General features: G+C 39.6%; 1 protein-coding gene and 1 long non-coding RNA gene across 9 annotated transcripts; one reads left to right on the forward strand and one right to left on the reverse strand.

Annotated features, from left to right (window-relative positions):
- Positions 1 to 45815: 45815 nt before the first annotated feature.
- Positions 45816 to 166850, reverse strand: ERCC6L2 (ERCC excision repair 6 like 2). Of its 8 annotated transcripts, none has more exons than XM_043514301.1 (21): positions 165654 to 165741; positions 164766 to 164844; positions 163789 to 163899; positions 158906 to 159330; positions 150451 to 150570; positions 142729 to 142922; positions 138121 to 138282; positions 136689 to 136896; positions 135026 to 135166; positions 131740 to 131853; positions 129500 to 129619; positions 111874 to 111945; positions 110161 to 110306; positions 102660 to 102755; positions 101349 to 101448; positions 92384 to 92536; positions 90694 to 90774; positions 87899 to 89126; positions 85932 to 86086; positions 62526 to 62707; positions 45816 to 53826 (listed from the first exon to the last, which is right to left on the reverse strand). In XM_043514301.1, exons 3-21 carry the CDS (start codon positions 163802 to 163804, stop codon positions 52860 to 52862), a joined length of 4680 nt encoding a protein of 1559 aa, XP_043370236.1. In that variant the 5' UTR covers positions 163805 to 163899; positions 164766 to 164844; positions 165654 to 165741; the 3' UTR covers positions 45816 to 52859. The 8 variants fall into 8 exon arrangements, with proteins under 8 accessions (XP_043370236.1, XP_038257888.1, XP_038257891.1 ...); XM_038401960.2 differs by having other exon boundaries at positions 165680 to 165740; XM_038401963.2 differs by having other exon boundaries at positions 142729 to 142877; positions 165680 to 165709.
- LOC122460156 lies at positions 165797 to 169586 on the forward strand. Its single transcript, XR_006281264.1, has 2 exons — positions 165797 to 165851; positions 169227 to 169586. It is a non-coding gene; the product is annotated as an uncharacterized LOC122460156 (long non-coding RNA).
- The last annotated feature ends 118772 nt before the right edge of the window (positions 169587 to 288358 follow it).

Consider the following 288358-nt stretch of genomic DNA (forward strand, 5'->3'; position numbering starts at 1 on the left):
AATCTTTGTAGGATTGTGGCCTTATACTTTAAAAATATGTTCCTCACATAGGCTTTTGGTGCAGGCTTTGGGTGCATTTACCCTTTTAAAACACCATGGACCAAAGTCATCTATGATATACCTCCTTTTGACCCATAGCCTTGTAAATAATACTGTAATGCACTGAAATTCCGTAATCATTTCCCCCTGTTTTTATATCAGTTTAGTACTTTAAAAAGATAGAGTTGATAAAGACATCGAGGCCCTCTAAGGTTTCCTGCAGACATACTTTATAGGTTTGATCATGATGTACTTTTCAGGTATGATTACCCTTTTCCTCCATGACCCTGATGTTATCTTCACCCTGCTGTAGACTCTTATTGTTGCGAGATGAAATATCAGTTTAGTTTCCTGCAAGAATTACATGCTATGTCTTCTCTCAATGAAGGAACCTGGCTATGACTTATTCTTTATGAATGATTTTCTGTCATAAATATAAAGGGAAGGGTAACCACCTTTCTGTATACAGAACTATAAAATCCCTCCTGGCCAGAGGCAAAACCCTTTCACCTGTAAAGGGTTAAGAAGCTAAGATAACCTTGCTGGCACCTGACCAAAATGACCAATGAGGAGACAAGATACTTTCAAAGCTGGGGCGGGGGGGGGGGGGGGAGGACAAAGGGTCTGTCTGTCTGCGTGATGCTTGTGCCAGGAACAGATCAGGAATGCTCTTCATAACTCCGTAAGTTAGTAAGTAATCTAGCTAGAAATGCGTTAGATTTCCTTTTGTTAAATGGCTGGTAAAATAGCTGTGCTGAATGGAATGTATATTCCTGTTTTTGTGTCTTTTTGTAACTTAAGGTTTTGACTAGATGGATTCTCTATGTTTGGAATCTGATTACCCTGTAAGGTATTTACCATCCTGATTTTACAGAGGTGATTCTTTTACTTTTTCTTTAATTAATATTTTTCTTTTAAGAACCTGATTGCTTTTTCATTGTTCTTAAGATCCAAGGGTTGGGTCTGTGTTCACCTATGCAAATTTTTGAGGATTTTTATCAAGCCTTCTCCAGCAAAGGGGGTGTAGGGCTTGGGGGGATATTTTGGGGGAAGATGTCTCCAAGTGGGCTCTTTCCCTGTTCTTTGTTTAACAGGCTTGGTGGTGGCATAGGGTTCAAGGACAAGGCAAAGTTTGTACCTTGGGGAAGTTTTTAACCTAAGCTGGTAAGAATAAGCTTAGGGGGTCTTTCATGCAGGTCCCTACATCTGTACCCTAGAGTTCAGCATGGGGAAGGAACCTTGACACTTTCTAACATGGAAACAGCATGTGATGAGCAAATAGAATTAAATGGGTTATCTTCAGCTCATGCTGATAAAAGAAAATAAAGGTAGCATTAGATATATCCATTAATGTGTTTTGGGTTTTTCTTTTAGAAATCTGCTATGATGGACAAGAAAGAGAATTTTAACCCTAGCTTTACCATTTACTACAGTTTTCCTGAAGAAGGCCTCATAATTCTGAATTCACTTTGGAATAAAAGTCTGAATTCCTAGGGACACTGTTAACTTAGCATCAAAATTTAGGTTAATTTTAAAATAAATCAAATCAAATAATTGGAACATTTCTCATTTTGGGTTTGGATTTAAATATTCTTTTGTAGTATTACAGTTCAATCACAGAATAAAACTCACTAGTAAAAACTAAAGCCGACTGGATTATTTTCATTTACTGAATGTAGTGAAACGAATAAATACATGAACACAGTGAACAATAAATTTGACTTTTAAAATTCCTTTCATTTTTACAATCTGTGGTATATTAGTCATCAGGAAAGAAAATATTTTAAACTGACATTTTCCCTTTAATGCAAATACTCTTGTCCATTTGCAGTGTCACTTGATTGGTAAAGTACCAAGGACGCTGCAGTTCTAACACAACAATAATAAGCATCCAGCTCAAAATGCACTATCATGTGGAGTTCTTCCTCGAACTGGATGCATGTGAAGACACTGATTTGATTTAGGGCTTAGGCCCCCTTAAACTATTAGCTCGTTGTGTAATAGACAGCCATCCTGGACCAACTTGTGCATATACTGTATGCTTCATTTTGCTCACTTACAACTGGATTCACGATCCACTAAAGTCAATGGGAGTCTTTTCATTGATTTAAATGGGCTTTATAGCAAGCCCTTAGACCCAGATCCTCAAAGGTATTTAGGTGCCTAACTATTAAGTTTTGAGGGTCTGGTCCTTAGTGCCTCCTTTTTGTATCTATGTGCAGAGATTTCATTAGATAGCTGTGTTTTAATGCTATCTTGTTTTAGGAAAATATAAAAGAAATTCACCAAGGGAAGCAGTGGATTCTCCATCTCTTGAAGTCTTCCTATCAAGATGGAATGCCTCTCAGGAAGAAACGTTAGTCAAGCCCTCCAGCAGCAATACTACCTACCTGCGGCAAGGTGTTATTTCCAGCTTAAACATTTCTTGAAGGACATATTTGGTCCTGAGGTACTGGGCGCACCAGAGACTCCAGGATTGTTGTTGATGTGGAAGGAGCTTTATAGGGCACCCAACCAACTGTAGCCTGTTACATCTTCCTGGCCCAAAAGACCTTCCCTAGTTTCGATTGCCTGCATCAGGCCTAGAACAAAGATTTGTCTAGATCCTTTAACCCTAGCCAATGGGAAAGTGCCTTGTGAAATATTAAAACTCTACTGTTGACCTATGATTAAGGCTGATCCACCATAAAAATCTATTTTATTCACAATGGTCCTCACATAAATTACAGTCCACGGGCCTTGCCAAAGACTTGCTGCTGCAGATAAGGGTCACCCAGAGCCATTCTGGCTTACATGTTTTGTGACTGTCCCAGGATACAATCCTTTTGGCTAGAACTAGGTAGGAGAGTTAATATATTAATGGACACAGCCCTAAAAATGACTTCCCAGAACTGTGTTTTGGATATATCCCATCAGCTTGGAAAGCCATTGAAAGCTTGGTTCTAGAACAATTCTTGTAACCAAACGACTCATATTGCATCAAGGGAAGAGCAGCTTGCCTCTAGGGACAGAAATTAGCACGACATCTTATATCAGAGCTGTAGCCATGTTAGTCTGTATCCACAAAAACAATCAGGAGTCCAGTGGCACCTTAAAGACTAACAGATTTATTTGGGCATAAGCTTTTGTGGGTAAAAAAACCCACTTCTTCAGATGCATGGAGTGAAAATTACAGATACAGGCATAAATATATATTGGCACATGAAGCATCTTGGCTGATCTGGCAGCTAAAGAGTGGGTAACATTTTGGAGAAGAGGGAACTCAGACAAATTTTAAGAGATTTGGTCTAACTTTTTAGAAATCTTAGTTTTCATCCCCTTGAAATTAATCAAAGATGGCCCTCTCTGCCTCCCCTTCCCATTCTTCTGTTTAGTTTTCTGTTCTTCCCTTATTTTGGGGTAGGAAAATTTCAGTAAAAGAAAAAGAAGGAGAAAAGAAAAGCATGCTTTAGTCAAACACACATTATTAGGCTCAATATTGGAGTAACTGGATGAAATTCTCTGGTCTCTGTTAATCAGGTCAGTCTTTGACCAAAAGGCCACTTCTGGCTTTAAAATCTGTGTTTTAAATGGTGGATAGCACTTCATTATAATTGTAGTTTGAGCAAGTACAGTCTATGTAATGCAGTTCCCCATGCATTCAGTGACATGGGGTACTTAAAAATGGCACTTTCTTCAGAAAATGCTTTGTGATCCTTAGATGAAAAATACTATATAAGCACCAATTACTGTTACTATCTGGGACACAACAGCTGTTGCTGCAGTGGTTATTATCCTCTTCTGGGGTTTGCACCTCAGATATTCCAGTAAAGTCATTACTTTCAAATCTTCACATTGCCAGAGTATTTTAAAATATCTTCAGCATATAGGCCCTGATTCAAAAAGCATCTCTATTCAGGAAGGGAACACCAGCATGTGCTTAATGCTAAGCATGAGCTTAGTTTGCTGTAGGTACTTTTAGAGTTTGCCAAGTATACAACTTGTCATAACAGAGCTTATTATTCATACTGAGTCATCATAAAGAAATCTGTTTGAAAACAAAAACATCCCCCAGTGCATTCACGCAAGCTTAGTTTTACTTCCATCATCACCAACAATTATTATTTTTCTATTATTATAAAGAACAAGATTTCTGTGAGCACAATCAAGAGATTTGCTGCAGCTGTACCACCTTGGGCTATAATTTTCTCAAATCTCACAAAGCAGAGTGAAACCTGCTCAGCACTTAGAGGAGAGACTTTTAAGAAAAATACAGAGTGCAGCTTGGAAGTAGATTATTCACTTGGTTCCTCCCTTCCCTTCTGCATAGAATTAGGGGCCACCATGCTGGAGGTTTGATTTTTCTGAAGAAGTCATAAAACTGATGTTCTGACAGCATGCTAAAATTAAAAGGCCCTTTGGCACTTTTTGCAAGAATTGGGGTGTTTCCCAGGTCAGATTCTATTCGCATAATTACATTCTGCCTAATTAAAGCCCCTCTGTAGTTTCAAATGGATACAGTATTCTTCACTTTCCACTTTAAAATGCAAAACTGTTGTATGCTTTTAAACAGCTGTGCTCCACCCCACAGGTGACTGCACTTCTGACGGGTAAAGGAATTTCTGTATACAGAAAAGGCAGCTTTTATAGATTGTAAATGTGTTTAGGATCCTTTGGGAGGAAAGGCGTGGCATAAAGATGTAAGCTATTTTGATTATTGTTATAGAGATGGACAAAAAAGCCATTGGAACAAAATCAAAACTGAAATCCTATAAAAATCTCCAGGTATAAAATCTCTAAGTTTAAATTCAGAACACTAATAAAATGAGCAGCTGTGATTTTAAGGTCAGTTTTGTAGCTTTAAGATGCTAAAAGATGGCAGCAAATGAACTCAAATGAGATTTTTGGTAACCAGAAAGACGCTCCTTCAAGCATTTACATGAAAGCAAGAAACTCTCTGAAGTGCTGACAACTTGGCCAAGAATGTTCCCATGTTACAATCTAGGGTCAAGTCTCCTCGAGACCATTTGGATAGAACTATATATACACAACATTTCCTCTAGGACTGAGGTGGTATTCAAATTGTGATCCACTGGGATTTATTGCCCTGAAGATGATAATTGAGGTCTCATTTACCATACAAGGCAAACACAGACAACCCAGTAGGCTGTGGGTGTTGGGCGTTACTCTTAGACTGGCACCCTTAGTGAGGTCTGAATTCTGTCAGCAGAACTGTGAAGAGGCTGTCTGAGAGACAGCCCGAAGCCAAGCAAAGCATGCTACCAAGTGGGAACTAGACTGTCTTTTTAGTACAGAATGGGTTTTTTTCCCCCAATTAAAAGAAAGCAATCTGGTATTTGAATAAACTTGTTAGATTTTGATCTGTGGGCTTACATCATTTTTTCCATACTTTCCCTTGGAGCAACTGATTCCACAATTTAAACAACAAAGTTCCAGATACTTGTAAAAACATTTACATTGAGACCATATCCCAGAATCCTCCCATTTACCCTTAAATGCTCTGTGTCACAACAACCACTCTGATGGTGGGCTAGGTATGGCTCCTTCTGGCATCTGCCAACACCATTCTAAATGTTGGCTACAGTAACTTATCTTGGGTTTTTCAGTGGGGGAGTTGGATGGGTGGACTCACACGCAATTCAGTACGCAAGCCAGTTATATATTTATGAAGGGCAGTGAATTGCATGATGTTTAATGCTTCTGGGAAACAATATGCTTTGCAATTCTGGCTCTCCCCCTTTTTAAACATTATGCTGTTCATCTCTTATGTAAGTTCTAAATGAATAAACATTTGGATAATCAGGGTTTACCTGTGCTTCATGTTAATTGTTCCAGGAAAGCTTACTGTTGAAGTCTGTAAAGAATTTAAGCTTCTGTTGTGGTAGCAACCAGAATATTTATGAATGAATGAATGATTATTTTAAAAGTTATTTTTTACCCATACACTGGTTTCTGTCTGGCTGAAATGCACCAGCACTCTGTTCTCCAAGGCTACGTCTTCACTGCAGAGTTAGCTCAAGTTATACACACTTGCATTAACTCTTCTTGTGTTAGCCTCACTTGAGTGAGAGCGATGCCTGGTATACACTGGAAAATTATATTGGTTTGACTACGTCAGTCAGGGGTGTGAAAATCCACACTCCGGAACGGTGTAGGTAACCTGACCCAAGTGCTCACGTAGAAGAATTCTTCCATCAACCTAGCTACCATCTCTTGTGCAGGTGGCTTACTTACAGTGATGGGAGAACACCTCCCCTTGGTGTAGGTAGTGTCTATGTTACACTAATAAAAATGATATCAACAGGATCTTGTAGAGGGACAAGGAAAATTGCCATGTTTATTGTAAGTACAACAAAGTATTCCTATATGCAATTTCTATATAGATCCATTCACACACAGGTTCTACAAAAAGCTTGTTATAGTTACCAGCCTAGACGTTGCTTGTGCCGAGTCACTGGCCAGGTGGCTTGGACACAAGAGTGGAGCCGAGTCATTGTCAGATGCGCATCCGATGCTCCTGGAGGGTGGTTGTAGAACCAGACTCAAAGAACACAGTCCTTGGACCCAATTTTTATAGGTCTCTGGTTCAATTCAAGTCTATGGAAGTTGCTTCATCATGCTGAATTTACAATTGAGATGACCAATCAGCTCAATCAGCAGTTGGTAGGTCCATGATGGCTCCATGATGGCTAGGTGTTATCTTCTTGTTCTTCTCTGATGCGTTTTGGGTGGATTCCGGTTCGCTCTCCGGGGTCATCCGGTTATCTCCACTTTGCATATTCTTCGGCCCATCGATACCAAGGTTGAAATTCTTAAGATTAGGCTGGTACTGTTACTAACCAATTATTTCCCTGCTTCAGGCTCTCAATTCCATGCACTCATCATCCATTCTTTTATTTAACACCATAATCTATGACTCGATTCATTTAACAAGTTTTATCCCACATCTATTTTTCCCTCTTTGGATACCAAGATTTACATAGGCATGACAAGGGGCCCCCACGGGGGAAGAGCATCAGAGTGTTGTTTTAAAGAACAGCATTGTTTTCTCAAACTCAAACTTTTGAGTTCTGCAGACTCTTTGTCCTGTACCGGCCTGAAATAATTAGCACTTTGGCCTTGCATTTGTTACAGAGTGAAATTCAACAGCATGGAACTAATGTTCATACTTTTTTACAATACCTATATACTCTTTTGTCTATCTTTATTTCTACTACTACATAATGATAATTCTATCATACTTGTATAACTTTGAAGGTGACCCAACACCTACAGTGAGACACTACAGTGGTACGGTCCTGATGGCTCAGCCAACTTGAGTAAAAAGCACCACCACTCAAGTTAAGGGGTTTTATGTGTGGATGCGAATTGAGTTAGGAGCTCCACTTGAGTTATTTACTCCACTCTGTAGTGAAGACAAGCCCTAAGACAACCTAGAAGGAGCTTTCTGTAGTAGTAGTAGTTCAGAGTGAATTTGAATAAAAATGTGGATACAGATGAAATTTGGCAATTTTGGATTCAGACAAGCAATTATGTATTTGAAAAGAAAAAATATTGCTCATCTAGCTGGATAATTAGCAGTAGTTTATTTATCAAAGGCACAAACCCAGATCTTGGGTGCAGCAAAAAGGGAAATAGCTGGCTCCCTGATTCCCTTCCTTAGATCTGGCACAGAATAGAACAGCTTGGGGGCTACTCTATTTTATCCAGCCGGCTATGGTCTTCTGCTTTGCTCTAGCAGCAGGAAACATTCTTCTGAGGACTTTTATCCCACTACTCTTTCTCCCCAGCCCCCTCTCATGAATGTGTGAAAAAATTGGGAGGTTGTTCTAAATTCCTGTTCTGTCCTTCTTCAAAAGTCTCTGCAAACCTAAATTGTGGAAATGCTGCAGCTACAGTGACAACATAATGATCTCTGTTTGTCTACATGATACCAGGCCATATTGTTGTGTGCCCTGGTCCCACTAGTGCCTTTAAAGTATAAACTCTTTGGGCAGGCATTGTGTCCTTTACTTTTCAAAGGAATGGGAGAATGATTTTGTGGTTAAGGCTACTGGCTTGGGACTCAGGAGATATGGGTTCCATCCTGACTTTTGCTATGACCCAGGGCAAGTCACAAAGGGCTAGATTATGCACCCCTTCTTCACATTCACATTGGGTGACTTCATGAGAACACTGTATGTAAGTGCTCATCAATGTGAGAAATTGATGCAAAATCTAATCTTTAATCTTTCTGGGCCTCAGTTCCTGATATGTAAAATGGGGATAATATGTCTCTACCACACAGAAGTCTTTGGAGAGTAAATTAATAATATTTGTGAAGGAGCCATATACATACTTAGACATTTTACTTATTGTGACATGCCTCGTACATTTACAGTGCTATATAAATAATGAATAATACTATCAGCAAGTTCGTAATAAATTAAGCAAACTATATAAAATAGATTTCATATTGCAGGAGAAAAAAAGGTAAATTATTAGGTGTTAGAGTTGCAAACATTTTGTTTTATATGCTACTTCCAAGAACAAAAAATAAAAAGAAAGAAAGAAAAGAAAAAAAGGTGTCAGCCAATTGGCTCTCTGGATGGCTGTCCCTTCTTTTAGTAGTAATAGTACTGTCATGCTGTTTTACAAGGCAGTAATCCAGTCACCAAATGGAGAAACTATGAGACCAAAGCCCTCATGGGTTATGCCAAAAAGGGGACTGAATTATGGCCTTGTAAAACAGTCTGGCAGTACTATTGCTGCTCTTCTGCTACAATTGTTTTAAAAATAGAATTTTAAATAATTTAAAAAAATATTCTCAGTAATTTGTCTAGTGAAAGAAACATCTAAACCAGTAGTATGGAGCAAAATAGGGCAGAATTTCTCCAGAATAACATAGTACAACTAGGAACAGGTTCCAATAAAATGACTCTCCACTCATCTGACTTCTGAGACAAACTCTAGCCTGTTAGCTTTTTTCATTATATTTTCAGCCTTACTCATATCTGTAACTCATGGTTGCAGGCAAAACAGGAAACACAAGCTATTACGCTACTTTCATAATGTTTCAACCCGTTTTGAAGGATAAAATGGTTTGGATAGATTAGGGAAGGCTTAAATAAGCATCTTCAAGTCCTGTTTCAAACTAAAAAGTATACTACCCAGCTTTTTGTAGTTTGCCCATCCTTCAATATAACAAATATGAAGAGGAGTCATTTTGTTTGAATTTGAAATACATGAAGATAATAACAAGGGCTTGAGTTGCAGAGCTCAGTTCTGAACTTACCCTAAGATCATGGTTTCTCAGATCAAATGATGTTAGTCATGGCTCTAATGTTTATTAGGAGAGAGAGAGAGACAATGTTTTTGGGTAGGGCTAATTGAAAATTTTCTGTTGAAACTGTTTTTGGATAAAAAATTGGGTTTTTGACTAAACAACCTTTTTTCACAGAAAGTGTCTGCTTTCCATGGAAAACTGACTTTTCATTAAAAAGCTGAACACCTAAAAAACCAAAACATTTAAGTCGAAAACTAAAATATTTCAATTTGGAAATTCTGCTCTGGTGCTATATCGGAGTTGTTATTTAGCTGCCTCATGCCTCCATTCTCCTCTATGGGCTAGGTTCCCCAGCCAGACTACATCTCTCACAATGCACTGCAGCCAGGGATTCTTATGAAGCACTGTTCTATGCTCAGCAAGAGGAGAAACTAATGTATCAGGGAAGATATAGCTCATCCAGGGAGCCTGGCCCATAGAGGAGAATGGGAGCATGAGGCACCTGAACTACAACTTCAGTGAGGCTCAGTGAAGTATTTCCAAATTGAAATTTTCAATTTTAACCTAAAGATTGTGGCCAAATATCCCCCCCCCCTTTTTTTTTTAAGAACAGAAAAGTAAAAAATTTATGCAGGAAGAAAAGTATTTTCCACTCAGCTCAGTTTTGGGGAAACTGTTAATATATCATAACCATTTAATTTGTAAGGACAGATCATGTTCAGCAACATGTCATTAACCAAAATTGAGCCCTCCTGGAACCAGGTCTTAAACTGAATAGCAGACAGATTTCGTCTCTCAGTGGTGGCACTGTGCCAGTGAGAGCTGCTGCAGCCAGTGTATCTATCCATCCATTTACCCAAGCATTTATATCACACCCATCATGTTGGTATCTGACTGCAGCAGACAGTGCAATGCTCTGGGAGTATACCAGGCAGAGTGGTTCTGTCACACCTTTGAAAAGTGGTACATGCACTTCCTTCTTTGCTGGCCCCCTTCTGTTGACTTGATAGAGTTGGAGGATTGGACTTTTAACTTGCAAACCATTTAAAGTTCAACCACCATTAACCTGTGGATTTATTTCTGTCCATCACTAGACACTACAGATTCTTTTCAAAAAGAGGTACTGATTACCAGTGCATCAGTTTACACTATGAAGACTGCTTCAGACATTCAAAAGAACTAAGAAACTAACTGAAACTGTATAGGGCATAAGTCAGCACAGAATTTATGCATTAACCATTAAAAAAAACCCGAATGCTTTAGTTCTGAGAAAAGCAACAATAACTGCAAAATCCACATTTCAGTCACACCCATGATTTTCTGCTCTTCTAAGCAATGAGAAACAAATTGGCAACAGGCTGTCATTGAAGGGGATTGGTAGGCAGACTTAACATCTAAAATTTGTAAATATTCAGGAGAGGAAATCTAATCACATTTAATTCTGGGCTCATCTTGTTTGCTGCATCCGCTAAATTGAATTTCCAAATAAAATTACCAATATGCTTATGTGAGATCTTTTAAATACATCATTAGGTAAGGAACTTGGCAGGGTTTCAACTAAAATAAACAATATGCAGTGAATTGTGTTCATTTTAATAGCTTGAACATATCCATAGATGATGATAGAGAAAGCAAAGTCCAGATGTACAGGCCCTCAGCAATTCTCTTTAAAAACAAGGCATAATTAAGGTTTACTCACACTGTCCAAAAAAGGGTAAGAGTGAACTAAGAACCAGGATTTTGTTCAAGGCCTCAGAGTAATTATATATTTTACATCTCTTTCAACGCGATGCTTTGCTTAAGCATGGGAATGCTCTAGCAGACTTGTAACAATATTTCCATACTGTACATTTATTGCAGCTACTCATTAAGTCAAATTGCTAGCACATGAAGTCATGTGGAAAAAGAGGTATTTAAGACATAACATTTGCAGGATGCAAACATGAGAAGTGAAGATTTTTTCATCAACTTTTGGTTCCCAGTCAAAGCAAAATTCCAGTGAACACGCAAAAGGGAGCGAGAGGGGGAAGATTAATATTAATTTGAAAATGATTTTGAATTCAATTTCTCAGCAAATTGCAGTTCTCCACTATGCCGTTGTTCATCCAGGGACAGATACAGTTGCTTCAAAGAACATGAAATGAAAATGATAAAGGCCCATTAATAACCAAAGCTGTGTTTTTTTTTAAAAGAAAGAAAGAAATACAGTGAGTGTAAAAGATTGATTGTAGTCGTAAAACTATTATTTGTTACCTCAGTAATGATACTTTTAGAGATTCAATATCATAATTTGAAAGTTTGCTACAAACTTATATTTTATAAGTATTTACAGATAATTTATTTTATCTGATGTGTTAAGAAAAAAAAAACCTTACCAATGCTTTTTCCCTTCTAAGCCAGGCTTGCTTTTACAACAGCAAACAATTAAACTTTCCGCACCATTAGACCTTTTTACAGCAGCATAGGTCCACTGATACCAATGGAGTTACACTGACATAACCAGAGAAACACCATGGCGAATCAGACCCTATATCTGGAAAAAGTCACATGCAAGAAATGTCACAAAATAATTTACAGCCTGTAGAGAAAAAGTCAGATAAAGTGCTATTAAAATTACTGGTGCCTTAAATGACAAAAATAATAGAACCATCCAAACACACACACACACAAACACACACATATGCATCCATATTGAGTAACTGTTTTGGCATAAGTTGGTCCCTTTATTACTTTAAATAATTTTGGAAGAGAAGTTAGATGACTGGGGAAATATTAGGAGACAGAATACAGAAGAGAAGAAAATGAAAGAAATGATCAGGGTGGAGAAGTTTGGGGAGTATCTGGAGATTGCTAAGGTGACCATGAGATCCTTGTTAATAGAACCGGTCCCTGGGCCCTGTAAAGGAGAATCACAGCTTTTTGGGTTATTTTTAAATAAAGTGCCATCTCTTCAAGAAAATGGTCTGGAGAGGTAATCAGTTTACATGTTCAAGGCTAAGACTGAAAGGAATATGCAGCTGAGCTCCACTTCTGTTCTGCAGCAGGAAGCCCCTTAAATTTCCTACCCGCCTGTGTACAAACATACCCACACAATCGTTAAGTAAAATGAATTAGTAAAGTTTTGGGTGTATCCCAAAGTATCATGTGTTAGTGATCCCTGAATCCTTAGGCTGGGCCTATTCATGGTTGTGTGATCATGGCAGTTTGGAATCTCTTACATTCAGGATGGAGATGGCAAAAACTGTTTGGCAAGCTACTCCAAAATGACTATGGCCAGCTCTGCCTATTAAAAATGTTAATCCTCTCTGCTTGCATCTTTTACCAGTGCCTCCTGGTGTGCCTGGAGAAGCAACCAAGTAGTTCCAGAAGCCCCCCATCTCTCTCCAGTACTATCTGAGGAAAGAAGGGGCTAAGCTGCTGCTGAGAAAAACAGGTGGACCTTGCAGCATGTCCTGAAGGTCAACAGATTCAAGACATTTTGGACCATCTTTGTTATTCACTGACTACAATCCCAATGAATGTCCCTATCAGCCCATTCGCAATCCAAAATACCTGCACTCTCCGTTTGCCTGCCTTCCTCCCCGCCCCCTTTAATTTATATGCTTTTCTTTTCAAGGACTTTTTTCATGTTAGCACCAACTTTCCTTATGCTGTTTTGAGCCTGTCTCTTTTCCTATCCACAACTTTCATGGCATCTCAGTGTGTTTTCTCTGTGCTAGGGCATATAAAAGCTTGAGATGTCTATTAGTCACATCTTCATTTTTGGTTTCTTTTATCCCCCACTTACAGATAGATAAGCATGATGCAGCCTGGCTGTATTTCGGCCAGTGCCTCTCTGCCCAGCCTCATCTTGGAATTTGAAGAAACGGTACTAGGAGGGAGCTTGAGGCCCAGTTGCCTCACCAATCACCAGCTAGTGGAGATCTACCTCACCAATCTGGGGTGATGCACTCCCTCTTTCCTTTCCAGAGCAATGGAGAGATACCTTAAACAGTCAGGGGATACTTGGGTACTTCAGGAACCAAACAAGATCCCTTCCTCAACTGACTACATAAGCCCATTGCCAGAGGTGACCTGCTTCACAACCAACCAACCAACCAATCAGCCAGCCAGAAACCTGCCTACCAACACCACTGCTGCTGCTGTGAGGAACACCTGACACCTAGAAGGGCCTTAATGAGATAATAAAGAGAGGGGAAATAGGTGGGTGAAGAGGTAAGGGCTAGGTGTGGGAGTGGTGGCTGAATTGATGGAGTTGGAGGGATGGAGGAAGGGAAGAAAGAGTATGGAAACAGATTTTTTGCAGAGGACAGAGAATCATGGAACTGATGGAGTTAAAATGTTAGCAGCATAACACTAGTGGGGAACAACAGCTATTGCAGCACCAAAAGGATCAACCATCACCCATATGACTGGCACCTGAGGTGGGTGTTCAAATGTCTCTCTGTTCATCACATACAATCTGACTAAAACAGAGTCCTGAAAGAAAGAGCTCTCAAGCTTCCTAATGGATATTATTTAGTGTGTAGTACCACTACAGGGTGGGGAAGGGGAGGAGGGAAAGGCAATAGCAGCTGCAGTAGCACCTGAAGTAACAGTAATGTGGGAGGATGAACCACAGACCCAGGGACGATGAGTGACCCTCTCCTGTATTTTATGAAGTCCCAAAGAAGAGACAGCACACAGAAAAGAAACCATCATACTATGATGACAGAAGTTAACAAGAAAAAAGCAGCCATTGCCCTAAGAGTCAGGACAGGATCTAGTGCATTGAAACAGTGACAATAGCTGGAAAACTACGTACAGTACAACAAAGAAGAAATAGCAATGTACAGTAAAATAAGGTTGTTCTCTACATCCATCAGAACCAAATGGAAGCAAAATAAACTGGCATCTGACATTTTAGGCAGCTCAGATGAAAGTGGGAGGAGACACACAAAATTAATCTACATTTTCAGAAAGTCCCATAATGCAGGGAAAGAGAGTGATATTCTGCTTTCATTTAATTTTAATATGCGCTCCCACTCCCCACTCAGAGCTCTACAGTCACTTCAGTAAAGTCACACACTAAAAGATTTATGACTCAAAAAAGTTAAAATATTATTTTCCACACACATGCAGTTCCCCTCATCTTGAAAATCAAATGTCTATTTTTTTTTAATTCAGCAGCTTATCACAACAGTGTGGGAATCAATGCGACCTAGTGGACTGGGTCTCAGGAGACCTGAGTTATGGTCCCAGCTGTGTTCCCAGCAGCTGGGTGACCATAAGCAAGTCACGTCACTGCCCTGTGCCTCAGTTTCCCCAAGTGTAAAATGGGGATAATGACACTGACCTCCTTTGTAAAGCATGTAGAGAACTACTGATAAAAAGCTCTATATAAAAGCTAGATATTATCATGGCTAATTATTTTTCAGGAGTAAATACTCCATGTTAGACAGCATTGCTACAAAGCAGCTACGTATCTATTATCCCTGTAATTCACAAGCACTGTGGATTTCAAATAAAAATTATTTTACAGTACTTTTTACTAGCTACTGAAGTGCATTAGTGTTCCTGCATCTTTGAACTATGTATAAGATTACAGCTATTCCTGTGAATTACTGGACATCTTTATCTAAAGTAAGTTTTAATAACCTTTGTATTTTTTTAGCTTTAGGATTTAGTGATGACCCAGAATAGATCTTTCAGTGTCTCTGTCCCACCTCATTATATGTGAGAAAGGACAATACATGTGTCCCACTTTCTGATCTGAGTAGCTTCATAAATCAGATCCCATATTAGATGGTGATGGTGAGCCAGATGGCAGCTGTTGTTGGAGGAGCTCAATAAGAATGAAAGCCTGTGATCTTTCCCGTCACTTAACAAGTCTAATTTTTATGGCTGTCACCATACTTGGAATGTCTGAGAGGAGATGCTATGAGACACAAGAAATGAGGATCACAACAGGAAGAGGGAGCACAAGTGACTTTGTGAGCTTTTCTTGCTTCTGCAAGGATACCATTTCCCCGTAAGGACACTCTCTCTCCCTCTCCCTCCCCCCCCACCTCCCAAGGAAATTAGTTCTAGTGTTCTGACATTTATGAAGAGCAAATTGATTTCCAAGTACTTCATGTATAAACCACTCTAGGCTTGATCCTATAAGATGATGAATGCCCTCAATGTCTATGGACTCCACTGTGAATTGAAGGCACTCAGTACCTCTGAGGAGTAAGTTTCTCATCAGGCAAACACCACAGAGTTATATATAAACTCTCACTCTTCAGGAAAAAAGCCACCCATTAATTGCCTATGGCTAGGAAGAAACATCTGCTATAAGCAAGAAGTTCCATAAATACCCACTGTGACCCTGGCAGACCAGGTGCCAGTTCATGCCAAGGGCCAGGGACTCACTGAACACTGACAAATGCACAGCTGGAAACCAGTCTGTCGCGCCTGTGTGTTGGTACAGTTAAAATAGACATTGCTATAAGAATATATTTAGACGTTACGGAATGCTTTTAGGATGCTACGTGTATTAGTCCTACTTATAATATCTGTATCCCATGGTATAAAGTTAGATTGAGTGTTTGCATTGTAAACTGCTGTGATTGTATAACTCACCAAACAGGAAAAGAAACATTAATTAAGGTAAAGTGCTCGTCCTGCACATAAGATGACCCATTGAAGGTAAATGAGACGTTGTGTAGCATCAAAAGGACAGAGATCCTATTGACTGTGTTCCTCACTCCCCCCCAGGAAGAGGAAGCCTTCCCAGGAATTTATCGCTTCATCTTGGATTCTGGGGTGAAGGGGATAAAAATACAGAAGGAATCAAGATCTTTTCATGCTGTCTGGATTCTGAGGGGCAAAGATTCCTAAACATAAGCAAGAGATCTCCATGCTGCTTGGCATGGGTCAGCCCTAAAGGGCACATAAAGCTGCTTTTTATAGAAGCTAATGTTACCTTTTGTAAATTTAAGCCTGTAACTTGTGCGTGTGTGTGTTTCCCGTTTTAATCTTGTAAATAACTCATTTTCTTAGTAATTAAATCTTTAATTAGTTTATTACAGGATTGGCTACAGTTGTCTTGGTTTGAGATTAGAGTACAAATGACCAAGGTAAGTGACTGGTCCTTTGGGACAGGGAGTTACCTGAGTATTGTTATGATTTTTAGTGTAAAGTGACCATCTGTCACGTAGTCCAGCTTGCCTGGGCAGCAAAGATAGACTGGATTGCCCAAGGGAACTGTCTGTGACCCCATGGTAAGACTGTTGCAATACTTTAGGAGTTCACAGTTGTTACTGGCTTGATGAAATTGAATTCTAAAACATACAACCAGTCTGGGATTTCTGCCGTGCTTTTTGACAGTATGCCCTGAAGTTGGCACCCATGGTCCTGAGCCACTCCAGACAGCGTGAAACCTCTACAGTGTTGTACTTTCCTCTGAAGTAACTGTTATTGGCTGCTGTCTGAGACAGGATACCAGGACTAGGTGGATCAACAGCCTGATATAGTATAGAAATTCCTATGTACTATAAGGGAATAGATAAATAATATATTGAAACAACACAACTATAATGTAACAACTAGAATGTGTTCAACTAAAAGCAATATTAAGAAAAGTTGTCTGAATCTTACTTTTTACCAGATTTAGTGTCAAATCATGGAGATTTTACTCAATTCTTAGGAAAAACTCTCACTGACTAACAAGAGTTTTGGACTAAATAAGGACAAAGGATCTCTGTAAGGGAATCTTACCTGAATTTGAAGAGTAGAAACTAGGCTTACAAACAGAAGGGATAGATGTGCAAAATGTTCATCAGCTTAACAAAAGCTGCACTTGGAAACAGAGAAGTGTCAGTCCTATGCTGAAGAACTTCGGAGTCCTCTCAAATGTAGCGAGGCAAGAGGGAATAAAGCAACACAAAACCCCATGGAGGGTGTAAAAGTAACTTGGACCCAAAGATAAACAGTTTATTAATAGTCCCAAGTAGTCACTGAGGAACTGGAGACATGTTGAATCTCACTCAGCATCCCCAGGAAAACAGAATGTGCTGGAGGGCAAAGGATAGGGCTGTATGACTGACCAATGCCCGAAAGTCCAGGAGAAAGTCATACTTAGCATCTCATTTAGGAGTTTATAAGGTGGTGCATGCTCATTTTTAGTACATTCCTCTTTTGGAGACATTCTGTATGACTGTCTCCTGCACTCTAAGATTGAGGTTAGCCACACACCCCTGGTATTTCACTGTGCAGTATTCCCAGAGACCCAAAGAAGGTAGTCATATGATCTAAGCTACTACATTGTAAATGATACTTTATAGGAAGGTACCAGAAGAAGCAAAATATTTAAAAATAAATAAATCAAAAGCTAATGTAAAACTTGAAATAAGAATGAAGCTTGCTTGTAATGAATGAAAAGATGAGGGTCCTGGAACTGGCCAATAATTATATTCTCTTTTATTGATTACTGGCTGAGAAGTTATAAGAATGATAATGAGCATCAGATTAACTTTTGCCTTCTGGGTGAGACTGAAGAACTGCTCTCTCCTCCAATTACAAAATTAGTGTGAAAAATAACTTTTACAGAGAAATGGGGAAGTTTTCCCTAAGTATTTGCTTTAGCTAAGTTTGGGCATTCAATGTTTGCAGAAAGCAAATGCAAAAGGATCACAAGACACTCTCAAACAGAAACTCAGTTGGGATCTGAACAGATAGTAAGGGAGAAAAAATCTATCCCCTATTCTATCAGTTCTAATTAGTATATGTTCAAATTTTAAAATAAGGAAGTCCAGACATAAAAATATATGCATACATGTATAACTACGTTTATACATGCAGTTACCACAGCTGAAAGTGCAAACTGGTCTCTATCTGGCACCTAAATATTATTTTTACATGCAGCTGCCTAATTTACTAGGTAATTGCTGTAATTGTACATGCAAAAAATGCAGAAAGAAAGGAGAAAGAGAGACATACAAAGGATACAAGAATATAAGATTTTGTTAATATCCAGTAATACTGAATGCTGAAATCAGCCAGGACAGGTGTGAAGAAAGTGACCAATAGCTGCAAGTTAGATCACAATGCAGAGTTCACAGGACATGCTGAAATATAAATTTTCTTTGAGATCTGTTCAGCACAACTACTTTATCTAGAAAGTTGACAGAATTGATTATAGACACTAAAAGCATGGTTAACTGAACCTCTCTGTAATTCAAAGGTTGATTATATCCTCAGTGGTTTACTGAAATCTGGGTTCGTGGAATTCAGAATGCACTCAGAATAAAGACAGACTGCTTCACAAACCCAGCCAGCTAGAGAGGAGCTGACCAGAGCTGCTCATTAGTTTGGCTTCCCCAAGGCCATGTGGAGAAAGAAAAGAGCACAATCAAGTGGGGTTGGAGGCATCTGGTTTCTCCGGGCTAGAAACTGCTAGTGTGCCTAACTGTGTGGTCGTATTTGTGATGTACACCGTAATATTAGGGTGTAAGGTAAGATTAACCTCTTTTTACTTGAGCTCAGGAATCCAGAATTGGAAGACCTCATGTGCCTTCACCCTACTTTTTTTTTTTTTTTTAAATAGTCCAGGTTATATATTACTGAATTCTCTCTGTAAATCCTCATTCAAGGCCTGATCTGAAGCCAGTGCAGTCATTCCATTGTTTTTCCACAGGCTTTGGAACATGCATGAAGTGGCGGGATCAGAGGCCACAGAACTGGCCAGTTCATATCAATGGAGATTTTGAAGCATTTTTAGGTATTTTAAGAGGCTGCATTGTAATTTCAGTGTTGCCATTCTCATGATTTTATTGAGAGTTTCATGATATTTGGTGTCTTTCTTGAGGCTATAGTTCCTGGAATCATGACATTTCATGAGAATCTCAACTTTCATTAAAAAGCTCCACATGATTGTGGAGAAAAGTTTAAAAATGGGACCTGAAAGAAATAGAAAAAGAAATCACATAGAAAGAATACAACATTTATGATGTGTTTTTGAAAAAAAAAACAACAACCCTGCTTTTAAGACACTCCAATGCTTTTTTGAAGCTTGACCCATGATTTCTTAATGCCTGTGGCTGGTAGGAAAAAGCAAAGTCTATTTTCTAGTTCAGTGGATAGATCACAAGGGGGATGAAGAATTCAGGTCTTGTGCTTATTTCACAATTGTGTGTCAGTATATGTTGAGTTCTTTATTCCCCACCAACATAATGGGCCCAGTTCTGATCTTAGTTACACTGCTATAAAGTCAGAGTAGCTTCTCTTAAAGTCCCCTAGTGTAAATCAAATCAAAATGAGGCTCTCTCTCTGACAATAATAGGGCCAATATGGAAAAACAAGTTTATATTTATTCATAAAAACATCATCAAAATGCTCTGTGGTCATTTAATAAATGCCATTTGATTTTGTTGGGGTGCACTAGTCTCCTTAAGAAGGCACAATGCAATTTTCACTTCTACCTGAACAGTTGTTGGAAAGGGCATCTATTTCATGTTCCACCTTAGGATGTCACCTTGAAAGGAAAAATACTGAATGCAACTGCACTTCAATGTCAGTATAGATAGATCTCAAGTCCTAATGTGGAATTTGAACCCAATAACCAGGTGTCCCAGAAATGGGAATGTTACCACCTGAACATACTCTCATGTTTAATGGGATATTTTCTTTTCTTTGCTGCGAAAGTGATACATTAACTAATCATCTGGCCATTTTGATCTATGGGTTTAGAACAGCCTTGCAGGGACAAACATAGCAGGAAGCTCTTTCAGTGAGTACATTAAAAATATGGGGATGTGTCTGAGTATGTAATGCAGAGACAGCACATCTGGCATGTGACATGTTACACACTGTCATAACAATGTAAGTTAAGATTCTCTGGAACAAAACAAGGTAACCTAACCTTTCCACACTCTTGCACCAGTTAATAGGATTTCAGAGCTGTGGAGTATAAAATGTGCATACAACGGAGCAAGGAGACAAGGGAACTATGTTTCAAGATATTAATTAATTAGAAAAATATCAGAATTTTTACACATACATGAATATTATTATTGAAAAGAGGATTTTGCTAAAGAATTTTTATAAATGGAAACTGCATAAAGTTTAAGACATGCTTAAAAACAACCATATGGGACAAGAGAGCAACAGCTGTGCTCAAATATTTTCTTGAAATGAACATTCATACTCATTCATTGCTGTATCAAAATAATATCTACATATATCAGTTTAGTTCACAACTGCTTTTGAAAGGGTTATTATTAACCCATTCTGAAGCCATTGTTAGTTGCAATTGTCATTGTTCGCTCTTCCATGGTGGCACAGAATACGGTATATCCCACTGAGTATGGTAAAATATACCTTTTCTGCCAGTAGAGAGGACATTGGTCCCTCAATACTGCCTAAAGAAGCAAAGAGAGGGGATTTGGGGTTTCTCAAAATTGTTCCAATATTTTTCCACCTTGGAAATAAGAAACATTTGAGAAAAAATGTTAAAATGAAATGCTCAAGCACATGGTCATAAGTACTGTATTTATGACTTCGAAAGACAATTTGAAATATGTCCTTGTGACAGGGCTCCATTCACCATGCTAGCACCTCCTGCTGGTCATCTTGGGGATCAACTCTGTAGGTCAGTACGCCCTCTCCAGGTGGTGTCTTGCCTGCTATCACTTCTTCTCCCACATCACTCCAAGGACTACAGCATCCTCTTTGTGACACAGTTCTCCATCCATGCTACACTCTGCGCTCCCCCCTTCTGGGGAGCAGTACTGCAGTCCAAATGTCCAACCACTTCCTCAGTGACAAGTGGCTGGAGGGAACTCAGGCCCACCCTATTTCGGGTCCCGGCCCAGGGACCTTGTACATGGAATCCACATGCTGCGTTCCCTCCAATTTCTCAGTACATTTCCTGGGCCACTTCCCCACAGCCCCAGCACCTTCTTCATCCTTACCTCAGGGCCTCAGCAAGCCAGTCTTGGCAGCCAGCCAGGAGCTCTCTCTCTCACTCCCCTGTTCCTGCCCAGCACCGCTCTGTCCAGGGTGCTAGCTTTCTACCACCTGCAAGGCAGCCAGTCCTCCCTCCTTGAGCTGCAGGGAGCAACTGACCCTGCTCGGCCCTGCAGCTCTTCTTATATGGGCCTGCCAGGCCCTGATTGGCTGCTCCTCACAGCCCCCATCTTAGTCACGCAGCCTCCATAGGGCTCCATTAATGCCCCATCACAGTCCTGCACTTACAATAATAAATTATACAGCACTATACATTGACATGGCATTTATAAACAAAGATATTTTCCCTGTCTTGAAGTCTAAATAAAACATACTAAACAGACGATTTGATGCAGGACCACATTTCAGGAGAGGAATGGTGTTAAGAGGAATGATTATTAATGATAAGAAGGGAGTGAGCATTGCTTGAAGTGATGGATTTTAAGGAGGCATATAAAAGGGGAGGAAAAGGGTCTCTCTGTAGGTGAAGACAGGGGGATCATTCCAAATATAAGCCCCAAGGCCAGGAGACTTACAACTGGAATTCTTTGCTCAAATTGTAGAGAAGAAGGGGAAAAGCCAGCTTTGGCCAGCTTTATTTACATGAATTATGTTGTTGCTTACCCATAATTCCACCTACTAAGTTTTGTTACTTTTGTTGGAACTTGTTTATGTCTTGATTGTTAATAAATTATTATTAAGGCTCCGTGTTTGTCATGGAAATCATAGATTCTGTGACTTTCCATGACCTCTGTGACTTCTGCAGCGACCTGTGTAGCTGGCCTGGGAGCTGGCCCTGGGCCAGTCCCACCAGCTGCTGCTGGGGCAGTCTTGGGCTCCCCCACCCCACATCAGCAGGAGTTTGGGTATGGGAGGGGCTCAGGTATGGGGATTGGGGTGCAGGTCAGGGCTTATCTGGGGGGGAGAGCTCCCCAGAAGGGTGACAGGAACTCCTCTCCCTCAGCTCGTAGCTCCACACACTGCCTCCACCCATAGGCACTGTCCCCACAGTTCCCACTGGCCGCAGTTCCCAGCCAATGGGAGCTGCAGAACTGGGGCTTGGGGCGGAGCAGAGGCAACATGTGGAGCGAGGAGCTGGAGGTCGCTGCTTCCCAGGAGTCAGGTAGGGACAGGGAACCTGCCCCATCCCCACCAACCCTCCCCCCCCCAAGAACCCATGGTGCCCCCTGGGGCTGCAGTCCTCCCCCCCTGAGCACCTGCAATGCCTACAGGACCACCCCCCGAGCCTCCCCACCCCCCCAAGTTTTAGGCAGGGGTATATAGTAAAAGTCATGGACAGGTCACAAGCCATGAACTTTTGTTTACTGCCTGTGACCTGTTCATGACTTTTACTAAAAATACTCATGACTAAAATGTAGCCTGAATTATTATACTTGTACTCACAGGACAAAAAGATACAGGAATTGTGTCCTCATCCCCTAGAGTAAATGTGTCACCCTGAGTGTATGAGTTCACAAAAATCTCATTTAATTGAAAATCCAATTTTTTGTTGAAAAAAGTGTCAGTAGAAACCTTTCCAGCAGCCCTACTGGGAGGACTGTAGGGAGCATATCAAATATGGGACTGTGACTGACACTGGAACTGATGAAGAATTGCCGATATCTCTTCAAACTTCTATTTAGTTTTGATTGCATAGTAAATGTTTCTGTTAATATCTATATTAGCTAGGGGTCACCAAATGAAATTAATAGGCAACAGATTTAAAACAAATAAAAGGAAGTATTTCTTTACACAGTGCACTGTCAACCTGTGGAACTTCTTGCCAGAGGATGTTGTGAAGGCCAAGACCATAACAGGGTTCAAAAAAGAATTAGATAAATTCATGGAGGATAGGTCCATCAATGGCTATTAGCCAGGATGCACAGGAATGGTGTCCCCAGCCTCTGTTTGCTAGAAGCTGGGAATGAGCGACAGGGGATGGATCATTTGATGATGTCCTGTTCTGTTCATTCCCTCTGGGGCACCTGGCACTGTCAGAAGACAGGATACTGGGCTAGATGGACCTTTGGTCTGACCCCGTAGGGCCATTTTTATGTTCTTATGTTATATGTCTGGGTTCTTTTCTCCAGCTTATCACCATAGTATCCAGCCACCTACTAAAACTAAATAAACCAAGAACCTTGTTACATTTTCCCCTTGTACCAAAAAAATTGCTGAAATGTGTGCGAGAGAGCTTCTCTTCCTCCATTTGTCTTCTTTTCTTTACTTGAAAGTCCAGTTGTCATAGAGAGGTTAAAGAACTGAGTTTTGCACTTTGTTCTGAAGGTGGTGAGGTCTGTAGTCATCCTCACCTCTTACAAGATCTTGGCAGCTAGCCCAAGACTGTGGAAAGTTCTGTTCCCAAGTCTCACAAACTTGATCCTTGAGTTTGACAATACCATTGCTCCTGTGAAATGTAATAATTGAGAGAGGTCCAAGGGAAAGAGTCTTAATCCAATGCCACAGACAGCTCTAAAGTTGAGGATGAGTACCTTGAAAACTTACCCAGTGGTGTTTTTCTTTTCTTTTCTTTTCTTTTTTCTTTTTTTTTTTTTTTTGCAGGAAACCACCATAGCATGTGGAGCACTGGGTTGCTGAGGCTGTCAAGTAGCCAATGTTGCTCTGGAGGAAGGCTGCTGCACATTGGACCAGCTAGAGATTTTTGGAACAATCTTTCTGAAGTATTTTGACTCACAGCAATCCAGCCTAGAAGTCAATAAGACATGGTTCACTGTGGCTAGGGCATCATGGAAGTAAAAGGGGGTAAGCAAAGATTTCTTTCCAGCCAAAAGGTGGAAGGCAGTTTTTTCCCCCCTCTCAGTCACTGCTATTTGGCTATCAAGAAATAGTGACAATTCCAACAGAATTCCAAGGCTATGAAACGAGTTGACTATTTGCTGCTGAACTCCTTCAGTAGCTGTTCAAAATACCTCCCTCTTCCCACCAACTTTGCTTCTGGACTTTCTCAGAGTTATTTTCGGACAGCTGCCTTATATCCAACTTGCTGATCTCAGAACTCTGCATGCTCATTGGAGGCTTACCCCAAACCTCCAAAATTGTGAGTATGGAGAGATGAGATGGAAATTTTAAGAGAATAGCTCACTCACTAGAATTCTATTTAAGCCAGAAATGTCATGGAAACAGCATTTCTTGTGGCATTTCAGCATTCTACTACCAAAGCTGGAACTACGAATGTAATGTAGAAATATGCTAAATCCTGATCCCAAGCTGAGTAACTGGGCTTGGTGGAGCAGTGTTTTATGGGGCTGTGGGAAAGGAATACTCCTCTCAGGCCGTGCCACAATGGCAGCATTGATGCTCTGGGGCCATGACTGTAACAAGGAGATTGCTATAGTCCTCATTCAGAACTGGTCAACAAATACAGTTTTGTTGAAATTATAACCTTTATGGGAATGTGTTAATTTTGACAATGTTTTCTTTGGCATAAAGTACAAAACTTATTTTGACTATCATTTTGAGTAATTTGCTTTTGACCTTTATATTACATAAAATATTTATTATTACATTAATATATTATATTTTATGTATATATAATACAATACATTTACTATTTAAATATAACATACAAATTGAAATAAAATGAAGCAATACAAAAATTGAAACTAAACATTTCAGCACTATCAAAACAATGGCTCCAATTCAAAGTTTTTCTGAACTGTTTCCTGGAAAATTTTGAAATGATCTTATTGTTCCAATTCAAAATGAAATGTTGGAAATTCCTGTGGAATGGAAATTCTGATTTCTGACCAGCCCTATCTTCTTTGGGCCTGTACCCTAGCTCCAGGGATCCAAAGAAAGTAGCTTCATGTGCCATCCAAGCTCCTATCCCACTGCATGTCTCTGTCTCTGCATGTTCCACCTCTATGAGCCCTTCTGGGTGGGTTTGCATAGGAAACTGTTGTAGAGCAGCAGGCCATGTGCTCAGAAGATACAAAGCCTCACTTCCATGCATAGCAGAACTGCACTGCACTAGATTCACTGTGCCTGGAGCTCACTACAGCAGGATCTGCCCTATTTCTGATGAAGTTAGTGGAGATTATTAGTGGAGATTACTATTTCTGATGAAGTTAGTGGAGATTATATATGCAAATGGCAAAGAATAGGGTCAAAAGTGGAATGTGGACAAGACAAAAACTATGGTATGATGCAAGGATCCTGGGAAAACGTGCAAGATTCCACTGAATGACAGTTGTACAGCACGTGAGAAATTACTGCTACTTAGGAAGCATCATTACAGAAGATAGAAGATCAGATACTGAAGTCAGTACCAGAATAGCAAGACTGAAAGACATTCTGGAAGTATAAACATTTGATGAGAAGAGACATAAATCTGAAGACTGAATTCTGACTCTTAAAAGTTTATGTTTGGTCTGTGTGAAATTACATTTGTGAAACACAGACATTGAAACAATTGATAATAAAGTAACTACAATCCTTTGAATGATGGTGTTATAGAAGACATGGCTTGACCAAGTAACCAATGACAAAGTATTGGACATGATTGGAACCCAGCTAACACTAGTCAGAGATCTTATGAAAAGAAAGAATCAATTTCCAGGGCACACTTTAAGAGTTTCAGCAAGCAATGGATATTTATGAGCATTGGAAGGGAAAGTTGATGGCAGAAGAACTCCAGGCAGAAAAAGAAGATCTTAGATGGATAATGTGGTATCCTGGGTGGATCAAAAGAACTATTCATCCACAGAGAAGTTAGCCAAGGATTGTACAGAATGGGATGCCATGGTTGTAAACCTCCAGAAATGGAGATGGCAGATAAGAAGGAAGTGGTCTGTTGGACTACACTAACCACAATCTTTAACAGGAAATTGGGTGCATGTCTGGTGAGTGAAAAATAAAACATACTTGGTCATTATCAACACATTCTGAAGCCTCGGTCTTTCCTTACAAAAAAGCTAGAGTCCCATGTGTACACAGTATACAACAATAAGGGTATGCAAAAATGAAATAACTGAAAATAGATTAGGTTCAGATTTGTCTGACTTCTGAATGAAAATTCAGTTTGGTTCTTCTTTGCTCAGACCAGCTTGCCCAGTAATTACTGACAAGCACTTTTTTTGCTGCCTCTACTTTTTTTTTTTAAAAAATCCATACTTGGTGTAAAAAATTAAACAAATAAATAATATAAATAAAATACATAAAAAAGATCAAATGGAAGATTGTATAAAAGATAGTGGGACACAGTGGTTAAACACAGACGAGCCTCCAGATTCTGTAGTTATACGCCCTTAGCGATTTCTTAACAGCGCAGCTAGAGAAGCACCAAACTATGCAGCTATAAATGGAGCAGGTGATAGTGAACTGTCTTCATTACAGTACCCACACCTCAGACAGTTTGGCATTTGTACCCTCTGCTCAGGGTCCTTAAGATCAGAGAGCTGCTGCTATCAACACTGACAGCAGGCATCCAGTTTCAGAGACGAATAGCTACGTTAATAAAAAGTTCTTTAAAGTTTATGATGGTGAGAATGTCACATAACATTTGGCTTTTGATGTGATCCAATGTAAATGCAGTGATCGTATTTACAAGATGTAATGGATAACATATTGCCTGTCCAAACTTCTCCTTTAAACTTTTCCATAAAATGTATTCTTTCCCCCTTTCCTGATACCAGGCTGAAATGAATCCATGTCAACAATCTTCAATAGGTCCGACGTAGGCAGGGATTTTTTTTAAAAAATGCTAACTGTTTAGTAAAGTTCAGCTCTAAATTACAGTTGATTGAAACTCAACACTTTTGCTTGGCTAGATTATTATTGCAAATAATTTGTTTCCATTTCAGTCAAAGGTTCATACCATATGACTCACCTCTTAAATTTAACATTTGAGAGTAATCAAAATCAAATTATGGACCTCATACCCAACACATTTACACCCGCTTTTCAATGATATAATTCCAACGACTTCAGTTGAGATAATCCTGATTTACACCAACTTGAGGTCAAAGTCAAGTCCCACGTCAAAGTGAGGAATTTAATTTAGGTCCTGAATACATAGACAAAAAGGTGCATTTTGCAATTGATTTAGCACCACCAAGTTAAATTGACTGAAAACCCCCTTTAACATCAGTGTAGATACAATTTGGCACCTTTTAGATGAGTATGGGTAGGGCTACAACACAAGTTCAAATGCTTAAAAAGCACTGATTGTGATTAAATTATTAAACTACTTATACTACATAATATGCAAGTAAACCACAATGAAAAGCAGAGAGAGAGATGATTCTGAGACTCTCAGATTATTGAGGAAGGAAAATAAATTAGGCTGATTGGGATGGAAAACCCTTATAGATACATGCCCTATATACCACTTTTAAATGGTTCTGGGCCTTATCGTGATGAGGCACATTCTGCATATGGATCTACAGAAACAATATACTCAGAACTCCAGTGTTATGGCTGAATCACATTCCTTTTTTGTGTCACATACACAAAAATACATGACTTTGTTACAGCTTACTCGAATCTTGAACTGGTGCTCATTCAGCCAAGAGGAAATAAAATTATAGTTTGAAAGAAAAGCCTTGCCCAAGTGAGTTTTGCATGTGGCGTGGTTTTGTTGCAATTCTTTTGCACAAAGGCTTAACATGAAGGATTAATGTATCAAGTGCAGTAGTGGGAAGGATTCTGGAAGGTGGATGGGCACCAAGATCTGCAGATGTTCAGATAATGAATGTTTGCAAAGCACTTTGGAGATGAAGCAGTGCATATAAATAGTAAGTTTCATTATTAGACATCAGGAGTAATAAAAAATAGATATTCTCTTTAGCATGATGACATTTAAGGGCCCCTTTGCAATGCACCATGTCAACCTCTGAATTGATCTTTTCAAAGGAAGTATCTACCTGCACACTATTCATTTTAGTTGAAGTACAGACATTCATTCAATAATTTCAGTTTCAAGCATTTCCAATGTGTTTGCCAAAGAAAGAAATGATTACATAGAAGATACTAAGAAGTTTGTAAAAAGCTACTATAAAGAGACTGATGTTCAATTGTGAGCACCACTGATTAGATCCATAAAAATGAATATGCAGTATTAGTCCTTACCTTAAACCGTCTCAAACACACATGAAGGCAAGGGGAGTGGTACTTGAGCAGGGATGGGAAGGCAAAATGAAAGGAATTAAACAAACACTGCAGTTTTGAACAGCTAGATAAAAACCTCTGGAGGTTACAAATCCCGAAGAACCCAATAGAAGCCATAGTCTCTTGTTTCACCACAGAATGCCATATTTGGTTTCAATGTCCTAGAAATCGGGGCAAATAGAGGCAAAATACATGGAAAAAAGGAGCATGCACTAGAGAACTATGTTGTTTTTGTTATAAATGAATACATTTCTGTCTGATGAGTGAAAGGAGTACTGAGAGACTCTAACAATGAGAATGAAATGACATACACTCTGCAAAACTGCTTTTGTTACATGAAATAGTGACTGAAGGGGAAGTGCATGAGACTTATGGCCTTAAATGTGAACTTTAGTCCATTTCCTCATGGATCTTTTAGAGGCATACTGCATCTGAGTGGTCTTCTGCTCTTCCAGTGATGATGATGCATAATGACAATTTTGACAGAGAGCCCAGCCAATTAGGGATGGGAAAAACTCGTAGAACTTGAGGTTCTTTGAACCCCTTGAATTGCTCTTAGAAGGCATACAAATTGATCAAGACCTTTTCCTGTAACTTAAATATTTAAGGGTGATACAATTTAAAAAACCAATAAAGAAAATATCACCCCCATTGTTCTAGTTAAAGGGAAGCCTGTGCTATTGATTAGAATACGTCTCCCCCAAAAGCTGGGCTCTAGAAATAGCAACCTTTCCACACTTTTACAAACAAACAAGCCACAAATGTAAAAAGAAATTATTAAAGTTGCAAAGTCAAGTGGTCAGAAGTTAGGAAATGCCAGAATTAAGATTGCCTGCACAATCTTAATTCAGCCTCTTTGTGTATATATATATATATATATATATATATATATATATTATAGTAAATTCTTTAATTACCTGATCAAATACTATTTTTTCAACGGGATCTCTGCCTTATTCACTGCACAAAATGGTTGGTGCTCAGTTAGTGATGTAACAATATTTTGTTTTCTCCTCATTGTTCAACGTGTGGCTCCATGCCTTCTTTACTGTACACTCTTGAAACCCTGGTACAGAAACAGAATTATTAATTTCCTCAACATGGGCGGCGGGTATCGTAGGCAGGGGTAGGCTGTACCTTCCCAAACAGACTAGTATAGCCCCACCCATACTCTGCCCCCAGGCCAGGCCCCTTCCTGCGGTTCCCACAGCGCTCTGTCTTAGCCGGCTCAGGCTGGCTGGCCTGCCTCCCGCTGAATGCACTGTGGCTGGCTGCACTGCCCACTGGTGCACAGAGCACCAGGGCCAGAAGCGCTGCCACCCGGTGCACCAGGGCTGACCGTAGCACCTGGCTACCTGCAGCACCAGGGCTGGGGCCTCACCCCCTGGCCGCCCAGTGCTGAGGCCAGAGGCTGAGGTGGGAGTGCACAGGGCTCTAGTGGGGGGTGAGGGGAGGGCAGATGGTGAGGGGCTGGGCCTTGGGCACAAGGGTAGGGGCCGGGGGGCTAGCCTTCCCCAATGGCCAGGTCACTGGCTGCCTATGTTGCTCATGATCTTTTCTATGGCGCTCATCACTGTAGTCTCCGAGTACCTCACCCATATTAATTAATATATTTTGGCAACACCCTCGTGAGTTGAGGGGGTGGTATTATCCCCATTTGACATATCGGGAACTGAGCCACAGCTAGATAATGGCAATAAAAGCATCCGCTAATTTTGGGTGCCAATTTGAAGCAGCTAGGATGTGATTTTTCAGAGTACTTAGCATTATGTAGCACTTAATATGCTCAAAGCACTGCTCCCACTGACTTCAGTTACATCTATGAGGACTCAGCACTTCTACAAATCAGACCCCAAAGTCTTTAGTCAGACACAGACACACAATCAGTGACCACTGGTGAAAAGTTTGGTTTAAGTGACTTGCATTTGTAACTTTTTTTTAAATGTCATTTTCATAGATTCATAGATTCTTAAAGCCAGAAGGGACAATTACACCAGATTGTCTGATGTCTTGTAAAACACAGGCCAGAGAATTTCACCAGTTACCCCATACTACATTTTACATTAGAGGGGTGTGAATTTTTTAGAAAGAATTCAGAAAAAGAAAGAAATCCACTGAAACAGTCTGGTGAAGAATTGTTCAAAGAGCAGAAGAGCACAGCCTCATTCAGTGCACATAATGAAGGAGGCTGTTGTCTGTAGGACCCCTGCCTCATTTGTTGCAGTAGTTGGAAGATGTGTAATGAATGAGGCAGGGGATTGCAGGTAAGAAAAGGATGATCTTATGGTTAGAGCAACTGGATGCTGTCTGTAAGAACTGGATTCTATCCCTCTGGAGTGGGGAGCTATGTCCAGGGAGTTCCAGCACTTCCAAAATTTGGGTGCAAATTGATTAAAAAACAAATAATGACTCTTGTAAAACCCTGGAACTTCTCTGCTGAAATTTTTTTTGGTAAAATCTGAAAACACAGGAGATCTAGAAGCAAAGGAAATAGGCCTTTCAAAATGATCTTCCATCAGATTGCTCCTATTTTATATCGGGAAATGTCACACGTTAACTTTTCAGGCAGAGAGACATTGTAGTGTTCAGATGCTAGAAGCTTCTTGGGCTCATCAAATGTCTTGATCCAATGTGGGGACCAATACCCTATCTGTCCATTAAGTATCATTTTGTTTAGATGATGTTACATTGTCATGTCCAAAAGTGCAAATTTTTTATTTAGGCCAGAGTTTATAATTTTTTAAAATCTGCAGACACTTCATACTTTGCCAGTCCCGCTGAATCTCTCTTAGCCACTCTCTATCAAATAATGCAGAACCCTCTTACTTCACAAAATAGAGATTTAACATATGCAGTTTATAGTTATATATGTTACCTCCATTGTAACAACACTGAGGGGAACAAGGATTTCCCCTGTATATATATATTTATATATATTTTAGTAGCACTGAGGTTTTCTGCAACTTCACTTCTTTAAGTGGTCTTTGATAAGGCTGCTGTGAAAGTGCAGAAACAGCAGCACCTTTACCAAGCTTCATTTAAGTTCTAGGTCTTCCACTTGTAAAGAAATCTAAAGTCATTGTTTTCCAAATTAAACAGTTGTAGAGATGCTAAAACATTCTCAGTGGACACCATGTTGTCACCTGCATGCTGATGAATCGGAAATTCTCTGGTTTTGCCTTCAGTAAGTGGTTCTACTAACTTAGATATTTTTTGTGTGCCCCAGTTTCTTGCTGTTTCTACAGGATTTGTCCTTGAACCAATAATCATTTGCATTGCGAGATTGTTTCCCACAATGAAAGCACCAAGCCTTTGTAGCATTGCACTCGCTGTACTTTCTGTTTGACCCCAGATTGTTGCACAGATTACATGATGCAGTTGCAGCTCCCTGGCATCTTTGCTGCTGTCTCCATTAACAGAGCAATTTCTAGGGCACTTTTTAGGACCAAATCAGCCTCAGTCAATAGATGATTTTGAATTGCTTCATTTTGCATACCAATCCCTTAAGGTATGAACCAGTCCCTTAATGTACAATTTAAACTCCCCAGACTGGCAATGCTCTGTACATTTTCTTAATTCAGCCACATATTCAGAAATTCCTCTATTTTCTTTTAAATTATGTTTATAAAAGCAGAAATACTCTGCAATCACTGGTGAGGATAGGCAATTTTGTAGGATTTCCACAACGTTTTGTCCACTGGTTTAATAGGAGCTGTTAGACTATGCAGCAGGTTATAAATTTTAGCTCCTATTACACATAGTAAAACCATCACCCTTTTCTCATCAGTTATACTAGGAGTAGTTATATACCGTTCCAGTCTGTTGATATAGGCAGGCCAGTCCTCTACTGAGCTATCAAACAAGTTCATTTTCCCCAGACAGACATTTTTAACCCTTTTCCCCTTAAATCAGTAGTTTAGTCACAGTCTCAGCTAGTCCCCGAATCATTCTCTATTTCATTGTGTTCCTGGATTAGGATCTCATCCTTGTCACCAACTGTTGTCTTTTCCTCTCAACACAACAAAATAATGTGTTTACTAAATATACACAAACACACAAAGCCTAGCTACCTCTATATATGCTGCTCTGAGTGGTTTCTAAAACAGAAAACACACTGAGCACAACTAGAGGGCTCACAAACTATTTACAGGGATACTACCCAATTCCTTTATACTGCAGTTTACGTTGTATCTCCCTCCGCCATACACACACCTGGAATTTCTTCTATGTACTCAGGAGTACCAATAAGTTTTCTCACACTAACAAAGTATATCATTATATTAAGATTCAGTATTCATTTGGTTTTAACATTTTGATAAAATATTTGCCGACAGTACTTCCTAACATTTCAGTTGGCTAAAGTGAGGTGCAGTGTCTCTCAGGTTTGGCCCATCCACCTCTCCATAGATGGAGAGGGAGGGTTGGATGGGCCTGTAGACTGATTGAGGGGTCAAACTTGAGCAATGCTATGACCCCATGTGTCACGATTTAGTTTGGAGGTCTTCTCAAACTGGGGGCCCAGAGCAAACTGATCTTTCTCCGGAGTAAGAGATTATTGGGGTCAAAGCAGGACAGTCCCATGAAACCTGGGACTGTGGGGAGGAATGGCAGAATAATGGTACAAAAGTGTAATGAGAGGAAAATCCTTCCCTAAGAGACAGGGCCAGGTGCTGGATTGTCTGGTTTTCCATAGAAGATTAGGATCTTAATCCTGATCCTGTTGAAGTCAATATGAGTTTTGACATTAACTTCTAATTGAACCTTAGATTATTATAGTGATTGACTTAAATTGAAGTTCTGCTTGAGGAAGGATTGCAGGTTTGGGTTCAGAGGCCTACCCCAAGCTTTCTTGCACCATGTAATCCTTGCCATAAGAGTTTAAGTAGTGCACAGGGCCTTGTGTGAAGTCTTTTGCACATTGGTGACTATTGCCCTATGAGATGGGAGAGATATTAGCAGGGATTCTCTCTAACACAATGAAAGCTTTGGACAATCGCTTCACTTCAACGGAAAAAAGAGAGGCCAATACAAGTATACCCTATGTTTATCATGTCATAGGCAGAGGAATTACTAATTAGTTTTGGTTTGGGGCCAAATAAATGGGAACATGGGACCTCACTTGAAGAGGAAGGGAAGTGGCAAGTAGGAACAGAGTGGGAATGTAGATATCATCAGGAGATATGAACACTTCATTTGGGAGGGAATTGGCAGGAGGGAGTGGAGACAAGGGGGAAGGGAAGGAAAGGAGCTGGGGAACTGGAGGATGTGTACTGTTGGTTTTGGAAGAGGAATAACTAGGGCCTTTAAAAAATGTGCCAAGACACATGGCTATGTCATGAAATTTCAGAAAGGTACATTGACATTTTACAAATATGTACATTTAATATTAAAGAAACCCATGAAGTTCCCAGGGCCCCACCACTCAGGGAGTTATTCTCTGCTACGTGCTGCAAATTTAAAACATGTAGTTAAGGTTTTTCTGGGGAAAAGCAGAAAGTGGGAGCCAAGGAGCGGGGTGAGGGAATGCAGCAAACTAGTTCAGCAAGCAGTGAAGCAGAGTAGGAAGAAGAAAAGGAGTACTTGTGGCACCTTAGAGACTAACACATTTATTAGAGCATAAGCTTTCGTGAGCTACAGCTCACTTCATCGGATAAGGGGAGGCATACTGCTTGCTGAGAGATTTAAAACCACTGCTCATTTTCACAACGTAGTAATGCTTTTTACTGAGAATGAGAGTATTCAATAATGGTGTTCTAAGCATTAAAAGTTAATAAACATTGTACATAAATACATTGTTCTCTTTTCTGCACTTCTATTCATAGGGGATCTCCTGCCTCCCTGTAGGAGCCTAGAGAATCTCTCTCCATCTCACACACACTTCTTTGCCACTGCTCTGTCAGCAGAACTTCTCTCCTTTTCTGACTAAGGGGTGACACTGATGGGATCCCAAGGAATTTCTATCCAGTCCTCCTCAACCAGAAGGATGGTGTCCTCAACATAAGGCCAACACAGAAAGGAAGTTATACATATAAAGAAAATTATTCTCAAGGATTTACAAAGCATCCCTCTTTCACAGAATTCACTAGGGTTATAGGTAGAAAAGAGATGCCTGGGGAGAGGGATATAAGAATAGAATGTTGTGCTTAAAGTTTATTTCCAGTTTGTACTACGGAGTATTTACAGCTTGTCCCTCTAGAGGCCAGCAAAGCATCAGAAAACAGCTACAGTGAAATAGGACCTGATGCTGCCATAGGACCAACTCTTACAGAACTATTATGATTAAAGTTTTCTTCCAGCTTTCCAATGGCTGCCATACTATTATATTCAGGTTGACTTGTATTGCAATTAGAGAGAAACAAACAAACAAAAAAATACCCATGCCACAACGTTACCTTTATCATACGTCTACATTCCTTGAGTCGGTAGGATCAGATGTTAGAAGTAGACAGTACTAATTAAATCAGATATATTACTTCTTTCCTGTAGGAGGGATCTGCTGGTTTATGGTTAAGATTAGTATATATTTAGGAGAGACAGTGTCGTCTAGTGGTTACAGCAGGAGACTCTACATTTCTGGGTTGTATTCCTGTGGCATTAATTTGTTGTCATATAATTCTCTGTGCCTCAATTTTGCCATCTGCAAAATAGACATTATACTTACTTGCTTCACAAAAGGGATGGGAAGCTTAGCTAATAGAATTAATAGGTTTAGAACCTTAAATAAAGGATGTTATAAAAGTACAAAGTAATTAGTGATTTGGCACACAGTACATACATACACACACACACACACGCACACACATAACTGATCAATTAGTTTTTAGGGAGATACATTTTCTATTCTTTTCTATCTTGTAATGCACTGGACTTAAGTTTTTAATAGGTTTTGCTCTACGAGTCAAATCCTCAGAAGTATGCCTGAATAAAGATCTCAGGACTTGCCGCTGTGTGTTTTGGTTTGGTGCCAGGAAATATTATCCTTTTAATTAGCAGGTCTATTTCTTTGATAGTGTCCATGTGCCTCCATTGTAATTTCATTTATTCAAATTTTAGTACAGTACCACAGAATCAAGGATAAAGTGAACACACTCAGAAGTAGAATTTTCCACAGTTTCTAAGGAGGAATATTTCTGAGACACTGTAGTCATGTGGGTGGGCAGATAGATGGATAGACAGACAGACGGAAAAGGGAGTTTACTTCATGGGATTCCAATAATTGGTATGTGGTTTACATTCCATTCATCTGAAGGACTCTGATGTTAATCAGAAACATGCTTGGGTTACTAAACTACCACTAATGTTCAAAAACATGCTCTACCTTCAGCCAATGCATTTTTCTCTCATGCATCTGTCCTCTGACACGCACAGCCTCCAAGGAATACTGTGGTCATTTACCACTCTTAGCTCAGCTGCAGCTTTTATAATAGGAATTACTTCAGAGACCTTTTCTAGGGAAAGGTTTTATAATTGCTAGTTTCAGAAGGTGAACCATTTTATATTGTGGTATTTAAAACTGGCTTTGATTTTATTAAGATAATTTATTTGGGGCCATACCACTCTGGAAAAGCCTTGTCTGGACAGAGTCATGGCGGTCTGGCAGTTGAGTCTGGCTCCTAGTAGACAGACATTAAAGCAGACACCCAAAGAGTGAAGTCCCATATTCGGCCTCTGGACTTGCTGTGTGTTGAGTGTGTGCACAATTGAACCTGGAGAAAACTCCTCATGCAGAGCCTGTGACAGTGACAAATAACCCTTCAGCCTCACTCCGAGTGAGAGTGTGGACCACTAGGCAATCAATCCCAATGATCCATTGGATGGGGAATCAGATAATGAGGAATTCATAGCATGGATATTGTACTAATTGGAATTCTGTTCTGGAACATCAATATCAGATACATTTAGATTCTGTTTATTTTGCCTACCCCTGTAAACCCTACATGCCCCTATTAGTCCCCCAACTCTGCAACTCACTTCCCATTTCCAGAGTTCTTTACACTTAACATGACTGAATTGCATGACACACTATTACTTATCTTTTCTGGGCCTGAGCTGACTGATCTGTCCAAGCTCCACTTTATGTGCTCCCCCACCACACCCAGAGTGCAAAACATTCCTGATTACAGTGGCCCACAAGTGCTCACCATTTCAACTCCTTCATCAACCAGGCCCAACAGAGAGGAGGAGAGTTGTTAGGATCCATACCAGAATTCCAGGGGCTCCCCAGAAAGGAAGGTTGGTCTTGTGGTTAAAGTACAAGATTACGACTCAGGAGAGCTGAGTTCAAGTTGAGGCTGTGCCAAGGATTTCCTGTGTGATCTGGGACACACCATTTAATCTCTCTGAATCTCAGTCCCTGTCTATAAAATGAGGGAAATAATATCTCCTTTCTCTCACTATTTGTCTGTGTATCTGGTCTATTTAGACTGTAAACTCATTGAGGGAAGAATTATTTCCTTGTATAGAAAACAGTATTATTTCCTTGGCTCAGCATCCAGAACAATGGGGCTCCGATTTTGGAGGTGTCCTTTAGCAGTTACTGTAGTGCAAATAATAAAGGTAAGAATATAGCAGTGTGGGAGCTGGGCAGGGTCCAAGTTCATTGTAAAGGGTTCGGGTGGCGGTTGAACTTACTCCTCCCCTGAAAAGCAATTTTTTTCTCCTATGTACCTCTATGGGATCATGTCCAAGATTCAAACAAAAGCTTTTTGTGGTCTAGACCTATCGGGTCTAAATGGAGTCTTCCTTCTGGTCAAGTCCATCATAACTGTACTAAGGCAAAACATAACATTCTCCAAGATTACCTCTCTTATACTGTCCAGCTCAAGGAGAGACCGACCAGACACAGAATGCCTTGTTCACGTGTATATTAATGAACTTTGTACTGGACTATCTCGCACAGGGAAATTCAGTTCTGATCTGTCAAACTCCGATTCATTTCGAATGAGCTTTTTGCAAGTCTCATTCACTTGAATTAGCTTTTATGCAAGTCTTATCATCTCAGGGAGATAATGGAGCTAGTCTGCTTCACTTATGTGTATTTTCAGCTCATACCATACGGGCCAAATTCTGTTCAGTTAAACCACCTCAAACCCTACTCGATTGAGTTCAATGACATTATGCTGGATTTACACCCATGCTATTGAAAGCAGAATTTGGTCGACATGACTTTATTGTGGGCTAAACCCATTTCCAGCTGGTTTCATGGAAACCTTGTTCAAAGCTTTCTTGTGCCGTCCTGTCCATTGAGGTTTCTACCCCCAAAGGGCAGCTGGTTTGGTCTATTAGCATCCTGACTGAATTCTGGCTTTTGCTTCCATTAAGTATGCCATGATTTATTTTCAGTGCTGGGATTTAGCACACAGCCAGTATTTACTATACCTGCTCTTTGCCATTGGACACCCACAGCTTTTCAGGACAGCTCCATTTAATTATATTGAACATCAAAACATTTTTGATACAAGGAGTGCTTGGATATATCTTTTTTTGGACTGTAATTGCTTTCCACCACATCTGATTAAAGGAAGGTGAATTCCTGAATAAACTACAGCTAGAGCACCACAGGGGACTCCTAACGGTACAGTCAGTTCATTTAATCATTCCCCGCGTTTTTTTCCTCTCAGCTATGATCAGACAGCACCTTTATATAGCAAGAACTATAAATGTGGCCTTTAAAGTTTAAGCAGTCAGACCTTAATTAACATTAGGGTTTTCCCCCTCTTCTTTCCCAGCCAGCCAAAACTGTTCTAGTGTCAGTGAAGGTTATTATGTTTAAGCATTAAAAAATGCCTAGCTAAATAAGTTGGCTTATTTGCTTTTGCTGATAGTAGCAGTCCACCCACAGAGCCCTTTCAAATCTCTTCAGTGTTTTGGAAAGTGGATAAGGGACTTATTCAGTGACGCACAAGTTTTGCTTGAGCCAGGAATGAAGCGTGCATTTCATGAAATGAGAAATAACCTCAGACCACACACAGTGTAATAGCTGAACTCCAACTCTCTCTCTCTCGCTCTCGGACATACACACACACACACACACACACACACCCACCCACCCTCTTCCTAAAAAACAAGATGAAGACTGACATCTTTAAATCCTTTAAGCATTCTTCTATAACTAACAGCAGAGGGAGGTTTTCAGAGCTTAGGTGGCTCATTGTTAGCAACAAGATGATGAAAAAATGGATTACTACAGTATGTACATACCATGCTGAAGACAAATCACAAAAGGCCTTCACCATCTAAACACAGCTTTTAAGAGGAGAAACTGCTAGTCCAAATATAATTGTTAAAGCTACCTTTAGTGTGTGGGGTAATGAGGGGGAGACAATTTTTTCCCCCTCTGACAATAATGGTGGTTCTATTGCAACCTGTTTAGTTAAAATAAAATCAATGAATACTTCAAAAATTATTTCCCAGAGTAATACAGTGAAATAAAACAGAATGATCGTAAGTATATTACACACACAAAACTCACATCCCTTTCTCTTCAAAGCACGGGACCTACGTGTTGTGTTTAGTGAAGATAGATTACACTCTCTCTCTCTCTCTCTCTCTCACCCCCCCCCCTCGCCCCCAACCTTTTCCATAGCTGCTACTCCATATCTATAATTCCAGCTCCAGGGTTTAACAGTGGCCAATGTATGCCACTTATTTGTTGAGCAGGTCAAGTCCTGCTCCTGTCTTAGCTCACCCCCAACATATTCTTTGTGCTGGCCTATGCAAAGTGCTAGCTTCATAGTGTTCAGCAGGAGAAGAAGTCTCATGCATCAGAATTGTTTGCTTTGTCAGAGATCAGTACTAAGACCATCCCAAACTCAGCAAATGATATGTATGCTACCACATGGTACCATATATAATTATGCAAACATACAGAAGTATATATAAATATATATACACACAAACCCAGATAATGTGTGCCAGGACCTCCATCTATAGTTAAGGTTGCTTAACACTTTCCATTATAAGACCCAGTTTTCTGTTGCTTATAACTTTGACAAACTCCAATCATTAACACGGAAATTTTACATGGTTGGTTGAATTTTTCTGGGAAATTTCAGTGAAAACAGGTCAACTGTTGCCAAATATGAAGTTAAAAGAGAGCTACCTTGTTCTTGGCTTGATAAAATTTCATTCAACCATTTCACTGAGGACCTATAGTGCCTTGTAGAGAGGTGGTGTGGTTCCCCGGTGCCCCGGAGAGGGACGAGCTCTGCCAGACACCAGAGTGGGCAGAGCCAGAGCACTCCAAGCCCGCCCCCCAGAGTGTCAGAGGCCGAACAGGAAGTATAAGAGCCCAACCCCAGAGCTCATTCAGGAGGCAGCTACTGGAGAGACCAGACACCTCTGGTCCAGCTTCCGCTGGGGAGACTCCAGCAACCAGTGGTGGATCTAGAGACTGGCCTGACCAGCCGGCACTTGACGTGGATCAGCTTGTGGGAGAGTTGCTGAGCTTACCGCTTGCCAGCTACCTTGAGGACCCAATGGTGATTGACCCCCCTGAGGACACCTCTAGAGGGGGAGTTGGGAAGTAGCTTGGGGGCAGCTGACCTGAGTCTGGCTGCAGCACTGCCAGAACCCATGTCAGTGTGTTGCAGCCAGGATACCCACTGACACAGCAGAAGCCTTTGGCCACTGCTAGGGCCCAGGGCTGGGACACAGTGGAGTAGGTGGGCCTGTGTCCCTCATCCACCAAACTCATTGGTGGCAGTCTCCCCCTCTCCCAGGCTGGGCTTGTTAACTGTTACCTGTGTTTGCTCAGCCCTGCCAGATGGCTTGAGCCTAGAGGGCTTGAGCCTGGACTCCTGTGGCCCAACTGATTTCCCAGAGGCCAGTGCAAGGACTGAGGGAGGCGGTATGAAAAGTTGCCCAAATTTGGCCAAGTTAAAAGCCTCTAATAATTTCAGGCTGCACATGCTCAGTAGAGGGTTGTTAGAGGCTGGCAGCTAAATTCTCCGAAAATTCCATCTGTACTGATTGTGGTCTATCCCCACACAAATCTGCCATGCTGACCAGACTGCGCATAAACCATTCTCACAGAGCAAATGAGCATGCTCCTCCAATCCAGGGGCCGTGCAGGACTTTTCCGGAAACTTCTCCTCTTGGCAGCCAAGAGTTGCTGTGACACCAGAATTGAAAGCAGGGAAACGCTCTGTTCCATGTCCCCAGTGCCCAGAGGTCTTTGGGTAACACAGAAAGAAGGCAGAAGAAATGGAAAAAGCCACTTGACTAGCTTGAATACAAAAGGGTGAGACAGAGGCAGGCTAGAAGGTACAGGTTTGGGGCCAGGAGGAGCAAAGGAAGAGTGGGACAGGCTGGAGGTTAAGAGCAGAGGGGGACAAACAGGCAAAATGGTCTGTAGCCACTAGAGCACATGCTTCTAGAACTTAGACTAGAACTCAGGATTCCTGCATCTCACATCTCAGGATCCCAGATCTTCATCCAACCTTGATTTAAAAATATCCAGTGATGGAGAATCCACAACAGTCCATGGGTAAATTGGTCCTTCAGTTAAACACCTTCAGTTAAAAAGGTGCTTATTTCTAGCTTGACTTCTGCTTCCAGCCATTGGATCTTGTTATACCTCTATCCGCCACACTGACAAACCCACTATTATTGGTTTTCTGTAGGGATTCCGTTATGTATTATAAAAACATAAGTCATCCATTAGCCATCTCTTTGATAAGCTAAATAGATCGAGCTCCTTGAATCTTTGACTATACAGCACGTTTTCAATCTTTCAATCATTTTCATGACCCTTCTCTGAAACCTCTCAAATATCTGAACATCCTTTTTGAATTGTATACAGCAGTACACCACAACTGGTTACAGTTTTCCACAGCAGCAGTTGCACCAGTGCTAATACACAGGTAATATAGCCTCTGCTAGTATTTGATAGTCCTTTGTTTATACATCCAAGGATTGCAGTTAGCCCCTTTGGCCACAGTGTTTCACTGGAAACTCAAGTTCAACTGATTATCCACCATGACCCTCAGATCCTTTTTAAAGTCACTGTTTCCTAGGGTACAGTCCCCCATTGTGTAAGTATGACCCACATTCTTGGTTCCTAGATTGACTCTACATTTGGCCTTATTGAAACACGTTTGTTTATGTCCAGCTTTCCAAGTAATCTATATTGCTCAGGAGCAGTGATCTGTCCTAGTCATTATTTACCATTCCCCAGTCTCCTAGTTATTTGCAAACTTTTTCAGTAATGATTTTGTGTTTTCTTCCAAGTCACTGATAAAAATGTTAAATGGTGTAGGGCCAAGAACTGATTCCTGCGCTTCCCCCACGAGAAATACACCTCTCGATGATTCTCTGTTTATAATTAAACTTTGAAACTTATCAATCTATCAATCAAACTTTTTAATCTATTTAATTTATGCTGAATAGATTTTGTATCATTGTAGTTTCTCAATCAAGATATCACGTGGCATCAAATCAAATGCCTTACAGAAGTTTATTAAACACTAATGCTTTCATCAAATTTGTAATCTCATCAAAAACACATTAAGTTAGTTTTACAGGATCTACTTTTCATAAACCCATGCTGATTGGCATTAATCAGATTATCCACTAATTCTTTGAGTCCTACATCAGCTCTTCTATTATTTTGCCTGGGATCAATATCAGGTCAAGCCTATATATACCCAAGTCATCTCATTTACCCTTTTAAAATATTAACACAACATTCACTTTCTTGCGGTCCTCGGGAACTTGCCCAGCATTCCAAGAATTATCAACACTAATAGTAGAAGAGTTAATAATAATAAAAGAGTTCCTCAGCCTGTTCTTTTAAAACTCTTTGCTACAAGTTATCTGGATCTGCAGGTTTAAAAATGTCTGTAGCTGCTGTTTAACATCCTCCTGAGTGACTGCTGGAATGGAAAATATTTCATCACCACTTGGCATTTACCTAAATACAGAACAAAAATATTTCTTGAACATTTCTGCCTTTTCTGCATTACTACTGACAATTCTATTATTTCCAACCATCAGGAGTAACAGAAAGCACAAGTCCTCTCTGCAGTAAGGCTTCCCTATGTTTTTTTCCCTTCCCCTTTCTTTTAAACACATATATGAATACTCAAAGAATCTGCTTACAACATGGTTGCTTCCAAATCTGTCTACAAGAACGGGTTCAGTTTGCAAAATATGATTAAGATCCAGTCTACACTACAAATCAAGTTTAGATCATCATCACATTTACACACGTTATATTTGTAACAGGGGCCAGTAACAACATGGTTGTAAACAGGCTCCCAGCACAACTGTATTTGTAGTGTAGACAGGGTCAGATTTCTTATTAGTTCACCAGAGTCCTATTCTTCCCAATTACGATACAAGTAACTATAAATCAATGAGGATTATTTGTATCTTTTGAAGGGGAAAGGGGAGAGAACCTGCACACCCCTGGAGAGCAAAGAGAATTAGTTGAGAAATAAGTAACTGAAAACTTTTTACCTGAAAGCAATGATGAAAAGAGCCCTCGTCCTCACAGTTGATTTCTATTAAGGGGATGAGGTGATAACCACTATGAAACCATTCCTTTTACTGTGAGGCTATTACAGATTCCACATAACCAATACCTCAATTGCAATCAAGCAGGAACGTACCAGTGGAAGCTGCCCACATTCCACTCTGCCATAATCCTGTAACACTAAACCCCCAAATTGCTCTTTACTTACAAACCTACCCAGATGATAATCACAGATTTCCAAGAAGACAAAGGGTACCTATTTGTAATATTTGAAGGTTATAAAAAGTAGTAGTTTTGGTGAAGGTAAAAAACTTCCTTTCCAGCCCAGTTTAGATTCCAGCTTTTATAAATACAAATCTTATTCATGACAAAAAAGGGCATATACATATCTTCAGTGCACTGGAACTAATATTATTTATATTTTAATATTTTAATATTATAATGCCCGTAGGTATATGTCATCATCTAAGAGGAAAATACATACAGAGATAATCTTAGTTTAAGACATTTTCTTGTGGAGTAGGTTAACAGACAACTAATGCACTTCTACATATAAATGAGAGTTGGTGAATCAGTGAATACATTATTTTTATACAATCTATGGAAGTTTGGATTTATTTATGCATATACCTACGTACAGAAACAAATGGGTCTGCATCCTCATTCCTTGATTGTTTCAGATAGTTCTGCTCATTAAAACAAGAGCTGGTTTGTGCCAATGAAGACTCCCTATTTGGGCCCTGATTGTGTAATTGACTGCATGCAATACTCCCTTACACCCACATGGAGAGATAAGAATAATCTAAAAGAAATAAGGTGAGCTTCCATGAACCAAATCCATCCGCTCCTACCAGCAAGTACCTTATGTTTAATGGTACCGGTCTCTGTTAAATCTAATGGTGTTTATGTGGACATCTGATCTCAATTGTTTTGATGCTATCAGAAACCAATGAGATCAACACCATCTCCACACCACATCCTGGTCTGATGTCCAACTGATTTATGTCTGAGCAATGAAGAATGTCAAATGGTACTTCAGTTGGCTTGCTACCATTTTATCGAACTCCTTACCTCCAGAAAGGGCTATAAGTAACAAGGTTGTTAAAGTCAAACACTTTTTTGAGTAAGGACCACATCATTTTTAAGGTTTGCCAGCAGCTTGCTTGCCATTAGGGAAACTATAACAAATCCTATCAATAAAAGACCCAGGCACTATGGATGTGGGGTGGAAGACAAAAATCATCACCAATGAGAAAAACTGGGGGAGTGGTAAATAATGAAGAGGACAGTATTGCGTCCAGTTTTGGGCTCCCCACTACAGAAAGGATGTGAACAAACTGGAGAGAGTCCAGCAGAGGACAACAAAAATGATTAGGGGGCTGGGGCACGACTTATGAGGAGAGGTTGAGGGAACTGGGATTGCAGAAGAGAAGAGTGAGGGGAGATTTGATAGCAGCCTTCAACTACCTGAAGGGGGGTTCCAAAGAAGATGGACCTAGGCTGTTCTCAGTGGTGGCAGATGACAAAACAAGGAGAAATGGTCTCAGTGGGGAAGGTCTAGGTTGGATATTAGGAAAAACTATTTCACTAGGAGGGTGGTGAAGCACTGGAATGGGTTACCTAGGGAGGTGAAATCTCCATCCTTAGAGGTTTTTAAGGCCTGACTTGACAAAGCCCTGGCTGGGATGATTTAGTTGGGGCTGGTCCTGCTTAGAGCAGGAGGTTGTATTAGATCACTTCTTGAGGTCTGTTCCCACCCTAATCTTCTATGATGTTATGACAGGTCACTGATTCAGAGCGATCAGGATCCCTTGGTAAGCTAGGTGCAAACAAACAATATGCGTTTTAGTACGGCTAAAAGTAAATGTATTTATCTTGAAGCAAATGTAGACCACACTTACAGGATGCAGACTCTACCCAAGGAAGCAGTGACTGAAATAGATTCGCAAAAAGAAAAGGAGTACTTGTGGCACCTTAGAGACTAACAAATTTATTAGAGCATAAGCTTTCGTGAGCTACAGCTCACTTCATCGGATGCATTTGGTGGAAAAAACAGAGGGGAGATTTATATACACACACAGAGAACATGAAACAATGGGTTTATCATACACACTGTAAGGAGAGTGATCACTTAAGATAAGCCATCACCAGCAGCAGGGGGGGAAAGGAGGAAAACCTTTCATGGTGACAAGCAAGGTAAGTTAATTCCAGCAGTTAATAAGAATATCTGAGGAACAGATATTCTTGTAAAGCCTAAACATGTTACTATTTCATCATATTTGTTAAGTACAGCAGCTTCCTTGCTCCAGGTACTTAAGTCAGATTTCCCATTTTAGTTTTCAGATGGCATCCAGTTACAATAAGTGCATAATGGCTAACACAGAGACAAAGTGAAGCCTATAACAGCTTCCCATGACCTAAAGTGGAATCTGCTCCAGATCAAATTCAAGCTTATTTTCCAGTGGGCACTCATCCAGACCACAAAAACCACCACAGTTCACAGACTGCTGCTGTGTAGCGTCAGTGTCCAAGGTTTTAAAATTTCATAACATTTACCCTTCACATAAAACAATTTATACACTATATTCAAAGCAAAATCCTGGTATTATTAAAACGTGTTAATTTTGAGATTTCAAAACCTACAAGCATCAGAAAATTCAGGGTTAAGGTTCCCTTGGCAGCCCTATACCTGGGCCTCTTGTAGCTACACATTATGCTAAAGTCCTACATTACATGACCCCATAGCACGCTTCAGCATAGAAGGCATTAGATTGCTTATCATTCAGCAATTTTTCTACTCCAGGAGAAAATTTTTCACTAGATTTAATTTCAGTCAATATGTTTTGCAATGTAAGATGATTACTTGTGGGTAAGAAAGAATTCCCTCACCCCATACATAGTTTATGCAACACTGGTAGGGGACGACGCATGGACCAATGGTCAGATCCAGTATTTATTTATTTACATTTATTACACACAAAGACATGGATTGCATACAGACATAGGCATACATGCATATTTATTTTACATGCAAAAAACCCAGCAAGAAATCTTATACCATGTTTTCCATCTCCAATTTATTTGGTCCTATTAGGTTATATTAGCTTAGGTGCTAGAGGCTCTAATACAGAATAGTATGGCAGAGTACTTATAATATGTATTTCAGATATGACTAAATAAGAAATTACAGTATATATGACCTCTCATGGCATTTAACAATATAAGTGATCTAAAACATAGTCTGTGTGTGACACATGTACAAAGCTGTAGAGTTATGGTTAAACACTATCTTAATTATACATTCCTTGATTCTGAGAGCTTGATATGCAGCCTTAGTATAGCATTAATGTAGAAAGCCATAGCTACCTGTTGTGGGACATTTATATTCAGATCCTGTACTTGCTACTTCTTTTGGCTGAAACACCTGTGGGGCAGATTCTCACTAGCATACAGCCATCCTTACTGGCATAAAGGTCGGGGGAGCACACAAGTACCCTCCATCCCAGCACAGTGTCAAAATGCAGGTTGGGGACTGCAGGGACTTGTCTCAATGCACTCCTGGCAGTTCACATGGCCCCAAACTCCCTCCTCACTGGCCCACATAGTGGGACAAACAAGCAATAGGGCTTACACTAGGAATATGGTGTCCTCATGTGCATTAGAGAGCTCCTGAAGGCATTCTACATCCGTATACTAGTAGCTATTAAGGCAAAATGCTTGCCAGAGTTCCTCCAGGGCTGGTCCTGCTGTACACTGCCCCCCTTAATGCACCCCAGTGTGCAGTAGACATGATAGATACCTTTATATTTTACCTAGAACCTAATGAATGTGCCTTCTGGGTAATGGAACCATTAGTGCAAAGATTCAGATATCTTCTTTGGGAAATAAAGGAATATAAATGAAAAAATAATTTTTCATTTTCTGTTTTTCATGATTTTAAGTGTACACCTGAATACATGTATATTAGTAACATTTCTAAATGTTCTTATGTTAACACTACTGGCTGATCAAAAAATTCATCTACAATCATGTCAATACTTCAGATGTGATTTATTTCAATAACTATGTTACTAGCATTCAGAAGATATTTAAAGCCTAGATTTTGAGTGTTTACTTTAAATAAAAACAATATTTGGGGGTACCAATATGTCCCTAGTGTGGTATAATATATACATGAAAGATGGTCATATACATTTGTCTTTAGATTGTGAAGCATCACATTCTGACATTTAATCATAATCCCCTGCAGTCATCTGCTCTGAATCATTTGAGCACAAATTATTAAAAAGGTAATTTTGGTATGAGAGATTTGAAGCTATTTTGCACGTAAAGTAGTAGTCACTGAAGTCACAGAAACTGGATGTAATGATTTTATAAAAAGTTGTCAGGAAATGTATAGGGCTTTGTCCTGACTAGATCTATTTAAATACACAGCCCTCTAAGATGGAACTGAACTGTGCATAATATTTGGCCTATGGCATGTCAGAAAGGCATATGGGTGCATACTGCCATAAACAAGAATCTAGACAGGCTCAGGTTGCAAGAGGCAAACTGCATACCCTGCCCCAATGCAGGCAGTTTCCCCAGATAGAGAGGATTTATTCTTAGGCAGCAGGTGGCAGTACCACATTACACTCCCCCCAGTTATTCCATTTTATCCAGAGCCACACAGAAACCCCACTGATGGAGACTGAATATGGTATGTATTGAATAAGTTTGTTTCACCACTGTCTTGACTCAACCCACTTTCTGGGCATTGCCAGCTGGCTACAGCCCATCTAGCTGAGCTGGAGTTGTAGGTGGCTTGTGCACTGTATTTTCCCACCAAACAGATTTTCCATTGCCACAGCTTGATCTTGCTGGTTTATGCCATACTTAGCATTAGTAGCATTTTATAACACCTCACAATGTGTTATGGGACTCACCAGTTGAGAAGTTCCTGAGGTGAAGGACAAAAACCCTTACTGCTAACATTTAACAAACTTCTGAAGTAAAACAGAACCCTGAAGTAGTTACGACACAGCTAAGTGCCAGGAAACTAGAACAGCAATATCCCAAACCAAAACAGAATTCTAAACAGAAAAGGGCTGGCAATATGCCACAGTAACAGCTATACCATTATCACCAAGGTCACGTGTCATAACTGTCACAGTTCAGGGCAATTGCACTTGTATTCCCCCTCTGTAGTCCCTCAAGGACAGACACTCTTGGTTCCTGGCTCCTAAGCCATCACCTCTTTTGGGTGGAGATCCATCTCTCCCACTCCCGTTTGGGGATTTTCCACGCTGTACAGTTTCCTGCCTACACTTTGTTATCCCCAGCAAACCACGCTGCATAAACAGGCCAGTGTGTGTGCTTTGCTTTCTCTGTAAAGGCTATGAACAACATAATTGCCAGCAGTTATGAGCTACCTCACAGCCCTTTATAAGCAAGAACATTTATTCTGAAGATGAAAGCATTACAGAGAAAACATATAAAAATAAAGTTTCCTTTACACATGCTAAAAGATTACCAGAGGTCACTCATCAGCCTTACGGAGATTCAGTGGGACAAAGTCCTTCCAACCCTTCCCAGGAAGGATTGGGGGCTCTTTTGGATAGAGGGTCCTGTCCAATTACTGGATCAGACAGAAGGCCCTGAGTCCTTAAACACAGATGATCTATCCAAAAGTCCTTTGTCTGTTGGTCTCTAGAGAATCCAGTTTGAACCAGCACATGAGAGCCTCTCCAGGTGGCAGCCCTTCTTTGGATGCGTTACAGCCTGAGTGAATTTTCCCAATCACCCCACACTGTTCTTAGTTCCTGGAGGAGCTATCGTCACCCTCCCGCATGGAATTACATATCATTCCTGGCCCACAACGATATATACACTTAATATAAGAAGATCTCCCAAAGATATTGCAGAAAATTGCTCTATCTATCCATATCTGGGGGGTCAGTCCAACACAAGGAACAGAGACAGCCAAACAAAATAATACCACCATCTAGCTCTTACATAGCACTTTTCAAAAGCAGATCACAAAGGAGAACACTGGCTCAGTTTCTTGAGAGCATCCAGAATTCTGTTGACAGTGCTTGTGCACAGAAGAAACACAAGTCTGCTTTGTGAACAATAATGACAACTATAAGGAGCAGCAAACGCCACTGTATAAGTAGTTGTTTCCAGAAGAAGCAGTGGCTGTACAATCAGAAAGCCACAGTGATTCAGAAATAATGACTATCGATAGATACTAGGGCTGTTGATTAATCAGTTAACTCACGCGATTAACTCAAAAAAAGTAATCAAGATTAGATTAATCGCACTGTTAAACAACAGAATACCAACTGAAATGTATTAAATATTTTGGATGTTTTCTACATTTTCAAATATATATATTTCAATTACAACACAGAATACAAAGTGTACAGTGCTCAGTTTATATTATTTTTTATTACAAATACCTGCACTGTAAACATGATAAACAAAAGAAATAGTATTTTTCAATTCACCTCATACAATTGCACCTCTAATGCAATCTCTTTATCATGAAAGTGAAACTTACAAATGTAGGCTTTTTGTTGCGTAGCTGCACTCAAAAACAAAACAATGTAAAACTTTAGCGCCTACAAGTCCACTCAGTCTACTTCTTGTTCAGCCAATTGCTAAGAGAAATAAGTTTGTTTACATTTATGGGAGATAATGCTGCCCATTTCTTCATTACAATGTCACATGAAAGTGAGAACAGGCATTCACATGGAACTGTTGTAGCTGACGTTACAAGATATTTATGTGCCAGATGCGCTAAAGATTCATACGCCTCTTCATGCTTTGGCCCTCGTTCCAGAGGACATGCTTCTATGCTGATGACGCCTGTTAGAAGAATAATACATTAACTAAATTTGTTACTGAACTCCTTGGGAGAGACTTGTATGTCTCCTGCTCTATTTTACCCACATTCTGGCCATATATTTCATATTATAGCAGTCTCGGATGATGACCCAGCACATGTTCATTTTAAGAACACTTTCGCTGCAAATTTGACAAAATGCAAAGAAGGTACCAATGTGAGATTTCTAAAGATAGCTACAGCACTCAACTCAAGATTTAAGAATCTGAAGTGCCCTCCAAGATCTGAGAGAGGTGAGGTGTGGAGCATGCTTTCAGAAGTCTTAAAAGAGCAACACTCTCATGCGGAAACTACAGAACCCAAACCACCAAAAAGTAAATCAACCTTCTGCTGGTGGCATCTGACTCATGATGATGAAAATGAACATTCGTTGGTTTACACTGCTTTGGATGGTTATCAAGCAGAATCCGTAATCAGCATGGACGCGTGTCCCCTGGAATGGTGGTTGAAGTATGAAGGGACATATGAATCTTTAGTGTATCTGGCATGTAAACATCTTGCGACCCCAGGTACAACAATGCCATGCAAACACCTGTTCTCACTTTCAGGTGACACTGTAAACAAGAAGCAGGCTGAATTATTTTCTGCAAATGTAAACAAACATGTTTGTCTGAGTGATTGGCTGAACAAGTAGGACTGATTGGACTAGTAGGCTCTAAAGTTTTACACTGTTTTATTTTTGAATGAAGGTTTTTTTTTGTATATAATTCTAAATTTGTAAGTTCAACTTTCATGTAAGGAGATTTTACTATAGTACTTGTATTTGGTGAATTGAAAAATAATTCTTTTGTTTTTTTACAGTGCAAATATTTGTAATAAAAAATAAAATGAGCACTGTACATTTTGTATTGTGTTGTAATTGAAAGCAATATATTTGAAAATCTAGAATACGTCAAAAATATTTAAATAAATGTTATTCTATTATTAACATTGCAATTAAATGCGATTCATTTTTTTAATTGCTTGACAGCTCTAATAGACACCACTAAAAGGCAAAATAATTCCAATTTTTGTCATCTACCTTAATCTCAACAGAAGACGTTTTGTTTTTCTTATAATTGGTTGTATTAGTTGACAGTTTTTTTCTAGTTGGTATTACGTTTTGTTAGCATTTGATTTTCAAAATAAGGGAAGATATAACAACAGCAACTCCAATCCATATTACTGACCCATGTGACAGAGATAGTAAGCTTTTGTAATTCTTACCCGCGTGATGTGGCTGAGTCAGGAAACAAAAACCTGCATGCCCATGTAACACAATTTATTACATAGGCAGATCTCTGTTTTAGAGTTGGGAAAACTGAAGTGCAGAGATTCAGTGACTTGCTCAAGTTGTCACAGAATGCGTGGCAGAAATGAAAACAGAAATCACATCTGAATCCCACTCCTGTGTCTCTACTACAATATCATAATTCTTTCCAGGAGCCTCTGGACTATGTAATTCTTCAGCTCACCTGTTTATGCTTGAGTGCAAATAAACTGCTTTGTTAACAGCCATTTTGGATCAAGCTAATGTACTATAGGCAGTGACTTCATTTCAACAGCTGAATTACTTCAACAGAAATGTAATAGTACATTTCTGTACTACAGTAAAAGTAACCACAGCTGTGTTTTAAGCGTGAATATTAATACCAGTTTTTAGGGCCACATTTTTATAAATAGGTACAGGCAATTGCACATGCTGCAATATGCATACACAAATACAGTGATTATGAGTGCAATCACAGTAACTGCACATGCAAGTAACAAAGTACACATCTAACATTTAGTCATCTGCACATACAATTGCATGTCCCCTTTTCTAAATATCTTGTTCATGTTATACATAAATGTGTACAACTCAGTATTGTATATAAAACATTTATTCTTTTCAGAGCACATTTCTTACAGAAATGTAAACCAAATTATTTTTTGGATGGAAAGACTCTCTCTCCCGCTCCCCCCTCCCCCCCATAAAATACCCATATTTGATCTAAGTTCTCTTCCCATCAATTTATTTTCATATGAGATACTCAAATGTTAAAATAAACTAAGAGAGAACACTAAACCTGAGATATTGAAGATAACTGGATTTGTTTTGAACTTCATTATGAAATGGGCTGAAAAAAACCCGAGTGAAGAGAAAGCATCCCTGCAGGTGTATTAGTTGAATATCTTAACTACCTGGAGACCATGTTGGCGATGAAGGGTTTTTGTAATATGGGTACTTGCCCACCAGAGAAATACAAGGAATCATAAGCGAGGCCTCCAACTTATTATGCACTGACCAATGACTGGTTTCAATAAATGACATGCAGGGAGTGAAAGGCTCCAAATTCCATTATCTGAGTTATTCAGTCCTCAAAAATTCTCTAATTATAATTTAAAACATTTATGCAAAGCTCTGATTAGAAAGATACATATTCTCTGATTAAAAAACAACCTTGTTTAACAGCAGTCTTATTTGAGATTGCTTGGATCTACCGAAGCAGCATCAGAGGGGCTGCTGGTAGAGTGACAGCCTGAGCCACCCATATTTCAACAAGAGGAAAAAATACCCAAAGCTCCATTTAACTTTAGGCACATCAGGATCCAAAAGAAAACTCAAGTGATTAAACAAAAAAGTGTAATTTAAAATTAGCGTGAGTTAAATCACAGTAGGATGTGATAGAACAAATGTGTATCTATACTCATGGATTGCAATAGCTGTGAAGACAGCATGGATTAGTAAACCATAACTCATGCCCTGCAGTATTGTACTATTGAAGTAACACCTATCTTGTCACGTTTTATGCCTCCATGATCACAGCAGAATCCCTAGTATAAGTCCACTGAAGTCAAAACAAATATGGGCCCCCTTATGATTACAAACAAGGCCAGGGTTTAAATGACATTAAGATCCTACATTTATATCACCAGTATTTCCGCCTTGCTTATTGCAGAGAAACACAGGGTAGAATATCTTACAGTATGCCCCAAGGCCAATGGTCACAGTAAGATATAATGGAATGCTGTCCCATAATGTATGCTACTAACACCAGTAAGTTTTCTTAAGCTGTATTTGTGTGACTGATGAATTTATTACCTGAGCTTTAAGATCAGTCTTTCATATTTAGACATCAAAAAGTGTGTGTGCCAGATGTAGATTCATCTGAATCACTTAGATTATATTTTTTCCATAAAAAATTATCATTTTGTTTCCAAAGAGAACTTTCATGAACTTCTTTCTTTTTTGTCAAAGCAATAGGAGGTACTCTTTCACACAACTCCTCTATGACTGCCATGTCTGTGAGCTTTCTGAGACTCTCATCATTCTGCTCATTCAGCACATCCCAGAAGTCTTTTGGTCGTTCTTTTGCTTTTTCTGCAGGCCCTGAAAGAGACCTTCTTGGCAGCTCCGTAGGCCTGTTTCCATTACTTTTGAAGAGGTCATTGAGAACAGAGGTGTCTCCTAGTAAGTCTACAAAAGAGTTTTTCTTGCAAGTCTGAGTTTCTCTTTCTCCGTTTTCTGACTGAGACAGGGATCTTTTTCTTGGAGATTCCATCCCCTCTGAGTCCTGCTGTCCTTTAGTGATATTTACAGAGAGCACTTCTATTATTTCTGATTTACTACTTACTGAGTCAGTTGCCATAAAATCTTTGAATGGTTGACTGTTTCTCCCACTGATGCTATTTTGGGTATTGACAGTGGACAATTGTTTATCTTTTGAATTAAGACACACAGCATCTTGTATGCAGAAATCATTGTGAAACTGTTTTGCTTCTCCTTTGTGTCTTTTTTGGTTACATATTCCTACAGTCACACAGGGAGGATCTTCAGCTGAAGGACCAGACCTTGATTGTCCACATTTTACGATGGCCCTTCTCTTTCTACAATGACTTGTATACACCTCTTCTTCCTCACGCCCATCTGAAATGTGTACTGGAACTTTGACTGGAAATAGGTCCGCTAACTCTGGACACTTTCCAGCATAAAAATCTCTCAACATTTTCTGTCGTACTTCTGATGTGGCTTTTGCAATATATTCTGCAAGTTCTTCAACTGAAGCCATGTTAAAGTGGGACACCATTTCTTCAAACTGTTTCCTATCACCATCAATAAAGAAAAACATGATTATCTTAATTTTTTTTAAAAGGCACAGAGTATAAAATAAAGATACAATCAATTCATTCAGTTTAATTAACTTATATAACACAAACCTAGACGAGAACTGAAAGTCATACCCTTATGGTAACAGTACTAGTTCTGATTTCAGTTGCAAGAAAAAGAACAAGAGCAAAATATTCAAAGTTGCCAAAGTGACACAGGGCTTGTCTACATCATGGTGGGGTAATGTGCTCTACATGGGCATGCTTTCCAAAGTGCACTAACGTGTTGCTGATTAATAGGTCCCTGTAGACCCTGCTGATGTGCTTTAAAATAGCACTGTTTGAAAAAGCTGTAGGTGAAACTGCACTATGGAAACTTTAGCATGCACCAGCATGCTACAGGGTCTACAGGGACCAATTAATGCACAACCAATTAATGCACTTTAGAAATCACAACGTTGGCGAGCACATTTCCCCCACGTGCAGACAAGCCCTTAGGAGTCCAATTTTCAAAAGTGACTTAGGTACTCAGGAGCCTAAACTTTATTGAAAGGCAACGGGACTGAGGCCTGGTCCTAGATCTAAAATGTAGGTTGACCTAACTACATCATTCAGGGGTATGAAAAATGCACACCCTTGAGAGATGTTGTTAAGCCAATCTAAGACCCAGTGTACACATCACGAGGTCAACGGAAGAATTCTTCTGTCAACCTAGCTACTATATCTCAAGGGGGTGGATTTAGTACAGTGCTGGAAAAACTCCTTCTGCCACTGTAGCAAGTGTCCACTGCAGCTACACCACTGTAGTGCTTGTTGTATAGACTTACTTTTAGGTGCCTAAAAGCCAGATTTTTAAAGGTATTTAGACATCAAAGATTCATATACTCACCTAGTGGCATTTTCAAAAGTGCCTAGCACCCACTGAACCAAAATCACTTAAAAAAATCACTTGAAAAGTTGAAGGCATAATTTATGGCATACCACCATGTGTCACATTAAACTTGGGAGTAAAATGTTCCTGGCAGGGTCTGAACATGTACAGATGAGCGTTCTAATACTACACAGCCACTGGCTGTGCTACAAGTGCTACAACAACACAGTGCTTGGTCTTCCACCTAATTCCAGAACACAGAGTAATTTAAAATCTCAAATATTAAGAAGGTCTCTGACTAAACTGGACACATGCAATACATTTTCTATAGACCTGATCCTTGGAACTAAAGCTTGAAATTAGCTCAACTCCTTTGGGTGCAGATGGTAAGCAGCCATTTTTGTAGGCTTCTGAGCGAATGCAGCTCTGGGAACAGAGAGCAAGCTCAGATACAGAGGCCCATTAGGAACTTCTCACAACTCTTAAAATGATCAACTGCAGCTCATGGGGAACCATTGGGCTACTCAGAAATGATGAAATGTTCCTTTAGCAATGAGTTCCTTTCAATGCAAGCGTTTTGGGTTTTAACACTCACAGTTAATTTGAGAGAGGAAGTGGGATAAAATTTTTCTGGATACTGATAAAGGTATAAATAGTTTATGGTTTGACATCTACCTTACTTAAATTCCTCCTCTCAGGAGAGGAAAGGAGAGAGAACTAAAACTGGATTATAATTTGATAAAATATACTGTATGGTGATAAAGCAGGAGACCTACATATAATTCTGAAAACAAAACACTATGTCCAATGTTTGGGCAATTCATTAACAGAGACCTAAAAGTGAAAAGTATCCTAAATTGGATATTGATTTTTACTCATTTTAAGAACAACAGAAAGAGATAAACCCGTTCATCCACTCAATAATTCATATTGAAATGCTATCTGATCTGATGGAGGGGAGCTTGGGTGAAAGATCTTACCAAATTAGAACAAAAAACATCCATGCTATTAGAAGTATGTATTGAGAATATAAGACACAATCTTTATACTGAATTTTAAGACATAAATATTGGTGTTATAAACACATTTTTTTTCCCAAAATTAACTTATCTTAGAATATTGTGAACCTCTAAGGCCAGCCTAAGCTTGTTTTGGATACAATACTTTAAACAACTTAAAATGAACCCATAAGTACCAAAGGCCATAGAAACCTAAATCATGGTAATAATGGACACATTGCAAAGAATTAATCTAATATTTATAGACTGCTGAACTCTGAGCTTTCCTGGCTTCAGTAACAACTTGGTTATTAATGTCTTGTAAACAAGAAGTAATTTTTTTTGGTAAGGAACTTCATATTCTCACCAACATTTGTCCATACTTTCACTCACACAGTTTTACCACCTTAGACAGTGGAGGAATACAGAACCTTTAAAATCTTGTATTTACAGAAATCATAAAGAAAAGTCATGGGATTCAATCTCCTCTGCAATCTAAGTGGCTGCTGATGACCAAGTTGTGTGCAACAGAATCATTAAAATAAAAAAAATATAACTTTTCAAGACAACAAGCTATTTTAGAAGGAAAGCTACATATAAAATATTTGAAGCTAAAATATCCTGCAGTAAAGTTAAAACATGTTATGAATTCAACAGAAAACTTCAGGCGAGCAGGCATTGACATGCCTTACATAATTTGTGAGGCACAACAAAAAGCTGGGTGCATTCTATCTAGCAAGTTATATCTGCCGTGACTTATTGTTCTTATATGCTTTTTTTTATTTCTAAAACAACAGTAGGGATTCTGAAGTAGGAAACTCTTATAAAACAGTTCTCCTGATGTACTATAGTGCAAAGTAGCAACAAGGATTTTTCTAAGCTTATCTAGTAATCTGTCTTGCTGATACCTATGAAAGATTCACAGGCATAATTTTCTTCCTTCCATCCCTCTATTGTTAGACAATAGACAGCTCAGGCTTGAGTGGTGAGAACAGTGAAAATGTTTGAGCCTGACCCCTCAATTCCCCCCCCCCCCCACACACACACAAAGTAGAGAGAGTTTACATGTACTTTCTAAGGTTTATACTTAGCCTGGTTGAACACGTAATATTTTCCACAGACAGCAACACTGCCTGTGTTTCACACGCTGCTCAAACAATGTGTATCAACCCTAAACTGGAGTGACCATCTTACAAATGACAAATAGTACAGTGCCCATACCCACCATTCAATATTCAGCCAATCCACAGAGACTGCCCACAAGGGTGCCAATCAGAGTATTTTTGGGATGTGGATACTTGTCTCCTTTAGCACTGCTAGGAGATCATTAGTTCATTTCGTGTAGATAGTACAGTAGAAAGTAACTTTCTGTCAGTACCACTCTGCACTGAACTTGAAGCAAAAGGCTTGAGGTGAAAAACTCCATTATTCTACTTCCAATCCCCTGAGCCATTCAGTCTCCTAAGTAATATTGAGAAATCCAAAGCATCAGATATCTTGAATATTTTTACTCGCTAATATAGCTATATTTTAGTCAATTCAACTTTAAATTCAGATAGCCACTCTTCCAATGTACTTTAAAGCGTGTGGGACTCAACCATTTTTTTCTCCAGAAACATTCCTTCTTCCCCACAACTCCCACGACCATATAAACTATTTTGCCTTAGGGATTCCCTCAGATTCTCCAAGCCATTAAACCTGCCTTATCTTAATTTTCTAAAATGAGGCCCAGAAAATGGGAGCGTTAAATCTTATACTAGCATACTTAATACAGCTGCTGCAGTGTGGTCAGGCCTTCCGAAAGCAATTCCAGGCCGCAGGGCAGAACAGTCAACGGGCCCCACGCACGCACAAGTCACGCCCATGCGGATATGGTCCACCTGGCATTTGGGTGGTGCTGCGCCCTGTGCTGGCTGGTGCCCAGCGAGCTGCCGGCTGTGCTGCTGGGTGCACTCTTCTGGCATGGCCAGGGCTTCCACATGCCCACCCAGTGGGATTGGGCGAGTTTGGGCGTGTGTGGTAGTGGGGGATTGAGGGGTCAGGCTCTGGGAGGGAGTTTGGGTGCAGGCTCTAGGCTTGGGCAGGGGGTTGGGGTGCAGGAGGGGGGCCGGGGGTCAGTGCTTACCTTGGGTGGCTCCTGAAATCGGCTGGCACATCCCTCTGGCAGCAGCTTCTAAGTGGGGAGCCCAGGGGGACTCTGTGTGCCACTGCCTGCGGGCACTGCCCCCACAGCTCCCATTGGCCGCAGTTCCTGGCCAATGGGAGCTGTGGAGTCGGTGCTCGGGCTGGGGACAGTGCGTGGACGCTCTCCTCCCAGGGGGCTGCAGGTACTTGCTGTCGGCTGCTTCCAGGAGTGGTGCAGAATGAGGGTGGGCAGGAAGACTGCCGGAGCCCTGCTGCGCTGCCGGTGGCAGTGCCTAGGGCCCCCGGGGCCTTTTAAACCACCTGGGCCCCTAGACAATTGTTCTCTTTACTCCCCATGTCGGCAGGCCAGAGTGTGGTTCTAGCGAAGTGCAGAACTATCAAGAATGCCATCCTTCAGAATACATACTAAAACAAAGCTCCCTTTGCCCAGTCTTTGATGGCTATTCATGTTGAAGTTAGGGGTCCTGTGGGCAATTTTAAAAGAAAAATAGCACTTAACCCTGCCTTCTCAGCCAAATTTATCTCAACAACAAAAAACATCACACAGAATAGGTTCTTATGTCCCAGATTGTGAGGGAGTCATAAATGAGCATATGGCCACTGCATTACCTATACCTAACTCATTGGTAAGTTAGTCATTTTGGTATACCTTTAGAAAGCTGAAATCTACAGCCATTTAAAACTGAAAACAATCTTCAAGAATATGATTGTACCAGACTAGACCTTGAGTCTCAAACATATTGCTGTTGGTTCTTTTAAACTAGACACTTTCTATAAAATTCAGCAGGTTTGTAAAGAGGTCATCTTTTCTCCTAGTTGAGTACTAACTGCAGCCAACACTCCCGTTTTCCCTTCTCCATCCCCACAGTTGGGCTTCTTTTCAATAAAAGCTTGAGAGTTCTAGCATTTAGCGGCAGCATCTCACACAAGTCTATTTGCAACCAGCTCCTGTTTTCCCCAAGATTATTTCCAGCCATTCTCAGCTTTGGTAGAATATCTGGTTGCAAAATTTCATATTTTCAGATTTCTGTCCAAAGATATTGGCACCATTCTAAATGGAAGGTTAAAACACAGGATTCAACAAGCCCTAAGAGGCTCTGCTCTAATTTTATCTGAAATAAGACTGTTTTGCTTATTAATCATTTCTAAATCCATTTTCAAGGCTTTTAAAAATCTGAAGATTTATTATCACTATCAAGCTAGACTACATAAGTGATACTCTCTGACACTTCACTTTAACTCTTTAAAAAAAATAGAGCTTTCCCAATCTAAATAGTTTATCCAAATATTCAGCTGCTCCACTTTTTTACTCTCCCCTCTCACACCCATAAAACAATCAATTTTTAGAAGTACAAAACTAATACGAAGGTATTTATTAAAAACTGTATTAAAAATATTCCTAAAAGTTACATACACTGCACATTTTGTATATAACTGCAAAGAATCCCACGGATAGGGTGTATTTAAAAATTCACTATAAACTTATCAAATATATTTTAAAAATGTCAATCAATTTAGGCTCATTTTCAAATTATTGGGAAAGACCTTTAAATAATTCAGACCAAGCTTCCAATTTCAGATCAGGTGGGTGTTTTTGTTTTGTATTAACCATGATGTAGATAATCTGCTATTTAGTTTGGACAGTGAACCAGTCTGTTTCTCTTAAAAAAAGAATTCATAGTTAACATATTTTGAACATCTACAACAGCATCTCTGTTTTAATATTACTAGTTATATGCCTCTTGGGCCTCTCCCAGTAGCAGCTATCCTGACTCCAACATTTACAGAAGAATGCTGCATACCTTCTTCCATAGAGAAAGCAGCCTGATTACAAGTACATCCTCAAACAATTTTACTGGCTCCCCATTTATTTCAGGATCCAATCTGATATTGACCTCCTTGTGTCTAAAATGCACTTGCTTCAGCTGATTTCATAAATTCTCTCTCTCAACTCCTTGCTTAGTTAGCAATGACCTATACCTTTCTATTTCTGCATGCTCTTTGACCATTGTTACTATGAGAACTTTCTCCTTTGCAGTTCTTGCCATCTGCTACAATGTTTCTCTTTCTCTGCATGATTATAATTTATATGTTGCTAATTAGTATTAAATAGTGAGGAGGGACAGGGTGGGGTGGAGTGGAGTGGGGGATGGACTGGAGGGGGGGGGCGGGAAAAGAGAGAATGAACTAGAATGAGTCTTTTTCCAAACTGGTGGTTTGCAGGGGGAGAGAGATGTGGGAGGGTGGGGAAGCAGCAGCACAGAAAAATACCCTCTTTTGGAAAACTTGAATCTGTGTTTAAAAAAAAACCCAACTTTTTTTAGTCCTTGTACAACCCTTCAGCTGAAAGAGACTAGATCTGGAAAATACCAGTAGCCAGTCTCCAATCCATGCTATAAAATCTCATTTTATACAATTTAATAAATTAAGCTGCAGTATTGTACAGTGTACACACCATGAATCCTGCTAGGATGACATCTGCACAGATATGTAATGCATGACATGTTGATTCAACATGTTGAAATGGTTTGTGGGTGGTTCCATTTGAGCTCAGCCTCAAGACTGATGGCTGTAAATTCCCATTTAAGTTTCAACAAGTATTGGAATATCAGATTTGTTTAAGAGTCCAAAATTATGATTTTCAACAAGTCATTTATTTTATACATCCTGACTGGCAGTGAAATATCAGACTACTGTCAGGGTACATTTTCAAATTAGCAGGAAAAGAGAAATTCAAAGCCTTATCCCCTCAAGGAGAAGATTACACCTTCCTTCCTTCCCACACACTGGCACTTGCTGTTAAACATATTATAGATTCATCACTTGCCAAAATTTCATTTGTGAAATAAACACTGTTCAGATTTAAATTAAAAATTAAAAAAGAACTTCCTATAGATGATAAAAAATCCTGAATGTATTTTCCCTTAAGTATGTTTTCATAGCCAAGTCATAAACTACACCTGACAGATAGCAAATCACAACACCTTGCACATTCTTGAATAGTTTTAAATATTCACTTCCCTAAAACAGGTAATACTGCATTTTCCAAAAATCAGAACGTCAATCTCTTGTCAACGCGACTGTTTGTTCCATAATGAATTTTTTTTAAAGAACTGTTTACCATAGAGTTATAGTCCTAGGTAATAAGTAAAATCCTTAAACAGTTCATCTCTATTTTGGAAAAAGTGAAATTCAGGCTTTTCAGAGTTAAAGGACTGGTAAAACAATCATTTCAAAACAATTTTTGCTAGTAAAGACCATCTTTTCACATATCAACAAGTTATTACTCTCTTTCTGTCAATTTAAAAGCAGAGACAAACCATGTGTACTTTAAGTAAACAACTTGTATAAAATCTACTACCTAAGATTTCAAACCACTTCACAAATTCTGGATGCACTGCGAGTGTTTCCATAGGTAAGGAAGAGGCAAGCTTTGCACTTAAAGCAGGGATTCAACTTTTTTGTAATGTATGAAGAATATATTGCATCCTCCTGAAGCACTTAGTCTGAGTTAAAAACTTCTACGCATTTAGATTTCTTTGAAGTGCCCAAACAATCTTAACTCTACCTAGTAGTGACAGCATTAAAAATATGAAAAAAAAACAAATACCTTTTAAAAGTCAGTTTCTTCTAATCTGAGATACCAAGCACAAAATATGTATCAATCATAATTGCATAGCTGTTGCTTTCCCACTCTTTAACAATGTTTGAATTTCTTTTAAATTTAACCTTAACTCTTAATTTCATGGATTTATAATGCTTGTTTTGAGATTAATTACATCCAGGTATTTTTTTAAATTTTAAATTTCCTAATAAGCACTTTAATCCTCAACTCACATTAATAGTTTTTATCTGAGAATATTCACTGAATCTCAACACCTTTGTGAGGAAGGTAGGAGGGTATTGATCTGCTTTTTTCAGATTAAGGAAAATAATACAGTTGTGTATGGCAGACGCACTTGAGGGGCCACATCTGCAATCCTTAGTCAGAACTCTCAGTAATTTAAATGGGAGTTTTGCCTAACTACTGGACCCATAAAAAACAAGATTCTAATTGCACGTACTGCACAGTCTCTAAACCAGTCGTTCTCAGCCTATTTACCACGGTGGGCCACGTATGCTGCTCACTACTTGTTATGTGGGCCACATCCACACAATATATAATACCTGTATGGCCCTGAGGATGTCACATGGGCTGCAACTGTGTGCTGATTGGGCTTGGCTGCAGACTGAGAACCACTGCTCTAAACCAAAGCAAAATGGACCAAAATCCCTTCCAAAATCTATTGACTTTACACAAGTTACACTGGAATTATTTTGGCCCTCTAAATACAGTTGGAGGTCCTCAAATTACCTCAATTTGAAAATTATCAAAATTGTCAACTTTCACAATATTAACTGAAAACACAAAAACAACACGTGTGCCGTTTTAAATAATTCATGTCTATATTTTAATTCAGCAAGTACGGCAAAAGTGTGCTGTATAAGCTACAGTATAAAGGCAAAGTTTCCAACTACTTCTGCTCTTGTAACAGAAAGTCATCAATAACCCAGCCCTGCCTTTTGCCCACCCATGTCTGACTAAAGTTTATTTGACAAAATGAAAAAATGACACAACTTCCTAAAGTAAAGTTCTCTGTAATCTCTACTTCTTCCTCATCCTCCCACCTTACGAGTCTCACCTGCGAATGCTTTTGGGTGTCTCTCCAATCAAGAAGGTAGTTGGACCTACTCTGTGTACCTTTTTCTTCTTGTGGATTGCAGGATGTGCAATACAAAGGAGAGACTTACTGTTGTCACTTATTTGCTGTTCTCTCTTAATGATCTTTTTTGCTGATATGGCTTCTTGGGTTTCCTTCTCTCTCTAACAAAAAGAGAAATAGAAAACATTATTTGTCCATATTTCATAGAAGAGGGTTTTTTTAAATATGTAGCAATTCTGTTCTGATCACTCCAATTTCACAATTAGCCATGGTCTAGCAGTTAGTATGCTAGCCTGGGACTCAGGAGACCCAACATCAATTCCCTGATGTGTCACAAATTTTCTGTGCGACTTTGAGCAAGTCACTGTATCTCAGTTCCTCACCTGTAAAACTGGGATAATAGCACTTCCCTAGCTCACAAGAGTGTAGTGAGGATAAATACACTGAATCTTTCACTAAATGCTAGTACAATGCCTGGCACAATGGGGCCCCAATCTCCTTTGGAACCTGCATCATAATACAAAGAACCTATTCACACATTAAAATTATTGTATTGACTCAAATACATCCTCATTTCTGTCTTACTTCATTTTGCAAGATTATATGGGCCATCTGAATTTCCACTTAGTTTCTGTTTATTAATGTTTTTGTTACATGTATACTTGCCCTGTGCAGAATTTTCAGTTACTTAATACCCAAGTTTGATTTTCAATCTATGATATTTTCCTCAATCAATTTTTATTTGATGCATGCCCATTTCCTAACTTCCATGGGACTGTTTGCAATGTTCTTAGACCCTAGGATCTCACATCTGTTCTCATTATATTACTTTGGCAAAATACAGACCCAACTTGCATGGACGGGGAGGCTTTGACAATGAAGATAAACAAATTAAGAGACCAAAGATTTAAACTTTTACTTTGGCAAGGTAAGTGCACAACTCCAATCATCATCAATGCTGCAGTGAACTCTTACACAGATTATCAAAACTGAAGTCAAGGCTCTAACTATGTTAAAAAAACAAGGTCTTCAGTTCTCAAAAGGAATTGTATAATGATATTACTCAGCAAACAGACAAATTATAAATAACATCTAATATATTACAAATATTTTTAAAAATCTTACTCTGTATATTTTAAAATATTTACATATTGTATAATTATTGTTTGAATACATATGGCTATAGAATTTTAATTTAAAATTTGTAATACATTTTAATAGAAAGCCTAAAGGTTAGCTTCAAAATAAATTATTTTGATGGGTCAGATATTTAAATGCAAAATATTTATAGTAGAAAGAATACTCTCAGAAAATGTCTAGTATTCATCTTTCTTCCTCAGGGAATCAGGAGTTATATTAAAATTATATAATTTAAAATAATGCAAACAAACATAGCTGGTGTACAGTACTAGTCTAGTCATGTCAATGTCTTCCTTAAAAGTATTTTATAACTCCCTAATTTTTCATCCATTTATTTCCTTTCATTAGAGAACATGGAATAGATGAGGCAGCAATGCTTTGGTTTACACATCTGTTCAAACACAAAAGATTAAAAATCTCTCTCTTTGGGAAAAAGCCAAATCCTGTAAACACACTAAAAGTCATAAACTTGCTAGTCTTTGCAAAGAACCAGAATTACTGTAAAAACATACTGCTTACTGTAAATAAACTCTCACAAATGGCATCTGTAATTCTAAAAGGACAAAAACTTTTAAGTGTGTTTACAAAAGTTTGTGAAACTCTTATCCTGCCCAAATTAACTGGTCACGGTTTCTGCATGGAGGTAGAAAAAGTTACTGTAAACACTGTTTCCCAAGAGCTAATGCTAGTGGAAGCCTAAAGCAACTATGAATTACATTTGAATGTCTTAATTCAGTCTTCTGGACAAAAGCCAAGTGGTGAAATGGACCCACCACCAGCTTATGTTGATGCAGAACTACTGGCATTATTTGAATTTATGAAAATGTTCATGATTTTGTCAAATTCAAACCCAAGTCTAAACCCAAATAACACTTTTCAAAAATGACAAATGAACTTTTAGGCAAGAACAGAGGGTTATAGTGTAGCTTTTCTTAAGAAATCTTCAAACTCTCTCAGAGCCTTAACCAAAGTCCATGGACTTCAATTATAGCTGAGATAAGGCCTAAATGCGGCAGTATGTTTTGCACGTTGATAAGTGAAAATATTCTATGAATCATTTGACATAATTTGAAAAATTCTTTTGTTGTTTGTTTACTTTCAAATATCAATTTTTCATATTGTAATTACTGTTAAAATAACCAAAAACTTCACAGGAACATTTTGGCTGCTCCTTTCTTCTTTTGTTTGTGCTTTGAATTGGATTTCTATGTATTACTCTCATCAAGCCTACTCTCATTTCCTCCTTTTTCACTCTCACATTGCTGATGTTCTTTCCAGTCCCCTCTCTTAATGGCTGTTTGGCTTCTTCTCTTACCCTCTGCTTCAAGCCTATTTCATGCTAGCAACTTCCTTTCAACAGCTGCCCTCTTCTTGCTCCTCAAGGGCCTTTCCGCTCCACCTTCAAACCCACATAATTTGTTATAAGTCCTTCTAGGCCAAATTTTATGCTGACACTATACCATTGGCCTCTTTCATTTGCATTATCTCATATATTGTATACATCTGAATTACACACCATTCCTGCAAAGACTGACTGAACTGCATGGGACTTGATACAATCATATCCTTTTATGGGATTAGACTTTAAGATTGCAATCTCCTTGGTACAGAGACCATCATGTTTGTAAAATGCCATGCTCACTTACAATACTCTATAGAATACTCTGACTTTGGAATAAGACATGTCTAAAAAACATAAAAAAAAAAATAATCAGTGAGATGACCAAAAAATGCTACCATGGCTAAAACAGAATAAAAGAGGCAGTTAGAGACAAAAAAGACATCAATTTAAAAACTGGAAGTTAAATTAAGTGAGGAAAACAGAAAGGAGCATAAACTCTGGCAAGATAAGTGTCAAAGTATAATTAGGCAGGCCAAAACATTTGAAGAGCAAGTAGCAAAATAAAAAACTAAGTAATTTTTTCAAAGCAGGAAGCCTGACAAATGATCCGTGAAGCCACTGGATGATCGAGGTGCTAAGGGAGCACTTAAGGAAGCCAAGGCTGTTGCGGAGAAGCTAAATGAATTTGTTGCATCTGTTTTCACTGCAGGGGATGAGAAGGAGATTCCCACACCTAAGCCATTCTTTTTAGAAAACGCATCTGAGGAACTGTCCCAGATTGAGGTGTCAATAGAAGAGGTTTTGCAACAAATTTATAAATTAAACAGTAATAAGTCACCAGGACCAGATGTTCTGAAGGAACTTAAATATGAAATTACAGAACTACTAACTGTGGCATGTAATCTATCACTTAAATCAGCCTCTGTACCAGCTGACTGGAGGATAGCTAATACAATGATCATTTTAAAAAAAAAAGTTCCAGAGGTGAGCCTGTCAATTACAGGCCAGTAAGTCTAATTTCAGTATCAAGGAAATTGGTTGAAACTATAATAAAGAACAGAATTATCAGATACCTAGATGAATACAAGATATGGGGGAAGAGTCAACATGGCTTTTGTAAAGGGGAATCATTCCTCACCAAATCTACTAGAATTCTTTGAGATGATCAACAAGCAAGTGGACCAAGGTGAAAGTACTTGGACTTTCAGAAAATCTTTGACAAGATCCCTCACCAAAGGCTCTTATAAGCAAAGTAAACAGTCATGGGATAAAGAGGTTATATAATAAGAGAGAAGGTCCTCACATGGATCAGTAACTGGTTAAAAGATAGGAAACAAAAGGTAGAAATAAACAGTCATTTTTCACATTGGAGAGAGGTAAATAGTGTCATCCCCTAAGGATCTGTACTGGGACTAGTGCTGTTCAATATATTCATAAATGATCTGGAAAAGGGGGTGGCAAAGTCTGCACACGACACAAAATTATTCAAGACAGTTAAGCCCAAAGCTGACTGAGAAGAATTATAAAGGGATCTCACAAAAATGGGCCACAAAATGGCAGATGAAATTCAATGATATGATAAATGCAAAATAACGTACATTGGAAAACATCATCCCAACCATACATATAAAATGACAGGGTCTAAATTAGCTGTCACCACTCAAGAATGAGATCTTGGAGTCATCATGGACAGTTCTCTGAATATATCTGCTCAATGTGCCGCAGAAGTCAAAAAAAGCTAACAATGTTAGGAACCATTAGGAAAGTGACAGATGCTAAAACAGAAAATATCATAATGTCAGAGAAGTCCATGGTACGCCCACATCTTGAATATTGCATGCAATTCTAGTCGCCCCCATCTCAAAAGCAGAGAGATTAGAATTGAAAAAGTACAGAGAAAGGCAACAAAAATGCATATGGAGGAGAGATTAAAAAAACTGAGACGGTTCAGCTTGGAAAAGAGACAAAAAAGGAGGAATATGATAGAGGTCTATAAAATCATGAATGGTGTGGAGAAAGTGAACAGGGAAGTGTTATTTATTTCACATAACAGAAGAATCATGGGTCACCCAGTGAAATTAATAAGCAGCAGGTTTAAAACAAACATGAGGAAGTACTTCTTCAAACAATGCACAGTCGAGCTGTGGAACTTATTGCCAGGGGATGTTGTGAAGGCCAAAAGTATAACTGGGTTCAAAAAAGAATTATGTAAATTCCTATTAGCTAAAACAGTCAGGGATGCAACTCCATGCTCTGGGTGTCCCTAAAACTTCTGACTGCTAGACCCTAGGAGTGGATGACAGGGGATGGATCACTTGATAAATTGCCTTGTTCTGTTCACTCCCCCAGAAGCATATGGCATCGGCCACTGTCAGCAGACAGGATGCTAGGCTGGATGGACCAATGGTTTGTTCTAGTACGGCCATTCTTATGAAAGCCCATAGGAGAAAAATCTTTTAAATGGGCTAGCAAATTCTTATCTAGGCAAGCATATTTTATATCACTATATTAAAACTTATAAAAACCAGTAGAACCATATCAATTCACATTAGTGAATGGGAGACCCATTATACATTACTGAATTCTGTGACCAAGTGAAGAAATCAACAAAACAATAAAAAACCCAGAATCTTGTATCACAAGTCATATTTTGTGCATGTAGTTTAGTTCCGATTTTTATACTACTGTATAAGAAAACTAGTAAATATGCTGCTGGATATTTTGAAAGAGTAACAAAACTTTAGTGATAAGTCCTCACCTCCCAATCTTTTAGATCTTTGCTGAAAAGTGGGAAGAGTACTGCTGACTTGTGCATGTGAATTTCGGGTAGTGTGGTGTAATGAAATGTGAAGTGGCATTCTATTGTATTAAACCAGAGAACCAGAAGAATGAGTTAATAAGTATTTACAAACTTTCAAACGCTTTGCCATACACATCCTGGGTTCTTTTCCCCAGGATTAGGATTCCAGACAACACCTGGATTTGAAGTAATGTGTTCAACCATTTTCTCCCAATTTATTTGGATGGAAGCAGGGCTGGGGAATTTTGAGGAGAGACTGGATGAGGAAAGTGGTCAGTGGAAACATGTGACTCAAAGAACCAGGCAGAGAAAAAGACGGGCTAGTGAAGGAGAAATAGAGCTTAGGAACAGGTTTGCAGAGTTGGAAAATGAAGGGGCTCAGCAGGTAGACGCTGAAGGTGGAAGGGTAAGGAAGAAGAGAAGAGAGGCTAGCCTATAGAAAAAGGGGAAGAGTCAAGGGAGACTACACCAAATATGAGCCCCAGGAGGATACAGGATGGGTTGAAGAGAATTGTAAGGGAAAATAGGAATGGAAAGAACTTGCAGCCAGAGGGAACAGGGGAGAGACTGGAGAATAGCACTGTCACCAGGAAAAGGCAGGTCTATGTGATCGGGGACTCTTTATTGAGAAGAATAGACAGGCCTGTAACTAGAGCTGATCCTGAGAATAGAAGGGTGTGCTGTCTTCCGGGTGCTAAGATACGGGATGTAGACCTGAGGTTGAAAAGGATCCTCAAGGGAGCGGGAAAGAATCCCCTAATTATCCTTCATGTGGGAACAAATGATACAGCCAGATTCTCGCTGGAAAGTATCAAGGGAGACTATGCTAGGCTGGGGAAGACGCTTAAGGAAATTGAGGCTCAGGTGATCTTTAGCGGGATCCTTCCTGTTCCTAGAGAAGGGCAACAAAGGTGTGACAAGATTATGACTGTCAACAGATGGCTTAGGCAGTGGTGCTATAAGGAGGGCTTTGGGATGTATGGCCACTGGGAGGCATTCACGGACAGAGGTCAGTTCTCTCGGGATGGACTTCATCTGAGTAGGGAAGGAAATAGACTTCTAGGATCGAGGCTGGCACAACTGATAAAGAGAGCTTTAAACTAGGAATTGGGGGGAGATGGATGGGAGATGTCCAGAAAATCTCCACGCCAGATTTTAGCATTGAGAGGGAAGAAGATGAAGTAAGAAAGGATACAGCCATGGGTAGGAGAATGTATATAAGGAGCGAGGGCGGTGTGGATACTAGTCTAATAGGTTATACTGGCTGTAGAATGACTGTGCCTAATAGGGTACAAAATGTGAGCGAGGCCAAACAGCAAAAATTAAGATGTTTATACACCAATGCGAGGAGTCTAGGTAACAAAATGGAGGAACTAGAGCTACTGGTGCAGGAAGTGAAACCAGATATTATAGGGATAACAGAAACATGGTGGAATAGTAGTCATGACTGGACTACAGGTATTGAAGGGTATGTGCTCTTTAGGAAAGACAGAAACAAAGGTAAAGGGGGTGGAGTAGCATTGTATATCAACGATGAGTTAGAATGTAAAGAAATAAGAAGCGATGCAATGGATAAGACAGAGTCTGTCTGGGCAAAAATTACATTGGGGAAGAAAACTAGTAAAGCCTCTCCTGCGATAGTGCTTGGGGTGTGCTATAGACCTCCGGGATCTAATTTGGTTATGGATAGAGCCCTTTTTAATGTCTTTAATAAAGTAAATACTAATGGAAACTGCGTGATCATGGGAGACTTTAACTTCCCAGATATAGACTGGAGGACCAGTGCTAGTAATAATAATAGGGCTCAGATTTTCCTAGATGCGATAGCTGATGGATTCCTTCATCAAGTAGTTGCTGAACCGACTAGAGGGGATGCCATTTTAGATTTAATTTTGGTGAGTAGCGAGGACCTCATAGAAGAAATGGTTGTAGGGGACAATCTTGGCTCAAGTGATCATGAGCTAATTCAGTTCAAACTAAATGGAAGGATTAACAAAAATAAATCTGCAACTAGGGTTTTTGATTTCAAAAGGGCTGACTTTGAAAAATTAAGGCAATTAGTTAGGGAAGTGGATTGGACTGAAGAACTTATGGATCTAAAGGCAGTTGAGGCCTGGGATTACTTTAAATCAAAACTGCAGAAGCTATCGGAAGCCTGTATCCCAAGAAAGGGGAAAAAATTCATAGGAAGGAGTTGTAGACCAAGCTGGATGAGCAAGCATCTTAGAGAGGTGATTATGAAGAAGCAGAAAGCATACAGGGAGTGGAAGATGGGAGGGATCAGCAAGGAAAGCTACCTAATTGAGGTCAGAAGATGTAGGGATAAAGTCAGAGAGGCTAAAAGTCGAGTAGAGTTGGACCTTGCAAAGGGAATTAAAACCAATAGTAAAAGGTTCTATAGCCATATAAATAAGAAGAAAACTAAGAAGGAAGAAGTGGGGCGGCTTAACACTGAGGATGGAGCGGAGGTTAAAGATAATCTAGGCATGGCCCAATATCTAAACAAATACTTTGCCTCAGTCTTTAATAAGGCTAAAGAGGATCTTGGGGATAATGGTAGCATGACAAATGGGAAGGAGGATATAGAGGTAGATATTACCATATCAGAGGTAGAAGCGAAACTGAAACAGCTTAATGGGACTAAATCGGGGGGCCCAGATAATCTTCATCCAAGAATATTAAAGGAATTGGCACCTGAAATTGCAAGCCCATTAGCAAGAATTTTTAATGAATCTGTAAACTCAGGAATAGTAACGAATGATTGGAGAATTGCTAATATAGTTCCTATTTTTAAGAAAGGAAAAAAAAGTGATCCAGGTAACTACAGGCCAGTTAGTTTGACATCTGTAGTATGCAAGGTCCTGGAAAAAATTTTGAAGGAGAAATTAGTTAAGGACATTGAAGTCAATGGTAAATGGGACAAAATACAACATGGTTTTACAAAAGGTAGATCGTGCCAAACCAACCTAATCTCCTTTTTTGAAAAAGTAACAGATTTTTTAGATAAAGGAAATGCAGTGGATCTAATTTACCTAGATTTCAGTAAGGCATTTGATACCATGCCACATGGGGAATTATTAGTTAAATTGGAGAAGATGGGGATCAATATGAACATCAGAAGGTGGATAAGGAATTGGTTAAAGGGGAGACTGCAACGGGTCCTACTGAAAGGCGAACTGTCAGGTTGGAGGGAGGTTACCAGTGGAGTTCCTCAGGGATCGGTTTTGGGACCAATCTTATTTAATCTTTTTGTTACTGACCTTGGCACAAAAAGTGGGAGTGTGCTAATAAAGTTTGCAGATGATACAAAGCTGGGAGGTATTGCCAATTCGGAGAAGGATCGGGATATTATACAGGAGGATCTGGATGACCTTGTAAACTGGAGTAATAGTAATAGGATGAAATTTAATAGTGAGAAGTGTAAGGTTATGCATTTAGGGAGTAATAACAAGAATTTTAGTTATAAGTTGGGGACGCATCAATTAGAAGTAACGGAAGAGGAGAAGGACCTTGGAGTATTGGTTGATCATAGGATGACTATGAGCTGCCAATGTGATATGGCTGTGAAAAAAGCTAATGCGGTTTTGGGATGCATCAGGAGAGGCATTTCCAGTAGGGATAAGGAGGTTTTAGTACCGTTATACAAGGCACTGGTGAGACCTCACCTAGAATACTGTGTGCAGTTCTGGTCTCCCATGTTTAAAAAGGATGAATTCAAACTGGAGCAGGTACAGAGAAGGGCTACTAGGATGATCCGAGGAATGGAAAACTTGTCTTATGAAAGGAGACTTAAGGAGCTTGGCTTGTTTAGCCTAACTAAAAGAAGGCTGAGGGGAGATATGATTGCTCTCTATAAATATATCAGAGGGATAAATATAGGAGAGGGAGAGGAATTATTTCAGCTCAGCACCAATGTGGACACAAGAACAAATGGCTATAAACTGGCCACCAGGAAGTTTAGACTTGAAATCAGACGAAGGTTTTTAACCATTAGAGGAGTGAAGTTTTGGAATAACCTTCCAAGGGAAGCAGTGGGGGCAAAAGATCTATCTGGTTTTAAGATTCTACTCGATAAGTTTATGGAGGAGATGGTATGATGGGATAATGGGATTTTGGTAAGTAATTTATCTTTAAATATTCAGGGTAAATAGGCCAAATCCCCTGAGATGGGATATTAGATGGATGGGATCTGAGTTACTATAGAAAATTCTTTCCTGGGTATCTGGCTGGTGAATCTTGCCCATATGCTCAGGGTTTGGCTGATTGCCATGTTTGGGGTCGGGAGGGAGTTTTCCTCCAGGGCAGATTGGAGAGGCCCTGGAGGTTTTTTTGCCTTCCTCTGTAGCATGGGGCATGGTTGACTGGAGGGAGGCTTCTCTGCTCCTTGAAGTTTTGAACCATGATTTGAGGACTTCAATAGCTCAGACATGGGTGAGGTTTTTCATAGGAGTGGTGGGTGAGATTCTGTGGCCTGCGCTGTGCAGGAGGTCGGACTAGATGATCAGAGTGGTCCCTTCTGACCTTAGTATCTATGAATCTATGAATTTGAAAGAAAATGCATATGCTTAAAAATTCCAAATACATGATGATGTGCAAAATATTTTGAAACACATCTGAATACAGAATGTGGAAACCCATGAGGATTCTGGTCGGTCAATCAATACACTATCATTCAGAGATATGATACTTCCATGTTAAAAAGTTTTCTTATGTACAGTTTACCACATTTTCTAATTAGCCTGCTTAAATGTATTTACTTTGTCTTTTGCTCTCAATCCAATACATATTTTTGAAAAAGAAAGCAACAGCAGAGTGACAAACTGACACTCTTCTGATGAGGTCAATAAGTTCGGTGTTGGCTGCAACATGTATTTGCAGGGCATGTAACTACATTACCAACCAAAAGGTTAAAGCTTCCCTTAAATAACTGATCATAGGCTTATTCGTCCTCCAACAAATTCATTGCACTCATACTAAATTATTTGAAACCCTCTCTTTTTTTTTAATTACACTTCTCACATTTTCCTTCCTCTCAAACCAATATATTAGGAGATAGGTCCAGTGTCATGGCAAAGTAATGTTGCCTCTGTAGCACCGAAAGCAAGAAATTATTTACTTGCAATTGACTAGATTCAGTCTAGTCCATCACAGTTGTCCATGCTCTCTCAGAGGAAAATCTGCCAAATGTAATCTAAATTGAATTACTAAAGATTGACAATATATTTTCAAACAAACAAAACGCTACAGGGTAAAGTCTAGTGTCAGAGATGAAAGCCCTTTATCTACCAATTCAAGTATCAGCCAATATTTTTGCATCCTATGAAGTTAACTTAATGAAATAAACCTTAAGGAACTGGAAAGTATCAGCCACGTGCTGGAAAAATGTGAGGGTTAAGGATAAGAAACTGAGTTTAGACAGACATCTCAAACTGAGAGCTGCTGTATGCACAATTAAATGCGATTGTGAGGCCCCAGTTAAATGTGGGGAAAGGTGCATATGGCAACTCAGTCATTCCTCCCTTCTTACCTTCCTCTTGTTTCACTATCTCTTCCATGACTGTGCAACAGTACCTGCTGTAAAGAGACTTCCCTGTGCTGCACCAGCAAAGACAGACTGGGGAAGATCAGGGAGAATTATTTTAAGTGTTCTACAACCTTTAGACTATGTCACTGATTAAAAATACTTCCTGAGAAAGCAGTTATTTTGACCTCTTCATATTCCACTTCTTCTGCACAGAGTATTCAAAACATATCAGACATTAATTTTCCAAAGACCAAAACCTTGCTTATAAGTTTAAGAAGAAGACACATACATAGAAAATGAAGAATGAATAGAGAAAATTCACTCAATCCTTACGTTCACATGTATTTTCAGAAGGGACGGGACGAATGTAAGAATGAGTGAAACTGGGGCATTAAATATAAATATACAAAGGGGGTGACTTCAAAGTCATTGGTTCCAGCTTGACATTCTATCTTCAACCCTCAACCCAAACTCGGACATATTTTAGCAATGTGTGATAATCTAAATACCAAAGTGAGAGGGATCTTTTAAAATGTATAACAGGCCTATAGTAAACAATTATTTTCTGCGATCATATCCATGTCGACTTTTGAAGGCATACAACTTTCATATACTTGCTTCCTGCAAGGGGCACGCTATTGTAAACCAAGCAGGGCTGGCCCTACATGTTATGGAACCTCAGGCAAATAAGTGTGGGGGCCAATTCAGCTCCCTCCTCACCTACGACTGAGTCAATCTGGCTGCAAAATGAATTGCTGCTATAGATTGCTAGTGCTGGAGTCAAAACAGACTACAAATGGGGGCATCAGGGATGGTACTCTACATGAGCATGTGCTGTAGGGCCACATTAAGCTACATGGGTGATTGTGCAATGGGAATTATTTCTAGATAGTTCCGAACCCTGTGACAATTCCTCATTTCTCCAGGTTCCTTCAATGACAATGAATATCCTTCGAAAACTGTGGGACTTCACATGTTAAAATACTTCGGCATAAATATACTATGTCTGAGGCTCTTTCTCTCTCTAACTTGTTGCTACTTCACCCATCTAAACTATCACCCTGCAGCAGTTTTCTTGCAACATATAGGCTTCCAGCCATCATTTCCACTGTGCATCTTTCCCCCTTCATAGCCAGAGCAGTGTTAACTAGTTTCTTCCTTAAAGGATACATGAAATCACTGCCCCCAGATATGCAGGATGCATATCTTGTACAGTTTCATTATCTAATTATTTTCATTTCTAAAAACAAACAAAACTGTAATTACTCAAACTTCTAGGTGCACTGCCATCAGTCATACAAAATTATGAAATATAGTAGAGAAACCCAGTCGGACTGTCTTGTTAACATCTACTCACAATAAAACAACAAGCAAATACCCATTCTGCCTCATGCCTAACCCCAATCCCTTCAAAAACTGACAGAACAGATGCAGCCTGTACCATGTCCTGAAGGTCCACAGACTTTGGACCACTGAATTTTCCAATGGGACTCATTCATAGCCCCAAATAGTCTGTTTACTTTCTTTTTTCCCCTCCTTAAAAATTTCCTCTGCTTTTCTTTCCAACGGCTTTTCTCACATTACATACGAGTTGATGCCACCTTTCATTATACTTTTTAAGAAACTTTCATATTCACAGTTTTCACTGTATCTGGGTATGTTTTCTGTATTTGCTAGAACATATGAAATCTGCAACTTTAGATTACTCTTGTTCACTTCATTTTTGGTTTCTTCTACCACCCACTTCCAGACAGATAAGCATGAAGAAAGTCTTCCTCTCTAAGAAACTTCAATACTTTGCAAGCAAGAAGCTGCTCAAAGAATAATGTAGTCAGCATCACTCTTCCTTAGGGATCATATGCATTATCTAGTCCCTCTTCAACATGATACCCATACAGCCAAGATCACAGAATAGCTAGCTTCATCAAGAACCATGGAACAGCTACTGTTATACCATAATACACTTGCCTCACATCTGGTAGTCTGAAAGCAGAATTGTTCTTTTATCTACAGTTCATCAATTATGAAGATAATACTGTAATTACAAGTGTTAGTGTCTATCTAATCTAAGGTGTCTGTCACAATAATATTCAAGATACAAATGGTAAGGATTATGTTTTAAAATGGCTCCTGAAATTAACATTGCCTTTAAGTAAGGGGGACTAAAATTACATGTTAAAAAAAAGCCGCTAAAATTGTTTTCATCTGTTGTACTTGTAATACAGAATATTAGGAAGGTTCTTAATGTAATTACAAACCCCAATATTCGATTCCTCACTTAATTTCTTCCAAAAGGAAACCAACTCCCTGCAATTTCACATCCATTATCAGACCTAATTCTGTGATAGACTTTTTGAAGTCAATTAGAACACTTGCTCACTAGTGTGAGCAAGGAGTTCTGAGTCTGTCCCCATATAATTAATATTTCATTATACCACACAGTTCAGTCAGTGGAATTCTTTTAATAGAAGTATATTCTTCACACTATGAAGAAACCAACAAAATTCTAAATTACAATGTACTGAGGGACTAAATTATTTCCAAGACTTCTTTAAAGATTTAACAATAAAAAAAAAACAAAAAAAAACAACAACATTGAGGACCAGACCCCGGCCTTATTTCAGCCCCTCTGTGGTGCAAAGCAGTCAGAAAGCTGCCCTTACTGAGCCGATAAGGATTCCTTAGATGTCAAAGACCTAGTATAACCACCATAACTTTATGTCACCACCATTTGCCCCACACTGTAGAAGACATTTCAGGAAAATGGTTGAGGGTATGGATGGGGCTGGAATGCTTTGTTGCTCAAGTGATCCCCCAGCTAGTGTAACAGCCCCTTGGGAGCAATTATCAAATGGCAAATATTGCAGCATCGCTGAGGCTACTCTAACTTGTGCTGGAACTTGAGCCAGTTGCTGGAGGGACTAGTGAGGCACAAAGGTGATAAACGGTCACCTTTGCCCCCTTCTAACTGAGTGGGGAGATAGTGAGTGATGAAGAAATTTTGGTTGTTAACTGAAGTCCTCTGAAATATTCATATTTTTTAACTCTTTGTTTGGGAACTGCGCTGGGAAAAACCAATGAAAGCAAGCGGCTCTCTGTGAAGGGACTGGGTTTGATTCCATTTCCCACAATATTAGCCCCAGTTCCTTTTTTATATGGCTATGGTCCAGATATCAACAGATTCTGCCAACATCCAAGACAGGCATCACAATATCAGTCTATATACAGCCATACTCTCCATTTTCACTAGACTAGTTTATACAGGGGCCAGCATTCCACTACTTTGTATTTTCATCAGTTAAAAAAAAATCACTACTCCTCAATTAGACTTACCTGTAATTGTCCAACAAGAATGCTCCCATCGACTACAGAGATGAAACATTCTTTAGTCTGGACAGGAACAGCCCAAACTAGTCCAGATGAGGCAGAAGTCCTCAGAGCAATACACAGCTTTTCTATTTCCTTGCCTTCCATGTAACACTCAATGCTCTGCCTTTCTGACATGTTCAACTTCAGATCAGCCATAGACTGAGACACCATTCCTGAAATTGTGATCTCAAGCTTGGAACTGGGAAGTGCTGATAATAGGCTACCAGGTCAACCAAGGACAGATATCTCTCTGCTCTGCACAATTTTCACTGCAGTCAGATGGAGAGAAGTTATTTTCAGGGGCAGCAGCAATTTCTTTCCCCTTTTTAGCTGGTTAACAGGATTAATTCATTCAAGTGACTTATCGCCTTAGTACATCAGAAAACCTAACCACAAATCAATCATCATCATTATTGTTGTTGTTGAAAAAGGGGAAGAACCACTAGCTTGTCTCAGAACTCAAGACCAGTTGGTAATTGCTTATTCTATTAGAAGCCAGAAGACCTCAAAACAACATTTCCTGATTATTGCAGATAGCCCAGAACAACATCTGCCCAACAGCTATAAGCTTTACAAAATTGTGTGTATAGGACATTAAAAAATACATTGAAAGGGTTAATTCCATAATATGTTGAAATAGTAACCTTAACAAAACAACATTACAGGTCAATCATTTGGGAACAATTATTTTAAAGCAGAATAGCCTTCCCTATCCTGAAAGAGCAGGATAATGGAATGTTATCTCCCCAATGTCTACTCACTGTAAACAACCTATCTTTCCTGGATGAATGAAAAAGCTGTATAAACATACTGCAATCAAATCTACTATAACTGATGGAAATCCTTTCTTTTAGCAATCTAAAAAATGCCAATATACTACAAATATGATAAAGAGGAGTTCTTAATAACACAACTTTTGTATTTATAGTATTCTGAGAAGCACTGGGTATATAAAGGACACATTTTTTCTAGACTGACAGCATGCTTAGTTCTCTCATTTACACCACACTGCAATAACATAAAGAGGGGTTTACCATTAATCCAGGTTTTACTACAAAGCATCCAGTTATTTCTCTGTCAAACACTGGCAAGAGTGCCAAGTGTCTGTCATCCAATTCAGGGGATTAAGTCTTCTTTTATAGTGTGATACTTGTACCAATTTATAAAAATACAGATATAGTTTCTTAGAGCTGGTCACACTCTATATTTTGGCCAGGATTCATGCCGCAGAGGTTGAATATGACAGCTGGCAGGAAGTTGAGGGGAGAATACATCCTCCCCCTTTTCAGTCACCACATTTCAGTTGCCATAGTAATTAATCCTCAATTGAATGGCTGTCTTTGTACATTTCTTTTCAGTAAAACTTTAAGTAAACTTAAGTTGAAAACATGCAGTTGACTGGAAGGAAAAAAAAAAATAAAAAAACCCACAACCCCAAGGCTCCATATAACCCACAGGTACAGTACAAGTTTTGTGACTAAAGCATTTCCATTTATTGAGAGCAAATTAGCTCTAATGTAGGATATTATCAGTTTTTCAAAATACTTAAATATGCCCTGCCCCTGTTTTTATAATTGTTTTGTGAAGTAAATTTCCCCCCTTCTTCAAATTCTTCTTTCCCTGCTTAAAAAAAAACCCCTTCAGAAAAATAAAAGTAAAAATCGGCTTTAAAAGAGCTAAAGAAAGGCCATCCCAGACCCCTCTACTTTTGAATTTTCATGTAGACTGTTTTTGCCAATTAACACTGAAATTAATTAGGGAATTAATTATGGAATCCAGACATTCAATTCAGAATAGACTGGAAACAGTAGAAGAGGATATTTCATCTTGGCTCTGGGAGGCTTTTATTTCTTTTACGTTTAACTAAAAAAAAAAAAGTTCACTAATAAGAGTCCAAAAAAGCAAAAGAATATTAAGGGAAATAAATCAAACATTCACCACTGAAAATCAGCCAGGCTGCTACAGTCTTTAGTCACCCTGTGCATAAGAGGAATGGAAATGCAAACTGTGCAAATATTTAGTGGGCATGTCAGCTCTGAAGAAACATGTGAACACCTATATTTTCTCCCTACTATTTACCTCACTCCTGGAGGAACGTGTAAAAGCTTGGTTTTGTTATTTGCATAGCTGTCATGACTTTTGGTCCTTGTCTTTAGTAAGGCTGAAATCAGTGAGGGGGGGACTGACCTGGATTCTTCATCTTTTCTAAAATGATGGCTACAGAAGGACACACTATTCAATCCACGGCTTCATTTGCACTGAATATTTTCCCCCCTTCAGAAACTTTTTCCATTTGAATATATTTCCTTTCCATCTGATATCACCCCCTGGCAGAGAATACAAACACAGGTTTTCTTTGTAACATATGGCGACATATTGTTAATATAGGTAAACTCCCCTTGTAATAATGTCAATATTTTAAGCAAGTTTGTGGTTGTTCATGCACTGACAACAGAAGTATGAATCATTTTTATGGAAACAAATGCTGAAGACGATGGGCCCTCTGGATCCCATTAAATTAGTTGAGGTTGGGCAAAGCACGGTAAGGTGTGGAAAAATTAACAGGGAAACTATTTACTTCAAGAAGAACCTTCTTCGCTCAGACCAGTTCTATGGATGGGGAAACCCGCCTATCTTAAATTGCATCTATTGTTAAATAAATGACAGCTTATTTTATGAAGATGTGAACATTGGAGCAAGGGGCAGCTGTGGATTTTTCTTTTGCTAGATGACCTTTGAACCCAGGAAACTGTGGATCAAATGGTTAGAATCCTGAAGCCTGGTGAGATTTCCCCATCTATGCCTTGCATCATTGTGCTCTCAGAGAGCTGGGCACATTTCTCCACTATTGGGAGGAGAGGAGCAAAGCCAAAGCCTTTCCATAAACCTTAGTGATCTCTATATTTTTAAAGCGCTTTGCTCAGGGGTATGGAACACTGAAGTTTTTGGGAAGTACACAGCATAACAAGCGGTTGAGATCTGTGGAAGTGGTTTTTAACATAAAGTTATCTTTTTGAAAGATGTAAGAGGTAAAGTTTTCTATTGATAGAGCATCAGATTCTACTGTTTGTTAATATGACCAATCAAAAGACAACCTGGTAGGACATGAAAGAGAACCTACTAAGTTGAGTTTCCATATGGACAACTTCAGATATAAGGTGTTTTTATCAGTATGTGTGTGACAGAAAATGATTTGTTTGTCCAATGAGTCCAATATGCTGGCTACAAACACACAATGAGATTTCAAAATATTTAACCACAGCCCCTGAACAGTAATTTATAGCACATCCCAACCACATCACACCTTAACCTTTAGGACACCCAGGCTTGCCTGTAATTAGGGGAAGCTTGATTCATCTCTTCAAGTGAGCTACTGTGGTGGAAGGTGTCTAGAGGTAAGGATCACTGAGATGACTGTCATAGTAATACCTTTTCCTTCAACTTCATCCTTCAAATACTTATGCTTTTTTAAGTTAAACAGGCTGGCCTGACATGCATCACTAGTCCATATTATAACATCAACAGTATCTTTTGATCTCCAGCAAGATCCGCTGCACTACCACCATCTCCACTTAGGAGAATTATGTCTTCTTTTGCTAATTTGGAGTTATTAATGCCTAAATTGAAATTTCCCCTTGATCAAGGTCATCCAGATGAGCTGTATCCTTCGGAACAGTTAACATAACATTTGCCCAGTTTATGAGAAGGCACCTCTGCTGTCCTTAAGTCTTTTCTCTTTGAGATGTACATCCTTCTTTTGACATTCTGGTTTGCTATTAATATATACATTGTAGATTATCTCAGGCTGCTGAGTCTCCTCTGTTATACAAAGGGATGCATTTTAATTGCCAAAATTCTTAAGTAAATATTTTTATTTCCGTACGTGTTTTATACTAGGTACTACTTGTAGCAGATATAGAGCAGTTTAAGCAAAACTATAAATATTGACGTAACCACATTATTTAAAGCAAAACTGCAGTTTTTAAGGGAGACCACTGTACCTCCTTGATTATGTTTCAAGGGTGAGCTGCTGTATGCTGAGGAAGTTTATTTATGAAGGTTCCCTTGGTGTACAAAAGTCATAAGTAACAGAAAAACAGACTATTAGAAACACCACACAACCTCCCTGTATAGCTGTAGATTTCTGGTCCAATCTTGTTTGTTTGTGTAAGTTACTGTTACTGCAGCTGAGATAGCTGGAAGAAATTTTCAGATGGTATCATGCTAGTATAGATCCTCATCGCTCTGAGCTTCAATGTGTGTTTATACTAAGTTCCTTTTCCTATCTTGACAGGTCCCCATAACTACTGTGAGATGATGTGTACTTCTCCCAATCTTCTCAGAATTGCATCAGTCTGAGGGATGGCAAAAGGTGGTTAATAGAATCTTTAGTAGTGCCCAGAGTGTAATCCAACTATGATCAAAGAAACATTTACTGTTGTTTTCTCACAGTAATCCAGAAATTAACATAATTTTCTACCACATCAAGGAGCACTGAGGGAGTCAAGTTCATTTCCAAATATTGGAGGACTGACTATTACCATCTTGCCTTCTACTTCTTCTACCTATTTTGGATCATGCTCAGACTCTAGAGTACCTGCTGTCTTCTATGCTTTCAGTTTTGGAATGGTCAATAAGAGATCCACTGTGTGTTATAGAGTCCAAAGTCCTTCCTGCCTCTATCTGATTACTAGAATTTTGTTGGACTCTACCATTGCTCTGTCCAAAAGACATTCAAAATAGTTTGCCTTCTAAGACCTTAGTTTCCAAGAAACAGGATTTAGTTTGGCTTAAAAGATTTATATTTATATCAAGAAACATTGGATGAAGTAGAGTCATTGCAAATCTGGATAAAGTTTATTCTCTATTTCTTTTTTAGGACAGGTAGTGTATATTTAATTGTATTAGTTTTATTACTTTTAAAATTGAGATAGAAGACTCAAAGCTTCAAGCTGTTTTTTTTAATTTCAGATTTTAGTCTTTATATTAAGAATGTTATGACAGATTTTAAATTTCAATAGTTTGATATGTTTTAGCCGTCCATTATTGTAAATGTTGAGTACAGTTGCTCACTTTAAAAGGCTAAAACAAGCCCTTTCAGATTAAGTGCAGGTTAGAAAAAACAAGACAAAACAAAGAACAGCTTGGTGCATCTCAAACAAATAATAAGACTCAAAGTTGCTACAACCAAGCCCTTTCAAGTCTATTTACTATTCAGGAACTCATCTTCCTGAGCAGGTGGGATAGCCCATAAGCCCATCCGGCTGCTCATGGCACAGCTCCTTCTCCCAAGCCACCCATCTCTCCACTAAGGGAACAGCCTTCATGGTTGCTGTAATTCAATCCAGCTGTAATCCAATCCACTTTCTGCTTTTTAATGTATGCATTAATCCCTTCTTTACTTCTCAGGTATGCAGGATTGATAAACCCATTCATGTTCAGAATATTTCTGATTATACAGTACATGAATGAAAAGTGTCTGTGTATACTCAGGTTTCAGAGTAGCAGCCATGTTAGTCTGTATTCACAAAAAGAAAAGATGTACTTGTGGCACCTTAGAGACTAACAAATTTATTTGAGCATAAGCTTTCATGAGCTAAAGCTCACTTCATCGGATGCATTCAGTGGAAACATTCAGTGGGTGCATTCCACTGAATGCATCCGATGAAGTGAGCTGTAGCTCACGAAAGCTTATGCTCAAATAAATTTGTTAGTCTCTAAGGTGCCACAAGTACTCCTTTTCTTTTTGTGTATACTAAAGTACTCCTTTTCTTTTTGTGATTTGTGCTGCAGTCATGTTTATCCAGTTACCATATTATTAGCTATAGTTTTTCCAGTTTGCATTTGGCTGAATTCTTGCTACAGAGCACTCATATAATAATTCATGTTTTGGGTTAATCAAAGAATGATATAATATAATCTGAAGAAAACTCACAGACTGTAAATATTTTTACAGCATATTGTCTTGACTCATAATTAGGGCTGTCGATTAATCGCAGTTAACTCACACAATTAAAAAAAATTAATTGCGATTTAAAAAATTAATCACGATTAATCACAGTTTTAATCACATTGTTAAACAATAGAATACCAATTGAAATTTATTAATTATTTTTGGGTGTTTTTCCTACATTTTCAAATATATTGATTTCCGTTACAACATAGAATACAAAGTGTACAGTGCTAACTTTATATTAGCATTTTGATTACAAATATTTTCACTGTAAAAATGATAAACAAAAGAAACAGTAGTTTTCAATTCACCTCATACAAATATTTTAGTGCAATCTCTTTATCGTGAAAGTATATCTTACAAATGTAGATTTTTTTTGTTACATAACTGCATTCAAAAACAAAACACTGCAAAACTTTAGCGCCTACAAGTCCACTCCGTCCTACTTCTCATTCAGCCAATCACTGAGACAAACAAGTTTTTTTACATTTATGGAAGATAATGTTGCCATATTCTTATTTACAATGTCACCTGAAAGTGAGAACAGGTGTTAGCATGGCAGTTTTGTAGCCAGCATTGCAAGGCATTTACATGCCAGATATGCTAAACATTCATATGCCCTTTCATGCTTCGGCCACCATTCTAGAGGACATGCTTCCATACTGATGACGCTCATTAGAAAAATAATCTGTTAATTAAATTTCTGTCAAAATCTTCTAACGGCAGGTCTTCACTACCCGCCGGATCGGCAGGTAGTGATCCATCTATCGGGGATCGATTTATTGCATCTCATCTAGACATGATAAATCGATCCCTGAACGCACTCTCCATTGACTCCAGAACTCCAGCTCACGAGAGGCGGAAGCAGAGTCGACGGGGGAGCAACAGCGGTCAACCTGCCACCGTCCTCATGGCCAGGTAAGTCGACCTAAGATACGTCGACTTCAGTTACGCTATTCGCTTAGCTGAAGTTGTGTATCTTAGGTCGACCCCTCCGCACCCAGTGTTGACCAGGGCTAACCTTGTTTTGAGAACTATGAGAATAAAATGAACATACCAAAAATTCTACCAGGATTATACTTGAAACTCCCCATGATTCCACAAGATTTTTTCATTAAGAATTTTGTTTGGCTGATAGTACTTAAACCTGTTTTTAAGAACACTAGATTAATTTGCATGTTTCTTTTCTTGACTATTTCTCATTTGATTCCTCACAATTTTCTTTGCAGTATTTGCCACGGCACCTTACAATGTCCTAAACTGGCTGAATAAGTGAAAAATAATTGCAAAAAGAGATGAACACCAGAGCAACCATAATTTGTTTTTCATACAAAGTCCTTGTAATAAAAATAAAGAAACAAGAAAAGGAGAAAACAGAAAAAGTAGCAGCAGAGTTGTTCCTAAAAGTGGATCATTTTTCAAAGTTTTCTACAAGGCATCAGCAGCTCTTTAAGAAGAGCATGTGAAATTCAGAGCTCTATATTTTAGAAGAGACAGACATCTAGCGATTACTGCTAAATTAATGCCTTTATGTCAGAATAAAAACAGGAAATGAAGTCATTTGGCAGTTTTTCCCACCATTATTGATGTTTTCCTTCCTTTTTTGATCTCTTCAAGTTAATTGATGTTTCTGTTGCTTCTCGTTTAAGAAACCAAATACCCTTGAAATGTATCAATTGACAAGCTAATTAGATAAATTAATTTGTAACACCTGTGGGCATGAAAATTCTGAATTTGGATGTAATGAGAAACAAATCTTCTGAACAACAGAAAAGCCTTTAAAATCCCATAGCTTAATATCAGAGATACAGCAGGCGTAACAGTCATTAAGCCCCAGTACTCTCCTCAAATTTTTCTTTCATTTGTCCTGCATTCTAGTGATGTTGTCAATCCTGGCTATTAGGGACTGGGATCTTTCTGTGGTATTCTTGTGTATTTTTACCTGATGGTCTATTTAAGGGAGAGATTCAAATGCAAATACTTTTACTATAGAAAAGATCTCACTTATTGCTGATTGGCTTATTTGATCTTCCCAGCATAATATTGCTTCAACACCCCTTGCTAATAGAACAATTAATTACACTACATCAATAGTGTGGAAGCACACCTGTTAATGAGGAAATGCATGGGAATGACCTAACATATGTAGATCCAGACTAGAGTTTTTACCTTGAGTTAAATGATTATTAGTTTATTCATGGTAGCTAAACACATCTGTGAAGACTAAACTGAATGTACCCCAAACATTTGCTTTAGGCTACAAACATTTGTGGTTTATCCTGGAGATCAGCCTAGGGGAACTACAAATGTTTGTAGTATGGAATAAAATGACTGGGGAATGGTTAGATTAATCTTTACAAATAGATACATTGATGGTGTCCATCTAAGTCCAAATTAAACATGAACCCCCAAACCAAAAACCTGGATGTGAACATTCCCACTTAAGTGTCTGAAATCTGGATCCAAATCAGAATGCCCCAAGCATTCAGGAATGCAGATTAAAACCAACAAACAATAGGTCTGAAACAAACTTGAAGCTCTATCCGAGTTTAGACTCAGGCTTATCTCTATTCCAAATGTAATTTAACATGAAACGTAATGGCTGTAAAGCATAAAAACATACTCATCACTACAAATTAAGCAGATGTTAGAAATGCTCCCAACAGGCTTGCGTTCAATTTTCAACTTCAGATTTACATTAACAAAGACTACACTGACCCATAAAGCTGAATTAATCATAGTAGACGTTCTGACAAACTCTTTCTGCAAACTTGTATTTGACTTTGTAAGTGATTCTAACTAAAACACTTTCCAGCCCTAGTGAGGGAGTCCTTTGGAATACCATGAAGGTTCAACCTTCTTTTCTGGTAACTTGGTACTTCATTAATTAGACCAAAGAAACTGAAGATTCCAGGCCTCAAATCAAGTCCTATTACCAGAGAAAATGTGGCACAGGATTAGATTTCAGGTACCCAATCTCTGTTCTAAAACCGATAAGCATATTACTTCTGAGACAGTCTTACAGAAACCAGCAGAGGGTACTGTTCAACTCAGTTCCCAACACTTTCAAAGCTGACCAATACAGAAATAGCCGCAGTATTTTATTTTATTAGGCCTCCACTTGAAACTCCTCCTCCTCTTCCCATCAGTGGCTTTGATCATTCACGGTGGCCATTAACAAAAAACCAAGTTTGAAGAAAGAAAATAAGGAGGATAAAAATAGAACAAAACAACATTTCCCAAATCCTCCTCTTTACCTTGGCATTGTAGACTGCTATATTAGCAGGGAGCTGGGAAAACTGCTTCAACTCAAACACATCTCGCACTGCCCAGTTACTCATCTGATTCTCAGCCTTGCTTGATCCAACCACATTCTGGTTTGAATGAATAAAAGCCACTTCTTGAACACCATCTAATACATGAGAAGAAAGGTATAATCAAACACTTTTGGCCATTCCAAAATACTTCCTGGATATATCAGCTCTATTATAGATATCTATTGCAATTTTAAAAGAAAAGTTAAAATAAAGTTAACGTGGAAATCCTACATTTTGTTAGGCTGTAACTTAGGCCCAGATTTTTAAAGGTATTTAGGCATTGTTGCACTCAGCGTTGCAATGGCTAACTGCTTTTGGAGCTTAAGTCTCATGGTCAAAAGGGATTTAGGAACCTAAATACCTTCAAAAATCTAGGGCTTTGTCCTTAAATCCTTCAGTTGTGCTAATATCCATTTAAATGCTGCAACCATTTTAGTAAATTCCCTTTTGCATACCGAGAAATGGCAAACTTTGCTCCAAGGCACCCCAAGTTTTTAAAAGATGAATGCAATAATAATGCTCACAGTTAAGGACTAATTGCCCCAACTACTCCATATTATACATACTACCAGTACCACAGTACATATTTCAAATAATATTCAGTGATAAAATTACCAGTTACTGATAACAGGAAAAAAGTTAACATTATGGTGAGAACTCATTTACTCATTCCCAAATTAGAAAATGTAATTGTATCATACATTAATGCTTCTTTTTGTAGTGATTGCAAATGTTTAGCAAAAATAGAAACATATGTAAACAGTAGACTCTGCTTATTAGCAACCCCTGGATTGCCAACAAAAAATTGCCATTATCTGGCAGTTGCCGATAAGAAGAAGGGCACGTTTGTGGGGCTGCAGCCAGAGAGGGCAAGGAAGGTTAGCTCAGTAGTTTGAGCATTGGCCTGCTAAATCCAGGGTTGTGAGTTCAATCCTTGAGGGGGCAATTTAGGGATCTGGGGCAAAAATTGAGGACTGGTCCTGCTTTGAGCAGGGGGTTGGACTAGATGACCTCCTGAGGTCCCTTCCAACCCTGATATTCTATGATTATAAGGAAGTGTTGGGATGAGCTTTCTCTGGCTTTACCTCCCCAAACCTGCCCGGGGATAGGCAGCAACGGAGAGGGAGGCTGCAGCTTGGATGCTGGGGCTTTCCGAGGGGAGGGGAAGCTGCAGGTAGGGCAGCATCAGGAGAACAGGGGTAAAGAGCTGCATAGTACCTCTCCTTGTGGGCTGGACTGGGATGGGAGCAGCGGTGAGAGGTAACTTGCTGCTCCATGAGACCTCAGCACCCCCAACTGGAAAGCCTTGGCATCCAGGCTGCAGCCCCCAACTCCATACTGCTGCCCTGCCCACAGCCTCCCCTCCCAGCTTGCAGTGCCAGGACTCCAGCAGGGGTCCCCCATTGGGTAGAGCTGCAAGTGCAGGCAGGTTTGCAGGGCTGCAGCGAGGGAAGGCATCTCCCTGCATTTTCTTCCAATGCTGCAGCAGTACAAACCTGCCTGCCTACAGCTGAAGTCTTTATTTAAAAAAAAACTCAATAAAGCATCATGCCGTTGCCAATCCTGTTAACAATCTGAATCCCATAAACATTAGTGTCAATGGCATGGGATTCATTCCGAGCAAAATGTTGTTATTAATCGGAAATTGTTAATATCCAGGTTGCTATTAAGCAGCATCTACTGTATTGCAGAGTGGCCCATAAAATCAGAAGAGACAAGGATAAAAATAATCAGTGAAATCAAGAAGGCCTATAAAAAGGGAAGGACAATACTAAAGATCTCTTAATAAAGCAGATATAAACAAGGACAGAGTGACACCTTTAATATATCTGCAAAAAATTTCTCCATATTAAATTTGTACCACTACATTGTGCTGAACAAAAACTCATAATAAATTTTACAATCACCTAAAAAATTGTCCATTGATCCCACATTTTCTTCTTGATTGACACATGCTCTCTTACTTATAGAGGTCTTGTGCACATGAGAGTGACTAGGTGTCGAAACTGTAACTGAGGCACCTCTAACATGACAGGGTGATTTGGGGTCAAACTGAATTCTGCATCTCTGTTTTTTGTGCCTGTGGTTTTGCTTACTTAAGTGAATTTTCTTGACTGGTAAACCATCTTCAGAGGATGAAAATTCACATATATTCTGTGAATCGGTTTCCTTTTCTCCATTGTTTGGCTTGTTTGCCTGCAGCACAGTTCTGGAAGAATTACAGAACTTCTTATTTCGATCACATTTTTGTTTCAACCTAAGAGCAGTGAAGGCTTTCTGGTTTCTTGATTTGGACCATAGGGGTATTTCTAGATCATCAGACTCATCACTTATGTCACTAGTGCCTCTCACATATGTTGTGGACTTCTGGGCATTTTTCCAAGACTTTGTTTTGGTGAAGACTGACCCAGTATTATGGAACAGAGATTGTTTACAGGCCAAAGTGTCTCCCTTAGGTGTACGTTCAGTGGTCTTTTCTGTATCTGACCCTTCCAATTTTTCTGATACAGCCTTGTCTCTTTTAACATTTTTAGTAGGAGCAGTTTCTTGGTGAGTTGGAATTTGTGAAGGAAAGATGACATTGTCACTCTCTTCTGAGCTGCCTTCAGTCTCCATGACTACGCCAATTTCCTTTGAAATGCACTGATCTTTATTTTTATTTTCAATGTCCTTTTCTTCCTCAGATTCAGATGAAACAGGCCAATCTGGGGCTACAATCGCACAATGCATATCTTGTTTTTCACTTCTATTTGGTGACTCAGTGGTTCTCCGATGTCTGAAAATACTATTATGGCTTCTACTTTTCTCAAGACCAATGCACTTGACATCTACATTTGCTCTTTGGCCCACAGACCTGGCATCTGAGCTTTCATGATCAGATGCACCATTACTATCAATGACCTCAGTAGCTTTAGTTTCTCTCTCTAGCAGTTTAAGAAAACCACACTGCATTAAGGTAAGCTGTTTCTGTGAAACTAGCATGTCATTTGCACTGCAAAATCTACTTCTTTTTGTTCTTGAGCTTCCCACAAGTTCATCATCACTAAAGTCACTGTAAAAATCTAATTCCTCTTTCTCCAGTTGTTCCCTGGATTTGAGAGGGGCTTTATTGTCTTCACAACCTGGCTCTGCATGCTTAAAAAAAAAATAGAGAAAATCATTGTCACAGAAGTTAACATTACAACAAAACAAAAAAGCTATTTAAAACAGATATACATTTGGAACAACAACGTCTAACTTTGACTCTCTAATACAGATAATGGATTTTTACTAAATTATAAAACCCAATCTATACGAAAATAAGTACATATTCAATACACAGATATTAAGCAAGTATGCAATACAATATTTAACCAAATAATAGCACATGTATGATGATTAAAAAAACCCTGCAATATTAGTAAACTGTGTTAAATGTTTGGGACAATAACACATGCTATCCACTGTTTGCTTGTTTGGGAACAACCTGCATTTATCCAGTTAACATACCGTTACATTTACAGTTTGAACTCATTTTGGTGCAGCTTTCAAGTTGTTTAGGTTGAAAAGCAACTCAACAGTCCAAACCAAAACACTATATAATCACAGCATTTATAAGGAAAACACATAAAAGGGTGGCCAACCTTTTAGGATTTGAGGTCCAACTCTCCCATTTATAATAGTTTAAAGAACTGTGCGCACATAACCTTCTACTCTAGAATCGCTTACGGACTATTGTAGCCAAGCACAAAACTAAAGAAGTTCTGAAAACAGGAACAAGTCATTACGATGGCCTGTAGGGGGGTTTATTGAATCTGCAATTATATGGAGCAAGCAGCCCAAACCCCTTGCACTGGGGATCTGATCACTATACCAGTTACTAGGCTATAGAATACTGACTATAGTTAATAGTTAGGGGTCTGATTGGCCAAACTGCCCAACCAGTTGGAAAAGTCAGCAGACTGGCTCTTAAGCCCAGCAGCAGCGTCCAGGGGCTGTGCAAAGCATTTGCCCACAGCTGTGATAGCTCCTGTTTTAGCCCTGCTCCTGCCTTGGCCCCAGCCTTGTCTCTTTTCAGGTAACCCTGTCCTGACTTCAGTTATAATTACGATGCCAGTCTAACCACAGAGCACAACCAGTCTCTGACACAAACACACGAACCAACTATTTGGGCTTTGTGCAAAGGAGTGAATTTTACTTCAAATTCTCTGTTCAAAGCACAGTAGGGGGCATCTCCTCAGCTGGTGTGAACAAACACTGAAGTCACTGGGGCTAGGTTGACTTACATCAATTGAGGTTCTGGTCCAACAAATCATTTGTGAAATAAGTCATTCAGAATACAGTATTTCAAAAATAGCTCAGTGAGCAACTGTCCCTCTACATCAACAGTATCCATTAACAAAATATATACATGCACAGCAGTCTGATGGTATTTAAGAAATACTGTAGAGGCATTATGATGAGATATTACCACAGACTAAACATATTAACAGAAGTTTGCCTGATATTCATTATCTTCTTCAAAATTCTAATCGAAGGCAGCAAGAGACCATCATCCTGCAGCAATGTTCTCTCTTTCTGATATTATCCCTTACATACTGTATCTTTTAAAACTTTTTGTGCCTAGTTATTGTCAAAGATGTTTGCTCAACATACTAACTGGATCGAGAAGAAAAATAGCACCCACATTCCTTGATGTATGACATGCACAAAGACAACTCACCATTTCTAACCTGCATGATGATGGCTCCTCCTTTAGCCATGTAGTGGCTGTCATGACTCCTGCTTCCACTTGACCCTCCCTCTAAAAGAGAAAAGATGCAAGCCAGGAAAGCTTTATAATAAAAATTACCAACACAGTAAGGCAGCATGTGTGGTCTTCAAGGTAAGGTGGGCAGACAGGGCAAAGCTTAATTTTTCTATATTTATCTGGAAGTGCACATGTTCAAAAGTAAAATGGCCACTCATACTTAAGGCCCAAATAAACTGCCACACTTTAGTTGATGGAAAGACTCAATGGCAGTTAGATCAGGCCTTTAATAAGTAAGAAAACTGACATATTATACATGTTGAGTGGATCCTACACATATCCAAAATTTTACTATTTTAAACATTTTTTCAGAAAGACAGTATTTTCATTACTAAAGACTATTTAAAGCAAATACCAAGACATAATTGTTTTCCTCCTAGTAAAACAGACTTGAGCTGAAAGTATCCCAATGTGCAAAACAGGTATCTTTTCCAAAATATGGCTAGGCAGATTTTGTTTATAAACTTTCTAGAAACATTCATCTTTGGCTGAGACTGTGACTAAGAAGCTTTATCTCCAAAGTTCAATTACTAAGAATGATTGTGATGGGGTCATGGCTTTCACAGTTTAAAAGAGTTCTTAACACAATGGGCCAACTTCAGAGGCAATGCATCCCATATTATAAAATTAGACTCCTTTATCCACACGTAAGGGTAAAGAATTTTAAATCGGGGTCTCTTACTCATCAAGAAGCCAAAGCAGGTATATGTGTGAAAGTGCATAGTGGCTTACTTTACCTTACATAGTCTTCTTACATCTTAATATGAAAGATTTTAGTTTTTTGCTACACTAACTCTTTAGTCCATAGCATGTGATTTATATCAGCTTAGTTCCTAACCTCCTTCTCAGACTCCACAAACCAGATTGAGGAGTACTATATAAGGGGTGGAGGTGTCGGATATGAGACAGAAAAATAGTTTCAGGGAATCTTATTTGGTAAAACATACATACTGGGGACATAAAGAGGTGCATGTTATGCATCCTTTACCTCACTCTACACCACCCTCTGAATCTGGCTCAATACACTGTTTGAGAACAACCAAAAGACAGGGATTTTAGAATGGAATGCCCCACTCAACCTTTTCAATGCTGCATTTTTTAAAAAAATGTATGCATATGATACATAAATGCAATAATTCTATTATATGAAAAATGTCTATCCACCCCAACTAATAACCATTAAACAGAAGGTTAGCAAGATCAGAACACTTTCTTCACAGTAAAAAAGTATTTTAAATTTGATTTAAAGGACAAATACTGTATCTGATAAATAAAATACATCTGTGAACACAGATGAATAAATGCAGAAGTATCCCAAAATCTTGTGGTATTTTTATTAGGAACAGAAATGAATTTCATTGAGCTCTTGGCAAGTTTTAATAAGACTACATTTCCATATTTTTGTTTATTTTAGAGGAATTATTTTGGTGTGCCTGAAAGTGAGAAACTAACAGCCCTACATTAAGGCACAGTGTAGGCATTTGCTGTTTCAACTTTCACCATACAGCTTTGCATGGCACCACATTCATATTTATGGTAAAATGCTTCAAGAGGAAAAAATATGTAAAGCAAATATCCAAAAGTCAGAAGGAAAGCTTCATACCTCCAGGATGTCTTTTGTAAGGCAGGACTCCTGGGTTCGAAGCTTGAAGAGGTTATGGATCCCAAAAAGCTCTCCTTGATGTTCCTTTGATCCTTGCACTGCCTCAAAATATCGCTTGGCATTTTCACTTCCAACTACTGCACAGTGAAGTTGCTAAAACAGAATAATGCAAGAGATTTCAGAAATGTTTGCTCCAATCATATCAGAATTTCCTGGCATTCACAATATATACGCAGCTTTAGTTAAAGCAGGGAGAAATTCCTAAGGAGGATATTTTGTTTTTATTTACCTGGAAGATGTTGCCATTGTGGTATAATATTAATCTGACTAGTTTTATTGAATAGGAAAGAAAAAAAATGTTCTAAGCCTCCTACTTCATTGTTCTATGCCTAACACTGGAAACTTGCTAACTTATTCTTGAGTATCAGTACTTCACTGCATGGTGACTGTTTACAAATAATTTATAACAAATATTTAAATTATTGTTATTCAGCCTTTAAAGTACACCAAGAGTGAAAAGGAATATGAATGATGATCTGGAAAAATTTAAATTCTGATCCACTCTGATTAAGTGGAATGTACGAATGACTAATAAGAACCACCACTGTGTTGGAAAAAGTTAAGTAAATAGTGCATCAGATAAAATTGAAATGTTCTTGAAATCAGGCAGGTTGAGCTATGCTTCAACTGACGTCAAGTGTTCAGTACAAATGTAGCAGACATCCTTTGCACAAAGAGCAGGAAGAAATGATGGCTTTACTCTACCTGTAAAATTTTTCTGTAGCTCTGTCCCTAGGATGCTGGTAGCCTTTGAGGGCTACTTAATGGTAATTCTAGGACTATGCAGCTGCTTTCAAGGGAGAAGTACCCCTCTGAAATAGTCATCAGTCACAAAGGCAAACTATAGCTGGATGGAGCCCTAACTTTGCTAGGTGCAATGTACATTTTTCCTCTAAAAATGTAGTAGCAATTATGATCATAGTTAAGGTTGCACCACAGATTTCAGATTAACTAGTTTATATTGTTTACTTAATTTTATATTTTTGTTCTACTTGTTTTATATTCTGAATCACTAATGGTTGCACATAGTTCCCCCCTCCCCCAACTGTTCCACTAATAAAAAACAATAAAAAATGCCAAAGTAATTTCATCTTTAGACGACACAACACAAAGCATTACAAACAGACTGCTTTTCAAAAGATCAATTACTTACACATATTAAAATATTGACTAAATACAGAGTAGATAACTCAATTTATATGTCTATTTGAGGATGCACTTGCACATATACAGAAAGCCACATATTCCGGTGCTGTCATGTTTCTGCATTCTCATTAATGGTCACAATAGATTTTTATTCTCTTCATCAACACTTGTTGAAAATCTCAGGAAAATTGTGTGCCCAATTAGGTGCTCCACTGTCAATGCAATTCAAATCTAGATGTAAAAACCAGCCTTGGATTTCCAATATTTTGTCAATAGACTAATTCTATGTAAAATATACTTAGCCAATTAGACAAAAAAATTTCGGCAAGTTCTAGATAATCAGGTCAAAATTTTGAGCAGGTTTCTATCAATGCAGACATAAGACTTGTAGGTTCCTAATTTCCACATGCAAAAGCCTACACATGGGCAGACAAATCAGGTAACTGCACATGCAATTCACAGTTATGTACCAGTTTACCTGTTCATACAGATACACAGGTGTTTGCAGACCAATGTGTCTGCTGATTTTAAGCGTGCATTAGTGGAGACCTAATGAAAATCTGAGCCTTAGATTTTCAAATTTTAACTGCCCATTCTTATAGTTAAGAGACAGATGATCAGTTATATGCATACAACTGTATGCATACATATAAGCTCAGCTACATTAATAGATACCTGATTGGTCAGAGTAGCATATGCAGCCTGTTCCCTCCAGTTATATAATCTATCTAATATATCAGTTTTTTGCATTCAGTAGTAACATGTATATGTATGTACACAATTTCATGCACAGACCTGTGCAAGTCTGGCCCTAAACATTCCTGCTAAAATTAAATGGTAATGCTTTGTGAGAACTTTACAAAGCTGGTAGAAAGAATGCCTTATATTGTACTAATGTCTTTGTAAAGTCATCTGAAAATTTTGAACATAAACAGCACATAACTTTCTTCATGGTGCTTTTGATTAAAGTTTCCTAAACATGCACTTAATTAGTTCCTGCTCTACCTTTGTGGGTCTTGCGCTTATTGGCAGATTTGCTTGCCTTGGAGCTTCATGGCAGCCCTCAGCTTGGCTGTTTTTCTGAACCTACAGTCCAGGTCAACTCCTCCTGTGTCTGACCAGGAGTTGGGAGGATTTGGGGAGAACCCAGGCCTACCCTCTACTCCAGGTTCCAGCCTATGGAATGCAGCTGTCTAGAGTGCCTCCTGGAACAGCTGTGTGACAACTACAACTCCCTGAGGTACTTCCCCATGGCCTCCTCAAAATGGGGAATAAATAGTCGGTAGTACCCCACCACACCCAGGAATGCCTGGACTTGCTTTTTCCGATTCGGCCAGGGCCAATTTTGGATAGCCTCTAGTTTGTTTAGTTGGGGCTTGTCCATGCCCCTTCCTACAATGTAGCCAAGGTATTTAGCCTCGGCTAGCCCTATAGCACACTTGGCTGGGTTGGCTGTGAGGCCAGCCTGTCTTAGCGTGTCCAGAACCGCTTCCACCTTTCCTAAGTGGGTTTCCCAGTCGGGGGTGTGAATAATCACATCATCCAGGTATGCTGCTGCATAACTGGTATGGGGCCGTAGGAACTTGTCCATAAGTCACTGGAAGGTGGCAGGTGCCCCATGCAGTCCAAAAGGAAGAACAGTATATTGAAACAGACCCTCTGGTGTAGAGAATGCCATCTTTTCTTTTGCATCTTTGGCAAGTATCCCTTTGTTAAATCAAGGGTGGTCAAAAATCGGGCATTGCCCAGGCAGTCAACTCACTCATCGATATGGGCTATGCATTGAATTTGGATATCTCATTCAGCCAGCAAAAGTCATTACAAAACCTAGTGGTGCCATCGGGTTTGGGCACCAACACAATCGGGCTTGACCACTGACTGTAGGACTCTTCGATGACTCCCAGCTCCAAAATTCTTTCTACCTCTGCCTTGATCTCCTCCCTTTTTGCAGCTGGGACCAGATAGGGCCTTAAAGTTACCTCTGCCTCAGGGTCTGTGATAATGTGGTGATGTTTCGGTGGTCCGGCCTAGTTTGGTTGAAAACACGTCTTGGTATTGGTTGATCATCTCAGTTACCTCCTTCTTCTGCTTTGGTGTCAGATCAGTGGATATCCTGATCTGCTCCTGCATATTTCCCTGGATCGGGGTCTCTTGGGCCACTACACACGCCTCTTGTTGGTGCCAAGGCTGTAAGAAGTTAATGTGATAAATTTGTTCTCGTTTCCGGCGTCCTGGCTGCCGCACCTTGTAGGTTACTTCCCCCCACAGGTTCAACCACCTCATAGGGCCCCTGCCATTGGGCCAAAAGCTTGCTTTCTGCCGTGGGTACCAACACCATCACCCAATCCCCTGGTTGGAACTGTCGGACTTTTGTCTGGCGATTGTAATGGGTTCGCTGGGCCTCCTGTGCCTTTTCCAAATGTTCCCATTAAATAGGGGTGACCGGGGCTATCCATTTTCGCAACAGCAACACATGGTAAATTATATTTCCTCCCTCATTGGGTTCCTCGTCCCATATTTCTTTTGCAATATCTAGTATGCCATGGGGGTATAATAATTCAAAGGGGGAAAATCCAGTTGAGGCCTGAGGTACCTCACAGATTGCAAACATAAGGTCGGATAGTAGGGAGTCCCAATCCTTCCCGTCTCGACTTGCCACTTTCCTTATCATTGCCTTGAGGGTTCGGTTAAACCTTTTTACCAGCCCATCGGTCAGTGGATGATAGACTTAAATTCTCAGGATATGTATATGGAGCAGCATACAGAGGTCCTTCATTAGCTTTGACATAAATGGGGTACCTTGATCTGTTAATATCTCCTTTGGTACCCCACTCGGGCAAAGATCCCCTCCAACTCTTTAGCTATTGTTTTAGAGGCCGTGTTCCGCAGGGGGACGGCTTCTGGGTAGCGAGTAGCATAATCCAGAACGACAAGTATATATTGGTGGCCCCGGGCTGTCTTCTCCAGGGTTCCCACTAGATCCATGGCTATTCGCTCGAAGAGGACCTCTATGATGGGAAGGGGTACTAAAGGTGCCCTCAAGTGGGGATGGGGACTGTGCAGCTGACACTCCGGGCAGGACGCACAGTACCTCCGCAATTCTTCATGTACTCCAGGCCAGAAGAATCATCACAGGACTCGTGCCAGGGTCTACTCTACCCCCAAATGCCCCCCCAAAAGATGACTATGGGCCAGACTTAATACAGCATTCTGGTTTTTTGAGGTACTAGGATCTGCTGTACCTTCTGCCCCTGTACTGGTGCAACCTGGTATAAGAGATTCTTCTTCATTAAGAAGTAGGGTCCTGGTCCCTGGGTTTTCCCTTCCATGGGGACCCCATCTATTTCAGTCACTTCCTTCCTAATGTTGTCATGCCTTGGGACTTCAGCCTGGTCCCATCCAAAATTTCCTCTCCCAGGGCTAATCTACCCGAGATCTAGAGGGCCAGTCTCTGTTGCCTCTACTGGTTCAGAGGTGTTAGAGTGTGGATCAGACGCGGGTGCTTCTCCCTCCTGGGTGGCCTCCTTTTCAGCTGCTCGGGTCCGCCTACCTACGAGAGCAACCCTCTGACTTTGGGCCAGTATTCGGGTTCCCAAGGCCTTAGCCGCCCTTCTTTCCGTTTTCGTCTTTCTACGCTGTCTGGGAGTGGAGAACAAATCTGGGGATATTTCAGAGAAGGTCGGGGGTTGACAGTCTACTGTGGATGCCTCACTACTTTCAGGGCGTCCCCCTTTCTCCAAATCCCCTACCAGGAGTAAGTCTCCAAACCCTGGGAAGTCACTCCCTATGAGCACTGGGTATGGGAGTTTAGGGACTACCCCTGCTGCTAGCTCAGCAGTGTTCCCCTGAATCTCGATTTTTACTGGGATGGTGGGGTAATAACCAACTGTCCCATGGACGCATGTTATCCCCGTACGCTTAGCCCACAGCAGCTGACTACACGTCACGAGCTTCCCGGAGACAAGCGTGATAGCACTCCCCGAATCAACCAGTGCTGTGGTCTCTACCCCATTTAGCTTCACTGGTCTAGTGTACATATGTGGGATAAGTGAGACCCCCACAAGGCGGATTAGGGAGCATGGGTCTGCCCAGTTCCCCAGGTTACACTGCATAGGCTCCTTGGCATTGGGACACTGTGCAGCTATGTGTCCCTACTCCCTGCAGGCGTAACATCTGTACGGAGCCCTAGGCGTTCCCCGGTCTCTTGGTTTGGGTAGTCTAACATCAAGAACCTCTTCCCCCTCAGTGCTCTGACTCTTTGTGGCTTCTGGTGGGCCTTCAGCCCCTCTCTTTTTCCATCTGGGTTCTCCTGGTGGCCCAGTCACCTGAGCTCTAGGGCTTGGTGCTGCTATTTGATCTTTAAATATTCAGGATAAATAGGCCAAATCCCCTGAGATGGGATATTAGATGGATGGGATCTGATTTACTATAGAAAACTCTTTCCTGGGTATCTGGCTGGTGAATCTTGCCCATGTGCTCAGGGTTTGGCTGATTGCCATGTTTGGGGTCGGGAGGGAGTTTTCCTCCAGGGCAGATTGGAGAGGCCCTGGAGGGTTTTTTTTTTTTTTTTCCCTTCCTCTGTAGCATGGGGCATGGTTGACTGGAGGGAGGCTTCTCTGCTCTATGAAGTTTTGAACCATGATTTGAGGACTTCAATAGCTCAGACATGGGTGAGGTTTTTCATAGGAGTGGTGGGTGACATTCTGTGGCCTGCGCTGTGCAGGAGGTCGGACTAGATGATCAGAGTGGTCCCTTCTGACCTTAGTATCTATGAATCTATGAATCTAGTTTAACCCAGGGTGCTTCTTCCTTAAGTCGTCGAGTCAGCTCCCTCGCCATCCTTCACCTTTCTACCAGCACGACAACCGCGTCGTAGGTGGAGGGTTCGTTCTGGCTTACCCAGGCGCGAAGGTCTGGTGGTAGTCCTCTCATGTACTGGTAGATGACCAGAACCTCTAGTATCTCCTCCGGACTCAGTTCGTAACCACCTTTCGTGCGAGATGGATGAGGGGACCATAATTGGGACCGCGGGGTTTTGTTTACCTGGTACCTCCACTCATGATATCGCTGGGCCCGCACAGCAGTCATTAGCCTCGATCTAGCCAGGATCTCTGCTTTCAGCTTTGAGTAGTCTGCCGCAGCCTCTTCAGGCAAATCATAGTAGGCCTTCTGGGCCTCCCCACGCAGGAATGGAGCGAGGATGCCAGACCACTGTTCTCGAGGCCAAGCCTCCCGCAGGGCTGTCCTCTCAAAGGCCAAGAGGTATACCTCTACATCATCCTCCCGCGTCATTTTCTGCAGCCAATTGCTGGCCCGCATGATCTGCGTCCCATCATGGCCGTGGTTCAGCTCTGTAAGGGCCTTTACCTGGTTTACCAGTTCCCGCAACATAGCCCCGTCTTGAGCAGCCTGGTCCATCAGCAGGCAATTAGTCTCTTGCTGCAGCCGCACTGCCTCCTGTTGGGCGGTTGCCTGGATACGAGTAGCCTCCTGCTAGGCAGCCATGGCTTGTATCAGTGCCAGCACTATCACCTCCACTGTGGTGAAAAAAAAAATAGACCCTCTTCCCTTTTTTTTCCTCTTCCTTCCAAACACAGTATGCGCTATGGACACCAGATCCCACTTCCAACACCAGTTGTGACAAAGTTCCTGCTCCACCTTGGTGGGTCTTGCGCTTATTGGCGGATTTGCTTGCCTTGGAGCTTCATGGCAGCCCTCAGCTTGGCTGTTTTTCTGAACCTACAGTCCAGGTCAACTCCTCCTGTGTCTGACCAGGAGTTGGGAGGATTTGGGAAGAACCCGGGCCCGCCCTCTACTCTGGGTTCCAGCCTAGGGCCCTGTGGAATGCAGCTGTCTAGAGTGCCTCCTGGAACAGCTGTGCGACAACTACAACTCCCTGGGCTACTTCCCCATGGCCTCCTCCCAACACCTTCTTTATCCTCACCATAGGACCTTCCTCCTGGTGTCTGATAATGCTTGTACACCTCAGTCCTCCAACAGTCCGTGTTCTCACTCTTAGCTCCTAGTGCCTCTTGCTCCCAGCTCTTCACACGCACACCACAAACTGAAGTGAGCTCCTTTTTAAAACCCAGGTGCCCTGATTAGACTGCCTTAATTGATTCTAGCAGCTTCTTGATTGACTGCAGGTGTTCTAATCAGCCTGTCTGAATTGTCTCCAGAAGGTTCCTGATTGTTCTGGAACCTTCCTGTTACCTTACCCAGGGAAAAGGGACCTACTTAGCCTGGGGCTAATATATCTGCCTTCTATTACTCTCCTATAGCCATCTGGCCCAACCCTGTCACAGATGTCAGATAATTACTGAAATGGAGAAAGGAATAAATTATGTTTAAAAACATGTTTACTGATGTTTAAAAGGTTGTCAAAGTTGGTAGGTCTAAAAATTGACCTATTTTGACAGTGTTCTCCACTGAAAGGTCTTAGCTTCCAGATCTTTTCATCTGTTTATATTTCAAATTGATCACCATTGCCAGTAAGAAGAAAACCCCTCTACACAATAAAGCAATGTGACATTGTGAAAGTAACAGTCAAGAAAATAGCATACACACATACTGATATTAACAGGGAATATAAACGTTTTTCAGAAAGTTGTGTACGTTTGAGAAAAAAACATGGTAAGACTTTCCAGAATAGAGCACAAAAAGCAGCAGATGTTAGTCCTTAAATAAATGCTAATTAATTATTGACGCTTTAAAAATACAGTGATTTCCTTTTAAAAATTAGATTACTGGTATATAGCAGAACTCTGCTAGTTCAGTCACAGTACATTTACCAGAACATTTTCAATTAAGTAAAAGTAAACACTGGGAAAAAAATGAAGTGAGGAACTAGTGACTTTCTGCTGCTGTCCTAGGGATGGACACAATCCACACATGTGATTTCATTCCTCAGACTTTCTATTAGAAAGTGTCACATGATAGGCACAACTCCTACTATTGCCCGATGATCTCAATAAACTGTCCTGAAACAAGACTGGGACAAGTTGAACTAGGAGAAGGGAAAACCTTTCTTACGAATTCTCATGACCCTGCCAGTCATCACAATCCATAGGAGGGAAGAGGAAGTCAATGGGCTTCCTCAGAAGTATGATGTTATCAAGCAGCCATTACTGTCCAAGTTACTATACTGGCAATGGGGATTGCTCCACTTCAGCTCTTCTCCTCCCTCACTCAAAATGAGGAGCTGGAGAATCAAGGAGTTAACAGAAGAGACTGGCTCTCACAAATCAGGTAGTGTTCAGAATAATGGACACTTCTTAAGTCCATTTAGCCCAGCATTTCCCAAACTTTTGAAATATAAGCCCCACCCTTCTGGAAAATGAAAAGTCAATCGTGCTCACCTTCAATCCCATCATGTGTTTAAATTTCAGTTTAATTTCTCGTACAGGCCCACCAATATTTAACTGAAATTTAAATCTTGCTCTTACATTTTTATTTTAAGGAATGACATTCAATAGTGGCTGTCTCAGATCTTCATAAGAAATACTTCAATTTCCTGTCTCACATGCTTTGAGTGCTGAAATAAGTAACAACATTGGCATTTAAAGTACCATCACCGGCCTGAGTTAGCACCCACTGAAATAAATGGGGTAGTTCTTCCTTGCCAAGTGCATAAATTAACATTGCAAGTCATAAATCCAACATAGAATCAACATTCCTATAGGTCAGCTTTCATTCATTCAGACAGCTGGCTGAAAATAGTTATTGTTTCACATGTACCATGATACTGTGTGAACTTTACCTGTTTGTAAACCTGCCGTAAGTACATCATCTCCTCCACTGTCCCCAAGGATATCAATCTAAACACTTTCACATCTCTGCACTGGCCAATCCTATAGGCCCTGCAAAGACAGAGTGATTTTGAAGAATACTACGTTATTAGCCAACGAGTTCCTTTGGGGATAAGTAAAATCCTAATTCCAATAAAAGGAAAATATTGTAAACTTAAAATAGAACTTCCCTAAAAGACAAGTTTAGAAATTAAATGTTTTTACCCAGCTCACATTTTCTCTCTTTAGGGCCCTCATTTCTCTTCTCCATAAATCTCTAAAACTACGAACAGATTATTTTCAGAAACCACAGAAGAGATTTACTGAATATCAAGACATCAGAGAAATGTGACCTTCACAGAGGTGGTACCGTGAAAGTCTAGTCTTGCAAGGATACACATTTCTGCAACATTTTTCCATTTGTGGAGTGTGAAGGAGAGAAAGAGAAGTCTTCCTGGAAGTATCTGAAAAAAGACTCTCTATATTGTTAGAAATTACAAAATAATGGAGAAGCTTAAAAGCTAAAATATAAAATAGGATGGAACAAAGAATGTATTTTTACTCATCAAAACTCAATTGATTTATACATTTTAAAGACTCCTTCGGGTGTTTCCTTAGTTATCTAAAAGTATTTTCATGAGCTGTATGTGAAATGCTATCCTACGTTTAGAATGTCTAGGAGAAAACACTTATAAAATAAGAATCCTGCACATGTCACCACAGCAAGCTATCAGACATTAAACTGAATGCTGAAATGGGACATCTCTACATTACAGAGGTTTCCAAATAAAAATACAACTATTTTTCTTCAGGGATTCTCCGTTTCTCAACATCACTCTTGAGCTGGATCAGTAACTGTGTATTTTTTGTTTATATTCTCTACTTTTAAACAGGCTAGCAGTGATTGTTCCTGCTCAGGAAAAAATGCCATCAGGCTATATGTCCACTTATTTTTATTACACGAAACTATCATAACAGCTTTGTCCTATGCCTCTCTCTTCCAATGATGTCACAACTTGAAAAGTAGGAAATAAAAAACGTTACAATCCAGAAGTAAAGGAGCTGGGGAAATTCTCACTGACTTTTTAAACAGTATGCAGAGTACATTAATGCTAAAAAAAATTATTAACAGGCATTTCTAAATCTAGTCTGATGCAGCCAAAATCAGATTGTGTTTAAGAATATCCTATTCTCTAGGAAAATTTGTATGAGAAAATCTATTTCCAAAATGAAAAAACAAAAAGAGCACTACATCTATCTAAGAGTTAAAATTGAGATTATACCTGTCAATGGCTTGAAGATCATTTGCTGGATTCCATGTTGGATCGAACAATAGAACGACATTGGCTCCAACAAAATTGAGACCCAATCCACCAGCCCTTTAACAAAAATGAGTTAGTTCTTAGACTGCAAGAAAAGGAGTAGGTACCACCATTTTTTAACTCAAATTAAATGATTTCTAGCTCTGGATCTATTTAACCAAAATTAGGCTTACTAGTGGTAGGCTCACATTTTTTCTCATTCCAAACATAATTAAACAGCATTATACCAACATTGGTAGCAATGGGCTATTTATTTACAAAACACAACAACAGCATAATAAACTAACAATCATGATTATTGTAGAAAATCACAATACCTTAAATTGCAGGCAGACTCTATAACCTGCCCAACTACAAACAGCTGCTTTCACCTTGATAATAGAAGTGCTTCCCAACTACCTGCTGCATCCCATTAACACTAAAAGTAAACAATATGAGCCAAATCCTCAGATGGTATAAATCTACATAGCTCCATTTACTTCAACAGATCTATGTCAATTCTAGCCATATGAGACAGCTAAAAGAGACTTTATGTAAAGAGAGACTTACTACAGAGTTTGCACCAGTTTTGTTTCTTGAATCACAGGGAGATGGATTTTGGCAGTACTTGCTACATGATTTACACCAAAACAAGGTATAGTTTGTAATGCCTCTCCCAGCTATTCTTAGTACAGCAGTCCTGGCAGGATAAACAAGTACTAGAGTGCAGTGGTGCCTGTTTCTGAACCAAACTATTGAGAGGGCTAAGTAAGAGCACAGAAAAGTGAATGATAAGAGAAAACATCATTCATTTGTGATGCAGTCCTTTTAGTTTCAGAGTAATAGCCGTGTTAGTCTATATCCACAAAAAGAAAAGGAGTATTTGTGGCACCTTAGAGACTAACAAATTTATTTGAGCACAAGCAGCTCACTTCATCGGATGCACAATATTTGTAAGGGTCATTATAAGAAAGTCCTATTAAATATGTATATATTGGACTTTTTGCAAACAGTTAGGCTCAATGTGTTGGTTGCATCTTCCAGAACACCTTAACTACTCCAAAATGCTGTTCAGACAACAAAGGCCCCAATACTGCAAACCCATTAAGCATGTGCTTAATTTTAAGCCGTTCAACAATTCCCCTATTGAAGCTAAAAGGATTACTCACTTTCTTAAAGTTGGACATATGCTTAAGCGGTTTACTGGAGTGGGGCCAAAGAGAGGAGTAGTCAAGTTACAGGACTGGTTCTTGGAAATATCTTTAGTACTTGTTTAGCCACATTCCTCCTAATCCCCCCCAAAAAAGAGATGAAAATTTCTGGAAAGCGTCTGGAAACAAAATGCTTGTATCCAATGTGCTAATATCTGAGAGATTGTTTGAGGTGGGCTTTGATTTCAAACATGCCATGTTTGATTTTGGTTGGGGGTTTTGTTTTTTTTTTCAGATCCAGAAAGCACATTCGGCACATCCTGTGTATGATGTGAACAGACGGCTGGTAGTCAATAAGACTGGATCCAGCGGAAATACTAAGGGGTTTCAAGAATCTCTCTCTAACAGTATCCCTTGCTGGGGATATAGAAGGTAGATATAGAGTTTAAACAATTAGAAGTAGCACCAGTTAATCAAGTGAAAGTGAGGTAACATATGTATGTATGGCAGACTGGTCATCACAATTTGAGTGGATACCATACTTAACTGACGAATGTCTTTTTCTTGATGAGATCTATCCCCGCTATAAGGTTTATAGTGGTATCTTATGGTCAATGATGGTTTCTCCAAAGAATTTAGAAGAAAGTGGCAGCAAGCCACTACATATTCTCAATGAGACATTCCCAAAATATGGAAAAAGTTTATCCAAGTTTTTTTAAAAGTGTATATTTTAATAGTTTATTTTGGATTCTATTAGCTAGTTTAAGGTGGTCGGAAAGGGTTGAGTTACCCCCATTACTTCATTTCCTTATTAAGAAAAAAGAAATTGGTGGGAACCACCACCTTATAGTCTTAGTGGAATCCTTGTTAATATAAATAAAGTTGTGGCCTTTTCCTTCCAAATGTGGTGTAGTGCTGGGTTTATTAAATTTAGAAAAGGAGAGGATGTGGGAACTTGCCAACTTTAACGGAGGTTTCCAGAAGATGAGCATTCTCAAAGTTTGAAATACTGAATAAAAATCTGTTTGTTTGGTTTTTGTTTTGTTTTTTTGTTTTTTTACAATCATCCACTGTATTTTGGAATATTTCTTATTAGAGGGGATGGAATTCAGCTACTTTTACCACACCCTGCAGTCAGACCAAAATATAAGTCAACATGCTTTTCCAATTGGTTTCTAATAAAAAATACAAATATTTGAAACCTGAAATATGAAGTATATTTCAGGTTTCATTAGTGGAAATAACAGACTGAGTATGAGGAAAGACAAGACCAAACAGGATGTTTAAAAAAAATTAAAGGGGCAAAAGTTTTATAAAATTATTAGGTATGCTACAATGTTTCAGAAGACAAGGCCACTATGACTCCTTCATAAACACAATGTACCTAGAAATGAGTTAGTGCATTATAAATAAATAATTAAAAATGGGTAATATTCTAAGTGTCATTTAAGCAGGCAATGTTTAAATCACACTGAATTATAAGAGAACTCATGGCTCAGATGGTTCAGCCTGCTACATCACTTCTTTTAAGGAGTTTGCAACATTGCCTTATAATAAACCATTATTTTTCAAGAGTTCATGGTATTGTAGGACTGCATATTGGATCAGACTAATGGTCTATTTACTTTTGTATCCTGTCTCTGTGCTCAGTATCACAATCTTCAGAAGTTAGAAAACAACATGCCAGAGGGAGTTTCTATGGAGGCAGTTAGTAATTAGTTCTATTCACAGAACTGTCTGATCCTAAACTTCGTGTCTCAAAATCACTTTGTGGCCGAGAGTTCCACAAACAAGATTATATAGTACATAAAAAATTCTTTTGTAATTTTAATATTTGTCATCTTTTAATTGGATGCTCATTTTTACTTGCATTACAAGAAAGGGCAAATACTGTAAGAGCACCTGACCAACCAAATAATTTTACACACTTCTATCTTGTGCGCTCTTATTTGTCTAATATCAAAAGTTTAATAGGAGAGATTTAAATATTAGAACTACTTACATCTTTAATGATTAGTAATCTCATTGCCTCTCTCTGGCTTTTTTTCTTCCCCTCTTGCTACTTCCTTTTTGAGATGAGTGACCAGAATTGTACACAACCAGAATTGTATACACTACTGAAGGTTAGGACAAACCAACAATATATAATGTCACATTATAATAGTTTCATTATTCTTCTCTGTCCCTTCCTTTATACAAGCTAACATCTTTTTTTGCTTTTGAACTGCTGATGCACACTTTACAATATTTTCTTAAGTTTATATACACTTAATTTAGAAGCCACCAATAGTTGAGATTAGTTAAAATTCTTTCTAGTGCATATTACATTGCAATTTATCTCATCTCCCATCATTGCCTAATTTTCTGGCTTCATATCTGGATTAATACTCCACTTAAATAAAGGGAATCTCATGGCTCTAATAGCTACTGTTTCAGGTCTGTGTGCAGACTCAGGAAGACATCATTGCACTGGTTCACATTAGAAAAGGTTATTTTCATTATCAAAAGGATAAGAAAATTGCATTTTAAAAGAAATTTTATTCTGAAAAAAATATTAGAAATACCAAAAATCTACAGAGAAGCCCAAAGTCTGCACTGAAACGCATACATTTGCATTTTGTGCATTTCCAGTTGATCTACTGAACCTTTTCAGGCTTTGTAGGGATGCAAACAGAAGTTACAGCCTTCTTGAGACATTGCTTTCAGATCTCATGGCACTTGCAAGCAGCACTGCCAAGACCACTGATATACAAATCCTTTACTTCTATCTCCTTGGAATTTTCAACCTCTGCAGGGAAATTGATGGAGTAAGCACTACATATGCAGGGCTCAAAGAGATAAAAACCCTGACGATCATGACTGTTATATGATCCACTTGCCAATCATGTGTGAATTACATGAGGCTCTGTCCAATTCACAGCACTGCTTGCTAATATGTGAGCTCTAAAATGTAGGACTAAAGATTATCGTGTCAACTTTACTTCAGAAGTTTATAAGATCTGAGAGTCCTCAAAAGAATGACTCAGGATGTTTTAGTTCAACCAGCCTGGCTGCAAACATGCTAAATTAAAATGCAGCCTTGCAGAAGTTTAAAGTAATGAGGCATGTCTGTAAGAACATACAGAATACTGGAATTTATATTAACTGTTTTTGGCATGTTTATATATCTAGGTATTTTACATGGCCCTCATTACTCTAGTATCTGAGGGCCTCCCATTACTAAAAAAATGACAATGTTCTCTCTCTTCCTTAGCTGTCATCAAGAAGCAGATTTAGGATATTTTTTTAAATGAATGGATTTCTGAGCACATGGAGATTAGCGTGGGAAAGACAAGGTAGAGCACTGGATTTAATATTTGGTTCTGAAGAAGGGGATATTAGCAGTTTTTATTTTTTCCAGCATGATATATTGGAACTTTGGAACAGCGCTGCCCAATGTCCAAGTGCTGTAGTTCCCTCCCCTTAAATGAAGTTGCATCACAGATATTACAAGCTCTGAAAGCTCTACCAGCTGAGTTTGTAACTTCTGCAAATCATAGCACTACTTCTCATGAGATTTACAACTTGAACTTGTTTGCTTCCAGAACCAGCAATAACTCTAAGCATTATGGACCATATTTATTCTTCTCCCAAGACAAATTCTTCTGCCAGCACAGGCTTAATGAAAGAGATATTTCTGTAATGGAGCTTTAAAAGTGACAATAGATAGGACATGGGAATGTGTGCCATAAACCTATTTCTTCCACAGAACATACAAGTGTCTGTCCTTGTAATCTTTAACAATCTATAGCTACTAGTCTCCAGAAATTTATAAGATAGGTAGGAATCAACCATATTACTTATAACTTGTCCAGTAGATTTTTGAAAGTTAGAATATCCACAAGATTATCTTCAATACTAGTATCTAAAACAAATGTGCAGATTTAAGATCAAGTTGTTCTGGAGATGTGCCTTTACAAATAAAGTTATATTTATTGAAAAGCTGTTTTTGAAAGCCCCTTTTCTCAAAACCATATTATTCCATTAAAGTTTATATTTCTAAAGGTAGTTTTTGGCTAAAGGCTATGCAGGAGAAATTTCCGGCAAAATGGATTTATTTCCCAGAACGTAAGGTAGAATACAAATTTGGAAACTGTCACTGTTTTAACAATGAAGTCATTATTACTGCTTCATAATTCAGTAATTGTATAGGCTGGTGCTTCTTCTTGAAGTTGTATATTGATTGTGCCACTGGAATAAAATGACAAAAAATAAAGCTACTGTATTGAGACATCACCCTTTGTTAGATGCATTTTTTCAGCCAAAATAAAGTGTAAGTGGATTTGTCAGAAATTAACATTTGGCTCTTTGAAAGATGAGACTTTCAGAACACATACAAGTTGACTGCACAGAGCAGTCAGCCAAAAACTTTGCAAGAAACTATGGACAGAAAAGTATGACCCAATTCTGTCAACTTATGATATGTTTAGAAACAAATAAGATACTGAAAAGTTCAATCAACAGATGACTGCACAAAAGATCTTGGTTTGGTGTGCCTAAACTCTGATTTAGAGGAGACCAGAAACCCCCGTGGAGTGCTACTAGGATATAGCACCTTCAGATTTCCAGAGAGTTACAAAAGACTCTTGTAGGCTCTTTGATTACTTTATCTCAGGAAAGAAGAAACACATTCATTTTTGTTGTATAATGTGTGTGTGTTGAACTAACTTTAAGAAATACAGAGAATATCATTTTGTTTCTCTTGGAATTTACACTATGCTGCATATTGTCCTAGGCATGTTTTTCACTAATTTACTCAGTAAAATGTAAGACATTATATTCAGCTCTGTATAGATAGGATGATCAGAAGTTAAGGCATCTGGCATGAAGCAACACTGGCGGGCATTGCCTGCCTTACCACCTTTACTACTCAAAAGGGCAAGGGAGAAGAAACTACTAATGAAGCAAGACTCCATTTCCATTTAATTGAATTATCTATGTCATAACACTGAATTTATGAGATTATGGGGATGAATCTAATCCTAAAGTGTTTAAAACAAATAAGGTTGACAGAACATTCACTATAAATAGAAAGCCTTTTAGAACAGTACAGATACAGTAACTCCCAGAAGGGACAGCTCCTGTAATAGATTGTTTTCATTTTAATTTTCTGTTCACCTAGAAGGACCAAAAATTGCTTATCATTTCTTATTCAAGAAGTCCCCTGAAATCACTGGCCAGATATTCTGATTCACTGAGGTTATGCTCAGCAAAGCAAGAGTACATCACTAGAGCCTTGATTCTCTGCTTATATATCAGATCCGTGCAAGTTAGAGAAGCCTGAGGGCTGTTCTAATGTGTGCCAGCTGACAGTGGTCTTAAACAAGCTATGATGGTTGAGCACAGCCAAAATGTATCGTGCTCTGGCCTCTCCACCTCTCTGCTCCCAACATGCACCCTGTGTGGGACTGTGGAAAGAACAGCAAAGAAGACAGTTATACTGGCTCTATACCCACTGGAGTCTCCCCACAGCCAGGGATAAATAGGCTGTATCTGCTCCCTTTGCACCACTGCCTGGGTGTTGTAATCAGCTGAGCTAAAAGATAAAGGATTATGTAACTAAATCAGAAAGCCATGAATAGGTTGATATATTATTTTCATAATTTTTGGCTGAACACGTACATCTCATTAGTCTATTCCAGTAGAATTCACTATTTATCATAAACTGATGAAAAGATCCCTTTCAGGCATATAGAATGTGTAAGATTTTATAGCTTGTTAGAGATAAGTGCTTTAAGGGTCAAGTGTTAGGAAACTGGTCTCAAACTGCACATATAAAAAGCATTCGTAAGTGTAAAATTTTACTGATAAAAATATGGCTTTCCATATGGGTGCACATATAAAATAACTCACATGCTATTGCTGGTTTTGCATACACAACTTAAGAGCCTAGTTTTTGAAAGTTTGTCTTTTAATGTGCACAGTAGAACAGAAATAAAGAATGCAGCGGTGCACTAGACTGTTAGGAACAATTTGTGGTTGCCCACTGCCTTTGGCTAGCCTGCGATTTAAAACTATCACTCGCCAGGTTCAAATCTCAACAATCCCAGAAACGACAGGAAAGAGTGAAGAACAAAAATTAAGTGTTATGACCCATTTCTACTGTAGTAATCTTAACCCATAATGGATGCAGCTGACACCACAGTTTTGTAACAGCTGACAGTAATGCTATTGCTCCTCCTCAAGGAAGTAACACCAGGCAAGATCAATTAAGTTAATGCACAGTAACTTTACTACAAGCCTCTAAATATGTAGCTGAAGGCAGACACACAGAACAAATTAAATTCTCTTACATTGTAGAAACAAGGCAAATGTTAACATCTTGCATGCTGTTGAACTCTCTCACTATCCTGACCCGGTCCTCTGACTTTGTATTTCCATCCAGTCTTCGGTAATCTAGCCCAGATGCCATACAGTATTGTTCCAGCACATCTAGCAACTGATAAAAAAGATGGGGATATAAGGCATTATTAGTATCTTTTAAAATAAGCACCATAACAACCACAAAGATTAGGTACCCCGAATATCATTTCTAATAGCCCACAGACCATTTGAGAATATAAATGTCTCTCTCTGTTGGTATTTAACATCCTTATCCGCTTATTCTCTACGACACAATTGGTTTTCTACTGTGGCATTTAAAACCTTCATCTTTCACAGGTTTTTTAATTGAAAGCAACAAGAGATACAAAATTAAAGCAGAGATCTTCAACTGTCATTTACATGCTATGCTGGCATGCCAAGTATTTAGTTAGATAATCCTGAGTTATAGTTTGCATCATTTCAGAAAGCACATTAATCACTAACAAGAATACCACATTTAAGGTTTTGGCTTCACTGCATTGTTAGCTTGATGGATACTTGAGTGTTGCTACTAACACATCTCCCAAAGCATCTAGCTCAAGTTAAGTTGTGCGTTACTCTCAAGCTAGCTGGTCCATTGGAGGCTGTGGGTTGATGCTTCAGTGGTGCTGATGCTTGATGCCAACGCAGTGGGGACTCCACTACTCTGTACTGCTAATACAAATATTCTGTGTAGCTCACATGTTGCGTTGCACGCGAGCTAGGTTAGTGAGTAGGGCCCTACCAAATTCACGGCCATGAAAAATGCATCATGGACTGTGAAATCTGGTCTTTTGTGTGCTTTTACCCTCTGCTATACAGATTTCACAGGGGAGACCAGTGTTTCTCAAACTGGGAGTCCTGAGCCAAAAGGGAGTTGCAGGGGGATAACAAGGTTATTTGAGGGGGGGGGCGGCCGTGGTATTACCACCCTTACTTCTGCACTGCCTTCAGACCTGGGTGGCTGGAGAGCAGCAGCTGGTGACCGGGAGTCAAGCTCTGAAGGAAAGTAAGGGTGGCAAAACCATACCTTGCTACCCTTACTTTTGCGCTGCTGCCTTCAGAGCTGGGTTGCCAGAGAGTGGGAGCTACTGACTCGGCATCCAGCTCTGCCTTCAGAGTTGGGCTCCTGGCCAGCTGCTGCCATTCTCCAGCTGCCCAGCTCTGAAGGCAGCACCGCCACCAGCAGCAACACATAATTAAGGGTAGCAGTACTGCAAGCCCCCCTATAACAACGGTGTGAAGGCCCCCCCACCATTTTTGGGTCAGGACTCCTACAATTACAACATTGTGAAATTTCAGATTTAAACAGCTGAAATCATGACATTTATTATTTTAAAAATACTCTGACCATGAAATTGACCAAAATGGACCGTGAATTTGGTAAGGCCCTATTAATGAGTGGAGACAACTCCAGCTAAGACTCCAGCGAAGACAAGCCCAAAGAAGAAAGGAGATTACCACATTTGTCCTTGCCACTGTCCTTGAGATAACATAAGGTTTCAAGATGTTTTCTTTAGTACTGCACATTGTCCATATCAACACTATTTCCCATAGTGCATGTGAGAAAGAAAATGTGGTTGACAGCTGTTGCTGTCCCCTGTGCTTTATGCCTCAGGACTTATTGCTGAGGTCAGTCATTATGCAAGTCATATAGAGCTCACCTTGGTGGAAAAGGAGAAGAGAAGAACTTTATCTTTGTTTTTTCTGAAGTGATTTAAAAGCTGTTGAAGGACCTGGAAATGAACCACAGAGCAGCAATTAACTGACTTCATCCCAAGTACACCTTATATATATACACACACTTACATTTTCTAACTTTAAAAAGAGTAAGCTGTAGTTTTGGTCTGTATTTCATATTATTTTCTAAGGAAAACGGGCACTAATGAGAGGCTTTGCAAGCCTAATACGGTTTCCTAGCATCATAAATGTCACTACAATAAAAGGAGATTCTAAATAAACACATACACACATACTCGCACACTTTTAATAAACTCATTCTCTGAACACATTCTGAAAGGGCAGTTTTAAAGTATCACACTAACAAAAGTTAAGTTCTAAAGGAGCTATATGTATCTTTCAAGTTGCCTTTTAACAGAAGTTAGGTAGTATTTCTTACAGCTTTGTAGACTAACTTCTGTTCTAGCTTGGGTTTGGGTTTTTTGTTTTTAATTAATGAATCCATACATCCACTCTGAACAGAGCTAACCTTATTCAGTTTGCTGCACTACCTCCGAGTTCAAAACTTTTTGGAACTTGTCTTCTTAAAATAATCAGTCAGATGTATACCCCTCCCTGCTCCCCCTTTTTTCTGTTGCTTTGTTTACTGTAGGCCTCAGCTTCCCAAACTATGCACAGACCTTGAAATGCCAATAATCCGCCCACACACAATGTTCTTCTGGTAGGGAAGCAAATAATCCAGAGCCTGGCGTATAATAGTGATACAGTTATTTTCAAAAGAAGCATGTCCACATCTGGCAATGGCAGTTCAAGAGTACCATGCAGAAGCAATACACAAAGGGGAAAAGGAATTTTCTGCACCATGTCTGGAGCCTTCTCCCACTGGGCAATAAATATTTAAATTATTTTCTTTATTCGGTGATAACTACTTAAACTATTACAAAAAACAAGAAAATCTTTAATAGCTACATTTCTGCAAGTTTTGTAACATTGGTCAAATTTATTTCCCCACTGATATGTTAATTTTTGTTTCATTACTGATTTTTAAAAAAGTATTTATAAAATATCTTCCAATTCTTAATTAACGGTGACCTCTCTCTGCATTTTTTAGGCTTCCCAAGAGATCAGAGATCCTCCAGATATCTTTTCTCTCATAATAAAAGCCCATCAGTATAGTAGATTTATAGTTCTTTTCAGAATGCAACACATACAGGGACAATCAGAGAGAATAATCTGATCAAGAAGAAAGTTCACAATATTATTTGAAGCAGCCTTGTCAAAACAATTTATCTGAAAATACTGTACATTTGAGGTCTAGAAGAACAGGAAGTATAGGTCTAATTTGTTATGATTATTCAGTTCACAGACAAAAACTATCACCCAGGATCACACATTCAGAAAATTTCTTGAACCTATTCAGAATAGAAAACAGATTAACTAATCTGTTCTCAGAAAGATTAACCTCCAATGAAGTCTCCATTATTTTAACAATATAGTACACCAGACATTAAAAAGGCATCTTGCATTAAAAAATTACTGTCAAACATTTTTAACTTAATGAACTTAACACGAATGTTATTTTTCAATTATGCCAATCTTACCCTCTATAGCAATGAAGTCAGATACAGTATTGATGCATTTGAAAGTGTTTTTTATTTTTAGAACTGAAATAGCAACATTTAAAATATTAAACTTGAAAGGATAATAAAGTGAATTTCTATAATCCAGGTCAATTAAATTTTGTCGTCATCTTCTACAGCAGAATTTCCAAGTTTGAAAGCTGAACCCTCACTTCTTGAAAATAAAACCAATCGCACAAGACCAACATATGTTATTAAGGCCCACCCAGCTTTTTTATCCTCTATATATAGTCCCATCTCCCTCTTCCATTGGGATATGGATGGCATTACACCTTTTGGAAATGTTGTTCTACACTGAGATGCATTTCCTGAAGTGATACAAAATCTGAGGTCTCTTTAAGATAGGATGATGTTATTTTCCATTTAATCAGTTGTTTCAGTCCACTGACACTTTTTTAAGATTAGATATTGCAACCACGCGTTTAAGTGGGTTAAAATTAAAACAGTCATTAAGCAGGTTTCTGCAGTGATGTCAGATCATTAGCATCAGAAACAACCAGGAGGACTGAATAACAGTAATCTACTGGGATCTCTTCAAAGCATGTTTTAGCAAAACTGCCCAATACAGTAGCAGTAAAACAAAACAAAGGAAAAATTCTATGAAGCAGTCAAGCAAAGCAAAAACTAACACAAGATCACTGTTTTTCCTATTTTCCCTCTAATGGCCAGAGGGGAAGAAAACTACCAGGTTTCAAGTGACTACTGCCAAAATGTGCTTGTACCCTATAGACCCAACTCCACAGATTGCCTTATGATACACTTTAAGAAAAGGGCACATTAAATATGCTTTATTTTACTAAGAAAAATTGAAGCCAAAAACCTAAGTTAAAACAGACAAAAAATCACTCAAACTTTCTGACCTAGAGAACCAGTCAAAGTGAAGGGCAGATTTCCCACTCGGCAAAGGAATTATTTTCCAAGGGTAACCATAAAAAAACCCAAACTTTAAATTTAAAGATCCAAAGGAGCTTTTCAAGCTGATTATATCTTAAAGTAATGAATTCATGACTTTTGTCTGTGAAAGTAATCTTAAAATTAGGATTTCTTCAGTCAGGTTCTAAAGAAGAAATATTTGATCCACATCTCTCAGAGAAATGTCATTTTTTTCAACATAAATGGAAGTTTCACCAGGTGCCAGACAGATAGTGGTATCATTCTTGTTATTAGCCATAAAATATATTCCACTCTCTTCTTTTAATGAGCTTCTTCACATTCAAGTGAGTTTACAAGAATATCTGCTTGTTTTGGAAGTCTGATTTCTATAGTTACCTACTTTCTGAATAGAAAGATTCCTTCTTAAATTTCTTTTAAATTTTCACAATAAATATTCTGGTTATTTGTTTTCCTTTGATGATATTGGCAACACCAGCTGGCCATCACCAACTCAAACCCAACATCACTATCACGTCTCTGCAATAAATGATAAGGTCAAAAACTCCTGTATACTAGTGTTGTCTTTTGAGATTCTAATTATATGAATATTAGATCCTCTATTAATATTTGAAATCTTCAGTTTTGTTTACTCAAAAAGAAACAATGGCTTTTCAAACTAGCTACTTCTCTTTCAAATCAGTGTTGTGGTCCTCGGTTTCACAAATTCCTCATCCAACATTATACATTTTATTAAATGTATTTTATTTCATATTCATTACAATATTAATAATTTAAGATCTTTAATGTAAAAGAATACTATGAGAACTTTTAATATCTGTAAGAATCATAGTTTTAATGGAACTGCCCTGCTCCTTAGTTTGAAGGGGATTAGAAAGCAAATCTAATTTTCATCGAAGGCTTGAAGTTTCTTAGTAGCCAAAATAAAAATCTTTCAAGTCCTTTCCAACCTATAAATCTTTAATTAGACATCTTGTCCCGATCTCAGTCTTTTATATTATGCAGTGTTCTTGGTACTTTGAAAAAAAAGTAGTTTTCCTACTGAAATTGAAGAGAGGCAGAGCATGTCACGATTCCAATATATTTTTAAAAAAATTAATTCTCCTTTCTTTACATTTTTACTCACATTAATGAAATCAAGGGTACACACAATATTGCAGGCTGCATTAATTGAAACCTAAATTTCTCATACTGTATGGACTCCAAACTGAAGACTAACATAGCTTGTGCTAAAAATTCATTTATTATTTGATCTTCACTTTTTAAACTCAGTTTCTAAATATATAAATGCCTTGTGGTCCAATCAAGATACAATTCACAGGTAAATAAGCAATAAGACTCTCACTGAAATGGGTTTTCTATTGTTATGATGCATTAGTGGAGAAAAACAGGAATGAGAAAGTCAAATAAACTAAAGATTATTTATTGAAAATACTATTTTTATGGAATGATCTTTCCCTTCTACTATGTGTGCAAGTGGATTTGTTACTCAAGAAAGTAAGGGACTTTCAGGAATGGACCATCTAAAAAGATGGCTTATGTACACTTACTCAAACACACACACACACACTTATCACAATGCAACTCAATTCCACCTAGTATGATAAATGGAGGTTTGACAATGTTACAATGTGGTCAGATTGAAATATCAGAGATTAGAATGAGAACAGAATAATTTTTTATTTGCATCCTAAGTGAGTGTGAATTAAATTCCACACTTGAAAGCTAATACACAAATCCACTGCATAATCTAACCACCTATATTTAATTGGCTATTATATTAATACTTTCTTTTCAAATATTGCTCAAAATTTATAGTGACAAAATATTCATCCACAATATAAAGCTATTTCAGGGAAAAGGTTAGCAATCATTTGAGATGCTCAGATTATCATATTAAAAATGGGAATTAGGGGGCTTGAAAACACAATGTGGTTATGCTCTAGCCTCTTCCTTCTGTAAATCTGGCTTCAAATCCTGAATTTGTTCATAAGTGAAAATAAATTCCATTATATCATCCCCGTCTCCAGATTTTGGCATAACTAGGAGCCTCCGCTAAACAGAAGTTCAGGACTAAAATGTTACAAAACAGGTGTGCAGAATTGTGAGGGGAATATTATACAGGATCTACTTGCAGCATGTTCTGTTCCCTGCTATTAATCGTTCTCTTCCAGAATTAGCATTCCAGACTATTGTCATTGCATTGTTTTATCATTAATATCATTTATCATTAATATTGCTAGGAGCACTAAAGTGTGGCACACTTCCCTCAATCCCTCTACTATACAGTAATATACAGTACTATCCTATCTTGAAAGCTTGAGACTAGCCACTTCTTTTGCCAAGCCAAACTGACATTCTAGAAAAATTACAGGAGAAAAACCTGCTTTAAAAAGAGCAAAAAAGAGTTAGACAGCTCAGCAACAGCAAAAATTACCTCATCTCATTTTGACACTCTTAAAAGCAAACATTTATAGTAGATCACATTGGTTCACAGCCATACTTGAGAAAAGCAGCTACACCCACTACACATCTACCTCCATAGATAACAGAAAAGCCCAATATTTATTAGAACCACAGTTCATGACTCCCAGGATTCTGAATGCTACCTAATTCACAAGGATCCATTCTTCCATTAACACTCAGCGCAAGAAAAGACTTCCTTAATATTTATGCCAAGGAGTGAATTAGTTTTTGCCCAGCACCTTTACTGAATACCTCAAACAAATCTACATAAATCCTATGTATAGTATTCAAAATATAATAATGATTTCTTTCAAGCTACTTTCCATTTCATCTGAACATTTAAACCTAAAGTTTTAGAATGAGTGCTGTTCAGGACACACTGTTCTACTATGCTACTGCACATCTATGTAGGCAAACTAATGTGAATTGAAAATTAGCTAAAAGACTGTAAAAGGAGAGGATACTCATCCTGTGAAGTAACTCGTTTTTCGGGATGTGTCTTGCTACGGATGCTCCACTTGAAGTACACATGCACCCCATGTGCCTCTGATCAGAGATCTTAGTTAACAGTGCCCATTCAGCTGCACACGAACTCTACTCTGCCTCATGCTCTGCTCCGGCCACACAGAACTGCACAGGCAAACCACCCTCAGTTTCTTCTCCATCACATAACTCCATAGCAGAGAACTCCGAAGCAGAAAGGAAGGTGATGGAGCATCCATCAGGACACACATCTCGAAGAACTACAGTTAATGCACACGCAGAATAACCTCTCCTTCTTTGAGTACTATTCCTATGGGTGCTCCACTACAGCTAGAACTGAGCAGCACACTCTAAGGAGTGGGGGGGCTTCTGAGTTGGATCCAAGATCGAAGACAGTAGAGTAGAGCCAAACAGCATCAGAAGCTGAGTCATGAATTACTGCATAATGTTCAGAAAAGGTGTGCACGGAGGCCAAAGTTGAAGTTCCACAGATCTCAGCAATGGAAACATTCGTAAGAAAGGCTACTGAAGCAGAAAGAGATCTCATTGAATGGATTAGTACTCTAGAAGGAGGTTTGAGACCATTAGACTGATAACAAAAAGGTAATGCAGCCTGAAATCCATCTAGAGAATTTTTGTTTGGAAACTGGATATCCCTTAGATCTATCCGCAGTAGACACAAACAACCGGGAAGTCCTGTCCAAGTAAAAGGCTAATGCCCATGTGAGCGTATGTATTACCATATCCTTATTATTCAGGTGTGGTTTAGGGGAAAAAACTACAAGAGGAACAGACTGGCAAATGTGGAAGTCAAACAATACCTTCAGTAAGAATTTAGCTTGTGGTCACAATGTGGCCTTGTCCCCAAGAATAATGTGAAGGGGGGATATACCACCATCAGAGCCCCTATCTCCCCAGGTCTTCAAAATAAGTAATGGCTACCATGAAGCCGTTTTCATAGATGTATCAGTAGAGAAGAGGTCACTGTTGGCTCAAAGGGATGTCCCATAAGGCAGCTAAGCACCAAGTTGAGGTCCCAAACCAGAGCAGGATTTTTTACTTGTAAAAGAGATTCCCCAACCCCTTGAGAAACCTCACCATCATCAGATGTGCAAACACCAAAAAGCCCTCCACTGGGAAATGAAAAGCCATAATGGCTGCCAAATGTATCCTAATGGAACTCAAAGACAAACCTATCTTCACCAGTTCCAGGATACAAACTAGTATATCAGCCTGAAAATGACACAGGTAAAAGGTCACACCACTGGCTGAATCTCATCCTCTTCTGTCTGTAAGCATTATGGGTACACTGCTTTCTACTACATACCAAATACTCTTCTTACTTCCTCAGAACAGGCTGTTTCTAGTCCCGTTAACCATCGATCAGCCATGCTTTGAGCTGAAGAACCCTAAGGTTGGGGTGAAGAACTTGACCAGCAACCTCAGACAGAAGATGAGGGATGGTCTGAAGGGTGATTGGTTGACAAGCAGCCATTGGATGAGGTAAGGAAACCATATCTGTTTTGGTCAGAACCACCACAATAACTCTGGCCTTGTCCTTCCTTATCTTGATCAACATCTTGGATATTAGAGGCATTGGAGGAAACACATACAAATCCAACATCCAATGAAGGAAAAAGGCATTTCCCAAGAAATTGCGGCCCAGTCCTCCTCTCAAGCAGAACTGGAAGCACTTCCTGTTTCTGGCCATGATGAACAGATCTATCTGCAAGATGCCCCAACACTTAAATATGTGATGGCGTACAATGGGATCTACCTCCCATTCGTGATTCTGAGAGAGGTCTCTGCGGAGGGCATCTGCCGTGATGTTCCGAATGCCTGGAAAGTAAGCTGCTGAGATTTTGTATGCACCAATTCCAGAGTCTTGACTGCTTCAGCACAGAAGAAGGGTGATCTCACTCCCCTTTGACTGTTGATATAAAATATGCATGCTATATTGTCAGTCACTATTTTCATATATTTGCTCCGATCAATGGCATAAAATAGAGACAGGCATTCCTGACTGCTCTAAGTTCCAGGAAGTTGATGTGTAGAGTAGTCTTCCGAGATGACCACCTGTCCTGAGTTGCGTGAGTGTTGAGATGTGCCCCCCCATCCCAACTGGGATGCATCTGTTATTATCAGCATTAAAGACATTGAGCAAAGGGGACTTCTGTTCAAATACTGTGAGGGTCTTTTCACCACTTGATGGACTTCTTCATGACAGAAGGAACCGAGAGTAGTTTGTTCAAGCTGTGTTTGCTTGGTGAATAAACAAGCCACCCCTAAAGGCAGTGCATCTGCAACCTCATGTGGCTTATTACAAAAGTAACACCTACCATATGTCCCAATAATTGGAGACAGTTTTTGACTGATGCCTGGGAATTGATTTGGACAGTAGCGACTAAATTCGATAGGGTTGTAAACCTGTGAGTAGGAAGGTAGGGTTTGGCCGCTACTGCATCAAGATAAGCTTCTATACACTCCAATCTTTGCACCAGGGCAAGAGGGACATCGAAGTAACAATGGCCACTCAGAAGGTCAGAACGAGGTCTCACTTTAGGAGCATCCCTTTTACTGCCAATTGTCGAGATATGGGAACATAAGGATTTCTTTTCTGGGAAGGTAAGCTGCTATCACTGACAGAACCATCAAAAACACTCTGTGAGCAGAAGACAGACCAAACAGAAGCAGTCTGTGTTGAAAGTAGTTTTGACACAGAGTGAAACATAGGAAATTTCTGTGGGAAGGGTGAACTGCTAGATGGAAATATGCATCTTGTAGGTCAAGAGCAGAGAACCAATTCGCTGGGTCCAGTGATGATATTATTGCTGCAAGTGTTACCATTTTGAATTGCTGTATCTTTATAAGCCTGTTTAGGAGCCTTAGATCTAGAATGGGTCTCTATCCACTGTTCTTTTCTGAAACCAGTAAGTACCTGGAATAAAACACCTTCCTGTGTGTTGCACAAGAACTAGTTCAATAGTACCTACGTTCAGGAAGAAGTCTATTTTCTGTTCTAGAAGATGCTTGTGAGAGGGAAAATGCCTGAAGAGGGACAGAGGGAATTGGAGGGAGGAGGGAGAGAAGTAAAGCAGATGAAGCATCCTGATGATATGATCTCCAAAACCCACTTACCCATAGCAATATGCTCAAAAGCTTGTCTGGAGTGAGGAAGGCAGTTCCCAAAGCAGCGAAGGCACATGAACCATTGCATCTGGTAAGGAGTAAGGGAGAAAACTCAGAACATTGACTACTCCATCAAAATTGATGTTTCGATGAAAGTTGAGAGATCGATGCCTGTACAGCAGACAGACTCTTCTTCTGGAACATCTGCCTCATTCGTTGGAATTCATAAAGGCTCTAGAAGCAGGAGACAGGACAAGATTTCTGCTTTGTCTGAGACTTACTAACTGTCCATTTATGAGCAGTTGTGTAAATTCCTAGAGAAAGCAGAATACTGGAATCTTTTAAAGTATGTAGAGACTTGATGGTATTTTTCACAAACAATTTTAATCTGTTGACGGGAAGGTCCTCAACTGTATTCTGGACCTCTCTTGGAAATCTTGAGAGTTGAAGCCAGGAGGCTTTTCTCATGGCACCCACTGTAGAAACAGAGCAAGCAGCTGTTTCAGGGGCATCCAGAGAGGCCTTCAGAGATATTCTGGCAAGAAATTGACCCTTTGTAATGGACTGCCTGAAACTGGTTCCTCTGCCCTGGCGGTAAATGCTCAACAAATGAATTGAGTAGTAACTGTGATTATATTTCAATAGTTGGTGATCCTAAACTGCAGGGTCACAGATGAATATGATGTGCAACAAAATAAAACAAGACATTTCTGATCTTTGCCGTATGGCATTGATTTAACACAGTGCTGCCTTCCACGTTCATTTATAGCCTCAATAACTAGGGAGGAGTTGGGAGAGAGATGAGGAAATAGAAATTCTGAATCTTTAGATTGGACATAAAATTTCTTATCGGCCCTTTTACAGGTGGGTAGAATTGTCACTGGGTTATACCAGATTACTTCTTGCAGGATCCAGCAGAGCCTCATTAATAGGTAGTACAATTTGGGTAGATGACGTTGTATGTAGAATATCTAGCAGTTTATGTTGTGATGCCTTAATCTCCTCAAGTGGTATTTGTAATGGGTCTGCTATGCTTTTAATGGAGGTCCTGGAACTGTCTGAAAGTCATCAGCTAGGGATGGTGGAGGAGGCATGATTGCTTCATCTGGGGATGAAAAAGAGATATTGGTTAGCAGGGTGATCTCTGTTTGTTCTCATGTCCTGCTCCGCCGAAGTCTCTTCTTAGGGTCAGGCCTTCTAGAGGGAGAGGAATGCGGGGATGGGGAGGAATTTTCTACTTCTGTGAGCAATGAGTGATGCTAGGGGTCCTAGAGAATTGTTGGCGGTATGCTGTTCATGGGTCCAATACAGCCATTGAGGGAGTCCATATGGAATAGGTGGGGGCACCCATGAGTGCCATCAGGATGGAGTTTGAGGGTGTCTTTCTCAAATAGGTTCCATCTTCCTAGAAGTCCCCAGAAAAATATTTGTCTGATAGTGAGGAGTAGAGCCCTGAAGCAACATTTGAGAAGTCAGCGGCACAGACAGCTGCAGCGGCACAGGAGCTAGCAAACAGGGGAGTTTGAGTGGGAGTTCTGTTGGAGGAGAAGGTAGTTGTACTTGGTTTTGTATTTTTAGTATTTGTTTGTGTGTGTGTGTGTGTGTGTGTGTGTGTACGGGTTTGTGCTGGGAGAGCAGCTGAGCCCTGCTTAGGGGGTGGGGCTTCTGACTAGGGGCCCTATAAAGGTAGCCAGCCAGCCAGCCAGGCAGTGGCACAGACAGCTGCAGCGACACAGGAGCTAGCAAACAGAGCTGTAAACAGGGGAGTTTGAGTGGGAGTTCGAAAGGGGAGTTTGGATTGTGGTGCTTGTTTGGGGTTTGCTTTTGCTGGGGGGGGGTGGTCTTTTTGGTGTGGCTTATGTTTCCCAGATTAACAGGATTTAGGTAGGAAGTAGATGACAGATACAGAGGCAGCTGTGGGAGTGACTCCTGTAGTGGAAGACACATTGAGGATGACTGGATGTGGAAGCTGTGGTATGTACATGATCCTGGAGGGGGGAACCGGTAAGAGTTTTTTCTGCATGAAATGTCGTCTGATAGAGCTGATGGAGGAAAAGATCCGAGGTTTGGAGATGCAGGTGGAAAGTCTCGTTGAGTTTAGGAAGGGGTTTGAGCAGATGATGGAGAAAAGATGTGAGGTATCTGAAGGGAAAAGCTCAGACTCACAGATGGAAGCAGGGCTGGGGAATTTTGAGGAGAGACTGGATGAGGAAAGTGGTCAGTGGAAACATGTGACTCAAAGAACCAGGCAGAGAAAAAGACGGGCTAGTGAAGGAGAAATAGAGCTTAGGAACAGGTTTGCAGAGTTGGAAAATGAAGAAGGGGCTCAGCAGGTACTTGTTGAAGGTGGAAGGGTAAGGAAGAAGAGAAGAGAGGCTAGTCCTATAGGAAAAGCGGAAGAGTCAAGGGAGACTACACCAAATATGAGCCCCAGGAGGATACAGGATGGGTTGAAGAAGATTGTAAGGGAAAATAGGAATGGAAAGAACTTGCAGCCAGAGGGAACAGGGGAGAGACTGGAGAATAGCACTGTCACCAGGAAAAGGCAGGTCTATGTGATCGGGGACTCTTTATTGAGAAGAATAGACAGGCCTGTAACTAGAGCTGATCCTGAGAATAGAAGGGTGTGCTGTCTTCCGGGTGCTAAGATACGGGATGTAGACCTGAGGTTGAAAAGGATCCTCAAGGGAGCGGGAAAGAATCCCCTAATTATCCTTCATGTGGGAACAAATGATACAGCCAGATTCTCGCTGGAAAGTATCAAGGGAGACTATGCTAGGCTGGGGAAGACGCTTAAGGAAATTGAGGCTCAGGTGATCTTTAGCGGGATCCTTCCTGTTCCTAGAGAAGGGCAACAAAGGTCTGACAAGATTATGACCGTCAACAGATGGCTTAGGCAGTGGTGCTATAAGGAGGGCTTTGGGATGTATGGCCACTGGGAGGCATTCACGGACAGAGGTCAGTTCTCTCGGGATGGACTTCATCTGAGTAGGGAAGGAAATAGACTTCTAGGATCGAGGCTGGCACAACTGATAAAGAGAGCTTTAAACTAGGAATTGGGGGGAGATGGATGGGAGATGTCCAGAAAATCTCCACGCCAGATTTTAGCACTGAGAGGGAAGAAGATGAAGTAAGAAAGGATACAGCCATGGGTAGGAGAATGTATATAAGGAGCGAGGGCGGTGTGGATACTAGTCTAATAGGTTATACTGGCTGTAGAATGACTGTGCCTAATAGGGTACAAAATGTGAGCGAGGCCAAACAGCAAAAATTAAGATGTTTATACACCAATGCGAGGAGTCTAGGTAACAAAATGGAGGAACTAGAGCTACTGGTGCAGGAAGTGAAACCAGATATTATAGGGATAACAGAAACATGGTGGAATAGTAGTCATGACTGGACTACAGGTATTGAAGGGTATGTGCTCTTTAGGAAAGACAGAAACAAAGGTAAAGGGGGTGGAGTAGCATTGTATATCAATGATGAAGTAGAATGTAAAGAAATAAGAAGCGATGCAATGGATAAGACAGAGTCCGTCTGGGCAAAAATTACATTGGGGAAGAAAACTAGTAAAGCCTCTCCTACGATAGTGCTTGGGGTGTGCTATAGACCTCCGGGATCTAATTTGGATATGGATAGAGCCCTTTTTAATGTCTTTAATCAAGTAAATACTAATGGAAACTGTGTGATCATGGGAGACTTTAACTTCCCAGATATAGACTGGAGGACCAGTGCTAGTAATAATAATAGGGCTCAGATTTTCCTAGATGCGATAGCTGATAGATTCCTTCATCAAGTAGTTGCTGAACCGACTAGAGGGGATGCCATTTTAGATTTAATTTTGGTGAGTAACGAGGACCTCATAGAAGAAATGGTTGTAGGGGACAATCTTGGCTCAAGTGATCATGAGCTAATTCAGTTCAAACTAAATGGAAGGATTAACAAAAATAAATCTGCAACTAGGGTTTTTGATTTCAAAAGGGCTGACTTTCAAAAATTAAGGAAATTAGTTAGGGAAGTGGATTGGACTGAAGAACTTATGGATCTAAAGGTAGAGGAGGCCTGGGATTACTTTAAATCAAAACTGCAGAAGCTATCGCAAGCCTGTATCCCAAGAAAGGGGAAAAAATTCATAGGAAGGAGTTGTAGACCAAGCTGGATGAGCAAGCATCTTAGAGAGGTGATTAAGAAGAAGCAGAAAGCATACAGGGAGTGGAAGATGGGAGGGATCAGCAAGGAAAGCTACCTAATTGAGGTCAGAACATGTAGGGATAAAGTGAGACAGGCTAAAAGTCGAGTAGAGTTGGACCTTCCAAAGGGAATTAAAACCAATAGTAAAAGGTTCTATAGCCATATAAATAAGAAGAAAACTAAGAAGGAAGAAGTGGGGCCGCTTAACACTGAGGATGGAGTGGAGGTTAAAGATAATCTAGGCATGGCCCAATATCTAAACAAATACTTTGCCTCAGTCTTTAATAAGGCTAAAGTGGATCTTGGGGATAATGGTAGCATGACAAATGGGAAGGAGGATATAGAGGTAGATATTACCATATCAGAGGTAGAAGCGAAACTGAAACAGCTTAATGGGACTAAATCGGAGGGCCCAGATAATCTTCATCCAAGAATATTAAAGGAATTGGCACCTGAAATTGCAAGCCCATTAGCAAGAATTTTTAATGAATCTGTAAACTCAAGAATAGTACAGAATGATTGGAGAATTGCTAATATAGTTCCTATTTTTAAGAAAGGAAAAAAAAGTGATCCGGGTAACTACAGGCCAGTTAGTTTGACATCTGTAGTATGCAAGGTCCTGGAAAAAATTTTGAAGGAGAAATTAGTTAAGGACATTGAAGTCAATGGTAAATGGGACAAAATACAACATGGTTTTACAAAAGGTAGATCGTGCCAAACCAACCTAATCTCCTTTTTTGAAAAAGTAACAGATTTTTTAGATAAAGGAAATGCAGTGGATCTAATTTACCTAGATTTCAGTAAGGCATTTGATACCATGCCACATGGGGAATTATTAGTTAAATTGGAGAAGATGGGGATCAATATGAACATCAAAAGGTGGATAAGGAATTGGTTAAAGGGGAGACTGCAACGGGTCCTACTGAAAGGCGAACTGTCAAGTTGGAGGGAGGTTACCAGTGGAGTTCCTCAGGGATCGGTTTTGGGACCAATCTTATTTAATCTTTTTATTACTGACCTTGGCACAAAAAGTGGGAGTATGCTAATAAAGTTTGCAGATGATACAAAGCTAGGAGGTATTGCCAATTCGGAGAAGGATCGGGATATTATACAGGAGGATCTGGATGACCTTGTAAACTGGAGTAGTAGTAATAGGATGAAATTTAATAGTGAGAAGTGTAAGGTTATGCATTTAGGGATTAATAACAAGAATTTTAGTTATAAGTTGGGGACGCATCAATTAGAAGTAACGGAAGAGGAGAAGGACCTTGGAGTATTGGTTGATCATAGGATGACTATGAGCTGCCAATGTGATATGGCTGTGAAAAAAGCTAATGCGGTTTTGGGATGCATCAGGAGAAGCATTTCCAGTAGGGATAAGGAGGTTTTAGTACCGTTATACAAGGCACTGGTGAGACCTCACCTAGAATACTGTGTGCAGTTCTGGTCTCCCATGTTTAAAAAGGATGAATTCAAACTGGAGCAGGTACAGAGAAGGGCTACTAGGATGATCCGAGGAATGGAAAACTTGTCTTATGAAAGGAGACTTAAGGAGCTTGGCTTGTTTAGCCTAACTAAAAGAAGGTTGAGGGGAGATATGATTGCTCTCTATAAATATATCAGAGGGATAAATATAGGAGTGGGAGAGGAATTATTTAAGCTCAGCACCAATGTGGACACAAGAACAAATGGGTATAAACTGGCCACCAGGAAGTTTAGACTTGAAATCAGACGAAGGTTTTTAACCATCAGAGGAGTGAAGTTTTGGAATAATCTTCCAAGGGAAGCAGTGGAGGCAAAAGATCTATTTGTTTTTAAGATTCTACTCGATAAGTTTATGGAGGAGATGGTATGATGGGATAATGGGATTTTGGTAAGTAACTGATCTTTAAATATTCAGGGTAAATAGGCCAAATCCCCTGAGATGGGATATTAGATGGATGGGATCTGAGTTACTATAGAAAATTCTTTCCTGGGTATCTGGCTGGTGAATCTTGCCCATATGCTCAGGGTTTAGCTGATTGCCATATTTGGGGTCGGGAAGGAATTTTCCTCCAGGGCAGATTGGAGAGGCCCTGGAGGTTTTTTGCCTTCCTCTGTAGCATGGGGCATGGTTGACTGGAGGGAGGCTTCTCTGCTCCTTGAAGTCTTTGAACCATGATTTAAGGACTTCAATAGCTCAGACATGGGTGAGGTTTTTCATAGGAGTGGGTGGGTGAGATTCTGTGGCCTGCGCTGTGCAGGTGGTCGGACTAGATGATCAGAATGGTCCCTTCTGACCTTAGTATCTATGAATCTATAAGTCATTAGAAATCCCCATTACCATCATCCTCAACATTACTTTGTAGAAGTGGAGCACTGGTAGAAAAAGATGGTGATGCCATCAGTACTAGGTGAATATCTGGAGACACAGAGGTCTCTGTCAAAGGGGTGTTAGCCATCTCTCACTGTGACATCTCATGAAAATTTAACTCCTGTGGTACTGACCGAGGTGGCAGCCATGACTGTGGCAGAGGAACTGGACAGTACTGCAGGCTTTATGTGCTCCAAGGTGTGTCCACAAAATGACACACTGATCTTCTGCAGTGCTGCAATGGTAGGTACCGAGAGCCTGGCTTATTCTATTGGTACTGACTTAGAAGAGGTAATCTTCTTCTCCTTATTGCCTCGATCCCCTGACAATGTTAATGAACTTCTGGAGCTGGAACCCTTACATTCTTTGGGGTTAGTGCTGCTTACAGTACCTGAGGACCTGCAGCTTTGTGGGTACTGAGTCAGGAACTGGAGGAGGGGAGAGGGAGGAGAGATACCAAAGTAGCAGCCTCCATCTGCGACCATGGTTTCTTTGACATAGTTTCCCTACCTGGGAACCGAGCTCTGTTCTCTAATGACTTTTTGAGAGTATTTGAGTTTTCCTCATAGAAGTGCTATGGGAGAGTTTTGTGGAAATGGTTTAAGAGCTCTATTTGCTCAGACAGGTGTATGGCAGGGCAGGGGTGTCACCGTGGCTTGGGTAAGAAGCCAAATGGAGGGAGCTGTTCATCATGAGGAGATGCAATTTAATCTCCCAGTTCTTTCTGGTTCCTGATTTTAACACCAGACAAAAATTACACTTCCCCCAAAAGTGAGACTCTCCAAAGCATGCAAATGGATGCACTGGGAATGACCCCATAGCTCACTAATATAGACTCACAGTTTTAAATGTTGCCTTTCATGCCAGGAGAGACAGGCATACCCTTCTAGAAATCTAAAGTTCCCCACATAAGAAAAAACCTGAAAGGACAATGGTCCTTACTACTTTTAACTATTATTAACTACCACTACTACAACTAACTAAGCTAAGTGAAACCATAGTGGGAGAGAAACTACAGTGGAGGAAAGCTCAACTCAGACACACCTGATGCTCCATCTCAGGCAAAATCATTGAGAAGGCATACCCTTCTAGAAATCTAAAGTTCCCCACATAAGAAAAAACCTGAAAGGACAATGGTCCTTACTACTTTTAACTGTTATTAACTACCACTACTACAACTAACTAAGCTAAGTGAAACCATAGTGGGAGAGAAACTACAGTGGAGGAAAGCTCAACTCAGACACACCTGATGCTCCATCTCAGGCAAAATCATTGAGAAGAAACTGAGGGCAGTTTGCCCACACAGCTGTATATACCCATGGTAAAGAGCACAAGGCTGAGCAGAGCATATGCGCAGGTCAAACAGGCACTGAAACCTAAAATCTCCAAATGCACAAGGCATCCCCACCCCCAAAACAGAGCACCCATAGTGACACTACCTGAAGAAAAACAAAGGTAATAAATTACAATTATCAGGTCAGGAAGATATACTTAGAGGGTACCCTCAGGATCAGTGTTGATTTAAATCATCTGAAAGAGGTATTAATCAGTATGCTAAAGAACTCCAGAGTTGATATTAAAATGAAAGGAGATGGGAACCCCAACAAGCTCAGAGAAATTAGAAACGTATAGAAAACAAAATGAGATTCAACTTAGATCTGGAACAACGATCTGGAAAAAAAAAATCTGAAAACAATGATGCTCAAACAAAAGGAGAACCCTGGGAAGCAGTAATGCTGAAGAGAACTAAGGATGATAGTTAAAACAAATTTAATACGACTTTGCACTATATATAGCTGCAAAAAGGCCAATGCATTTATGGATTGCACAGGCAAGTGCATCAAGGAGAGGGTGGTAGTGGTCCTTCTCTATGTGACTCCAGTTTGATAAGACATCAATTCAGTTCTGGGCAATACATTTTCAGAAAGATTCCAAAAAAGAGTAACTCAAGCAACCAGGAAACTAGAAAAATTGACTGATGAGGAAATGTCTTAAGAACTAAATATGTATAGCTAGGGTAAGAGAAGGCAACAGGCAGGAGACCTAAATGGATATAAATCCATTATATTTAAAGACTGAACACTAGAAGTGGTGACATTATTTATGAAGATATAACTAGCAACTATAGTTATGAGTAATAGAATGAAAAGTAAAAATTTAGACTGCTATTGGGGTGCAGAGAAGTTCCTGACCTCAGAGTCTTTCAAGAGAAGTACTGGATGCACCATTGCAAAAAACTAGAATGGACAAAGCACTAGAAAATGTTTTAATCAGGAATAACCCTTCATTGCCAGGGAATAGTATGGTGATCTAGGTCTTTTATATCTGTAACTTTCATGATCCAGGTACAAGGATTAGTTATAAAGTGGTTAGATAAATGGTAGATGCAGATTTTCCAATACATCTATATTACAATCTCCAAAATTACGTAACACTGTTTTTTCCAAATATGTTTACCTTCATTTTCCCACTGTACTTTGGATCAGAAATTGTTTCAAAGGCTGCATCTTTGCTCAGCTGTACAAAATCTGGAAACTTGGAAAATACCTGGTTGCATACCCTTTTGATATGTTCTTCCTGTTAAAAAAAAAAGGGGGGGGGCAGAAAATTTAATCACCACAAACAAGAAAAATGGAGTTCAGTATTAGAGATAGTTTGGTCCACCATTAATCTGTGAAAGAGTGAAATAGGCTAAAAGAGCACATTCTTGATGATGCTGGAATTAGTAGTAAATTTATAAAAGTGCTCAGTACAAAAGCATCTGACAAGAATAAGAAAAAAGTTGAGGTTTTAGCTTAAAGGATAAGAAGCTACATGGTTAAATATGAGAATTCTAGTAACTAGAGTCTGCCCAAAACACAAGATAGTCCTCTCTCCCATATTAAGGAAAATAAAAGTGCATTGCCTCACTTGGAAAAATACCTTTGGTGGACTTCGGCATATACTAAAGAGAGCATTGCAAAATTTTCATTCCCTAATGGAGAAGTTCCCAAACCTCTCAAGATTACGAGGAGGATCATTAATTTTCTGATCTCAAGTACCACAATGGAAGATATGGCAGCAGACTGGCTCGCAAACCATCCCCCCACTTTCTTTTTAGACTTTATTATTTGTTTAGTACAAACAAAGCTGGAGCTGGTCAAAACACAAATATTCTGTCCCAAAGAATTTACAATCTGGAGGACAGACAAAAAGACACAGAGAAATACAGAGGGAAGATTAAGAAAGGTTTTTAAATCAGTATTACTACAAGTATAACTTCACTTCTTGCTGGCTCCAAAGAAAACTTGATTCCTAAGGAACAATATCAGTAAGGAGAGGGCAAACAGACTGGGAGGTCAATTTCATGAAATAAAAAAAAAAAAAAAAAGCATCAACGGGCAGGAATGGAGGAGATGACAATAGAGCATTAAGACTGATCCTGAGATACTGAGTTCAATGGGAGTGAGGGTGCTAGGTAGCTTGCAGGGCCAGGCTCAAAAATACTGACTGATGGAACTAGAACCCAAGCTTCCTACTATCTTTGATTTTCCGGTTTGCTTACTGGCACTAATTGTCAACATTTTAAATCAGTCTTTTGTGTACAGATGTAATCAGACAGGTATCAACTGGTACACATACGATAAATAATCATTGGAAATGAATTCACCATTAAATAATACAGCAATTCTAGCCTACTATATCATACCAGTAACTATTTCAAGCACTGCAGCATACTGTAATTTCCATAAACCATTTGAACTCTTAATTTTTTGCTGTAACAAAAACACTACTATTCTTCCAAAGCACGCCAGACAGAAACAATATTTAAAGTGACATTTAGGCACTTACTATGGTGATAGGTATAAGTCCTGGACAGCGAGGTGTAACACTTTTCAAAGAGGGACTGCCTTCTTGAGGAGGCAAATTGCTAGATTAAGCCAGGAATTCTGCACTTTTACCCCTTGAGGCCTCTAAATGAAGGTGATAACATCCCCTTTCTTTTTTACTCATTTGCGGTCTTAGAGGTATATTGCAACTCTTTAAAAAAAAAAAAAGTTTCTATGCTGCCTCTGTCTTCACTTGAGGAAAGAAGTAAAGTGAATTCCAAGAAAATATCAGTGTGCCAAAATCAGTTTAGATTCACAAATTCCCCCTTGCTATTCTAACAATTCAAGCTGACACTGTCTTCTCCTTGCCCCGACTTTGATAAAAGTATTTCTTCTTGTGCTGTTCAAAGCAATTCAGCTCTCTCAAAAGAACAATTCTTTCGGAAAGCAATGCCCTAAAACATTTTCTATTTTTACAAAGAAGCCAACCCTGGAGAAATTCTTTTGATAAACAAATATGTTACAAGTAGTTGCCTCTGACATTATTTGAACACTAAAATGTCTACTTATCTACTGTTCCCCCAATATCACCAGAATTCAATTTTTAAAAAATTACTCACGACTAAATGAAAACTACTGAATAAGGGTTGTTCCTGCACTATAAAAGTCAATGGGAGTTTTGCCATTCGATTTTATGGGAGCATGATCAGACACCAAGCACTAACCAAAATACTTCAATTCCTGCTAGCTAGACAAAAAGATGAGAGTAAATAAAGTTGAAAAGAAGTGGCTGTCACAATTATAGCTAGCTGCTACAATAAGACCTTTTCACTAAAAAGTTTCTCCCTTTGTTTCACAACTTTGCTCTTCAGGCGGACCTAAACCAACCTGATGTTTGCTGGTGTTCTCTGTCTGTAGTAGAGCAGCATGATTAGCAACCTTCCGAAGGATTGTCAGGTAACTGAAATACAGTGCCCTCGTTGTTTCACCATGGGCATTTGTCTGTAGAAACAAAACAAAAAAAAGCAATAATTCTTCCTAAAAGTACAAACAACCTAGAAAAATATAAATATCCTACAATTATAGATATTCTAACCACATTTATTGGCAACTGGCAGAATCAGGGTTCTAGAACTCTAAGATGAGAACTACCATTTTCAGCAGAAAGTGTATTTGCGATTTCCAAGTATTTTTTAAAACCTCTTCTACATAGATTAATATTGGAACCTTACTGATTTTATTAAAAACGCAGCATGACAGAGAATACCTACAATTTTCCTGCATTTTGTAACAAATAGTATTAACAGAAAAGATTTCTTCAGAGCCGATGCCAGACACAGGCAAACTAAGCAATTGCTTAGGGCCCTGAGCAGCTCAAGGGGGCCCCTTATTAATTATTGGTATGTGTTGTGTGTATGGGGTTCCAAAAATATTCCTGCTAGCACTGCCTCTGCTTCAAGACAACAATGTTGTTTATATTTGTTCTTACATATTACAGAACATGTAATTTATAGAAAGTTAGGATAACCAAGATGCCATGTAACATGTCATATGAAAAATAGAAATGGAAATGTTACAAACAATTTAAAATCAAATTTAAACCACAGCTGTTTTAATGGCATCTTACCCAACAACAGCTAATAGTTTTCTTTCTGAAAAGAAACTCAACAATATTTTAAATAGATAAAATAATAATAAAATTATAAAAATATAATAATAAAAATAATTAAAATTACTTTAAATGTTTATGCAAGGTTTTCTAGTGCATCAGCAATGACATCAGATAACTGTGTTTTCCTGGTTATGGCTGACTGACTTTAAACATGCAAATATGCCAAAAATAACAGTCAGTGCATATCACTGAAGTCATTAGTTGACAAATAATAAAAATGACAGCTTTAGCACTTGCACTCCATTTCCAATATTATTCTTAAATGCCTACCATAAAATTTTAAACTAGTGCTCAATCATGTTTCCCCCTTCAACCTCTTAAATTGCTAGATTTCATGGGTAACTTCAGGAAATTATTCTATAGCAATCTATTTTACACTTAAGCATCCAGGATGTTTCCAAAGGCTTCCAGTAATTTCAGGTGTCATTAGCGAATTGAATGAAATGGAGGGTCACTTTTCTCTACAAAGCATCATGAGACATAGAAGCAAGGAAAGAGCTAATGTTAAAATTAGTGAAAAACCAGCAGCACACCTTCATAATGTAAAATCTATTAATAAAATAAACGATCCAAAAGCTGCCTTACTGTAAAAAGCATTTCAACAAGAGATAAAATAGATCGGGTTATCACACTGAAGCAAACTGAAAAACATTTATAATATACATGAGGAATAAATACAGTATATAAAAGTGTGTCATTGGCCAGTATTATGTGCTCATTTTACTATTATCGTAAAGTGTGTATTTGAATAATGATTTTCCATTACAGGACAACTTCTGCAGAGCAAATACAAATGTACGCTTATAATTTGAATTTATTGCTATTACTTAGAGCTGGAAGTGAGCTAATAGGTCATTCAGTCCATCCCCCTGTCCATGCAGGTTGTTCCCAACTGTACCTTTTCTAATGTTTTACCACAGCTCTAAGAAGGCTATTCCACAACCTAATACAGCTCAAATAAGGAAGTTTTTCTTTATATCCAATCTAAATTTTTCCATTCTTAAAATTTGAACCAGTTGGTTGAGAGAAGCTGTCCATAACGCTCTCAACCCAGACTGTAACAGTTCTTAAAATATGGTGTCAAGGGCAGAACAAACTGAGTGACCTGGAGACACAGATGTGCCTAGACAATAAAGGGTGATAGGGTACATGGAAGAAAATGTGAGAGACTGCAATAAGGTAAAAGTGAAGTTGACAAAACAACACAGTATTTAATATAGAGATAGAATACATGGAAATTAAGAAAAAAAATGCATTGCTTTAAATTGGAGAAGTAAAGACTGGGAAGAATACCAACCAGCCAAAAAGAGTGCAGTTTATTATTTTGAAAATTATAAAAAAGAATAAATTCAATGCAGACAAAAGACAAGAAGTCTTCAGTAATTGCTACTTCAAGGAACAGCAAGACCAGTGGAGCTTGAGGCAACTTCCATCACAGCACTTACATCAATAGTTTACAGATGACCTGTGTCTCAATCAGTTTGGTTTATTTTGTCTAGGTTTTTAAGTTAACAAGCTGCCTGAAGTTATATGATTTTAAATGTAATCATAGAATAAACAGCATCGGCACTCCCAGGACATTTTAAGGGACAAGGTTATGGGTTTGCTGAAGTAACCATCCAGGATGCAGTTCTTGAGTTTAAACTGATAAAAAGAATTCTTATCAAAGCCTCCTTCTGAATATTTTCTCCTTGCATGCAAAGGATATACTGAGTGGAAGATCACAAGGGGTCAGTAGGTACTGTTAAGTCCGAGTTAACTTGAAATTACAGTTAAGTTAAACTATAACTAACTTTAGTTTCTTCCCCATGACCTCCAATTAACTGACACTATATATTTATATTTATAACTGGAGTTTAATTTCATTTTTTTCTTAAAGTTCAGTCTTTTAATAGTTTTCCTGTATGTACAGTATATTTTCCTTGTTTTGTTCTTTAAATTGATTTCCCTGTTTTTCAAAAATAGATTTTGTTGCCAGTGTATTTATATACATTTATCTTTTGTTCAACTTCCCCTTGTGAACGGTTACATACAGATTAAGACAGCCCCTTCTTAGCAGAAATAATCATTTGTGAATAGTGTCTACCGCTATCTCTTACCCTAATTAAAGATAGAGAATGTGAGAATCTCAGCCACCAACATGTCATAACTATCAGCAAATATTGGCTCTTTAATGGCAATGACCAAATAATGTACCTTTCATCCCCCCAATTTGGATTATTAAACAAATATAAAAAGGGATCAAAGAATTTCTATTCTGCCCTCAACTGCTACAAAAGTTGTGAGAGCAAAGGTGAGACAGCCTGTGTGCCTAGAGGAACAGTGGTTTGGGGGAATGCTCCACTCCGCAACCTCTCTTTTGGTGATCTATTAGGAACAAGACCTGCAAAATAGGTAGGGCCAGTCATTCTCTGAAGCATATTCCTCACATTGTCCAAACCAGCAGTGTGGAAAGATGCAAGTTACTGTACATCCTGAAATCCAGACTGTGAAAATACTTACTTTGTAACAACAATTCTTCCTTTTACGGCCACTGCTACAACTACAGGGCTCCCATGCTCGCAGTACTAAGCTTACATCTTCTGTTGCCAACACAGCCTGATATACTTGTTTCTGGAACTCTGTCAGGGAACAGTATACCGTCTGCCAAGAGAGAACCCCAAAATACAATTTTATGCAGCATACATGAAAAAACAACAAAGATCTCAATAAGAATATAAAACAAAAATGTTAAAATACTAAAATTACAGAAAATGGAAAATAAACTGGTAGATGTACAGGTAGTTAAAAGGTATTTTTCTGGTCCCAATAAAGAACTGGAGGCTGATGTGCTGGAAAAAAAGTGTGAAAATATGGTCAATAGGTAACTGTGGTAATTTTAATAGAATTGGTAAAAAAAAAATTGTATTAGCAGTATTAAAATCAAACTACATCAATCATTCTGCAGTTTTACTACCACTACATTTTCTTTAGGCTTTTTTTTGTGGGGGGGGGGGTTATTGAGTGACTGAATGAGTGAAGGGTTTAAAAGACCTAGCCATAAAGGTTCTTGCCCACTTAGTCAGAATGGTTTATTTGCCTTTTCCTTTCACCCCGCTTTGGTACTAACTATTGTAGAACTCTTCTACAGTCAGGGAGATAAAAAACAGTCAAATATAAGAGACCTATTGATCCTGAGAGTCACAGGAATGGGAGGGGTGGGGATCTGTACAGTGGTGTGTCCAAAACTCTTATCCTTCCTCCCAAAGACCACGGGTGGCATCTCCATGACATCTTTGGTCTTAACCAGCAGGAGACAGAAAATCCCAAGATCACTTCTGAACCTAGGCCACCCACATAGCAGCAGCACCATGCTGTGCTATAATAATACAACAGTAACTTGAACGTATACTCACATTAACAAGAGAATGAAAAGAAATAAAACCTGCTAGATTTAGAAAAGCACCTGACTGACGTTTGTGTTAATCTTTCCTTTAGAAGACACAGTTTGAATGACATTATTACAGGCTCTGTATGAAGGGAAAAACAAAATCTAGAAAAACAGCTGCAAGCTAATGTGTTTAATTTATTAAATATATTTGTGCTTGCCAGCTGAATAAATTCTCATATTCATCAAAACAGCCTAGTCATGATGATTTAAAAAAGTATAAATTCTTAAATTATGTTTATGCCAGCACAAAAGAAACAGCCATAATTAGTTACAATTAACTTAAAAAAATATAAACCATTTTCAAGTATTCTATTAAAATGAATACCATAAAAGGGGAGGCTTGAAAGTAATTGGCTTTTAACAAGTCTTAATTTATATATTATCAGACTCCACATCCTGCACACAGAAATGTGAAGCTGATATTAGCCATATAATTACAACTGTGCATATAAATTAAGCATCTGGATGTGTTAATGGTCAGTCAAATGTCTTGCTGGGCATTTCCATGCCCAAATAACTCAATCTGAACATGCAATCATAGTAATTATGTGAACAAATGAAGTGTATTATTGCATGTGCATTTTTGCTCACAGCCCTGGACCTCTGAACTCTAGAAAAATCTGACCACAGAACCATGAACTACTAGATACACTATACAAAACAACACTATGATATATTAACAACCACTAAGATATGATATATTTATTAGTATTTTGTAAAAATGGCCACTCTTACTCTGTCTTCCTTTTTTGGCAACTGATCACTAATAAAAGTCTTAGTACGTCGCAGGAAGCAGCCAGACATTTTTCTTGCTAGCTTCTGCATGGCCTTTCGACCTGTTGCTAGCTCTCTCTTAGTTGCGGTGTGCCTTTGGCCATGCTCCACTGGATCAGAAAATTCCTTCTTGAAATGTGTTCTGCTACCCAAAAGTCCAGGTATAGCCCTAAAAGAAATAAAAGAACAGTAGTCATTTGCTGAACACGAATGCAGAATATCCTCTTCCATTGATTAAAAGCATGTGAAATACTCCTGACTAACAGTGACAGATCTTAAATCAATCAGCAGCAGTTAAATGAATAAATACGACTCGTATATAATAGAAATGTATCATTCTACTTCCAGACAGTCAGCCTAAGTTTAGGCACCTAAATCCCCATACAGGCTCTTCAGTAATAATGACACAATCTTCAGAGTAGCTCAGCATCTGCAGGTCCAATGGATGCTGACTGGTGTTATGAATCAGGTTACTATTATTTAGGAGCTTATTTAAGGATTTAGGTGCCTAAAGTTTAGGCACCCAGGTTTTAAAATGTTGACTTTGATTCTTTCTGTTTAATTCCATCAGGTTATACAGATATCAAATAGTTTAATGAATCTGAATCTAAAGAAAACAACAGGAATTATTAAACCCATTAGGCATTTCCGAGAAATACTCCCCGTTGCATAATCCATTCTAACACCATCTTAATGTTTTAGTTGCTTGGATTTTACATTAAGCTTTGCTACTAACTCATCCCCTTCCTGACATTTCACTTCAGCCCACAATTGCTCCGTATTTAAGATTTTTAAAATGGTAACTAATAAAAAGATTATTTTGTTTGCACGTTCCATTCCCTCATCTGGGGGTCTTTTTTCCTCTTTAAAGTTCTTTGGGGGTAGGGACTGTCCCTTCCTATATATTTGCACAACACCTAGCACATTTTGGGCACTACTGAAATATTAATAGAAATCATCAGGAGGACACACAACACTTATCTACATGAATATGAGTTGTGCATTTTAGACAAGAAGGGAGCAAAGTGCCGGAGACTGGGAGCTAAATAATTATCCTTATCCTGTTACCACTGGAAAGAAGTTGGGGGGGGGGGATAAATAATAAGAGAAAAGAACTCCTCCCCTGATTACCAGTACCCAAAAGAGTGAGGGGATGAGGACGCCCCCAAGTTTACCAGGTACAAGCTATCTAAGACTACTCTAAAAGATGGGTTATTCCAACAGTTTGGGGGCAGTGCCTTGGTGGGAAACCACATGTACTTCCAGCAGAAACAAGACAAAAGTGTGATGGAATTCCTACTATAACAGTTTCTGGACACTGCTGAGCCCACACCATTGCCACCCTGTCACTTCTCTGGATAAGTCTTAATTAAAATATTAACTTCTTACTTACCAGTCCATGACACACCATAATTCTTTCATGTTGTTCTGAAGAATGGTTCCAGTAAGACCTATACGAACACTGCATTTTAAAGCCTTCATAGTTTGGGTTATTTGAGCCTTTGGATTCTTGATTCTGTGTGCTTCATCTACAATTACAGCTGACCATTCTAGGCTGTGGATCAACAGGAAATACAGTTTCATGTAGCTGTCGCTTGCATTATCTCACAAACGTACTTAGAATTAGCTGTGTTTCCTCACAATTGTTGACTAAAAGCAAGTGACTTAAAAAAAATGCCATCAACTTAAAAAAATTCAAAGACAAGTCCAAATGTTACAAGTAACACTTGATATTACTGTAAGTGAAAAAAAAATCAGCTAACTTTATGTATTTTACATCCTGTTGCGTGTACTCAGTTTCACTATAATCAATTTGTTCAGATCCCTCACACAGATAAATGCAAGAGAAATAATGTTTCAGGAGACAGAAAAAATTGATTTTACCATCACATACAATGGGACTTAGGTATAATATCTGAGATTTTTAAAATGCTCTTAAAAAAATCCTCAGATTTCAAGATGGAAGTGTGCCTTAAACTGTAGTTTAAGAGGAATCTGGCTCCCTTTCTTGAGCATTAAATCAACTCTGCAATGAAAAATATGCATCAGAAAACTGTACTAATCAAGTTTTTTAAGCTTGCATGAGGAGAATTTGATTACATTCATCCATTATTCACCTGTAGTTTATATTTACTTTGCTATGACTAGAAATTAGGCTATTTCCAAGCCGGCAGCTAGCTGAGCCATTCACTATAGCTAGAGCCCTATCAAATTCACAGCCATGAAAATCATGTTACGACTGTGAAATCTGGTCTCCCCCTGTGAAATCTGGTCTTTTGTTTGTTTTTACCTTATACTATACAGATTTCACAGGCATTTCTTAAACTGAGGGTCCTGACCCAAAAGGGTGTTGCGGGCAGGGGGGGTCGCAAGGTTATTTTAGGGGGGCTGTGGTATTGTCACTCTTACTTCTGTGCTGCCTTCAGAGGCAGCCTAGCCGTGAGGTGCCCAGTTGCAGCAGTGCAGAAGTAAGTGTGGCAATACTATACCATTGCATCTTTACTTCTGTGCTGCTGCTGCTGCTGGAGGCGGCTCTGCCTTCAGAGCTGGGCTCCCAGCCAGCAGCCACCGCTCTCCAGATGCCCAGCCCTGAAGGCAGCGCTGCCGCCAGCAGCAGCACAGAAATAAAAGTAGCAGTACCGCAACCCCCTCTACAATAGCCTTGCAACGCCCCCCCCCCCCAAATTCCTTTTTCAGTCAGGACCCCTACAATTATAACACCATGAAATTTCAGATTTAAATAGCTGAATCATGAAATTTATTACTTTTAATATCCTATGTCTGTGAAATTGACCAAAATCGACCATGAATTTGGGAGGACCCCAACTATGGCATTGCTTTCGTAGGCTCCTGCCTTTCCTAAGGTTAGACTTATCTTTTAAAAAATTAATTTAGCGCACTGACAAGGCTTTGTGGCCAAAAATATGAACTATTGACAGTCATGCTATACCTATTCTGTGAAAGAGAAAGACTGTCTGTCTCTAGACTATTAATCCAGCAGCTTTTAATATCACTAACTCCACTTTTAAAAGATTTTTTTAAAAGTTAATTAATTATAGAAAGGTAGCAGATTGAGAACCCTGCTTACTGAAATCTTCCATTTTCCCCACCTAACAGGTATAGCATGGGTAGCAGCAACAGGAAAAACATCCTTATCAATGAGTCTGAAATATGACTTGAAGGGATCAACTGTAGGGATGACAGGATTGTTCATTCTTTTTGCTATCTCTACTGCCAATGATATTGGGGGGTTGGAGGGATGTGGAAGGGAAAGCTGCATATCTAGCAGCAAGGGAATTATGGGCAACTGTTCCAAAAGGAATTTGAACAATATCAGCAGCCATTGCATGGTAACAACTTTTGGTCACTATCAGTCTGGAATACAATAAAACCCCATGACCTAAAGGTGAAATGATTCCGATCACATGACTAATCCTCAATCATCCAGCCCCCAGAAAGATTTATTTAAATTCAAATTTATAAAGCAGGTAGAAGATTAGTTCTGAAATAATGATATTTTGAGCAATTTCAAAATACATTAACTTCAAGTTTGATGTTCCTTTAATACAATCAAGCAGCTGCAAGTAGGAGCAGGCACATTTTAAAGTATCAAGGTTTTTTCCGTTTTTTAAAAAAAATCTATTTTAGATTAATTTATTTTTAAGATTGAATCTTCATTCAGTACTATTGAAATACTTTAAATCAAGTAGCCCATGTCAGCCTCCTACATCTCAAAAATCTACTTTAAGAAAAGTCAGATACTCTCAAGAGAACATAAGAGATAAAACCATGGCTAGATGCAAAGTAGGAACAGGAATGAGCATATTTGAAAGTAACCAATTTCAACTAATCATTTCTTATACTCATGCATGAAGAGATCTGAGTATAGGGATTACTCCTCCCTCTCACACAGATTCTCACATCTCTACTCCAAACCACAGTATTTTTAAACAAGTCTAGATTGACAGAGATAGCTATAGGGATCTCTTCAGCTATGATTCAATCTAAATTGTTATCAAGTCCTGAAGGTGAACCCAGCTGTTTAAACTACAAGACCATGTCAAGCTGTCAGCAAGTTTGTACTGTGAGTTCTCTAGTATTTAAACAGTCAATACTGACTTGCTCAATTGATTGTACTCAAGGTCATGAACTATAGCAGAGACAAATTGGAAAGCAGGAAGACCTCAAATTCTATAAAGTCCTTTGGGGTATTAAGAAACATAAATATTACAATATCTCTCTTACTTAAAGTTTCCTGAATTAAAGGACCAACACAACCTGGCAAAAAACACTGCACTGTGTCAACTATTTGCACTGTATACCAGAAGTTAATCTACTGTGAGGACTTGTTGGGGGATGTGGGGGCAGGGGGAGGGGGAGGATATGGAGAGTTCTGTTCTAAACTGCATTGAAAGACAGCTAAATAAATACATATTAAATCATTTCCTAACATAACTTTTCCATGTAGGCAACTGCTCTATTGCTACAAAAATATTATATGATCATAAATGGGAGATGAGGCTGTCTGTGGGATCACAGATGAGAGTAGGTTGTCCATTAGACAATTAAAGCATGGTCCACTAACAGTGGATACTGACCTCTGTCATGCAACAGGGATATGTAACCTAGATGCATATTCTACTAGTAGTGATGACCCACAGCTTTGCCATTCAAGTTTATGGCAAGTATGAGGGTTGGAGAGAATGTGCACTGTGCTGGGAAATCTTGTGTTGATTTATGAGAATGGTGAATGAAGTATGTTTGCTGCAGTGAGGAGCTATCTGTGTTTAGGGTTATTATGTGTTCTGTGAGATTTGTGCTGAGTTGTGTCGGGGGGTGTGCACAGTGTTGAGCTGTAGGGGTGGTGAATAACGGCTAGTTGAGTTCATTTGTGTGAGGATATTGTGTTTGGGTGTTTTGCATTGTGCAATCTGTAAAGTTAAAATGGCTGAGAACTTAAAAAAAATACATGTTCCCCAAAGTTTGTGCACAGAACTGCTCCCTGTCAGGAGGGACCACCACCTCTTTGTTACCCCACACAGCTGTCAGTCCCACCTCCTCTGATCAAGTGTCACATTCCAACCACCACAGAACCTTTGGACTCTAACATTCCACCTGGTTCTCACTGGGAATATGATGAGATTGGAGGAAATATGTGTTGATGTGCATGTGGATTGTGTGGTGATGGGAGCTTTGTGCAGGTGGCAAGTGAGGGATGTGTCCTGCGATGGGGGCTGTGTGTGTTTGGGGTTACTGTGTGGACAGAGTTATGTTGGTGGTTTTGAAAAACTGCGGCAGTTGGACCCAGTAATCAACCATCTGGATAGTCTCCCTCATACAACCAATAAAATTGTTGCATGCTAATTAAGTGTAGATATTAACTCTGATATGGCAATGGAATAGGACTCTCGGCCTGACTTTGGCTGTACACCACATGGGTGTAATTCGTAAAGTTAAAATGGCTGAAAACTTAAAAACTGGACTGCAACAGATTGCAAATCACGCTGATGATTCAACCTTGTGATATTCTGAACAAAAAGAGCTCACAACCATGCTTGAAGCTGTTTCCATCACTTCATGTTGATTCTATACAAATCTTACATTTCAAAGTGACAATCCTGGAATCTTATTATGTAAATGAAAAAATAAGTCTAGGGTAGGGATTCTCAGGGTATCAAGCCTTTGCCATCCCATATATTTTAATGGTCATTGTGGGGGATAGAATGGGAGAAACAGAGACTAGTTTGCCTGACATTTCAACATTTAATACAGCTATCATTCAAATAACTACCTTCTTGGGGATTACCCATTAGAAAGAGATTCTGTTTGGTAAGTTCACTAATAATAGATGTACTGTATCTCCTCATTCCACTTCCCAGTAAGGAGACAGATTCACAGGATTTAGATAGTTGTCAAAAAAAAAAATGTAAAACCAAAACACAGTAGACTGTTACAAAAACCAGTGTTTGCACAAATGAACATTAGAAAAATGTTACATTACCTGTTAAGTTCATCCAGACATAGGCGAAGTGTCTCATATGTTGTTAGAGCAATCTCACACTTTCCCTGCTTGATGCGACTCAGTCCATTGTCCTTTCTACTGCCATGTAAAATAGCGACCCTGAAATAGCCCCAAGTGTCCAACTCATCCTTCCAGTTATAAAGCACAGAAAGAGGGGCCACTATTAGGAAAGTCTAAAAACAAACAGCTGTCATTATACTGCTGCAGAACCCATATCAAAAACATTTTATCAAGAGCTGTCATGCAAAAAAATCAAAATAATGAGCATTGTTTTAGTATTTAAAAGTTTGAATTTTATTTAATCATTTTCCATGAATGATATAATTTGCTTAGCGTTATATGAACTGAACAGAGAAGAGAAGAATGAGAGGACAAACTCATAAAAGTAAAGCAATCTAAGTTTATTTAGAGTGTGGGGTCATCAGAGGAAACATACAGTAAAATGGTCCCCAGAAGGAGTACTGCTTCAAAGCAATAATGGTACTTACTCAAGTTATACTGTAAAGCTTTACAAAAAAAAAATCTACTTCATATGGACAGAGAGAGTAAAACTGATGAAATGCAAGAACTGTAGAAAAATTATGACTGTAGATTGATAGAGAAAACACCAACCATCACTTTCTACTTCTATAGAATGTGCATCCACAGATCACAAAATATTTTACAGATGGGAAAACAGAGACACAGGAGTTATTCAGTAACTTGTTTGATATCACAAAGCTAGTTAATGGCAGAGCCAAGAACAGAATACAGATTTTTTCTCTTCTTTCTACTTGCATATTCCATTAAACCACAGTCGTTCTTATGAATTGACACAAATGAAGAATCAAAAGACACCTGCAACTGAATTATGTAATTAGTCCATTAACTATATTTGCTACAACTAACCTCAAAAGGCCAATATTGATTCATATTTTATTTGTTTTTTAAAATGTATTTTAGGTATTAGAGATATTAAACCTTGCCGGAAAAATGCAGAACACTAAAATTGTTCGTGGTAGATACAGTTAGCTGATTTCAACCTTTTTACAACATGTATTTTAGTTCAATGCATATATTCCCATACAGTAGATATTCTCTGGATTCAATTGTCAATTTTTGTTCAATAAAGTATTTCAAATTTACCTTTATGACTCTCTACTGATTTGTATTTAGTAAGCATTTGACTTAATTGAAGAATAAGAACATTGTATTCGCATGTGTACATGGCTTTTGTAAAAAGAAACATATGATCTGTACATGCCATTGAATAGGACATAGGACTGGGAAACAAGAGACTAGGTTCTATTCCTGGTTGTGATACCTTGGAAAGTCACTTAACTTCTGTGCCTCAGTTTTCTCTCATCTGTACAATGGGAATACTAAATTAACCACATTTGAGAACTGATTTAAAATACACAGATAAAAAGCACTACATATAAACATTAAGTATTATTAATACCACCATAATCTTTTATAATCCTGATCCCATTACAAATGCTTATTCAAAGGACTGTGGGACCAACTCATGCGCAAGATATTGAAAAGCTTCCATTTAGCACATTACTTTGGGTAAAGGAACAAATCAGAACTTTATGAATAAAAGTATGTATCTTAGAATCCTATTTCAAGCAATAACACTTATTACTTGTTTACACCACCGAAAAGAGAAATAAGGATTACTTGCATATTGTATACCATTGACACTTTTGTCATCATTTTTCTCTCTCTTTCTTTTCAGGGAACTGAACCACAAAGGAAAGTTTCCACCTTGTCTAAACTACTGCATACAGTAGGTTTCCAAAAACTGATTTTTAAGCAACATACAAATTCATTGTGGCAAAAATTATCAAATAAGAAGTAACACTAAAAGAGGCAATTCAAAAATAACTTTACTTAACTGTGGTCTACATTACGAGGTTAAGTCGAATTTAGCCGCGTTAGGTCGATTTTATAAGCAATGCAGCTACACAAACAATCCCATTCTGTCGACCTAAAGGGCTCTTAAAATCGACTAATGTACTCCTCTCCGATGAGGGGAGTAGCGCTAAAATTGACCTTCTGGGGTCGAATTTGGGGTAGTGCAGACGCAGCGTTGTGCAATTCTCCAGTATTGGCCTCGGTGTTATCCCAGAGTGCTCCAATGTGACCACTCTGGACAGCATTTTCAACTCTGATGCACTAGCCAGGTACACAGGAAAAGCCCCGGGAACTTTTGAATTTCATTTCCTGCTTGGTCAGTGTGGCAAGCTCAGCAGCACAAGGGAGCATGCAGTCCCAGAATCGCAAACAAGCTCCAGCATGGAGTGAACGGGAGACACTGGACCTGATTGCTGTATGGGGAGAAGAATCTGTGCAGGCAGAACTCCAATCAAAAAGAAGAAATGCTAATATATATGCCAAAATCGCACAGGGCATGGTGGAGCGAGGATACACCAGGGACACAAGTGCTGCATGAAAGTCAAGGAGCTCAGGCAACCCTACTACAAGATAAAGGAGGCAAAAGGTCGCTCTGGGTCAGAGCCCCATAAATGCCACTTCTATGAACAGCTGCCATGCCATTCTAGGTGGGGATCACCCACCACTGTCCATGGACACCTGCAAAGGGGGAGTCTCACGCAACACAGAGGAGGATTTTGTGGATGAGGAAGAGGAGGAGGAGAATGCGCAGCAGGCAAGTGGAGAATCCGTTCTCCCCGGCAGCCAGGATCTTTTCATCACCCTGGAGCTAATACCCTCTCAAGGCGGGATCCCCAACCCTGAAGCCGGAGAAGGCACCTCTGGTGAGTGCACATTTGTAACTACACTACAGGGGTTAAAAGCAATAGTGTTTAATGTTTGATTTGCCCTGAAGAATTGGGATGAATTCGCGGCCATACAGCTACTGGAAAAGTCTGTTAACATGTCTGGGGATGGAGTGGGAATCCTCCAGGGGCATCTCTATGAAGCTCTCCTGGAGGTACTCAGAAAGCCTTTGCAGAAGGTTTCTCTGTGGGGGCTGCCTTATTTCGTCCCCCATGGTAGGACACTTTACTACGCCAAGCCAGTAGCAAGTAGTCTGGAATCACTGCAGCACAAAGCTTGCAGCGAATGGTCCTGGGTTTTGGTCGCATTCATGCAACATTTGGTCTCTGTCTTTCTGTGTCAGCTTCATGAGAGTGATATCATTCATGGTCACCTGGTTGAAATACAGGAATTTTTGTAAGGGAACAGTAAAAGGACCCCGTTCAGGCTGGGCTGTTTGCACTTGGCTAAAAGGGATCATCTGGAGAATAGCCACATGGTGGGGGCAGGGTTGTACTGCACATCCCCCCCCAAAACCACAGCCCCTCCTTTTAAACGGCAAACCCAACCGGCATTGCTTGCTATGGGAAAGAAGGGAGCTGCAGTTTGAAACCATTCCCACATATTATGAAGGTGGAAGAAGCCAATCCCGCGTACCCTTTGGCTTACTATGGCTGCCTGGAAACCGAATTCTTTTGCCCAGCTGTGTATGATGTGTCACCATACCGGCAGGCACTCAATATAAAAGGCAAAATGTGACCTTGTACCTAAAGCACAGGTGCTGTCTGCTGTCAATGGCTTGATTCACTGTGAAAGAGACTCCCTTTTGTTCTCAGAAACGTATCTTCTTAAATTTTACTCTCCCTTTTTATCCCCCTTGCAGGTGCAAATGTTTCTATGCTCCCCATATCAACTCCTTCCATGAGGTTATCGCAGATTAGAAGGGGGAAAAAAAACACACTCACGATGACATTTTCCGAGCTCATGCAGTCCTCCCGCACTGATAGGCACAGCTTAATGCATGGAGGCATTCGGTGGCAGAGGCTAGGGAAGCATTCAGTGAGTGTGATCAGAACATGAGGGAGCAAATGGACATGATCAGGCATCTGGTGGAGCTGCAGGAAAGGCAACAAGAGCACAGACTGCCGCTGCATCCATTGTATAACCACCTGCCCTACTCACCAAGTTCCATATCCTCCTCACCCAGACGCCCAAGATCGCAGAGTGGGGAGAATCCAAGCACCCAGCCACTCCACTCCAAAGGATGGCCTAAGCAACAGAAGGCTGTCATTCAAACAGCTTTGATTTGTAGTGTGGCTACAATAAGCAATGTGGTCTAGTCCTTCTCTCCTCCCCCACCCTACCAGGACCATCTTGTCAGTGATCTCTCTCTCTCTCTCTCTCTCTCTCTCTCTCTCTCTCTTTTTCATAAATAAAAGAATTAAAATAAATAAAGAATGCATGGATTCAAAACAATAGGGATTTTACTTCCTTTGCCACTTGTGGTCAACGGGGGGAGGGGGATTGGCGTACAGGGAAGTAAATTCAACAAAGGGGGTGGTTTTGCATCAAGGAGAAATACACACAACTGTCACACCGTAGCCTGGCCAGTCATGAAACTGTTTTTCAAAGCCTCTCTGATGCGCAGTGCGCCAAGCTGTGCTCTTAGAATCGCCCTGATGTCTGGCTGTTCAAAATTGGCCGCTAGGCAATTTGCCTCAACTTCCCACCCCACCATAAACATCTCCCCATTACTGTCACAGATATTATGGAGCATACAGCAATAACAATAGGAACGTTGGTTGCACTGAAGTCTAACCTAGTCAGCAAACAGCACCAGCGAGCTTTTAAATGTCCAAAGGCACATTCTACCACCATTCTGCACTTGCTCAGCCTATAGTTGAACTGCTCCTTACTACTGTCCAGGCTGCCTGTGTACAGCTTGCTCCCATGAGCCATGGGAGCAAGGGGTAGGCTGGGTCCCCAAGATAACTATTGGCATTTCAACATCCCCAACAGTAATTTTCTGGCTGGGAAGTAAGTCCCTTCTTGCACCTGTTCGAAGAGCCTGGAGTTCCTAAAGATGAGAGCGTCATGCACCTTTCCCGGCCATTTCATGTTGATGTCGGTGAAACGTCCCTTGTGATCTACCAGTGCTTGCAGCACCATTGAGAAGTACCCCTTGCGGTTTATGTACTGGTTGGCAATGTGGTCCAGTGCCAAGATAGGGATATGCGTTCCGTCTATCACCCCACCACAGGTAGGGAACCCCATTGCAGCAAAGCCATCCACTATGACCTGCACATTTCCCAGAGTCACTACCCTTGCTAGCAGAAGGTCACTGATTGCGTTGGCTACTTGGATCACAACAGCCCCCATGGTAGATTTGCCCACTCCGAATCGATTCTCGACTGACCGGTAGCAGTCAGGCTTTGCAAGCTTCCACAGGGCTATTGCCACTCAGTTCTCAACTGTCAGGGCAGGTCTCATCTTGATATTCCTGTGCTTCAGGACAGGGGAAAGCAACTCACAAAGTTCCATGAAAGTGGCCTTAAAACATGCAAAAGTTTTGCAGCCACTGGGAATCATCCCATGGACCTGCAATATTATGCAGTCCCACCAGTCTGTTCTTGTTTGCCGGGCCCAGAATCAGAGTTCTACTATATCAACCTGCCCCATTGCTGCCATGATGTCCCAATTGCCACATCCCATGCTTTCAGGAACATCTGTGTCCATGTTCTCCTCACAATCGTCCTCGTGCTGGCGTTTCCCAGCCAGGTTCTGCACATACTGCAGGATAATATGTGAGGTGTTTACAATGCTCACAACAGCAGCACTGAGCTGAGCAGGCTCCATGCTTGCTATGGTGTCTGCACGGTAATCCAGAAAAAAAGGTGCAAAACGATTGTTTGCCATTGCTTTCAAGAAGGGAAGGAGGGGAGACTGACGACATGTACACAAAACCACCCGTGACAATTTTTTTGCCCCATCAGGCATTGGGAGCTTAACCCAGAATTCCAATGGGCAGCGGGGACTGTGGGATAGCTACCCACGGTGCACCACTCTGTGAGTCGATGCTAGCCACAGTATTGAGGATGCACTCCGCCGACCTACTGAGCTTAGTGGGGACATACACAATCGACCGTATACAATCGCTTTCTAGAGATCGACTTCTATAAAATTGACCTAATTTCATAGTGTAGATATACCATTAGTTGAACATCTCTTCAGCTATATCATGGACAGGTGTAACTTGTAATATTAGTTATGCGTCTTAGAAGTTCTCTTTTTACAGACATATTCCACTCTCTCAACTCATGAACTGTGAAACTGAAATTATCCATATAATAATTTGGATTGGCTACTCATTATGCTGGTTCCGTACACATTGATACAAATAACATATCAAAAGACACCTGCTACAGAATAATATATAAATTAGTATAATAAGTGCCATTACTTTAAAACAGTGGCAAACTTGCTGATGCAGTCTTACAACATGAGTCCCATAAAATCAACTATATTAAGTTGCAGCTTATTTAGTCCTGAAAAGAAGATGGATCCACAAACCAACCATTAAAAATATTTAAGTGATAAGAATTTAAATAAAAGGTTTAATGGTTTAAGATGGTTCCTACAACTCAATCACCTCAATCAAATGAAAATCAGCTAGGTCTTTCAATGTAGGCATATGAAGGTGTGTCTTACATTTAAAATAAACTTTTAGATAATTTATCCATTTGCTAGCATTATAACAGATTATACAGGAAATCATTTAGCCTCACTTCTAAAATCATCATCTGTCTACCATTCAACATTTTATAGCTTATAGAAACTTCACATATACAATGTCATTTTGAACCACCAAAAGACCTATCAACTTGTAACAGTCATTATAAAAAGAAAAGGAGTACTTGTGGCACCTTAGAGACTAACAAATTTATTAGAGCATAAGCTTTCATGAGCTACAGCTCACTTCATCGGATGCATTTGGTGGAAAAATGGTTTTGTTTTGTTTTTTTTTTCCCCACCAAATGCATCCGATGAAGTGAGCTGTAGCTCACGAAAGCTTATGCTCTAATAAATTTGTTAGTCTCTAAGGGGCCACAAGTACTCCTTTTCTTTTTGCGAATACAGACTAACACGGCTGCTACTCTGAAACCAGTCATTATAAAGGGAGCCAATAGCTATCCCTATGTTTAGGTTGCCTAGCACTTTCTATTATAAAAGATCCTTCCAATCTTTCTTGAGACACGCTAAAACCTCTATCGTTTGTAGCAGGATTTTGAAATTCATCAGAGGGAAAGCACTTAGGTGGGAGAAATACTTTTTCTTTGTCTCATGAAATTACACTCAGGTTCTCCGGAAATGAACCATTTTCCTTTTCTTGCTTCCATTGTTCATAGGTCTTAATTACATGATCACATGTAGTTTTCCATAGGAAACCTGCCTCATTCAGTGCACAGAAAGGACATACATGGAAGAGTTAAGGTTAGAATAGCATTTCCTAACTGTCGAGTGCTTGATTTTGCAACTTAAATAATTTTTTTTTAAGTATGCAATATACGATGTATTAAAGCATAACATTTAATTTTCCTTTCACGGACAATTGCTTCACTACCTACTTAGACCATTAGCTTCATCCTGCTGAATTTTCCTACTGAATTTTCACATTTTGTATAGTTAAATAAATGCTAGACCTACATATTGCATTGTCTTGGCTTTAAAAAAAATGGGAGGTTGATTTGCATTATCAAAAAACCATGAACATCTGTATTTCCACATGCAAACTATACAACACCCAAAACCTGGAATATGCAAACATATTTTTTGCAGTACAAGTAAGCTTTTATTAAAAAATAGCATCAACTTTTATGTTATCAAAAATAAGTGTTTTATGTTATCAAAGAAAAAGTCTATATCAATTAAAATTTTTACCTTTTTGGGGATATATGTTGGATCTTTTTTCACGGTCCTCAATAAAAACTCTGGCATATTGTTTTCAATATCTTCTCGTGTTCCCTTTTTGTGTAGTACTGCAGCCAGAAACGAAATGACCTAGAGAAAGAATGCAATTTACAGTGAATATGCAGAAAATGCAACAAAATATGAGTACGTCCTTCAGACAGTAGACATTCAGGGCACAATCCTGGAAGTGCTAAGCATCCTCAGCATTTGTTGACTTCATCCTTGAGATATGACCTCAACTCCCCTTTTTCTGGAGAATCATCTACCCTTGGCCATATGGGAAAAAAAGGTTTACAGGGCTAGAATGTTTGCTAATGGATGAAGAAAAAAAAAATCCCTGAAAAATACAGAAGATGTAGTGCACGAGGATAGGGAGAAACAATGGAAGGGGCATGCCTGGGAACTTTCCAAAGAAGGGAGGAAATAGGGTCCTTTAATGGGAAAACAGAAGCAGCAAAGATGTGGTTAGTCCACCTGAAACTTCAATCCAAAGTTTCCTCTGCGGAAGGGAAAGGAAGGATTTTAAACTGATGGTTGCCCAATCCTATTAATATATATTTCTTATATATTTCATAGATAAGGCCAGAAGAGACCACTATGATCTGCTAGTCTGATCTCCTGTATACACAGGCCACAGGACTTCCCTGAATTAATTACCACTTAAACTAGAGCATGTCTTTTAGAAAAACATTCAATCTTGATTAAAAAATTGCCAGTGACAAAGAATCCATCATAACTTGATAAAGTGTTACAGTGGTTAATTACCCTCAATGTTAAAAATGTGCACCTTATTTCCAGCCTACTTTTATCTAGCTTCAACTTCCAGCCATTGGATCTTGTTATGCCTTTCTCTGCTAGAATGAAGAACCCAAAATCAAATTTTGGAGCCCCAAGTAGGTACTTATACACTACAATGAAATCACCCCTTAACATTCTCTTTGTTAAGCTAAATAGACTGACACAAGGAGCTCAATCACTATAACGGCATATTTTCAAATCTTTTAATCTAGCAGTTTTCAACTTTTTTTTTCATTTGCAGATACCTAAAAAATTTTGAATGAAGGTGTGGACCCGTTTGGAAATTTTAGAGATAGTCTGTGGACCCCCAGGGGGCCATGGACCACAGGTTCAAAACCACTGTTTATGGTAACAACCACCTTTCGCGGACCACTTAGGCACAGACCATTGACCCCCAGAGGTCCACAGACCACAGACTAAGAACCACTTTGATCATTCTTGTAGCTCTTCTCTGAGCCCTCTCGAATTTAGCATTATCCTTCTTGAATTGTGAACATCTGAATTGAACATAGCATTCCAGTAGCAATTGCACTAGTGCCAAATACAACGGTAATATAACCTGCCTACACCTTCTTGATATTTCCTTGTTCATGCATCCAACGATCATATTAGTCCTTTGGGCCAGCATTGCACTGGCAGCTCACATTCAACTGATTATCCAAAATGGCCCCAAAGTCTTTTTCAGAGTCACTGCTTCACACGATAGAGCCCTTGCTCCTCCAATTCTCTGAGGCTAGCAACAGGATTAGCTTTCTCCATTGGATTCAGGGCCTGAAGTACAGCAAGGTCACCTTGTTAAGCCCCAGTTGCAACGCATTCTCTGCTGACTTCAGCTTATCTGTCATCTTGGAATGTGGGTGGCTTGAGGTAATATGGTATATACACTGCAACATTCTATAGTAGGCTAGGGGCTCACCGTTTGAGCTACACTTCAGTGGTCATCCAGAACAAACAGAACGCAAAAAGCACAGCTATTGGCAGACATAGTTTGGCTACAAGAGTCACATTTTAAAAAAAAGAAAAGGAGTACTTGTGGCACCTTAGAGACTAACAAATTTATTTGAGCATAAGCTTTCGCAAGCTACAGCTCACAACAGCTTATGCTCAAATAAATTTGTTAGTCTCTAAGGTGCCACAAGTACTCCTTTTCTTTTTGCGAATGCAGACTAACACGGCTGCTACTCTGAAACCTGACATTTTTAAAACCACCAGGGTATAATGTCCCAGAGACTATGCAGCAGCAAGAAGCAACTGTTCTGCCACTGCAGTGCTCATCTTTTAGAGGTTCAGCAGTTCCTCTATTGCTCACAGCAGCAGCCAGCTCCCGTCCCTTCCCTCTGCAGCTGTCTCACAGCTGTTCATAGCAGGACGGAGCTAAAGCTGTCAGCACCACTGAGAGAAGGAGGTAGCCAGCAGGGAATGGTGGAGGGAGACAGCCAGCAAGGAATTCTAAACTGCGAGGAAAAAAACCTGCAAAGGATAGAGGTGGGTGGGGCAGAAGAGGGGGAAGCCACCATGTGGGGCAGAAGAATGGAAAGCATACCATAGGGACCAGAGGAGGCAACAGAATTTTAGGCACAACTCTTCATATCAGGGGTAAGGCAGTTCTGGAAGTTTGCAAGCATATCAGTGAATTTTAATAATAGGTTTTTGGTGGCCGTGGACTTTTCTTTTTTTTTTTAATCCTTTCAAGCATAAACTGAAATTCCCCAGAAAATAATAACCTCCTCTAGTGGCTTCCAGACTCTTCATTTATTTGAAGAATTATCCCCATCAAACTTCCACATTTTGGCAACTATGGCAAAGGCCTGAAAAAGAACAATCTGCCAGAGAAATCTGCTGCTCCTTCAACTGAAGCAGGAAGCAAACTGGAGAACAGGCAGCATAAGGAGGGGGAACTGAAGCCAAAAACATTTCACTTTTGTCTGAGACACCTCATAACAGATAGATAGGGGAGACAGAACCTCGAGAAACAATATAGTTTGAACTCCGTAAAATAAACATATATAAATTATTTTGTAAATCCATCCTGCTACAACAGACATGGCCATTTCTCAGAACGTTCTGTAATAACTATTTTACAGCACAACTACTTAGGTGGTCACAAGTTTAAGGAAATAATTAGGAAAAAATAAAGACTTCAAACTTTATTCACTCTTCAGGCCTTTAACTTCATTTTTAGCCTCTTTTCAAGGTGTGCTGGAAAAGGAATAGAGATCTTGCTACTCACCACTATCCACCAGCACCACCCCTGCTTCCATAAAAAAAATCAGTAAGTAAAATTACTTCTTCATACCTGGGGACACCACTAAGATAAGTTAAAACTAGGACTGTCGATTAATCACAGTTAACTCACGCGATTAATTAAAAAAATTAATTGTGATTAATCGCAGTTTTAATCACACTGCTAAACAGAATACCAATTGAAATTTATTAAATATTCTGGATGTTTGTCTACATTTTCAAATATATGGATTTCAATTACAACACAGAATACAAAGTGTACAGTGCTCACTTTATTACAAATATTTGCACTGTAAAAATGATAAAAGAAATAGTATCTTTCAATTCACCTTATATAAATACTGTAGTGCAATCATGAAAGTACAACTTACAAATGTAGATTTTTTTTGTTATATAACTGCACTTAAAAACAAAACAATGTAACTTTAGAGCCTACAAGTCCACGCAATCCTACTTCTTGTTCAGCCAATCGCTCAGACAAACAAGTTTGTTTACATTTATAGATGATTTCACCTGAAAGTGAGAACTGGCATTCACATGGCACTGTTGTAGCCGGCGTTGAAAGGTATTTACATGCCAGATTTGCTAAACATTCATATGCCCCTTCATGCTTCGGCCACCATTCCAGAAGACATGCTTCCATGCTGATGATGCTCATTAAAAAAATAATGCACTAATTAAATTCGTGAACTCCTTGGGGAGGAATTGTATGTCTCCTGCTCTGTTTTACCCATATTCTGCCATATATTTCATGTTATAGCAGTATTGCATGATGACACAGCACATGCCGTCCGTTTTAAGAACACTTTCACTGCAGATTTGACAAAACGTAAAGGTACCGATGTGAGATTTCTAAAGATAGCTACTGCACTCAACCCAAGGTTTAAGAATCTGAAGTGCCTTCAAAAATCTGATAGGGACAAAGCGTGAAGCATGCTTTCAGAAGTCTTAAAAGAGCAACACTCTGATGCGGAAGCTACAGAACACAAACCACCAAAAAAAGAAAATCAACCTTCTGCTGGTGGCATCTGACTCCGATGATGAAAATGAATGTGCATCAGGCCACGCTGGTTTGGATCATTATCGAGCAGAACCTGTCATCAGCATGGACGCATGTCCTCTGGAATGGTGGTTGAAGCATAAAGGGACATATGAATGTTTAGTGCATCTGGCACGTAAATATCTTGCGACACCAGCTACAACAGTGCCATGTAAATGCCTATTCTCACTTTCAGGTGACATTGTAAACAAGAAGCGGGCAGCGTTATCGCCTGCAAATGTAAACAAACTTGTTTGTCTGAGCAACTGGTTGAACAAGAAGTAGGACTGAGTAAACTTTAGGCTCAAGTTTTACATTGTTTTATTTTTGAGTGCAGTTCTTTTTGTCAACAAATCTACATTTGTAAGTTCAACTTTCACGATAAAGAGATTTCACCTCATACAAGTACTGTAGTGCATTGAAAAATACTATTTCTTGTGGTTTTTACAGTCAAATATTTGTAATAAAAATAAATATAAAGTTAGCACTGTACACTTTGTAATCTGCATTGAAATTTAAATCAATATATTTGAAAATATAGAAATCAAAAAATATTTAAATAAATGGTATTCTATTATTGCTTAACAGCACGATTAATTTTTTTAATCTCTTGATAGCCCTAGTTAAAACAATGTTCTTTTAACATTAAATGGACAAATGTAAGGAAATTTAAAATTAAGCCTGCACTTTGCCCATAAGCCACTCTCCCGTGACTATAGTGTAACAGAAGGTAATACTGCATGCCACATGGATTCAGGAAGTGGCTACCTGAAATATGAATTTTTTTTTAAATTTACATCAGATACACCAGCCACATGTAGGATAATATGTTTGGGGCAGGGGAAGGAGGAGTTTAAACAGTAGTTCTGAAATTCAAGACTTCATCAGGTTTAAACATTACACTCCTAAAACCAAATCCTGCAAACTGCTGCACATGGACAGACCTCCATTCCCATGGAGTCCCACTGACTTCAACAGGGATCTGCCCAGAGCCCCATTGACTTCTGTGAAGATCTACAGAAGAGCCGAGGTACACCTATTCTGAGTAGTTTGCAGGATTGGAGCTTTAATATGCTAATTTAACCTCATGCAGTGCCTCCTTCATGTTCTTGTGAAAAAACAACAGTATTTTCCTAGAGTTAATAAAATACTCCGTATCCAAACTCTGACTTTGAAAATAAAACTGAGCCCAACTGATTTAAATAAAATTTAGTTGAGAAATGAATTGTCATCTTGAGAATTTGTATGCAATGTTACAACTGAAAATGAGATTTTAGGCTGAATTACACACTTTTTGAAAAGGGAAGTTTAGAAAATGTCAGGAGTTTCTAAACTACAGCAGCACTGTAGGGGGTTGCTAAAATAAATTGTATAGAATAGAAGTTTAACAAATCATTTACAGAAACCAAGTTATCCAAAGTTTAAATTAAGACTCAAAGAAATCCCAAAGTGTTCCAATCTGCAATCTAATCTCTGAATCAGTCATAGGATAGTATATAGAATGGTATTTCATCCCTGAAATGACAGACCAAATTATGTTTCTGGGAAAGTGCTCTTTTTTTTTTTTTCTTTTTTTAAATTTTTTTACAGGCATCTTTCCCCATGCTGACAATGAAACATTTACAGGCTCTTTCTTTACATGCTGTCAGTTAGCAATAGATACTATATACCAGTCTGGGAAACAGCATAACAACATTTCCCACTGGCCAATGTGAAGGGGCAAAGGGAAATCAGACTTGTTTATAAAACACTTGCACGAGTGTTTTTGAACATCTCCTCATTATAATAAAAAAGTCTTCAGAAGTGGAAAAAAAATCTCTCACTGTGTGCATTAGTATTTCCTAAAGGCATCTCAACCATCTTCCAGAACCACACTGTAATTTGAGCCAGGGATGGGAAGTTCAGCGTGTAAACAAGCATGAAGAGGAGGAGATTTTTCAGCACTGTAAATTAGGTTTTCTGATATGTGTTAAGTGGTTAATTAAAGTGACTGAATATACATAATACTTGTTTCAAAACAGTAATGTCTTCTACACAAATAAGTGAGACTCCTGCCTCTTTTGTACTTTCATATGCACTGCACAGCCCTTCCTGCAGCTCAAGTGCAGAGTACAAAGACTGACTTTTTGGGGAGGGGAATATATAAGATACTCTTTTAATGATGCGTTCTTCTTCAAAGTTGGTGTATCAATTAGAAAGTCTATCACATTGAAATTCCAAACAACTACATAAAAATCAGTTTTCAGAGTAGCAGCCGTGTTAGTCTGTATTCGCAAAAAGAAAAGGAGTACTTGTGGCACCTTAGAGACTAACAAAGTTATTAGAGCATAAGCTTTCGTGAGCTACAGCTCACTTCATCCACATTCATGTAGCTCACGAAAGCTTATGCTCTAATAAATTTGTTAGTCTCTAAGGTGCCACAAGTACTCCTTTTCTTTTTATAAAAATCAGTTGTTGCAACATGCTAAGCTTGCTTGTCTCCCGTCTACCCATTCACAATAATTAACTATTCCATACAGTTATACAGCACAGCAAGCATGCCACTCACCATCACCCAGCATCATCTATGTGCTCCATTTTTGCAGGCAAACTGCTTGATATTCAAACTTCTAGGAATCCTGCTCTCTAAAACAGTCTATGCTTGTATATCCAAAGGGATATTCTAGCACTTTATATGCAGAGGTAAAATTTTAAATTCAGCTTGATGAAAGTACTTTTCATTATAATTATCAATAACATTGCATGTTTAGAATTAGTTTCAGTGTTTGGTGTTATAGAGCATTAGCTAAACAAGTTGATAAAGGTTAAGAAAAAAGTTTAAGAACTTTTTAATTTATATTTTAAAAGTAAACACAATAAATATTATAGTGAACATGAGTTATTACTTGTATTCCTTCTCCTCAGAGGAATTTGTAGAGTGCGCAGAATGTCAAAGAATGTTACCAACATAATGTTGACACAAGTCAACTGAAATATGATACATTGCAGAAACCCAAAAATGGGTATTTAAATATTAGTGGTATTGAAATTGACTGCCAAATATCTTTGGATACATGTTTTTTTATTAGATTGCATGAGATACTTGCAGTTTAGAATACAAAAATACTTCTACATCTACTGCATTTGAGTGCATCTGATTAGTTCATTTTTCTCTCAACTTCATGCTAACAATAAACCCAGGCATGACCAGGTGCAGCATTATGCAACCACAAGCAGTTCAGTTTTATTCAGACTGAGAATGTTACAGCACCAAGAGGAAGACGCACATTGTGTGGTACACCTATAAATACTCCCCCTAGAGAGACACTTTGACCAAAATATACTTAGTTTATTCTCCCTTTTTAAAGAGAAAAGGTTTATGATGTTACAGTGTGAGACAATGCTAAAGTGAGTAAGGAAAATTCTCAGTTAATGTTCCCAGAAGTGGGGGTGGGGAGAATTTTACACTGGAGTAGATGGATCAGTGGGGCTCTGGAAGGAATTAGACAATGGAGCAGTCAGTCGTGGGAGAGGGAGGGAGAGAGAAGAGGGCATCATATATTAGATACTTTCGGATTCAACCCACTAACTAAATAAAAGGATTGGAGGGGTAAGAACCTCCTTCCAGATTAAAAATGTCCTAATTTTGACTGAAATCATTCAACCTTGATGATCCAAAACAGATAAGAAAAAATGCTACTATATAGGAGTACTTGTGGCACCTTAGAGACTAACAAATTTATTAGAGCAAAAAACTTTTTTTTTCCACCAAATGCATCCGATGAAGTGAGCTGTAGCTCACGAAAGCTTATGCTCTAATAAATTTGTTAGTCTCTAAGGTGCCACAAGTAATCCTTTTCTTTTTGCGAATACAGACTAACACGGCTGCTACTCTGAAACCTGCTACTATATAGTGTATCTTATGCAGTAATATTAGCTGTCATCTTTACTTATAAGAATAGTAGCCTAAATCAAACACTTACATTTCTGACTGGAAGACAACAATGGAATGAAACATCTTGGATTTTACAATATTAATCTGGCTAGGGTCTCCAAAGTTTGGAGTATACTTGAAGTACTTTTCAAGAGCAGCACAAAACTGTTACTGTCTAGACAATAAATGAAAAACAACTTTATCCACTCTGTGCATGTTAAAAGTGTAAAGCCCCATTTATAATCATTGTTATGATGCACAGAGAGTAATTCTCAAAATACCTGAAATATAAAGACAAACATTGGGTCTCTAGCTAGATATACAATTATAACTTCTTAAATAGGTGCCTTTTAAAAATCATTAACCCTTTAAATGTAATCTATTTCATAAAGCATAATCATATCTGAACCAATAGTTTAAGATGACAATACCTGTATTGTTTTTCCAAGTCCCATGTCATCTCCAAGAATACATCCTCTTTTACAAGCATAGTGTCCATAGAGAAACTGAACCCCGTCCCTTTGATAATCACGCAGATACCTATTAATTGTATAAGGGATACAGTCCCCATCTACAGATAACCCAAAAGCAACCGCAGGAGATGGAAGCATTTGGTCAGGGAAATAAGGCTTTTCCAAATCTTCATCATCAAATATTAAGCTATTCCGGGGATCTTTACCAGCTCTGGCTTTACAGAGTTTCGTTATTAATATGTTCTTTTCTTCAGACCCCAAAAATGATACAATTGCAAATGATTTCCCATTCTTGTCTGTTTCAACTGACTTTATTGTGGCTTCACAAAGTTTCTCACTTTCAGGAAATGGGGCAAGACACTTCTCTCCAGCATGCCACCTGTCTAAAAACAAAAACACCCAAAAAAAGATGATGTTGCAAACTATGTGAAGAAAGTGCTATACTTATTACACTTTTGTTAACACTGTTCAAAGTATTTTATAAACACTGTTCTGAGAAAATAAATATAAATAAGGCCCTTCATTTTTGGTTTTTATTTATACATGTTTCCTGGGAATTTATCCTGTTTTCTCTAAAAATTTTACAAATGGGAGAAAATCTGGAAAAAACAAAAAACAAAGGGCAGCAAGTGCTAGGGAGGGATGCCCAGTACTCATGGGAATGGTACTCACCATGTAGCACTTGAGGAAACCTTCCATGCCCTACAGTGCTCAGAAGGTCTTGGCTGCCAGGACCTTGCTCCCTACCCTCTCTTTCTGTACCCCTGACACAGAGGCAGCCAATGGTAGTGCTGAAGAGGTGGTCAGCAGAGGAGCAAAAGGCTGCACTCCTGAACCCGCTGGCCCTTCGGCATGGCCCCCTCTGCTTCCCTTGCACAGACTCTGTTTGGCAGGGGAAATGGATGGGGCTCTATGCCTTGAGGCTGGCTGCTACAGCTGCAAGGTCGGGGAGCAAGAAGGGCAGGAAGCCTGGCCCCAACAGCCAAGACTACCGATACAGAATTCCCCCCGCTTCCGATGGCAGACACTGTCCCCTTCTGATCCCAGCCCTTCAACATGGCCCCATCCACTCTCACACTGAAGGAGAGGGCTCTGTCTGGCAAGGGCCAGTATTCACGGGGTGCAGTGTTCTGCTCCCTGCGAGCCTGTAACTGCAGTGGTCAGGCAGTCTCAGTTGCTGGGAACCAGCTCCCTGCCCATCTCACTCCCCCAAAGAGGAGTGGAATGGTGGCATGCTGAAGGACCAGATCAGGAATGGAGCAGAAGGCTGCACCACATGAGAAATGACACCCTTACCAAAGAAAGCACCCTCCTGACCCCACCACCGTTCAGCGCAGCCTTGGCCGCTTGCCCTGTGAAAAATTCCCAAGTCCCAAAAAAGCCAAAATTCAGGTGAGACCCCCCCTCCCCACCAACTCCCGTAAAATCCTATATACTGGCTTTTTTTCAAAAACTTGTAAATTTTTCAGGGGGAAAAAAAAATCAGTAAATACCAATAACGAAGGGCCTTACATATAACATAAGGTAGGAGATCAGGATGAAAGTCACACTAGAATTATGTTTTGACTGGCTATTTAGCACTGAATAATGTAAATAACAATGAAACATTATGAAAAAATATAAAGACTAAAGCCTCAATCCCACAAGTTTTTCCATGACGACTTCAGTGGAACTCCATTCAGGTACAGAGGGCCACTGATGTGTAACAATCAACAGGTTTGGGATCAGACAGGATGGCATGGTTAGAAAGACATTCTGCTGAATATAATTTAGTCTGATCTATTGATAACAAAGAATCTACTCTTTACACTTACTACTGTAGATATAATTAATTATTTATTTCATAAATGAAAGTGCATAAATCATCTTGCCTCTCAACATGAACTGTAATTGTAGCCATGTCAGTCCTAGGGTATTAGAGACACCAGGTGGGTGAGGTAATATCTTTTATTAGACAACTTCTGTTGGTGAGAGAGGAAGCTCATCTCTCTTGCCAACAGAAGTTGCTACAATAAAAGAAATTACCTCATCCACCTTGTTTCTCAAGACAAGAGAAAAAGCAGCTCTTGTTTAGAATCAACACAAATATGCCTCAGCGCATGAATTTAAAAACATATAGCAGCGTGGTGTTGCCTACAGCTTTCTTTTCTTAGTCACGTTCTCAATGAATTTACACAAGGCCCATTTACACAACTGCCTCTGTTCCACTTTCTACATTCAACATACAACCTCAATGTAGACAGAGCTATTCGACTTAGTTGAAAATTAGTTATTTCATTGTGAGGGGGTGTATCAGCACTGCACTAGTGCAGAAGGGGTTAATCCTTCTCTCTGGGCCGAGGAGGCCATGGCCCCTCGGCTCTGCTGGGCATGCTCCAGCTGGAGACAGGATATAAAAGGCAGCAGAGCAGCCCACTCTGGGCTGACTGCCAGTGAGGAAGGAGGTGTACTGCCTGCACTTCAGGACATGGAGGCCAGCCAGCCACTGACCCCAAAACATAGACTTGGGATACTGCAGAGAGGGGAGAGACCGTGGAAACCTGGAAAAATTAAACTGCAGAGAATCAGGTAGGAAGAAACCTAAGGCAACTTTGTGGGAAAGAGGTTGTAGAACCGTAGACAGGCTTGGCATGTTTCGGTAGGATCCCTGCCGAGCTGGTGGTGGACAACCCAGCCACCGACAGGGCCCTGTGTTGGGACCTGGTGTGGAGGGTGGGCCCGGGTCCCCTTATCCTGGCCATGGCCTGCCCTGGGGTGGTGGCCCAGCTCAGCAGCACTATTGACGCTGGCCAGCTAGGTTGCACTGCCCAGCTAGCCAGGGCCATGCTTCTGACTAAGGCCACAGGGCAACACAGCCCCAAGACCAGGGGAAGCCCTACAGACTCAACTGTGGGGCTGTAATGCTTCTGTCCCCTTGCCCCCAAAGGTTGATGGGGTATATCAGCCCCATGATCCTCATTTTTAGATTGCACACACAGAGGTAACTTTTAAAATGTCTCTACTGTTAATTGAGGGTGGCAAGATCAGAAGGAAACAGTATAGCAGGGCTTGAAGAATCCACTTCCAATTTGGTAAGAAAAAGGCCTAAACCCACCAATTTCCACAGAACTCAAGCTTTTTTTAAAAAAAATATTTATCAATCATGATTGTAAAGAAAACCTTACGAATCTGAGTTTGTGGACAGTCAGTTTCATTGCCTCTGGTGCTCACAGTTCTCCAAAACAGTAGCAGTGAAATTAAGACTGATTAGTTTCATTGCTACTATGTAGATTTAGACAACGATGTTAAATTTCACTCTACTACTGCTATGAGTAGCAACAGAGACAGGCACGTGAACTATTTTTGGGGAAGGAGCACCCAAAAAAGTAGAGAGACTGGCAGTGAGGTACAGCAATGAGGAGTAGGAAGGTACCTTCTTGGGCACTTGTCCTCATCCCGACTCCAATGCAAAGATTCCAGAGAAATGAAAATATCCATCCATTTGCTTCTGCGCTCTTTTAATTGGGACCATGAAGGGGTCCTGAGGGAGGGGAGAAACCTGTCCACTGGTCCCCTCTTAGGTTTCAACGCAATAATCCATGGGAGCGGTAATACTCTCCTACCTACACACTCTTGCTCTTTTCCCTGGCACCTATGAGATCTATATATTTTCAGGACAATTCTTTTAAATGTATTAATTAGATTACAAGTTTATTTATTTAATTAAATGAAAAATTAACATGGAAGAATATATCATCTAATCTCTGAAAGATTAGAATCTTTGTCTCATCATTACTGTTGCATACATGTGTTTGGAGTACCTAAGGAAGAGCACACAGGCAAACTCCCCCCCACCCAAGTATGAATCTTCATGCTAGTATGCAAAACTAGAAGGAAATCTAACCAACAAAAGTGAAACTGACTATATACAACATGCTGTTAAAAAGCCACAAAAAGGGGGGGGAAATCCTGTAATCTTTCTGTTATAGTAATCTTGGGTGTACCATGCATCTGAAGTGGGGTTTTTACCCATGAAAGGTTATGCTCAAATAAATCTGTTAGTCTTTAAGGTGCCACCGGACTCCTTGTTGTTCTCATGGAACAAAAATAAATCTAAAATTTGCAGTTAAAAATGTGATTTGAGCTGACACAGCCCTTACTTTTAAAACAGCAAATCAATTTTTTCCAGTTACAGGAAAAGAATGGAAAGCCAGAAGAATGTCTGTATTCAAGAGTGAATGAAGAAATTCTGCCTACAGAATGATTAATTATTATTATTAATATTTATTATCTATATTGTGGTAACACTCCAATTCCTAGTCAGGATCAACGCTCTACTGTGAAAAGCAATGTTCTGGAAGATAGTCCTTCCCACAAAGAACTTCAAATCTAACATGAAGTAAGCAAACATAATCATTATAAAGAAAGGGGATAGGAAGCCAAGAGTAATGGCAATGAGACCATCATCTTGACAAAATCCCAGGTGGCAGTGTTGTAAAAAAATGCAACAATCATTGCAGATTCACTCAAATCTGGTCCACACACAGTTTATGTATAACTATTTCTGTCAGGAGTATGGGTTTGTTTTTTTTTAAAATCAAAAAGTTATATTGATACTTTCCCTAGTAGACACAGTTATACCAATATCAAAGCGCTTATATCCTTTTGTGTATGAGAATAAGCTATACCAATATAAGCACTTTTATATTGGGGGAGTAGTATTACTTTACTATACCAACAGAGAATTTATGCAACCCCTTACAGTACTCATCACTTAAGTGTTACATTTTACATCTTCAAAGCATTGTACAGATATTTACCATTTAAGGGTAGTTTGGATTAATAAATAAGTAATAACTTACCTCTACTGTCACACATTTCAATTTATAACCACACATGCACTTGCGACATCCATGAATTAGAACATCCAGACATTCACGATAACAAAAGACGTCAATGAGTCCATCCATATGCTAACAGAGATGGAAGGAAAAGGAGCCAGTCACTCAACTTTGAAGGTATAACACCAATCAAGATGCGACTTGCGAGCCTGTTGTGGTGATCTTACTCCCTACGTGCTCAATAGCCTATGCTTTGGATCCTAGTAAGCTGTCCCTGGTGAACAAAATACATGGGCTGAAATGGACTTATGACATCCACTGACCAGGAAAGCATTTTCACCACGCTACTTAAAGAGTTTAACATCAATAAGTTAAAAGAAAAGGAGTACTTGTGGCACCTTAGAGACTAACAAATTTATTTGAGCATAAGCATCCGATGAAGTGAGCTGTAGCTCACGAAAGCTTATGCTCTAATAAATTTGTTAGTCGCTAAGGTGCCACAAGTACTCCTTTTCTTTTTGCGAATACAGACTAAAACGGCTGCTACTCTGAAACCTATCAATAAGTTAAATCATCTTACCAATGAACAACAATGTTGATGCCAATCATCTGTTTTATCACCTTTTCCTATATGATGCCAGGGCACATCATTTACTAAAAACCTGTACTTTTTTTTTCTTACAATATGTTTCAATCATCTTTTAATATATATTCAAGCTCCCACTTTTTAAACAAACAACAGAGGAAATAACTCATGTTATCCAACAGACTACATACACCTCTTCCGGACAGACAAACAGGCAAATCAAACTGGGAATTAAATATATAAAAACTTTCCAATTCACCTCTAATTGTTCTTACAAACCATATACCAGGTTTTAACTAGATTTTAACATAAAATAAAGACTACGGGGAACAAATGGCAAATAGAGACATTGAAGAAAACCAAATAAATAAAGAGCTGGACAAGTAATCTCTTCATATTAACCAATACTTACCTAGTCTTTACCCTCCATTAAAATTTAATTGAGGTAATGTGATCAGTTTCCAAATAAAAAATGTTGATAGTATTAAAATCTGGTGAAAATAAATACAGCCTGTGTCAAAATGGTATTTACAGTTGGAAGGGAAGTCAATATAACAGACCTGGGCCTATCTCCCTTAATATACACACATTAGGGGGTCAAGTCTTGCACTCCTTGTGCGCTCACAACTCCAAGTGCACAAATAATGCAGGACTGGGGCCTTTTATTAAATTATTTCAGTATTTCCCCCCAGTTAAGAATCCAATCCCACGCTTCTTCCTACGCCTCCCCGTGACGCTTTATCACGAAATCAGACGTGTTTAGAAAGTAACAAAATGTTCATTGACAGCATAACACCTCCTCAGTCCTCGCCCCAATCCTCCAAAGTACATCGTGATTTCATTTACAGCTAAGTGGAGAGGTTCTGCATAAGTCCCAAATTTCTATCACTTTCTTGCAAAGGGGGAGGGGAAAACAACATATCCCCTGCCACGAGTGTGTTTCAGAGAGTATTAAAACACCTCTGGAACTGGAGAATTTAAGGGGCAGTTTCCTGCGGCTCCTATGGAAGCGGGGATTGGTTGGAATGTGTTGATAAGCAGGGGATAGTTCAAGGGGCAGCGTTTGCACCCCCCCCCCCCCCCGTGCGGGGGTATGGCTGGTGCTGGTCAGTTGCAGCCCCCCCCCCCATTCCCTTGTCCCCGCAGCGGGATCCCCCCGGGGGTGGCGGATGGGAGGGGGCTGCATGAGGACGGGGAGGGAGACAGCTCCGCGCACGGTCGCTCCCCGCTATGGTCGGGGGTGCTGGACCCCGGGCAGCTCCCCGCTCGGGGGACAGACACCCGCCTCGCTGCTCCTTGCCTGGGCTGCCCCCGCCTCGTACCGACCGGGGGCTGCGGCTGCTCCACTGCCTCCGGGGGCAGGCTCTCCCGCCAAATATCGCGAGATGAGAAGGCAGCTCTACGGGCCTCTCTCTTAAAGGCGCCGCAGCGCCGGTAGAAGGGCGATAAGGGGGTGTTTCCCAATTCTCGCGCTACGCGCCCGGCTCCCCCTGGAACGGTGGGGCGCGTCGTTCCTCCGCCGTAGGGCTGGGCTCCCGCCAGTCCGTCCCTGCCCCGCTGCAGGGATGCAGCCGGCCCAGCGGGCCCCGGCCAGGGGCAGTTACTGACACGTTACTAAGCGGCACCTGCCCTGAGCGGAGCCCCCTGGGCAGCCCGGGGGCCTCCGTCAGGGAGTAGCCCCATGCACTGGCGCAGCCACGGCGCTGCTGGAGCGGGCCTGTGGAAATGTTAGGGTAGAGGCTGAAAGGATAGTGCTGGACAAATGTTTTAACCCAGGTATTTCCCTTTGTTCTGCATTTAGTCAGCACCTGCTATAAGGGGGTTCTGGTCCATGACTTGGGCTCCTAGGCACTATGGTAATGCAAAATAATAATAATAAGTGACTTGCCTAATGACACAAAGCAGGTAAGCAGCAGAGGCAGGGATAGAACGGAGATGAAAGCCTGGCTGCAGCGAAGTCAGTGGCAAAAATCCTCATTGACTTCAAGGGGATCAGGATTTCACCCCAGGTCTCCTAACTCCTATTCCAGTGAGCTGAGCCCTGGAGGATTCTTACTTTAATCTCCTTGGGGTGGAAATTACGCCATTTAGGACTCTCCTTCTATTGCTACAATCGGTAAGAAAGTCTGAGTGTAGGGTAGGCCGATTTATACCACTTTACACATACCTCTGAAGTTGGTCCTAAAAAAATCTTCAATAAAATCCTAAAAGATAAATTTGGAAAAAAAAAATCAATACCTCTTTCTCCAATTTTTACAGTGATAAATGAAAGTGACATAATGTAGAGTTCTCCAAAAATCTCCAAACCCTCAAAAAACAAATCTCAAATCCATATCCAGGGAATAGAGAATTAAGCAAACGACTATCTTTGTTCCATCCACAAAACAAGGCTGAGTTTATTAACTAAAATAATCAGTAGTTTCTTTCAAGAAAACTTTACAATTACAAGATAATTCAATAGATAGAATGTCCTTTACCTGCTTAAATTAGTAAACTACATATATTAGACTGTCTACATTTCCTCCTGCCCCATCCTGACCTGGTTATCGACTAATGTGATCTTGCTGGCATCAGTTTCTGAAAAATAGAGAATGTTGCTATACACTGCTTTCTATGGACTGCAACTCTTTCATTGACATCTCTGTGTGTCATACACTTCTGTAACTTAGAATCAGTTTGAGAAATAACATTGTCAACCTACTTGATGTCTCTTTTCTCCTGCACATGAATAACTGAAACCAGCTAAGTATATACAATATTATTCCCTTGAAATAATGTCTTGGGCCCTAAATAAATTAACCTTGGTTCTGTATTCTCTCTTCTCCCCCACATACTTTTTAGGGATCCTAGTGATAAATATCCATTTAAAGGTTAGCGTTGACTCAGAAAACATGTCTTCTTTTTTAATTTATTGGGCAGTGTTGCTTGCCAGTTCTTTTGGCCCGTATTCTTTGTTAAGCTTCCAATTTACCCTATTAGTCTTTATTTTTTTTCCCTTCTTCTACATCAATCTGTACTCCAGCCTGAAATACAGGAGGTCATTTGGGAATGGGGCAGAAAGTAGCTGGATGTATAGTAATTGCACTTCCTCCTAATGCAACTGCCATTTGTAGAAGAATCAATAGTGAAAAGAGGATTTAAAAAAATATTTTTTAAGAAAACATTATGGAACTAAACAAGCAATTAAAATAATTACTTCATGGAATTTGAAATGCAGGTCTACTGTACTGGGCTAGCGAGAGTGGCCTCATAGGATCATTATAGTATTATGCAGAGGAAAGGTGGCATTACTGTAAGTCTCATCCAATATTACATGGGAAAAAAATCCAGCTTTGTGAAGCAAGTCTAGTGTAACACAGCCCATATTTCCAATAAGCTTCTGTTTATCCCCAATTAGAAGACTTCAGTGTACACAGTAGCACATCACTAATTCTCAACTCGATAACTAGCACACTTGCTTGCTTTAAAAAAAACAAACAAAACAACAAAAAACATCCAAACAGACACCTGAAACACTTGCCGCATTTCTCAACAAAGAATCATGTTCCTAGAACTTTGTTACTTTGACTAAATATATTACAGCACTTTAGTAATATTCATGTATTATAAATAATAACGAAAATCACACTTGTCAAAAATGTTGGCAGCGATTGTTTAAAAATTACATGTAATATGGTACAACTAACTTTTATTGTTTTAAAATATACAATCAATCATACACTTAAATACATTCATTCAAAAGGAACATGACAGGAAACATACCCTTATAAAACCTGAGCTGAAAACAGGACAGCAGTTCAGATACAAAATTGACAGAATAAAACACTCCAGTGTCACAAACCTAGCCTTGGATAAATGAATATCCGTCACCCACATAGTGTCTTAGAAAATCAGCTACAGTATGGGCAGTACTTCTTCCAAGGATGCTTTCACATTGGAGCATACTTGAAGATGATGCATTTATATCAAAAAGTTTACTTAACCAGGATTTTTCCATGTTTGATTTTTATGGAGATATATTTGTGTTTTAATAAGAACTCTATCACAGCACAGCTGCTCTTCTACTTGACATTGGTGAATTCACTTTCTGCATATATCACACCACATTTCTGGGATGTCACAAATTCAGCCTGGTGACTTCGCTATAGAATCAAATAAGAGAAGGGGCACTCTGCTAAAGCTATTGCTTAAACACACTAACTTTGTTAATAAGCAAAGAGGGGACCCAATCCTGTAAGTACTCAAAGGCCTGAGCCTGCTTCCATTTAAGTCAATGAAAAAACTGTCATTGTCTTAAGGAGGAGCAGAATTAGGGCCCAAATACAGAACTCCCATTGAAATCATTAGGATCAATTCTCCTTTACATCCACCCCCTCTCTTTTCCAGTGCCCCCTTGCATTATGGTGGACGGCACAGGAGCTGGTTCTGGCAGATTTATTTCATGCAGGCGTTTCTCTCTGCCAGAGAAATTCTCTGGCCATTTACAACCATGACCTGTCCCCTGTACCACCTGAATGACGCAAAAGGGCTGGAGCACAATAGAGAGACTCTGGCCCACTGAGAATAGGAATTTGCAATGCAAACTCCTTTTAGGATCAGGCCCATAATGAAAATATTTTGAAAAGCCAATGCGTGAATTTCCATTTGTTTGTACCTTTAAGTTTTCCTCTCTTTCAGGAAATCTGCTCTTTTCAGCTCAAGCTAGAAATTATTTGCTATGCTGCCTAAAATATCTCATACAATATTTGCTGTGTGGAAAATGTTGTAAAAGGACTTCCAGTTTTCAGTTAATAGTTCTTCAGCACTCAAATATTTATCCAAATTCTGTACCTAAATATGAACTCTATTCATATTTCATTTTATTTTGGTTTAGGTTTCTTAAGACAACAGTACAAGTGTTACAGCCAAAGGGAGGAGAAGAGTAAGATAGGTGCTCTTTTACAGAGGCATTCTACCAACAGAAATCATTTCACATGTAACACGATGGCACTTCATGTCAACTCTTCTGAGTCAGAGAGAGGAGATCAACAGGAGAGAAGATCATTGCCATAAGGTTGGGTCCCAGTGGCTGAACAGCCTTCCTTTCTGAAGGCACCTTAGAACAATGGAGTAGCTGCAGCATAGGGGAAAACCAGTTCTACCCAGAATGTCTATAGGAGCAGGAGTTGGAGCAGTTGAAAATGGCCAGCAGAAAAGAAGGAACAAAGAAACAAGGTGTTAGGACTGGCTTTTTTTTAAAAAAAATGGACTCAGGGAGGTTCAGGGAATAAAACAAAAAATTCACATATCCCCTCTACTACCCCTCCCCCCCAAATAGTTGTAGTTAAGCCAACTTAACTCCTGATGTAGGCACAGAAGAATTATTTCATCAACCTAGCCACCACTGCTTCAGGAGGTGAATTACCTACATTGACCAAAAATAACGAAAAACCCTTCCGTTGCTGAAGGAAGCATCTCTACTACGACCAACAGCAGCATAGCTGCAGTGCTGTAGCTGTGTTGTTGTAGTGCTCATAGTGTGGACATGGCCTCAGCCAGGAGAAGGGATCTCAGACCCCGAAGGCACAGACCAAAACCCAAAGAACACTCTCCAGTGGTGAGGAAATTATGTACAAGTGTTCTTATTTTGCCTAGATCGAAGTATCTCCTGTGCCTTATCTATAAATAAAGTACTAAGTATACTTATAAAGTATATATATATATATATATATATATAATTTATAAAGTATAAATAAAGTATAAGTCAGTACTGGTCCTGGGGGCTCAGGGCATCTAGACTATAAGCCCAGTTCCCTCAAAGTGGAATCAGACAGAGTCTGGACCTGGGGAAGAGAGCCTGAGAGGCCAGATCCTGTGACTGGAGCCTGCCCAGAGCCAAAAGAGCTTAAAAATCTCACAGATCCAATGTGTAGGACCAAATATAGCTACCTGGTAAGTATCTAAAGAGGGAGCTAGCCAGGATTGTGACAACCTCTATTTCAGTTTGAAATAAAAGCAAATGACTGTTTTTCAGAAGTGCTGATCATCCACAAGTCCCACTCCAGTCACTGGGAACTACAGTGAAAATTAGGCATGGGTTGGTGCCATGAAAAGTATCACTAAACTGGACTCAGAATTTAGTTGTGGAATCTAAATTAAACAAAGTGAACACCTCATATATCAGAAAGTCCTTTTGCCTCTCAAGTATACAGTTTGTCATGTGGGCATATTGTCATACATTCCCCACTTATGAAATTGTATTTCCCAGCTCCCAGGAAGCCTGTGGTAAAAACTCAGCCCTGGTATAAACACACAACAATATTATCTATTCTTCAAAAATTCAGAGGTCTGGCTACACCAGTTAAATAATCTTCTAAAGTCAAATTGGGTCTGATTCACCTATTTGGCCCAGCACAAAAAAATATATGCACAATAAGTCATATTTTTATCAAAATACACACTTCCAACCTCGCACGCATAATAAATAGCCCTGACAATCCATCTATAAAATCTTATTCTGTACAATTCCACAGTCCACAGCACTGAAAATACAAGTCTGGACACATAGCTAGGCACCTCATGGGAGCTGTTTGGACAAGACTTCCATATACAAAAAATATAACATTTCAGAAGTTTAAAATAATATTAATAAAATCAGATATAGCTATCCGTCATATTGTGTCAAGTCATGCTCTCTCAACAAGGGACTAACCCACTCCTGGAGTCCAAATATTCCTAATCACTCGGAAGCCAGGATGGTATTATTATAATTACCGGTTGCTAAATTGTCTTTTAAAGTTAGTCTTCCAGATGATGTGTTGCCTAGCCTGACTAATCTTGAGAGACTGATTCCACAAGTGTTATGAAGTAGATTCATTTCCCCAGTGTGTCTGGTTAAAGGACTTGAGGAAAATCTGAAGTTTCATCCATTGTTCATAAATGGATCATGTCAGTAACACTCTGCTTTCATGGTTGCTCAAAGTGGGGACTGGGTAATGAGGTTTGTTGCTTCTATTACATTTGTAACAGATACTTGTGTAAACTGGTTCTATATGTTTCAAAAAGGCACACGAATACTCAGAAGACTGGTTGACCAGTCACAGTTGTACTCTGGGCCTCGTTAAACTGTATCAACATAATTATTCTTCAGAGAATCTTTTATTATGTGTTACTCACTTTACCTTACAAAAACAAAATGATTTCAGAAATGGAACAGAGCTTTCCATCAGGAATAGTAGTCTTAAAAATGGTTTATGGAGATTACAGCCGAGTTTGTTTTTTTTAAGGACAAGAAAGTATTCCAGGCAACCAAAGACAAAGTTTTTGCTCCCTCTATTCTCAGCTATCCAGTTAGAGTTTTACTCACATCAACACACATGAAAGGAAATAAAAAAATAAAGTCGCTGCAAAAAGAAGAGAAGAAAAAGAAGTACTATCTGAAGAATTTGTGGTTTATGTTAATTCTTCCCCTTTAATTAATGTCAAGTTGCCTATATTAGCTGGTAGAAAACACTGTTCAAAAGCTATCCCAAGATCAGATGAGATGCAAACATGGTCTGATACGGGAGGAAGAGACATGTTTTGATTCTCCTGCATACCTTCCTCACTCAAAAAATCACACAATCTTGAACAGACAACTAATTTGGTAGTTGTACCAGGGTTTTTTTATTTATATTATGGCTAGCCATTCAAAAATATTGTAAAGGAGAATTCCAGCCAGAGAGGCATCACTATAATTGGATAACCCTACCAAAAGCTGCATTGTCTCTGTGCAGGTCTGTTGCCATTTGGATTTTGCTGTAGTGAACACATATGCCGCCAAAAAGAGAATCATCAACCTCAAGATGTATGTTTTTCATTGCGTTTTTGCTTCTTTTAAAAGTTTGCCTTTTTAGCTGTGCCAGCCATAATGTGCTTGGTGTGTGTGATTTTAATATAAATCAGGATATAAATGCTTTTTTCTCTCCATCTCTCTCTCTCTCACACACAATCTAATATATAGCCTCCTTTGATTTGAGTTAAAAGTTTCTGATTGTTTAAATGCAAAGTCTGACTCAAACATTCTGACTAAAAATGTGTTATACAACTTATGTCTCCACTGTATTTCTTCTCAGCCATTATGCACACATGTAACAAAATACACGTAGCTTGGTTAAGTGTCTGCTCAGGAGAGACATGCTAACTGTCTATAAATATATTAAGGGTGTAAACACTAGAACTAGTCAAACAGTGACTAGTCAAATAAATAATTCATTAACTGGGACCTGAAAAACCACCCAGGATGACTATGTCTTTATGGAGAAAGGGGGATAATTTTGTTCTTGTAGGGTTTATTTTGTTTTGTTTTTAACAGGCTGACCTTTATTACTAGAATGATCAGACTTCGATGGAGTCAGAAACCACAGACTTCTGGGACCAGGTCAGAGATTATTTCTGATGAATCAGGTTGTTAGTGTAATTAATGTATCAAAGCAGTAATACAAACACTACACACAGGGATATTTTCCAGAAAAATGGGAAATGCAATTGAAAATACAACTTTTGATTAAAACTTGAACTTCTAAGCCTACTACCAATTTATGAAATGTGATATCAGAAGTAGGTGGGTCCAATGTAATACTAAACTTGCGAATTGCTTTGCTTTTAAAAGTCCTCAATATAGGGTCAAAATGAAGAAAAAAGGAAAATAAGAGAAATAATAGGACATGGTAGAAGCTGATCTTCCAAATAATCAAAGAAATTATTAAACCAATTACAGTAAAGGGAAATTTAGTTCAAAAACCTATCAGAGTGACATTCTATTAGTTTTAATAAAAAAAATAAGTTGCGGGTTCCTTTTATTAGATTAAAGTTGATATTCCATACACATTCTCTTCATCAATACATGGGAAAAAAAAAAGAATAGGATTATGGGGAATACAGCTATTTTAGTTTTCATTCAAAAAAAAAAAAAAGAAGGTGTCATCTATATACCGTCACTCAAACAACAAGAAAAGGAGTACTTGTGGCACCTTGGAGACTAACAAATTTATTAAAGCATAAGCTTTCGTGAGCTACAGCTCACTTCATCGGATGCATTTGGTGGAAAAAACAGAGGAGAGATTTATATATACACACACACACACACACACACACACACACACAGAACATGAAACAATGGGTTTATCATACACACTGTAAGGAGAGTGATCACTTAAGATAAGCCATCACCAGCAGCAGGGGGGGGAAAGGAGGAAAACCTTTCACGGTGACAAGCAAGGTAGGCTAATTCCAGCAGTTAACAACAAAGCCCGTTGCCAACTCTGTCCACATATCTATTCAGGGGATACCATCATAGGGCCTAATCACATCAGCCACACTATCAGAGGCTCGTTCACCTGCACATCTACCAATGTGATATATGCCATCATGTGCCAGCAATGCCCCTCTGCCATGTACATTGGCCAAACTGGACAGTCTCTACGTAAAAGAATGAATGGACACAAATCAGACGTCAAGAATTATAACATTCAAAAACCAGTTGGAGAACACTGGTCAATCTCTCTGGTCACTCGATCACAGACCTAAGAGTGGCTATCCTTCAACAAAAAACAGACTCCAACGAGAGACTGCTGAATTGGAATTAATTTGCAAACTGGATACAATTAACTTAGGCTTGAATAGAGACTGGGAATGGATGAGTCATTACACAAAGTAAAACTATTTCCCCATGGTATTTCTCCCTCCCACCCCACCCCCCACTGTTCCTCTGATATTCTTGTTAACTGCTGGAATTAGCCTACCTTGCTTGTCACCATGAAAGGTTTTCCTCCTTTCCCCCCCGCTGCTGGTGATGGCTTATCTTAAGCGATCACTCTCCTTACAGTGTGTATGATAAACCCATTGTTTCATGTTCTCTGTGTGTGTGTGTGTATATAAATCTCTCCTCTGTTTTTTTCCACCAAATGCATCCGATGAAGTGAGCTGTAGCTCACGAAAGCTCTAATAAATTTGTTAGTCCCTAAGGTGCCACAAGTACTCCTTTTCTTTTTGCGAATACAGACTAACGGCTGCTACTCTGAAACCTGTCATTACTCAAACAACAAACACCCTTTGCTAGTTGACATTAAGGCTGTTCAGATGCAAATACCATCACACAATCACTAAAAGTTAAGAAAATCATCTTCATTCATATGCCTCAATTCCCAAGTACACCTCCACCCCGATATAACACGACCCAATATAACATGAATTCGGATAGAACGTGGTAAAGCAGCGCTCTGGGGGGTGGGGCTGTGCGCTCCGGCAGATCTGTGCGTCAGCGTGTCTGGCTCAGACACGCTGCTCTGAACGGTGTGTTCTAGGCCGGGGCTGAGGGGTTGGATAAGGGGCAGAGGGTCTCGGGGGGGCGGTCAAGGGACAGAGAGCGGGGGGGTTGGAGGGTTTAGAGGTTCTGGGGGCAGGGCGGTCAGGGTATGGGGCACTGATAGGGGTCCGGGCAGTCTGGGGACAGGGAACGGGGGGGGGGGGGGGTTGGATGGGTCAGGGGTTCTGAGAAGCCAGTCAGGGAAGTGACTTAATAACGGAAATGCCAGAGGCCAAAGCAAGTTCGATATAACATGGTTTCACCTATAAAGTGGTAAGATTTTTTGGCTCCCGAGGACCACGTTATATCAAGGTAGAGGTGTATACTATCCAAGCCAAATACATTCTCAGATTCCTCAAGGCCACAACAACCTAGTTTGCACTTCCAGCATATAACCAACCATAATGCACCCTACCCCCTTACTCTAAATCAGATGGGCATGTACTCATGCAAAAATCTCAATTTAAAACATTTTCTCTGCCAAAATAATTCAGTATTTATTAATTATATTTTCTACAATTACATAGGTTTATAGATTTTAAAGACCAGAAGGGACCATTATGATCACCTAATCTGACCAGCATAACACAGGCCAGAGAATTTACTCTGCATTCAATCCATTCCTTCTTCTTGAGCTATTGAATAAAATTTAGAAGACATCTAGTCTTGATTTAAATACTTCAAGTGACAGAGAACTCCCTACATTCATACGTAGTTTATTCCAATGATTAATTGCCCTCAAATGTAAAAAATGTGCATTTTATTTCTAGTCTGAATTTGTCCATAAAAGAGATGAGCATAAAACAAAACCAAGATTTAATAATTCCAAACTTCAAATCTGAATCTGAGTGCATATTTTTCAATTTTAAACTATTGCAATTTAGTATATTTATTTCTTCACATTATATACCAAGACAATATGATCAAGTGTACACATTTCATTTCATTTAAATTCTATACTCCTCTTTCAGATGTATGAAAAGAACTACTACTAATATGTATTTTCTAGTGTATGTAGGTAATTATGTATGAATATACATTGTATATATTTAAACAGAGAACAAGATACATAATAGTGAATGGTGGAATAGTGTATATATCCTCAATGTTTATAAGTCTTGGTGGATGTCTATAACTTATTTTCTAGCAATAATCCCATCTCTTCCCAAATCCATTCTCTCAAAAATGGCACTTCAATTTCAGTGCTCTAGTGCAGTAGTTTTGGAGTTTGCAATAGTTTCCAGCAAACAATCACAGCTTACGACTCTTCTCCATTACAATATGTGCTAAGTATTTACGCTAAACAATCTGTTCCACCTTGCATTTTGCTGTTGCGCTGGGAGTACCACGCCACTGAATACAGCATTTCACCATGTCATAAACTATAGATTTGTGAATTTCTGTGTAGAAATAGCATGTGTAGAGGTTGCTAAGGGAATTATATTCCTCTAAAAGTTCATCCAAGTCCACCACAGTAATTTCACAAATACTTCACTTCAGACAATAATTTAACCAATGTCCCAAATCTGTTAAGCCACCAAGCATTCCAGGATTATGATCTTGAATATATTTGCTGTGATAATGTCTTTTTACTGATGGATGCAATCCATAAATTCAGTGCTAATAAGAGCAACATTAACCTTGTGAGGGGATGGTTTTAATTTTAAGGAACTAAATGAAAGTCATCAATGGAAAGAAATGATTTAAGTTAGATGACATGGTTTCCAACTGCAGTATCCCTGCCTGCAGCTCTTGTAAGTCATTGTAATCACTTTACAGAATGTAAAGCCCTATAAAATTCCAAGAATCATCCATAGTTAATTGGTTTCAAAAGGAGAAAAGTCCAAAATATATGCAGAGTGTGTTAACAAGGAAATGAAAGGAGGCAAGGCTGATTTTACACTAGAAAGACAAGCTGGGGGAGGTAATATCTTTTTTGGACCAACTTCCATTGGTGAGAAAGACAAGCTTTTGAGCCAAACAGAGCTCTTTTTCAAATTGGAGAAATCCTCCGAGCATCACAAAATGCGCTAACTACTCATGCTAAACAATTTGTTCCACCTTGCATTTTGCTGCGACGCTGGGAGTACCTTTCCCAGACCTTTGGGCCTCGAAAGCTTGTCTCTCACCAACAGAAATAGGTCCAATAACAGATATTACCTCACCCACCTTGTCTTTCTAATGCCCTGGGACAGACACTGCTATAACTAGTTCAAAATTATGGAGTGTAGCCAGACTGTTTCCAGTAATAGCCATTATAAAAGATGCTGTACTCTTAAAATAAAGTTGATGGGCTTAGTTCTGCCCTTATTTACACTGATGAAACTCCACTGACGGGCAGAATGTAATGCTGTTTATAGTAAACTATTACTATTATTTATTACTTCATAGATACTAAGGTCAGAAGGGACTATTATGATCATCTAGTCTGACCTCCTGCACAACGCAGGCCACAGAATTTCACCTACTCATTCCTGTGAAAAGCCTCTCACCTACATTTGAGCTATTGAAGTCCTCAAATCGTGGTTTAAAGAATTCAAAGAGCAGAGAATCCTCCAACAAGTGACCTGTGTCCCATGCTACAGAGGAAGGCGAAAAACCTCCAGGGCCTCTTCCAATCTGCCCTGGAGGAAAATTCCTTCCCGACCCCAAATATGGCGATCAGCTAAACCCGGAGCATATGGGCAAGATTCACCTGCCAGATACTACAGAAAATTATTTCCTGGGTAACTCAGATCCCACCTCATCTAACATCCCATCATAGGCCATTAGGCCTATTTACCATGAATATTTAATTACCAAAATCATGTTATCCAATCATACCATCTCCTCCATAAACATATCGATTTTAATCTTAAAGCCAGATAGATCTTTTGCCCCCACTGCTTCCCTCGGAAGGCTATTCCAAAACTTCACTCCTCTGATGGTTAGAAACCTTAGTCTAATTTCAAGTCCAAACTTCCCGGTGGCCAGTTTATATCCATTTGTTCTTGTGTCCACATTGGTACTGAGCTTAAATAATTCCTCTCCCTCTCCTGTATTTATCCCTCTGATATATTTATAGAGGGCACTCATCTCTCCCCTCAACCTTCTTTTAGTTAGGCTAAACAAGCCAAGTTCCTTGAGTCTCCTTTCATAAGACAAGTTTTCCATTCCTCGGATAATCCTAGTAGCCCTTCTCTGTACCTGTTCCAGTTTGAATTCATCCTTCTTAAACTTGGGAGACCAGAACTGCACACAGTATTCCAGGTGAGGTCTCACCAGTGCCTTGTATAATGGTACTAAAACTTCCTTATCCCTACTGGAAATACCTCTCTTGATGCATCCCAAGACCGCATTAGCTTTTTTCACAGCCATATCACATTGGCGGCTCATAGTCATCCTATGATCAACCAATACTCCAAGGTCCTTCTCCTCCTCTGTTACTTCTAATTGATGCGTCCCCAGCTTATAACTAAAATTCTTGTTAAAATTCTCAACTTCATAGAGTTGACAAACATGCTAAGCCAGGAGAAGGGAAGAGAGATCTTTGTGACAGCAGATGACAGAATTTGAGACTACCATGATTAGTTGAGTGGAAAGGGCAAAGGAAACTAAAAAAATAGACTAGTTCAGAGATGTACAGTGGGCAGGAGTTGTGCGATATAGGATTTTGAATGCGAGGAGGAGAAAAAATAAACTTTATGGGAAGCCAGTGAAGTGACTCATATTTGGGCTAGATTGGAAAGTAAGGGGAGGAGGCAGGGTAGTAATATTAGATATAGATATATAAAAATAAAAGACATGAGAAGAGGAGATTGCAGTAACCGAGTAAGGAGATGAGGAAACGGATGAGCAATTTGTCTTCAAAAAGAGGTACATTTTTGAAATGTTGTGGAGAAAAAAGCAACCAGACTTTGTTAAAGCCTGAATTGAGGGAGGAGAGAGAGAAATACCAAAGACAATCCTCAGGTTATAGACCAGGAAGACTGATGCTGTGGTTAAAGTACTGGAAGTGGGACTCTGCCAGAGAATTCCTGTATGATATTAGAGCTTGATTTTTCAATGGCGCTGAGCACCCACTATACCAGTTGAAGTCAGGAGGAGCAATGAGTGCTCGACATCTCTGATAAATTAGGCCTTCAGTCTCTCTAGTTCTGATACAAAACCATTTGAAGTCAATGGAAAGACTTCCATTGACTTTAACAGATTTTTGATCAGATCATTTGCACTCAGGTCCCCATCTACAAAAGGAAGATATACTTCCATACCTTTACAAAGTTGTTGTGAGGATAAATATTTGTGTATGAGACATTTCGATCCCAGTACAACAGCAATGGAAGCCGTAACAAATAAATGGATATTATCAACCTTAATGGAAAATGGAGGTACTAGAGAGGGCTTAGGAAGGAAGAGTATAAGTTTGGGCTTTAGTGTCTTCTATATAGTATGAATAGTATTTAGAGTTTAAATTCATGTGATGTGTGATTATATACCCTTTAATTAAGGTACAAAACTCTAAAAAGTCTTAACTAGGTGACTACAATATGGTAGTATAGTGAGGAGTAGCCACCTCCCTCTGAACTGGAGAGCAAGGAAAATTACACTCCCCCTGGTGGGCAGACTAGACTCCAAGTAGAGCTGTGCCCTGTGCTCAGAGGATACGGGCAAGCATCCTGAGGATCTGCCCAGACTGCCATCAAAAGAATGCTCCGAGGAGCTGTGGGGACTGCCAGTGGCCAAGTATCCTGAGGAGACAGAGGACCTTTGGACTATGGAGCCCTATACCCAGACTGTGGTAGGAAGTAGCCCAGGGGAACCAGACTTTAGTCTGGTTCTGCTGCTGGAGCGATAGTTGGCTTGTTTTGGGAGGATCCCCACTGATCCAGTGGCAGACCCATCCACCACTGTTAGGGCCCTGGTCTGGGACCGGTTCCCTACCACTGATCCCATCTTTGGGTGGTGGCCAAACCCCCACTTTTTGGCAGAAGGCCTGAGCTGTGTTGTGGGCTCATCCCAAATCAGAAAGCTGTGGAGTCATACACTGCTCTGCCCTGCCCAGAGGGCCGGAGTGTCTCCTATAGACTGTTTCTTGCTGTCTGCCTGTAATGAGGTGGAGTGGCTTCCCTCTTCACTCGAGAGCAAGGGATCACTACAGGTGGCCTGATGGCATGCCCAGAAATGTCCATTTTCTACTGAATCTTGGGTGTTCGTTGTGAAGTGCTTTAATATACAAATGTGTCACTTCAAAACTAAGACCTTAGTTTTAAGTGTTTTGCAAAACTAAGCAGAATCTTAAGTACATGAGTAATCCCATCCTTATAGAGAAAGACACCTAAACACAGGCTTACGTTCTATTAGCTTCAATGAGACATAGCACTGCTTTGCTGAATTAGGGCCTGAATTACTAAATCATACCAGAAAGTCCAAAGGAAGGCAGAGAAAATTCCACCTTCTCCTTTCTAAAATGCTTTTATATTATATAGTCTTAATTCTTTGTATTAAAATAATGGAAGGAGGGCTAGTATTGGCTCTTATTCAATAATAGCTTGTTCTTACCATGTTATTATCCTGGTTTATGAATGTACCATAGATTCATAGATTCATAGATACCAAGGTCAGAAGGGACCACTCTGATCATCTAGTCCGACCTCCTGCACAGCGCAGGCCACAGAATGTCACCTACCCACTCCTATGAAAAACCTCACCCATGTCTGAGCTATTGAAGTCCTCAAATCATGGTTCAAAACTTCAAGGAGCAGAGAAGCCTCCCTCCAGTCAACCATGCCCCATGCTACAGAGGAAGGCAAAAAAACCTCCAGGGCCTCTCCAATCTGCCCTGGAGGAAAACTCCCTCCCGACCCCAAACATGGCAATCAGCCAAACCCTGAGCACATGGGCAAGATTCACCAGCCAGATACCCAGGAAAGAGTTTTCTATAGTAAATCAGATCCCATCCATCTAATATCCCATCTCAGGGGATTTGGCCTATTTACCCTGAATATTTAAAGATCAATTACTTACCAAAATCCCATTATCCCATCAGACCATCTCCTCCATAAACTTATCGAGTAGAATCTTAAAACCAGATAGATCTTTTGCCCCCACTGCTTCCCTTGGAAGGTTATTCCAAAACTTCACTCCTCTGATGGTTAAAAACATTCGTCTGATTTCAAGTCTAAACTTCCTGGTGGCCAGTTTATACCCATTTGTTCTTGTGTCCACATTGGTGCTGAGCTTAAATAATTCCTCTCCCTCTCCTATATTTATCCCTCTGATATATTTATAGAGAGCAATCATATCTCCCCTCAACCTTCTTTTAGTTAGGCTAAACAAGCCCAGCTCCTTAAGTCTCCTTTCATAAGACAAGTTTTCCATTCCTCGGATCATCCTAGTAGCCCTTCTCTGTACCTGCTCCAGTTTGAATTCATCCTTTTTAAACATGGGAGACCAGAACTGCACACAGTATTCTAGGTGAGGTCTCACCAGTGCCTTGTATAACGGTACTAAAACCTCCTTATCCCTACTGGAAATGCTTCTCCTGATGCATCCCAAAACCGCATTAGCTTTTTTCACAGCCATATCACATTGGCAGCTCATAGTCATCCTATGATCAACCAATACTCCAAGGTCCTTCTCCTCTTCCGTTACTTCTAATTGATGCGTCCCCAACTTATAACTAAAATTCTTGTTATTAATCCCTAAATGCATAACCTTACACTTCTCACTATTAAATTTCATCCTATTACTATTACTCCAGTTTACAAGGTCATCCAGATCCTCCTGTATAATATCCCGATCCTTCTCCGAATTGGCAATACCTCCCAGCTTTGTATCATCTGCAAACTTTATTAGCACAGTCCCACTTTTTGTGCCAAGGTCAGTAACAAAAAGATTAAATAAGATTGGTCCCAAAACCAATCCCTGAGGAACTCCACTGGTAACCTCCCTCCAACCTGACAGTTCGCCTTTCAGTAGGACCCGTTGCAGTCTCCCCTTTAACCAATTCCTTATCCACCTTCTGATGTTCATATTGATCCCCATCTTCTCCAATTTAACTAATAATTCCCCATGTGGCACGGTATCAAATGCCTTACTGAAATCTAGGTAAATTAGATCCACTGCATTTCCTTTATCTAAAAAATCTGTTACTTTTTCAAAAAAGGAGATTAGGTTGGTTTGGCACGATCTACCTTTTGTAAAACCATGTTGTATTTTGTCCCATTTACCATTGACTTCAATGTCCTTAACTAATTTCTCCTTCAAGATTTTTTCCAGGACCTTGCATACTACAGATGTCAAACTAACTGGCCTGTAGTTACCCGGATCACTTTTTTTTCTTTTCTTAAAAATAGGAACTATATTAGCAATTCTCCAATCATTCGGTACTATTCCTGAGTTTACAGATGCATTAAAAATTCTTGCTAATGGGCTTGCAATTTCAGGTGCCAATTCCTTTAATATTCTTGGATGAAGATTATCTGGGCCCCCCGATTTAGTCCCATTAAGCTGTTTCAGTTTCGCTTCTACCTCTGATATGGTAATATCTACCTCTATATCCTCCTTCTCATTTGTCATGCTACCATTATCCCCAAGATCCTCTTTAGCCTTATTAAAGACTGAGGCAAAGTATTTGTTTAGATATTGGGCCATGCCTAGATTATCTTTAACCTCCGCTCCATCCTCAGTGTTAAGCGGCCCCACTTCTTCCTTCTTAGTTTTCTTCTTATTTATATGGCTATAGAACCTTTTACTATTGGTTTTAATTCCCTTTGCAAGGTCCAACTCTACTCGACTTTTAGCCTCTCTCACTTTATCCCTACATGTTCTGACCTCAATTAGGTAGCTTTCCTTGCTGATCCCTCCCATCTTCCACTCCCTGTATGCTTTCTGCTTCTTCTTAATCACCTCTCTAAGATGCTTGCTCATCCAGCTTGGTCTACAACTCCTTCCTATGAATTTTTTCCCCTTTCTTGGGATACAGGCTTCTGATAGCTTCTGCAGTTTTGATTTAAAGTAATCCCAGGCCTCCTCTACCTTTAGATCCATAAGTTCTTCAGTCCAATCCACTTCCCTAACTAATTTCCTTAATTTTTGAAAGTCAGCCCTTTTGAAATCAAAAACCCTAGTTGCAGATTTATTTTTGTTAATCCTTCCATTTAGTTTGAACTGAATTAGCTCATGATCACTTGAGCCAAGATTGTCCCCTACAACCATTTCTTCTATGAGGTCCTCGCTACTCACCAAAATTAAATCTAAAATGGCACCCTCTCTAGTCGGTTCAGCAACTACTTGATGAAGGAATCATTAGCTATCGCATCTAGGAAAATCTGAGCCCTATTATTATTACTAGCACTGGTCCTCCAGTCTATATCTGGGAAGTTAAAGTCTCCCATGATCACACAGTTTCCATTAGTATTTACTTGATTAAAGACATTAAAAAGGGCTCTATCCATATCCAAATTAGATCCCGGAGGTCTATAGCACACCCCAAGCACTATCGTAGGACAGGCTTTACTAGTTTTCTTCCCCAATGTAATTTTTGCCCAGACGGACTCTGTCTTATCCATTGCATCGCTTCTTATTTCTTTACATTCTAACTCATCATTGATATACAATGCTACTCCACCCCCTTTACCTTTGTTTCTGTCTTTCCTAAAGAGCACATACCCTTCAATACCTGTAGTCCAGTCATGACTACTATTCCACCATGTTTCTGTTATCCCTATAATATCTGGTTTCACTTCCTGCACCAGTAGCTCTAGTTCCTCCATTTTGTTACCTAGACTCCTCGCATTGGTGTACAAACATCTTAATTTTTGCTGTTTGGACTCGCTCACATTTTGTACCCTATTAGGCACAGTCATTCTACAGCCAGTATAACCTATTAGACTAGTATCCACACCGCCCTCGCTCCTTATATACATTCTCCTACCCACGGCTGTATCCTTTCTTACTTCATCTTCTTCCCTCTCAATGCTAAAATCTGGCGTGGAGATTTTCTGGACATCTTCCATCCATCTCCCCCCAATTCCTAGTTTAAAGCTCTCTTTATCAGTTGTGCCAGCCTCAATCCTAGAAGTCTATTTCCTTCCCTACTCAGATGAAGTCCATCCCGAGAGAACTGACCTCTGTCTGTGAATGCCTCCCAGTGGCCATACATCCCAAAGCCCTCCTTATAGCACCACTGCCTAAGCCATCTGTTGACAGTCATAATCTTGTCAGACCTTTGTTGCCCTTCTCTAGGAACAGGAAGGATCCCGCTAAAGATCACCTGAGCCTCAATTTCCTTAAGTGTCTTCCCCAGCCTAGCATAGTCTCCCTTGATACTTTCCAGCGAGAATCTGGCTGTATCATTTGTTCCCACATGAAGGATAATTAGGGGATTCTTTCCCGCTCCCTTGAGGATCCTTTTCAACCTCAGGTCTACATCCCGTATCTTAGCACCCGGAAGACAGCACACCCTTCTATTCTCAGGATCAGCTCTAGTTACAGGCCTGTCTATTCTTCTCAATAAAGAGTCCCCGATCACATAGACCTGCCTTTTCCTGGTGACAGTGCTATTCTCCAGTCTCTCCCCTGTTCCCTCTGGCTGCAAGTTCTTTCCATTCCTATTTTCCCTTACAATCCTCTTCAACCCATCCTGTATCCTCCTGGGGCTCATATTTGTTGTAGTCTCCCTTGACTCTTTCCCTTTTCCTATAGGACTAGCCTCTCTTCTCTTCTTCCTTACCCTTCCACCTTCAACAAGTACCTGCTGAGCCCCTTCTTCATTTTCCAACTCTGCAAACCTGTTCCTAAGCTCTATTTCTCCTTCACTAGCCCGTCTTTTTCTCTGCCTGGTTCTTTGAGTCACATGTTTCCACTGACCACTTTCCTCACCCAGTCTCTCCTCAAAATTCCCCAGCCCTGCTTCCATCCGTGAGTCTGAGCTTTTCCCTTCAGATACCTCATATCTTTGCTCCATCATCTGCTCAAACCCCTTCCTAAACTCAACCAGACTTTCCACCTGCATCTCCAAACCTCGGATCTTTTCCTCCATCAGCTCTATCAGACGGCATTTCATGCATAAAAAACTATTACCGGTTCCCCCCTCCAGGATCATGTACATACCACAGCTTCCACATCCAGTCATCCTCAATGTGTCTTTCACTACAGGAGTCACTCCCACAGCTGCCTCTGTATCTGTCATCTCCTTCCCACCTAAATCCTGTTAATCTGGGAAACACAAGCCACACCAAAAAGACCACCCCCCCCAGCAAAAGCAAACCCCAAACAAGCACCACAATCCAAACTCCCCTTTCGAACTCCCACTCAAACTCCCCTGTTTACAGCTCTGTTTACTAGCTCCTGTGCCGCTGCAGCTGTCTGTACCACTGCCTGGCTGGCTACCTTTATAGGGCCCCTAGTCAGAAGCCCCACCCCCTAGGCAGGGCTCAGCTGCTCTCCCAGCACAAACCCCTACACACACACACACACACACACACACACACAAATACTAAAAATACAAAACCAAGTACAACTACCTTCTCCTCCAACAGAACTCCCACTCAAACTCCCCTGTTTAGAGCTCTGTTTGCTAGCTTCTGTGCCGCTGCAGCTGTCTGATCATTTTCCATCAATATCTAATTTTCCTCTATCACTGAGAAAGTTTGGAACCTCCCAGGGATTACCCCTCATCCTCAAAGACACAAGAGCAATTCCAAATTAACTTTCAAATACATTCATGTAAACTGTGTATCCTCTCTCAGAAATAATCATCCACTACATTCACATATAAACAGAACCTTTAAATATGCAACAGATGTTCCTTTTTTTTTGAAAGGCTCTTGAATTCATTGACAGACCTTTGGCTAAACTGATGAATTAATTTGTTCAGGGCAGATTTCATAAATCCTCTAATAATTCTTACCCTCACACATCTTGACTTGATTTTTGAGATCTACAGCATGTGTTTTAAATGTTTTAACCTTTACTACTTTAATCAGGTAACATTTATTTCAAGGTTGGATGATGATCGGTCTTTGAAAGATAGAGTTAACTAGGAAATAAAATCCAATTTGTCAGTTAAATAAACTTCCAAACCTGAATAATAATAAGAAAATCAATCTGTATTATTGAATCTTTGAAATAGTTTGCAGCTTTGATGTTGCTCTCCCTATCAAGAATTTACATTGGAATGTGTAAATTCTTGAGAGGGAGATAGATTGCTCAGTATTACTGAACCCCATATGGATATGCAGATAGCATAGTTGCCACACTTTTGTCTGACTGATTTAGCCTAGTGGTTCAAATCTAAGCCTTTAACTGTACAAATAGATTTATTTATGGTGTGTTAGACTTTTTTCTTTTATGTTCATAGGATTACAAGCAATTTAATATGGTTGAAATCAAGCTGTAAAACAAGTTATATCTAATCCCCTTGCTTTTTTCTCAAGCATTTATTTTAACTCTATTAATGCATCAAATGTGAGTAGAAGACTACATTCACTAATTTAGGCTCTTGATGATTTGCACTATATCAAAGACTTTTATCAATCATAGAAACATAGGGCTGGAAGGGACCACAAGAGGTCAAGTCCAACCCCCTGCACTGAGGCAGGATCAAGTAAACCTAGATCATCCCTGACAGAAGTTTGTCCAACCTGTTCTTAAAAACCTCCAATGATGGGGATTCTATAAACTTCCCTTGAAAGCCTGCTCCAGAATTTAACTAGTCTTTTCTTCTTAAACATGCCAAGTTGTTTCAATCTTTCCTCGGTGGTCAGGTTTTCTACACCTTTCACCCTTTTTGTTACTCTCCTCTGGACTCTCTCCAATTTATCCACATCTTTCCCAAAGTGTGGCTCCAGAATCGGATGTAATAGTCCAGCTGAGGACTCACTGGTGCCAAACAGAGGGGGACAATTACCTCCCATATCTTGCATACAAAACTTCCATTAATACACCCCAGAATAGTATTGGCCTTTTTTGCAACTATGAGTTGACTCGTATTGAATTTGTGATCTGCTATAATCCCCAGATCATGTTTAGTAATACCATCACCCAGTCCCATTTTGTTGTTTTGCATTTGATTTTTCCTTCCTAAGTGAAGTACTTTGGCATGATTTGTTCTTGACAAATCCATGCTGGCTATTCCACGCAACCCTATTATCCTTTAGGTGCTTACATATTGAGTAATAATTTGTTCCAGTATCTTTCCAGATATCAAAGTTAAGCTAACTGATCTATAATTCCCCACATCTTCATTATTCTCTTTTTTAAAGATAGTTATTATGTTTTCCCTTCTCCAGTCCTCTGGAACCTTACTTATTCTCCAGGAATTCTTGAAGATAATAGCGAACAGTTCTGAGATTGCTTCAGCTACTTCCTTAAGTATCCTTAGGATGAATTGCATCAGGCCCTGCCAACTTGAATACATCTAACTTATCTAAATGTTCTTTAACCTGTTCTTTCCCTATTTTAGCTTGTGTTCCTTGCCTCTTGTTAATATTAATTGTGTTGAGCATCTGATCACTACTAACATTTTTAGTGAAGGCTGAAGCAAAATAGGTATTAAACACCTTAACCTTCTTGATGTAATCAGTTATTAGTTTACCTTTCCCCATTAATATATGCACATGAAATGGTTTCAAAATTGTTTTTGGTTTTCCTGTACTAAACAACTGGCTTCCAATACATTAAAGCTTTATATATTTTCTTGCCATAATGAGACACTCAGAGAGGTCTACAAGTTTACAGTCTTTAAACTGTAATAAGAATGAATTACATTTATGCCATTTTTTTATTCACACTAAAATCATTGACTTGAGGAGAGATTAATTTTTCTGCCTTTTTTAAAATGTTTGTCAGTTGATGGAAGGGTTAAATTCAAAATGATCTATGTAAATTTCAGTGTCAACATTAACTATTTCCCTGCTACTCATTTTAATACTCACCAAAATGTGTTTCATCTCACATCTTCTCAGGTGCCAAAAGCCCCAACTGTATCCCTAGCCGTCAATAGCTCCAGCTTCTTCCTTGCAATGCTATGTAATACAATTATCCATTTCCATATAAAATTATGCAGTATATGAACAATTCAAGGTGTAAGGGCAGTGTAAAACTGAAATAGAGTATTAAATTAGATAAGAAAAGATACTGTTCTCATATTCTGTTAAATAAAAATATCTTAATTTTTAAAAAATTTCTTTGAAGCTATCATAGCTTGTGTGCTGTGGAATACGGGTATTACTACAGAATTTAAATCAGCTTATCATGTAGTACATGGGGCCTTGAATAGAAGAGTGTCCTCAGGCCACATTGTAGCGCTCCATGGACTGAATCCAACTTGTATTACCACTGAAGATAGCCACTGTAACTCACTAGTGAGCAGTGGCTTCAGAACAATTTTTATAATGGAGATGCTGAACAAAACTGTAAACCCTGTATATGATGGAAGCCATGTATTTGTTTGCCATTATTACTTCAAGCCAGGAAGTGCTGCTACAATCCCAGCCTCCCTAGTTCCAGTGCCCCTGCTGGTGAGTAAATGATACAGGTCCTCTTTGTGCCAATCCACACAGAATATGAGTGTTACAGCCTCAGTTATGCAGCTTTAGCTCAAGCTGTAACAGCTCATACCTTATCTCTGAAGGTCCGCAGTTTATTCTATGGTATGTCACCTAAGATGGTGGCCATCATGTAAAGATGTGAGTTAGGATTGCAGGAGCCGGTCCCAAATTCATGGAAAATGCATGCATGAAAATCTGAGGTAAAAACTGGCTTTAGAAATAACCTGAAGTTTAGTCTAAATAAAAGGTAACACTTTACAGGTTAATATATAGTTTTTGATATTGATATAGTTATGCTATTAAAGATCTTTAGTATGAGCTAGCTGTGCACATGTTTCTTGGATTATATCTGTCTGTTGAAGCTGCTCTTTATTAAAAAAGCTCCATTCCTTGAGTAAGAAAAATAAAATTGCAAATTCAAGTCTGATTTAACTTTCCAAGTTTCTGAAGTTTATCACTAAGCAAAAGATACTTGACTCTGGTCAATTTGCAAGGTAACATGGAAAACTAATTTGGGATGAATGAAAGGATACTCAGTGCATAATACATGCAATATAAAAATAAAGGAAAGGTCAGCACAGTTCAATGAATGTCACTAGTCTTTCAGCTATGAACCATCATTTAGCTCTCACCACAACAAATACAGTTAATTGTGATCAGAGGTCTTTTAAAGGTTCTAAGCAAAATAAATCAGCCAAGTCCCTCTTGGACTGTAATCTGTATCATCTATCATATTTGGCACATTGGTCCTACTTTTTAAAAGGTCAAGAATTAAGGTGCTTAAGAAATGAAATACTTTCACCTTACTCACCAGAGGGCAATTCCTGCACGTTAGATCTAAAATTACAGTACACGGAAGGATCAGAGTGCATGACAATATGCTGCCAAATTGCACTGGCAAAGCAAAAGATCTCACTACTTTGAATTCCTTCCCAATAGCTGAAATAAAAAAACCTGCTCTAAAGGAAATGACAAAGGAATTCTAAAGACAAAAATAAACTCAAATTGTGTGGTTTTCATGACATTTTATCAACAATTAGTTGTAAAAAGTCAAAAAAGGGATTTTTTTTGGTTTTTAATTTCGGGGAGGGGGGCGCGCTACACAGACAGCATATGTTGCACTAGCTCTAGGAGGGCTTACCAGTATAGTTATACAATGCACACTTTCCAGACTAGTCTTTATGTTAAGCGATCTTGCTGCACATGTTAGTATGTCCTGCACATCACTGGCATGGTTCCACTCAGTCAGTCAGAGCAGGATCATTCAGGCTGTTACAAAGAAATGTGGCAGTGTGGGAAGCCTCAGAACACCTCATTTTAATAAATTTTCTCTCTTTCTCAAATGTGAATTTCAGAGAAAATGTGCATACTCTGACTGAGCCGAGTCCCAGCCTGGTTTCAGTTGGCTACTATTTGAATTCATTTCCTCCAAAATCAGGAGAAAATTAACAGAGGGGAAAGAGGTGGGAGTAAGGGTTCAGTCCCTAAAATTGAGAGGTTCTTAGCTCCCTTACAGTCTTACTGATACAAATGGAAAACAGATCAAATTCATTTCAGTGGAGGCTGATTTAGATCAGAATTTATTGTTGCTTATTTTTTTTGAATAATATAAAACAACCTGGTTGAATACAATGAAGAGGTTCATTCTTACAGCTTTCTTTTCCTTCCTTCTAGCTTGAGGAAGAAGATTTAGAGCTAGAAGGGAACTGGAGAGCTCAGGCATGGACTCCAAGCTTCCAAAAAAAAAAAAAAAGAGGAGGCAAAATAGATTGAAGCTGGGAGTGTAGCCTTGTATTCATCTGCTGACTTGCAAAATAGTGTGTGTCCTTGCTTCCTATAGATGGAGCTAGAATGCAGTTGGTATGGATTGGCTTTGTTTCACAGCAAAGGAAGAGAAGCCATCCAACAAAGGGCTTTCTTGTTAAAATACCTTACCTTGTGTTCTTAAATCTAGTTCAATTTTATTTTAATAAATATTTTCTAGGGAAGTTTTATAATAAAAAGGTACAAGTGCTGCCAGTTCAAATTTTATTTTATACAGAAAAATGGCTTTTGGGGTTTGAGTTGCATTTTCTTCCCACTTAGCATTAACTCCTTTAGCCTAATCCTTCCCTCAGATATGTGATAACTAATCTGCAAAGAGGGGAAAACAGAGAATAAAAATCTATCAGACTCACAGGCTGAACAAGACATGTTCTGTTTCACCACTTACTCATTTTGTTTTTGTTGCATCCCTTCCCCCATCTTTGCTCTGCAGATTGTGCATTTAGATTATATGGTTTTTGGTCCAAGGCCCTTCTCTGCACATGTGGTATTAGACAAATAGTGAGTAAATAATTTTAAGATGTCTTTGTTTCACTGGAGAAATAGCTAGCTGTAACTTGATTAACTCAGATTATTCACTTTTATTTTCTGAGAAAAATCAGTTAACTGTAACTGTTGAATTCTTCAAATGCCTTACCTAACAGTATTCAACATTTCCAGTCCTGTGCTCTGTCACCTACCCAACTCTCATAGATAGCGGATAAGAGAATACTGTACATCAGTTGGCACCATGGACAGAGACCTCACAGAGACAACAGAAATCAAGAACCCAATCCTGCAAAACTTTATTCTGATGAACAATACCAATGGCCTAAATTACTTAACTAGCTTAATTGACCTAGTTAAGGGTTCTAGCCCACGAAAGCTTATGCCCAGATAAATTTGTTAGTCTCCAAAGTGCCACAAGGACGCCTTGTTGTTTTTGCTGATTCAGACTAACACAGCTACCACTCTGAAACCTAGTTCAGTGTGGTTACTTCTCCTCTAGAAAGTGACCTGAAGTCACCATCTCATTTCCACAGGATATTTATCAGCTTTTAGATGGTAATAACTTTTGTCACTACCAACTTGTGCCAGACTCAAATTGACCACTGAGCAGTGAAAGGCTCCTAATCATATTCCCACAATCATGAATGATCCAGCACCTCCAGACTGAGTCTACAACAGAGCACTGAAACAGCCAGCAGAAAAAGGACGCCATTGTCCGACAGCTTGTAGCCTTATATGGCCCAATTTTACTTTTTTGTTCAAACTTCCCCTGCACTCTAAAGTGCTTTTATCTCCCTGCAGTGTCATGCCATGACCACACACAAATAAATACATACAGCTTCCTCTCTCTGGATCCATAAGAACAGCCATACTGGGTCACACCAAAGGTCCATCCAGCCCAGCATTCAGTCTACCGACACTGGCCAATGCCAGGTGCCCCAGAGGGAGTGTACTTAACAGGTAATGATCTAGTGATTTCTCCCCTGCCATCCATCTCCACCCTCTGACAAACGAATGGTGTCCCTAGCCTGTCTTACCCATCCTGGATAATAGCCATTAATGTACTTAACCTCCATGAATTTATCCAGTTCTCTTTTAAACCCTGTTATTGTCCTAGCCTTCAAAACCTCCTCAGGCAAGGAGTCCCACAGGTTGACTGTGCACTGAGAACAAAATCCAAACATACTTTGTATGGAATTTGGGGGCTTGAATTTTAGATTTCATATTCCAAAATGGAATGGATCTGGAATACATTTGCTGTCCCAAGAGCACATTATAATTCAAATGCAGTTTCTGTGATTTCTGCACTGCACTTAATGATTTCCTACTGACCTTCTCTTGGTTTCTTTTCAAATCTTTATCTATTCATATATATATATATATATAAATTGTAAAATGTGCAACAGATACACATTCTCATCTATTTTACACCAAAGCAACATTGATTTCCAAGGGGTTTGAAACCATTGTAATTGAAGGGCAGAATTTGGCCTATTCTTTCTGATGTCTAACTAGCAGATTATGAGGCAGATTTTTATTTTAAATGCAGATCCAATTACAAACTGCCACCTTTGGCAGCTAAGCAATTTGCTTGACAGGTTACCACACAACAGTCATTTACACCAGAACGTCTCTCTTTCTGGGTGCATTTCTTAGCGAGGCCAATGAAAAACAGGGAGAAGGGATGATGGGCTGCAGGCCCTGAAGTGCTGAGCCTACAATCCACCCTGAGAGTAGGCATCTGAAAAGATTCATATCATCTCAAGAATCCTTTCCTGAGAATACAGACTACAGCGGGGAAAGAGGCAGCAACCAAGTGAAGAACCTGCATTGGACGTCCCATCCAATCCCAGAGCCTGGGTTTCAGAAGGAGGTGACTGATCTCAATGTAGTTTAGCAGCATCTCTTTCCATCAGTGGAACATCACATTTATTTAGTTTTATTAGGAGTTCCCAGTGAGAGAATGTCCCTAGCCTCTGTTTGCCAGAAGCTGGGAATGGGCGATCAAGATCACTTGATGATTATCTGTTCTATTCATTCCCTCTGAAGCACTTGTTGTTGGCCACTGTTGGAAGACAGGATACTGGGCTAGATGAACTTTTGGTCTGACCCTGTATGGCCATTCTTATGTTCCTTAATGTTTACAGGAACATCAGCTATTCACACCATAAAACAGAGCTATTAACATAAGGCAAAAGCGAAAGGCAGGAAGGATAAAGTCTAGCAACATGTAATATATTTTTAATGTACAAATTTGAATCCTCTCTTGCTACAGGTTGAATGGAAAATACCACCATGATAGAGGATAATAAAATGGATGCAAATGCAGTAACTATGAAATACAGTTTTCTACATTTTGCAGTGTCACTCAGTTTATTAAAGACATGCTAGCCTGAGAAGTGCAGCTAATCATTGGAAACCATCTGATCCAGTGCCAAGTTAGTGTCAGATGGGATCCATCTGCCCTTAGCTTCCTCTATAGCCAAAAAGAGTATACTCTAGGGGTCTGATGCATAGGTCATTGAAATCATTGGGCAGATTCCCATTGACTTCAAAGGACTTTGGATCAGGCCCTAGGATCTCTTGGCACATCATCAAGAATCTCATCAGGATCTAGAACTGAGCTTCCCAGGTACACCCTACATGTCAGGTCAGAATCAAGATGGCTGCATAAACTTATAATTATGAAAAACAACTGGAGTATTTCAAATAATTATTGCTATGTTTTTGGATCTGGAACTTTACAGCCAGACAGTTTTATTTCTACAAGGAAAGATTCTTGTAGATCCCAAGCTACACAGCCTCCAGAAGAATCCCAGTCACCAGCCAAAAGAAATCACTCTGCGCTTGCCAGACATATAACACCAATAACTGGGCTGACAACTTAGGTGGCGAGTGAGAGGGAACAGCAGCTCCCCATTTAGCTAGAACCACCAGAGAGAATATGCACATCTGATCCTGTGTCCCTTTCTGTTTTTTGTCAAGCAACTGCTTAACTTCAGTTTGAGATGTCTGCTCCTTCTAGTCAGTCAATTTTCCTCCACCCCTTCAGAAGAACAGCCATCTCAAGCACAAGCTTTGGATAAAAAAAGGAAGCATCCTAGTCCCAGTGAATTAGCATGGGAATATAAATTAATCAATCATTAAGAGAAGTCAGTCTTGTAAATCTCCAATAGAACTTCAGTCAATCTGCTCTATTCCATGCCCCTTTAATTCTGTAAAACACTTTGAGACTTGTGAAAGGTACATATAAATAATAAAATCATCAGAAGAGCAAAGAGCCAGAAAAGGTAGATGAAAACAGGGATAAATCGGAAGAGAAAGCAATGCAGTTGCTTTGAGAGCACTGCTGGCAGATTTTGGCTCTAAATCCAGCATAGCTGGCCACAGAAAGATTGCCACGAAGTACATGGGCTACTTAAGTCACTCCTTTCCTTATTTCCAGGATGGGTGCATGGCTGGAGAAAGAGGATAGATAGGTTTTCTTATTCTCTGCAGATTCCCAGTTACTGTACTGGCCCCTTGAGGCCACTGGTAAGTGACATAACACAGCTGTTTTCAGGGAACCAGACCAGGATCAGCGGAGAGCAAAGGCCACACTTACACATTCTCCTCTTAAGCTGTATATGGTGTACGCCCTGAATATCTAGGACAGGAAGTAAAAAATACTTTTTTCATGGTAAGAACTATAAAATGCAAGTAGATGCAACATAATTAAATACTTTTTATTGGATTTTGGCCAGAAGACAAGGGCAGTCACCCTAACTCTTACAAAAAGTACAATGGGATCTTTAATTACCATAAGTGGTCATTTTGCAGGTTTTTGTCTCGTATGAAAAATGGAATCTCCAGCAACTCACTTTTACAATATACATGTGTCAGATTTTGTACAAATGATTTGTAGCAGGGCTTTCTATGAGGAGAGCTGGAGCGCACCTCCTGAGCTCTGCAGGAATGAATCTTATTTTAAGGAGTCCAAAGACCTTTTATTCAATTAACATGTTTGTTCATAATTTTCAGTGTATCTTCTTGTGCTGTATGTTGTAGCTTAGTCAAATTATTCAAAAAAATGCTGTTATATAAATAAACCATTATAAATTAATCCCATATTTACATCGTATATAGCAAGCAGTCAATCAGAAGTGGATGGCCACAACTTAAACATCTGATTGTGTGCTGATATCTGAACTGTGTATGTGTGTGTGTGTGTGATGCATAGAACCAAGATAACTTGGCAAAAACTTCAGTAACAAGATTCCTGGTTTCTCAGAATTGTTCATACTGTAGCAGTGCTTCCTGTTCCAATACATCTCAGTATTGGTGGATAACTCAATGGGAACAAACATGTACAGTAGTCAGTTACTCCCAGAATATTTAAGAATCAGCTGTGACATATTCCTATGATGTGTAATGCATCTAGTAAAGCCAATCTATAATAACTCTGCTAGTAACCAGCAAAAAAAAAAAAAGTCCACTCAACAATAGAGATTGGGGAGATTTTTTGTTGTGATACTTCATAAGAAGCTGGAGCTCCAGTGACTTGAGATATGAAAGGCATTGAAAGCTTGAAGCAATGTTTTCTACAGTTAAAAACATTGACTTCAATCTTTGGCTGAACTCTGAGCATTTAGTGCCACACCCCAGGCACAATGTGGCCCTAAAGGAATCTGAACCAGCTATGGAGCAGGTATCTCAGAGTAGGTGGATTTTATGGTGGGATAGAGCTAATCTAGAGAGTTCTATGCTACCACAACCCCAGGATAGGATTGTAGTCAGGGTTTCCCCACACTTCTATAATCCACTGGCTCTAGTTTACACTGGGGGATATGGACTGGCACAGAGCTAGCCGAGTATCAGAAAACCACAAAAAGAGCAGGAAATCACCTTTGTGCATGCGTATCAGTCTTAGGTACTGACTTACCTACTGATCTTAGGTACTTAGATGACCCCCTCCCATCAATGTAGTATCTGAGCTGCTCAAAGTCTTTAATGTATTTGTCTCACAACATTCCTGTAATGTAGAGAAGTGCTATTATCCCCATTTTAGAGATGGGGAACTGAGACACAGAGAAGCTAAGTGACTTGACCAAGGTCACATAGGAAGTCTGTGATAGACCTGCATTTAATACCCTGATCTTCCAAATCTTAGGCAAGTGCCCTACCCACAAAATCCTTCCCCCCTCCACACACCCATCCCCTCCCCTGCATCTGGGCTGTACATTCCTCGACTACAATCAAGACTCAGGCCATTCATTTTAGTAGTGCTTCATGTCGGTCATTGGACTTTCCCGGCATAATGAAGTATCTGACACACTTATTTCCCTCTCTCCCCCCACACAATTAGACTCATGGTACGACAACAGCTTAGCTTTACACCAGGGAGATATCAAAATGAGTACCAATAAAATCTGTAAGCTCTCTAAAACATTTCTGAAATAGTTTAACATTAAAATCTGTTATGTAAACAAAATGCATGATAGTGTAGTATAAAGTTTTCATTCTTTTGTTGTGGTTTTTATAACACACTCCACTTTTATTACTCATACATCCCAAATTCATACCCCTAAAAGCTTTGCACCACACCTTAATGTTATCTGTGGGTGTTATAGCCATATGCATTCCAACTGAATGCACAACACGATTGTTAGGTTAAATGTGGACTTCCATTTTCACTGTCACTTCTTTTCTCTTCTTTAATGGCCCAATTTGGCAAACATTGAAGGATTCTGAACTTCTGGGTGCAGGACAACTGTAGGATGAATGAAAATGTTTGTCCACTGTACATGTGTATATTGGAATATCCAATTTTTGAATTCTTTAAAATATATAATTAAAAGCCCTGTGTTTATATGGTCAGTTAGAAAGACCAGAATATAGTTACTTTTCTATGGCTCATATATTGCACTAAAAATTGTTCCATCTATTGCAAACCACTATAACAATTAAAAAAAAAAAGTATCACGATCAATAAACTCTGCCTACAGTAGATTTATTCTTTGCACTGAACAAATATCATAGTTTTTCTCCAGAACTTAGAAGTTTAAAATAAAAAGTTATTCATAAATGAACAATAGTATGTTCTAGAATAGTATACTATTCTGTTTTCATTCTGTGTTCCAATCCCCCATGGAAGTCAATAGTAGACTGGCACAAAAGAACTTATAGGATTGAAAACATACATAAAATCTGCTTTCAGTTACACTAATTCTCAATTGAGTTCACTTAACATAACACTAGTGTAACAGAGGACTGAATTTGGCCCAATATGCATAAAATAACAGGGTGATCGTTCTTAATACAAGAACTGAAGCTGAAAGGAAGATTATAGTGCATTACAAACAAAAATCATGATCCACTGTGGGTGGCAATTTTAAATCCCACCATCATGTGTTATGGTTGTATTAACTTGTTTAATTTTATGCACAACTACAGCCAGTCTTTCTGAGCAAGTCTCAACATTGCCAACAATATAACATCATAAATAAGATTTACTAATCTAAGAAAATTTAAATTATATATTTTATACAAAGCCATGTGTGTATGCGTTTGTGTTAGATTTTTTAAATATACATTATATTTATATATAAAATCTCACAAACACACGCACACACAGAGCTTATATTCAAGATTATAGATAGATAGATAGATAGATAGATAGATATACAAGGTAAAAATACTTGCGTACATGCAAATTATGCTGGCACATTATTCTACTAAAGCTAGGATTACACTGCCTTTTGTATGACTAGTATCTACTCTTGCAGTGAGTGAATTTGAAGTGTAAAGGCAGAAGAGAAAAGAGAAGAAATTCCCACTAGGATTAGGCTATGAATATAATCTAAAGTAGCAGCAGACTGACTGTACATTCAAACTGTGAAGATGAAATAAGTATGCACCTGTTCTCTATGGACTTGATTCTGCACCATTCAAGTGAAGGAGTTTTTCCATTAGATCAAGCCCCCCTTTTACATTCCATTTCACTATACAACAGCAAGAAGAGTTACTATATCGGCCATCTTCTCAGGCTATCAAAAGACAGTGATAAAATGAATGACCGCATGGTTGGTATCATTTCCAGTGGAATTATTATAATGTTATCTGATTTGTAAGTCACATCTCTCTGCATTCATGTCACAAAAAGCAAATATATTGAAATCTCTTGAAGGCAAAATTACGATTTTTATATAAAAAAAACCACACACATAGCTTAGCCCTATAAGGGAGTCAAGAGATTGCTGTTTCGGGCTCTGTCATAGACTCGCTGTGTGACATGTCATTTAGACCAACATTTCAAAATGACTACTGATTTTGAGCATTTTAAAGGGTTACCAATTTAAGATACCTTGAATTTCTTCTTCAGAAGAGCTGAGCATTCACAGCTCCAAATTAAGTAAAAACAAAAAACAAAACAGAGGCATCAAACCCTAGGGGCCACTTTGGAAAATAATGATCAGAACCTCCATATCAGGGGGAAAGAAGAATATTTCTCCACCTCATACAGTGTTGTGAAGCTTCATTCATTACTTCTTTCTAAAATGCTTTGCAAGCCTTGACATAAGGCACAATAGAACTATAAAGTATTATTAATTATTATTATATTAGAATCCTATTTACAGCCATTTACAAGACCAAAATTCCATGGAGTAGAAGCCAATTTTTGACTCGTTGCTTCCATTAAATGCAGGGTTTTCATATTGGAAAGAACTCTTCCCCCCCACCCCGCCCCGGTGTTTGCAGCTAGGAAGAAACCTACCATATCAACGCAAAATGTATGGGTTTAAATTAATCCTAACATCATTCTTTGAACATTATACAACTTATCAAAGCATAGTTTTTCATTTACACTAGCAAAAAATTCAGTCTAAGAGTTACAGACTGTGGCCAAAATGTTCAAAAAGAAGAGCCTTAACTCCATATTTAGGTGCTTTGACATCAATTGGGCTTATGTTCCTAAATCATTTAGGTTCTTTTGGAAATCTAACTATTGGCCCCTAATTATTTTTGAAAAACTTTTGCCTTTGTTACTGAGGTTGACTTACCTCCAGCATTACTGCGTCCTCATGTGCTAAAAATATTGTGAATTGTGACACACAGCATCATGTATTTAACACATGGTGTTCCCATGTATTTAAGTGAGAGATGCATAAGTCAATGTGAGTTTTGCCTGATTAAATATTTCAGGATAGGGTCTTAAATCAGATCACTTGCTTGAAATAATAAATAAAACAAGTGATTAATTTTATCAAGAGGGTTATGTATGAGGACTGGCAACAGGGAAGTGGGAACAAATTAAAATGTGGTGGATGTATGGGAAAGAAAGGAAATATGTTCAAAAATAGGTAAAAAGGTCAAAATTGGCATTAACAACGTGTTACCTTAAAATACATTAAAATAAATACCTATGAACCATATAAATGTACCCTTCAATTTTCTTTCTAATTCTTATTTCTCTCTTCAGACTATCCCAATAATTAACTCTTGCAATTTCTTTTTGGGGTGCTGTGCACATTTCTTGTGCTATATAAATAATAAGCAGCAGCTCATATTCAAACCAGAGCCTATGCCAGTTTATGCTGTGGGAGGGCTGTAAAGGAGCAGAGTATCCTCAAGAGAGGATAGAATTATCCAGAAGGGGGCACAGCTAGAGAAGACTGATTTTCTGCCTCCTACCAGCACAGCTCCTATGCAACAACATATGACCTTCTATTCTGATGAATTGCCCCCCTCTGGCATGGGAGGCTGATGCAGACGAATGTAAATTACATCTCCCTATGCCAGCTTGTTTGAATCTGGACCTTTAATTGTACTTATGAGATGAATACAGTTTCTTCATTTTTGTTTTACTGATAAAATTAACAGATTAACTGAACCGGAGGATGAAATTGCTAGACCTGGCCAAAAAAATGGCGTGAAAATATTTCATGAACATTTTTCAGAAAAGTTTTCATGACTTTTTTGTTGAAATTCAAAAACAACCCACAGATTTTCAACCATCTCTAAAAATCACAGAAGAGACATCCGGACAAGAGTCAGCACAGGAAGTCTTTCCCACCAACCCCCACCAACGTACCTCAACCACAAACCGGAGTGCTATTTGCGGCAGTGGTGGATTTAGAGTTAGTGGGGCCCTATGCTCATTTTTGGCCCCCCGCCCAAGAAAAAGAACATTCGCTTATCTCCCGCACCCCTGGTTTTTCATTTCCCCCCCACTTCATCCTCCTCCTATATTATAAATAGAAAGTAAATGAAAATAAATGAGATACCTTGATTTTTTTGCAAAAAGAAAAGGAGTACTTGTGGCACCTTAGAGACTAACAAATTTATTAGAACATAAGCTTTCATGAGCTACAGCTCACTTCATCAGATGCATTGAAGTGAGCTGTAGCTCACGAAAGCTTATGCTCCAATAAATTTGTTAGTCTCTAAGGTGCCACAAGTACTCCTTTTTTTTTTTTGCGAATACAGACTAACACGGCTGCTACTCTGAAACTTGATTTTTTTGTAATCTAACTTTTTTTCCCCCACAGACCACTTGAAAAGTGCTGAGGGGCTTGGCGGACCACTTAATGATCTTTCCAAATATTATTTGTACTGTTAGCTAACTATTGTAAAGTTTTTTGGATAAGAGCGATAAAAAAAAAAACACACCCAAAACATAACAACCTTTCCTTGGTCCACCTGAATGGAGTCCTCCGACTACAGTTTGAGAACTTCTGGTCTAGATGGAAGCTTGTATTTGTATTACACTAATGTGAAAAATGTGTAAAAATAAAAAGTATAGATACATGAATGGAAAAATAAAAGTTAACTTCCTTTGAAGAAACTTATTCACTTTGAAAAAAAATGTATTCAGATTGATTTTGTAAAGAAAAAAGTGTAGAAAAAAAATATTAATTCATAAGTAATTTTTTCAGAGGCACTCTCAATTGTCAATATTGCAGAACTTGTCAAATATTCCTGACTCATCGTATTTCACAAATAATTTTTAACTCGTTTCAATACAGAAGAATACCCACCACAAGCATTTGTGACAGGTATTGTTAAAAATATTTTCAGAATTTTTTCTACATTACGTACAAGTCTATACAAGTAACTGGTGATCTCGAAGCACAGACCTCATCATTTTTTGATAAAATTAATAAAATGTTTCACTTCATCTTCAAAAACATTTATGTCTATGTCCTCTCAGTAGAATTCACTTAATTTCTTACAGTATTCAGAGTAGCAGCCATGTTAGTCTATATTCGCAAAAAGAAAAGGAGTACCCGTGGCACCTTAGAGACTAACAAATTTATTAGAGCATAAGCTTTCGTGAGCTACAGCTCACTTCATCGGATGCATTGTAGTGGCTTTTAGCATTTTCGTCAAAACCTCTGTCAAAAAAAAATAAATCAACAATTTTCTTTAGATTCACCTCTACTCTGCAATTGCACTATTACTGTGTCACAAACCATTGACTGTCTCAACAATGATCTTCTCTTTCCCTTTTAAATTGATTTCATGGTCTCCAGTTTCATCGAAAAATAACTTCCTGTTTTTTTTATGCTTCTCATCAGATATATCAAAGGAACCTATATATTCTGTTAATGTTAGTGCCCCTGCTTCCACCGAGCTATAGTAATTTCGGACTTCCATGACAAAACTTGTAACTGAGGCTAACAATTGTGCAGCATTCAATAAATTTGCATCAACCTTTTGCAGTGATCTGCTGATGGTATTAATTCTATGAAGTAAACAGTTCCACAAAAGAGCAAAAACAGCAATATCATACTTCTCAAACTTTTCCGCTAAGGATTTTGCTTCAGTTTTCACACATGGTTTTTCAGAATGTGATGTGGCCCTATGCTGCTTGGCCAGGAGAAGCAGGCAGAGACCTGCTTGGGCTGAACACCCACCCAAAGGCTCTGCACCGGCTCCTGCAGCCAGCCCCATCTCCCAGCTGCCCTCCCCACCCCCACCCACCCTGTGGGCCGCAGCCAGCCGCCGCTCATCAGGCAGCGGCGAGGACTCAGGAGGAGCAGGGGGCGGTCACGCAGCCAGCGGATGGAGAGAAGCGGCAGTTTCCCCTTCAAAACGCCGCTTCTCTCGGGCTGGCTGCCCTGTGCTCCTCCTGCAACCTCCTGCCCGCATCTGCGGCGCTCGCCACCACCCGTACCTCCCGCCTGCTCCCCCGAGGCTGCAAGTGAGCCTCCCTCCCTGCTCTCCTGCCTCCCACAGCTTCTTCCCCTGCAGTCTCCCCCCACGGAGCGGGCTGCCCAAGGACCTGGCCCTGGGTCCTCCTGTCATGGGGGGGGGTGGGGGTCCTGTGCCAGGGCATGGTATGTTTCGTGGTAAGTCTGCCCCTGATTTGCAGTGTGTGACTGGTCACTCAAGTCACAAAAAGTATTGTCATCCAATCAGAAAGCACAAACAACTTTTCTCAACAAGAGGGTGACTATCAAAAAGATTTCAAGATGGGGGCCATGCAAACGTTCACCTGGAAACACATTCCCCACAAGTATTCACAAGATTTTCCCCTTTCTTGCAATTAAAAGAATAAATAAATCACTATGAGTGCTTGCAGAAGTCATATCAGAAATGTTGATAATATCAAAGCAAGTCTCTGGGTTTTATCTGAAAAAATATTAGTAAATGCTATTTGGCCATGAGCACTCAGCAGCAGTCTGCAATAACTTACATTGCTTTAACCTCAGGGCTTGGGTGCAGGAGAATCTAAGAGAGATCTGCTAGCCACACAGCTCTCTTCAAAAGATTTTGTGGGGGTGAAAAGGAAGCAAGTCACAGAAGCAGCATTTCTCTCTTCCTCACACCTCAGCTGGAACCTGCAGGCTCCCCCTCTGCTTGCAGATATATAGGAGGCCATATTGGACCCTCAACAATGACCTCCAACAGAAAAACTGCCATGTCCTTATTATCTGACTTGCATCCGCTATTGTCACTACTTTGGGCTTCTGTGCTGCTAAAACTAAGCAGAAAAAGTACTTAGAGAAAATGTAACAAATAAAACCCCACGTATCCAGAGTTTGTCTGTGTCTTAGTACTATGCTGCAGAGACAGTAGTTTTCTAGTAGCATCAGAACACTAACAGAATCTTTTAGGGAAGTATAGTAGAGCTGACACTATTAGAGCCGATAGTTGCATATACAGGTTCAGTGTACTCTGGAGAGGCAAACAGACAAAATATGGTGATTTTTTACAAGAAATAATTTTCCCCCTCAGAAGTCAGCAAGTTAATATGATATACAACACAGATTTCTAGTTCAGCACGTAGTTCAAATGAGTGACAAAGGATCAAATCTTTTATGACCAACCATTTCTGCTAAATATATATTTTTTTTATCTGCTCACATCTCCTTTTTACGCAAGTTTGTTTTTATTGGACCACGGGCAGCAAATTCCTACAATTTTATAGCCATGTGACATTGTTGCCATTGCTTTTAGCACAGGAAATGGTACATCTGTTAATAAAGAGACTGAAGGAACTCTCCCATGAGTCACTAAAAAGCATTTGCCAAAACTAATTAAACTAATGCCAAATGTGACAAGTCAGTTTAAGGCCCATAGCAATTTACAGTATATTGGGATTTTGGGTGGGGGTTGGGTGGTGGGATTAGTGGAAGATTGGGATAAGAAAAGGAGAGATGCATGTGTAAAGTGGTATATCACTTAAAGCTTCTTTGTTTCTCTAAAACTCCTTCCATTTAGGAATCAGTTTTATAATTGGTTTTTAAGACGATGTTCTTTAATTTTAGTCATTAATAGCTCTTACCTCATTTATCAGGAAATTGGAATTAAATTGGAAAAATCATGATATTGCACAAACTAGTGACTGTGCTAGAGTTTACATTTTAATCTTTCCTTTACAAACAATATTTTTTATATTAATCTAAAAGCAAAACTATTTTAAGGCAAAACTGAGATCATGGTTGACTTGTGGATGCTGTTATACTTGAATAAAACCTGTAGCAAAATGGACTGCCAGAATTGCACTTCTAAATAGACTGTCAGACTTTGATTTCCCTAGAGGAATACATGAGAATACAAAGATTACATTTGCAGTACTGAACTGTTCAAATAACACTAGAAATCTCTATGCGCCAATTTTCCAGATCAGTCCTTTGACTACTGGCGTAGTGTGTGATTGACAACCAGTTCATCAATATTTGTTCTTTCCCTAAACTATCAAAATACTCCATGGGAGAAAGCCAAGAAAAAAAACATAGGTTTTGATAATAAACTGTAAAAGTAATTCTTCCCTTTTTCAATCACACTGACACAGCCAAAATATTACATTAGAAGTCAGCAATCGACTAAGCCCAATTGACTAGATTTAACATCAGCAAAGTGTTAATTAAAAAACAAGCTGAACGTCAAAGATATTGATTGCAATACAGTTGAAAGAAAACTACCAATTACCGGTTTCTGATAAGGCAAAGAAATATATACAAAACTCATGATATGACAAATGTTGAACTAAGTACTCCATTTACTGCCTTAGGGACACCTTTCTGAAACAGGAATCTTCTTACTGGGGCACTAATACTTTATATTGTAATATTTTACATCAAATGAAGATAAAACTAGTGATACTGGATAAATCCTTAAGGGCAAATTCCGATTATTGCACATGTGTACATACTAGAAAAACTGGGCAGCAGCAGGAAAGTGTGGAAACTGGCTGCCTGGATTTTATCTCCTACCAAAAGTTCAGGAACAACCACTGTGCATATCTTCTGTGCTGTATTTTGCTGAGGGGAACGGCAAACAATACATGTATGGCTTTCCTGGGCAGCAAAGTAGCCCCTCAATGCAGACTTTTTACTCTGTTGCACTATAATTAGTATAGAAAAGATTTGCCACCTGTACTCATCTGGAGTAGTACAAGAGCCTCTCATACAGTATGTTGCCTGTGGTTAGTACTGCTATCTGCTGCATACTATACTGCTGCAAAAAGTTAACACGGACTTCATATTCACATTCAAGGTGAAAATCATGGTATTCGTTTTGAGAAGACTTAGAATCATAGGACTGGAAGGGACCTTGAGAGGTCATCTAGTCAGTCCTGCCATGAGTATAGGGAACTGAAGTATTTATCTAAACCAGGGGTAGGCAACCTGTGGCACACGAACTGATTTGCAGTGGCACTCACACTGCCTGAGTCCTGGCCACTGATCCGGGGGGCTCTGCATTTTTAAATTTAAATTTTAAATGAAGGTTCTTAAACATTTTAAAAACCTTATTTACTTAGATACAACAATAGTTTAATTATATATTATAGACTTATAGAAAGAGACCTTCTAAAAACATTAAAATGTATTACTGGCATGCAAAACTAAATTAGAATGAATAAATGAAGACTCGCACACCACTTCTGAAAAGTTGCTGACCCCTGATCTAGACCATCCCTGACAGGTGTTTGTCTAACATGCTCTTAAAAAATCTCCAAGGATGGAGATTCCACATCTTCCCTAGGCAATTTATTCCGGTGCTTAACCATCCTGATAGATAGGAACTTTTTCCTAATGTCCCCTAAACCTCCCTTGCTGCAGTTTAAGCTCATGGCTTCTTGTCCTCTCCTCAGAGGTTAAGACCACCAATTTTTCTCCCTCCTCCATGTAACATTTTTATGTACTTGAAAATTGTTATGTCCCCTCTCAGTCTTCTCTTTTCCAGACTAAACAAACCCAATTTTTTCAGTCTTCCCTCATAGGTCATGTTTTCTAGACCTTTAATCATTTTTGTTGCTCTTCTCTGGACTCTCTCCAATTTGCCCAAATCTTTTCTGAAATGTGGCTTCCAAAACTGGACACAATACTCCAGTTGAGGTCTAATCAGCACTGAGTACAGCAGAAGAATTACTTTGTGTCTTGCTTACAACACTCCTGATAATACATCCCACAATGATGTTTGCTTCTGTTGTAAGTGTTACACTGTTGACCCATATTTAGCTTGAGCCACTCTGACCCCCATATCCTTTTCTGCAGTACTCCTTCCCAGGCAGTCATTACCTATTTTGTATGTGTGCAATTGGTTCTGCCTTCCTAAGTGGAGTCCTTTGCATTTGTCCTTATTGAATTTCATCCTATTTACTTTGGACCATTCCTCCAGTTTGTCCAGATCATTTTGAATTGTAAGCCCATGCACCAAGCACTTGCAACCCCTCCCAGCTTGGTATCATCTGCAAACTTTATAAATGTATGCTATATGCCATTATCTAAATCCGTGATGAATATATTGAACAAAACTGGACTCTGAACTGATCCCTGTGGAACCCTACTTGATATGCCCTTCCAGCTTGACTGTGAACCACTGATAACTACTCTCTGGGAATGGTTTTCCAGCCAGTTATGCACCCACCTTATAGTAGCTCCAACTAGGTTGGATTTCCCTAGTTTGTTCATGAGTCGTATGGTCTGGGCTACAGCCACCTGAGATAATGTCTTTTCCCCCCACATGCACCAGTATGGCAATTGAGAGCATAGGATGCAGTCTTCCTCAGTCCCTAGATTTGAAAACAGAGTCCATGTTTTTTTTTATTTTTAAAGGCACAGTGTAAAGCTCATCCATTGGCCAGTTTCCTGAAGTGGTAATAAATTAACTGTATTTTTGTTTATAGCCAAGTGTGGCTTTTAAAAAGTTTTTAGTTGACATTGGTCAAGCAAATTAGATTTTTTATTGTGTGTTTAAATAGGTAGAGACAATCCAATGGATTCATATAAAAATAAATACAGTTAGTCATAGAAAGAGAAAGGTCTGCTTTATGAACAAATCCACAATTTATTTTGCTTCTTAATTATTAGTGCAAAAAATATATATTTCTCCAGTTACAGGTAAATAAGAATGAAAAGAGTGATTTAAATGCTCATCCATATTCTTCATTAGTTGTAACATTCTGTACAGAGATAGCTTCTCTTGTTTTAAGCACAAATGTAGATAACTGTTCTCCTTGGATATAATGAATTTTTGGTTTATGGTATGTTGGGAAATCATATGGAGCACTACAAGAGGATTTCACTTGGATTCAGTTTAGACTTTACCTTAGAAGTTGTATGGCAAATTCATTTCAGAAGAAGACAATCTATCCAATCAATCACACCACATTTAAAGCCTTTTCAAAGTAAACAGATGTGTAACATAATATAGCAGATGTTTCCCCATGCAAGTGTTAAGGCTCCAGTTAAGAAATGATTAATGCCTTGCTACTAACTTTACACAATATTAGACAGAAATCCATTGATAATCCAAGTTTCAGCGTACTGTTTGATATACGATGACTGTTAGCACCAGGATTTTTACAGGGTAGGGAAGAACAGTCACATATGGAATGAAGAACAGGTTGGATGATTTTTGAAAAATATATGTGAAGAGTTTTTTAAAAAAAAAGAGCTTTAGCAGAAAGATAAGTCCCCCTCAGCACAAAGACAAAAAGCCTCAACAAATACTACTAAGAGGGAATCTCACAAATTGCCTTGCTCAATATAAAGTAAGGGCTAAAATAAGAGAAAAAGAATAAGCATAGAGCTGTTCAGAGGGGATGTGGTATTTTTTCTTTACTTGTTGATAATTTATAAAATGTCAGTAACAGACATATATAAATTGCATTTGAAGGGACAAAGCTGATCATACAAACATGTACTTAGTAGTATTGAAAAACTTCAAATACAACTTGCAAACACACTTGTAAATCTGTAGGAAACCCTTTGAATTCAATGGAATTAATCCATTTTACTCCGTTATATCCAAGAGCAGTATTTGGCTCAATATATTTTAAGACAATCTTAAAGTGATAAATAAATACCATCAAATGGCTATACCAGTTCATGAAATTATCCTCACCCTCTTTCTCCCCTCTCTCATGCATACTTCCTTCAAGTACAAAACACACATTCAAATGTAAAAGTTCTAGAAAAGCAAATAGAGAGTTGCAACAAAAATTAAATTACAAGAAAGCATAGAGGACATTTTTCTTACCTTCAGCTTCCCCAAAAAAAGCTATCCTAAAGGTTAACGTCTTAAGTTCTTAAGGGTAAGATGAATCAAGCCTACACTAAATGCTTTACTTGGTTTTCTTATTTAAAAAACAAATTCTAAACAATTTTTCAATACAACATGCACACACAAGCACATACAAAATAAATAGGTTGTGATTTAATGGAAAGCAAAGCTTTTGGTATTGATTTTCTTTGTTTGCTTTGGAACTAGGACAGCTTTTTGGTTGTGCCTCAAAAACCATGTTTTGTCCATTTGAATATTTCTTTCCAGTTAATTCAGATCTGTAAACTAGGAAAACTCTTGAAAACGGGGCTTGGAGAAACATTAACAAACATAACTGGCAAACACAGTTCTCTACGAACAAATATTAGCCTAATGTACTTTCACTCCAATATTGTGTACAAAAGGAAAAATATACAGATGCAAAGAGAAAGCTGGGATTTTATTTCCCTCTCTCATTCTCACTCTCTCTTCCACCCAGCTTTATTTCAATTGCCTTGTAAAGATGGTTTATTATGGAGCCAGCACCACTAAGCGGAAATAAAAGGGTGTGGACCTCTTCGACACAGTGGCCCTCCTCCGGCCAAAAAGAGACCTGCAGAATTCTACATGTTAGATTTCTTGATCACTCATAAGATTGAGGAAACTTGCACAAGCCTCACACAGACAGCACCAGCTTTTGGGCCCAGATAAGCAATTTAAAAACAATTTAAGTATATATATTTTTAAATATAAAGACTAGTATTTTTCATTCCAGGGATAACTTTGAAAACTAAGTGTCAGACCGATTGCGAAAATGAAAAGGAATATGCATCTGTGTTTTATTTCTGCAACAAAGACTAAAGACCTCCCCTATATTTTCAAAAAGGCATGACAGTTAAGCTTAGAGGTATATCCAAACAATCATTTTGCTAACTCTCCTCCCCAAAATCCTCAGGCCAGCCTTTTTTCTAGTTCTGTGATAAACATGAGGGGAATTAGTTACATTTAGGGAGGAATACAGTGAATAAAAATGCTTCATAACCAGCCAAAAATGCTAAGTACCGCTCTGACTTAATATTTTCAGCCCTCTCTGAACACACCCATGTAAGCTGCTTCATCAGTAAAGGGAGGAAGCAAACTCCACATCCACATCTTTAAAGCCCTTTCCTCAAAGGATTGTTTAGAACACACACACACAAATAAAATAAAGCCAAATCAATTGAAAAAACAAAAACAAAACAACAACAAGTCAGAACACTCAGAACCCCGCCTCAACCAACCCTGAGGAAAGAGGATATACTTTTCCCTGAATTCTGTTTCCTCCTCCTTATATATCCCACCCAGCGATGTGATAGATGGCGATCTCTTAAACCTTTCCAGGCTGCTGCTTTTACTTTGTCACAGGCCACGACTGCTGCTGCAAAGAACTTCTCATGCTCAACTTCTTTGCAAACCTCCACTTGTCATCCCAGAAGTACTTGAAGGAGAAGAGAAACAATGGGTCAACCTGCTGCTGCACTAAGTGGGAGTCCTGGAGTAATGAATATAAACCAGAAATTGTAGAAAACTGACAAGTGAGAATTGATATGTTGTTACTGGGAAGACATCAGCAACTCTGTTCATACCATAGTCTTTCTAGCAGCCAGGGGAGCCCTACTTTTCACACTACCCCCCACATTAATCTTGGGAGACCTGCTGGCTTCCTGACACTGTAGCTAGGAAAGACTGCCACAGTTAAAGATCTCCCACCTCAAAAACTAAAGGAGACCCTTTCTCCAAATGACCACCCAGCTCTTCATCTACAGGGTCTCACTCCCACCTGGTCAACCATTAGGGGAAGCATGGAGGGTTGAAAGGCACTGGGCCAGAAGATGGAAGGATTAATGGATTGTGTGGTGGGGAATGCCTGGAGCTGATGGATTGGAGGTTGGGCAGGAGTGAAGCGAAAGACAGTATTTTACCCAGGTAATAGTATACATATCACTAAGTGAGGCAGAACATTGAGGAAATCTCTTGTTAGAATTTTGGAAGTGTATCACTGCTCAGGTCAACACAGTGAATTACAGGCTGCAAGTCTGTTTTAAAATGAAGGCAAATGAAACTTACACCATTTCATGCAAATCAGCTGTGGCCATCAGAGCTGTAGGAAGTTGCCAACTGGGCAAAAATTTTGGACCCTCATAGTTTACTGGAAGTGGGCAGAAGCAGACAAACATTCTCCAGAAGTCCAAACCCCAGGAGAAGAGAGAGAAAGTAGGCAAAGACAAAATAGTCTCAGAATGGAGAAAGTGTAAGGGTTATACTGAAAGTAGCGGTGTTCCTAAACCATATTTGAAACCATAACCTGGCCCTATATTTATATAAAGGGCCTTGTTAACGTGCTGTTACGTTAGCGTTGGAATCTACCAAGAAAATTTATGTCTGCGTGTTTCTTTACATAGGAACCCAAAGGGCTGTTTTTCTAGGGGTCTTATTTTAGTCATGTAGGTGCAAAGACTTACCACATATTGGAAATGTGACAGCTGAAAATAGTTCACTTCTATCACTGGCTAAGAACTGTGTCATGAAAACTAAGTTGTAAGTGCTTTCAGGAGAATGATATTTGGTTTCCTTTCTTAAATTCTGCTATTGAAAGTACCTAGAGCAGAGGTTCTGAAACTGTGGTTTGCGGACCACTAGTGGTCCGTGAGCTCCATTCAGGTGGTCTGCAGATAGTTCCCTCTAAGGTGTGCACCTGGGCAGCCGCACACAAGAAAATGAAGGGCCACCCACCTAACCGTGCAGGCTCCACTAATTATGTGCCTGGACCATGGAGAAGATGCACATGTAAGATGAGGTGGTGGCTGGGGGTGGGGGGAAGAGGGGACAAATAAAGGGTAGATGGGAGGGGGCAGTGGGATGAGAAGAGAGGGTCAGGGGAATTTTTGACGTGCAGGGCTGCAGCGGCCACAGAAAGAGGTGACTTTCTCCACATCCAGGGCTGTGGCTGCCAGGGAGAGATAGCCCTCCTTCCCAGTGTCAGCTCTGTGGCTGCTATGGCGGGGGAGAGATACCCATCCTTCCCAGCCCAGGGCTGCCGTGGCAGGGGAGAGAGAGGGCACATCTATCACATTGGAAAGGTAAGACTACTGATATTAAGATTGGAGATGTGTGCTTTTATTTGTAGAACAAATGAGTAAATCTGGGGGGGCTGGTTTGTTTTTTAATATAGCGCTTTTATCCAAAGCGCTTTACAATAGTTAGCTAACTGTACAAACAACATTTGGAAGCTCATTAAGTGGTCTGCCGAGACCCTCAGCGATTTTCAAGTGGTCCACAGGAAAAAAAAAAGTTTGAAAACCACTTACCTAGAAAGAAAAGGAGTACTTGTGGCACCTTAGAGACTAACTGAGCTCACGAAAGCTTATGCTCCAATAAATTTGTTAGTCTCTAAGGTGCCACAAGTACTCCTTTTCTTTTTGCGAATACAGACTAACACGGCTGCTACTCTGAAACCTGTCACTTACCTAGAGAATGTGAAAAATCTAAAGGGGAAGATTATAACAACTCTCATTCAGTAGAAGAGAGCCAGTTGTAGTATGTGTCATTTATACAGCATCACGCAACCTCGATTTCATAGTCATCACCAATGATCAAATTGACAACCTATTTTTAAATTACATCTCTGTAATGTGCTTTGTACCATTAGACCCTCCTTATTTACCAACAAATGCAATAATGAATGCAGGTTATTCAGCTCCTCTGTGCCTGCAATATCCTCACAAGCCACTCTAGAGGAAGATTACAGTTTTTTTCTGTTCCTGTATCCCAGCAAACAGTAAATGAAATTATAGCAGTTACCTTCACTTAACCCTGGCTCCTCAGAGATCAGTTTTCTCCAGAATCATCATGCAGCTACTTCAGGCATCAGTTTTATACCCAATTCAGTATAATTTAAACAAAATCAGTCTTGATTGTTTTTTCCTCTCTCTTTCTGTAGAATTGCCAAAGATATACCTACCTGCTATGGAAAACATCTCTAGCTTGACACAATATTTAAGGCAAGTAACATAACAGTTCCATTTTTAAACTTTAAAAAAAATTCTACCATATTTACAACCTTTTTGTCTACAATTCCGTGAATATATGTGCAAACATTTTTGGGAAGGAGCTTTTACTGGGGCAAATCACATTCACATGTGAATGACCTGGATTGCAAAGAGGATGGGCACCAGAAAACTTCCACCAGAAATTAAAAGAATTTTTAAGATTCATGCAAAGTCAAGGGTGTGCCAGAGACCCCAGTTCATGTATTGTTACGTAACAAACGGCCTAAAATGCCGTAGTAAGAATTGTGCTGAACAATGTACTAAAACAGAAAGCAGACAATCTGTATTAATGGACAATTCCATTTTGCTCAGAAATCACACTAAAGCCGGATGTAAATTTGTAGACACCTTTATCAAGCTGCGAATTGAATTTGGTTTGTTGTGTTTCACAGTTTTAATTAACATATTCACATAAAATAATCCACTATTTGAAAATATGCGGAGAGACATGTATTAGCACAAAAAGCTTGTGTTGTGATCATCCCAATGCAAATCCGATGTTGTAATCCTAGTGCTTCAAAAGAGATACTATAAAGTGTTTGGATTACTCACACACACTATTTTAATACTGTATATTTGGTATATTGAGGAAAAGTTATCATAGCTCAAATCCAGCTGAACCTGAATATCATCCTAGAAAATAAAACATAATACGGGATTTATACCTCCAAATACCTCCAAAATTTATCATCAAGATAGCATTAGTGAAAGTGTACCATCTTAAGAGGCTGCAGAACTAGAACAGTTAAAAAGTTCCTGGACCTTATACAGGTAGGGTATGAAATTCTGTATACTGATTAGCATAGAAAGCCATCTTGCTGCAGGACAGTGAAGCAATCTTTCTGTTCCTAACCCAGGGAATCTTTGTTGATGTTTAGCATCTCAAATTTTCTTTCCATCAAGCAAGGTAAACAAATCCCTAAAAACAAAGAACTAGATTGGCCTTTAAAAAAAGGCCAACAAAAACCCACGACAAAAGGAAGGCAAAAACAGGATGATTCACATATATTGCGTGTGCAGAATCCAACAACGCTTAAAAGCAGAGATCCCCAATTAAGATTAAAGAGGGCAGTGACAGGCATTTGACATCAGAGCCAGTGTCAAATGTATCAGAAGCCTGCTTCCCATGAAACAAGGATGCTTAGACAACTGATGACAAAAATATTTTTCTCATCAAATGATGATGTTGCAAAGTGTTGACCTGAATTGGGACACTTCTTTGTTCTGCACTGGACGGAAACATTGAAAATGTATTTACAGCTGAACTGTGGCTCATTATACAGTGACCTAGTACAGAGACCTTTTGTTAGCAGCAGAGACAAGTGAGCATGCCAGCCAGAGAGTATAACTGTCTGTTTCATCTGTCTCTTCATGAAAGGCTTTTGAATCTCTTTTGGCTGCAGCTAAGCTACAGTAGCAGTTTGAAACTGGATAGAATTCTATACATATGAATTAATATCCCCACAGAATCCAGACTGGGACACGCTATGTTCAGTTTATTCCATAGGTCATGCTAATATAAAACTGCTCATGAAATGTTATTTCAAAATTTTTTGCTCCCCTTCCTCCTTTCCCACCCCTAATTTGGCACTGGGTAATGGAAGGGGGCAGAAAGAATGTACAGTGAACCCCATACCTGGTTTATTTCCACAGGAACATTTCTTGAAAAGTCCAACTCTTTATTATGTTACTCCATAGCTGACAGTAGCAGATGAAGACATTTTAGAGTTTGTAAGTAGTAATAGGGCATTTAAAATTTCCTGGAATATAAACTAACTATAGCTATGCCAGCCACTGACAAATACAGGAGGGCTGGAAACCTTATTCTACTTTCTCTGTTGCTCAAATTCTGCAAGCACTTATACTACTCTTCTTCCATTAAGGATGGGCCTAACTCCAGGAGACTACTTGTGCTCAAAAGTAAGTGTGTAAGATATGAAGTGCCTCTGACTGTGTTGGAGGTGCATGGTTGAAGCTGCTGAAATTTGCAGACATTGAGCTAGGCTCTTCTCTGACCCACACTGTTGTAAATCAGGAGTAAGACTCTACTAAAGTAAATGGAGCTGCATCCATTTTAATATGGGTGAGAGAGCAAACAGTTTTACCCCTCAAAACTACGGATAGGCCTAAGACAAGAGGCTTCAGTGTTAACATCAGTTGAGAAGAACAGAGGCAGTTCACAGCATAGGGCAAAATCCTATCCCCATCTTTGCAGCCATTGGTCATTTTCTAGCAGAACTGGTGCTAATGTGATGTCTGTGTTCAGGGGGGTACGCTCCCCTTCATGACATAGCCCATCTCTTCAGGATTGTCTCTCAGAGAGCCACTGCACATCTATGATTTGAGCACTGGGCAGGGGGATCCCCTGGACAATATCTCCAGGTAGTAAGTGCACAAGGGTCACAAAGCCTAATCAAATTCTGAGACTAGAGGAACAACCCTAGTGCTGCTCCACCGATACAAGGAAGAATTCCTTCCTCCAACCCCAGCAGAATGCCTCAGCGTCTAGCATGGCTGCCCAGTGTATGCATTAGGGCATTTGAGGCCATAAGCAAGTCCCACACTCATTATTTCAGGCTGTCTGTAAGCATATTCAATAAGACAAGTTAGGAAGGATGGGCACTGGGTGGGAGTCGGGAGATCTGGGTTCAATTTCTGAGTCTCAAAGTTCCTAGGTAACTCTGGCCAAAATTACTTAATCTGCCACAGTTGACCATCTGTAAAAATTGTGGATGATGCCTACCTAGTATTGGGAAGATAAAACCTGTTAATGATTTAGAACCTCAGATGTAATGGTAACAAAGGCCAATTAATTAATTAATTTTAATTAAATAAATAAAAATCAGAACTTTGTTAGAAAAACGGGGGGAAAGGATGTAGAGGAGTGTAAGGAAGTCTATTACTTATCCCCACCTAAACCAGGGGGGGCATCCCACTAACATAGATCGAAATAATGCAAGGAAATCAGATCCTTTCATGTGTTGCAATAAATTTATGTTTTATTATTGATATTCTTCTGAGTTATACATACTTGATTCATTTGTTTTCTGTATACACACAAAAATAGTGCAAGTTGTGTAATTTTTTTTTTTTAAATTCAGATAACTGAGATAAGGGGAAGGATGAAATGTAACCAACTGAGTGGAGCACAGAAATGTAAACTGGCAGAAGAAAAAAAAACAAAAAAAACAAACAACAAAACTAGTGAAACTTTCCAAAATCTTCCAAAGCTGATATTTTTCAAAGAGAATCCATCAGAAGCAACATCTTCTCTCAGTAGTACAAACATCGTTCCAAAACCTGCAGGTGTTTCAGAGACTGACCCTTCTTCTATTGGCGAAACAAACAGCATTCCAGAACATGTGGATGTGTCAGAGACTGTAACTGATCATCCTACTCCTGGTGGTAAAACAGATATTGTTCTAGAAGGTGTGGATGTGTCAGAGACTGACCCTGATCATGCTGAAATAGGAGAAAAGATCCTGGTATGTGGGTTGATTTCAGTACCGATGATGTAGCTTGCTGGATAGATTGTGGAACAAACAACTGTCAGCACCACACTGAGCCATTTGAGAAATCACATCATACTTTTACCAATGGCAAACAAATAAGATATTGTCCACAAAAAATATTTTTCAGCATGAAAGCGAATATATACTTGAGAATGGCTACTGGATTCACCATCAGCAGGATCTGTGTACTGTTTTGTTTGCAAACTTTTTGCATGTAGCTCTCCATCTAAAGATGCACATGTAACACCTTGAGTGTTAAACAGAGGCGGGGAAGAGTTAAACTAATTAGACCATGTGATTGTTTTAGTTACTTGCATATCTTTATGGCTTTGCTTTTTTATAAAGTTTATATTTTAACTAAGATTGTATTAATCAATAATAAATGCAGTACAGTTGTAATTTGCACATGTTGAGAGAAAAATGGCCCTGTGTTTATAGTCAAATAATTCATTTTATGATCAGGGAAATAAAAGAGACAAGAAAAAAAAAAGAAAAGAGCTATTCATTTGCAGTGAACCAATGGAATGGAGAATTTCATGTGGAAAGTACTGTATGGAGAAAGCAAATTTGACATATGTATACACATACCACTTTCAAAGCACATGATTTTACAGTAATACGATCAGTCTCAGTGCTGATGAGAATGCTCAGTTTGTACTGTTACAATTAGGTACTTACTGGTATCTAATGGACGAGTGCTCAGATATAAATTGATTTTTTCCTTTATATGAAATAGGGGCCCAACTCTCCTTGCATCATCAGCAATGGAAGTTTTGCCATGGACTTAAATGGCACCAGGGCCTTTATGATTAAGCAAGAAGTCTCATTTAATAAAACTGAAAAGCAATTTGATGCCAAAGACAACTCTGGGTAAGAGCTCACCAGTTTCATCTTCTTATCAGGGATACGTGTGTTCTATATACTTCTAGCAAATAAAGTGAGAAAATACCTGCTTACTAAAAATATCATTCTTTAAATCTTTCTCCTTCCAAAAAGTACAAGTTGGAGAGTTTGAATTCATAGGAATCAAATTATGACTTCACACAAGACTCAAATCTGGGGGGAGTCATTTATTTATACTTCATTTTGATAACTGTAGATGCATCAAAACCAAAACCTTTATTCCAACTCTACTAATTTCAAGAGAGATTGGATTTGAATAGTTAGGTCTATAGCTATGCCCAAGATTTTGCTTTATTTAGGTCACAATAGAGATTTAGAAGGCTTAAAATAAGCACACATTTTTAAAAACTTTTCGGTAAAATTTTCCAAAGCACCTAAGGCCCAGATCTCAAAAGGTTTTTAGGTGCCTAACACCCATTGAATTCAATGAGAGCTAGATATGTCACTACCTTTGAGGATTTCAGCTTAAGTGACTTAGGAGCCAACATCCAGTTTTCAAAAGTAAAACTCCTAAGTGTCTAAGTCAATGACAAATGAAAATGGGACTTCTTAAGACCCACTGCATTACAGAATTTGCACTCTCTTGTATAAAAAAATAGTAAGGGAACAATTTGATATGATCCGGATAAACAACGTCACTTTGCAGAATTATTGTTCTCAGATAGATTCCATTCTTACTCAAGAAATTTAACTGAGCCTTCTATTCCAGTAATATAAAAGTAACTTAAGTACAACTTTTTAAAGTAAAGCCATGTTATTGTATGAATCCTACAAAATGTGATAACATGTGCTGTACTTGGCACCCTCCTTTCTGCATCATGTTTTCAGTGTACCCAGCCTCTGCTAGCAATGGCCCTAGAAACCAACAAGGGTTGCCAATTTTTCTCCATGTTTTATGGTAAAATCAGCATAATTTTAGTGTAGATTCCATCAGAGTTTGCACACACACCATTTAGCGCACTGATTTCTCTTTCTTTGCCTTTGCTGCATTAACTATTGTTGGTCGTACATAAGCAATCAAGAGTTTCAGCACAAGCATTTAGTTCCCATAAACTTCTATTCAAACCGACAGCAAAGTAAACCAAGGGTGGGTTCCTAATTTGTGTTTAACACAGCTAGATTGTTGACACTATAAACGGTCCTCAATACGCCAATGATTTGTCTACATTTTTCCAATAGGAAAAAAGCAAGAGAACTTGGGAACCAAGTTCCAATTCAGTTGGGTAGAACAGGGTCCCAGGAGATCAGAGCTCCAATGTTCATTCCTTGCTCAGGAATTCAAAGCTAGTCAATAAGTATGCTATGCAGTGACTGATAGGCTCTGAGAGTCTCAGGACCTGGCACTGTCAACTTGGGGGAGCTGGCAAGAGAGGGAGGGGAAATATGATAAGGGCAAACGGAAAAAGTTTTTAAAGTAGGTATATGTTTTTTATGCTTCAGTTGCCAGTAATTGCTTAGATGAGAATGTCTTGCATTCATATAGCCCTGTCATTCAAAAAAGCTCAAGCACTTTTCAAACCAACTGGAGGGAAAAGAGGTCATTTCATCCATTTTATCAAAAGACGTGCAGCTATGTCTGGGTGCAATGCAACACCTGCTTAACAGTGCCTCCTGCTGAACCACCAACCCTTCACTTTCTCCACATCTGAATTTTTTTGTAATCCTCCATCTCTGTATAGATTAGCTGAATCCTGATCAGTAGTGAACAAGTACAATTCATAGGTTGTAGTCAAATCATTTGATAAAACAAAACAAGAAATTTATTCTGCATAGCTTTTTTGGGGGGTGGGGGGGGCTCAAATAGCAAAGCTCTCTAACTTAGATCTTTTTGGTGCTACAATCATACATACAGTGGTGATTCATGGCAACTTTCATATTTTCATACAAATACCACCCTCTCACTTCTGTAATTAAAACAAAGTTATCCTTTCCAGGAGCAGTATGACATCTGAAACTACATGCTGAAGGAGAATCAGATTTCATTTCTCTAGCACATGAAGCTTATTTATAATCCCAATGAAATAACTTCACAGGACAATCGCTCTAAATGTAATAAAGGGATTAGAAAAGCGTTCAGTGCAATTATACTCTGGAAACAACACTAAAATTGGCATTTGAGGGTTCTGTGTTCATTGCCCATCATGACTTCATATCAAATCTACCCAGCTAACAAGGAAAGAGAAGTTGATAACTGCCAGGTCTGTAAATCAGCCTGGGATCAGATAGTCAAGCTGGGTTCTTATGGATTTAACATCACCACTATAAAGATTCTGCAACTGGAACTTAGTTAACAAGTTTGTTAGTGATGCACTACCCAGAAAGAGAATACAGCCCTGACTCACATCAGTAGCTGTAGTGGCACTGCAAGACTAACTGGAGTAAAAAGTAGTAAAATTAGTTTCATTTGTACTAGATGGAACTCTAATACACAAAGGTTTTATTTACAGAATGTTTACTTTAAGTGAACTGATTGGAATTAGCCTGAATTATGGTATAGCCTTGGGATAACATTTCAACCTTAAAGCATCACATTGAATAAACAAACAAAAAACAACAAAAACACACCACACACACACACACACACACACACACACACACAGATCCTTCTTATAAATTGAACGCAGAATCAAATGCTGCACAGTGGTAAGAGTAGAATTTGAACCAAGGTGTTAACTCATTATTAATTTGTTCCTTAATAACCAGCCTATTTCACTAACTTTCTAATGAGGAAGAGGTCTTATTTGGGGGGGAAGAGTGTGCTAGAATTCTAAGTTGACTTCTCAGTTATCAATTGCTGCAGCAATACTGGTGTAGTGTGATGAGGTATATAATCCATGCTGGTTAACCGTGGGTTCACTGGAGCCTGATCCTGTTTTGTATTGTATTGAAACCTGTGTTAAAATTACAAGATATCACTTGTTTGCTAGCTAGGGGGTTCTGTGGGAAGTGTGTGATTTGGGGTCTTCAACAGTCAGTCTGAAAAGAGCCAGACTGGAGTAAGGTGGGTTGAGTTGTGCCTCTTCTGCTTAGGGAGCAGCCTGCCTTCTCTCCCCCTGAATTTGGTTATTGTGTGTTAGAGTTCTGGATTGTTAGAAATAAAGTAGTGTTACATTACAATCATTCAGTAAAGTTTTTATGTCTAATTGTCTATAGCCATGAACATAACTGAGCCCATTAGGCCACTGGCATTGCACCTGGAGTAGTGTTAGCATAAGTGGTTACCAAACCCAGGTGGGAGAAGTTAAGTCTTCCTAAAGGAAGGAGCACAGGAGAGAGCTGGGAATTTCCTTTAGGTTAAGGCAGAGAGAAGCCTGAATCTGGAATCAGAAGGTCCTTAGCCAGGAGGAAGCTCGAGAGGCTAGGGCAGGTAGGCCTTGGACAAGAGACCTCATCAGGGGGAAACTGGAGGCAGTGAAGCCCAAGAAACCAGTTATGTTAAAGCCTAAGGGAAATCTAAACTGAAGTTGAGGGGCTTCAGGGTGAAAGGGAAGAACTCAGGTCACGTCGTTTGCTAGTAGAGAAAGTGCAAGACCTGTGAATAACAGGAAGGCTCCTGGCAGGCAAGGCTGAAGCCTATGGGGGACGGAAAACTCCTGGAAGACACAGGATTGGAGTAAGCTCCTGTGGAGGACTGACAAGCATAAGGACTTGATGCCTAGGGAGAAGCCCTGGGAGGTATTGCTCATTACAAAGCACTATGAAGGGGCTGGGGAAAAGGCCTGAAGATTAGAGGCAAGAAAGAGACCAGGGAGGCAGTGGCAAGGTTCCTGGCTCCTTGTCTTAGGTCCCTGGATTAGAAGTGGAGAAAGAGTGTAGATCCTCCTACCAGCCACTGAGAACGTGTCATAGAGTCTTCTGACATCAGAGGATGTAACAGGGTCACACTCCCCTCTCATAAGCACCCCCTGGCCAAGTCCATGTGCCTGCATGCTCTCTCTGTATTTGTGGTGAGTCTTTGGTGACTCAGCCCTCCAGCCAAGTCATACACAGCCTCTGAGAGATAAAGCAACACAAACCCCTTTCAGGGGCACAGGGCCCCTCTTAGTGCCCTCTATGATGCCATCTCTCATCAGTTTGTCCCTGTCAGAAATAGAGCAGTTCCTCAGGGCTCCTCCCTGGAGGGCAGTGTCTTCGCGCTCTCAGGGCCTTTCTAGCCCTAGCTCTTTAGCTGGGCCACTATAGTTCAGTTCCCTTTCTGGGGTGCCCTAAAGTCCAGGCCACTTTTCCAATGACTGGGGATGGGAGGAAGGCCCAGGGATCCTATAGATAGCAGCTGTCCATAATATCCCTTTAAATAAACTGTGTTGCTGCTATAATTCCTTGGGCCACTTCCCCATGGCTCCCACACATTCTTCACCCTTCCCTCAGGGCCTTGTCCTTGTACAGTCCCAGCAGCTAACCTGGATCACTCTCCTCCCTAGTTTTGGCCCTGCAGCTCTTCTTATACTGCCTGCTGGGCTCTGATTGGCGTGCTTTCCATATAGCTGCTCTAGGCAGCTTGGAGGACTTCTCTACTGCCCTTTTCTTGGGCAGGGTATGGCAAGGCCATAAGGCCTCCAGCAGGGGGCCTCGGGGCCTAGTCCACCCTGTAACAGGGGATAAGGACCATTTAAAACCCTGAGAAAAGGGAGTTAAGACCAATGGGCCCAAACCTGGAGACCTGCCATGGTCTTGAAATCATTTGCTGAACTTTTGTTTGGAATTTCTGTTACCCCAAAGGGGGAGAAACTAAACATGATCTGGCCAAAGGGATGAGTCACAGGAAAAAGCAGACCACTGCAGGACTAGAGTGACTATGGCACTAAACAGGAAAGAGTCCCCTCTTCTACAGTGAGCTTCAAAATTAAAAGTCCTGACAACTCGGTCAAGAAAATGTTTGTCTTTCAAAAAGGGTTAGATGAAATTAAGGTGACAGACATATTTTGGCAGCTCACATTCAGAGAAGGATTGTTCACTATTAGAACACACCATTTGTTAGCTTAGCTATAGATGCATTTATTTTCAAACACCCGCTTTGAAGCAGGGAAGTTTTACTATTCTATATTCCAGCTAGAGAATGAAGCACAATTAAATGGCTTATTCAATGTCATACAGAAATTCTAAGGCAAAGCAGTATTCCTCAGTCCCAGTTTGCTACCTTACCCACAGGCCTTTCCTTTCATGGCTCTCTCACCTTGCATCTTTCCTTCATCTGTAAAAATGGAGGCAACGCTCCTTAACACAGTCTGAAAACCTAAGTAAGGACTTACTTACCAACGTATATATTACTCCCGTTTTAGAGATGCAGAAATTAAAACAGGTAAAATCTTGGCCCTGTTGAAGTCAATGGCAGAACTCTCATTGACTTCAGTGGGACAGGATTTCACCCAAAGAGTTAAAGTAATTTGACCAACATCATAGTCTGGAGAACGAGGTATCATCAAAGCTACAGGTTGTATTACTGACTTCCTAGGCAACCTTAGTGTTCATTTACTTGCCCCACCCCAAAAAGAAATGATGCATACCATCAAAGTACTGTTTGTACAATGGTGTTAAAATGGCAATTAATAATAATTCACTTAGTTTCAGAGGTGGCAAAATAAACTCATTCCCAGCCCTGTGCTCAACTCTTTGATGTGGCTTTTGGGGTGGGCAACATTACTCCCTGCATTCCCAAAAACTGATTAACAAAACTGGAGTAGCGTAGGCCAGGGAATAGGGCACCAAACAGAATCATGAGATTAACATCGTAATTCTGGTTCTGCCAATCACTTATTGTTACTATCTGAGAAAGTCACTTACCCTCTGTGCTTCTGTTTCTCTAACTGTGAATGGGGATAAAAATGCTTACCCATTTGTGAACTACTGAGCTCTGTGGATGAAAAAGCACTGTCTAAATGCCAAGTATTATAATTTTAGCACAAAGATAGCTTTGATATTTTGCATACTTTACTGAAAATTTTCAGGTGAAAAATTGTTATATCGGTTTTCAGCTTTCAAAATAGCGTTTTGGGGGCATTCTCATTTTTCTGTCTTGTATGCAGAGAACATTTTGATTTGAAAAAAATAAAAAAATGTTAAAACACTGGAGTTTTAAGAACAGCTGAACAACTACTAGAGACCCCTCAGGTTTACACTGCAGTACAAACTGCTTTCACTAATTAAATCAGAGGCTAGATTGCTAGCAACCAATATTCATGATAAAGAAAGAGAAATTAAACCACTCAATTCAGTAGTCTGATAGCAAGAGGCAGGGTTCTGTGAGATGCCTTAGGTAGACTCTTGTCATCCGTACATTGTAGTGCTTTACAAAGGAAGTCATTATCATTATGTCCCATTTTGCAGCTGTGGAAACTGAGGCACAGGGAGTTGAAGTGACCTGCCCAAGGTCACCCAGCATGTCAGTGGGAGAACCAGGAATAAAATCCACGTTTCCTAAATCCCAACCCGTTGCTCCATCCAGTAAACCACACTGCCCCCATGTGATGGTTTTATTTAAAGTCTTTAAGAAGGAGCACCTTGATAGGATGTAGCAACAATGTTGCTTGGGCCCAAAACTACAATACCCATTTATGCTGAGCTCCCATTCGATTCTGTGAAAGGTTCACCACACAGGGCTTGAAGGAGCCTTTACAAAAGCACTGAAAAGTCCCAGGTAAAAAGCCCACAACAGGCAGACACAATATACAGTGGAGGGGAAGATGCAAGAAAGAATAGCACCAAGTAGTAAATACAGCTACAGCAAGTGTGTTACACAACCAAGCCCATCTGCGGATAAAATGGGAGAAAAGGAAAAAAGTCTTTGAAGTGACATCATGAGATGAGGGTGAAAACAGATAAGAAAGAATGTCCTTCCTTAGCATACACCATGGCATTAGGAGCCTTTGGGGCACTGCTGTGAGAAATATACACTGATACTGGAAAGGATGTTTACAAAGTCTCAGGAATGGAAGTATACAGAAGAAGAAAAAAAAGACAACTATTTTGCCTGTCCTATTTCTCCTTAGTTACAATACAGAGAGAGGGTTTTTTTTTTTTTTTGTTTTTTTTTTTAAACACACAGACAGAGGGTGGTTTGAAAAGCATTCAGGGTAAATGGCACTTATAGTCACACAGTGAGGCCACACACAGATATCATGCATGCAGACACAAATAGTGGCAAAAACAAATCCTTTGCACAGCCTATCTTTCAGAAAACATCTCATATCTCAGCTTTACTCACGGTGCCAGAGGATTCTTTAAAACCTTTTCCATTATTTATTCAGACAACACTATAGATGTCCAAAACCAAAAATGTAACACAAAGAACAAGATCTTTTAAATCTAAAAGCACAAACAGGAAAAGTGTTATGAACAGCAAGCATATCCTAGGTTATGTTTGTACTGGAAATGCTTTGTGAAATAGGTGGGCTTTCAGATGTTTTGGAAAGAAGAGAGGGAAGTGGTCTGGCATTCTTTTCTTATAGATCAGATTAAAGTATGTATAATAATTTTTCGTTGGCTGTCTGGTTTACACAGCAAATCCTATTGTATATGGCAAAAAGAATACCTTTGTTGGGATGCATTTGGTAACTCCACAATGAAATATAGCGGAAACATCTGCTCTCTAGACTGAATACAAGAGTTGAGGTACATATAGGGCCCTACCAAATTCATAGTCAGTTTGGTCATTTCACGGTCATAAGATTTTAAAAATAATAAATTTCATAATTTCAGCTATTTAAATCTGAAATTTCATGATATTGTTATTGTAGGGGTCCTGACCCAAAAAGGAATTGTGGGGGGTGGCGGTCGCAAGGTTCTTGTGTGTGGGGTTGGAGTACTGCTACCTTTCTTCTACGCTGCTGCTGGTGGGGATGTTGCCTTCAGAGCTGAGCAGCTGGGGAGCAGTGGCTGCTGGCCAGGAACCCAGCTCTGAAGGCAGAGCCACAGCCAGCAGCAGAAGTGCGGAAGTAAGGATGGCATGGTATGGTATTGCCATCCTTACTTCTGTGCTGCTGCCTGCAGAGCTGGCCCTCAGTCAGCAGCCGCCCACTCTTAATCATAGAATCTCAGGGTTGGAAGGAACCTCAGGAGGTCATCTAGTCCAACCCCCTGCTCAAAGCAGGACCAATCCCCCAATTTTTGTCCCAGATCCCTAAATGGCCTCCTCAAGGATTGAGCTCACAACCCTGGGTTTAGCAGTCCAATACTCAAACCACTGAGCTATCCCTCCCCACCCAGCTCTGAAGGCAGCACAGAAGTAAGGGTGGCAATACCATGACCACCCTAAAATAACCTTGCAACCCCCCAGCAACTCCCTTTTGGGTCAGGACCCCCAATTTGAGAAACACTGGTCTCCCTGTGAAATCTGTATAGTATAGGGTAAAAGCCCACAAAAGACCAGATTTCACCGGGGGGGGGGGCTGGAGCGGGGACCAAATTTCATGGCCTGTGACACATTTTTCATGGCTGTGAATTTTGTAGGGCCCTACGTAAATACCAGAAGCTGTACATAGGAAGATCACATAGCATCTGCTGGCACTGAGCCTATCAGCTTTTCTTTGGAAGCTTCATCAGATTTTTCTTCAAAAATTCTTTATAAAGTCATCTGCATGTCTGATTACAGTTATTCAGGAGTCTACCATGTCTGTCCTGTATCACCCAGTTCCACATTGGTCTATTCAATCTTGAAAACAATAATTCTGTGCAGAAGGGGATATAGGGCTATAGGGGATATATATATCTCAAGGTCAGTGGTATGTATCAATCCTGCAGAGATCATATTCCTCTGTCTTCTCATGGATTTGAACTGTGACTCCGGAGAATGTAGGTATTTCAACCCAGGGTTTAGTTACTATGTCATTTCTATCCCCTTTCAATCGGAGTTCCTTCTCAACTCCACAAATTACATTTATCATCATCATCACCACCATCATCAGGGGCTGTCCATAAATTACATATTGCATTAGCAGTTGCATGGGTGGGTCCCTGATTTTGAGTGTTTCCTTCAGTGTTACAAGGGGTGGGTGAGTCTTGAAAAAAAATAGTCAAAAATGTGTTATGTAATGTATGGATAGCCTTACATCTGCTATTGGAAATTCAATCAAAAATGGATGCCTAAATTAGCCATATTTTAGATTTGCTGTGTCTTTTGGGGAACAAATGACTTGATTTTCTTTCCAAAAAAAATCAAAGAGGTTTTGGCATTAAAAATTTCAGTAGGAGTGCTTCGGGAGTTTGTTGGCATAACATGGAGATGGCTTAGCATAGTTACTCTGCAGAAAGGCAGCTACCATACAGCCAGAATGTAGTATTTGAGTTTTACTGTCTTTAGAAAGCCGCAAAGGAAAGGAAAGGATGGACTCAGGACATACTAATGTTGCTCAATAAAAATAAAAAACTATTCTAGAACAGTTTTTGTTTGGTGTTTAACTGCTTCTTTTAGTCAACAGAAATCCGTCTTGGGGGCTGTGCTGAAGTAATTCATTTCTGGTGCAAAGTGCTTGGCTGAAGAGAAGGTACTCACCCTGTGCAAAAACTGCAGTAGCAGAAGTTCTTTGAGATGGTTATCCCTGTGGTGCTCCACTTTAGGTGAATCTGTGCCCCTGCACTTGTAATCAGTGAAATTCAGTAGCAGTCCCTGTTGGGTCACACATGCTCTGTCCCAGTCTCATGCCACTTCTGGTGCTTACATAGCACTGTGTGACCACCCCGCCTTGGTTTCTTCTCTACCACAGAGTCTCTGGTGTGAGAACTCCAAAGTAGAGGGGAGGGAGGAAGGGAAAGAGGGAGAGGTGTAGAGCTCCCACAGGGACAACCATCTCAAACAACTTCAGTTACTGCGCAAGGTGCATAATTTTCTTCAACAAGGAGCGTCCCAGTGTGCTCCACTTTAGGTGACTGTAGAGCAGTGCCCCCACCCCAGTAGAAGGGAGGGGCTTCAGAGTTGCAGTCATGGCAGATGATAAAACAGAGCATCTGATGAGTGCTGCTCTATGGCAGAATGCTGGGTGAATGTATGGGCTGACACCCGGTTCTTGCTTTGCAGATTTCCATAATGGGCACCTTTTTGTGGAAGGCTATCAAGGCAGAGTGTGCTCTGGTGGAGTGTGCGCATGTCCCCAGTGGGGATTGCAGCTGTTGATGGCGATAACATAGGTCAATACAGTCAGAGATCCATTAGACAGTCTTTGTTTGGATATGGATCACTGTGCCCTTATTTCTTTCCATCACGGAATGATCTATTTTGGTGATTTTCTGAAAGACTTTGTCCACTCATTACAATGTCTAGAGGGTATGGCAAAACAACAAATTGACAGAACACACAAAGATCTGTGTGTAGGCCCGCTTGTGTTATCAGCACACTTTTGTATGAGAATGAGACATGGACCTATACTCAGGAAAAAGAGGCTCAACAGCTTTCATATGTGTTGCCTTCATCGAATCTTGAATCTCCTGAAGGGACAGAGTCATCAATAGTGAGGTGCTCAAATGGGCAAGCATGAAAACACTCCTCAAACAGAGAGGCCTCCGCTGGCTTGGGCATGTGTGCCGAATGAATGATGGGTGCAATCCCAAGGACATCCTTTACAGCGAATTGTCATATGAAAAAAAAGACCCAAAGGACGCCCACGGTTGCATTTCAAGGATGTGTGCAAGCAAGACCTCAAGAAATGGAAATGGATGTGGATAACTGGGAACATCACACTCCGGACAGCAGCCTTTGGAAACAAGAGTTTAACAAAGGTCCTCCAGAGTTCCAAGAGGAAGCTGTCCAGCTTAGCGGAGGAGAAAAGAGCTCACAGAAGGCAGAGCCCAAAGGGTTGGAGCATCACCTTTAAATGTGACAGATGCGGCAGAGATTGTCTCTCGAGTGGGTCTCTTGATCCACGTTCGCAGCTGCCATAAAACCAACTGAGTAAATTTATCCATTGAGTATAATCGATGGAGGAGTCTGTAGGAAGTTGTGTGGTGGAGTCCACCAGTGTAGAGGATTTTTTACTTTGTTTGGCATCATAAGGCCATGCTTATACTGTGCCTGTGTGGGATATACACTGTCCTGAGCCAGCCAGACAAATGTCGTTGCTGACACATAGCCTAGTTTGGAGGCAGGTCCTGGCCAATGTCAGTGGCCTGGCTTGCATTAGCTATTAGATTGACTAGAGAGGTAATCTCTGAGCAGGCAGAGAGGCTGTAGCTTCCAGAGACTCAAAGTAGGCCCTGACAAACTCCAATCTCTGCCACAGGTATGAATGTTGATTTTTGTTCATTTATTTGTAGACCCAGCTGTGTGAAGAGAGCTACTGTCTTTTGGGTAGCTTCTAGTGCCTCTTCGAGCCAAAGCTTTGAGTAAGCAATTGTCCAGATCAGGGGTCATAATATTCCCCTTGTCTGCAGAGGTGAGCCACTACCACTAGGTGAGGACTTTGAGAATACCTGTGAAGCTATAGACAAGCCGAAAGGGAGTACTTTGTATTGGAAATAATCTGTTCCAGAACAAAATCTGAGAAACCGCCTGTGTGAAGGATTAATCATTATGTGGAAATATGCATTCTGGAGATGGAGGGCCGAGAAAAAAGTCCCTTGTTTCTAGTGCTGGAATTATCATTGCATCATTATCATCAGCATGACCATCCTGAATCATTGGGTCTTCGTGAATTCGTTGAGTCTTCTTAGGTTAAGAATGGGTATCCATGCTCCAGTTTTTTTCTGCATTAAAAAATAAAAAAAAGAGTAGAAACCCTTCCCTCTGTGTTGTGTTGGTACTGGTTCCACTGCACTGAGGCATACAATATAGTTTACCTCCTGGTGCAATAGGTGTTCATGAGAAGGGTCCTTGAAGAGGGACACGGATGGAGGGTGGGTAGCGGAGATGAAGGCAAATTGGTTGGTATAGCGAGTCATGATGATTTCTAGTACCTGTCTGTCTGATGTGATGTTTTACCATGCTGGATGGAACATAGTCAGATGGTCTCCAAATGGATGGATGGTGTCAGATGGGTCCAGCAACAGAAAGGTGTGGGAAGTCTCTCTTGCCCTCAACCAAACCCTCAAAATTGTTGTTTAGAAGGAGGTAGTTGGGACATCAAAGGCTGAGAAGGGAGTGGTTTCTGTCTTGTGGGTCTCTGACTCCACCTTTGCAGGTCATATTGCTTCTGAGGCTGGGTGTAGAGTGTGGATCTTGTTCTTTGTGCTGAGTAATACTTCCCGTTTCTTCTTTTGTGCAGGTGTTGTGGCAGAGCTCTGACCTTGTCCCCCTGGGTCCCATGCTTCTAGGTGGTTTATGCTAGCCTCAGTGGCTCACTGCAAACGTCCACGTAGCCTTCTCTCTCTAGGGCCATGGTTGCAGTCTACTGAGCCCTTTTCATCATAAGCCAGCAAAGAGGTTGGTGAGAGAACTCCCACAGTCTCTGTTGTCCCTAGGGGCTTATTTCAGAACAGTTTAGCCTCCTATCCTGACAGGGGCCTTTCTTCTCCTCCCAGGTGGTGTTTCTGTAGTTGCAGGTTGGGGGAAACCTGGGCTTACCCTCTACCCCAGATTCCGGCCCAGTGACCCTAATGGTAGCAGCTGTTGGCAGCCGACCTTTCACTACCAGAATTGCTACATTTCCCTGAGCCACTTCCCCACAGCTCTCCCACTTCTCTCTTCTTCACCCTTACCTTAGGGCTCCCTTACCAATGGCTTGAGGATGTCTTCATTAATCAGCCCTTCAGCCGCACTTCCTCTCCTCAGCCTGACTGGAGTGAGCCCTTTTATAGTATCAGAAGGGCCTTAATTAGAGTCAGGTGTTCACATTACCTTAATGGCCTAACCTGACTCTTTGCAGGTTAATTGGAGTCAGGTGTTCTCATTACCCTGGAGCAGCCCCTGCTCTGGTCAGTCAGGGAACAGAAAAATGATAATCCAGTGGCCAGTATATCTGCCTTCTACTACTTTGTTGTACCCAACTGGCCTGGGTCTATCACAGCATGTATATGCTCAAGGATCTCAAAGTTACCATGGAGTCCTTCAATGTGTGAAGGAACTCATCCATTTTGGTTGCAAAAAGCATGGGGCCTTTGAACGGGAGATCTCGAAGGAGATTGTACCTCTTTGAGAGATGGAGCCAGGAAGCTTGTCGCATAACTACGGCCAGGGCAATGGAATGTGCCACCATGTCTGTGGAGTCCAATGAAGCTTGTAATGCTGTGTGGGCTAGGAGCTGACTCTCAGATGTGATGGCTTTAAATTGTTCCTTTTTTGTCCTCTGGTATATGTTCAATAAATCAGACATTTTTGAATAGTTGAATTGATTGTGTTTGGCCATTAATGCTTCATAGTTTGAGATTCTGAACTGTAAGGTCACTGAGGAGTGAGCTCAGAAAGATCCAGTCTCTTTCAATCCCTGTTATATGGGGTTGATCTGGAGTGGTGTTGTCTGCCCCGCTTATTCACAGTATCTACTACCAAAGAGTTTGGCATAGGCTGTGAAAATAAAAATGCCATTGCCTTGGAAGGGATATAGTATTTTTATCTGCTCTTTTGCAAGTGGGTGGAATTGTTGCTGGGGTCTGCCAGATGGTGTTGGCTGGGTCCATGAGAGCCTTATTTACTGGGAGGGCAATCTTGGAAAAGGTTGAAGTCTGGAGGATGTCCAACAACTTATGTTGGGATTCCGCAACTTCTTCCAGTGATATCGCCAATGAGTCTACAATCCTCTTTAAAAGCTCTTGGACCTGTTTAAAGTCATCCCCCATCATGGGTGGTGGGTACATGACAGCTTCATCTAGAGAGATCAAAAATTGGCAGCTGGGGACACTTTCTGATCTCCTCCAGTTCCTCAATTGCCTCTTCTGGGGATTAAGAAGGTCCAGGTACTGAGGATGATAGAATGTGCCACTACTTCTCCTTGTGTGGACTGGGAGACTTAGGGTAGTTTGACAGTATGCTGCCCATGGGTCCCAGTAGGGCCACTCTGGTGGGAATAGCATTGGGGGCAGCATCCATCGGTCTGTACCATCCTTGAGTTTCGGATCTGGGGTACCAATGTGGTTCTAGTGGACTCAGTCTGGTGGCTGTCTGTATAGGCAAGAAGTGATGGGAGGAGTGGATTTCCACTTCATCATCATCCTCGACGCTGGATAAAGGAGGAGCTGATCTGGTTGGCATTGTGAGTTGGAATGGTACCAACAGTGCTGGAGCGATGTAGGTACCGAGGAGTGGAGATGCCAGTGCCAATAAGACTAAAAGGTCTTTATGCCAGAGAAACTGCTGCAGTACGGAGAGCATAAGTATTGAAGATGTTGGTGGTGGTACTGATTCCTTAACTGCAATTGTTGGTGCCAAGGGTCATGCTCTGTGGAGGCAGGAGGTGGTGCCATAGATTGTAGTGCTGCTGAGCTGCTCGGTGCTGCGTGTTTGAGTAGCTCCAGCAGTACCAAGATTGGGATTGTAGGTTTCCCTTTGGTGCCTTTGTCTGACTCCACCCACTTATGGTCTTTGGCTCACACGGTATCTAGGGTACCCAATGTCCCACTACCTCAAAGGTGGACGGTCTTGGTGCAGTTGGTACCAAAGGGGTCTGACAGGTTGGGGAATGCTTCTTTTTGGCAGGTTTCCAAGAAGGGGAGGTTGGAACCTGTTTTTTTTCCCTTTTTCTTTTTTTCCTTTTTGGAGAAGTGCTCCTTCCTCTGACAGGATAGTGGGGAACCTCTGTCAGAAACTGCCATTGGAGACTGGTGCCTAGGAGGAGTCAGTGATCCTGGATTGGATGCCAGGCGCAGAAACTTCTCCATAATGAGGAGTTATAGCTGTAAATCCTTCGCTTTCCTGGCACGAGCTTCAGATTATAGCAGTGGGAGCACTTTTTGTGGGGTGTATGTCTCGCCAAGGCAGAAGACACACTGCAAATGTATGTCAGAAATCGGGATTGACAACCAGCCAGTGAGGCAACATTTAAAAGCTGGGGAGATGGGCATGCCCCTTAGAATAGGGTTTCTTCCATGAGGTAATTATACTACATTAAGGGGTATACTAATAACTGAAACTTAAATTCCTAAGAGGAGAAAAAAAAAGGGGTTGAGGTGGGGTTTTTTTTTGTTTGGGGGGGAGGGTTAGAAACAGAAAATAAATGGGGAAGAGGTAGGATAGTTTAATAACTAACTAACTGGGTTTAAATCTAGTATTCTAAAGTTAAAGCTTGGCAGCGCCTCTGAGTTTAATCTTCAGCCTGATTGCTCTGTCTCAAGCCAAGGAACTGAGTGGGGGGCTGATGGAGCGCATGTGTGACCCAACCAGGCACTGCTACTGAAATTCTCTTATTACAAGTGCAGGGGAGCAGATTTACCACGCACAGGCACAGTCCTTGAAGAAGATAGAGTTTTGGTTGCTAGACTTTGCTGTTTTGCCATTGTGGGTGCTGCAGCATGAACCAAGAGCTAGGTAACAACTGGCATGATAGTAATTAGAGCTGGCCAATATTTTTCAAATGAAAGCTCTTTTTGTCAAGGAATGAAACTCTTTCAAAAATGAAAATTTCTACCAAAAGTATGTTTAATTTTCTCTTTTTTTAAAAAAAATTAAACAAAACCCAAACCTGAGCAATCCTTTTGGTTTTTTTTTTTCCTTTTCCCCCTCTCCCCATTTCCCTTTACAGAAGCAAAATGAAAAAAAGAAAAAAAAAGGCAGAACACAAAACAATGAGAATAAAACCCAATTAAAAAAAACAACACTGTTCCCTTGCCTATGCCCTTATGCTGGCCCCAGCTAGCAGCAGTATCCATCTAGCTCTCAGGCCTTCTAGTCCTACCTCCCAGACTACCTGTTATTTGGCCTTCCCTCCACAGCCAACTACCAGCCTGCAGATCCTGCTGTCACATTCCCTGCATACTGGTCCCATCCCTTTCCTGTAGCTTATGGAGTCCCCTGCTGGCTGGATGTTGAACGTGAAGTTATCACAGTGCCTAGTCATGAGCCATCAAGTTCATTTTGCGCGTGCATGTGGGTGCACTTTACAAAAGGAGATCAGTGTTCTTATCCCCCTTTTACAGATGGGGAAACTGAGGCACAGATCGGGGACGTGATTTGCCCTTGGTCAACCTGCTGGTCAGTGGTGGAGCCAGGGAATAAAATCCAGGTCTCCATTTTATGGAGATGATCGCTGCCACAAACAGCTTACCATCTAACTTTAAACACGAGACAACACGATACAATACAGACCAATGGGAGCGTACAAGGCAACGAATCAATACTGATCAGCACAATAGGCAGTGGTGTTGGCACACCAGTAGCCTAACCATTGTCAAGTCACCACAGAAATTCCTTCCAGATCCTAAATGCAGACATTGGTTCAGGCAAGTGTATGTGAAGAAGAAACACTATTAACATGCAAATCTAGGATTAATGTATTGATAATCCAAAAATTGGTCAGGTCATTTCCCACACGGAAATCCACATTAGAAAGATTCTAACAATATAGTGGGGGAAAGTCAATCCCAAGCACTTCTTACCTAGGAAAATCCTCTCATATGCATTTAACCTACATTTTGCCTATTTGTTAATAATTTCCAGTAGTGTCACCTGTTATCCTTTAAATGGTAGTTCAGATAGATTTTTTTTTTCCTCTCCACATAAGGCTGGCCTTACAGCAGTACATACAAAAAATGTATCCCACGTGCATATTTCTCCAGACTCACAGTTCTACATTAACAATTTTCTAACTCAGTGGGACCACTCATGTGCAGAACTGTTTGGAGAAGCAGGGCCTTAATTTGAATGTGTCCTGGTCCTTTAGCTTGTGGAAATCTAAACAAATGGGGTACGTGAGGGGCTAATTTTATTAAGAGTTCATTGACTTACAACTGCAATGAAGGCTGAGGTGTCCGTATTTCAAGATTAAATGAAGACTTTTGAAGTCTGAAATTGTTCAACAGGGTGGGCTCCATTGAACTTTCTAAACTAAAGGGAAGCTTTCACATTATTCAGCTAGCTGATTGTGGTACAGATGAACGGAAAGTGCAAGGAACAGATATCATTATCTCTGACAAAATCAGTTAAACCAGAAATATTACCTAAATGCATTCCACACACACACACTCCCACCCCCCCCCCAAACAGTAATTTTGACATCCTGTAACTTGAAACCAGTACTTTAAAACATTGAGTGTAGTGTAATTACAGAGTCTGCTGCACAAATAATTTGCACCGAACTGTTTATCAGCTCCCTGACATAGCTACTTCCATTTATAGCTTATAAACTGTTCATTACTGGTTCTTTCACATCTGATAACATGGCTTTAGAACAGGTGGTGAAAATGCTGGGCAATTATGGGAGCCTCCGTTTGTGCATGTGTGGTCTCCTTGTTCTTAAGGCCTGTGCCCACATACGAAGATATCGTAAAAGTCTCCAATTTAGATTATCAGCCAGTGTTGTCTGTTTGTGTAAAGTACTACCCCAGTTACATCTGGAGTGTCTTTCTGGACTGCTAACAGCCTTTGGAAGGGTTAAAAGTTCAGAATTATCAAAACCCATATTTTAAAAAAATTGAACAGTTTACTCAAAGATTCATGGAGTATTTTTAAACATAGAATGTTTAAATACAGGGGCATTCCAGAATTGTCCAAAATTCAAACATACCATTAGGTTTTAATATATACAGAGGGAATGATAGGGTGGCATAGGCAGAAGTGGTTAGTTCATTGCTTTTGCCTTTCCTCTTCAGAGGTTCAGTGTGGTTTAGCTCACAAGTGAAATGAATTAGCTGGTTGCAGGAAGGGATCTAAGCTCTTGTGCTTCAGGTATAATCCTGCCTCTAACTAATGGGGTTTAGGAAGAAATTTTCTCTATATGCAGAGAACTGTCTCCTGCATTAGCTATGGCCATTGACAAGAAGCCCTTTGCCCAGGGTGTTTCTACCTGGTCACAGCACCACAGTCAGACTCTGGTGTAAGGCAAGCAACATGTTCAACATCAGAGTACCAGAAAGGACCCCACACACCAAGAAATAGCAGATGATCTGATAGTCTTAGGGATTCAATGGACTGGTGACAAAGTGCAGGAAGTGGATTAAGCAGCTTGGGAGTAACTATTTGAAAACTAGGGATGAGAACCGCACCTCTGGGAACTCCCTGTCAACCTCCCTCTTTTATGAGGACTTTGACCAGGTGCTAGGTGCTGCGCAGAGCACTGAGGCCCCAGTGGTTAACGATAGCCTAGTCAGACAGAATAGCCATTTTCTGACACCTATGTCAGTGTAGGATTGGAAGGGAGCCAGCAGGTTCCAGATCAGGCTAGCAAAATGACTATGGTGTGGACACTGGTCCCCAGGAAGGCTTTGCTGCCAAAGCAACTGCAGCACATCCTGGTCCATACTCAAAGGAGCTATTTGACCCCCCCAGGAAAGCAGCCTGCAGAACTGGCAACAGAAACAGAAGAAACAGGATCCCAGGTAAACTTCTGCTAAGTGTTTGGGCCCACGTTTATTGCTGTTAATATACAAAAGGAGAGGGATTTTTGATGCATGACCCAGTGCAATTTTGATTTCAAGCCACAGATAGCAGCATGTATCCACTAATGGTGGAATGCACACTAGTGCCTTGGTGTCACACCACCCCCGTATGGAATTCAAAATGGAAACCAGGAAGCACAAACAACAGTTAAACAAGCACTTAACTTTTTTTTTTTTACTAGATACTTGCACATTCTCACAAAGATGTTCTGGGGTGTCACTAGTAAGAACCATATATTGCCTTCCCTTTTTTAGTATGCCGCACCGGAAAAATCTGTCATGCCACAGCATTACGAGCCACCTGTAAATTGTAAACTGTACCATATGGGCAGAGGAATGTAGTTCATGGGTGATACAATCCATGTCCAGAATATGGCTGGGGAGGTTTGTAGGCAGCCCAGAAATGTGCCAGGGGAAGGGGGTCTGGCTGGGCAGTTCTTTGAGAGTCTATATTATTGTGTGTGTTTGCATGTAGTCCATAGATACAGTCAAAGCAGGCTCTATCCTATCTAAATTGTAGGGAGACAGTAATTCATGTGGACACTAATGCAGAACCCTGTTGATTCCACCATGAATTTTGATCCAATCTCAGGTGTTGATAGCTGTAGATTTTTTCCATAACTTCAGATAAGTGATAAGTATTTTCTGAGCCCACCTCTATAGGAGAGACAGCACTCAGATGTATTGCTCAGTCACCATATGCTTGAAAACCTTTGTGGCATACATGGCTGGCTTGCCACCAGTAGCTTGGAATAGAATGTCCCTTTGCCATTCAGGCAACTCAAGGATTGTTATGTCCACCATAAATATGGAATGCCTGAAAGACCTGACAATCCTTAGGTAGGAAATCACACACCTCTTCCCTGCCCCCAAACACAGTAGTCTACAAATGCTGTATGTTTAAAAATTGAAAACTTCAATTTACCACTCAGTGTGCACTCTGCTTAACTCATTTGTGTACACAGAGCTTCTGGGAACCAAAGCATTCCTCCAAGACTATGCTGAAGCTGAATAGAGGTGATTTTTGGTCTTGAGATTCCAGATACTTTTCTCTGAGGATGCACTGAACTTTTTTTTGAAGTACAGAGACAATGTACTGTTTGTCTGTTTTCAGTCCCTTCCAACTCTGCAGACCCATCTGCTTCAGCAGCCCAGCCACGCTCCAGCAGGAGTCTGGGATTTTGAACTGTTACAGACCAGTGAAAAAAGAAGCAGCATTTCTGCAATGAACTTATGATGGATATCCTGGACAGGGCCAGCAAATAGGAACAATACCAAAGGAAAAAGAATTCACAGCAAGTGGACAGAGACAGACAGGCAGCAAAACTCAAGGAGAGATACTGCTTACACTAATGGCTGCAACACTTCAGGTCTCCTGCCACACACACACACACACACACACACACACCATACTGCAAATACATCATATAATGTGTATTTTGAAGAATAAAGATAGACCCAAGGCACAAGTGGGAAGTTGTATCTATTCAGATCAATCCATACTGAAAATGTACAATTCATGTCACACAAACCACTGTTGTGCTCCCACCCCATTGTAGAATACTCATTGCAACAGTTGTCATGAATTGTTAATCACGCATACAGCAAGAGTACTTCATTTACTGTAAGAAGTGCAATACAAGTGCATCCACAAATGTACTATTCTCCTTCTTCCATTGGTCCAGACAAGTCCATAATGTGGGTGCCCAAAACATCCCAGATTTCTGTGGTACGTGTTCACCCTTCTCCAGCTGTGAGAAGTGCACTTGCTGGCTGAGTGTACTGGCTCAGCAATCCATCACTGTCATAGGGGCAAATGGGTCACCTTTGGATTCACAAAGATTGTGAAGAGCTCAGCAGGCCATAAGAATGTGGACAACATTGATGATGCTGGAATCCAAACAGTTCTGTAAACAGCCCAGCGGGATATCAATCTGCTAAATGCACATTCAACCACCGTTCCACATCTACTGAGTATAATTAAAAACACTCTTTTGCCAGGGCCTCCGAGATCAGGAAATATTTCACAAGCTAAGGCAAAGGGGATGGTTAATGCCGGATACCCTAGAACAACAGTGGGGACAATTACTCCATTTATGATTGTCATTTGCCAGTAATTGTGTCATGGCTTATCCCTGAAGATAAAGGCAAAAAACCTTGGTAACATGAACTTTTCCATTACAACACATGTTGGCATCCATAAATTGATCTCTGTGGTCCACAATTGCCTGCATAGAGAAGTACTCTTTGCAGTTAGTGTACCCATGAGCTCCTTGAGGAGGGCAAAACTATGGGCACAAATCCCTCAATGGCACCAATATAGTTTGGAAACCCCATTCTCTCAAAACCAGCAATTAATTCAGGGATATTGTTTATGCCCATCACCTTTGGCTAAATCACACACTTGATTGCCTCAGAAACCTCTGCCACCACTTTACGCACAGTTGACTTCCCGACACCAAACTGGTTAGCAACACACCTGTAGAAGTCTGGGGTAGCCAGCTTCCAGACAGCTATCGCAGACCTGCTTCTCGACCAGTGTTGCTGCCTGCATGCATACATCATAGTGCTGGAGGATCGGGGTAAGCTGCCTACAAAGCTGCAGAAATGTAGCTTTCTTCATGTGAAAGTTCTGGAGCCACTGCTGGTCATCCCAGATCTGCAGGATGATGGGATCTCACCAGTCTGGGCTTGTGGCGTTGCTCCAGAAATGCTGGTCTACGTAGGGGCCATCAGCTGCTATACCAAGTGTATTGAGCAGCAGCAACCAGTTTGAGTCTGCCATGTCTGTATCATCCTCATCCTCCTCTGATGGTGCCTTCGATAGGTCAGAAAATGTTCCCAAAACGTCACCAGTGTCTCATGGATGCTTTCTCAGTTTCCTAAAACTGGAGTGAAAGCCCAGGCAGGACAAGTTCTTCAAATGGTGACTTCTCCATGTTGCTTGCTCCAGTTGCTGGGAATATGCAGACTCAAAAGACAGGTTGGCAGGATGTGTTGGCAGGATATAAACAACTTCCTGTAAAGTGCCATGGGATTGGCAGTCAAGTTTTCCCATAGAACACCATGAACAAATGGCTAGAGTGGCGACAGCTGGGAAGAGCACTAGGGACAGCCTGGGATAGGCAGGCTTGATTTGGTCTCCCTAGTGCAGTATAGGCACTTGAACTAGGGGGTGAGACCCAAATCCAGAAATTCTAAACCTAGGGTCAATGTTCAGTGAAGACGCTCAAGCTCTTACAAACACCAAGTTTGGGGACTTGAGTCCCACAGACCCTGGGCTTATAGTAGACAAAGCCTAGTAGTCCAATCTTGCAAACGACTGCTCACAGGAGAAAATCCTATATAGTGTCTGTGGCACTCTGACCTAATTTGGTTTCATAGCTGCCAGGAATTAACTTGCCTTAAAAGAGAAGCACTGATAGCAAGAGTTCCTGGATAGAGGATTATCTGTCCCAGGACATTTTTGGAGTTTTCAGAAAGACTTGCATCCCAATTTAGGACAAAAAGCAAAACTTCAAATTTTTGCAGAACTGAAATTCCCACAGTACATCTTGGAAACACTGAAACATAGTACAAAATGTAGTATTCTCCCTGGCAGTGGCAAACTTCATATTCCCCAAATAAAACTCCATTCACCTAACTACTCTACTGCTCCTCACAGTTGCTGTAAATTGACATGTTCTTGTCCATTTCATTGCAGCCTACCACTGAACAGTGGGAAGGAACTTGGAAATCCTGAGCCCCCCAGCCTCAACTCAAAAGTGGTCAGCATGGCACGACTGCCCTGGAGTGCTAGACCCTCAGAAATCTGAGCTCACCCGCAGACTCCAGGTGAACTGGCTAGAGCTTGCCAGAACCCTGCCTGTGATTTATCAGGAAGTTCACTGAAGCAGATACATTTTCATGAAACATTCGGGTTTTGACAAATTGGCAGTTTCCAGTGAAAAGCTGTTTTGTCAGAAAATTTCTAACCAGTTCTACTTTTGGGGAACTCCTCTGCTGCCTTTCCTGCAGGCCTGAGGGACTGGAGGAGAAAAGTCCATTCCTTAAGGAGGTGCCCAAGTGACTACTTTCCTTGATCTCCTTTCCTCCTGCACATTGTTGTAACACTTCCATGTCTGGGAAGACTCACCATTTCTGCCTACATGAGACAAACAAACTTGTTTTCAAAGGTTTATTGGAGAGCTAAAACTACCACCATGCATGGTTAAACTGCAATACAAGTGTAAGGATCATTTTTTTAAAAACAGAAATGAACAGTGAAGCGATAGAGGATTTTACAGACTGTAAAATCTGTGACAAGCAGTGGTTCTCAACTTTTTCCATAGCAGCACCCTCTCCCATTTTGCCAGGTTCTAGGCAGGACTCCCTTCCCATTCAGAAACGTGGGAAAGGAGTTGTCATGATCCCATGACACCTGTTTACAACCCCCAGGATGAGAGCCCATGTTCTAGGCCTAGATTTTAAGTAGAATGAGTCTGACTGACTGACTGTCTACATGTCTGGACATCTAGGTATGAAAAAGGACTTAGTAAATTCCAAGTGTTTTTCTGGAAATGTTTTAGCCACACATGCCATGCTAACTGAGCTAGAAATAAGCCTCTTTGTACAGAAGAGCAAGCAAACGTGAACCTTCTTTATTTTGAAAGCAGCATGAAGCAAAAAGGTTAGCGTATAGAGTAAAGCAGACCTTTCTGTAATCAGAACAATTTTTTGGGGATCCCCTAATGCACTCTTGTAACTTGAAATAATTACATTAATCTGTTTAAATATTCCGTTACTATTTTATGTCCATTGAAAAAGCTTTCAAACTGCATTTCCAAATTTTGCCTTTTGTATTTTCCACTCTTCCACTTTTGGTTGTAACCAGCCCCAGGAGTGGAGGAATAAATGACTGTAAACTTTGTTCAGTGTTCCTGCCTGTGTACGTTTCTAAAATTGCAGACAAGAAAAGCATGCCAGAAGAAATCTTTTAGCCACAGAAACCACATAAGAGCTGGATTCCTCTGCTCACACTTGAATATTTTATACTTACTGTAAACATCAATAGACAGCTGTTTGGGTAGTTTTCCCACAAACTAGAACCTATTTGTAGATTCCATATAGGTTATGCCTCAGTCCCAGTAACCCTTATGCATTCTGGTCTCCCATTTTATTTATTAAAAACACACAGACTTGGAATGTAATTTACAAAGTTACTAAGGCTGAATACTTGCCAAGAATGTCTTCAGAATATACTCTAGTAACATCTTCATCAACATCTTTTAGTTTCACGCGACATTTACAATAAAATACAATTTTTCAAATTTCATCTTACACATATACTGTGTGTCAGTAGTAACATTTTATGCAATATTCCATCATATTTTAACACAGATATTTTTGTTAAGGTTGTAGAGTCAGACGCTCAAATTAGTAAATGCCAGAATTAAAGCCTGTAAAATCTTAGTTCTAGCCTCTTGTGTCTTAGCATTAATGATACATTCTTTAATGATATGATCATACGCTATTTTTTCCCCTGGATCCCTGCCTCATTCAGTGCACAGGATGGACAATGCTCAGGGAAATACCTCCTGTCAGTATTTCTTTTTAGCCTCATCAAAATAGCCCTTTCCTGTATGGCATCCAAACCCTGCACTGAATAAGGAATTTTTGTGTTTCTTCATGGACTTTTCTAGGGTGCTCGACATCACAATAGCTAAGTGCCTCACATATATTAGGCCTTGTTTCAGGAAAGTATCCCTATCTGGGCCAGCAGTTAAGTACTGCCCACCTCCAGCATAGCAGAATTGCCATAGTTCCATTGGTGTTCTTCAATTGGCCTAATACCCTGCGAGACTCCGTCCCCTTGTGAATCTGCCATTATAGCTGGAACAGCAACTACATTAAGGATGCCTAACTCCTAATCACAAGCCTTTAGGAGCAGGAACTGTAAGGGAAAAAAAAAATCAATAAATATCAAGAGTCACAATGCAATCATGAGAGTTAGCAACAGGGCACTTGTTCTCTAAACATCTCATTTTAAAAAAAAAGCAAGTTTCTCTCTGTTAAGATTGCTTAGAAAACATGAAATGAATGGAACAATTGAAAGAAAACTGCTTGAGTTTGAAGAGAACCTGAAACAATCTCTCTGAGGAGTGTGCACTGCCCCCATTCATTTCAATAGGTGATAACTGAAGCCAATTTTGGTATTTTTAAATGTAAGCATTAACTATTTCACAGCACAGGGCACATCTGAAAGGATTAAATGAAGTATCATCATGAAGAATTACACCAGAATCTCCCTCTGCCTGAGAGAGGAAGGGGCTCAAAGGACTAGCAGGTGGGCATGGAAGATGTATAAAATAAGATGTGTAGGTACAGTGACCCAGGCTAAGTTAGGCTAGAGTAACTGTGAGGAGAGGCAGAGGCAAAACAAAACAAAAAGGATCATTTTAAACTTTTAAATTAAGTACTTACTACTTATAAACTATAAGTTACCAACATATTAACCTTGGTGAGCTTGTCCACACAACTTCACAAAGCAAGGAACAGTAAACACCAAATGCATCGTTAACAAGAATAAAAGAAGTTACTCAAGAGCATACCATGTCATTTCAGAGGAAGATCAACCTTTCCTCTGCTTGGTTGTCAGCCCAACTCTACTCTTGCTGGCCTATCCTTTGCCTCTCCTGAGACTGTAGTCTGCCGTAGATGTGATGCTCTTGTGACTGTATTTCTTGTACCGACTTTATTCATAAGGAGGGTTTCTTCATCTAATGGCCCTCATTTGTCTGTTAGGTGCCTTTGAACTGTATTCCATCAATAGAATATGAGGGTTGGAAGGGACCTCAGGAGGTCATCTAGTCCAACCCCCTGCACAAAGCAGGACCAATCCCCAATTTTTGCCCCAGAATCATAGAATATCAGGGTTGGAAGTGATCTCAGGAGGTCATCTAGTCCAACCCCCTGCTCAATGCAGGAGCGATCCCCAATTTTTGCCCCAGATCCCTAAATGGCCCCCTCAAGGATTGAATTCTCAACCCTGGGTTTAGCAGGCCAATATTCAAACCACTCAACTATCCATCCCCTGGCTAAAGCTGTTCATACAGTCATTCTCTCTGTTCATTTACTTTAGGTCCTTGGTGTTTCGGCTTCTTGTTTATTGTTTTAAGGGTCTATTTTCACTTAACAGCCTTTCAATCAATTCCTTTTCACCAGTTATATTTCCTTTCAGATTTTCCCCTTGATACTGTCTCTCCAGTATGTCTCTAGATTGTATTTCCCTCTACTTCCCTTCTCCAGTAACAACTGCTCACATACCCAGTTCAATTTCTTTGCTTCTCCTGATTTCCTTCTTTCTCCTCATTTTCCAGTCCCCTACTTTCATTCTCCTATTCTTTTAATTTTGTCACCTCACCTCCTATCCTGGGTTGGGTTCATCCCCTACCTCAGCATCTAGAGCCTTCTCCTTCTTCCCTCCCCTTAACCCCCCCCACACACACACCTGCCTCCCCTTCAGTCATCATCTGAACCCCTCCCTGGCTCAAGCTATTCTTCCATTGGCTGTTCCCTTCCCAGAACAGCATTCCATACTGCTACATCACAGCTTTGATAGCAATTCAGAAATCCACAACCGCAGCATGTGCTAGTACTGGGACCATGGATAATACACTTGTCCTCCTTTAATGATGCATATACCCATTTATGCCCCATAAATATATACAATGATTAAGAAGGTAACTATTTACATTATTCTATAATAATATACGTTTAACTGATTCCACCACTCCTATAAAAAGAAAAGGAGTACTTGTGGCACCTTAGAGACTAACAAATTTATTTGAGCATAAGCTTTCGTGAGCTACAGCTCACTCCATCAGATGCAAGCTTATGCTCAAATAAATTTGTTAGTCTCTAAGGTGCCACAAGTACTCCTTTTCTTTTTGCGAATACAGACTAACACGGCTGCTACTCTGAAACCCACCACTCATGTGGCTCCAGCATTTCTACCCCAATCACCTTTTGAATCAATCTTTTGGGAGGGATACTGCAATTTGACCTCATAGATCACCTGGGGTCTCCATGTCTGATACCACCCTATTTTTGCTTCTAGGTGTCTCCCTTGGTATCAAAACCCATTGTTCTAGAGGAACCCTATATAATCTTTCTTCTTCAGGAGTAAGAACCTACCTCTGACTCACAATATCAGGATTGTGACTTGCAGTATTCACTAGCATATTTGCTTTGAACCTGCAAGGTATCAACAGATTCCTGTGTATGATTTTAGTCACTTGCTCATTAGATTCCATTTGAATCTTGCACACAGATAATTTTGCAGAGGCTCAAGAATCCATGTTTTATCTAAATTTCCCACCCTTTGTGCATTCCAACAATATACTTCCCCCAACTATCAAAGGTTCTGCACCAGCTGTTTTATTATAGCATGCCTTTTGTTAGGTCTTAGCTTTTTCCATGTTGCATTGCACTTTGATTCTTGCCACATTCATTTATTTATGATGTTCAATAGCCTTAATTCACTTGGTAAAATATCATCATAAAACCCCTCAATGAATTTGTCTTTTTGCATTTTATCAGTATCTTGGGCATCGTGCAGTTCTAACTTTTCTATAGCTCCTAAACCTCATGTAGTCCCAATGTGTTTTCCCTTGGTCTTGCTGTTGAACTTTGTACTCTGGAGAAAAACTTCTGTTTTAGTTCTGACAAGGAATAAGTGTCAAACATACAGCCTAAGGTTTTGAATATCTGTTCTATGTCCCTTTTTCATTTTCCAGCCATGTACTCACTTCTCTTTAACTGCACCCTCTAATTGCCCAGTCAGGATCTCTATTTTCTGTCTTTCTGGCAATTCAAGAAATCTGAACACTGACTTTGTTTAAATTCTCCAAATGAAACAGCATTACTCATAATTTTCTCCGGAAAATTTAGACAAACAATGTGCTCCAAAGAAATATGTGATTTGGTGTTAGTGCGAGCAGTTATTGGGCCACACCTCCAGTCGACCTTTCTCCTGCATTGTCCCCGACTGACTCATGTTGTTTTAAGATGGTAATCCTATATACAGGAGATGTGATGAGATGGGACACACAGAAAGGAGGTACATTACACAGGGAAGCATGGTTGGTTTCATTTTCTTGAAAGGATGCTTGACTTTCAAATTACACAAAACATAGCCCAGCAAAGCATGGATTCTTTATTGCTATCTATTAGATGCCACTAATGGTAAAGCCAGGAGGGTGTTTGGAGCACAACCCATAATGCATAGCAAAATCTGTGGCTTAAAGAGCAGTTGGGCCAGGAGGCCATGAAGGGTAGTGGTGATCAGGGAGGTTGTTTTCTGGGGAGAGCCTGGATTGTATTATTAGTATAAATACTTTATGGTATTCAGGAAATCACAAGAGAGATCTGTATCAGTTGGGAGGATTTTTTTTTTCGGGTGGGGGGAGGTCAGTTTTATCATCTGCATCAGAACATCTACTTATGAAATGAAGCCTGGACATAGTTTATATAACTGTATAAATAATGCCATCTGGGGAAGAGTTTACACAACATTGACAAGTAAAGGATAAAAATACATGACAACTCAATTACTCAAACATTGCCTTTTAAGTACAAAAAATTAATAAGCACAAATTCTCTGAAACACCAACTGAGCTGAAAAAGAAATGTTTATAAAATCCATTAAATTGTCTAGCAGGCTCTGGTAAAATTAGGGTTAAGGGCTGCTTGACAAATTGTTTGTGTATGAAGCTTAAAGCCGACACTTTCAGAAGTGGCCACTGATTCTGGATCCCTCAATCCACAGCTCCAAGTGAGGTCAATGAGAGCACTGAGTACTCAGCAATTCCGAGATTCAGATTCACATGTAATAAATTTGGTACCTAAAATCAACAGCCACTTTTAAAAGTTTGGCTATAACATATTCTTAACACCACATAGTCTTAATTTAATAGTCTTAATTTTCCATCCTTTGATTGTTAATATGAAAGGAAAATAGAGAGAAATATCATATGAACTTCACACTGTGTGTTGGGTGGGCAGATATTGCTGGAAAATTTACATTGTGGTAGGTATTTATCTAATTATTTTTATTTTACTATATACTACAATGACAAAATTACCACGACAAAAAAAACCTTCATTATTTGTTCTCTTTTTCCTCCACTCTCATTCTCCTGTAATCTAACAATCTTAAAGCTAACACTAAGATCTTAAAGCCCATTAAATTCCCATTTTACAACATGCAACTCACTGAAGTCTCAGTTGTAGTACAGCCATTGACAACACTCCGATACACATAACCTGGCTCCAAGGAATAAATTGGGAAGCTCTCTGTATTACTAATCTTGTCATTGCTGAGAAGGTGACTATTGTCAACAGGGCAATAAGCCACAAGTGACAGCTGAAGGAGGGGGTGGAAATAGAATTTGCAAATGAAGAGTTCTAGCCTCATCTATCTCATTTCCAAATATATTGCAACCTATTCCTTTGGCATTTTCACAGTTTTTGTGTTTTTAGACAAGATTAAATTGTACTCAGCTGCAAGAATAATTAAACATTTGAGGATTTGTATGAAGTTAACTCAATAGCTTTACAAAATATCAAGGGGGCAAATGATCAATGTTTAGCAACATCTTGTACAATTAGTGTCTCAGATAAATGCAAATTATCACATTTGAGACAGACTTCATTTTTGCCTCTCAATTGTGTCAGCTTGTTTACAAGAACTTTTCTTTTGGCACTATAAAATTACCCTGAATTTTGAATGAATTCTAGAATTGCAGTTCTCTATTGATAAGCTTTTTTCCACCCTGACATTAATTTATTTCCTTCTCAGATGAGTTTCTGGACTGAAGTCCAGGAAAAGGAAAATCCATCTTTATTCCAAACTAAAAACAAAACCCATTCTTTGTCCTGAGTTCCTGAGATAGCGTCAACATTAGGTTGCTTATGGCTTCTTCTAAATGAGATGCAATATTATCTCACTTTAGAGTATACTTTACCTGGTGGCATTCCCAATAGTCTTACTATTTCTGCCTATAACCTGTCTCCACATTCTCCAGCCTTTGATTAGTCCTCTGGTACTGTGTCCTCAGTACTTTCTCTAGTTCCACAAAACTGACTTTCATTTCAATCTTAGGACTCTTCTTTCTTTTCCACTTGCTTCAGCCCCTTATCCGTGGCCACCATTTTTCCCATCTAAACTATTTAGCTAGGAAGTGAGTAAACCAATTTTTGTTTCTAATCCTTGACATTCTTCATTTAGATTATTCTGTATTTTTCTGATTAAGTTCCTGTGGTAGATTTTTCAGTGCTTGGTCATGCCAAGAGATTATACATCCAGTCTATCCTCCTGCATAACACAGAGCATAGAATTTCAAGTCCATACCTTCTGAACAATCTGATAAAGTTGTATGTAGCCTGGAGACAGACTTTTTTTGGACGTGAAAACTTCCCTGAAATGTGAAATGGCAGGATTGTCAATGGTAGATTTTATTTTCTGATATTTTTAAATTCAAGTTTGAATGATTTTAGAATTTCTTTTACAAAAAAAAAAGATAGGTAAGTAAGGAGGATGAAATGGCTTTAACTGAGGATTGGCAATAGGTTACAGAGCAATCCCAAATTCAAATTCCAATTGCGTTGAGCAACTGAAAGTTCTTACTCCTGTGTGTATATGTGGGTAGTGAGTTGCTGGACTTTTTCTAGTTTCTATCAGACAAGTGTTACAAAAAAATCAACTGGCACCCTTGTTGGGAGTCTCAGCAAGAAGCCAAGGAATGCCTGAGAACCTGACCTACTGTGCTCTGTCTCTAGGTGGCCCATATAGAAACAGACTTGCAATCTGATGAGACAGCATGGAGAAGTTTGCACTCAGACCTACTTTATCTTTGCTCTGTGGATAAACAGATGGCAGCCTTAAGCATTATATTCACATGAAAAATTAAAAATGAAAATAAAATACACTGAGTATATTACTGAAGTTTATTTTAGCAAAAACACCCTCAGTTTACATTCTTGCTTCAGTTCTCAAATCTTTATTACAGCAGGTGCCAGATCAAATATTGGGAGTAAGGAGGTTATGATTGCTAAGCCTCTCTCAAGAGCTTTCAGCAACAAGAAAAAACAAAATCATTAATTCACTTATACAAATCAAATAGCATCTCCTGAGCAGCAACCCACTGAATTGATATACCATATAGATTGTGAAGGGTTTTATCTAGTACCTTTTAGTATTAATTAGAAACCTGCTGAAGGACTGGAAACATTAATGCTCCTTTGTTAGGCATCTTATTAATACTAACAGGAGTAGTAGATCAATTGCAAAAGCTTTATTTACCCCATCCCCAAGGCCCCATTTACAATTGGACTTTAAATCAAATTAAGTCCAGTTTTAAGCCGTTATTAAATGTGGTTTATCTAATTTGGCCAAAGGCTCCATGTAGACAAGGCATCTTATTAAATGCAGATCTGTAGTGTTTCAGCAACCTTTATTTTGGACTTAAATCTAAAATTAAATTTTAATGCATCTGCTCTTCAGATCTGTATAACTAATGCAGAGCCATTAGGCATTTGGATTGTGGTGGTGTATAGAAAGGCCTTATCATTTAATTCTTAACTTCAGGAGAAAGACTATCTTTTCTGTTTATATTAAGGGAACTGAATGTCAAAGACTGCCATGTGTGTGGTGTAAATAAGAAAGGCCACCAATGGAGATCTTCCATTTTTGTGTTGAGAACATAAAAGTCAGTTGCTTCTGTTCCAGAGGTGATATTTTACTTAGACGTCTTTCTGTTTGCGAAAAGGAGGTAAAATGTCTTTTGTGTTTGATTTGCAGGCTGAGAGTTTTTGAACATCAATTAAGTTTAAGCCTTTTCAAAGTTCTTCTGTAAACCTTCATGTTTTAATGATAGACTGAATAGTCCTTAGTGAAAATACAATTTAGATGAGAGACAGAAGGGAACAAAGCAAACAGAGGGTGTGGGTTATCATGAGAATAAATTATACTCCATCCCTAGAGCATTGAGCTGCTTGTCATTAATTCTCTGAGACTGTAGTTTTATTATGATAACTTTGCTGTGGGGGATTATATCATGCTATTATAAAGTCTTAATCATAGAAGAATGCAATTTTTGTGTATGTTTAGTAGAAGAAAGAATATAAATCTGGCTGTTTAGAATGGCTAAAGGTGACAGGATTATAAAGACATTAAATCAAGGCCTTTCACATTCTCCATTATCTATCTACATCTTCAAGCCAGGGTCCTTATTCTTTGCAATAATCCTTGGCTATACAAAAACAAAGACTATGATGATTATTAGGATTTTTATTTTATGTTAATACAGCTTTGAGGGTTAAAAGAAACTGTATTGCATTTATTATTCATCCCACACGATTGTTGCCCAAATATTTTATAGCAAAAAAGAAATATTTCTGTAGTATATGTTGTAATCTCTGAACTCAGGTTTAGTTGCTTAAATGTTGTTTGATTTATAAGGAAATGATAGATGTTGGTTTGTTTTTGTCTGTGCATACACTATTCAGCAAAGTCCAGCAGTGACCAGTCACCCAAGATATAGAGGAGGTAGTTATTAAAAATACTTGGAGTTCAAACCTTGATTGTATTACATTACAAGAAATGTTTAAAAACAGAAGTTTTTTTCCAATGCTATCAGAATACTCTTCATGAGCCCCATCTAATTCTAACTGAAGTCAGTGGAAAGACTACCATTGACTTTAATAGGAGCTGGTTAATCAAGACTTGTTTTCTAAACCCATGTAATGAAACTCAGAGTTAAGACTCAGTTGGGCTTCACTTTCTACTGCCTTGCATCCTGTGTAGTCACTTAAACCTGCACAGAGTGGTTGTAATTCACATTGTATAAGCGTAAATGACAAAGTACAAGGTAATGGAGAATCAGGCCTCTCTCATGCATGTATATCATCTTCATGTGATCACAATAATGAACAACCTATCATACTGTAGATCATGTTAATAAATAGATGACCCTATTTGAAAATTACTCACTAAATTACCCAGGTATGATATCCTGCCCACATCTCCTTATGTCAACATTAAGCATCAGAAGATCATCATAAAATAATGAGAGAGCATCCACTGAAACATATACTGTAGAAGAGCTGCCAATTGACTAAGAATGTGTGTGACATTAAAGTAATAGAAATCAGGGCCCTGAAATTATGATTTTCAGTTTCTTACTGATAATTTTGCATGTCTGAACATATGGCATTGGCCACACACAAAAAATGTAATGCAGTTACATGGAAAACTGCAATTTGCATGTATTTCTGTGATAAACCCATTGTTTATATTACCAGTGATCCCAAAAAAGTGGTCTACTACAACATTCTCTGCCTAAACAAAGACAAGCCAAACCAATTGTTGGTTTGCTGTAGGAAACTTACCACCATGTGCTTAAAAGGAATGGCTCGTTTGACAGATTTAAAAGGGATGAATTAGACTTAAAAAACACCACACAAAAAAAGAAACCCAGAATTTCATAGCAGATAAGCCTAAAGATGACTTCTTTGAATCTTCTCATGGAGTTTTTTAGAAAAATGAGCTTCAAAGATAGACATTAGCAAAAGAGAAAATTTAATTTTCTTCATTGCATGGGAAATACTTTGGCTAGATCATTAGCAATTCTAACTATATACACATCAACATAGAAAGGCCTTTACTACATTTCTAAGAAACAGATTCTACCCTCAGTTACAAGATACTTTGACATATAACTTGCAATTTGTGAAAGATTTTATTTTTCCCCCCCATGATGTGCACTTACTTTAATTGACCATTCTGAAAGTAAACATGACAGGCAGCTCATAACATGAAGTTTCACTTAGTTCTAATACTTTGGAGAAATCCTAAATGTTCTACAATAATTAATGTATCTCAGAAAGGAGTTTACTATGACTAGGGTGACAAGCTAAAAGGTGTGAAAAATTGGGCCAGGTGGGAAAATAGGCGCTTATATAAGACAATACCCCAAATATCAGGATTGTCCCTATAAATTGGGACATCTGGTCATCCTATGACTGAAGGTTATTAGTGAGCAAAATAGTTATAAATGACACCAACCAATACAAAACAAACACCTTTGACTTTGCCATTAATCATCTCTCAAGAGCTCTCTATAACCTTGAGAATCTTCACTTACAGTGAACTTTGATGTTCACGGTGATACCTAACTACATGAAACTATTTCAATGACATTACAACCATTTTACAACAAATTTCAACATAGGAAAATGTAAGAAGATTTCACCTGGATGTCTGATTCCTAGACATGTAAAATGGCTTCCACTTAATGGGTTTACATCAGTAATACAAGTTTAGATCTTATTTTCCTAACTTCAGACATCGAAATAATACATGCAAACAAATAGGATGAACACACTCAGTAGATCATAAGCTTTGTAATGATACCTTACAAGAGACCTTTTGCATGAAGCATATTCCAGTTATATTATATTCACACTCATAAGCATATTTCCATAAAACATTATGGAGTGCAACATCACAGTACTGATCTTTGAATGTTTCACTTCATTCTACTGAAATGAATGAAGTTGCATCTGGCAAACCCAGGTCTGAATTTGGCCCTTGAACACCAAGTACTTTCATGTCAAGTCTTATTACTGTTTGTCATTGCCAGACCCCAGGGGTGGTTTTGCAAAAAAATTATCAGCTAGCTTTTGGTTTTGACACACGAAAACTGTGTTTTTGATAGTAATTCCAACCTCTCTAGATCAGATGGAGTAGACAGTTCCAAACCAGGATGCACCCTGTCTCTAGTTACTGAAAAGACTGTGGTGCTGATAATATGTATTATTTCGTAGTGGTCTACAACTTTCAGCTGCATGTTATGCATTAAACCACTATTTTTCATGGATTATTTGTGGGTAATCAGCAATTTTGGGGGGAGAATTTGTAAATTTGCCATAAAGAGAAGATTATCCATTTTGAAGTTTAACATTTTTCTCACACACACACTAGCAGTTTCACCTGTGAAAAATTGCTTCTGAATTCAGAAGAGCCATTGAAAATTTCAATACAAATCCACACTCCATTTTGTGTTTTTGTATAACAGTGACACTGGGTTTACCTTAGATTTTGTCTAAGGTGAGAAATGTTTTCAAACAAACATTTTTATATATTTAAACTCATCATATTCTGCTATGTTTGGGTAAACATGTATTCAATATGTATTCAGTGTGATAGTTAAAACTCTAATGAACATGATGGCATGTGCTCTTAACAAACCAGACACTGTTGTGCTCTAGACTTCCTCTTTCTGAATTCATTTCTCATGTGTCACAAACATATCACAGTCACTTGTTGAAATTTATCATATAATTCTCTACACATTAGTGACAATGTTGCAGAAAGTACATCAATCAAGAGTGTGGCTATCAAGATGAATATTTCTAAGCAAATAATCTAGAAACAGAAACATATGGACAGTTAAAATTAACTTTTGTTTACACAAGAAAAAATATTGTATATTCAATCCCTACAAAACAAGTTATAAATTATCATTACCTCCTCAGTCAGTTATTCAGATTTCAGCATTCCTCAACATTCTCTTATTCTGCTAAGATTGTCATTTTATGTAGTTCTCAATATAGGGAAATTTGTTTTCAGCTTGATGGGACATTTTGCTATCAAAATGTCCCTATCCCACCACTAAAAAACAAAACAAAAAAACACACCCTTGAAATCTTGAGGGAGAAGGAGGAATAAATAACTTAGAAGTTGTTGCTTGCCTGCAAAGTTTTTGTAATCTGATGTGTTACTATCTGTCAAAGGAATTTCTATGGTACCTATCATCTTTGTAGCTAGATGCCATATAGAATTAAGTATCAGAGTTCATAACAAAAACTGTGTTATTTCTCTTTGTTCCAAGGAGCAGGGACACATGAATTCAAGTTCACTCTTGGGGGGTTGTGTGTGCATGTTTTGGGGGTTTGGTGTTGATTCCTTAGGAAGAGTTTTGAAAAGGTAGATCTAAATACAGTCAAGTTTGGGTTCAATGATCTATAGCTGTTGCCACTTAGAACTCTACCAGGGGAAGAAAGGATGCAGAGCTGGCTGTCATTGGCAAAATGGTGAACCAAGAGCCTATGATGTCGCACAATCTCCTGATGCAGTCTCATGTACATACTAAGAGAAGAGTATTAAGTCTTGTGAGACTCCACAAAATAGAGGTATCAGTGATAAAGAGCAAGTGAACCTCCATGTCTGTCTAAGATCTGTCTGTCAGGAATGAAAGGACCTAGCAGATGGCTGCCCCATTCACTCCCATATCATTGCCTAGGTATAGTATCAACACCATATGATCAATGGTGTGAAAGGCCAAAGAGAAATCTAGTGATCTCAGCATGGAGGTTTTGTCCAGTCCAAGGCCAGAAGAAGGTTGTGCATCATCTCCAGAAAGGTTGCATCTGTGCCATGTCCTGCTACAAACCCAGAAGACCTACCATGTGGCCAAATGTCACAAAAATGTTGTTATGAAACCAAAGAAAAACTCAAAAAACTCATTCTCAAAAAATGTATATGCTCATTCAGAAGATCTATTTCAAGATTCAACACAAGTTTTGGGATGGAAGTGGGAGTTGGAGCAGGTTTAGGCAAACCTGGACTAATTTAACTACTTGGCTCAAATCTTAAGCCAGCTGAGCTGATTGTTTTTTGCTGAAGCTTTTGAACAGCACTATTTATAACACCCATTTATAGAAGTCAATAGAGCCTATATTCAGGGCAAATTATTTTCACACTATTTTTTAAAAATTATTTTAAGTGCATTATTTTCCTGCTCTGAAGCTCATGAAGGGAATGGAAAGACTCATTGGCTGCACTGAGTCATGAATCTCTCCTTATATCAATGGTTTCAGTTTGTTACAAAGAAACACAGAAAGGTGCTGAGAGCCATGGAGGCAGCATCAGTATTGTACTGAAGTCCAGGGGGGTTGTAATCAGGGCTGAATAAGGTCAGCCTGGGTTTAAGTTACTTGTGTTATGAATATTCATGCAAGTATCCGTCTGGATATAAGAGACATTACGTGGGTGTCTGATGCCTCTAAAATAAAATTATTTATTTTTTGTGCAAGACTGTGGTTAGCTACAAATATTGGAGCAGACCAAGAAATATAAAAATTAAGAGGAATACATTTCCAGTGCACCCTTATGCTTTTGAATTATATACTGCATGTAGCTTATGATGCATTTGTGCCATAACCTACTGGAAATTTGTCTGACCCTCTACTATACAAGTGAGATGATTCAGAGATAATTTCAATTATCTGGTCTCTTTCTGCCCACAAATCTGACATCACCCACAAACCCAGACCATTTAATCTGTTCGCACCCCCCACCGCCCAGTCCACATTTTATATTCTGGCTCCTGACAGAGGACTCCTTAATAAAAGGGAAAATTTCCTTTCCATGTCAACTCCACACAATGCCCACTGACATGGTCGGATTTCTCAAGATTGACATTCTTGTTTATTGGTGAACAGCAGCTAAAACGACTCAAAAGCCAAGCAGTGAACAAGACTTTACAGTATGGGAAAGTACAGTTTACTGTGAGTGAAAGCCCATAATGGCTGTTGGCCCATGAGATTGGCAGGAAGAGCCACCACAAGCAGAAGATTAATTTTTTTAAGGGTCAGAGTCCTGCATCCAGAGACCCAGAGGAAAATTTCCCAAAGTTGGGGTGGGTTTTTTTTTTCCATTATTTATAAATAGATTTGGCTTCTTTGGGATCTGGTTAGGTATTGGGTTTTCTTTTGTTGTTGTTTTTTAAACTTTGCTTTTATTGAATTTTATAAGCCTACAAAACATTACTCATGCATATCCAAACCCTCAAAAAAGAAAATGTCTTGTATTAATATTCTCAGACAGAAACTTCAACAGTATACTAAAAACACAGAATTTTTTCCTTACTATGTACATATAAAGAACATAACGGAAACCACAAATGGACACTATTCAGCACTCCTAGCAAATGCCTTAGTCAGGCAAATCTCCCACCAAAGTTACAGAGATACTGTTCTGAGATTTGCTTCGGGCTAAACTATAGTCATAGAGTTTGAGGCATAAGGGATCACTAGATCATCTAGTATGACCTCCTGTACATGACAAGCCACCAATACAACCTTGCACCCACACACTCAACTCCACAACTGAAATGTGACTAAAGTAAATATGACCCATGGGAGACTATTCCGTGTGCCACAGGCAGACTATTCTATGTGCCACAGGCAATAAGAGAAATTGAGGTGCACCAGTGTTCAAGCCCCATACAATGGCAGGAAAATTATTAAGAGAGATATGCAGAGATAATCCTGGCAAGAGACTTCTATCCACATGCTGCAGAGGAAGGCAAAATCCCCACAAGGTCACCGCTAATCTGACCTGGGAGAAAATTCTTTCCCAACCCCACAAATGGCAATCAGCTAGACCCTGAGCATGTGAGCAAGAACCCGCCAGCCAACCACCTGACAAAGAGAATGCTCGTACCACCTCAGGAGTACTGGCCAATACCCCATCTCCAACTGTGGCCATCCCTGATGCTTCAGAGGAAGGAGATAAAAATTTCACAGAAAACAATGGGGAAATGTCCCTTCCTGACCCCTGCTGATGTCTATCTAAAACCCTGAAACATGAGCTTTAGGAACATAAAAGATATAAGAGCTCTACCCTCTACCATCACAAGCAACCCCATCATACAATTGTACTCATATATTTCTCCAGCTCTGTCTCAAAAGTAATTAAGTTGTTTGCTCCCACAACTCCTATTGGGAAGTTTTGTTCCAGAACCTCACTCCTTTGATGGTTAGAAGCCTTCTTTTAGCATTCAGCCTGAATTTCTTCATAACTAGTTTACACCCATTTGTTCTTGTGCCAACCTTGTCCTTTAGCTTAAATAGCTCTTCACCCTCCCGGGTATTTACCCTCTTCATGTCACCACCCTCCACCCTAAGACACAGCTATCATTGGGAGGTAGTGCAGAAGAATATCATCCCAGTGGGAGTGGCAGCAGGCATTATGCCTTAGGCAATCGCAATGCCTCCAGGAGTCCTGAGTGTACATGCTATAGCATGAATTACTCCCATGCCAACCCAGTGTTGCCAACCTGTGCAGAAGAACAGGTGAAGCTGTGGTCCTTCCCTATCCCAAGAGGATTTCTAACACTGCCAGAGATACCTGGTTCTTTGCATTTAGCCAATACAAGACCAAGTTTATACCTGCACTCTGTGCAGGCAGAATGGAAGATTTTTTTGCACCCTCTTCCCTCTACTTGCCTTGTCCTGCACAAGCATACAATCCAGCACTTTCTATATCAGGTGGATTAACATGCTATAATTCCTGTGTTGTCTTGATCTAGAAACACAATGTTTTTCTGCCTCAATAATCCTGCAGAAACTTATCCTTTCTTGTTAATATGCTAGCAATGTTCTCCCACCTGCATTGTGATAATCCATTTGTTCTGTAGCTACTCCAGTTTGTAGTCCCCATATTACAACTTCTGGGTTTGCAGATTGTCCATAACAAAACATTGACAGGATAATGATAGAAGTGGGCTAGGTCTCTACCTCCCTTAACTAAGATCACAACACACATCCTCAACACCTGTGCATAATGCTTGGCTGGTAGGCACACTTAGGAGACAGCCCACTTCTGACATGAAATCAGACCTACTTTAATGATCAAGCACATCTCTGCTGTTGTCCACAGAGGATTAGTATACCCACCTGTGAATCATATTGACCCAGTGGGTATTTTGCATGGAAGTAAGCAGCTAAGTAGTGTGTACTTGTGGTGCAATGTCAGAGGTTCAACAGGCTTTCAGAATTTTGCACTTTGTATGAACCTGCCTGTAAAATGCTCATTGATTTCACTGGGACCAGGATTTGGCACTGCCAGTCATTAAGGGAAGAACTCTTGCTCCATACTGTTTGATCTGATAATTAAGGGGCAGCCTTGTCCTAGAATAACCTGTTCCTTTTTAAACTAATCATTATTCTATATAATAAATGAAACTATAAACAATAACTAAGTCTCTGCATTGCTTTCCATGAGCATATGAGAGTGGCTTAATCTCTATTGCAGTAGTGCTGGCAGTGGTCAGCTAAAATTATAGGTTCGCCCTAAACCAACAGGTGGTAGGGTCAGGACTTCCCATCCAACCTCCATAGGAGTACTCATGTGAATAACATTACTCAAATGTGTAAATGTCTGTAGGATCCAATCCATACATAGTACAATGGATTGTACTACTTATGGATTTACATAAACATTTAATTTTGATGTTATTCTTCCCTCCATACTGACAAACCTCATGAATAAACAGACCAAATATTTGCCCATTCTCCTTAAATCAGCCACAAGGGAAGTGAGTCCAGTGCACACATTATAGCCTGAAGTTCTTCACACCAGTAGTACCTCAGTTTGAGGTCTGCTCTGCTAGCTGATCACAAATCTTTGTGGTAGGGTAGAACACAGACTGTTCATTTCAGATGATTCCTGAAGGAATCTGGGAGAATAGAAATATTAAACTAAGCAGGAAACAATTATAAAACAGAAAAAGTAACTTAAGGCTGCATGAGGTATCTGCGGCCTCAGATAACATAAAAAAGTCATTTTTCCTCACCCTTAAACTTTTAGAATGTGAGGTTATAGAACAAGTTAGTAGATTTAATATAAGTCATGAGGAACTGGAAATGTTAGCATCTTTTAAATTTATTTTGTAACCAAGAGCACTGCAGTCAGTTGAAACTCCTCTTTTGTCACCAATTATAACCCAAGGAATAACCACTACTCCTCAAAAAAATTGGAATCCTTGGCAATAAAATATATTCAGTATTTCATTGTACTACTTATGGATTGGATCCTACAAACATTTACACATGTGAGTAATGTTATTCACATGAGTACTCCCATGGAGGTTGGGTGGGACTCCTGACACTACCCTTGTTGGTTTAGGGAGTAGCTATCTCTATAATTCTAAAGTTCTGGGAATTCCTACCAATCACATGCTGGGAACACATACCAAATAAACATCATAAGGATATTCTGCCAAAAGTACCTAGCTAAATATTTATGCCACACTTGTCATGTATCTGAGCACCTAACACAATTACATTAATCCACATGGGTGTCCTATCTGTAGACCTGAACTCTTTTTTCTTCCTCTTCCCCTTTGCAGAACCTTATGCAATGCCTCCAGTCTTTCATCTTTTCTCAACAGCATTTTGAATACAGCCAGAGGAGGTGAGAGTTTAGTACGATTTTTGTTTTAAGTTGTCATTAATACCATGGGAAGGCTGTGGCAAAGAGATGGGCCTTACACTTTTTCCCCTAAAAGCAGTCAACTTTTTAGTCATCCTAAGCTTTTGTGAAACAGAGGGAGTTTCACAGTGGTGGGCTTGCTACTGCTAAGTCTACCTTCAGCTCCTGTTAGTTTCATTAGCAAAAATGAGGCTTAAGAGATCTTGGTCACAAGGGAGCAGCTCAAAGATGGCTCAGGCCTCATTAAGATATTTGAGAGTAAAGACCCGCAAAAAACTTGATCTAATATTCAATAGATGATGAGTGCAATGTGCACCAGTATACTGCGAGCAGAGAACTGTGTAGTGTGCTTACATCTTGCCAACAACCCTCGCTACTGAGTTCAGCTTCTGACAATAGTTTTCTCCCCAAGTACAAGTGTGCTGTAGTAGTCCAAATATCTAACTACTGGTAGATGTTTATTTGAAACCAGAAATAATGATCTCTCTCTCTCCTCCTTGTGAACCAGCAGGAGGAAGGATTGGTTGGTTCCTGGGTTCTTTACTGTTATTGGTTTATATGTTTGAATGTAAGTGGGTGTGGCTTGTGTGTACCATTAACCTACTTAAAGAAAACCAAGTTGAAGAATTGAGTTTTACCTATAGTTCTGAATGTGGTGAAATCTGTTGTCATACATCTCTCGTGTGGGAATGAGTTCCATAATCGGGGCCAATTTCTGTGACAGGTCTGTCTCCTGCATTCAAACCTCCCCCTGCAGGTGTGTTGTATCAACCAGGCAAGGTACTAACAAGCTTCAACAGGACTTTATTTTCAAAGTGGAAACCCCTTTATCAAGCGGCTGCTGCACCCTCTGTAGCTTTCTCCCAGCCTCTCAACTTCTCCCCCTCCTTCCTGTTTCCTGTGCTTTCAGACTCCCAACAGCCAGTGCTCCCAAATTCTAATAATTACAAGCAACATCTAAACACCACAAGGTGTTCAACTGACACCACTGCAGAATTTCACTCTGACTGCTGTGATACAGCCCACTCTAATGTCTAGTAGTCTGCTCTGTGTACCATGAACTTGGATGAAAGTGTTGTAGAATCTGCAAGCACTAGGATCTAGGGTCTAACCCTCAGTGGGTTCCCATAAACAGTCACATTTTTGTAGCAGGAGATTGCATTCTTAGGGCTGTCAAAAGTAAAAGGTTCTTAGATTCATATTATTGTTAATTATTTGTATTGTGGTATCACGTAAGAGTCCCAGCAACAAACCCATAGATATTAAGGCCCTACTTCATCTCCATTCTTGGTCTGATAGAGCCCAGATGTTTGGGCCTTCAGGGCATTCAACAAGACTTGTCATTAAGTTTGTCATGAAGAGGGGTGGAGAATACAGGATACAGGGGTAGGCTGTCATGTTGAACTAAATGAATGGCTAAGATGGATAAGTTTGAGGACAGACAGATTAGTTCTGTTGTGGATATTGATCCTTAGTACAGTACTCTTATAGTGTAAATGATAGTGCTTGTAAATAAAATCACTCTGCAAGCCCTTGCTATTATATATATTTATGCATAAGGTTACACATGCAAGCCAATCATTTTGGGGGCGGAGAGGGAATGTGGGATTTAGTTGATCAATGGCAGTGGTTCTCAAACTGGGGGTTGGGACCCCTCAGTGGGTCACAAGGTTATTACATGGGGGGTCACAAGCTGTCAGCCTCCATCGCAAGCCCCGCTTTGCCTCCAGCATTTATAATGGTGTTAAATATATTTAAAAGTGTTTTTTAATCTATAAGAGGGGTTGCACGCAGAGGCTTGCTATGTGAAAGGGGTCTCCAGTACAAAAGTTTGAGAAGCAAAGATCTATGGTCTCCTTGGCCTCTCCTGAAGGGCTACAAGTTTTTCCTTCACAATCTTGGAAGCGTAGTAACTAGATATGGTTTTAGACTCATGTAATGCAGGCAGTCATACAAGACACTCACACTCTATGCCTCATTCTTGCCATAAATTTTAATGGGCTCATTTGTCAACAAATTGGCACAATCCTTAGGGCACGGTCACACATCTCTGGAAAAGTTGAAAGAACAGCTGCAAGAACTAGGTTGGAAGGCATCCCTTGAAGAACATGCATTTTAACTGGCAGAAAATTAAATGCTGTACTCCAGGCACAAATACTTATTGTCTCATGATTCATCATCAATTTTAATGCGTGTACAGTACCTGTCCTCTCTATCCATTCGATGCACTTATAAGGGATGTCATCTTTTCCCCCCACAATATTTCTGGTTTCCCACTGGCCAATGTTGACAGAAAAAATAGTTGTTTTAATGTCCCTTGAAGTCTCCGCATATGGTTTCTGTGCTTTTGGGGGGAAAATGCTTTTGTCTATGCATAGGGTCCAAGATTTGGGACATGCCCTCTCACACTGGAGTTCTTCCATAAAGGTTGGATGTGTTAATATACTGTACTTGTGTAGACATTTAATGTCTGTCAGATGTTTTTTTTCCTTGAAGTAACTACACTAAACACACTGTTGCTGTGTTCATACATTTTAAAAAGAGAGAGAACAGTGGTTTACTGTTACTTAATTCACTGATTTCAGCCTTCCTTCCTTAGGCTGTAATGTCCAGCTTCTGCAACTAAATTCATGTTGTCAGTTATATATCTTTCCCACACTGTTGAACCAGTTTTTAACAAGGGTGTGGCAAAAAGCATAAAATGGCACTTTACCATATAAAAGACAAACCAAATGCTTTCTGCTGTTTTTATTCTATTCCCTTTTTCTCATTCTTACCCAGCTCTTCTAGTCTCTCATTATATACAGTATATTATGCTACAAAACCTCCCCATAATAGTGATGTACCACATCCTCAGCCAGTCGCTGTCGTGTCCATTTTCATGGCGATAGGAAACAGGACAGTCAATGTAGCGCTGATCTTTTATAGTCCTGCTGTTAAAGAGTACAGAATGTCTTCATGTCTCCATCATATGCCAAACATGAAATAGCAATAAGACTCACTACTGCAAGCAGCGCTTAATTAAATCAGTATTTGCACCATTATGCCATTTAAGACTTTAAGTATGGTGAACTTTTAGACCATTGAAAACAGCTTTGTATAAAAATAAATCCTCAGAGACTATGCTTAGCCCTCTGCCCTAGAGAACAGAGTGAAGAAATCAATATTTAAATTAAAAGGATTTGACTGACTTTTTTTTCCAAACATTCTCAACAAAGGGGGTTAACGTATCACATTCACACTAAAAAATTCAAGCCAAAATAAGTATTTCTGAAAGAAAGAAAGAAAGAAAGAAAGAAAGAAAGAAAGAAAGAAAGAAAGAAAGAAAGAAAGAAAGAAAGAAAGAAAGAAAGATCAAAAATAAATCTTAGCATGGGAATGTTCTTGAAACATTAACTATAGATGTTTTTGCTATAAACATTACAAATCTGTTGGCACTGTGGCTTTTTATGTACTGCATTTTACCTGGAAATGAAGTATAGCAAGGCTCCTACAGATAAGACTTGTAGAATTGATACCAGTCAACAGAAATGTAAGAGATGACCCTCAGCAAATGCTGAATATGGAATACTGAGGTCCCAAGTCAGAAGTAAATAGGGAAATGGCTGAATCAGAGCCAGGATGTTTATGTACACAGATTTTGCTCAAGACTTAGCAGAATAGTTGCATTTTCATGACTTAATATAATTTCTGGAGAGAAAAGACATGTAGCTGACACCCAAATTATCATTGCCCTTGAAAGCATTAGCAGGCATAATATCTCAATACAGATGAACAATTCCTCTTACATTTTTGGCACAATTTTTCATTTACCTTATACAAGCATATCTTCTTCCATTTTTCTTTAAAAAGAAACCATCCAAAAACCAAAAATGCACCTGAGTGTGGCCTCTAATTGGAAAATTCCATGCTTTGATGAATGTTTAAGTTCCCCTGTTAGGTATGTTTTTCTCTGATTATGGAAGCTACACAATTTGTTTATGTATCTATCTCATTAGCTTCTGAACTCCCGATTTCAGCCATACCATCCGCCTGAAGATCATATGTTATAACCACACCTGAGGGTGAGTCCTACATGAGAAAGAGAAGGAATCTAAAGAAACCCAAGGAAGACATACTGGCTTGTTGTTTGTGAGCATCCAGAATACTACTAACAGTGCATGAAAAACAGAAGGAACAGTGAATTCATGTTCTAGGGAATAAAGTTGCAGTACCTAGTACATATAGTTAAGTGACAAGGACACAGTGCCCTACAATCAGTTTTTAATAGGATTGTAAAAAAATATCTTCACCACATATACCTTGCCCATAGCCATTCAAACAGTTGATTGGCCATATCAAGCATAGACACCAGGTGCCGTCATGTGATATGAATGTTCTTTTAGTATGCTATTTGACCACTCACCAACCCAGCCAGAGTCCGACCTCAATGTATAAAATAAAAAAGCCAAAGCTGAGGCTATAAACAACTGTGTTTTTTATTTTAGCTAATTTAACTAAATGAACTTAAAACAGACCTACTGTGTGCCAACAGTTACATTCTTCTATAATGTGATACATTTTAAATACTTGGAGAATTTTGGGGGTGGTGAGGAGAGAGTGGAGAAAGAGCGTCACACTGTGAGCCATCCTGAAAGCAATTAAATACTAACACTGAATGACATCATGCTGGATGACTTCTTCAATTAGAGAACCAAGTCATTTCTGTCTTAATCATTTCCACTTGCTAATTTGTTCTCTGGAAATTTTAGCAGACTTGAACAACTTTCTTGCCCATGTTTTAGAAAGGATTTCTGTCTGATACTTTTTTTTAAAAAAACAGAATTCCACTGAGATATGGCCTTATGTTAAACAGGAATCAGTATTTTTCTATAGAGGAAGAAGACATCAATAAGAGCAAATGAAAAACTGATTAAAAAAATTGAACTAAAATGATTGTTGTCTTTAGCCAAGAAAGGAAACTGTGGCTCAAATCTTCTTCCCGCTGATGTTAAAAGGAAGTTTGGTCATTGATTTGAATGGGGCCCTATCTGAGTATATTTATATTTATGAGTATATATACTGTAAATGCATCCGATGAAGTGAGCTGTAGCTCACGAAAGCTTATGCTCTAATAAATTTGTTAGTCTCTAAGGTGCCACAAGTACTCCTTTTCTTTTTGCGAATACAGACTAACACGGCTGCTACTCTGAAACCTGTATTTATACTACTGTAATTCATTGGTGCTTATCTTGTAGTTTATAATAAAATTAATCTCCTTCTCCACTATATGTCTACTCTTGGGCTCAAGGCATTTTGAGTTGGAGGAGTAGTATACAGAGTTAAAAAGGGCTGGGTGGGATAGCACTAATCAGGGATATTCAGATTGATTTGGAAGTAGTAAGGACATGACCTTAATGTTGACTTTGATAACTTTCATATATTTCTGCACTCTTTGCAGCTGAGAAGGGTATTTCCAAGGAACTACTGGATATCTTGTATGAAATCCTGATTAATACATAATATTTTCATTCTCATTCATGTACACCAGGATGCTGTCATAATTTTCAATCTTTAGTGCCTCTTGACCTATTTGTTTCATAAGATACTGCAAGTACTGCACATAGAAATCGCAGATATGTAGGGCTGGAAGGGACCTCAACATGTCATCTAGTTTCTAGTCCATCTCCCAACTGTGGCACAACTAAGTATACCTATGAAACTCCCTCTGAATTCAGTCAAAGTCAAATTCATGGAGCAACTGCACCATCAGATCACTAGAACCTTCCTGACAAGTTGAGATAGGTGAACATATTTTCCTAAACCAGTACCCGAACAAGCCTCAGTCCTATCCTCAAATCAAAGTTGACTTTTTTAAAGTTCACGTTGATTGGAGTAATTACCCAATACACACACACCAATTTTAAAGCCTGTCTTCTAAAATCCTCTGTCCCTTCTGATTGCCTGTGAAACTGAGGCAATCTGGCAGCTTTTGCAAGGGCAATTGCTGTCTGTGGGATCATCAAAGCTTCCCCAGAATCAGGGCTGCACAATGCATTTGGGGCACTTCTGACCTGAAGAAGACCTGAAATCACATCCACACTGAGTGAAGTATAAAGTACCAAACCTGCTAAGATTTGGCAATGGAAATATCACCAGAGATGAAGGGGGCCTGTTGAAGGAGAAAGAGGGAGTCAGGGAATAAAAGTGTATATGGGGTTGAATAAAGAACAAATGGCCCCAGACCAGAAAGCAGGGATCAGTGTCCGTATCCAATTTGGAAGAAAGAGAAGAAATGGAAGCAAAAGAAAGCAGATGTAATTGTACTGGGAAGGAGACGGGCCAGGGTAGGAAGAGGAATTTAATAAGATTGAGGTAAATTTAGATAAAGTATCAGAATTTTGAGGACTTACTTGAACTAAAACAAACATCCAATTTTTTTTAAGTAATACTTAGCACTTCACTTTCCAAGCACTTTTAAACAATTAACTAATTAATCCTTCCATATCCCTGTAAAATAAGTATAATCCCCATTTTAAAAGTGAATCAGAGAGATTAAGTAACTTGGCCTAGGCCACAAGGAACCTCTGTGTCAGAGCTAGAATTAGAATTCAGAAATTCCTGGTTTCCAGTCAGGTATTCCAACTTCACCTCTCCTTTCAGCCATCCCTATTTATAAATCTTCTTTAAAATAAAGAATAAAACATGATTTTGCAGATCTTCCACATCGTCCCCTTGTCCCCTCTTCCTTTTTTACTAAAGTCATTTTTTTCTATCAACCATTGAAACACTGAATCATATTCGGTGCATGATGTCAAGGTCTAAAAGCCCCAGTGCAACAAAAAGGATCCAGATCTTTCTGCAGTGCACAAAGTCGTGCATCTGGCATTTGCACATGGTCAAAAACTGTTCAACAGAAAACAGTAGAATTATTTTTAGATGGTTACAACTATACCTCCCACAGAGACATGCTGTCAGTGGGGGTGGAGGTGAGGACTTGGTTACATTTCATATATTTTTGAAAGAGAAACTTCTAAAATGGCTCGTCATTTCTAACCATTCTAACTTTGGACTCAATCTAATTTAAATTGGTGTTCCCAATTCACCAGGGGAAAAAACCTTCATGGTCTTCTTCAGTATTATTTAGTGACTTTTACAACTGCATTTGGGAAATAAAGAAATGTTCCAGATAATTAAGTAACACCACCATATTGCTCTGGATGCTTTTACATTTTTGTTTCAAATCAACAGCCCTTGAAGTTTTCATTAACTTCCTGTTAACTTCCTAACCTTTCAAATATGGTTTCTGATTTTAGTCTTCTGCTCCTTTTTATCCTTTAAGTGCTGAATATGAATTACATTTTTGAGATGTGAATAGTATGGGTGAAATCCTGTCCCCACTGCAGTCAATTGCAAAGCTCCCATTGACTGCAGTGGAGCCAGGATTTCACCCTGTGTGCACGGCACGCTGTACAAAGAGCTTCTTGTTATTCTCTGGTATTAGAAAACACCCTGGCATTTTTGTCTGTCTTTCTAATTGTCCATCAGACGTGTGTTTGAGGTACACTTTGCAGTAGCAATGTTCAAATATACAGGCCCAAACTGATCCCTAGTTCAACTCCATTGAAATTGGTGGAGTTATACCAGGGTTGAATTTGACCCACAACAACTAGTTCAGGAGTTAAGACCCGCCCTTACAAGACTTAAGGACATAAAGAATTTACCACTTTTAATTCTTTTCCACGGTTTGCCTTTTTCCACAAGGAACATTATAATTGGGTCACAATTAAATATAGAAAAGAGAATATTCTCACTGATGGTAATGTAAAGAAATTGGGGGGAAAGGTATGATTCCTGCCCACAAGTACTCATAATCTGAAGACAGGTTTCAGAATGTAAAGGAGAAGGGTCAATGTCTATAGTTATGTTAATAAAATACCTGTGCGCTATACCCATTTTGTTCCCCCAGAATACAGAATGCCCACCTTGCAAGCTGTAGGGCTGCTTCAGCGGAGGCAGGAGAAGTGGAGACACCCTCAGGGGGGACTCAGCTAAGGCAGCATTTCACATGTCCCCTCATATCTATTCAGGGGACACCATCATAGGGCCCAATCACATCATCCACACTATCAGAGGCTCGTTCACCTGCGCATCTACCAATGTGATATATGCCATCATGTGCCAGCAATGCCCCTCTGCCATGAACATTGGTCAAACTGGACAGTCTCTACGTAAAAGAATAAATGGACACAAATCAGAAGTCAAGAATTATAACATTCAAAAACCAGTTGGAGAACACTTCAATCTCTCCGGTCACTCAATTACAGACCGGAGAGTGGCTATCCTTCAACAAAAAAACTTCAAAAACAGACTCCAACGAGAGACTGCTGAATTGGAATTAATTTGCAAACTGGATACAATTAACTTAGGCTTGAATAGAGACTGGGAATGGATGGGTCATTACACAAAGTAAAACTATTTCCCCATGTTATTTCTCCCCCACTGTTCCTCAGACGTTCTTGTTAACTGCTGGAAATGGCCCACCTTGATTATCACCACAAAAGGTTTTCCTCTTTTCCACCCCTCCTTCCTGCTGGTAATAGCTCATCTTAAGCGATCACTCTCCTTACAGTATGTATGATAAAACCCATTGTTTCATGTTCTCTGTGTGTATATATAAATCTCCCCACTGTATTTTCCACCGAATGCATCCAATGAAATGAGCTGTAGCTCACAAAAGCTTATGCTCAAATAAATTTGTTAGTCTCTTAGGTGCCACAAGTACTCCTTTTCTTTTTTGTGAATACAGACTAACACGGCTGCTACTCTGAAACCAGTAATTTTCTAGTGTCACACTTGAAGTACATATAAAATTCAGCTCAAAAAGTTTCCCCATGAAACTCAGCAACATTAGAAGCTGTAACTATTTGATTTTTCTTATGAAAATGAGAAGAACAAATTATTGGACCAAATTTGGCCCTAGAATAGACCCACACAATTTCCACTCAAATCAATGGGCTTCCTGCCCACTTGCACCAGTGCTCAATTTGGCCTAATTGTTTGCAGATCTCCAAAGACATGGCAGCTGCTGTACTCCAAATGAACCATTTAGAATATTATTATTGGTTATTTGTATTATGCTAGCTCCGAGAGGATCCATTCGAGTTTGGGGCCCAGTTGTAGGTGGCACTGTACATATTCTTATTAAGACGAAGTCCCTGCCCTGAAGAGCATTCATTATAAACAGACAAGAGAGACAAAGAGGGGGAGGGGAAACAAAAGTGATGCAATTTGCTCAAGATTACACTGTAGGCCAATTAACTTTGCCATAGTTATTAGTGTTTTTGTCACCTCAAAGCTAGACTGCTGCAGGATGTTTTTCCTTAGTTCACACTTAAAGGCCACACTCCAAAGCTTCAGCTAGTGTAGTATACCTCTAACCGTTATTTCAGTAGGAAAGATCAACAAGAGTACATTACAACTGTGCTCCTCACTGTTTGCCAGTTCACCTCTAAGAGAAATTCAAGGAACTGGTTATCAATTAGAAAATCCCAGTTTGGTTCCAGGCTCCCCCCTCATGTCTAGTTATACTGCTTGCATTCAGAGAGAACACACTAGCCACTTGTCCCCAGCGTGATAGGCAGGGTGAGGCATTTTCAGCAGCAGGCCTTCAACGTTGGAATTCAGCCGCAGCTGAATTCTGTCAGATCCTGAACCTAGTCACATTCTGGTCCAAGTGAAATCAGTGGGAGTTTTACTGTTGACATCAGTGGGACCAGGATTTGGCTCAAAGCACAATGTAAAATATTTACCTTTGTTCAGGTTGCCCATAAACTAGAGTTCTAGGAATCCTCTTGGAAATTAGCTGGGTCTCACTGATCTGTTATTCTCATTAGAGTAGTTGGCCATTCACAGCAGTAGGACCCAGGCAGAGCTACAATTTGTGTCAAAGTATTTTCCTTTTTAATTTAAATTATACATAGGGTATCTGGGTACAACAACTATATGGCTCTGCAAACACCTTATAAATGTGTAATACAATACAAATAATAACAGTGATCTTTCCATGCCACTCTTCAGATTGATAAAAGGAGTACTTGTGGCACCTTAGAGACTAACAAATTTATTTGAGCATAAGCTTTCGTGAACTACAGCTCACTTCATTGAAGCTTATGCTCAAATAAATTTGTTAGTCTCTAAGGTGCCACAAGTACTCCTTTTATTTTTGCGAATACAGACTAACACGGCTGCTACTCTGAAACCTGTCCTCAGATTGAGTGAACAGTAACTCCCCTTTCTTCAAAGAAGCATATTTACCACAGCCTACAACTCATTTGGTTTTTTTGCAGTAAGTCAGAAAAATGGATTCTAGGGTCATTGTAAACACACTTCCCTCATGCAGTTGGGATTTATACAAATGGCCTTTCAGACTAAATGGACCCCAGTAATCTGTAGTTCAAAGCTGTCTCTATTGCACTTTCTGTGTTTGTTACCACAAGCAGCAGGATGACAGTTTGATTACATTTATGACATTCTGGGAGCCAGAGCACTCCCAGAGGAACCAGGGAAATCACTTGTTTTGGAAAAAAAAAAAAAAAAGAGCCCCAGAAGTTCATCTTTAGTTTGAAGCCTAATCAATAGTCCCTCATTAACCTTTTATTTTAGAGATTAGAGGAAATTAGCTCAGTCTAAAAATATGCAGTTGTGTGTGTAACCATGGAAAAAAAATTTGGTATTCCACGCTAAGATGCCATGCAAAAAATTCAGTCAAATGTTAATAGAATAAATGTCACTAAGTCATAATTTCTGTTCAGGACTATAGACTGCAGTTGAAATGCGTGACCTTCCTGCACTACAAATAATAAGCAGCCTTTCTTCAGCAGAGACAGCAAATCTAATGAGTGAGATACACATAATGTATGGTGAAATAAGAAGAAACATACACTTGCAAACATGGGAGAATGTCATTCAAATAATGGTTGCTCAAAGGCAGTGTGTTTAGGATCAAATTCTGCCCTTAGATTAGCAGCCGTGTTAGTCTGTATTCGCAAAAAGAAAAGGAGTACTTGTGGCACCTTAGAGACTAACAAATTTATTAGAGCATAAGCTTTCGTGAGCTACAGCTCACTTCATCGGATGCATTTACAGTATATATACTCATAAATATAAATATACTCAGATAGGGCCCCATTCAAATCAATGACCAAACTTCCTTTTAACATCAGCGGGAAGAAGATTTGAGCCACAGTTTCCTTTCTTGGCTAAAGACAACAATCATTTTAGTTCAATTTTTTTAATCAGTTTTTCATTTGCTCTTATTGATGTCTTCTTCCTCTATAGAAAAATACTGATTCCTGTTTAACATAAGGCCATATCTCAGTGGAGATATCTCAGTGGGGGCAGCCCGTTGCCAACTCTGTCCACATATCTATTCAGGGGATACCATCATAGGGCCTAATCACATCAGCCACACTATCAGAGGCTCGTTCACCTGCGCATCTACCAATGTGATATATGCCATCATGTGCCAGCAATGCCCCTCTGCCATGTACATTGGCCAAACTGGACAGTCTCTACGTAAAAGAATGAATGGACACAAATCAGACGTCAAGAATTATAACATTCAAAAACCAGTTGGAGAACACTTCAATCTCTCTGGTCACTCGATCACAGACCTAAGAGTGGCTATGCTTCAACAAAAAAGCTTCAGAAACAGACTCCAACGAGAGACTGCTGAATTGGAATTAATTTGCAAACTGGATACAATTAACTTAGGCTTGAATAGAGACTGGGAATGGATGAGTCATTACACAAAGTAAAACTATTTCCCCATGGTATTTCTCCCTCCCACCCCACCCCCCACTGTTCCTCTGATATTCTTGTTAACTGCTGGAATTAGCCTACCTGCTTGTCACCATGAAAGGTTTTCCTCCTTCCCTCCCCGGTGTTGGTGATGGCTTATCTTAAGTGATCACTCTCCTTACAGTGTGTATGATAAACCCATTGTTTCATGTTCTCTGTGTGTGTGTATATAAATCTCTCCTCTGTTTTTTCCACCAAATGCATCCGATGAAGTGAGCTGTAGCTCACGAAAGCTTATGCTCTAATAAATTTGTTAGTCTCTAAGGTGCCACAAGTACTCCTTTTCTTTTTGCCCTTAGATGCGGGCTTATAGCTCTCACTGAAGTCAGTAAAGTGGGCTGCAGAAATACTGGGCTTGATCTTGATGTCCTTACCTGCAGAAAACCCCCATTGAATTCAAAGGCAATCTCTCTTCAATTACAAGGGCTGAAGATCATGCCCATTTTAAAGCAACAGGGCAATCATGTCATCCCACCCATTCAAATTGGTTCATGCTTATCATAAATTAACCCTATCCTAGGCAAGCTCCTGCTTCCAATGAAGTCAACAGCAAAATTCTCATCAGCTTCCACAGGAGTAGGACTGGGCCCATTGCTAATGCTGTATACAGAGATTGCTACCCACTTTGCTACTGGGGCTGTTGCCGCTACCTGGCCTGGGGTGTGGGGAAGAGAGACTAGTAAAACCAGGAACTGGTTGAAGGGGAAGTCTGATGGTTATGTGGTTTCAGGGGGTTATTAAATCATTTTTGACATTTCTGGTACAGCTGTGGCATTATTATGTGTGGTAACTGTTAGAATCCTTTTATTCTATGCACTTTATAGAATTTGCCAAGGGACCCTACTGCTTTTGTTTAGGATAATACAAATATGAATGAATAAAACTTGAATATGTTAAGATTTCTATTTCCCTTTAAAAGAAATAGTATATAGAGGCTTGTGCTAGACAACATTAAACAAAAAAGTTAAAATATTCAATAAATAGGGGCCTCCTGAACATTTCAACTTAGAACTACTGCTACTGATTGTTGGAGCCAAGTCAATAATTTATCATGAATACTTATCTGATTAATTTAGTCTCTCTTTGGCATATCTGTACCAGATAGTTGTATTTCCTCAGGTTTTTTATTTCAAAATATTTCAGTTCTCTCTGCAATTTTTTTCCAAGTATAGATTCCTTGTGAACCATGCTGAGTATATTAGACATTCACTGACATGACATGTCCTTAGAGTTGTGCTATTACAGCTATGTTGGTTAGTTAAGACCAGTCAGCTACTTCCTGTACTATTGTTTCTGTTTCCCTGATTTGATGAGTGTGCAACAATATTTTTGGCAAGAACCCTCATAAATCCTAATTTCAAGACTTAGTTTCTATGAATTCTGAAGTATGAGGCTTTAAAATTCACTCATTTGGGCCAGTGTAACTGAATGGCATGAATGGTCACAGAAAGCAAAAAGGGAGTGAGTATGGTAGAATGAATTCATCTAAACATATGTGGAAATATTTTTGGACTATTTACTCATTTCTATTAACTACTCTGTAAAAATGAGTGGATAACTAGGACATATTGTCACTGACATCTGAGTCAAAACTTGATTATTTTCTTTATTTCCTTCAGTATTTTCTCAGATATATATGCAAATAAAACAACATAAATGTCTACCCCAACGATTAACTGGGTTAAGAAGGAAAAATTTATCAGTGAAACCTTGTTTTGTCCAAAAACACTCTTACCCACACAGTGAGATGATGTTCATTGAAAAATGCAATGTATATTTTAAAAAATCCTGCTTATCCAAACATCTTTCTATCTGCACTGTTTTCACAACCTTCATTCCTTCTGGATAATCTGAGTGCAGAAATAAACTTCCCAAAATATTTCAGTTCTCTCTGCAACATTTCACCCCACCCCACCTCAGAAATCTAACTCCCCACACACCAACTGCTCTAATTTGCGCATACAGGACCAGATACAGGAAATCACTTCAATATGTGCTTATGATGCTGTCTTGGGACTCCCAAGATTGTGGGTCCCTTTGTTACCCCCTGCCTCCAGCATGAGGGAGTCGATCTTGTTGAACTTTGGTGTCAGCTCCTGAACACCACCACCCTTTCAACAACCCTAACACTCTCCTCAAGACTCTTCCAGTCCTATTTTGCTTTGTAGGTTAACATGAGGTGCATCCCAAACTCTGAACCCCCTTTGAAGAGGGTCTTCCAGTAGCATCCAGCCCCCTTCATTGGACACTCAGAGAAATGACCAGGTAAACTGGCTCCCAAAGAGACAGTATACACGCAACTGAGGTTTCACACTTTGCTCAATACCACAGCACTGAGATGTATTTGTCATGAAATGAGAATAAGTTTATTAGTAAAGATAGAGATTTAAGTGATACTAAGTAAGGATAATAGAAACAGAACTGGTTACAAGTAAAACAAAAGTATAACATGCTTTTCTAAAGATTTAACAGGCTACAATCCCTGTCTAAAGCAGTTTTCACCCTCAAAGTCTGTCTGCAGAGCTTGCTGGTTTTCAGTCAATCCAGGAACCATTCATTCACAAATCACACCCCCTCCACCAAAGATGCTTCAGTGAGATGGACAGCACCATCTGTTTTAGTTCAAGAAACCTTTTAAATGCATGCCTGTTATTTGTTCTCCAGTGTGCTGATGCCATGTTGCTTTCACATCAGCATGTTAAGTTGTTTTTCCTGTTTACTTCACCTGCAAATGTAGCTTCCATTGTTTTTGGCTCATGATGCTTAATTTATATATGACAGAGAGATAGCTACCTTCACTCCAGTCTGGAAGAAACCCATTTATCCCTTTGTTTGGTTACAGAGTTTAAAGCACAATATCAGTAAGTATACATAATTCCTCATATAGTGTTAATACATCCGTAGGAAAGATATGAAGTATGGCAAGAGACCACCCTGGCTTAAACAGGAGATCTTCAATGAGCTGAAACTCAAAAAAGAGTCCTACAAAAACTGGAAACTAGGTCAAATTACAAAGGATGAATATAAACAAATAGTAATGAAACGCATCCTAAAATACTCAAGGAGCTGACTGAGGAGATATCTGAGCCATTAGCGATTGTCTTTGAAAAGTCATGGGAGAGATTCCAGAGGACTGGAAAAGGGAAAATATAGTGCCAATCTATAAAAGAGAAATAAGGATAGTCTGGGAAATTACAGACTAGTCAACTTAACTTCAGTACCCAGAAAGATAATGGAGCAAATTATTAAGCAATCAATTTGCAGACACCTAGATGACAAGGTGATAAGTAACAGTCAACACGTATTTGTCAAGAACAAATTGTATCAAACCAACCTAGTAGCTTTCTTTGACAGGGTAACAAGCCTTGTGGATAGCGGGATAAGCAGTAGATGTGGTATATTTTGACTTTAGTAAGGCTTCTGATACTGTCTCACATTACCTTCTCATAAACAAACTAGGGGAATACAATCTAGGTGGAACTACTACAACATGGATACATAACTGGTTGAAAAACCATTCCCAGAGAATACTTATCAGTGGTTTACAGTCAAGCTGGAAGGGCATATCAAGTGGATCAGTTCTGGGTCTGGTTCTGTTCAATATCTTCATCAGTTATTTAGATAATGACATAGAGAGTATACATAAAGTTTGCAGACAATACCTAGCTGGGAGGGGTTGCAAGTGTTTGGAGGTTAGCATTAAAACTCAAAAGGATCTGGACAAACAAGAGAAATGATCTGAAGTAAATAGGATGAAATTCAGTATGGACAAATGCAAAGTATTTCCACGTAGGAAGGAACAATCAGTTGCACACATAGAAAATGGGAAATGACTGCCTCTGAAGGAGTACTGCAGAAAGGGATCGGGAGGGTCATAATGGACCATAAGCTAAATATGAGTCAACGGTGTAACACTATTGCAAAAAAAAGCAAACATAATTCTGGGATGTATTAGCAGGAGAGTTGTAAGCAAGACACAAGATGTAATTCTTCTGCTCTACTCTCCGCAGATTAAGCCTCAACTGGAATATTGTGTCCAGTTCTGGGTGCCATGTTTCAGGAAAGATATGTACAAATTGAAGAAAGACCAGAGAAAGAGCAACAAAAATTATTAAAGGTCTAAAAACCATGATCTATGATGGAAGATTGAAAAAATTGGGTTTGTTTAGTCTGGAGAAGAGAAGCCTGAGGGAGGTATGATAACAGTTTTCAAGTACATAAAGAGTTGTTACAAGGAGAAGAGAGAAAAATTGTTCTTCTTAACCTCTGAGGCTAGGACAAGAAGCAATGGGCTTAAATTGCAGTAAGGGCTGTTTAGGTTGGACATTAGAAAAAACTTCCTTACTCTCAGGACTGTTAAACACTGGAATAAATTGCCTAGGGAGGTTGTGGAATCTCCATCATTGGAAATTTTTAAGAGCAGGTCAGACAAACACCTGTCAGGGATGGTCTAGATAATACTTAGTCCTGTCATGAGTGCAGGGGAATGGACTAGATGAGCTGACCTCTCGAGGTCCCTTCCCGTCCTATGATTCTGTACATTTCACAATGATATTAGTGAGCAGTGTGCCACAGGCTTTCATGTGATGCCAAAACTTATAAAACACTTTTTGGATACACACACCATTTCCATAATATTTTATGTATAGTGAGTTTGTCAGGCCTGTTAGAAGTTGCTAAGAGAACAATGAACCTTTGCCAGTTGGCACTGAGGGGTTCTTAGAGTCCCAGTGCTTAACTTTAAACATGTGAACAGTCAATGGGACTATTTGAGTGCTTATACATAAGCATGTGCCTAAGTGCTTTACTTGGATTGGGGTCATAAAAAGCAATGAAAGATAGTATGAATGTTCCACCTTATACCACTGAGGAATCGGAAAGAGAGAAATTAGAGCATTTTTTATATTTGTGCAGTCTAACTGCTGAAAGCGAGATAGTCACAAATTGGAAATGAAATCCAGAGAAAGTTCTGTGTAGTTTCCACAAGGTTATCCAATTAAGATATGGTTCATAGCCACCAAAAGCTATGGGCCTGCCAAACCACGGAGAAATTTAGATGTAGAAACAAACTCAATGTCTTGTTGGATATCCCAAGTAGAAAGAAAATGTGTACTTAGACTTTAAATTCCTGATAGGACATTGTTAAACTGTTGTTGATCATATCCTTGTGCCAAAAATAACCCAGGACAGAGGAAAATAATGAAGACTTAACTAAATCAAGGAAATATTATCTTTCAGTGAAACCTTCATTGCAATGAAAATTGACTGAAGTCTGTGATCCACCCTAGATAGGATTTTAATCAAGTACATAAGTAATCAAATAACAGATTTTTCTGTAGTAATACTAAAACTTATTAGCAAATGTATTTGATGAATAGGCTAACATTTTGGGAACTTGACTATGCAAGAAAAAGTGTTGAAATTCTAACTTGACCAGTTTACAATACCCCCACATCTGAGAAGCCTACAGAAACTAAGGAGAAGCTGTAATTTATACATATCATCACAGGGCCAAATCCTCAACTTGTGTAAAATTGACGTCAGTGGAACTACAATAATTTAAACCAGCTGAAGATCTGGCCGATAGTCAAAGCCACATCATAAATAATACATTTATGATAAAAATTAAAAAATCCTTTTATAATTAAACTTATTCTAGCAGACATGCACTTAGCTATAATGGTCAGGATCAACTTGATTAGAAGGTACGTCAAGGGTAACCCCTGTGAGGTGTTTTTAAATCATACATGTGCCCTCTTGAGAAGGATGAGGAGTAAGACAATGGGTCCTTCTGCTACTGAAGTCAAGATCTAACCCAAAGTTGTCCTAATTATGTGTGCCTTCTGACTGCTCTAACTTGTAGCAATGGCTGATTTGGCCCCTCAGCTGACTAATGATCAGGGTTTAGGAACTTTGCTTCTCCCAGCCTCAGATGCATCCAGTTCATGCTCAGTGCACCTGAGTACTATTCCCTGTACCATAGTAGGTCTGAATAAGGGGGCAAAGCTAAGTTTTCATGTTCTCACTTTATGTCCCTTTTTTATTTATTAACTTCCTTAATAAAGTTGCTTTTATATAATTTGAGGCATTTTCTACATGAAAAAAACAATGAAAAAAGATAGTACCAATTTGCAAAAGACCCACTTGGCAAAGGTCAGCTGGTATCTATTAATGTCATCAGTTAATTTCACAACTGTAGATTTAAAAGTCGAGTTGTGAGGGAATCAGAATTTCTGTTTTTCAGGAAATTCTGTGATTATGAAATTTTTCATTCCAAATTGAAATGAAACATTGAATATTGAAATGTCCCATGAAATGAATGAATCAATTGAAATACTTTGTTTAGATAAAATGTATTTTGATTTTCACTTTAAAGTATATTTTGTAATGGAAAATTATAATGTTCTGTTCTAACAAAATGTTTTATTTTGACTTTACCGAAATGCTTCACTTCAATATTTTTCTAAATGAAATTTCATCAAAATAGATACATTTCAATGAATTGCCATTTTCCAAAGGAAAAATACTCCATGGGAAAGTTCTCAACCAGCTCTACTTAAATGACCAGTTGACCAGAGGATGACTAGTGACTTTATTCCATTCCCATTCAGATCAATGGAAAGACTTGCACTGGCCGTAATGGAAGTTGAAACAGGCCCTAGGGACTGCTAGTATTGCAGATTTAGTATGCATTTCTATACCTCCAAATGTACCTACTCTTGTTAGTGCAGTTTAAAAAACCTCTAAGGTGGCATAAGCACAGAAGCCTTAGAAAGACAAAATTTTGCTCAAGCATGTGAAGCTGAATAGGCAATGGTAGAAAGAGTTAAAATTTGCACATTTGGTATGCAAAACAGGTCGTGGTCTGTAGCCTAAAGAAGGCTAACATTTTTAACTTTTTATATTAAAGTTGCTGCAGTTAAAAAGCTCGTAGTTGGATCTTGGGATCGAGCTGGCGGTCCGCCGCGAGGCGAGCTACCGCCTGTCCCAGCCCCTGCTTCTCGGCACTCCCTTGATGCTCTTAACTGAGTGTCCTGGGGGTCCAAAGCGTTTACTTTGAAAAAATTAGAGTGTTCAAAGCAGGCTGGTCGCCGGAATACTCCAGCTAGCGAAATCCGCCAGGAAACGCGGGACCCACGGAGGCAAGGACAGAGACTGCAGTGGGGAACCTAAAATGCACTCAAACTGCTTTAAAAATGTGTTACACTCATTAAATAGTTGCTGTGTCGTCAACACAGTTCTTCCAGCTTTAAGTGCTATTTGCTGTCCAACAAAGTCTACTGTGTTTGATTAGAACACACATTTCAAATATTCCTTGTTAAGGGAAATCAAAACAACTTTTGTTTTCCTTCCTCGAATCTAACAAAGCATGCCACTCCTCAATAAGCATAATACCCATGCTAAGTGTCAACAGTCTAACCTCAGCCCTTTTGGTATAATGAAGGCATGTTAAAAAAAATGTGGTTAGAATTTTTTTTTAAGATGGGAGGGGGCAGGGATGTATTATTGAATTCAAAACAGCCAAAGGGCTTTTGTTCAAACTTTCCTAAAAATTCAGCTTTTACCGGAGAAAAAGCATGGAAGAGTTCCAAAAAGTGATTTTATTGAAAGTTAGGAATATGTAAAAGAAAACACACAGTTATAATAGAACCTATTTTGCACCTTTCACCTTCATGGAAATTACCAGGCAGCTACTACAATATGCCTGCAAAACACACATTACACATAATGTATGGCAATGAGATAGTAATGTTATGGTTGCTGTTTTACAACTATGGGAAGAAAAAGTAATGGGAGGTAAATTTCTTTCACCCATGAAAGTTATGAGCAGAGTTTTTTTAGCAGGATATGCCAATTGTGCTTGTGCTGCATGACGAAAATAGTAAATAAATAACATTTATGGTTATCCTATTTGAAATCTACAACTGAGAGCATCAGAATAAATTTATACTTTTAAAAGGTTTATAGGAAAAGTAGTAGATAGTAGTAGTTTATTTTAACTGGAGTGGGAAAATAATTCCAACTACCAGGATTCTAAAGTAGAAATTAGGAAGAAGGTACTGGAATGAAGTTATGAATGCCAACATTGCTGCAAAATGCTGTAACATTTACAGTAGGCCATTGAAGTTATTTCTGTCTACTGTTGTCTGTACGTATAGGCACACTCTAATATATGGCGCTAGATTTTCAAAAGAGCTTAGAACCCAAAATTGGAGCTATATTTTCAAAAGAACTTGGCTTTCATTTAGCCAACGTAGTGCTGAGCTCTTTTGGAAATCTGTCTAAACAGGAGTTGAGTTCTTTCCAAAATCTGGCCCCAAATGTAGGTGCTGAGTATTTGAAAATCTGGCTGCACAGTGTGTACCTATGTACATATGCCCACTGTACACATTGTTGTGTTTATAATTATATACTATGAACAGATTAATAGATATTAAGACATTTTATTATGATTCCGCAGATCAGACTCATTTAAAGCAAATGTTAACAAAACTACTAAGAAAATCCAGCTGAGTGCTAGCAAATGGCTAAAACCTGTGTTCATAGTAAATGTGGGTGGGCAGTCCTGAACTGTTTATGTATACTGGCCAGCAGACAACAACATAAGGAATTCCAACTGCTGGGAACCAGATGAGAAGGTAGTGCCTGTTACAACCAGTTCAGTGGACTAAAGAACAATCCTCTGGAACAAAGCAGTGTAAGGAAGAGCAGCTAGTCAAAGTAATGCAATATGAAAGTTTCAAGACCCAAAATAAGAGAGTTATAGACAGCCTTTCCTTTGCCATAATTTCACAAAAATTCTTTTCAAACACCTTAATTTGTTAAAAGTTGCAAGTACTACTATAAGGATTACTGTCCATCCCAAAAGAAAAGGAGGGATAAAATAATCCTTTCCCACTAATTATAGTTACTTTTTAAAAAAGTTTTAGGTTAATTTAATGGTGGAGAGAAGTGCTAGAGCACTTCAGTTTCCAGGGATGTCAAACAGATGCAATGTAGGCATTGCAGGTTTCACAACATATTCTCTCCAGGGGGGAGGAAGACTGGGGCAAATCTCACTGAAAATATATTCTTTGGCAGAAAAATGAACTCAGACAAAGTCAGCACCAATCTGTTTTCTACAAATATTTGATTGTTGTCAGCCTAAGCATGGAGAAAGGGACTATAGTAGATATCTACATGAGGTTAGGTTATCCTACAGGAGGATTTCTAGGTCACAAACAATGTATGCAAGTACAATTCCTATCTAAGAGGTGTATATACATAAAGGATGATTTACAGAATTGGGCAGAGTTAGAACTTCTTTTGCAGTGGAGACACTGTTAATAGGTGCTCTTCTAATGTGCTTCAGTGTTTTTAATATTGTAAACAATCCCCACCAGTCTTGCTAGGGACCACGGGGTGGTGGTGGGGAATTGCAATAGTGGCAGTACTGATGTTAAGAATCTGACAATGAGAAATGTTCATTTTACAATGAATTTACTCTCTGGTGAATAGAGCTGACAAGGAAGATTGTTCTCCAGTCCATTAGCTCACTATGATCTATAACAACTGTTCTCAGTTAGAGGTCTGGGGCCCCCTGGGGGACCTTGAGCAGGTTTCAAGGGGTCCGCCTAGCAGGACCAGCATTAGACTCACTGGGGCCCAGGGCAGAAAGCTGAAGCCCCGCCGCACAGGGCTGAAGCCCAGGACCCCAAGCCCCACCACCCAAGACTGAAGCCAAAGCCTGAGCAACTTAGCTTTGCAGGGCCCCATGTGGCATGGCAACTGGCAACTGCCCAGCTTGCTACCCTCTAATGCCGGCCCTAGCTTTTATATGCAGAAAAACAGTTGTTGTGGCACAGATGGGCTGTGGAGTTTTTATGGTGTGTTGGGGGGGCCTCAAAAAGAAAAAGGCATAGAGCCCTGATCTATAGCCTAATTTGGCTGCCAATAGAGGATAGTAGGTTATAAGAATGGAGAATATCCACTGCTTTATTTTGCTGGCTTGCTTAACTTTCTAAAACTGGTTTGAAATTATTTCAGTAGTAGCTTCAGCTGCCTGAAAGTTGTAACTAATAAGACAAAGGAAAGTTTTGTTTTGGGGCCTGGTTGTTTGTATCTGAACCACTAAATGCTCCATTTTTGATGAACGTGGATTGGCAAATCAGTTGGGGCGCAGAATAAGGGAACGTAAGAAATTTGCATTCCTTCCCCATTTTTTAAATTAGGGCATTTTGGGTTCAATTTTGAAAACTTATGGCACCAAGTGGTATGCAAGAGACCACATACCTCTCACATTCTGTATCAATGCAAAGAACTATAATCTTTGATTTAGCTCACACAATAATAGACATTAAGGATGGAAAATTCTATAGGTCATTAATTCCATCTCGTTCCATATGCAGGGTTATTTTATACAGTACCTTTATCAGTACTCTATGCAGATTAATTTTAACTGTACCATGTAAGAGATCTCCTACTGTTTCCCTAGGGATATTATTTCACAGCCTAATATCTCACTGGCAGGAAGGTTTCTTCCCCTAACATTCAACCTAATTTATCCTTTTCTTAATTTCCTCCCACTGCTCCCAGTTATATTCCATTGATTGCCCAGAATTGCTCCCTCTCCTTTTTTTCATTCAATTTCCACGCACCAAGACATAAAACTAACATGATTGTAGACTTCCTAGTCAAAATATAGACCTATGGTATAATGAAACTTACAATCTACAAGGAAAATATGATCTGTTCCAGTCTGTTGCAAATTAAAGCCCTGATCCTGCAAGCTGCTCCATGCGGTCTGACCCCTATGCCTGTGCAGAGTCCTGATAAAATCAATAGAGTCCCAAACAGATGCAATGATTCACCCATATGTTGCCGCATGCAGGATCAGAGCTTAATGAAACAGGAATTCCAGATAAACTCTTTTCTCCCATTCTATTCTCTGTCTAATCATTTACAAGGAGGAGAAAATTGTTTTCTGTTTTCTATAATTGTTTTGCTGGAAACTGACTTTTTTTTTTAAATGTACAAGCTTTTAAAGATACTCAATTATTGGAACAGAAGTATGAACTGAAAAATTACAGGCAAATGCATTTTGAACCAAACACATTATACTCTTACAGGTTTCAGAGTAGTAACAGTGTTAATCTGTATTCGCAAATAGAAAAGGAGTACTTGTGGCACCTTAGAGACTAACAAATTTATTAGAGCATAAGCTTTTGTGAGCTACAGCTCACTTCATCTGATGCATTTGGTGGAAAAAACAAAGGGGAGATTGATATACACACACAGAGAACATGAAACAATGGGTTTATCATTGTTATCATTGGTAAGGAGAGTGATCACTTAAGATAAGCCATCACCAGCAGCAGGGGCGGGGGGAAGGAGGAAAACCTTTCATGGTGAGAAGCAAGGTAGGCTATTTCCAGCAGTTAACAAGAATATCTGAGGAACAGAGGGGGGTGGGGTGCGGGGGAGAAATAACATGGGGAAATAGTTTTACTTTGTGTAATGACTCATCCATTCCCAGTCTCTATTCAAGCCTAAGTTAATTGTATCCAGTTTGCAAATTAATTCCAATTCAGCAGTCTCTCGTTGGAGTCTGTTTCTGAAGCTTTTTTGTTGAAGGATAGCCACTCTTAGGTCTGTAATTGAGTGACCAGAGAGATTGAAGTGTTCTCCAACTGGTTTTTGAATGTTATAATTCTAGACATCTGATTTGTGTCCATTCATTCTTTTACGTAGAGACTGTCCAGTTTGACCAATGTACATGGCAGAGGGGCATTGCTGGCACATGATGGCATATATCACATTGGTAGATGTGCAGGTGAACGAGCTTCTGATAGTGTGGCTGATGTGATTAGGCCCTATGATGGTGTCCCCTGAATAGATATGTGGACAGAGTTGGCAACGGGCTTTGTTGCAAGGATAGGTTCCTGGGTTAGTGGTTCTGTTGTGTGGTGTGTGGTTGCTGGTGAGTATTTGCTTCAGATTGGGGGGCTGTCTGTAAGCAAGGACTGGCCTGTCCCCCCAAGATCTGTGAGAGTGATGGGTCATCCTTCAGGCTAGGTTGTAGATCCTTGATGATGCGTTGGAGAGGTTTTAGTTGGGGGCTGAAGGTGATGGCTCGTGGCGTTCTGTTATTTTCTTTGTTGGGCCTGTCCTGTAGTAGGTGACTTCTGGGTACTCTTCTGGCTCTGTCAATCTGTTTCTTCACTTCAGCAGGTGGGTATTGTAGTTGTAGGAATGCATGATAGAGATCTTGTAGGTGTTTGTCTCTGTCTGAGGGGTTGGAGCAAATGCGGTTATATCATAGAGCTTGGCTGTAGACAATGGATCGTGTGGTATGATCTGGATGAAAGCTAGAGGCATGTAGATAGGAATAGCAGTCAGTAGGTTTCCGATATAGGGTGTTTATATGACCATCGCTTATTAGCACCGTAGTGTCCAGGAAGTGGATCTCTTGTGTGGACTGGTCCAGGCTGAGGTTCATGGTGGGATGGAAATTGTTGAAATCATGGTGAAATTCCTCAAGGGCTTCTTTTCCATGGTCTAGATGATGAAGATGTCATCAATGTAGCGCAAGCAGAGTAGGGGCATTAGGAGACGAGAGCTGAGGAAGCATTGTCCTTGCTTACAGACAGCCCCCCAATCTGAAGCAAATACTCACCAGTAACCACACACCACACAACAGAACCACTAACCCAGGAACCCATTCTTGCAACAAAGCCCATTGCCAACTCTGCCCACATATCTATTCAGGGGACACCATCATAGGGCCTAATCACATCAGCCACACTATCAGAGGCTCGTTCACCTGTGCATCTACCAATGTGATATATGCCATCATGTGCCAGCAATGCCCCTCTGCCATGTACATTGGTCAAACTGGACAGTCTCTACATAAAAGAATGAATGGACACAAATCAGACGTCAAGAATTATAACATTCAAAAACCAGTCGGAGAACACTTCAATCTCTCTGGTCACTTGATTACAGACCTAAGAGTGGCTATCCTTCAACAAAAAAGCTTCAAAAACAGACTCCAACGAGTGACTGTTGAATTGGAATTAATTTGCAAACTGGATACAATTAACTTAGGCTTGAATAGAGACTGGGAATGGATGAGTCATTACACAAAGTAAAACTATTTCCCCATGTTATTTCTCCCCCCCACCCCACCCCCCACTGTTCCTCAGATATTCTTGTTAACTGCTGGAAATAGCCTACCTTGCTTCTCACCATGAAAGGTTTTCCTCCTTCCCCCCCCCCCCCCCCCCCGCTGCTGGTGATGGCTTATCTTAAGTGATCACTCTCCTTACAGTAAAAAGAAAAGGAGTACTTGTGGCACCTTAGAGACTAACAAATTTATTAGAGCATAAGCTTTCATGAGCTACAGCTCACTTCAGCTGTAGCTCACGAAAGCTTATGCTCTAATAAATTTGTTAGTCTCTAAGGTGCCACAAGTACTCCTTTTCTTTTTGCGAATACAGACTAACACAGCTGCTACTCTGAAACCTCTCCTTACAGTGTGTATGATAAACCCATTGTTTCATGTTCTCTGTGTGTGTGTATATAAATCTCTCCTCTGTTTTTTCCACCAAATGCATCCGATGAAGTGAGCTGTAGCTCACGAAAGCTTATGCTCTAATGAATTTGTTAGTCTCTAAGGTGCCACAAGTACTCCTTTTCTTTATACTCTTACAGTTTGTGATTCTCTGTTTCCTCTTTCATCATTAAGGGTGTCATTAAGTGCTTCAGGGGATGCTTGACATTCAAATAGTAAACCTTGGAAAGTAAAGCAGTGAGATAAAGACTGTTCATCTTTAAGTGAGATGGCATTAACAAACAGCTTATATAAAATGGGAACTAAATTGAAAATACCACATTTTTGCTAAAGTATACACTGTACTGTTACATTCTAGCATTGGGCTCATTGGTGTGTCCTGATGTGGACCAGTTAATGTTTAACTGGGAAAAATAAAATGGATGGGTAAGGACTTGCCAACAGCAAAAACTTTCAAGGTGGCCTTTGTTAGGTCAATGTATAGGTATAAATTCAAGAGGCTTTTAGAACATTTTATAAATTGTGCAATTTGATAATTATGGAGTGCTGTTAAGAAGAGGTTTTACCTCATGATTAAAAAAAAGAAAAAAAAACAAACTATGCTGCCCCACTACAACAAAGTAGAAAACTGAGAAATATAACGAGAGGTGAATGAAATTTAAAATAAAACAAAGATGAAATAAATCTGTAGATAGTGGAAGGGGGAGATTAGTTGAAGCCCTAAAGGAAGAGAGGCCTCCCAGAGTTGTCCTCTTTGGCACATTTACTCCTGAGTATCTGATTTACAATATACTAAACCCTCCCTTGGGCCAATGGAACATGATAAAAGCAAATAGAGGTGGTATAAAAGTCTTTTTAGGAAAAGACAAACCCCCTTTGGCTCTTAAGTCTATCTTCTAGGATGTAAAGAAATTGATTATAAGAGGGACAAACACTGGAAAAGGAGTGGGGGTGGGTTCAGAAATTTCAGTACTCCACAGTTACCACATTATTTCAGTGCAGGTATCCACCATACTTCTAGAAATAAAGAATTATTTAAGCAATGATAAGAGAAGACAGGCAACATTCTTCTGGAGAGGGAAATGTTATGTCTAAGGGATGTTTAGTGACTCAACAAGTTTGTGTTGGATCCGAACTTAAATGCACTTTAAAACTAGGGCCATGTTAATACATTTTCTTTTGTGACCAGCCTGAATGTGCTCTTAAGCGCTCTCTCTTCATGTTTTGCTGTTCTTTCTGACTCAAGCCCTGCTCACAAAGATTTTTTAAATGAAAGTTGGGCTCCTGTGCCGGCACAGATCTCACTGAAGGACTGAAGGGTTAGTTAACAAATGTGTTGCTGACATTAGCCCCAAAAGAATCCAGCTCACTTTCCTAGAGCTATGTTAACTCCACTGTGCTACCTGGAGTAAAATACAGTCAAAACTTATTTTTGTCAGAAAAGAAAATATATTACCCAAAATATACACAGAAGACAGACCTGGGAAATAAAAAGTTTTAAAACATTTTTTTAAAACAAGCCACAGTCACTGTTCTGATCACATTAAAGAAATTGTAGCACTGTAGTAACCTAGTACAATTAAGCAATGCCATCTGGACTAGTTATTCATCATGGGCGCTGATTCCATCAATAACATAGAAGGCAGGCAACTGAAAATCAGTTTGAAATACAATAATAGTACTGGGATGTTCCAGGCTCTATAAAGTTGATATAACAGTTTTAAACAGAGATCAGAGTAGCAGCACATTACACTGTTAAAAGGCCTGGCAACAATAACTTCAGAAAAGAAACAAGTAGGTCACCCCTTTAAAAGTAGTTCTGCCACCCATTGAGACAGGGAATTTTTAGTGCAGAGTTAAAACTAGTAATAGACTAAAGACCTACTTTCTAATAAAAGTATTTTTTAAATTAATAAGCAGAGTAGACTTTTGTACAGCATGGGGTAGGGTGGAGGAAGAGGAGGGCTGCTGTGATATTGACTTTATAAGCACTTTATTGGTCTATTGTGATATCAGTTACACTCACAATCAGATTCCATAACACCCACCAAGTTTTTACACCAATGAAAAAAGAAGAAAAGTTTGCCATATAGCTCAATAATGCAACCCGCTACTGAGTTAATAAAAAAAAGATATAAATGTTGGTAAAGATTAGAGGGACTGAAATATCCAATTTTACTACTTTAACTCTTGTGAAATTTCAATAAAATTTATCACAATAGGCAGCTGGCAGAGTCTGGACACACATTTTCTCCCCCTTTAAAAGGAAAGAATGAAATCATTTAAAACATTTGTTTCTATTTTCTCTTGTTGAACACATCTTTAAAACAAATGTCAGAATAATTATAGAATAAACTAGCAGTTCTTTCCCTCTAATTTTTAAAGTATTCTTTGCTGAGAAGAGAGTCTTGCTCTCCTTAGTTCATCAATTCCTTGGGACAAGGACCCACTTTTTGTTCTGTGTTTGCACAGTACCCAGCACAATGAGGTTGTGATCTACGACAGAGCTTCTAGATGCGATGGTAATACAAATAATATTAGGTTTCAGAGTAGCAGCCGTGTTAGTCTGTATTCGCAAAAAGAAAAGGAGTACTTGTGGCACCTTAGAGACTAACAAATTTATTAGAGCATAAGCTTTCGTGAGCTACAGCTCACTTCATCGGATGCATTCGGTGGAAAAAACAGAGGAGAGATTTATATACACACACACAGAGAACATGAAACAATGGGTTTATCATACACACTGTAAGGAGAGTGATCACTTAAGATAAGCCATCACCAGCGGCGGGGGGGGGGGGCAGGAGGAAAACCTTTCATGGTGACAAGCAAGGTAGGCTAATTCCAGCAGTTAACAAGAATATCAGAGGAACAGTGGGGGGTGGGGTGGGAGGGAGAAATACCATGGGGAAATAGTTTTACTTTGTGTAATGACTCATCCATTCCCAGTCTCTATTCAAGCCTAAGTTAATTGTGTCCAGTTTGCAAATTAATTCCAATTCAGCAGTCTCTCGTTGGAGTCTGTTTTTGAAGCTTTTTTGTTGAAGGATAGCCACTCTTAGGTCTGTAATCGAGTGACCAGAGAGATTGAAGTGTTCTCCAACTGGTTTTTGAATGTTATAATTCTTGACTGATTTGTATCCATTCATTCTTTTACGCAGAGACTGTCTAGTTTGACCAATGTACATGGCAGAGGGGCATTGCTGGCACATGATGGCATATATCACATTGGTAGATGCGCAGGTGAACGAGCCTCTGATAGTGTGGCTGATGTGATTAGGCCCTACGATGGTATCCCCTGAATAGATATGTGGACAGAGTTGGCAACGGGCTTTGTTGCAAGGATAGGTTCCTGGGTTAGTGGTTCTGTTGTGTGGTGTGTGGTTGCTGGTGAGTATTTGCTTCAGATTGGGGGGCTGTCTGTAAGCAAGGACTGGTCTGTCTCCCAAGATCTGTGAGAGTGATGGCTCGTCCTTCAGGATAGGTTGTAGATCCTTGATGATGCGTTGGAGAGGTTTTAGTTGGGGGCTGAAGGTGATGGCTAGTGGCGTTCTGTTGTTTTCTTTGTTGGGCCTGTCCTGTAGTAGGTGACTTCTGGGTACTCTTCTGGCTCTGTCAATCTGTTTCTTCACTTCAGCAGGTGGGTATTGTAGTTGTAGGAATGCATGATAGAGATCTTGTAGGTGTTTGTCTCTGTCTGAGGGGTTGGAGCAAATGCGGTTATATCGTAGCGCTTGGCTGTAGACAATGGATCGAGTGGTATGATCTGGATGAAAGCTAGAGGCATGTAGGTAGGAATAGCGGTTAGTAGGTTTCCGATATAGGGTGGTGTTTATGTGACCATCGCTTATTAGCACCGTAGTGTCCAGGAAGTGGATCTCTTGTTTGGACTGGTCCAGGCTGAGGTTGATGGTGGGATGGAAATTGTTGAAATCATGGTGGAATTCCTCAAGAGCTTCTTTTCCATGGGTCCAGATGATGAAGATGTCATCAATGTAGTGCAAGTAGAGTAGGGGCATTAGGGGATGAGAGCTGAGGAAGCGTTGTTCTAAGTCAGCCATAAAAATGTTGGCATACTGTGGGGCCATGCGGGTACCCATCGCAGTGCCGCTGATTTGAAGGTATACATTGTCACCAAATGTGAAATAGTTATGGGTCAGGACAAAGTCACAAAGTTCAGCCACCAGGTTAGCCGTGACAGTATCGGGGATACTGTTCCTGACGACTTGTAGTCCATCTTTGTGTGGAATGTTGGTGTAGAGGGCTTCTACATCCATAGTGGCTAGGATGGTGTTTTTAGGAAGATCACCAATGGACTGTAGTTTCCTCAGGAAGTCAGTGGTGTCTCGAAGATAGCTGGGAGTGCTGGTAACGAAGGGTCTGAGGAGGGAGTCTACATAGCCAGACAATCCTGCTGTCAGGGTGCCAATGCCTGAGATGATGGGGCGTCCAGGATTTCCAGGTTTATGGATCTTGGGTAGCAGATAGAATACCCCAGGTCGGGGCTCCAGGGGTGTGTCTGTGCGGATTTGTTCTTGTGCTTTTTCAGGGAGTTTCTTGAGCAAATGCTGTAGTTTCTTTTGGTAACTCTCAGTGGGATCAGAGGGTAATGGCTTGTAGAAAGTGGTGTTGGAGAGCTGCCTAGTAGCCTCTTGTTCATACTCCGACCTATTCGTGATGACACCTACAAGATCTCTATCATGCATTCCTACAACTACAATACCCACCTGCTGAAGTGAAGAAACAGATTGACAGAGCCAGAAGAGTACCCAGAAGTCACCTACTACAGGACAGACCCAACAAAGAAAACAACAGAACGCCACTAGCCATCACCTTCAGCCCCCAACTAAAACCTCTCCAACGCATCATCAAGGATCTACAACCTATCCTGAAGGACGACCCATCACTCTCACAGATCTTGGGAGACAGACCAGCCCTAGCTTACAGACAGCCCCCCAATCTGAAGCAAATACTCACCAGCAACCACACACCACACAACAGAACCACTAACCCAGGAACCTATCCTTGCAACAAAGCCCGTTGCCAACTCTGTCCACATATCTATTCAGGGGATACCATCATAGGGCCTAATCACATCAGCCACACTATCAGAGGCTCGTTCACCTGCGTATCTACCAATGTGATATATGCCATCATGTGCCAGCAATGCCCCTCTGCCATGTACATTGGCCAAACTGGACAGTCTCTACGTAAAAGAATGAATGGACACAAATCAGACGTCAAGAATTATAACATTCAAAAACCAGTTGGAGAACACTTCAATCTCTCTGGTCACTCGATCACAGACCTAAGAGTGGCTATCCTTCAACAAAAAAGCTTCAAAAACAGACTCCAACAAGAGACTGCTGAATTGAAATTAATTTGCAAACTGGATACAATTAACTTAGGCTTGAATAGAGACTGGGAATGGATGAGTCATTACACAAAGTAAAACTATTTCCCCATGGTATTTCTCCCTCCCACCCCACCCCCCACTGTTCCTCTGATATTCTTGTTAACTGCTGGAATTAGCCTACCTTGCTTGTCACCATGAAAGGTTTTCCTCCTCCCCCTCCTCCCCCCCCCACCCCCGCTGCTGGTGATGGCTTATCTTAAGTGATCACTCTCCTTACAGTGTGTATGATAAACCCATTGTTTCATGTTCTCTGTGTGTGTGTATATAAATCTCTCCTCTGTTTTTTCCACCAAATGCATCCGATGAAGTGAGCTGTAGCTCACGAAAGCTTATGCTCTAATAAATTTGTTAGTCTCTAAGGTGCCACAAGTACTCCTTTTCTTTTTACAAATAATATTAGTCCTGTACCTTATCAGTACCACACTTGTTCCTTAGCTCCTGAAAAAGGGCCCTATTGAAGTCAATGGCAAAACCACCATTGACTTTAATTGAAACAGCCAGATTTTACTCAAAATTCTAGGCAGAGGAGTCTCCATTTCTGGCATATTGATACAAGCAAGAACATAAACCCACAGCGTGCAGATGGATATTCCAAGCACAATAAACTACTGATCTGAAGGCCGGCTAGTCAAGAAGTGCATGTGTCTTCAGTGCAGTGTTACCAGCACTCATAAGACTCACAATATTTGATTTTTTTTCTTAAAGCTCCAGCTGCTGGAAACTAACAAATCTCCGCTTTCATTTGAAAAAAAATTTCTAGACCTCAGTTGTAAAGAAAAATCTTG

This window comes from Dermochelys coriacea, chromosome 5, assembly GCF_009764565.3.
Source record: "Dermochelys coriacea isolate rDerCor1 chromosome 5, rDerCor1.pri.v4, whole genome shotgun sequence".
NCBI classification, from domain to species: domain Eukaryota; kingdom Metazoa; phylum Chordata; order Testudines; family Dermochelyidae; genus Dermochelys; species Dermochelys coriacea.

Coding starts and splice junctions, on each gene's coding strand:
- ERCC6L2 (XM_043514303.1), bottom strand. Junction 92,537..101,348: donor TACGGCAGGTTTACAAACAG/GTAAAGTTCACA, acceptor ATTCTGTTTTAG/CAACTTCACTGTGCAGTAGT. Junction 90,775..92,383: donor TTACAAAAGACATCCTGGAG/GTATGAAGCTTT, acceptor TTTCTCTTTTAG/AGGGAGGGTCAAGTGGAAGC.